The 288,358-nt window shown below is 37.0% G+C and overlaps 1 protein-coding gene across 5 annotated transcripts; it reads right to left on the bottom strand.

The window, feature by feature from the left end:
- Nucleotides 1–86,274: 86,274 nt before the first annotated feature.
- Nucleotides 86,275–179,101, bottom strand: PTBP2 (polypyrimidine tract binding protein 2). 5 transcript variants are annotated; one of them, XM_030936272.1, is made up of 14 exons: nucleotides 178,834–179,101; nucleotides 177,115–177,145; nucleotides 149,203–149,278; nucleotides 132,154–132,326; nucleotides 131,169–131,312; nucleotides 124,323–124,487; nucleotides 124,126–124,236; nucleotides 116,866–117,061; nucleotides 97,539–97,693; nucleotides 96,015–96,048; nucleotides 95,505–95,597; nucleotides 88,402–88,618; nucleotides 88,221–88,298; nucleotides 86,275–88,047 (listed from the first exon to the last, which is right to left on the bottom strand). In XM_030936272.1, exons 1-14 carry the CDS (start codon nucleotides 178,839–178,841, stop codon nucleotides 87,918–87,920), a joined length of 1,611 nt encoding a protein of 536 aa, XP_030792132.1. In that variant the 5' UTR covers nucleotides 178,842–179,101; the 3' UTR covers nucleotides 86,275–87,917. The 5 variants fall into 5 exon arrangements, with proteins under 5 accessions (XP_030792132.1, XP_030792134.1, XP_030792131.1 ...); XM_030936274.1 differs by having other exon boundaries at nucleotides 97,539–97,678; XM_030936271.1 differs by having other exon boundaries at nucleotides 86,275–88,050; nucleotides 178,834–179,018.
- Between the last annotated feature and the right edge of the window lie 109,257 nt (nucleotides 179,102–288,358).

Below are 288,358 nucleotides of genomic sequence, written 5' to 3'. Positions count from 1 at the left end.
TCCTCAGGCAACCACTCCCCTACCCCAACAAAAAGTTGGAATGTTGGACACGTGCTCCAACTCTTTCTCTAACCAGGAAGAAGCCATGAGTTGGGGGTTTTCTCCTGCTGACTTTGCACTGAGCTAGGGGAAGGGGCAATGGTGAATGAGTATGTAGCTAGTTCACATCACCTTTGTTCTCAGTGGCCCTCAACCTGACGTTCATTTCTGTCACCACTTAGATTCAGGTAAGACAGAAAAGTTTCATATTAGATGTACATTCCAGTCTTTTATTTTTCCATTTCCAGGAGAAGCTGAGAGACGGAAGTTTCCTCCTAGTCACCATATTATGCCAGAGACAGGGGCCCTGGAGAATGAGTGCTATGAATTTTTCCACCAACCTGAATGCAACTGTTTTGGTGCTCTCCTGGGTATACAAGAACCTCTTAACTGGTGTCTGGATTTCTCAAAAAGGAGATGGGCCCGTGAGTTGTTGTTGAATCAGTGTTTCCATGGGGGAAGCAGGGCCTGGGGCTTCCTAGTCTACCAAATTCCTGATGTCACCTCCCCCATATAGAAACCCTAATGACAATTTTCTCCAATTACAGTGAAGTTAAACAATTAATATAAAAGTTTTAATATAAATCCTAAACAACTGAATTTGAAACATACTCCATAAACAGTGAATGGAACAAGCAGAAAATAAAGATACAGAATTAAATATTTTTTAAAATAAAAATAAAAACCTTATACATAAATACACAAAAGTATGAGAGGCAACTGAATCCCTACTAATTTCTAGCTAATTTCATATACCTAATGGTCATTAAATCCTGATTTATTGGTTTTCAACTCAAGGAATAAGAATAAGCAACATTACCACAAACACCAAATAAGCCCCAAGGAAATAAAAAATATAAGGTAAAAGAAAATAACATAATGCCATAAATGAATGATTTTTAAAATAGAAAAATAGAATTAATATGTAAATCTAAAAGCTCAAGCTTTAACTCAAAAAGTTACAAAAAAAAAAAAAAAACACCATGAAGTTAACACCATGGAAAGTAAAAATACAAATAAACACAAATAATAGCATAAATGAATTATTTTAAAAACATAAAAAATGAATTAACAAGCCTTAAAAGTTTTTCTGCTGTATAATAAATGAATAAACCAAATCAATTTGTTAAAAAGCCAATGCAGAACAACAGAAGGAAAGAAATAAGAATGACAAATGAGAAAGAGGACACTGAAACAAATATAGAGTGTTTATTATCATTATTGTTATAAAATAATGTGAATACTTTGGAAAATCTCAATGTAATAAATAATTACCTGGAAAAAGATGTGACTAATATTATTTAAAAAATAATTGTAGTATTATAACTGGGAGTACATATAAAATGATTAAATTTTGCATATTTTAAAAATAAGTGATTTCAACAATTCTGTGAACTTATCATAAGAAAATAACTAAAAATCTGTCAAAGCTGTAACCACAAGGATCTTCATTGCTTCAGTATTTGCAACATATACAATTTGAAAAAACTTGAAACAACCTAAATATATTACAAAGGAGATTTGTAAAAACATTCAGGTAAGAGAATATCGTATAGCTACTATAAAATTAAATATAAAAAAATATTAGATTTCAATCCAAAGGGTACTCTGTATGTGTGTGTTTTGGAGGGTGTTGGTGATGTGGTTCTGTGGATGTGGGTGAGTAATAAATAAGTGAACCCATTCTATGGGCCAAGCAATTTTCAAAGCAACACAATAGTTAACTATCATTGACTCTCAAAAAGGTGTCCGGAATGACTACTGGGTAAATAACTAAATTAAGGCAGAAATAAATAAGTTATTTGAAACCAAGGACAACAAAGACACAACATACCAGAATCTCCGGGAAACATGCAAGGCTGGTTCAACATATGCAAATCAATAAATGTAATCCATCACATAAACAGAACCAATGACAAAAACCACCTGATTCTCTCAATAGATGCAGAAAAGACCTTCAACAAAATTCAACACCCCTTTATCCTAAAAACTCTCAATAAACTAGGTAGTAATGGAACGTATCTCAAAATAATAAGAGTTATTTATGACAAACCCACAGCCAATGTCAGTATCATACTGACTGGGCAAAAACTGGAAACATTCCCTTTGAAAACTGGCACAAGACAGGGATACCCTCTCTCACCACTCCTATTCAACATAGTGTTGGAAGTTCTGGCTGGGGCAATCAGGCAAGAGAAAGAAATAAAGGGTATTCAGATAAGAAAAGAGGATGTCAAATTGTCTCTGTTTGCAGATGACATGATTGTATGTTTAGAAAACCCCATCATCTCAGCCCAAAATCTCCTTAAGCTGATAAGCAAATTCAACAAAGTCTCAGGATACAAAATCGATGTGTAAAAGTCACAAGCATTCCTATACACCAATAACAGACAAACAGAGAGCCAAATCATGAGTGAACTCCCATTCACAATTGCTTCAAAGAGAATAAAATACCTAGGAATCCAACTTACAAGGGATGTGAAGGACCTCTTCAAGGAGAACTACAAACCACTTCATAAGGAAATAAGAGAGGACACAGATAAATGGAAAACATTCCATGCTCATGGATAGGAAGAATCAATATCGTGAAAATGGCCATAATGCCCAAAGTAATTTATAGATTCAATGCTATCCCCATCAAGCTACCATTGACTTTCTTCTCAGAATTAGAAAAAAAACTACTTTAAATTTCATATGGAACCAAAAAAGAGCCTGTATATCCAAGACAATACTAAGCAAAAAGGACAAAGCTGGAGGCATTACGCTACCTGACTTCAAACTATACTACAAGGCTCCAGTAACCAAACAGTATAATATTGGTACCAAAATAGAGATACAGACCAATGGAACAGAACAGAAGCCTCAGAAATAACACCACAAATCTACAACCATCTGAACTTTGACAAACCTGACAAAAACACGCAATGCGAAAGGATTCCCTATTTTATAAATGGTGTTGAGAAAACTGGCTAGCCATATGCAGAAAACTGAAACTGGACCTCTTCCTTACACCTTATACAAAAATTAACTCAAGATGGATCAAAGATTTAAACATAAGACTAAAAACATAAAAACCCTAGAAGAAAACATAAGCAATACCCTTTAGGACATAGGAATGGGCCAAGACTTCACGACTAAAACACCAAAAGCAATAGCAACAAAAGCCAAAATTAACAAATAGGACCTAATTAAATTAAAGAGCTTCTGCATAGCAAAAGCAACTATCATTGGAGTGAACAGGCAGCCTACAGAATGGGAGAAAAATTTGGCAGTCTATCCATCTGACAAAGGGCTAATATCCAGAATCTACGAAGAACTTAAACAAATTTACAAGAAAAAAAAATGAACAAGCCCATGAAAAAGTAGATGAAAGATATGAACAGATACTTCTCAAAAGAGGACATTTATGCGGCCAACAAACATATAAAAAAAAAGCTCATCATCACTGGTCATTAGGGAAATGCAAATCAAAACCACAATGAGATACCATCTCACACCAGTTAGAATGGCAATCATTAAAAAGTCAGGAAACAACAGATGCTGGAGAGCATGTGGAGAACTAGGAACACTTTTACACTGTTGGTGGGAGTGTAAACTTAGTTTGACCATTGTGGAAGATGGTGTGGCAATTCCTCAAGGACCTAGAACCAGAAATACCCTTTGACCCAGCAATCCCATACTGGGTATATACCCAAAGGATTACAAATCGTTCTACTATAAAGGCACATGCACACGTATGTTTATTGTGGCACTATTCACAATTGCAAAGACTTGGAATCAACCCAAATGTCCATCAGTGACAGACTGGATTAAGAAAATGTGGCACACATACACCATGGAATACTATGCAGCCATAAAAAAGGATGAGTTCGTGTCCTTTGTAGGGACATGGATGCAGCTGGAAACCATCATTCTCAGCAAACTATCGCAAGAACAGAAAACCAAATACCGCATGTTCTCACTCATAGGTGGGAATTGAACAATGAGATCACTTGCACGCAGGAAGGGGAGCATCACACACCGGGTCCTATTGTGGGGAGGGGGGAGGGGGGAGGGATAGCATTAGGAGCTATACCTAATGTAAATGACGAGTTAATGGGTGCAGCACACCAACATGGCACATGTATACATATGTAACAAACCTGCACGTTGTGCACATGTACCCTAGAACTTAAAGTATAATAAAAAAAAGAAAAAAAAAGAAAATGTGGCACATATACACCATGGAATACTATGTGGCCATGAAAAAGGATGTGTTCATGTCCTTTGCAGGGACACGGATGAAACTGGAAACCATCATTCTCAGAAAACTAACACAAGAACTGAAAACCAAACACTGCATGTTCTCACTCATAAGTGGGAGTTGAACAATGAGAACATGTGGACACAGGGAGGGGAACATCACACACTGGGGCCTGTCAGAAGGTGGGGGGCTAGGGGAGGGATAGCATTAGGAGAAATACCTAATGCAGATGACAGGTTGATGGGTGCAGCAAACCACCATGGCACGTGTATACCATGTAACAAACCTTCATGTTCCGCACATGTATCCCAGAACTTAAAGTATAATAATAATAATAAAACTACACTCAAATAAACAATTTAAATGTGTTCAGTTTCTTAAAGTAAAAAAAAAAAAAAGTTGTCCCAATTTAGATATGTCATTTAAACTTCACACAATAAGTAAATGGATGAAGCTGGAAACCAACATTCTAAGCAAACTAACACAAGAACAGAAAAACAAACACCACATGTTCTCACTCTTAAGTGGGAGTTGAACAATGAAAAAACCTCTACTCAATGGAAACGAACAGAATTTATAATTTGAAAAATAACAACACCAAATTTAGCAAGGTTTAAAGTTGATATATTTGGGTGCAAAAGTGAAAAAAGAGAGGTACTTGCATTACTAGCAAAAAAGTAAACTGGCACAAAGTTTCTGAAAGATTTGGCAACATTTATGTATATGCAACATTTTATAAATGTATCCACATACAGCTTCAGAATGTTTTCTACCTTTTGACCCAATAATCTACTAAACGGCTTTTATAATTTAAGGATGCTTAATATTAAAATTTAAATAACATAGAAAAATTAGGGGAAAAAACTAAAAATCAAACAATACGAGAATAATGAAATATCAAACTAATAATATATAATCATTAAAATCATGTTTTTAGAGTACAATTATGAGAATTGGGGAAATTCTTATTATAATAATGTGAAGTATAAAATGTAAGATGCCAAATTAAATATACAACGTGATTCAGTATGTTTACATGTGTGTGTGCACAGATAAGTTTTTATACATGGAAAAAATGTACCAAAATGTTAAAGTGGTTACAATTTTTATAGTTTCTCTCATGCACATTTATTCCTTTATATGCAAAACAGAAATGATTATATAAATAAATCAAAAAATATGTGTAAGCTTCTTTTATGGCTGGAAAGAAATGCAATCCTAAATACAGTGTCTAGAATTGGTGAGAAGGGCAACCTTATTGATCCCTAGAACACTTTTTCAAATGTTACCACATATCCTTCCCCATCATCAACTTCTTACCAATATGCCCAGAAAGTCCTGTTTTTGGCAGCTCATACCACCTTGATTCTGCTTCAGTTCCATTTTAGGTTTCCACTGCAGCCTGTACCAAGGATGCTGATGATTAGGAGCAGGAGAACACCGTGCCATTGTTTCTAATATAAATAACCAAAACTTTAAGAAGAAAAAATTTACGAAATGTAAAAACTGACCTGCCCTCATGTCTGGTGACCAGTGATCATCCTCTCTAAGTGGCAAACGTTTCCTCCCATGGAAGTTCAAGAACAAAGTTCACTAAAGAACTCTGTTCCTACTCCTATACTTTCAGACATAGCAGAAGCACACCGTAATACCTGAGAGGGGTAAATTGGGACACTCTTTCGAGAGTCGATGATAGTTGACTATTGTGTGTTGGAAATGTTTAACACAGAGAGCCTTTGTAACAGATGCTGCTAACTACCTGTCCATATCCATCCTCCAAACTAACAGAACCCCCAATGTTCTCTCAGTGGCAATGTTCTCAACGGCAATGTGCCCAGATTTTGCGTGTGTGTGTGTGTGTGTGTGTGTGTGTATATATATGCCAGTCTCCATTGCTGTTAGAGTTTGTCTTGTGAGACTATTTTGGTCAATGAAGAATAAACAGAAATCCATGGGAGATTCTGTGAGTTTTGTTTTCCCAATATAGACAGAAATCCTTCCCTTTCCTCCTTGTCACTGCCTCCCACTATTTTCCTGTTTAAAATGGGAATGCAATGCTCAGAGATGAGGCAGCCTTTTTGCAATTGCAAGAAAAAAGTTATATGTTAAATTGGTGGAACAGGAAGAGAAAAATGAACCTGGTTCTTTGGATATCTGCTCCAAGTCTGAACTTCATCTTCCATACTTCGTTATGAAAGACAAGCAAATAATGTACTCAGATAAACTATAGTTACTTATATTTTCTCATACACACAAACTGAATATGATCCTAAAATACACCCTATGCACAACAATCCCCTTTGTAGAAATGTATTTTGTGGAGATGATCACACATGCATGCAGAGATATCTATGCAAGGATATACCAGCAGCATTGTCTATAATAGGAGAAAATTGAAAACAATCTTAATCTTTCTCAGTTAAACAAATTATGGTGCATCAGTACTCTTGAATACTCAGTAGAAATCTAAAGCAATTATATGGAGTGACATTTTTTGATAAAGAGAGATATCTATAACCTACTATCAAGTGGATAAAGCAAGTAACCCAATAACATAATCCCTCTTCTATAGATATGTGTGTCTGCACATACCTAGAGATATATATGTGCAGGAACACACTCCTACAGAAAAGGCATTATGTTATTGGGTTACTTGCTTTTTAAGGATTTTTATAAAAATGTTAACAGTATTTATCTTTGGGTAATTTACATTTTATTTTTTTCGATTTTGATTTTTATTATATTTTGTTTTGCAAATTTTATTTTTTCTGATTCACATTATGTGTTTTTCATGAGTACGTATTATTTTAATAATTCAAACAAAACATAAAGCTGTTTTCATTTCAAAAATAAACAAAGTGGCAGCCACATGAGAAATCCTTAAGAAGGTAGGTTGCATAAGTGGGAAACAAGGTCACCCTTGCGGTTCCCTTTCCCCTAAAGAAAGTTCTAGTAGAGACTTAGATCTAAAGTAGATACAAAAAGGGAAATGAAAAAGTAGAACTATTTCCACTAGTACTAACAAAGAACAGGGAGAGATCCAGCGAAGAGGAGGAAGTTGAGAGAAGGAACAAAGAAAGAGAGGAGAGGGGATACTTCTCTGTGTGTTTGTATTGCCAGAAGAGATTATGGAAGAACATCGTTTCTAGAAGTCCACTACCCTGAATGAGACAAATGACTGGGGAGATTAGAAGATTCTATCAGGCTTCTGTGAATTAGTAATCTCTATTTAGTTGAAATGACTACAGTATTACAAACTAGAATGCAAATAGATTTTTCAGGTGCAAGCACCTAAGTTCCCTAGGGGTTCAATTTAATTCAAGTAGCATTGAATATGTAGCAGTTTCAATTATTCATTTTCAGAAGATAAAAAATGAGTAAACTGTATATTTTATAGTTCAAGTATTCACAACATTTATTAAAATTTTTACTTTCTGAGAAATATGTAATACACCTACTAAGAGTCTTGAACTTTGAAAATTTTGCAAACACATGGAAATTAAACAACATGCTCCTAAACAATCACTGTGTGAATAAAGAAACTAAAACTAAAATTTAAAATTTTCTTGAAACAACTGAAAATGGAAATATAACTTGCCAAGCCTATAGGATACAGCAAAAGCAGTTTTAAAAGTGAAGTTTATGGCAATAAAGACATCAAAAAAAAAAAAAAAAGAAAGATCTTAAACAACCTAACATTGCACCTCAAAGTACTAGACAAGAAAGAGTAAACTAAACCTAAAAATTATAGAAAAAAAGAAAATAATAAAGATCAAAACAGAAATAAACAAAATAGAGTATAAAAATACAAAAGATCAATAAAACAAAGGGATGATTTTTTGAAGAGATAAGTAAAATTGACAAATCATTAGCCAGAGTACGAAAAAAAAAGGCTCAAATAAGTAAAATCAGAGATGAAAAAGGAGACATTACAACTGATAACACAGAAATACAAAGTAGCATAAGAGACAATTACATACCAATAAATTGATTAATCTAAAAGGAATGGGTGAATTCATGGGCTCACACAACCTACAAAATTGAATCATGAAAAAAGAGAAAATATGAACAGACTAATAACAAGCAACAGAATGAAATCAGTAATAAAAAGTCTCCCATCAAATAAAAGCCCAGGACCTGATGGTTTCACTGCTGAATTCTACCAAACATTAAGAGAAGAAAGAATATTAGATTGGTACAAAAGTAATTGGAGTTTTTTGCATTACTTTTAATGCAAAAACAGCAATTACTTTTGCACTAACTCAATATCAGTTCTACTCAAACTATTCCAGAAAATTAAAGAGGAGGAAATATTTTCAAATTTATTCAACAAATCCAGCATTACCCTGATACCAAAATCAGACAAGGACACAATAAAAAAGAAAACTACAAGCCAACATTCCTGCTGAACATAGATACAAACATCCTCAAGAAAATATAAGCAAACCAAATTCAACAACACATTAAAAAGATCATTCACTGAGATCAAGTGGGATTCATTCCAGGGATGAATGGTTCAACATATGCAAATCGATAAACAAGATACATCACATTAACAGAACCAAAAACAAAAATGGGTCTTTTTAATAATCATTTCAATAGATGCACAACAATAATTTGATAAAATTCAACATAACTTCATGATAGAAATTCTCAATAAATTAAATATAGAAGAAATGTACCTCAACACAATAGAGATAACCCGTGACAAACCCAAACCCAGTATCATATTGAATGGGGAAATGCTGAAACCTCTAATAACCTCCTCGTTATTAAATTGGGAATATCTATAATCCTTCTCTTCAGGATAGTACTGAAAGTCCTACTTAGAGCAATTAGGCAAAGGAAAGAAATAAAAGACATCCAAATTGGAAAGGGAGAAGGTAAATTGTTTGCAAATGACATGATCTTATATATAGAAACCCTAGAGACTCCACTAAAAACTTAGAACTAATACATTCAAAATCCTGCAGAAAATAAAGTCAACATACAAAAATCAGTAGTGTTTCTATACACTAATAGTTAACTATTTGAAAATGAAATTAAGAAAACACCCCATTTACAATAGCTACAAAAAATAAAATATTAGGCATAAATTTAACCAATAAGTGAAATATTTCTACACTGAAAACTGTAAAACATTGATTAAATAAACTCAGGATGATAAAAATAAATGGAAAAATATTCCATGCTCATATATTGGAAGAATTAATATGGTTAAAATGGCCCTTCTACCCAAAGCACTCTACAGATTCAAAGCAATTCTTATCATACCACCAATAACATTCTTCACAGAAATAGAAAAAGCAATCCTAAAATGTTTATGGCATCACAAAAGACCCAAAAAGCCAAAGCAATCTTGAGAAAAATGAACAAAGATGACAACATTACACTGATTTCAAAATATGCTACAAAGCTGTAGTAACCAAAACACACGCATGGTACCAGCATAAAAATGGATACGTAGAAAAATAGGACAGAATAGAGAACACAGAAATAAATTCATTCATTTATAGCTAACTGATTTTTGAGAAAGTTGCCAAGAATACACAATGGAGAAAGATAATTAGAATGTCTCTTCAATAATTAGTGCTGGGAAAACTGGATATCCACATGCTGAAGAATGAAATTAGATCCTTATCTCTCACCAAATACAAAAATCAACTCAAAAAGCCTTAAATGTGAGACCTCAAACAATAAAACTACTAGAAGAAAACAAAGGGGAAATGCTACAAGACATTGATCTGAGCAAAAATGTTTTGGATAAGACCCCAAAAGCACAGGCAACAGAAGAAAACAGAAAAATGTGATTGCGTCAAACTAAAAATCGTATGCACAGCAAAGTAAATAATCAAAGAGTGAAAAGACAGCTCACAGAATGGAAGAAAATATTTGCAAACTATGTACCTGAGAAGTGGTTAATATCCACAATATATAAGAAACTCAAACAACTCAACAACAAAAACACTAAATTATCCAATTTTAAAATGAGCAAAAAACCTCAATATACATTTCTCCAAAGAAGACATATCTGTTTATAAGATGATCAACAGATACATTGTAAAAAATCCTCAGGATCATTAATCATCAGGAAAATGCAAATTGAAACCTCAATGAGCTATCACTTCATTCCAAATAGAAGGGCTATTATAAAAAAATAATAATAATAACAAAAGCTAGTGTGGATGTGGTGATAGTGAACTCATATGCTTTCGTTGGGAATGTCAGCTACTATATCCATTATGGAAAACAGTATGCAGACTCCTCAAAAAAATTAAAAGTAGAGCTATCTTGTGATCCAATAATCTCATTACTAGGCATATAACTAAAGGAAATGAAATAAGCATGTTCAAGAAATATCTGCACTCTCAAGGATCTAGAACTAGATGTACCACATGACCCAGCCATCCCACTACTGGGTAGATACCCAAAGGATTATAAATCATGCTGCTATAAAGACACATGCACACGTATGTTTATTGCGGCACTATTCACAATAGCAAAGACTTGGAATCAACCCAAATGTCCACCTGTGACAGACCGGATTAAGAAAATGTGGCACATATACACCATGGAATATTATGCAGCCATAAAAAAGGATGAGTTTGCATCCTTTGTAGGGACATGGATGCAGCTGGAAACCATCATTCTTAGCAAACTATCAGAAGAACAGAAAACCAAACACCGCATGTTCTCACTCATAGGTGGGAACTGAACAATGACATCACTTGGACTCGGGAAGGGGAACATCACACACCGGGGCCTATCATGGGGAGGGGGGAGGGGTAGGGATTGCATCGGGAGTTATACCTGATATAAATGACGAATTGATGGGTGCTGACGAGTTGATGGGTGCAGCACACCAACATGGCACAAGTATACATATGTAACAAACCTGCACGTTATGCACATGTACCCTAGAACTTAAAGTATAATAAAAATTAATTAATTAATTAATTAATTAATTAAAAAAAAGAAATATCTGCACTGCCGTGCTTATTACACTGCTTGCTATTCACAATAACCAAGATATAGAATTAACCTAAGTGTCCATCAACAGAGAATGGACAAAAAAAAGTGACATACATACATAATGTAATACTATTCAGTCATACATAAAAAAGTAAGAAACCCTGTCCTTTGCAGCAATATGAATGAAACTGGAGAAAATCACGTTAAATGAAACACGTCAGGCGCGGAAAGACAAATATGGCATGATCTCACGAAAATGTGAAATCTAAAGAAATTGATCTCACTGAAGTAGAGAGTAGAATAGCAGTTAACAGAGGCTAGGAGGGAAGAAGGAAAAGAGGATAGGGAAAAACTGGTCAACAGATACAAATGTTGCAGATAGGTAGGAGGAACAAGTTCTGGTGTTCTATTGCACAGTATAGTGACCATGGTTAACAATATTGCATTGCATATTTCAAAATAGCTAGAAGAGTGAGTTTGAATGTTCTCAGGCACAAAGAAAGGATACATGTATGAGGTGATGGATATACTAAATACCTTTGATTTTTGCACAACATATACATGTATAGAAACATCATACATATGTGCAATTATGTACAAATATGTACTAGTATGTGTTAATTAAAAACAAAATAGATAATTTTTTAAAATTCACATTTATAGCTTTTCACACAGACATTTTTAAAGTTACCCTATACACACTTATATTCAGGATTATTTATAAGGTCCATGAATATGACAGCTATTTGATCAAGAAGCCTTAGGTTTTCCAATGCTATCTTTGAGAAATATAGGTCATAGTTCTATAAAATGAAAAATTATAGACATATTTTCTCATAAAACTGTACAACAAATATTTTTTAAACAGACTATGACATTCTGTTAGGTATATTACTCCAGAATTATCTTACATCCAGGTGAACTTGAATTTATCTTTTCAAACTAAATAATTGAGACCAAAGAAGTGATAGACACATGAGACACACAATCAAATGCTTTATAGTAATTTGGCTTAGAACAAGTTTCAATATGATGTTTCAACCATGCAACAACCCAAAGCCAATGTAAACAAAGAGTAGACATACATTATGTGACAAAAAAGAAAACTCCAGCCAGCTTTTAAACTAGAAAATTATGAAGAAAATAGCATACAATCTAGTATTTTCAATTAACACTCTGTATGTTTCTTCAATCCATGACCTGTCTGAAATTACTGAAACCTTTTCCACATGCTGCCTCAATTTGTGTGAATCAATCCAGAGTGTGAGAAAGAATGGAGTGAACAAATTCTCTCTGGTCATTGGCACTGATGTAAGTATCACAAAGTTCTGAAGTAACAAACATGGGAGAATAACATAAACCACATGAAAATATCCCTCTGGGGCTTGTACAAAAGAAGACTGGAGTCAGGTGGATTAAATAAGAAGTTTATTTTAAAGTTTTTCTTTCGCTCAGATCAAATCATCATAGTGGCTATAATTAATTATTTTTTTCCTAAATAACTTCCTTACATTGCTGTCCCAAAATGTAATTCCTGTTGCAGACTTCTTATAGCTCCAAGAAGAGAAACAAAACAAAACAAAAAAACTATTGACTGTTGTTTTTGTTCAGTTCTAATTATAATTGAAAAAGTACTTGCACCAACTTTAAATCCCCTATGTCCACACTGTATGCAAAAATCAGAGAGGGTTAGGAAAATACACTCTCCTCTGATAATCTCTATAGATGTTTCAAGTGCATATCCATGTTTTTAAACCTAAATCTCAACCTTGGCACATATTTTGACACTAGGAGGTGAGTGAAGAAGGGCAATAACAGAATTTGAAGTTGATTTTGTGAAGTCTATTGAACTTGAGTCAAAACACACACACACACACACGCAAACAAACAAAAAAAAACTTCACATGATAATGCAATTCTGAAAAATAATCCTGTTTTTAAAACCCTTACATTAAAAAGAATAAAATATGTTTTTTCTTGTATCCACTCATAATTCTGAAGTTACTCATCATGAAGACTTTCTGGATAGCTATGAAAAGAATTGTTTTTTTTATATATATTTGAGTATTGAGTAAGAGTAGTCATTCAATTCCTGCAAACACTTGCATTACTGGGCATGAGGTGCACAGTTATTTCACCCTTCTTATGTGTCTATGACACAATTCTATGTGGTATAGCATAAGCAATCCATATTGTGAGATGTGTAGGCAAATAGAATATAAATACAATGCCAACGCAAGGTGGAAAGTTTCAACTGATGTTGAAAGAAATCAAAATCTATGAAATAGATAGAGAATATCTATCACCTAGTGAGAGTGGAAAGAGAACAAGCTCTCCTGTGGTATGGCAGGCTCCACACCATCTCTGGCTGAGTTCCGATGAAGGCAATTCTTGAGAGAACCCCCACACTGCTTCCTATTTTTTGTAAGATTACCTACCCTAGAACAGTTCAATCTTTTCCTCACTACAAGCTGCACCCCCTCTTCTCTCCCCTGCCTTTCCATCCTGAAATATATTCATGCCTCCTGATTGATAATACTTTTTCACTCATTTTAATGTCCTTTCTACTTACCAGTCCATAGCACCCTCCGTTTTTATGCCAACAATCTAAACAAATGCTCCATTGCTGGCCTTAATTCTCATTGTAATTTCATGTACTCTTACTCTTACCCCTAACATCATCTCTGATCACTCTCTCATTTACCAAATCTCTTGAATTTCTGTCAGTCAGTGACACTGACCTTTCTGGCACATTCAATACTAGAGACAGTATCGGAAGTCTCTAGTATCTTCCCTTGGCTTTTTAACTGTCATTATTCTCCTCATTCCCTATAAGTAATCCATTTCTGTATCCTCTTCCTCCTTTTAATATGAACAGCTATTATCATAAAACAAAAACCGGTATTTCATTGCCCTTTAGTATATACAATACATGCTGGCTTACTTACCTTCTTTGATTCTCCAAAACTCGTTCTCACCATTGATTTACTTCCTCTCTGAAGTTAAGTGCACTCAGAATTCCAACTGTAAAACTGCTGAAAGTAGATTCCAAAACTACTTCTGCAATCCAAATCTCCTACATCTACTATGGTTTCTTATTTCAAACTATCTTCAAAACATTTTCTCTTGGAAATTTGCTGACCGGTTCAAATTCAAACCAGCAAAATTAAACTTATCTTCTCCTTCTACCCAATTTGCCCTTCCTGCAGGAAAGAGAAAATTGTGGATAGGCAGTAATCTTCTACCACCTTATTCTACTACTAGATTTGGGATTTTCAGTGCAGGTGACTGGTAATATGATAAAGCCAAATTAAGCAAAAAAAGCTCCATCTGTTTCTTCCCAATCCATTTTCCTTCATCCCTGCCCTGAGACAAGGGCCATTAAGCACAGAACAACATGTAATGTGGATGAACAGATCCCAAATAGCAAAGATTAATCCCATGAAAGTGGTGGACTTCATCCTCAAAATAAGCAAACAAATTAGCTTGGTAAACAGAATTTGGGAAGGATGGCTTGAGAGGCAGAGATCCCTAGAAGTGGCTTTTAATAAATTAAATGGAGTTTCTAAAGTGAATGGGGAGGTTTCAAGAGGTTGAAACGTCAGTAAAAAACCCAAGCTTAGAGAGTAGTGGCTTATAACTGATTCATCTGACTGATTAATCTATCATTTACGCTGAAACTAAGACAGAGTACAATGGATATTGCCACCACCAACAACTGAACTACTATGGCAATTCAGACACATACATACATGGTTAAAATTATTCCTAGTGCCCTATTAAGAAGGGACCTAGAGAAAATACTGTGCTAGAGAAAACTACCTAGCCAGCCTGGAGCAGGGAGTCAAGATTTCCTGCCAGGGAATGTATTCTAATGCCAAGAAAGGGATCTGATAAACTATCTCCCGTGGATGTCTCTTTTCCCATAATATACTTTATTATCCTATCCAGAGGATGCAGAAGATGACTAGTATATGGTGTTTACCTGAAGTTTCCTTATCTTTTCTCCCTTTAGTGAGATTTTTGTTTAATTGTTTTGTTTTTCAACTACTATTGAATATTACCTGGGGTATATTTGGGTGTGGGGTGTGTGTGTGTGTGTGTGTGTGTGTGTGTGTGAATGCGTTGTGTTTATTGCCAAATTTTCCGAACATATATATTTTTTAACATGGCTGCCATCTCAGTTTTAATAATACTTTAGTACTTTACCCCCTCTTAACATACATGACTACATTTTTCCAATTTGCTAATCATCCTTTTAACTCCCCCATGGTTGTTGTTCTTTTCTCTTTCTTTTTCTAGAGCAGTCTTGGAGGAAGGTATAGAGATTTCCCGTGTTCTCCCTGCTTCTGAACATGCATTGCCTCCCCCATTATCACCATTACCCCAGAGTGGTACACTTATTATAATTGATGAACCTACATTTACACATGCATCATAACCACCCTAAATCCATTTTACATTAGGGTCCACTCTTGGTTTTGTAGATTCAGTGCATTTGGGAAAATGTATAATGACATGTATCCACCATTACAGCATTTTGCAGAGTATCTTCAGTGCCCTGAGAATTCTCTTGTTTTGCTATTCATTACTTCCCCATCCCCTGGCAGCCACTGATCTTTTCATTGTCACTATAGTTTTGTCTTTTCAAGAATGTCATGTAGTTGGAATCATACAGTATGCAGCCTTCTCAGTTTGGATTCTTTTACCTAGTATTATGCATTTAAGATTCCTTCATGGCATTTTGTGGCTGGATAGTTCATTTCTTTTAGTGCTGAATAATATTCCACTGTTTAGATGAATTACAGTATATTTATCCATTCACCAACTAAAGGACATCTTGGTTGCTTCCAGGTTTGGACAATTATAAATGAAGCCTCTGTAAACATGTATGTGCTGGGTTTTGTGTGAACACAAATTTGTGACTGCTTTGGGTAAATACCAAGAAGTGCAGTTACTCGATCTTGGGTAAGAATATGTTTAGTTTTGTAAGAAACTCCCAAATTGTCTTCCAAGGTAGTTGCACCAGTTTGCATTCCCACCAGCAAGAAATGAGAGTTCCTATTGCTCCACCTCCTTGCTAGCATTTGGTGTTGTCAGTGTTCCAGATTATGGCCTTTCTAGTAGGTGTGTAGTGGTGCCTCATTGTTGTTTTAATTTGAATTTCCCTGACAACATAAGATGTGGAGCATCTTTTCAGATGCTTATTTTCCATTTGTGTATCTTCCTTGATGAGATGTCTGTTAAGGTCTTGGCCCATTTTTTAAATTGGGTAGTTTTGTGTTCTTTTTGTTGAATTTTAAGAGTTCTTTGTATATTTTGTCTTTTATCAGGTGTGTCTTTGGCAAATATTTTCTCTCATTCTGTGACTTGTTCTCCCATTCACTTGATATTGTACTTCACAGTGCAGAAGTTTTAAATTTTAATTACATCCAACTTAGCCACTGGAGTTTTTATTTAGTCTATAAATTATAAAACCACAAAGATTACAGTAAGTTATCCATTTTTGGAACTGGATATACAGAAAGGGGGATTGAGAAGCTTGGTGATGAAACGTAGTGAATATCTATTGGGCTATCTTCCAAGAACTCTTGTCAGTTATCATTTTATCTGCTTGTGTTTGCTTTCTCTTTTAAGTTGTATTACATGCTCTTTCAGAAGAGAGTTCATGTCTCATTACTCTTTCTTACCCCTTAGAATTTAGAATATTCATTTGTAATACATAAATGCTTAATAAATACTTAGATGGTAGATTTCTATCTAAATCTTCAGTAAAAATCCAGAAAAAGATTTTATTAGGGATCTGCTTATAAATAATTCTTCATATACAAAGATCCTTGAACATCTAGGAATCCTAATATTTAAATATTCAGATCTGTAATATAATTAACTTTCACAAAACTAATAAAAACGTGTGTGTGTGTGTGTGTATTCTGAGATCACTGAACAACTAGGAGCTGGCCACAGCCCCAGAAATCAGAGAAACAAACTTGGAATCTTATTTTCCTCTTGAATACTTCTTGTAAGCACTATTTGAATTAACTTTTATTCACTGAAAAAAGGCAATATATTTCAGCAAAGTTTCTCCCCTCATTGAAAGGTAACAAGAGACTGGGTGCAGTGGTTCACGCCTGCAATCCCAGCACTTTGGGAGGCCAAGGCAGGTGGATCACCTGAGGTCAGGAGTTCGAGACCAGCCGGCCAATATAGTGAAACCCCATCCCTACCAAAAATACAAAATAGAATTAGCCGGGCTTGGTGGTGTGTGCCTGTAGTCCCAGCTACTCAGGAGGCTGAGGCACAGTGAGCCGAGATGGTTCCATTGCAATCCAGCCTGGGCAACAGAGTGAGACTCTGTCTCTAAATAAATAAACAAACAGTAACAAGAGAAGACAATTATTTCATAGGAAATCAAGCAAAATAGAAAGACCCAAAGATCTGTTCAGTGCGGTCCTATTTAAGTTATTTTTTTTGTCTTTCCAGAGTTGTCACAGGGCTGAGTATAAGACAGAGGTGGTGAGCAGCCCTGTATAATCCTTTTCCAGGCAGGACATGAGAGTCTGAAGAGTCAGCAGAATGGAGGTTCTTAAGTTTTATTACCCTGTGAAGAGAAAAACCCGGAGCCATAGAAGTTGTCCTTCTTACCTTTTTACGCATTAGTTCAAATATTCATAACAAGCCTACAAATTATAGATATTAGGAAACTGGGGCTGAGAGTTAAATAACACGCCCACAGACATCACTGGTAAAGATCATACCTCACATTGTCAGATTCCACAGCCCACTAATCTTTCCCCTAAACAATCACATTCTGTTTCTGCCAAATCATTGGCTTTTCTGATGCTTAACATCACCAGTAACATCTTCAAATTAGAAGCTTGAGTTATCAAAGCCTGGACATGACCCCATCCATATTCTTGGGAAATGATATCTAAATTGTAGGTGATTATGATAATATTCTTACTGTATTCTTGGTATCCATATGCCTGACACTATTACTAGAAGTGTCTTCACACCTTAAGAATGTCATCTAATTAATATTCATAATCCATGAGGAAAGTATATATTATCACCATTTTACAGATGAGGAACTCAGGCTCACCACTAGTAAGATGGAAAGCTAGAAATTTCTATGTAGTCCACCAGTCTCACTATCTTTTCCCCCAGCTTTGTTTAGGAACCATTGACAGATTAAACTTGTATATATTTATGATGCACAATGTGATGTTTTGATATGTGTATACATTGCAAAATTATTACCACAATCAAGCTAACTGACATACCCAGTACCTCAAATGGTTAGTGTGTGTGTGTGTGTGTGTGTGTGTGTGTGTGTGTATGTGTGCTGAGAACATTTAAGATCTGCTTTCCTGGCAAATTTAAAGTGCAGTTATATAGCAGATTATTAACTATCATCACCAACGGGAACATTAGATCTTAAAACTTATTCATCCTGCCTAACTGAAACTTTGCACTCTTTGACCAACATCTCCTCATTTTCCCCACCCCACAGCCCCTGGCAATCACCATTTTACAGTCTGCTTCTATGAATTTCACATTTTTTAGATTCCATTTAAAAGTGAGATCATGCAGTATTTGTCTTTCTGTGCCTGGCTTATTTCGCTTAGCATAACATCTTGCAGGTACATTCATGTTCCCACAAACCTGTTAGTTTTGGATTTGTCATATATGGCTTTATTGCATTGAAGTACTTTCCTTCTATTTTGTTGAGAATTGTTATTATGAAAGGACGTTAAATTTCGTCAAATGCTTTTTCTGCATTTATTGAGATAATCATATAATTTTTATCCTTCATTCTATTAATGTAATGTATTATATTCATTGATTTACATATGTTGAATCATGCTTGCATCCTAGGGATAAATCCCACTTGATTATGGTGTATGATCCTTTTAATGTGCTGTTGAAATCAGTTTGCCAGTATTTTGTTGGAGATTTTTGCATCTATATTTATCAGAAATGTTAGCCTGTAATTTTCGTTTCTTGCAGTTTCTTTATCTGGCTTTGGCTCTGTGTCCCCACCCGAATCTCACCTTACATTGTAATAATCTCCATGTATCAAGGGCGGGGCCAGGTGGAGGTAATTGGAGCATGGAGGTGGTTCCCTCATGCTGTTCTCATGATAATGAGTGAGCCTCATGAGATATGATGGTTTTATAAGCATCTGGCATTTCCTCTGCTTGCACTCTTTCTCTCCCCTGCTGCTCAGAGATAGATGCCTTCTGCCATGATTGTAAATTTCCTAAGGCCTTCTCAGCTAATATAGTTTGGCTATGTTCCCACCCAAATCTCACCATGAGATGTGAATTGTAACTCCCCTAATTCCCACATGTAGTGGTAGGGACCTGATAAGGGTAATTGAATCATGGGATGGGTCTTTCCCATACTGTTCTCATGATAGTGAATAAGTCTTATGAGAGCTGATGGTTTTATAAATGGGACTTCCCTTGCACAAGACCTCTTGTCTGCTGCCATGTAAGACGTGCTTTTGCTCCTCTTTTGCCTTCTGCCATGATTGTGAGGCCTCCCTAGCCATATGGAAATGTGAGTCCATTAAACCTCTTTCATTTATACATTACCTGGTATTAGGTATGTCTTTACTGGCAGCATAACTGACTAATACACCATTCATGCAGAACTGTGAGTCAATTAAACCTCTTTTCCTTGTAAATTACCCAGTCTTAAGTACTTCTTCATAGTAGCCTGAGAACAATCTAATACACAGGGTAATGCTGGTAACCTAAAGTTCATCAGATCCTACCAAATATTTAAAAAATTAACACCAATCCTTCTCAAACTTTTCCAAAAAATTGAAGAGGGCAACTTCCAAACTTATTTATGAGGTCAGCATTACCCTAACAATTCTTTGTTGGAAGGTTTTTGATTACTGATTCAATCTCTGTAGTCATTATTGTCCTATTCAGATTTTCTATTTTTTTAATGTATGTTTCAGTCTTGGTAGTCTGTATGTTTCTATGAATTATTCATTTCTTCTAGGTTACACAATTTGTTGATGTGTAATTTTTCTTAGTAGTATCTTATGATCCTTTGTATTTTTGTGGTGTCAGTTGTATGCCTACTTTCTCATTTATAAAATTTATTTGAGTTTTCTCTGTTTTTTCTTAGTCTAGCTAAATATTTGTCCATTTTTTAATCTTTTCAAAGAATCAAGTCTTAGTTTCATTGATCCTCTCTATTATTTGTCTAATCTTTATTTCTGCTCTGATTTCTATTTTTATTATTTCCTTCCTTCTACTAACCCTGGGTTTAGTTTGTTCTTTCTTTTCTATTTTGTTGATATATAGTCATACATGCTGGACACATCCAATCTCATCTATTTTGTTGAGGTACACAATTAGGTTATTTGAGATATTTCTTCATTCTTGATGTAGGTATTTATAACTATAAACTTACCTCTTAGAACTGCTTTTGCTGTATCTGATACGTTTTGCAAAGTTGTGTTTCCATTTTCATTTATCTGAAAATATTTAAAATTTCCCTTTTGATTTCTTCATGATTGTTCAGGAGTGTGTTGTTTAATTTCTGCATATTTGTGAATTTCCCAATTTTTCTCCTATTATTGGTTTCTAACTTTGTATCATTGTGGTTGTAAAAGATGCTTGATATAATTTCAATCTTAAATTTGTTAAGACTTGTTTTGTGAACTAACCTGTAATCTGTACTGGAGAATGTTCCATGTGAGCTTGAATAGAATGCGTATCTGCTACTGATGGAATGTTCTGTGTTTGTCTTTTAGGTCCATTTGGGTCTGTAGTGTTGTTCAAGCCCACTGTTCTGTTATTGATTTTCTGTTTGGATGATCTATCGTTTGTTGAGAGTGGAGTACTGAAGTCTCCTACTGTTATGATATGGCTGTCTATTTCTCCCTTTGCTTCTGCTAATATTTGCTTTATATATTTAAGTTTTCCTCACAAACTGTATTCTTTTTTTTTTATTATTATACTTTAAGTTCTAGGGTACATGTGCATAACGTGCACATTTGTTACATATGTATACTTGTGCCATGTTGGTGTGCTGCACCCATCAACTCGTCAGCACCCATCAATTCATCATTTATATAAGGTATAACTCCCAATGCAATCCCTCCCCCTCCCCCCTCCCCATGATAGGCCCCGATGTGTGATGTTCCCCTTCCCGAGTCCAAGTGATGTCATTGTTCAGTTCCCACCTATGAGTGAGAACATGCAGTGTTTGGTTTTCTGTTCTTCTGATAGTTTGCTAAGAATGATGGTTTCCAGCTGCATCCATGTCCCTACAAAGGATGCAAACTCATCCTTTTTTATGGCTGCATAGTATTCCATGGTGTATATGTGCCACATTTTCTTAATCCAGTCTGTCACAGATGGACATTTGGGTTGATTCCAAGTCTTTGCTATTGTGAATAGTGCCGCAATAAACATACGTGTGCATGTGTCTTTATAGCAGCATGATTTATAATCCTTTGGGTATCTACCCAGTAGTGGGATGGCTGGGTCATATGGTACATCTAGTTCTAGATCCTTGAGGAATCGCCATACTGTTTTCCATAATGGTTGAACTAGTTTACAATCCCACCAACAGTGTAAAAGTGTTCCTATTTCTCCACATCCTCTCCAACAACTGTTGTTTCCTGACTTTTTAATGATTGCCATTCTAACTGGTGTGAGATGGTATCTCATTGTGGTTTTGATTTGCATTTCTCTGATGGCGAGTGATGATGAGCATTCTTTCATGTGTCTGTTGGCTGTATGAATGTCTCCTTTTGAGAAATGTCTGTTCGTATCCTTTGCCCACTTTTTGATGGGGTTGTTTGTTTTTTTCTTGTATATTTGTTTGAGTTCTTTGTAGATTCTGGATATTAGCCCTTTGTCAGATGAGTAGATTGCAAAAATTTTCTCCCATTCTGTAGGTTGCCTGTTCACTCTGATGGTAGTTTCTTTTGCTGTGCAGAAGCTCTTTAGTTTAATTAGACCCCATTTGTCGATTTTGGCTTTTGCTGCCATTGCTTTTGGTGTTTTAGACATGAAGTCCTTGCCCATGCCTATGTCCTGAATGGTACTACCTAGGTTTTCTTCTGGGGTTTTTATGGTATTAGGTCTAACATTTAAGTCTCTAATCCATCTTGAATTAATTTTTGTATAAGGCGTAAGGAAAGGATCCAGTTTCAGCTTTCTACTTATGGCTAGCCAATTTTCCCAGCACCATTTATTAAATAGGGAATCCTTTCCCCATTTCTTGTTTCTCTCAGGTTTGTCAAAGATCAGATGGCTGTAGATGTGTGGTATTATTTCCGAGGACTCTGTTCTGTTCCATTGGTCTATATCTCTGTTTTGGTACCAGTACCATGCTGTTTTGGTTACTGTAGCCTTGTAGTATAGTTTGAGGTCAGGTAGTGTGACGCCTCCAGCTTTGTCCTTTTGACTTAAGATTGTCTTGGCAATGCGGGCTCTTTTTTGGTTCCATATGAACTTTAAAGCAGTTTTTTCCAATTCTGTGAAGAAAGTCATTGGTAGCTTCATGGGGATGGCATTGAATCTATAAATAACCTTGGGCAGTATGGCCATTTTCACGATATTGATTCTTCCTATCCATGAGCATGGTATGTTCTTCCATTTGTTTGTGTCCTCTTTGATTTCACTGAGCAGTGGTTTGTAGTTCTCCTTGAAGAGGTCCTTTACATCCCTTGTAAGTTGGATTCCTAGGTATTTTATTCTCTTTGAAGCAATTGTGAATGGAAGTTCATTCATGATTTGGCTCTCTGTTTGTCTGTTACTGGTGTATAAGAATGCTTGCGATTTTTGCACATTAATTTTGTATCCTGAGACTTTGCTGAAGTTGCTTATCAGCTTAAGGAGATTTTGGGCTGAGACAATGGGGTTTTCTAAATATACAATCATGTCATCTGCAAACAGGGACAATTTGACTTCTTCTTTTCCTAACTGAATACCCTTGATTTCTTTCTCTTGCCTGATTGCCCTAGCCAGAACTTCCAACACTACGTTGAATAGGAGTGGTGAGAGAGGGCATCCCTGTCTTGTGCCAGTTTTCAAAGGGAATTTTTCCAGTTTTTGCCCATTCAGTATGATATTAGCTGTGGGTTTGTCATAAATAACTCTTATGATTTTGAGATACATTCCATCAATACCGAATTTATTGAGCGTTTTTAGCATGAAGGGCTGTTGAATTTTGTCAAAAGCCTTTTCTGCATCTACTGAGATAATCATGGGGTTCTTTTCTTTGGTTCTGTTTATATGCTGGATTATGTTTATTGATTTGCGAATGTTGAACCAGCCTTGCATCCCAGGGATGAAGCCCACTTGATCATGGTGGATAAGCTTTTGGATGTGCTGCTGAATCCAGTTTGCCAGTATTTTATTGAGGATTTTTGCATCGATGTTCATCAGGGATATTGGTCTAAACTTCTCTTTTTTTGTTGTGTCTCTGTCAGGCTTTGGTATCAGGATGATGTTGGCCTCATAAAATGAGTTAGGGAGGATTCCCTCTTTTTCTATTGATTGGAATAGTTTCAGAAGGAATGGTACCCAGCTCCTCCTTGTACCTCTGGTAGAATTCAGCTGTGAATCCATCTGGTCCTGGACTGTTTTTGCTTGGTAGGCTATTAATTATTGTCTCAATTTCAGAGCCTGCTATTGGTCTATTCAGGGATTCAACTTCTTCCTGGTTTAGCCTTGGAAGAGTGTAAGTGTCCAGGAAATTATCCATTTCTTCTAGATTTTCTAGTTGATTTGCATAGAGGTGTTTATAGTATTCTCTGATGGTAGTTTGTATTTCTCTGGGGTCGGTGGTGATATCCCCTTTATCATTTTTTATTGCATCTATTTGATTCCTCTCTCTTTTCTTCTTTATTAGTCTTGCTAGCGGTCTGTCAATTTTGTTGATCTTTTCAAAAAACCAACTCCTGGATTCATTGATTTTTCGGAGGGTTTTTTGTGTCTCTATCTCCTTCAGTTCTGCTCTGATCTTAGTTATTTCTTGCCTTCTGCTAGCTTTTGAATGTGTTTGCTCTTGCCTCTCTAGTTCTTTTAATTGTGATGTTAGAGTGTCAATTTTAGATCTTTCCTGCTTTCTCTTGTGGGCATTTAGTGCTATAAATTTCCCTCTACACACTGCTTTAAATGTGTCCCAGAGGTTCTGGTATGTTGTATCTTTGTTCTCATTGGTTTCAAAGAACATCTTTATTTCTGCCTTCATTTCGTTATGTACCCAGTAGTCATTCAGGAGCAGGTTGTTCAGTTTCCATGTAGTTGAGCGGTTTTGATTGAGTTTCTTAGTCCTGAGTTCTAGTTTGATTGCACTGTGGTCTGAGAGACAGTTTGTTATAATTTCTGTTCTTGTACATTTGCTGAGGAGTGCTTTACTTCCAATTATGTGGTCAATTTTGGAATAAGTGCGATGTGGTGCTGAGAAGAATGTATATTCTGTTGATTTGGGGTGGAGAGTTCTATAGATGTCTATTAGGTCTGCTTGGTGCAGAGATGAGTTCAATTCCTGGATATCCTTGTTAACTTTCTATCTCGTTGATCTGTCTAATGTTGACAGTGGATTGTTGAAGTCTCCCATTATTATTGTATGGGAGTCTAAGTCTCTTTGTAAGTCTCTAAGGACTTGCTTTATTAATCTGGGTGCTCCTGTATTGGGTGCATATATATTTAGGATAGTTAGCTCTTCCTGTTGAATTGATCCCTTTACCATTATGTAATGGCCTTCTTTGTCTCTTTTGATCTTTGATGGCTTAAAGTCTGTTTTATCAGAGACTAGTATTGCAACCCCTGCATTTTTTTGTTCTCCATTTGCTTGGTAGATCTTCCTCCATCCCTTTATTTTGAGCCTATGTATGTCTCTGCATGTGAGATGGGTCTCCTGAATACAGCAGACTGATGGGTCTTGACTCTTTATCCAGTTTGCCAGTCTGTGTCTTTTAATCTGGAGCATTTAGTCCATTTACATTTAGGGTTAATATTGTTATGTGTGAACTTGATCCTGCCATTATGATATTAACTGGTTATTTTCCTCGTTAGTTGATGCAGTTTCTTCCTAGCCTCGATGATCTTTACATTTTGGCATGTTTTTGCAATGGCTGGTACCGGTCGTTCCTTTCCATGTTTAGTGCTTCCTTCAGGGTAAGGCAGGCCTGGTAGTGACAAAATCTCTAAGCATTTGCTTATCTGTAAAGGATTTTATTTCTCCTTCACTTATGAAACTTAGTTTGGCTGGATATGAAATTCTGGGTTGAAAATTCTTTTCTTTAAGAATGTTGAATATTGGCCCCCACTCTCTTCTGGCTTGTAGAGTTTCTGCTGAGAGATCTGCTGTTAGTCTGATGGGCTTCCCTTTGTCGGTAACCCGACGTTTCTCTCTGGCTGCCCTTAAGATTTTTTCCTTCATTTCAACTTTGGTGAATCTGGCAATTATGTGTCTTGGAGTTGCTCTTCTCGAGGAGTATCTTTGTGGCGTTCTCTGTATTTCCTGAATTTGAATGTTGGCCTGCCCTACTAGGTTGGGGAAGTTCTCCTGGATGATATCATGAAGGGTGTTTTCCAACTTGGTTCCATTTTCGCCCTCACTTTCAGGCACCCCAATCAGACGTAGATTTGCTCTTTTTACATAATCCCATACTTCTTGCAGGCTTTGTTCATTTCTTTTTCTTCTTTTTTCTTTTGGTTTCTCTTCTCGCTTCATTTCATTCATTTGATCCTCAATCGCTGATACTCTTTCTTCCAGTTGATCGAGTCGGTTACTGAAGCTTGTGCATTTGTCACGTATTTCTCGTGTCATGGTTTTCATCTCTGTCAGTTCGTTTATGACCTTCTCTGCATTAATTAGTCTAGCTGTCAATTCTTCCACTTTTTTTTCAAGATTTTTAGTTTCTTTGCGCTGGGTACATAATTCCTCCTTTAGCTCTGAGAAGTTTGATGGACTGAAGTCTTCTTCTCTCCTCTCGTCAAAGTCATTCTCTGACCAGCTTTGATCCGTTGCTGGCGATGGGCTGCGCTCCTTTGCAGGGGGAGATGCGCTCTTATTTTTTGAATTTCCAGCTTTTCTGCCCTGCTTCTTCCCCATCTTTGTGGTTTTATCTGCCTCTGGTCTTTGATGATGGTGACGTACTGATGGGGTTTTGGTATAGGTGTCCTTCCTGTTTGATAGTTTTCCTTCTAACAGTCAGGACCCTCAGCTGTAGGTCTGTTGGAGATTGCTTGATGTCCACTCCAGATGCTGTTTGCCTGGGTATCAGCAGCAGAGGTTGCAGAAGATATAATATTGCTGAACAGCGAGTGTACCTGTCTGATTCTTACTTTGGAAGCTTCCTCTCAGGGGTGTACTCCACCCTGTGAGGTGTGGGGTGTCAGACTGCCCCTAGTGGGGGATGTCTCCCAGTTAGGCTACTCAGGGGTCAGGGACCCACTTGAGCAGGCAGTCTGTCCCTTCTCAGATCTCAACCTCCATGTTGGGAGATCCACTGCTCTCTTCAAAGCTGTCAGACAGAGTCGTTTGCGTCTGCATAGGTTTCTGCTGCTTTTTTGTTGTTGTTATTTAGCTGTGCCCTGTCCCTAGAGGTGGAGTCTACAGAGACAGGCAGGTTTCCTTGAGCTGCTGTGCGCTCCACCCAGTTTGAGCTTCCCAGCGGCTTTGTTTACCTACTTAAGCCTCAGCAATGGCAGGCGCCCCTCCCCCAGCCTTGCTGCTGCCTTGAGGTTAGATTGCAGACTGCTGTGTTAGCAATGAGGGAGGCTCCGTGGGCATGGGACCCTCCCAGCCAGGTGTGGGATATATTCTCCTGGTGTGCCCGTTTGCTTAAAGCACAGTATTGGGGTGGGAGTTACCCGATTTTCCAGGTGTTGTGTGTCTCAGTTCCCCTGGCTAGGAAAAGGGATTCCCTTCCCCCTTGCACTTCCCAGGTGAGGCGATGCCTCGCCCTGCTTCAGCTCTCACTGGTCGGGCTGCAGCAGCCGACCAGCACCGATTGTCCGGCACTCCCTAGTGAGATGACCCCAGTACCTCAGTTGAAAATGCAGAAATCACTGGTCTTCTGTGTCGCTCGCACTGGGAGTTGGAGACTGGAGCTGTTCCTATTCGGCCATCTTGCTCCGCCCCCACAAACTGTATTCTTAAAGTCACTCTGTAAACACAGTCAGAAAATCTGACTACTGTATCTGAGAAAAAGAAAAATTTATATCAATATTCCTCTTTGAAGTGAAATTTCCATCTGTGACAAAGCTGGTTTCTAGCTCTAAACATTCCACAAATGCTTCTAGTTCACTGGGTTATATGTATGATAGTAAATCTCAGAGAAGCGTCTTTTTCCTACTAGTAAAGAGACCTATTTTCCAAAAATATAAAAAAAAAAAAAAAAAAAAAGGAAAAAATACTAATCCAAACTAAGTTCTGGATTAAGACAATCAGTATTTAGAGAAAAGTCCTGTGAGTGGGAAATGCTGCAGACCTTGGCTATTTCCTGGCATGGGTCTGGAAATTCTGTGCAGATCACCATTTCAATTTAAATATTGAGGCAAAGAGCAGAATCCAAAGTAAAGAAACAAGCTGCCAGGAAGACTCACCTCTACTTGAGAATCTGTTTACAGAGATAATTTTCATGGCATCGCTCGGAACTTTCATACTCACATTACTGTTTTCTGCTTTATTCAATCTCCTATCTGTTGAATTTATAAGTTATAGTAGTGTAATAAGTGGGTGCCAAACTCCTTAGGGAAAATAGCTGATGAGAAACATTCTCTATTTATCTCTGTTAAAGCAAGATAAGCAGGATGCTGTTAGCCTGGGGTTGTTTCTGTAACCAGAACTCTTCCACAAGCAAACAGAAACTTAATTTAGAGGCACTCCTTGTAACTGATTAATTTTGCATTGATCTTTAGTCAATCACAGACAGCTAATCAGCCAATTGGCTATATAACTAGGGATCTCCATCACACCATGCTCAAATAAGGCAAACATCTAGCTCCAGCCAAATCAGGTAATTACATTTTACTTCCATGTTCAACTTGTAAAATCTTGCTGGTCATGCTGCTAGAGCAGAGCTCTTGGTACCTCTTATGGTTTTGAGTGCTGCCCAATTCATGAGCTATTTTTTGCTCAAATAAAAATTGTCAAAATTATCTTATATAAAGTTTTTTCCCTAACACTTTCTAATATTGCTGAGAAATAATTTAAAACATATCCCTTTGTGTAGGTAAGTCTCTAGAAACTAGGAGACATTTGGCACAAGGACAGTACACTTATATTAAGGACAATATGCAGGCGTCAAAATAAAATTACTAATAATCATTAACTAAATGATCAAACATAACACGACTGATAACAGGACAAACTGACATTAATGCCTCTTAATGTTATGCACTGAAAACACAACATCACCCACAGAGTACTACTGATCATAACGCAAAAAACATAAACCTGACTCTAATTATGAAGAAACAGTCAAACTAATGCAAACCAAAGGACATTTTGCAAAATATCTAACCTAGACTAAAAAACCGACCATGTTATGAAAGATGAAAATAAATGTAGATAGATAGATAGATAGATAGATAGATGATTGATAGATAGATAAATAATGACTGGAGATCTTCTAAATTAAAGGAGACTAAGGGGAAGTGACAACTAAATACAATATATGATCCTTTTATCAAACCTAGGTTTTAAAACAAAAGGGGAAATCTGAATATAGACTGTATATTAAATAATAGTGCTATATCAAAGTTCAATTTCCTAAATTTGACAACTGAAATTTATTTATGCTGAAGAATATTCTATTCTTAGAAGATAAATATAGCAAAATATTAGTAACTAACTGTCCAATGGTGTATGTATGTGTATGTATATAAATACATATACATATGTATAAATTACATATATGTAAGTTGGAGGGAAAATGACCAAAAAAAAAAGTTTTTTACTTGAACTATGATATTTGAAGTTCTTTTTCTGTTTTTCTTTGTTGTCCAGACTGGAGTGCAGTGGCATGATCATAGCTCACTGCAGCCTCAAACCCCTGGGCTCAAGTAAAACTCCTGCCTCAGCCTCCCAGTAGCTGAGATGACACCAGCTACTTGGGAGGCATACCACCATACCTGGGTAAATTTTTTTATTTTTCTAGAGATGGGGTCTCACTATGTTACACAGACTTGTCTCAAACTCCTGGCTTCAAACAATCCTCCTGTCTCAGTGTCCCAAAATGCTAAGATTACAGGTGTGAGCCACTGCACTTAGCCTGAGTAGTTGAAATTCTGACGTTAATAAATAAATGAATAGCCTTGGTCAGCTGTGTTGGAGTAATGTATTTTATTCTACATCAAGTATTTTTTAATCAGATTAAAAATACAGAGATCAATAAGATAGTAACCCTGCCCCCAAGGAGCTCACATACAGTCTAATGGAGATATTACTTTGTAGTTTCCATTGTAGGACATCAGTCTCCAATACCATGCTTCTTTGTATTATGTTCCATTTCAATATTAAATCATCACATTTTCTCATAATGATATAACATTCTAAGGATTAAAGGAGGTGTTGGCTATGGTCTAATAGGTCCTCAGCATTCATTTTTATGTTTTCCTTTTTATGCACTTTGAGGAAGGAAAACTACAATCTTCATTCCTCAGATATCTTTGTAGCTAGAACTATAAATGCAAATTAATTTCTGCCAATTAGGTACCAATTAGGTGCAGTCTCTGGGGTCTGGAAGGTGGAGGAGAATTAGAGAGCAACTTCCTGTTAATGGGTGCTGACAATCATGATTATGGGGCAGAGGCAGTTATGGTGGCTGGACTCCACTTCTCAGTGTCTGGTCTTTGGCTTTATGTATGTCAGGTGGCAGCATCAGTTGCAGTGGTGGGGGTTGAGATAGCAGCATCCTTCTGACTCCTGGATTGAAGTTATGGTGATATATCCTTAAACTCATTAATTGAATAGTCACTTCCCAACTCCTACTTCTCCAACCTTTCCAATAATGTATGTAAGTTTCTAATACCCTATATTATACCTCTTGCTGTTTGAAATACATAGTGTTCTGCTTCCTGCACTGAACTTTGGTGAATATTATTTGTTTCTAGATATGGCCCTGATCAATGGTTTCTTGTCCTTCTGAGTTTTGTCTTAAAACAGAGTTTTAAGCCTATTGTTTATTTGGGACATTAGATAAAATGGGCCTAATTTAACCTTCTTTTATTGGTCACTAAATTCTAAAATATTTGGGAAAAATATGAGGAAGGTGGTGCTTCAAAGCCACTTTAAACTTGAACTTGATTTTATTATGTACATATGTTATTTATAAATTTTATTTCCATTTATAAGACTGCATTTTTTTCCATGAACTACCATTTCAAAATTGGCAAACTTTATTCTCAAAGAAGTGAAAAATGGAATCAGTTCATCCAACAATATAGAAAATTATAAAATCACACATTGAAAGGCAAAGTAGATATGTGGATAAAATATTAGCACCATTTAATATAAATTAAAACAATTAACTACAACTTTAAACAACCTAGTAGAAGCTTTTACTAGAATTGGCAGATTTACACAAAGGAAAAATAGCCTACTGTGCTGGTCAGCATTGTGATTCCTGTCTGATTATCTCTGCATCCAGATAAGGATGATAAAATTTCTATGAATTAGCCCCCTATCCCATAAAGCCCTCAAACAGATAGAATGCAATGACGTCTATGATATGGTGTGTGTTTGCCTGTGCTGCTTCATCTTCCCCGGCTTTTACTCACAACCCTTACATTTATACCCCTACAACATGAAAACATCATGCCTCTCAAGCCTTGCTCCATTTGCACTCTAGTTTCCGTTACCTAAAATGGCCTCTGCCTGCTTGTCAACTAGGTAAATTACTAGTCATTCTTCAACTCTGAACTTAAATATGAACTTCTGATATCTTCTCCAATACTTTAAGATTAAAATGATCCTTCACTGAGCCTCCATTGCCCACATATATTCTTTCATCCTGACAATGACCAAAGTATTTCACAATTGTTTCTTTACCTTTCTCTCCAAGAGTAACCTTTTTAAAGGAAGTGACTGTGCCTTTTTCTTTATGACTTATTCTGCTACCTATTGACTCCATAGTGTAGAACAACAGCAACAAAACACTGAGGTACCCAATGTCATGCAAGTAATAACTGGCCAAGATTAGAACCCAAGTCTGATTGGCTGATTCCAAAACCTAGGTTATGCTGTCTTATTCAAACGTTTAGAAAGTGAATGAATGAATAAAGTTCACATCAATCAAAAAAGGAAAATGTAATAATTAAATTTATTTTGCAGCTTTGACTTAAATATTCTTTTATAAATCAGAAAATCATATATCAAATGAGAAAATCAGAGGTATACAACCAGGTCAGAATATGAGTCATTTCAGACAAATGTATTAATGAAAAAGACAAGAATGCTGATGGAACACAAAGTTTCTCATTTAACCTAAATGTAAAGCTTCTATTTCAACTATTTTATAACATTAACTTGTTCTAAAGAAAATTGTTCATTAAATAGAAGTGTCTGATTCTTCTATTGTTATATGTTAGTTTTTTAAAAATAAACTTCATTGATTATAATTTGCATGCCATAAAAAGAACTCATTTTAACTATACAGTTTGGTGATTTTTGACAAATGTATATACCCATTTAACTACTACAACAATCAAGATATACAATATTTCCATTACCCCAAAAGTTCATCCATGATCCCTTTGTAGTTAATCTACAAACTTTGGCCTCATGTAACTCTAATCTACCTTCTGTCAATATTGATTAGCTTTTTTCTCTTCCAAAATTTCACATAAATGGAAGTTACAGAATTTACTCTTTTGTCTCTAGCTTATTCCACTCAGCATAGTATTTTGGAGATTTACCCAGGTCATTTCATGTGTGAGTAGTTTATTCCTTTAGGCCTGAGTAGTATTCATTGCATGAATATAATACAATATGTTTATCATTCAACAGTTGATATACCTTTGATTTGTTTCCATTGTATGGCTACTATGCACATTTGTTCTAAATGAAAAAGGCATCTATGAACATTTGTGCATTAAAGTCTTCGTGAAGCACATGTTTTCATTTCTTTCAGGTAAATGATAAAGAGCAAAATACATGTTTAACATCATAAATTACTGCTAAACAAATTTCCAAAGTGGTTGTATCATTTTATATTCACACTCACAATGTACAAGTGTTCCAGTTCTTTGTGCTATTGTCATACATTTTATTTTTCATATGCTATAAACCCCAGAAAACATTAGTCTTGCTCTAACTCTTATTCTAAGTCAATTATGTTTTTTAATTAAGAAAAAACATGTCATTTTTATTTTCTTAAACATTTACCATTTCTAGGACTTCACTTCTCTTTTTACAGATTCATGTTGCCAGCTTTTATCATTTTTCTCCTACCTGAAAGACTTCACATTATAGTTCAGATCTGTTAATAATTAAATTCTCTCAGATTTTGTTTACCTGAGATATCATTATTTCACTGTATTTCTGATGAATATTTTTACTATAAGTAGAACTTCAGGTTGCCAGATTTTTTTTCAGAACTTTATATTGTTTCATTGTCTTCTGGTTTGCATTATTTCTAATGAAAATTCAAGAACGACTACTGGCTTTTTGTTTTGTTTTGTTTTGTTTTTTTATTTTGTTTTTTGAGATGACTGACTAAAGACATTGAATGTCAGCTCTCCTCAGAAAGAAGATCAAAGTTACAGGTATATGGTCATGGCCCATGTGGAAAGAGAACTGAAAACTATCAGGACTCTAAGGGAAGAATGCTGAAACCTATCGGAGAACTCATGAGAAGAAGCTGGAGTGCAGAGAATGAAGGCAGCAAAAGTCTGGCAGAGATTGACCCCTAAGGAACTTGGAGTCCCATGAGAAGGGTAGATGAGGGTATTTCTTTATTCCCCTCACCCCTGCAACAAACCGCTGACTGCTGGAATTGTTGGAGAGCCCCTCTGCCATTGTCAGTCTGGGCAACCCTGTTGGTGGCAATTTAGAAACTTCCTGGGGACAGAGCACTGGGAAGCAAATTTGTGCAGGTGCATTCACACTCACCCCAAATCCAAACAGAGGCAACAGGCACCAAAGTGGTTGTGCATCTATTATGGACAATTACCCTGCCCAGGGAATCTCAGCCCTTGAATTGCTGCATCACCAAATAGCCCACAAACATACCCCAAAATCTGCTCTGATTTTGGCAGCCACAGAGGATCAGTAGGTTGTTGGTGAACTACAGGATCCCTGGTGATCTAGCCCTCAGCATAAGCTGCCTCTAGGGGAAGGGGCACCAAAGCACCCCTTGGAACAAAGGAAATGCAGGCACGGTGCTGATCTCTGAAGGTGGGGGACAGTGGCACCTCAGTTGATAGGCAGCATCAGTGGCTAGGAACAAATGTAGAGAGAGGGTCACCTCCTACTGTCCACCCCCCATCTCCCACACAACTGGGGGCTGCTGTACGTGCACTTAGAGACAGCCTTTCCAGTGCTATTCTCAGCATCTGCATCCCTGCTGAAAGTGTGCCTCCTGCACAGGCTCACACAAGGGTAGGGCTCATCTTCCCCTCCCCACATATAGTTGCAATGTCCCTGGAATAGAAAGTGGACCAGCCACAGAGCTATCTGTTTTGGGCTGGGGGAAGAGGTTCTGCCCAGAGATCATTTCTGCAGTAAGCTGCCAGATGGGAACTTCCTGTGAACCTCAGTCATAATGCAGCCTGGAGATAAAGGACACTGACTATGTGAACTGAAGGTCACAAACTCTGTGACAGGGAGGTGATAGGGAACTGGATAGCATCCCTGCCTGCCTAGGATGGGGAGCTGGTGCAGCCCCCTTTCCATTTCCCCCAAGACCTCAGTGCATCCCACCACAAATTCCGCCTGCCACCTTCATCAGTGTAGGTGCTTCCCCTCTCCATGAGGGTGCTCAAGAGTGACCCAACTTTTCCTCTTAAGCACCACCTACTGGATTAGATACCAAGCTGCATCACCAAATAAAAACCTGCCAGCGTACAAGATAAGCTTTCTGAGACCTCTGCACTTCCAGCCCCACAGAAGATAGTGAGTCAGATCATATGATCTGTTACCATAAAAAACTATCTATAACCAAGGAATCCATACAGAGCTTGGCCCCCTGACAGCATCCAAAACAGTAGCCAAATGGTCTTACACAACCTACACTACAATCACACCCCCAAGGGAGAAAAGAATAAAAAATTTACAATTCTCATCCAAATGATAGAAATTTCTTTTTTTTTTTTTTTTTGAGACGGAGTCTCGCTCTGTAGCGCAGGCTGGAGTGCAGTGGCCGGATCTCAGCTCACTGCAAGCTCCGCCTCCCGGGTTTATGCCATTCTCCTGCCTCAGCCTCCCGAGTAGCTGGGACTACAGGCGCCCGCCATCTCGCCCGGCTAGTTTTTTGTATTTTTTTTAGTAGAGACGGGGTTTCACTGTGTAGACCAGGATGGTCTCGATCTCCTGACCTCATGATCCACCCATCTTGGCCTCCCAAAGTGCTGGAATTACAGGCTTGAGCCACCGTGCCTGGCCCAAATGATAGAAATTTCAAAAAGAAAAAGTGACAGCTTTTACAGATGAGAAGGAATCAGCACAAGTTTTCTGGGAGTACCAAAGGATAGAATGTTTCGACACCCCCAAAGGATCACACTAGCTCTATGGCAATGAATCCTAACCAAAAATAATAAAAATTCTGAAATGACAGAAAAGAATTCAAAATATGGATTGTAAGAAAGCTTAATGAGTACTAAGAAAAAGTTGAAAACAAACACAGATTAGAAAAACAATCAGGATATGAAAGACAAGATAGATGTGCTTTTTTTTTTTTTAAAGAACTTCTAGAAATAAAAAATTCACTGAAGGAATTTCAAAATACAGTTGAAAGCTTTAACAATAGACTACACAAAGCAGAAGAGAGAATTTCAAAGCTTAAAGACCAGTCTTTCAAATTAACTCAGTTAAATAAAAAGATTTTAAGAAGAATTTTAAAAACTGAATAAACCCTTTGAGAAATACAGGATTATGTGAGGCAACTAATCCTACAACTAATAGGCATTCCTGAGGGAGAAGAAGTAAAAACTTTGGAAAGCATATTTGCGGGAATAATTCAGAAAAATTTCCCTGATCTTGATACATGTGTAGACACCCAGATACAAGAAATTCAAAGAACATCTAGAAGATACTATGTAAGATGAACATCACCAAGGCATATAGTTATCAGACTATCTAAGGTCAATCTGAAAGAAAAAAATCTTAAAGGCAGTTAGAGAGAGGTGTCAAATTACCTATAAAGAAAACCTCATCAGACTAAAAGCAGACTTCTTAGCAGACACCTTACAACCCAGAAGAGATAGGAATTGATGTTTAGCTTTCTTAAAGAAAACAAAAAGAAAAAAAGTCAGCCAAGAATTTTATATCCTCCCAAACTAAGCTTCATAAATGAAGAAGCATTTCCTAGATAAATGAATGCATTCATAACCACTAGACTGACCCTATAAGAAATGGTTAACGGAGCTCTAAACACGGAAATGAAAGGATGAAACTCACCATCATAGAGGCACATGTAAGTACAAAACTCACAGATCCTACAAAGTAATTACACAATTGAGAAGACAAAGAAACTGGCTAAAAACATTATGACCAGAAAAAAATCTCATATACCAAATATTAACTTTCAACGTAAATGGCCTAAATGGCCTACGTAAAAGAGACACAATGGCCAAACGGATTTGAAAAAAAAACCCGGATGAAACCATCTGTTGACTACAGGAGATCTACCTAACAGGTAAAGACATCTACTGACTCAGAGAAAAGGGATAGAAAAAATAGATCACACAAATAGAAAACCAAAGTGAGTAGGAGTAGCTATTCTGATATCAGATAAAAGAGACTTTAAACCAACAGCAATTTTAAAAAGACAAAGAAAGGTATTACTTAATAATAAGGAGTTCAATACAACAAGAAGATTTAACTACCTAAATATATATATGACCCAACACTGGAACACCTATATTCTTTAAACAAATACTACAGACCGAAGATATGAGACAGACAGCAATACAATAATAGTGGAGGGTGCTAGCACCCAACTGATAGCACTAGAGAGATCATCAAGGCAGAAAATCAACAAAGAAACTCTAGACTTAAAGAGACTCCAAACCAAATGGAGCCGACAGATACCTACAGAATATTGTACCCCCAAACATTTTTATCACATGTGCCTGGAATATTCCCCAAAATTGACCAGAAGCTTGACCACAAAGTAAGTCTAATCAAATTCAAAAAAGCCAAAATCATATCAAGTCTCTCCTTAGACCATAGTGGACTAAAATTAGAAATCAATACCAAGAAAAACTCTCAAAACTACAAAAGTACATGGAAGCTAAACAACTTGCTCTTGACTTTTCAGTAAACAACAAAATTAAGGCAAAAGTTAAAATTTTATGTTAAACAAATGAAAATAGAGACACAATACATCAAAACCTCTGGGACACAGCAAAAGCAATGCTAAAAGGAAAGTTTATAGCATTAAATGCCCACATCAAAAAGAAAGATCTCAAATTCACTACCTAACATCACACCTCAATGAGATAGAAAAATAAGGACAAACCAAACCCAAAACTAGCAGAAGAAAAGAAATAACAAAGATCAGAGCAGAATTCAAAAGATTATCAGAGACTACTATGAAATTCTCTAGAAAACATAGAGGAAATGGATAAATTCCTGGAAATATATAACCTCCCAAGATAGGATGAGGAAGAAATAAAAATCCTGAAGAGACCAATAAGAAGTAATGAGATTGAATCAATAATAAAAAAATCTTCCAACATAAAAACCTCAGGACCAGATGAATTCACAGCAGAATTTTACCAGATGTTGCAAAGAAGAGCTGGTACCACTTACTGAAACTATTCCAAAAAATAAAAAAAAAAAAAAAAAAAAATGGGATTCCTTTCTAACTCATTCTGCAAAACCAGAGTCACCTTGATGCCAAAAATCAGGCAAAGACAAACAAGAAAATATAACTGCAGGCCAATATCCCTGATGAACATAGGTACTAAAATTATCAAAAACAATACCAGTGAGCCAAATTCAATAGCACATCAAAAGAATACATCATGATCAAACGGGTTCTATTCCAGAGATGCAAGGATGGCTCCACATATGCAAACCAATAATTGTTATTTACCACGTAAACACAATTAAAAACAAACATATGACCATCTCAATAGATGCAGAAAAAGCATTCCATAAAATACAACCTCTCTTCATAATAAAAACTTCCAACAAACTAGGCATCGAAGGAACATAACTCAAAATAACAAGAGCAATATATGACAAACCCATAGCCAACATTATACTGAATGGGGAAAAGTTGAAAGAATTCCCCGTAAGAACTGGAATAAAACAAGATGTCTATTCTTACAACTCCTATTCAACGTAGTACTGGAGCAGCATTTACTCTAGTTTTGGTTTAGTCCTACTGTTAAAAAGTGATCCTTCTAGGTTCTCTACTGAATGTTTCAGTTGCTCAGAGATCTCTCTATCAAGCTAGTCAGAGCTTGAACATTTCCCAGCTCTGTTTCAGGTCTCAGAATTCTCTCTTTATAGTGCCTGTAGTCTCTGATTATTACAGTATAATTCCATCATATGATTATGTAGCATAGTATTTTTTTAAAAAGACACGGTGGATTCCTATGCAAACTTCTGCAGCTATTACTCTGGGCAACTCGTTCTTCTCCTGCAGTGACCCCCAAATTCCAACTGCTTCATCTTTCTTGAACTCTGATTTCTGATTGCATGTTTCAGTGACACCTCTGTACTCTGCTTGGGTCCATCTTACTTTTGCCACCATATGAAAAATGCCTCCAGCCAGAAATCTAGGGCAATTATAGAAATAATCTCATTTGTTTTCCTTTTCTTAGGGGGTCACAATCTTGCTCTGCCTGTTACTCAATGTCTGAAAAGAGTTGTTCAATATGTTTTGTCCAGTTTTCTAGTTTTTTTACTGTGGGGGTTGCAGAGCAGGGAGCAATTCAGGTATCAGTTTTTGTGTCATAGCCAGATATAAAAGTAACTAAAACTTTTAAGGAGAAAATTTTAGAAATTTTTAAAATTAAAATATCCTTTTGGAGTCAGCTTCATTAAGTCCAGTTTCCTTCACCTTATAAGGACTCAATGAGAATTCATATTCAGAATGATGATCCAAAACACTGTAATATTCTAAATTGTCAAATAATCTGCATTAGGAGTATTATAGTTATTTTTAAGAATGAGGAAAATTACATTAAAAACTTTTGTGAGGGCTGAAATAATCACTTTTTAGTTGTTTCAGTTCACTAGAAAACTATATTAATATGCCTATTTCATTACCTGAGTATTCTAGTAAATTAAGTGTTTTATGATTTTTTAAAAAATTTTGATCACTTGCATTTTCCATGCATATTATGTATATATTTCATTTTACATTTACCCAGGGATGTGTGTAAATATTAAAGTATATTTTTCATGTCTTTGGTAATTTGTTTTTGGGATAAATTCTGATTTATCCTTCTGCATAGCAGGGCAAGAAGCACTATTAAAAAGAGTCTCATTTATTTCCCCAAGTAGATAATTATCCATAGAGAATTTTCTGAAAAAGAGTTGTACCTGGACATGAGAAAGAAGAAAGCTCAAATCATGCCAAAATGAAAAATTGAATCATGCGTGAGTAGGCTAAAATGGCCTTCTCAGACCTCAATACAGCACTTGGCCTACTTTTTTCTTAAGATTTTATTCCTGGCTCCCAGTTTGTCATTTCTGTAATGGATTTTTAAATGACTCTTTTCTTCAGGAAGGTAGCATTTATCATGGTGCAGTAGAAAGAGCCCTGGGATGGAACTTGGGAGGACTGGGTTATGGCCTTGCTGGTTCTATGTTGCTATGAGCGGTGTGATTTGGGGAAAATTATTTACCTGTCTGAAGTTTAGAAGACAACCAGAACTTTTTCATTCTGTTTTTTTTCTTTTGCTTATTTGCTTTAGCAGCAGCTTTTAACAGCATCTAAAATAACATGCAGCCAAAGTTCAATGTGTAAAAGAGATGAGAGCGCACCTCCGCTGGTTGATGGGAAAGCCTGAGGGCTCTCCAGTTCATCCTCTTCTCCTGGCTCCTGAGGATGCCTAAATGCAGCCTGGAGTTCCCATGAGAAGACTGAAAAGGCCACAAGAGGGCATGAACCACCTTTCAGGCATAGCTTCTTTTGATTTCATTTTCCATGACATTTGCTCCACTCCATATCTTTCAACCATAATAGCCCAGAGGACAATTCTCTTCTCTATTGAAGAATATGTTCTGATGCTGGAGTAAAAGCACTATCATAAAGTAGGAAAAAATAAAAGACTTGAGTACAGACTTGTCTCTATCTCCTCCTTGCTGAAGGACCTTGGACCTCCCTGCTGAAGGGTATTTACCTCTCTGAATATCAGCTTCTGTTCTGCAAAATGGGGACATAAATGAAATCCACTTCACAATTTAGATGTTAATATTACATGAACATGCTTGGTAAACCATCAAATGCTATTCAAGTGTTGGCTCTTATTAATAAGCAGGAAACGCAGGTTATTAGATGAAGGAAGAAAATATGAGAAGATGATCAGGAGGATTAACTACTAAAGTAAGGATCATTGAGTGGAGAGTCTTTGGGGTACTTCAAGACTTACAGACATACAACATACATTATATAAAACTCTTCGTACTTCAGGTTACTAAGGTTCTTCCAGTGAAAAAGATTCTGAAAGAGAAAGCAATATGTTTTAATGACAGAGTTAGAATAGAGTCAAACAAATGTGGAAGTTAGTCGTGACCACCTACAAACTCTGTGACCTTGGGCAGATTACTAAACATCTATCTACTCATCTATAAGATATCCTCTTAGTCTACTTCAAATGAAGGTAAATGTGCTTTACCAAAAGTAAGAGATTCTTGTTAAAAGAGAAGTATAATGTAGACAAAAATTTGCCTTTTGACGCTTTTCCTAGAAACAGTTATTCTAACCCTGATTTTTAATCACAAATGCTCACAAATTTCTGTAAGATAAAAGTCTGTATACCATGCACTAATGTAAATGCATTTCTAGCTGGACAAAAGTTTATGAAGGACCAAGATGACTTTGAATGGAGTGCTGAAGGCAAAATACACTCTAAATTATATTGTAAAAAATAGTAAAAGATATTTCAGACAAAATAAATCATGTTGGTACATTTCAATTTCTCTCTATAATTAACATTCAAGGGGACTTCATTAGGTGATTATGTTATCCCTGTGAAATATTACTTGGTTAAAAACATAATTCTGAAACTACAATACATAACCGAATGCTTTGGGCAGATGGAATTACTTTCCTCTAGAACCCTGAGGTACTTGGCAAACATCTATTCACTTCTACTGTGCCTCTGTGAGTTAGGTCAGGATTTTTGTTTTATGGGTGAGAAAATTAAGACCCATGGAGTATCTGGGAGACTTGCTCATGAAAGCCCATCTTACTTCTAACACTGAAAGGGGAAAGATTATATGAAGTTACTTGCCATCCATTTCCTCCCAATATACTCTCCAGTGCTTGGTGTGTAACAGAATTAGGTAGGTACAAGATACTTAAGTATTAGCATTTGTATCCTGTTATGAGCTGAATTATGTTCCCCTAAAACTCACATGTTGAAATCCTAACCCACATGACTTCAGAATGTGACTATTTGGAAATGGGGTAATTCAGCTAAAATGGGATCATTAAGATGGGCCCTAATGCAAAGTACTTAGAGATTAGGACACAAACATGCACAGAGGGAAGATGTCTGTCTTCCAAAAAAAAGAGGCCCAGAAAAAAACCAATCCTCCTGACATCTTGATCTCTGACTTCTAGCCTCCAGAATTGTGAAGAAATACATTTTTATTGTGTAAGCTATCTGGTCCACGGTTGTTTGTTTAGACAGCCTTAGCAACCTAATACAGAACCTGTGAGAGTTTGGATCCTAGAACAGAAAGAGTTACATATTGCAAATCCTGCCTTCCTGTAGGAGTAATTCTTAAACTCTCGCAACTGCTATGACTCAGGCAGCAGACCAGAATACTGGATCTCCTTTTAAGTGATCACTAAGACCTACATGTCTGAACTCACCAATTCTAACTCAGGTCGACTCCTGCCATGCTATCTCAAGCATCATCTCAGTCCTTTGGCTTGTAACTGTAGGAAGTCTCAGAAACTCAAGTTCCAATACAGGACCTGTCACTAATTAAGTGATGAGGGAAAGTCAGTTCCTCACTGGGTCTCAGTTTTTTAATCTGTATAATGAGTGAGATAGTTTTGACAGGGCAAGGATAGCTCAAGCTTCATTCTGGCTCCCACTTTTTTTTTTCTTTTTTTTTTCTTTTTTTTTTTTTTTGATGAGAGTCTAGCTCTGTTGCCCAGGCTAGAGTGCAGTAGCATGATCTCGGCTCCTTGCAACCTATCCTCCTCCCAGGCTCAAGCATTTCTACTGCCTCAGTCTCCCAAGTAGCTGGGACTACAAGCATGTGCCACCATGCTGGCTAATTTTTTTGTATTTTTAGTAAAGATGGGTTTCACCATGTTGACCAGGTAGGTCTTGAACTCCTCAGATGATGCGCCCACTTCACCCTCCCGAAGTGCTGGGATTACAGGCATGAGCCACTGCTCCCAGAGTGGCTCTTACATTTTGATTCTGATACAAAGATGATGGTAATTTAAGGGAAGATGAAAATTTCAGCAAAATATAGTTCATGATCCAAATCCAGCCACTGCCTCCTTTTGTACCACCCATGAGCTATGGACAGTTTTACATTTTACAAGATTCAGAAGAGTACTTTGCACTCTTTTAAATCTTGGCATTTACTCATTCATTTAATCTTTACAACAACTGTGTGAAGTAGATACTCTTATTTATTTTATAGATAAGCAAATTTAAGTAAGTAGTCAAAGATAACATGGCTAATAATTTCAGTTCTGCTAGAACTCATACCATGAAGTCTTATCCCAGAGCCTGTGCTCTTAATGTGTCTCCTCATACTGAAAAAAATCAACACTATCAGGGTAGTACATAAGTGCCAAAAGAGGGGCTCGGGCAATACATTCTGCTGTGTTTCCCCCAACCCCCTAAAAAATCACTCTGTTTCAGAGAAGTACATGAAGGCTTTGTAGGGGAATGAGGCCACATTTCCACCATGATGACAGGGAACACTAACTGAACCACAATTAAGTGAAATGTTATTCCCCCAAAAAGAATCCTATTCTTCTCAGCCATAGACCCTTATTCCAAAAAAAAGTATTCAATTATTAATATATTAACTGAGTTATATTGGTTAATAACATTCAGTTATTATTATTACAGTACTTCAAATATTTGTGTACATTTGTTTTTTCTCTTTCATATATGCACCTGCATAATATCCTAGATTTTGCCTGTTGGCCCACAAAATCTAAAATACTAACTACCTCCTCCTTTATAGAAAAAGTTTGCCGACCCTTGCTGTAGAATATTAAAGCATAAGAATAAATGTGGATAATTAGAAAGGTGATTGTAAACATTAATATTAACGTTATCTTCTTTATTAGCAAGTTTTCATCAGTAAAATTAGATACTTCACCCATTATGCTGTTACTTGCATTTTTAATTTTAACATATTATTTTAAGTTTAAAAGGAATTATTGTTTGAATGACAGAAATAAAAATACTTCTGAATGAAGACAAAACAGAGTAGATACATGTGCAAAGAAGCATCATCAGTGACTCTTTTAATCAGATAATCATATTTTGTTTTGTGCCTATGGGTAATGGAATAGCTGATAGAACTCTACTGACATGAAAGGTAAAAACAAGATAAGCCTTAAAGCAAAGCATCACAGACCCAAGGTAGATAGGCTGGCCGCATCCTCTATTTAGATTATTTTAAATTTAATGTTTTACTTATTTATTTATCTGGATACCCCCATATGAAAACTTCCCCATCACACATACTCTTGATTTTCATAAAAAATATTACTGGGGCATAGCTTCAGGATGGCTGAATAGAGACATCAGACACGCGCACACGTCGGAGAAGAACCAAAATTGTGAATAGATAATCGCTCATCAAATAGAACATCTCAGAGAGAACACTGGAGTTCAACAGAGAAGTCACAGTAAACATCTGAGTCACAGAAAGAGAAGGAAGTGAGCGGCCAGGTCAGCTGAGATCAACGGGGAGCCCAAGGGACTCTCTCTTGCAGGGAGAGGGTAAGTGAGAGACCCTAAGCAGTCCACATCTCCACAATGAGCTGCTGCAATCCTAGCTATAGGAGAGCTCCTCCACCCGCATGAGCCCTGAGACTAGTGTGGGCAGTGATCTGAACACTCTAGAGGTCATTGCACTAAATAGGGAACAGTGACAGTGCTGGATCACACACAACCATGAGAACCAAGCAGCTGCAGCATGGCACTGTTGTGAGAGCCCAGTCATCATGGGACATCATCCTTCTCTGGGAACCACAGCCTCCATATATCTACATCCCAGGAGCCCCCACTGACATTCCCCAGTGTTCATACCACAGCCTACAATGGCACAGTGCTGGCTAGACCCAAAGGTGCTGGGGGTCCATAGTACTCTAGGCCACATGGAATACTACTCCCAAGTGAAAGGATGGTGCAACATACCAAGAAGGTGGCACCTGGTACAACAGAAACCAAGACATGCACTTTCTAAATCTTGAGAGCTCCCTCTCTGGGGCTGTGAGAAGTGACCACGCTCCAGCAGTTGCACAGACTCTATGCTCAGGCCAACTATCAGAGACTGGAACCCCTTCCATTACTCCACACGTTGCACAGCAGTTGCTGACACCGGGAGCTGAGGTAGGCAAGCCTGACTGTCTGGTCTGGGAGTAGCAACCCTGCCCCCACTGAGGGAGTGACCTCTATGCTCAGAGTTGTCATACAGAAAGATTTCTTCCCCATTCTGCACACTGCTGCAGCCACTGTTGCTGCCACCAAGAGTAGGGGTGGGTGAGCCTGAGGGCAGTGTGCCTGGGGCTGTGTGTCGCACCCACATCCCCACTGGCTGCATGGTCTCTATGCCTGGCCCATGTACAGAGGGCAAGATCCCTCCCTGCCTCTGCACACCACAGTTGCGAGGGGCCAAAGCAAGCACAACTCACAACTTGAGAGCTACCATCTGGGGCTGCGATAGCCAACCTCACCCACTCCAGGAGCATGGCCTCTGTGCTCCAGTGCCATCCCAAATATAGGCTACCCAGGCATACCGACGCAGCCGCTACTGCTGCCAGAGGCAAAGTGTGAACTCCCCAGAGACTAAGAGCTGCCTGCAGGAGACTGTTGATAGCAATCCCACCTGCATCAACAGTAGGACCGCTATGCTTTAGCACAAGTCCTGAAGTCAGGTTCTCCACACCCACCACCACAGATTGCCATTCTGTTGACTACAGCCTATGCCACTGCACATGACCAGGGGCCTGAGGTCAGATCCACCTGGGCTGGTACTACCCTTCAGAGCCTGAGAATGCTGCCCAAGGATCTGGGCATCACTCCACCCATTCTACCATCTCTGGCATCTGTGCATTCGCCACTGGGAACTTGAAGATGGGTCCAGCTAATCTGCTACCAGCACCACTCATACCCACCCACATGTACCACCTGGGAGTCTGGAGACTGGCTTCCCAGCCCATCATAGCCACCACTAACACCAGCACACACTGCTCAGGAACCAGAGTGTCCTGCCACTGCTACTGCCATTGCCCATGCCACACCAACTGCCCAGGAGCCAAAAAACCTGTCCACATGCCCAGCCCACTGCTGCCACTAGTGCTATCTGAGAAAGCCACCTGGTGGCCCAAGAAATGACCTATCTGAACCCATTAACACCAGTGCCAGCATATGCCACCCTGGGGCCCAATGACAGGCACAGTCAGCTTATCCCTGACACCTGTGAGGCCTGAAGACTTGTCTACCTGGCATCCCTGTCACCAGAAAAACTTCATTACTGCCTCTACTAATAACTGCATTCCATGCCCCTAAGGAAATTACAGATTCCACTGATGCTGTTTGTAGATGAAGAAACGATACAGAAACTACACTACTGAATACACCCAGAATCAAAGCCAAAGTAGGCCCCTACTCAACCAACATCATAGATACATCTTTAGGAAAAAACCCTCTCCTACAAAAGTAAATTTAAAAAATTGGAAGAAGTGACTATCACACCTGATGTGTGGATATCAATGTAAGGAAACAGGAAACCTGAACAAGCAGGGAAATATGACAACACCAAAGGAACACAACAATTCCCTAGCAACAGATCCTAATCCAAAACAAATTCACAAAATCCCAGAAAAAAAATAAAATATTGATTTTTAAAAAAGCTCAGTGAAATCCAACAAAGTTCTGAAAGAACAATACAAAGAAATCAGAAAAATATTTAATGACATGAATGAGAGACTTACCAAAGGAATGGATATTACAAAAACAAATCAAATAGAAATTCTGGAAGTGAGGAATGTATTGAATAAACCACAAAATACATTTGGAAACTTCAACAACAGACTAGATAAAACAGAAGAAAAAATCTCAGAACTTGAAGACAGTCTCTTGAAATAATCTAGTCAGACAAAAACAGAGAGAAAAGAATGAATAAAGACTTTGTGATATATGGGATACCACAAAGTGATCAAATACATGAATTATCAGTATTCCAGAAGGCAAAGAGAGAACAAAAGAGCTTGAAAACCTATTTAACAAAATAATAGATGAAAACTTCTAAGTCTAGTAAAAGATTAAGACATCCAGATATTGGAGGCCCAGTGATTCCCAGATACAATGCAAAAAGGGTTTTTTCCATAGTACATTATAGTACTATGTCTACAAATCATACTCTCTAAAGTCAAAGATAAATAGAGAATTCTATAAACAGGAAGAGAAAAGCATCTAGTCACCTATGAAGGAATCCCTATCAGACCAACAGTGGACTTCTCAAGAAGAACCTTACAAGCCAGGAGAGAATGGGATGATATATTTAAAATACTGAAAGAAAGAAGTTGTCACCACCAAGGATACTATTTTACTATATCCAGCAAAATTAGCCTTATAAAGACTAATTTATAAAATGAAGGAAAAAAATACAGTCTTTCCCAGATAAGCAAATGCTATGGGAATTCATCACCACTAGACTGGTCCTACAAGAAATGCTCAGGGGACTCCTGAACCTGGAAGCAAAAGGACAATTGTTACCATCATGAAAACACACAAAAGTATAAAGCTCACTGGCAAAGCAAGCACATTAATGGAGAAGAGAAATGATTCAAATGGTACCACTACAGAAAACCACTAAACCACAAGGACAAACAATAAGAGAAATGGAAAGGAAAAAAGAATATACACAACAACCAGAAAACAATTAACAATATAACGAAATGACGAAACCTCACATATCAATAATAACTTTGAATGTAAACAGATTAAATTTATCATTAAAAGTATGTAGACTGGCTGAAGGGATAAAGATTCATTATCCAACCATATGCTACCCACTAGAAATACACTTTACCCATAAAGACACGTATTTATTGAAAGGGATGGAAAAAAAGATATTCCATACAAATGCAAACCAAAATCAAGCAGGAATAGCTATACTTATATTAGATAAGACAGACTTTAAGTCAAAAACGGGGCAAAAAAGAAGGTTATTAAATAATGATAAAGGCATCAGTCCAGCAAGAGGATATAATGAGTTTAAATACATATGGACTCACCCAGATTAATAAAGCAGATATTATCAGATCTAAAGAGAGAGATAGACTCCATACAATAATAGTGAGGGACTTCAATACCTCACTTTCGGCATTTAACAGATCATCTAGACGAAAATCAACAAAGAAACATTAGATTTAAAGTTGGACTTTAGACCAAATGGACCTAACAGATATTTAAAGAACATTGTATCCAACAACTGCAGAATACACTCTTCTCATCAGCACATGGAACATTCTCCAGGATAGATTACAAGTTAGGCCACAAAACAAATCTCAACACATTTTTAAAGATCAAAATCATATCAAGAATCTTCTTAGACTACAATGGAATAAAACTAGAAATCAATACCAAGAGGAACTTTGGAAACTGTACAAATATATGGGAACCAAATAGCATGCTGCTGAACAGCCACTGGGTCAATGAAATTAAGACAGAAATTAAAAAATTTCTTGAAAAAAATGAAAATGAAAATGAAAACAACATAAGAAAACGTGTGGGATACAGCTAAAGCAGTGCTAAGATGGAATTTTATAGCAATAAGCACCTACATCAAAAACACAGAAAGATTTCAAAGCTACAATTTCACAACGCACACAAAGGAACTAAAAAACAAGAACAAACCAAACCCAAAATTAGCAGAAGAAACAAAGTAATAAAGCAGAACTAAACAAAATATAGTCTAAAGTAAAATTACAAAGGAATAACAAAATGAAAAGTTGGATCTTTAAAAAGATAAACATAATTGCTAAACTTCTAGCTAGACGAACCAAGAAAAGAGAGAAGACCCAAATAAACAAAATTACAAATGAAAAAGGGAACATTACAACTGACACCACAGAAATACAGAAATCATCAGAGATTATTAGGAACAACTATATGCTAACTAACACTACTCTCATGTTTATCACGGCACTATACACAATAGTAAAGATATGTAATTAACCCAAGTGTCCATCAACAGATGAATGGAAAAAAGAAAATGGGGGTGTGTGTGTGTGTGCGTGTATACAATGGAATACTATATATATATACACACACACACATACACACACACATATATGTAATGGAATACCATTCAGTCATAAAAAAGAATGAAATCATGTCATTTCCAGCAACACGGATAGAACTGGAGGTCATTATGTTAAGTAAAGTAAGCTGGGCAAAGAAAGAGAAGTACTGCATATTCTCACTCATATATGGAAAATAAAACAGTCGTTCTCATGAATTGGAAATAGAAAATAGATTGATAGATATCAGAGACTGAGAAGTGTGGGTGGGGGTGAGGGACAGATAAAGAGAAGTTGATTAATGGGTACAAAAATACAATTAGATATAAGAAATAAGTTCTAATGTTTGATAGCAGACTAGGGTGACTATACTTAGCAACAATATTTTGTATATTTCAAAATAACTAGAAGACATGACTTCAAATGATACCAACACATAGAAATGATAAATATTAAGGTAACAGACACCCAAATACTCTGACTTGATCATTACACATTCTATGCATGTAACAAACACTCACATGTACCCCACAATTATAGAAAATACTGTTTTAATAAAAAAGATATTTTAATTGCCAATTATTTGTCTGAATTAAAAACTGAGCAAAAACAATTCCTATATTTTAGCTAGATACTTAGGTTTTTCAAAAATAATACATGTAATTAAATGATCTGAGCATTCTTAGCCCTGAGTTCTTTTTCAGTTTGACCTAGGCCCATCAAAATATTCAAACACCTGTTCCATAGAAATGCTAACCCGTTTATATTTCTCTCTCTAGGTGTAGAAAACTGGGTTCAGAATTTTTACAAAACTGTATAGCTTTAGAGACTCTGCTTACACTACATTCAGGAGTGTGCATAAAATATCTAAAGAGGTAATTTCTGGCAAAGTTCAAAGCCAGGGTGTTCTATCATCTCTTCAAATTCAACATAGGTAAAACCCAGTTGTAGTACCTTGGCAAGCAAATACCTCCTCCTCCTGTTTTATGCATTTCTAAAATTAGTACCAAAATCCTTTCCAGGAATAAAATCTCATGTTTTTTTTTTTTTTTTTTTTCCTATGCCCTCAGCAACTAATCAGTCACTAAAATCATAAACATTTTTCATGAACTTACTACAGATTTCAACTTCTAAGTGCTTCTGACATATTATTTCTAATTCATAGTAATCTTGCAAAGAGTTCTTCAAATTCAGTTGATAAAATCTTAGGCTCAGAGAGATTAAATAAATTACATGTGTAGATCTACTAAGTACTAGAGTCCAGATTAAAATCCAATATGTTTGATTCCAAAGCCATCTTCCTGAGTATTGCTATTTTTTCTTCTAACAAATTCTTGAATCCTTCTGTTTTTTTCCATTCCCAATACTCCTGCCAGTGTCTATCATCTATCCCCTTCACAAGCCTCTTGGGCTCCAGGTCCTCCCTATTCAACCATCCGCCCACTCCCACATTACTGATCAAGAATATGAATGGGAGAGAGAGCTCTTTGAAAAATTCCTTAACTGGCTCACAGGACAAGAGCTCTCCTTTTGAAACTTTATAGCATATATTCTTTGTAAACTAACATTGTTCTTGTCACCTTTACTCTTGTATGATTATTTTGTCATCTCTTGTTAAGAGTCAAAGATTTTAGCAGGAAGGAATTTAATCCCAATACTTATTGCTGAATCTGTTTTCTAATTTTATTCTATCTTAATTCTATTCTGATTTTTCTGCTTCCTAAAAGAATTGATATGGATGTTTCCTTATTTCTGTCTTTTTTCCTGCCTAAATTGTTATTTTCCCCTTCCTGAAAATCAAAAAGACATTAAAGAAAATACAATGGCAGGAGGACCTTATCATGAGAAAACTTTTTTATAAATATGTTTGCCTAGCACGAGAAGACAATTCTGCTTTTCCTAGTGAGACCTGTGCATCATGTTGAATAGCATTCAAACGACTATCTTTGCTAAATCTCCCATCTAACTGTGTCTTTGTTAAAGTCAGGGCACCAGGGAGTTCAAGGTGAGATTTTACCGACATGGTGTAAAGCAACACGGCATCCCCTCTTGTATTTTCAAAGATCACTTTATATTGTCTATACATCTCAAAATAGCACTGCCCTTCTTTGACATCATATTGCACTATGAACTCCTATTCAATTTGTTATCCGCCATCCTCCCCAAGTCTCACTCAGCACGACAGCTTCCTGGGTAATACCCCCATAATTTGAATCTGTGCTGAGCATTATTTTCTCTCAGGTGCATATATTTTCTTGCATGGCTTTGTATTAAACCTCATTTCACATTTGTTCAACCAATGCCTTGAATTATCTATATCCTGCTGGGGTTGTAAGATGTCATCTTCTTTATCTCCCCTCCTTGCAAGCTTTGTGATAGTTGCAAATTTAGTCAGTATTGCATTAACCTTTTCAAGGTGAGAAGGACTGCATGGAAGTGGTGGACTCAGGCCATATCCTGATGGAGCACGCAGGACCCATATCCCAGCCCTGTACTATCCTGACAATAACCACTCTTTGTAAGCAATCCAAGTTTATCCACCAACTCTCATATTCTCCAGACAATGCTTTTCTAATCTCTCAGTGAGTTGTGTGTTGTATTAGTCCATTTTCATGCTGCTGATAAAGACATACCCGAGACTGGGAAGAAAAAAGAGGTGTAATTGGACTTACAGTTGCACATGGCTGGAGAGGCCTTAGAATCATGGCAGGAGGTGAAAGGCACTTCCTACATGGTCGCAACAAGAGAAAATGAGAAAGATGCAAAAAGATCTGAAGATGAAGAAAGATCTGATAAAACCATCAGATCTCATGATATTTATTCACTACCATGAGAACAGCATGGAGGAAACCACTCCCGAGATTCAAATTATCTCCCACTGGGTCCCTTCCACAACATTTGGGAATTATGGGAGTATAATTCAAGATGAGATTTGGATGGGGACACAGAGCCAAACCATATCATCCCACCCCTGGACACTCCAAATCTCATGTCCTCACATTTCAAAACCAATCATGCCTTCCCAACAGTCCCCCAAAGTTTTAACTCATTTCAACATTAACCCAAAAGTCCACAGTCCGAAGTCTCATCTGAGACAAGGTAAGTCCCTTCCACCTATGAGCCTGGAAAATCAAAAGCAAGCTAGTTATTTCCTAGATACAATGGGGGTACAGGTATTGGGTAAATACAGCTGTTCCAAATGGGAGAAATTGACCAAAACTAAGGGATTACAGGGCCCATGCAAATCCGAAATCTAGCATGGCAGTCAAATTCTAAAGCTCCAAAATGACCTCCTTTGACTCCATGTCTCACATCCAGGTCATGCTGATCAAGAGGTAGGTTCCCATAGCCTTGGACTGCTCCAACCCTGTGGCTTTGCAGAGTATAGCCCCACTCTTGACTGCTTTTACAGGCTGGTGTTGAGTGTCTATGACTTTTCCAGGCACATGGTGAAACTGTCAGGGGATCTACCATTCTGGGGTCTGGAGAATGGTTGCCCTCTTCTCACAGCTCCACTAGGCAGTATCCCAGTAGGGACTCTGCATGGGGGCTCTGACCCACATTTCCCTTTCACACTGCCCTAGCAGAGGTTCTCTGTGAGGGCCGCACCCCTGCAGCAAACTTTTGCCTAGGCATCCAGGTGTTTCCATACATCTTCTGAAATCTAGGTGGAGGTTCCCAAACCTCAATTCTTGACTTCTGTGCACCCACAGACTCAACACCACATGGAAGCTGCCAAGGTTTGGGGCTTGCATCCTCTAAAACCATGGGCTGAGCTGTACCTTGGCCCCCTTTAGCAATGACTGGAGCAGCTGGGATGCAGGGCACCAAGTCCCTAGGCTGTACATAGCATGGGGACCCTGGGCCCGGTCCATGAAACCATTTTTTCCTCCTAGACTTCCAGGTCTGTGATGGGAGGAGCTTCTGTGAAGACTTATGACATGCTCTGGAGACATTTTCTCCATTGTCTTTGTGAGTAACATTCGGCTCCTTGTTGCTTATGTAAATTTCTGCAGCCAGCTTGAATTTCTCCACAAAAAAATGGATTTTTCTTTGCTACTGCATTGTCAGGCTGCAAATTTTGTGAACTTTTATGCTCTGTTTCCCTTCTAAAATGGAATGCTTTTAACAGCACCCAAGTTACTTCTTGAATGCTTTGCTGCTTAGAAATTTCTTCCACCAGATACCCTAAATCATCTCTGCCAAGTTCAAAGTTCCACGAATCTCTAGGGCAGGGGAAAATGTCACCAGTCTCTTTGCTAAAACATAACAAGAGCCACCTTTACTCCATTCCCAACAAGTTCCTCATCTCCATCTGAGACCACCTCAGCCTGGACCTTATTGTTCATATCACTATCAGCATTTTTGTCAAAGCCATTAAATAAGTCTCTAGGAGGTTCCAAATTTCCCACATGTTCCTCTCTTCTTCTGAGCCCTTCAAACTGTTCCAACCTCTGCCTAATACCCAGTTCCAAAGTTGCTTCCACATTTTTGGGTATCTTTTCAGCAACATCCCACTCTACTGGTACCAATTTACTGTATTAGTCCATTTTCACACTGCTGATAAAGACATACCTGAAACTGGGAAGAAAAAGAGGAATAGGACTTACAGTTCCACATGTCTGGGGAGGCCTCAGAATCATGGAAGGAGGTAAAAGGCACTTCTTACATGGCATCGGCAAGAGAAAATGAGGAAGCAGCAAAAGCGGAAACCCCTAATAAACCCATCAGATCTCGTGAGACTTATTGACTACCATGAGAACAGTATGGGGGAAACCGCCTCCATGATTCAGATTATCTCCCACTGGGTCCCTCCCACAACATGTGGGAATTATGAGAGTACAATTCAAGATGAGATTTGGGTGGTGACACAGAGTCAAATCATATCATGTGTGATTGGAGTCCAGTGTCCTAGAAAAACTAGAAACGCATCAGGATTACCATAAGCACCAAGTGGAAAGGTGCAAAGTGTTACACAGTGTCCAAATATTTTTTAGCCTCTCAAATGCAGATATTATAGGAACACACATCATTTAGTTGTGAGCTGAAGATTTCTTTATCTACCACTTCAGCGGTTGGATGTTTTAACCCTACTCTTCTGCTTTTTTAACTCAAAGTCCATACTTAAGCGTTTCCTAGAGCCCATCACGGGATTTACTTGCATGTGAATGGTCATCTATGTCTTGCTCCCAAAACGTGTTCACCTGTCTGGTTTCCCCACTTTATCGCAGATTTCAAATTGTTTATTAAGTTTTCAAATCCAGTTCGAATGCTCTTCCGTGAACGTGCAATTCTGAATTCCCTGTGTGGAAAGCAGAGCTCTCAGCCTGGATGGAGGGCTGGATGGTTGAAAGATAATGGGCTGAGACTGGGTATTGCTGTGGCTGCATTGCATTTCATCATTTTCATTCTTACTTTTCTACCATGGAGTGCTTGGTATAGTTTGTCATTAAGGTGGATTGTGTGGTGTTTTTAATATCTGTGGACTGATTTATAATTTTGGACAACAGTAATTAAACTGCTCTTTTTTCTATCATTATTTCCCCCTTACTATCGACATCTCTGGCGTCTCCACAAACACTTTGTCCTTAGGTTTTTAAAATAATTGTTTTAGACAGAAATGCATCTCCAAGTGAATGTTATTATCCGTGTTATGTCCAGATTTGTCAAGAAACTTCTCAACACATGTTACAAATTTTCAGATCATTCTATCCTGAACTTCGAGCAGCATGGAATCATCATCGGTTCTCTATCAAGAAGCTTTCTCCTCTGATTTAGACCCCAGAATCACAGTGCTACCAGCATCAGTGAGTGTCTCGCTGTTTTACTCTCTAATGCAGTGGTTCTCAACCAGGATTGATTGTGCCACTAAGGGAACATTTGACAATATCTGGAGACATTTTGGTTGTCAAAACATGGGAGAGTGCTTCCTGTGGTTAGCAGGTAGAGGCCAGGGATGCTCTGAATATCCTACAATACCCAGGGCAGCCCTCCAGCCCCAAATATCTATAACGCCAGGGATAAGAAACTTTGGTCTAATATCTTTTCAACATTACACTAGTCAAAAAAAGAAAAAAAAGAAAGAAAGAAAGAAAGAAAGAAAGAAAGAAAGAAAGAAAGAAAGAAAGAAAGAAAGAAAGAAAGAAAGAAAGAAAAGAAAAACAAAACGAAATGCCCCCATTAAACCAACTGAAGTGAGTCTGTACTTTGGCTCCATAGGTTTCAGTGCTTCACAATAAACTTAAGCCTCTTCCCCCAATATTTCCCTCCCCATACCTATTCCAGTTTGTCTATTAATCTTCATTCTGACCTCAGTGGAAGAAAGCAGAAGCCACCACTCCACATATTCACAAGCTTTCCTAGTACTAACACCTTATTAAGAGCGCCTCTATTTCCATTTCTTTGAGAACAGGACCTCTGACACAAATAGTTTATTTCCCCTTTCTCCCTTCTAGATCCCATTAAAGGCTTGGGTGTTTTGTTGTTGTTGTTCGTTTGTTTGTTTGAGATGGAGTTTCACTCTTGTCACCCAGACTGGAGTCTAATGGCACGATCTCGGCTCACTGCAACCTCCACCTCCTGGGTTCAAGCGATTCTCCTGCCTCAGCCTCCTGAGTAGCTGAGATTACAGGCACCCACCACCATGCCCAGCTATTTTTTGTATTTTTAGTGGAGATGGGGTTTCACCATGTTGGCCAGGCTGGTCTTGAGCTCCTGACCTCAGGTGATCTGCTCGCCTCGGCCTCCCAAACTGCTGGGATTACAGGCGTGAACCACCGCGCCCAGTCTAGGTTTGGAGTTTTTACATCTTACTTGGAAAAATGTTCTCAAACCTGTGGCTGTCCCAAGGCTGTTCAACTGATGAATGTCTAGTACGGGGTGGAGGTGGGTGGAGAGAGAGAGAAAAGAAGGAGAGCGGGAGGACAGGGAAGTGGGGTGTGGTGAGAAAGGAAACGGAAGACTGCTATATCTGACAAAACATTTCATTTCATTCTTAGCTGGCAATTAATTTACAGAACTTATTTGCAGCCAAGCACAGCATATACCAAGTCACCCTCTTCATTGTCTCACATCTTCACGATGGGTCTGTTCTCCAATTAATTTTCTACCTTGTACAGATAAAGACACTTGCCAGGTATCTGATTAGTGATGCTGGTGTTACCTTCCTTAATGCCACCAAGCAGTCACAGCCACAGACCTCTCCAAGAAGTCAAACATCCTGCACTGTGCTTTGATGCTCCCACTGCATGCCCAGAGGTGGGGTGGCCTCTGCAAATCAGAGCCAGCAGGGGTGCTGTTTCCTGCCCCACGCTGACTCCTTCGACCCACAGTCTTCCCTTACCTTTCTCCTATGGAAACGTAACTTTTGCTTTCTGTCATCTGGTAACAGCCTCTCACATGTCCCACTGTGATGTAGCTTGCATTTCTCTGTGGCCTCTCTAAATATTATTTTCAAATTTAACCAAATGCTAAAAAGAAAAAGAATTTTGATGGGTGTTTAGATCCATGTGTGGACAGAGTCATACTGGAAGTTATTGTACATTCTTTAAGCTAGAATCAGAGCCTAAATTTGCAGTGGTCCAATGGATGGTAGATACTTTTTCTCATATTCCAGGTGGGGTGATTTGATTTATTTGCCAAACAAACTTTCTTGTTTCTTTGTGGTTCAGATTTTAGGAAGTTAGACTACTAACAAAAATGATCTCTTCCTCCCTTCTGTACTGTTACTGCTCTGATAGATTATATACTACTCTACAAATATAGAGTGGTACATAATTTATAAACTGTCATATTTTACATGTGCCAGTCTTTTCTATTAACTAGATTATAGATCATGGTTCAATTCAGTGAGCATATACGAGTGTCTGCTTTTGTCAGGCACCATGCAAACAAAGGTGAGCAAGATGAACTGGAATCAAATCCACAAATTATTGAGGGTTTTCTACAAATGAAACACTATCTTGAGTCTTTTACAAACATGCTATCATTAATCCTTATATTAACTCTATAAGGATGAAAGAGCCCCTAACTTTCTCATGAAGGTTTATTAGAAGGTCTGTAAGGATGATCTCTGCATTGAATCTGCATTGATGATCTCCGCATTGAGCCCTAATTTTGTATGGGTTTGAATCCCTGTCTAAAAATTCTGATGTGCAATTAGAATTGATTTTAATTGATTTTAATCAATTTCTATCTTGTGTGCCGATTCTACCAGGTGGTTGAATTTTCACCTCAGTCAGTTTGGGGTTGTATCCACATTCTGGGGGTGTTTATAGTGCCCGGGTGTTGTGTGTATGGTAGCATTTGAGGGCCTGGCATCTACAAGCACATCCATCATCCCACCTGCTTCTTGGGGTGGTCCATGCAGATCACACCCAAGTCATCCCTCACATCCAGCAAAAGGCCCATTCAAATCTAGCAACTCCATTCAGCAATTTCCTCTCTGCTGCTGCAGCTGCACATTCAAAAACAAGGGTGCTAAAATCTTATGGCACTTGTCTTCATGAGATCCTTCTGAGATTCCACAGCTCCCTGAACCGGAGTCTCCTGGCTGGAGCTCTAGGCCCGTCTGCTTGGATGGACTATGAAACCATTCCCTCTCTGGGGCTGCTTCTCCTAGTGTGGAGACACAACCTTCTGTGCTCTCCAGTAACACACACCTCTCTAAGAGATCTGCCTTTCCCTGTTCCAACCCCAACCCACTGCCCCTCTTTTCTCATTCCTCTTGGCTCCTCCACCAACTCCTCCTTCCTTAAACCAGTAGAGAATTCATCTTTGGTGCTTTCATCTGTGGTAGGGGAAAAGCAGCTTTTATGTCTCATTATTTTCTCAAATCCATGGCCTCCCTTTCCCTGAGGGCCTAAGGCTTTTAAAAACTCAAAAGTCAAGGATAGATGTCCTTGTCTTCTGCTTTCTGCTTTTCCTGAGCCAATAAGCAGAATAAATACCCCAGTTGACTGAATGATGGAAAGCTACAGGCTAAAATGGTGGAGAGGAGAGAAGCTATATTGGCCACTCTTAAAAGAATAAGAATTGTTCAGGTCAAAAATGTTAAGGAAGAGATTCCAGGCCTGTAACATAAGGTGTAAAAAGCCATAAGAAAGCACATGGCAAGTGGTTTGGAATAGACGTGGGTCAGCCTGTAAGGGGAGGGACAAGAGATGTAGAGGGGGAGAGACAGGCAGGGAGCAGTGTGTGAAAGGGTTTCTAATTCCAGGTGGGAACAGGGGACTTGAAGTAAGGAGGTTGTTCTGGACTGAATGTTTGTGTCCCCCACTAAAATTCATATTTTGAACCCTAACCCCTAATGTAAATGGTACTACGAAGTGGGGCCTTTGGGAAGTGATTAGGTGTAGATAAAGTAGGGATGGTGGGGCTCTCATGATGGGATGAGTGCCCTCAGAAGAGGAAGAAGAGACACCAGAGCTTTGTCTCTCTGCCATGTGAGGATACAGTGAAGAAGCAGCTGTCTGCAAGCCAGGAAGTGGGACTCATCAGAGCCTGACCATGCTGACACCCTGATCTCAGACTTGCAGCCTCCAGAACTGTGAGAAATGAATGCCTGTTGCATAAGCCACCCAGCCTATGGCTGTTTTGTTTTTTGAGCAGCTCAGGTTTGCTGGAGGGTTTAACAGAAGCAGTGAATGAATTCGTATTTTGGGGAAGCTCGTACTGGCACCATATGAACAGAAACTGTGGGACTGTACCCTCTTGTGGGTTCCCCACAGCCTCAGTGCTGAAGTGTGAAGATATTTGGTCAATAAATTAAAGAGAGAGTAAAGTTGCACAGGTTAGAAACCCTGCCAGTAAAACAATGCTGTTATTTACTTTAACTTGATTCCTCAAAAGTAACGCAGGACTATGAGCCCGAGTAACACTCCAGAAGGGAAACTTTGCTACCAACTCCCTCAAACTCCATGCTGTGTCTGTCTTCTTCACAAATGTCTGTGGTGTCTTTTAGACCTTTTATTTCAAATGGCTGTTATTACCCACAATTTGACTTTTCAAATCAGAGAAATTAAAATGTAGCAAATACCTAATCTGGGATGAGATTTCTTTCAAAAGGAAATTTAAATGCTTGAGTACTTAAATTAGTCAATGGGAGATTTCCTCTCCCCCCAGTATCGAGCCCTAATTTTTAATTAAAAAAACAAAACCCTGATTAGTTGCCCACCATGTGTACTTAACTAAATCAGAAAAGGTATAGATGGAATTACAAAAGAATTACTGAGGAGGGATCCTATACTATGTATGGGTTATGGTTGATATAAAGCCTTGATTTTCTTTTTTTCCCCTTCTCTTTGGCATCTGGTTTTATTATCCAATTCATAACACTCCTGTGTGAAAAAGTTCGTGAAAATGGGCTGAATCAAACTGTTTTTCCTGTAAAGAAGGATAATTTTTAAATTTCAGGGAAATGGGCCCTTTATAGAGGAACTATTACAGCAGTGGAGAGGAATCACTGATCTTAGCCAGCAAATTTTGCAAAGTACCAGCAGAGGAGGCTGTAAATCAACACTGCCTTTCTTCGCAATTTCCTTTTTTTGTTTTAATGATTTCAGAAAAGGGTAACGCATCTCCCCACTAGATTTCAGCATCAAGCTATCTGGTGTTAGAGCAGTTACTTAAAATTACATCTACTGGATAGAAATGCTCTTAACTCTACAGCTGAAATAAGGCCAAAAAAATGCAAGCAATACACTTTTTCTGGAAATACAATGTACACTGACTTGAATTTATACTATAGTGTTAATGACTGGTGTCGTTTTGATGAGGGCAGATTTTGATAGGAGGGGGAAAAGGAAAGCAAAGATATTGGTTATTGAAAGCAGAGAAAGTCTATTGACGAAGTTTTTTTGTTTCTTTGTGATAATCTGAGAAATAATTAACTGAACATGAAAGACTGACCTTTTTCACCAATCTGCCTGAAACAGGCTTAATTATTAGAAACACAAGGGTCTTCACAAACTGAATTTTCCCCAACATAGTAAGTAGTTTGTGTTGAAGTGTAAGCCATTGACTGTGTCACTATTATCTAGCGCAGTTCTTGGTACTGGAGTCACAACCCACTAGCACTGAACAATCAATTATAAGATGTTGTAAGTAACTTATAACCTTTAATAATAATACTAAGATACAGGAACAAACAGATCTTTCATAAACATGGAGCAGAATCAAGATTGTCCCTGTGCTGGGCGCAGTGGCTCACAGCTATAATCCCAGCACTTTAGGAGCCCGAGGCAGGTGGATCACCTGAGGTCAGGAGTTGGAGACCAGCCTGACGAACATGGAGAAACCCTGTCTCTACTAAAATACAAAATTAGCTGGGCATGGTGGCACACGCCTGTAATGCTAGCTACTCGGGAGGGTGAAGCAGAGGAATCACTGGAACCTGGAAGGTGGAGGTTGCAGTGAGCCGAGATTGAGCCATTGCACTCCAGCCTGGGCAACAAGAGCAAAACTCCGCCTCAAAAAAAAAAAAAAAAAAAAAAGATTGTCCCTGTAATAACATGAATTTCACTCATGTTCTCTTGAGTGATAAAGGAAAAGGTGGATTTGAAACTAGACTGTCAGGAACTGCAGGTAAACTGCCACAATCTAATCCTTGCCACACCCTATAATCTGGCTATAACCATGAAAGTGTGGTGCAGATATAAAGGCCATAAGTGATAATGAGTCGCAGCCCAAAAAACTGGAAAGCCATTGATCTAGTGTCAGCAAAATAAAAAGTAATCTATACTCTGAGTTCATTTTGTTTTTCTCAAGGCAGCCTGACCTAAATCAAGGTCAAATAGAGACCCTCAGGGGCTCATGTCCACTACTTGACCTAGTTAATAAATATGGAGGCAAAGCAAAAGGTTACATTATACTTGAAACTTGAAAGACTGCTGGGTTTTCCTTTGGCTTTGATGAATTGCATAGATATTTTCCTTAATCAAGTCCCAGGGCCTGAGAAAAGCAACTTAAAGCAAACAGAGTCTGAAGACAGGCTAACAGATTAATGGAAAGGTTGAAGAGTTGAGAGAGAATAGCATGAGATAAAGTGAATAAATAACTAAAATGTAACCGCTGGGTGCTCTCTAATAGCCTCCTGGGCTGTACGATGGCTTTCAACTGATTGGTCATGAGGACACTGCAAATACAGGGGAATTTAATTACACCGAAAGTAAGAGCTAAAATGCTATGTTCTGAGAATTTTTAATGTTCTTGCAATATCTCTAGAATTGTGACTCTAAAACCACATGTGGTGTCCCCAAATAAATTGGATACACAATGTTGACTGAGTTTTCATGATGTGCCAGGATGGTGGCTGAATTGAAAGGCAAATAGGGTGAGTTTGGCACAATTCATTCTCAACAAGGGTGATTTATGTTCATTATGTTTCCTTTTCTAAGTATTTGTGTTTTTTAAAACGCAAATTTAGTCTAGAATGCTGTCCTGCAGTGTCATAAAACTCATATGCTTGTGGTTTGAAAAGCATATGCTTCTCTTTTTTTATTTGAAAAGCTGCACTGTTGCCTTCAGTTTGGGGGTACCTCTCCAGGACTTCTCATTTCCTCAAAAATCACTAACTAGCATTTGAAGGTTGCACCTGTAAATTCTGAGAGTAACCTGGCATGAAGAAGTTCATCCACACCAGGACACTTGAACGTCGCCCTCTCTCCAGCCTTAATTCCCTCTTGCTAATGTCAAATCTAGTATTTCTGCTAATAATAATTTTCTTTGATAGGAAAGTAAAATGTGAGTTTAATGCTTCTTCCCTGTATGTCTCTCACAGATAGACTCAATGCATTGGTTCCTCTCATTGCTTTCTTAACCTTCTGAGAGAGAAAACTATCAATAGAACAAGTCAAGAATTTGTGTTGTAATGTTTTCTTTAAATGTGTATTTCTTCTTCTAGGCCATAAGCAATCTGAAGGTTGAGACCATAGCTTATAATTTTTCTTTCTGTCTCTGACTCATGGTACTTAGTAGTACTTGGTACAGAAAACTCAATAAGCCTTGAATGTATCTATTTTATAGAATTGAGTGTAAGCAGCAAATGTCAAGGGAGATTGTCCTCGTTATTCAGATTCTGATTCCAGTTCTCCCAAACATTGTCCAGGAGGATTTTAAAAAACAAAGATGTCTTAGGTTAATGAGGATTTCCAACTCAGAGCACTGATGAGGAGAGGGTCTCTATCCCAGTGAAGTTGTCTAGTCTTGACATGGTTCAGTAAGTATATGTCTTCTGTATTCTTATTCGTAAGTGAATAAAGTAGGCTTGTTCAGAGAAAGAGCTCATCATTCCTAGCATTCTGTGTTAGAGGCAGCAGAAATGTTTCTTTGGCCTTTTTCATCCTTCCTATAGCAGCCAACTGTGGCACTTTTTTCCAGTGGTGCCCAACACATGTTGCTAAGGTTAGACAATCTTCAAAATAAGGCAAGTTGTTGTTGTCTAAGGGTGTTTCCAGTTCTAACCATCTATGCATTCATAAAGAATGTTGAAAAGTTTTCTGCTCCTCAGGATATCCTAAGACTCCTTGCTAATTGGAAATGGCCCTGTTAGGTCCTGGCAATGTGTCTGTTGCTTCGAGTCTGCAGATGGGTCTGTGAAACACACAGGCAAGTAGAATGTTATCTTCACTTGGGTGACCTACAAGCACCTCAAAGGCAACATGTTCAAAACCATTCACATTTCTTCCCTGACAAACACAATCTGCTTCCTGCATTCCCATCTCAATGACTGGCACCTCCAAAAACCAAGACACTCAAAAGAGAAGTCAGAGAGCTCTTCCTAATTTTTCCATTTCTCTCAGTAGCAACCCTGCTTCTTCTCAAGGCCAATGACTCACCAGATCTTGTATATTCCCTCTACTTAGTTGCCAAAATCTGTCCACTTGGATTACCTGATAACTGTTACAACCTCCTAGGTACAGTCTTTTTTTTTTTTTTTTTGAGACGAAGTCTCGCTCTGTCGCCCAGGCTGGAGTGCAGTGGCCGGATCTCAGCTCACTACAAGCTCCGCCTCCCGGGTTTACGCCATTCTCCTGCCTCAGCCTCCCGAGTAGCTGGGACTACAGGCGCCCGCCACCTCGCCCGGCTAGTTTTTTGTATTTTTAGTAGAGACGGGGTTTCACCATGTTAGCCAGGATGGTCTCGAACTCCTGACCTCGTGATCCACCCGTCTTGGCCTCCCAAAGTGCTGGGATTACAGGCTTGAGCCACCGCGCCCGGCCCTAGGTACAGTCTTATCTCCACTTACCCTTGATCCTCCATAACTAGAACTTTAGAATTACTTCCTCCATGGTGGCATCTTTAACCCAACAGTCTAATTTTGGTGCCCCTTATATAAGCTCCATATGAATAGGTTTATCAGAGTACTTCTCTCACTGTTTTGAACACTAATTACCTTATGTCCCCTGTTATTTCATGAGTTCCTTTAGGGGAAAACCCTTAAGAATATTTTCAGACTGAATGAATGAGGTGTTTCTTGTTTTTAAATTCTTCTTACTATAAAATTCTTGTTTGTAACTGACATCTATTCTGTTAGAAAAACTCCCCTTCCTTCAACGACAGGTGTCTATGGCTTCAGGGGATACTACAAAGCCAGGCTGAAGTCAGCTCTGAGCATGCACACTGGGGGTCGCCAATCTACCAAACACAGCCCTCAATTCTCAGTGACAGTGTCAAGTCCACAAAGAAGGAACTCTAGTGAAAAAAGAAAATTAAGAGAGAGAGAAATAGAGACAGAGAGAGATCAGAGTTGGGGAAAAGTGTGGCCAATAAAGAGGGCCCTCATCCAGCCATGTTCGCAAGAGTTGCCTGAAAGACTTCCCATGGCTGCTTTGCCAAGGAGTGCAGGAAAGAGCAGGACAGTAAAGAGGCCAATATGAATCTACTGGAATGCAAAGAAAAGGGCCAGGAAACCAAGTGTACCCAGCCTGCCTCTGTGCTTAGTGAAGGTGATGAAGGCAGTGCCCAGCTTTGGAGAAAGAACTTGCTGGATGAGAGGAAAAAGGTAAAGCTGACCCACCCCCACCCCGACACACAACTTCATGCTCACCTGGCATCTTGTGTCTGCAGGCCCTTGGGCAGGGTGAGGAACACAACACTGCTTGTAGCAATAGGGACCTCATCTATTGAAGCAGGAAGCCGAGATAGCCCTTTGTTCAACAAATAGTAGAAGCAAGTAACGGTCAGGACTGAGCAGCCCTTGTTCACATCCGACACCCAGAGAGTTACTGGTTTTGACTACAAATCCTTTCTGAGAGTCATGCTGCCATTTCTGGCTGTCCTCAGATAAGCAACAACTTCCTACCAGCCGAGTGATGAGTTATCTACTGACAAAGTTGATCCCCCATGAGACAAATCCCTTTGATCAGAAATTTTGTTTTGTTTCAGCTCATGGAGACAGATCACAGTAAGCCATTTGAGAGTCAGTAAGAAAATGTTAATAGATTTACTCTTGCTGGGGAGGCCAGTACCAGTGTTTTAATCATCTTGTGGCTGCTTAATTAACATTTGTCGGCATTATTTCTGCTACTGTTAGCAAAATGTAAATATTTAAATGGCATGTATTTTTCATGAAGCAGAACTGTGAGCGCAGAACTTGAGGCAAAGATCTGGCCTCATCTTAATCGCAGCTCTCATAAAACACACTCCGTAGCTTTTGGCAAGTGTCTTAACTTCCTGACTTTTCTACCTCAGTTTCTTCCCCCATAAAAGAGAGATAATGAAAACAGTTCTAAAGAGGGTTATAAAGATTAATCACCGACTGTCCGGAAAAATTCTTTGAGGATGAAAATGGGCAAATATAGTATTCTACCTGTGAACAAAAGGACTCAGCAGAGAGAGAACATGAAGAGACGTGGAACTATATACTGACATTATTCTACATATTTTGCATTCGCCCTGCTTTAGCTGCTCAGGGTGCTGCATATTAAGTATATGCAGACCACAGGGAGAAACAGAATATTCAAGAGAATAAACCAGAATGCTCTAAAAATAAAGTTGTTTGTGGAGAAGCTGTGTATTTCAAACTGCCACTAATGCCCAGATGGATCCTATTAAATAGATCCATCTTGGCTTTTTTTTGCTGTAACTTTTAGCGGCAAACTGTTTACAAATCAGGAGAAGAGAAACTGCAGAAAATAAGAACCTTCAGTGTCAGAGAGCAAACAGTCCTCAAGGGAAAACATTATTGTTCATGTTCCATCTATGAGAATAGAGTTTTTAAATATTTTGACAAGATTGCATGGAGATTGGTTCTTCTTTAAGGAACTTCTGACCCTTACATTGAGCTCATATAATGCAGTAGTTTATATTACCACAGGCTATGGGAAGATGAAAGGGGGTAGATTGTGAAGTCTGGAACTTCTTACACTGTCTTGAACAGTGAAAAACTATCTTCATGCTAAATCCATTTTTATCCCCTCCTTCAGGTTAAACAAAGCTGCTTCTTATGGCTTCCATTTTGAGTTTAGCTAAAAACAGCTAGGTTTTAAAAGGGAGATTTTATGAGGTGGAAAGATGACAAAACTATGGGTTATACTTCTGGTTTCATCCTTGAACAGTGATATCGAAACCTGTTTCCATACCTAAATAATAGGGATATTCTAGGGGTACACAGTAGAGTAGTGAGTGTGCAGACTCCAGATCAGACCATTGGGATTAACTCCTGGCTCAGTCACCTACAGCTAAATAACTGGGATGAGTTATTTAACTCAGTATTTTAACCAATAAGCAGGAATGGTAATCATAGGGGACTTTGTGAGAACAAAATGATAATATATGTAAACCACCTAGCTCTGACAGCGGGCCACAGTTAGTGATTGATTAAAGTTTAGCTGCTATCATCGTTGAAGGCGTTGTCATCATCATTATCCTCCTCTGCATTGGCTGGGCTACCTCTGAAAGTTTTGTATCAAGCCTAAATGAATATAGGAATGTATTGCAAACTGCTACAGGAGTGTAAGTTATAATTACATTAAATTAAAAATTTAGACCTAAGAGTCTGAGATTAAAGCCTTACATTCCACACATGGCTTGAGACAGTCTTCTTGGCTCAACAGGTAAGAACTAGGTGTCAAGAAAGCTCAGCTGAGTCTTACAGCCCTAATGTTGCCTGCTAGGGACACTCTCACCCATCTGTGCCTCAGTATCAAGTGCCATGGCTTCTCCAGCATCCCCTGGTGGTCTGCCCAGGCCAGGAGGCTATTTGTGCCTAGGGGGAGAGGAGGAAAGGAGCGTTTCCTGAGCAGCAGAGTGTGCGGGAAGTTCAGCAAGTGGAAGAGGGGAGTGAAGCATGATGAAATGTGGAAGAGAAACGTGGAGATCTGAAAGGCCAAAGCTGCTTTTGCCTGCCGCAGACCTGGGGGAGGTGAGATACACTCAGAAAAATAGATCAACAGTTGAGACAGGATAGTGGCCTGCTAAAGCAGGAAGGCCAGAAAAAGAGGAAAAATGCGGACTGGCCGTTTTATTGGAAGAGCAGGTACAAATTTCAGTCTCAGGTGAGAAAGAAATGTAACTGTATTTTTCTCTGATTGAACTAATTGTGGAGCCTTTGCTTCTAAAGTGGTGAAGATACCCTCAGGCAATTCCTAGCCCAGTCTTTGTGGCTCTCTCACACACCCTTCAGGATGCTGTTCAAATGTTCCTCTATCAATGAAGCCTCTCTTAATCACATGATGCAGAACAGCACTTCCTAACTCTATTCCAATCTCTTTCCACTTTTTGTGTGTGTTTTCACGTCCATTGCATTTGCCACTATTTGAGATGATATAGCAGATAGATGATAGACAGATTTAGACAGACAGATGTAGGTATAATTTGTTCACTGTCTGACATCCCTTACTAAATGGAAGCTCCATGAGGACTTTGATGAGCATCGAGGGCATCTGTGGTAATGTGATGTGGATGACAGCAGACCTACTATGTCAGTCAGCATGAACTGTTTGTTACAGAAAATGTTGGTGAGGAAAAGGCAAGGCTGTTAGCCAATAAATAATTGTATTGTTTTCTTTAGGAAATTCCCTGAGAACAATTTATCAGAGACAATGAACTGTTCACTCATCAACCACAGCTTAGTTACCAAAGCTCACTTCAAAATTCTCAGTTTCCCATGTTCACTAATCCTGAACAATTTCATAATAATTTCAAAGTGGGCAATTTCAGGTGCCCACTTTGAAAGGCCTGCCTGAAACTACTTGAGCTCAAACTCAAAGTCATACAATGCTTAACTTTTGACTTTTCCTTTCTGAGCCATTCTTAATACTCTGTCAAGGTGATATTCTCCTTTATTGCGGTAAATTCTAATGAATTTATCTTTGTTTTGTTAACGGGTTGTCTGGTGATATTTTGGGGAAGTTCAACATTGTTTAGACTTCTTACACTGTCTTTCATAGTGAAAACGATTAAGCAAAAGTTTTTTCTTTTCTTTTCTATGTTGTGCTTCCTGTTCTTAGATCCATTCTAGGAAGATAATATGGGTTTTTTGAGTATTTGGCAAATGGCCAAATAATGGATGGATGAATGAATGAATGAAGCACTGGATATAAGGTCTCCACTCTCCCATCTCTGCAGTTCTTTAAAGGAGCTTTGTGCATTGGCATGGCAAGTTGAGAATACCTGGTCTGTGCTGTAGGTTCTTAGTCCAGACTAGCATCTGTTATAACATTAGTCATCCCTTCGGGTCCCTGGCCACTGGATCATGCAGCATACTGAGGGGCCATCCTTTGTTCATTTCTGTGCTGGCTCCCCCAAGCCCTGGTGGTATTCTTAGTTATTTCTGTATAGTCATTGTTCTGCTGCATCCGCGCCATACATAAGTTGTGAAAAACTCACCTGTCTGTCTTAGGCTTTCCTCCACTCTTTTGCCACTCTGAATGCATGGAAAATCATTTGCCTAGTATGTGCTTAGTGGTTGTATCCAGTCCCTTAACCTAAGCACAGCAGCCATTTCTTCTACTCTCACACAAGACCAGCCAGGCTTAACTCCCTAGGCCAGGGGCTGACAGGTGTTTCTGTAAAGGACTAGACAATAAATATTTTGGGCCGTGCAAACCATAAGGTCTCTGTTGCAACATTCAGCTCTGCCATTGTGACATAAAAGAAGCCATAGACGGTACAGAAATAAATGTGTATTTACAAAAAAAGGAAGGCTGATCTGTGGACCAGCCAGTGTTTGATGACTCCTGTCCTAGGCAATACTAGGATAACAATATACACGTAATAGGATGTTAGAGGATTACATGCATTGATACATGTAAACCACTTGCATAGTACATTTGGCAATTAGAAGATCATTAATAATTTAGTGAGAGCAGTTTCTGTAAAATGTTGGTGGCAGAAGTCAGACTGCAGTTGACTAAAAAAGTAATAAGGCATTGAAATATTGAGTAGAGATTATACCTATAAGCAGTTTGAATGAGAAGGGAAGGTGCAATTAAATTGTATTTAGAAGGAGAAACAAGACCAAAGAAGGTGTGCATGTGTGTGTGATTGTTCTGCGTAATTTGAACATGTTTATAGGCTGAGACAGAATACAAAGGAACAATTTAGAGACACATGAAAGAGGGTGATTCACAGAAACATTCTTAAAAGGGTAGGAAGAGGGCTTTGAAAGGAATTATCCTTGTATGGAATGGGCTCATTCTCTGAGCCTGCAGAGAATTGCGTATGTGACAGTGATGTTGGTAGACAGAAGTTGGGAGTCTCACTCGATGTTTCCTATTTAGATTACAAATTTGGGGTGGGGAGAGAGGAAGGGTGTCACAGGATCCTTTACTGAGTGGAACCACATGTGTACATATGTATTACGTGTGTGTGTGAATGTTTATTAGACAGTAGGCTTGAGTAAATGTGATGAGGAGAAGGAGAGGAGTAGGCGTTTATCAAGGTCAAGTAAAATGACTGATATGGGGCATTAAGGACCAAGTAAGTGATGGCCTCAATCTAATAGTTGTGAGCCTATCTTCATCTTTGGATCCATAGCCCAGATATATAAATGAAGAAGTCTGATTATGAGATTACATAGACCGTATAGATAAAACATGCTACCAAACAACTGTTATTTGCAGTAACTTTTGGAGAAACTTGCCATTTGGATCCTGCCTGATGTACTCTTTAATGGACTCCATCTCTTTGAAACAACTGTGGTAATGTTCCAAGGAGTTCTCCTTTATCATTTTATATTAAACACATTCTCAGTCTGTGATGATCTTAACTAAAGACATTAGATTTTTTAAGTCCTGTAGAGATCTTCCAGGCAACCACGATTTTCAGGATAGAGGCACTGCTATTCAGCGTCCTTAAACTAGTTAAGATTAGATCCTACTTAGGAGCCTAGCTCTTTTCAACTACATCACAGTATGATTTTTTTCAAGTATCCTGTGATTTTTTTCTTCCACTAGAGATAAAATCTTCACTTATTTTATAATTAAAAACATTATTTATTGTCAGCATCCTTTAAAAAATGTGTAGCATTTCCTGCAGAAATGGAAAGATAGATGAAAAGATTTTTTTTCTATGTGGAAAGATATTTTAGTTTCTCTGAAACTATCAATTCAATATAGTAAATCTATTCATGAGAAAATGTATCCATTAAATAGTTAAATGATTTATTCAAGGTCAGATTTAAATCACTCGCAATACTGACTCATTCTCCTAAACTTTTAAATGTGTTCCCTTATGTATTAAGTTTTGGCTTTAAAACAAAACATTTTTCATGATAAAATGGGCATTTTCTAGATGAAAAAATACAATTGTACTAAATAGGTATAATGGATCAGAGGCGACACAGTCTTTAGGTTGTACAAATAGGCTTCCCTATCAACAAAAAGATAAATTCTTATTTTTATTTAAGAAGTGCTTATTTACTTTTAAGTTCCAGTGTAGCATTTTTGAACTATATCTTATGTAATCAACTGAAAGAAAAATAGTTTAATACAGCTATCTGGGGGGAAAAGATGCTTAATTTTTCACTCTAGCTAGGATCCTTTCAGTTTGTCATTTCTTTCCTATTGACTTCAGAAATGACATGTTCATTTTATACTCTAGTACTCTATTATTTCAAATAAGTAGTCTATTTAGGCCTCACAAATTCTTGCTAAATAAAACATAAATAGAATGAAACTAGCCTGCACTTCAGAAGAAAAGGTACAGCATTGAACAAATAAACTTCTACATGCTTCTAGGTATAAAAACAAATTTTAGATGAATACACAAAGAGAAATCATATTTTATCTGCAATACTGTGGTGTATATTATCTCCTGGTTTTTGAAATATTATCTCCTGATTTTTGAAATAAGAATGTATCAATTTAAGAATAAGTTATTTTTAACGTAATAGATACTAGCACAAAAATTGTTTATATAACTATGCTTTTTTAAAGAAAAGTAGTTACATTTTGAGAAACTGATAAAAATTAATGCCTTTTGTTTTCATGAAAGGATATTTTTGGGACAATCAATGCATAAGATTTGGAGCTACAAGTGAACATTTTAAAAGAGATATGCATTTGTTCTCATTTTAATAAATGATCTGTCCTAACATTTTCAGGAACATAGCAAGTATTAAACTTGGCATCAGTAAATCATGGTTCCTATGATAATCATAACTGCCAAAATAACATCAGTCATGTTAATTCCAAAGTGCAAAACATTCTTGTAGAGCACATAGTATATCTCTTAACCATTAAATAGATGACTACCGAGCACCCATAAGCACAGATTTTTGAGTTAACATGTATTGTCCTTAAATCCTACTATCACTATACAGCCAAAGTCTGTGACATGTAGAATACGGCAAACTTCGTGATGTATCTATAGTTAAATGAAAGAAGACGCACACATGATAAAAGTAGCAACACACAGGGTACTTACCCTCAGAGAATGCTAAATTTAAATGTATATTAAAAATAAATATAATAGGCAATACAATTTCTGTGATTGACTGAAAGGCTTTTCTCAGGAGGTACATGAATAAGTTTGAACTATAGAATCAAAGCAGTATTTTAGCACTGACTGATTTCCTATGATAAAATAGGTTTCCTGAGATTTAACTTGAGAATAAATGAAATTTTCAGTAGCTTAATTACAGGAATAAGGCAACTTTAAGACAGTGCTTCTTGAAATTATAATCATGTTTGTGAATTTCAGGCAAAGCTCAAGTTCAATATGCTTCAAGGTCATGATTATACCTTTTAAAGTAATATTAAAGAATGATTGCAAGCCTGAAAGTCTGTGACCTGAATGTTGTTTTGTTGCTATACTATATATTTTAAAATAGAATACCACAAGGAAAACAGTGCTGAGTAGGACCAATGCAAAGCTTTCAATTAATAATATCAACCAAGCACTAAGTGTGAGCAGTCAAACAATGTAAAAACTGTACAGTTATTGGCCCTCTATGACTGGCTGGAAAAGTATGGGGTAACTAATGACATAAAATGCTTATTACAAATTTGATAGTTATACAGCTATATATTAAGATCTGGGAATAAAATTATAAACTGAACCACAGAAAAGAGATTTTGAAGCAGTTACTAATCAGGATAAGATTCTAATAAATCAATCAGCATTAAGGTTGCTCTTCATCAGCTAAATTCATGGTATTGCAAATTATTTACATTTTTAAAGGCTCACCTGGCTTAGCAATGATATTCAAATAATTTCCATAATGTTGCCTGACAAGGACACCTTAGAAAATTGCTTATTTAACTCTGAGATTTTAATGGAACAAAAAGAGTGTGGGGAAAAAAAGAAAAGAAGGAAAAAAAAAAAAAACCCACTTCACCTAAGCCAGTTAGAGGAAAATATGAAGGAAAAAATGCCAAATATAAAGGAATAAAATTGTAACAAGTATCTACAAGTATAGAGTCAGCCTATGGACATAGAGTATAGATGTATAGATGTACAATTGTGCAATTTTTCTATGACAGCGTATCTATAAGTAATTTATATCATTATAGAATAAGCAGTGATAGTCTAAGCCCCTTTTCATACATTTGGTGAAAAACACACAGTACCCTATTTATATACTGTATCCATTCCAGTTAGCATATATTTTAGCTTCAAAGCAGAATAATAGAAGTTACATCATCATCACTTTACAAAAAAAAAAATGACTTTTTTTATGTTCTTGAAAAATCTCTAAGGTGAAAAGAAACTCTGCCCAGAGTAGGTTCCACAGAGCATTCAAATGTTTCCCTGTGGTGGAATTTCATTATATTCTGTACCTTGCCAGAAATTACTTTGTAAATTACTCTCTGTGCTGAATTGAACAGAGAGTACATAAGCAAAGAAAGAAAAGTGCTTTAAAAATAAAGGAGCAAAGAGGGAAAAAAACTTCATAGGCAAATATCATTCATGTTGAAAGTATCATTTTCTGCTGCTCCACTTTTAGAGGCATACAAAATTTGACTCAATCTCAGCCCTCAAGGTGCACACAGTCTACTTGGACAGAGATAACTGATAGAACATGAAATAGATAAAAATATAAATATCTACCCACTCTCTTGAGATAGTCTTGTCTTATCCACTCCCACTGCTTAAACTATTATCTACATGGTATGCCAAAGACTCTCTAAATATTATCTTCACTCTCACCTATTCTCTGTGATTCATATTATGCTTTTATAATTCAATAATGTTTCAACAGTTCTTTAAACTAATGTGCAATTCACTAGCTTTCACACTCTTAGACAAGAACTACTTTTTCTAATTTTTTCCTTAAAAAATAATAGTTTAACCTTCTGGTCACCAGCTCTTCTTTCTCCTTCACATTTTCTCTTTTAGTCAATCCTTCAACCCATCTATGAAGTATTTCTCAAATTCTCTCCATTCCCACTGCCCGAGCTGATAGCATTATCTTTGGCCTGCACTACTCCAAGAGTTTCTCTGACTGATCTCAATTACTGCAGGTTCTCTTCACTGTAATTCATCCTCATCATTCCTACCAGTTCCCTTTCTAATATAAATCTGATGAGATAAAGCCCTTGCTTAAATACTGACTATTTCTATCTATAGAAACAAGACCTATCAGCTTTCCCACTTTTATCTCTTGCCATTTCCCACCTGCCATCAATATTGAACTATTCATATGAACTAAACATATGTTTTTCTACTACACTGCACATATTTTTTATTGTATCTAACCAAGATGTGCACGTTATCATTTTCTCCTCTGGCAAATGCTTACCTAACCTTCAGTACCCTAATTGAATGTCACTTCCTCTGTAGCATTATCCTTCCCATGTGTTCTCCTAGCACAATTTATATAGATATATATCTCTATACATTTATATACATACATATCATATATTTATAACCATAAATCATACTACCATGGTTACATATATTGGTATGGTTTATGTTTTCTTTGCTAGACTATAGGTCATTTTTGTAATTTTTACTTGAATGAATTTGGATAGTACAGTGATACAAATTAACAGAGTTTGTTAGTAGAGTACAAATTACCAAGGCTAGGATGTGAAATCAGGAAGGACTCACGTAAAATAATTCAGTCTTAGGAGTACATATAAATCACTAAGCTAGGAAAGGGGGAGGACATTCCAGCAGAAGGAAAAACATGTACAAAATGTCATGTTCAGTAATCCATAAGTACTTGCTAGTGGTAAAGTTGGGAATATGTATATATAAGCTAAGGGGAATAGGAAAAGAGAATCGAACCTGATCCTTCAAATGTTTAAATGATGTTGCTCAAGACTCAGATGAGTTGAGCTAATCTGCAAGGATATAAGATTTTGTTCAACTGTACCTAGCAATTCAAAGAATATAGAGTTTGATACTGATCTGGGTTGGGATTTGTGGGGCAGGTGTGGCATAAGCAGATAAGTATAAAGATAATGAAGATTTTAGTGAATTGTTTAGATAACCTGTCATTGGGTCCAGACTATGTAGAAAAACTGGGAGGAATCAAGGAATACAGACTGTTTTCAAAAATCAGATATGCTGGAATTGAAAAATTGAAAGTTCTAATTCATGCATCCAATAGGTTATTTACTAAGCACTCCCTACGTCCCAAGTACTGTTTTAGGCACTGGGGACACGACAATGAAAAGAAAGACAAAAATCCCCAAGATGTTTGTTAACCTTCAAGTTTTCAGAGGTAAACCAGTTCTGGAAAACATCATGACCACACACACGACTCAAGTGTGGTGGAGGTCTGGGTCGCTGGAGTTTAGGAGAACAAGGAACTCTAAGGAGAACATATTCCATAAAAATGTGTTTAAGGGATAAACAGGAAATCAGAATAGTCAGGACATCAGGACTTGGAGGCTAGGTGCAAAAGTCTTCAATGAATGTGAAGTGAACAGGAAGTTGCTGGATTGTAAAGATGAAAATGGGTAGAAGAGAGCATAGTCAGATGTAAATGTTTCATTGAAGAATTTTTACTTTAAAGTAGAGTATGAAGAGAAACAGCCATTGAGAGAAAAGAACATGCACTACTTTCTGATACTGTGGGATGCACACAAAATGAGAAGAACTAGGTTAGTATTGGTTAAGACAAGACCAAGGAGACACATTTTATGAACATTGAGGATACATTTTGTTTACCATGGCGTGAAGAAAGAGGGTTCCACAGGCCCACTAAAAAGGTCAAGGAGATAGTGGCAGTGGTGAAGCTGGTTCAGAAAAAAAGGCACAGAAAAGTATATGGGTGAGTGTGAGGTAGATGAGAAATGATTTGAGGAACGCACATTGTGGGCAGTGATCTAAGAGTGCACTTAGCTGACTCAAGTGTTACACAGCATAGTGCAGCAGATGAGTGCAGGTTCTAGAGACAGAATTCCTGTGAGAATTACAGCTTTACCGCATATAGACTCTGTGACTTTGGAAACCGTATAAAGTACTTTATGTAGAGCTTGCTCAAAGCAAATTTTTTTTTTTTTTGAGACGGAGTCTCGCTCTGTTGCCCACTCACAGCACTGAGTGCAGTGGCATAATCTCGGCTCACTGCAAGCTCCGCCTCCCGGGTTCACACCATTCTCTTGCCTCAGCCTCCCCAGTAGCTGGGACTATAGGCGCCCGGCTAATTTCTTTTCTGTTTTTTTTTTTTTTATAAGTAGAGACGGGATTTTACTGTGTTAGCCAGGATGGTCTCGATCTCCTGACCTCGTGATCCGCCCGCCTCGGCCTCCAAAAGTGCTGAGATTACAGGTGTGAGCCACCGCCCAGGCCGCAGTTCTTAAATGGTAGCTATTATTAATGTGCTAAAGCCAAAAGAAGTGTTGAAAGTTGAAAGGAACTAGTCACTGAAGGCCTGTTTTATAAGCTAGTGTAGGCTGACACCTTGAGAAATCAGAGGTCTGTAGATGTTGAAGTTAGTACAAATAGGTTCCAAGTGGAAATGGAGGTGAACGTATTGCAAAACTCAAGAGTGGACTGAGGCTTCACTACACTGGGGTAAGTAACAGACATGCTAAGTCATCACAGCCTCACAGCCAGCACAGGTACTAAGTGTTGGAAAATCAGTGTCCTGGTTATATAAGCCAGTGTTTCTCAATCTTTGGTGTCCATCAGAGTCATCTGCAAGGCTTGTTAAAAAAACAAATTGCTGAGCCCCTCCTAATTTGTATTTCAGTAGATCTAGGGTGAGTCTTGAGAATATGCATTTCTACTAAGTTCTCAAGTAATGCTGATACTGGTCCAAGGGCCACAAATAAGAGAATCATATATTCAGGCCCTAATTACAAATGCATTCCTGGTTATCAGAGGTCATTAATAAAAAGTCCCTTTTGAATGAATAGTGATCAGCTTTAGTACAGAAAGCCATGCAGTCTCTAGACATCAGAGAGTGCTCCACAAAGGAGGGGAAATTTAATGACTCCGGAAAGATATGTGGAGATCAGAGAGCTAGAAGAAAGCAAGCTGAGGGGAGAGAGAAATGCAGAAATCTAACTCCAAAAAAAAAAAGTGTATATATTGTTAGAAAGCAGCCAGCGTGGCTGAAGCAGACTATATTTTATACACACACACACACACGTGTGTGTGTATACACATATGTATATATACACACACACACACATATATATATGAACACACATACATTTTTAGGCAGAGTCGAGATTCTGGTGTACCTACCCAACTTGAAGAGTAAATAGCAAAGAATACTATCACCTGGTTTCTGCAACTGGTTCACCTCCACTGGAAAGTGAGCCCAGCTTTGTATTTATTTGCCCCTACCCTAGAGCCTGAAGTAGGCAGGGCAGTGAGACAGGATAAATAAATGTGTCAAAAGAAAATTCTGCATATTTATGGAGGCATATGATAAAGTGTTATCACTAAAAGCTTGTGGCCTGGGATGACAGTGGGAGAATCAGTGTTTAAAATACAGGTTCAGGCTTTACCATCTGCTATATGACCTTGGTAGTTAACACCAACTGAACCTGTTTCTCTAATATAGAAGTAATATTTGCCACAGGAATTAGATCAGCAAATGCATATAGAGTTCGGCATAGTGAATGCTGCTAGAAAATACTCTCTAAGCTCTAGCTATTACTTATTACAAGACCACACCTTTAAATCCAGACCTACTGGACATCAGATTTGTTTTCCTGCTGCCACTGCTCCAACAGGAGTGTCATTTCCTGAAGCTTTACTAAGCCCTCATTATCTGAAAAAGGAAGAGATGTTCCGATGCTGGTACTTCAGGACAAAGATGGGGGACAGCTGAAAGTTCTGGCTCTTTAGTGCAAAAATACATTTAGATCTTATGATAAAAATGTGTAAGACTTATATCTAAAAGACAGAAGAAATGTTAATATAAAATTGTGTCAGAAATAAGACAGCTAGATAAGGGGCCAGAACCAAGAAGGATACAATTCAAAAAACATTCTTTTCTCCATCCTCTTTTTCACTGAAGGACTACCAGATGGACGGTTTACTTTTAGTGTTGGTTGTATATACAAGTTAAAGGCGTATGTCCTCTTCTTGCACTGCAAGTCTAACAAAGCTAGATTAAGTCCATGGGCAGGAATACCATTTTGATTTTGTCATGTCTTCATTACAGCAAATCAAACAGTATAAATTCAGTCTTTTAAACTGAACCTCGAATTTTCAGCAAATTGTCAAATAGCTGTTATTGGCTCCTTAGAAAATACTTTTTTTTTTAAAGAAAGCGGAAGAGAAAAATTCACCATGATTCCAGATCCCAATGCATGAAGTTGATTGTTGAGAGTAGTGCAGATGGAAAAGGACATACGTAACCAGGTTTGCGTTCTTTCAATCATCTTCTTACATGTTAAATACTGTTGCTATGTTCTTGTGTGTCTTGTTTTATAATCTCAATTGCTTCCTATAGTTTGCCTCAACAATTTTACAAGGAATCACATACTTCAGCTTTCCAGCCCCAGTAGAAACCAAAATCCTAGCTATTCTTAAAAAAAAAAAAAAAAAAAGGAAAACCTTGTTAATGGCAGATTAGTACTTGTGTATATTGTGTTTAGATATAAAATTTAGTGAAAATAGATGACAAGTGAAAACAAAATTTGGACTAATTTTGCCACTTATTTTTCATTTATTAGGGCCATGTGCTAGACGAAGAGGGTCTGAGATTTATGCAGTAAATATATTAAATATAGATTGAATAAAATAAGAGTTCTTTTTATCTGTTTGGATAGGTCAAACGCTGTTAGACTAATTACAACTAAATTATATCTACTCAATAACAGTTCATTTAAAGAATGTGTCAAAATTTGACAGGCTTTCGGGAGTTTCTAAATTGGGATTAGACCTAAGATATCAACTCCATAAGTCATTCCAGTTATGATTTTAGTAAAAAGAAAGACACAGGAAAAGAAAAAACCTGAAAGAGACTATGTTATTGGTAGCCTAGATTTCTAGGTTAAGTATAGTGATTCAGTGAAATGCTAACACAATTATTTTTGGGAAAACTTAGGTATCTATCATAAAGCTCAATATTCCCAAAGACATTTTGTTTACCTGATTTAAAATAATTCTCATGACTGGGTGTGGTGGCTCACACGTCATCCCAGCACTTTGGGAAGCTGAGGCAGGTGGATGGCTTGGGCGCAAGTTTGAGACCAGCCTGGGCAACATGGCAAAACCTTGTCTCTACAAAAAAACACAAAAACTAGTCAGGCATGGTGATGCATACCTGTGGGGGACTGAGGTGGGAGGATCTATTGAACCTGGGAGGTTGAGGCTGCAGTGAGCTGTGATCATGCCATTTGCACACCAACCTGGGTGACACAGTGAGACCCTGTCTCAAGAAAAAAAAAAAAAAACTCAATTACAAATGACTTTTATATATTAAAAAAATTGAAGTAGATAGCAGGTGGAGAGACACAGGTAGTAATGTATGGTGAATTTTCAATCATTAATCTGTTTCTTTGTTGGTCACAAACTCAAGAATATATTGCATGTATAATTCTACTCAAATTATCTAAAAAAATATATCATGGCTAACAAACACTTTTCCAAGTAGTATTTAATAGTACTGTGAGGATCCAACATTTTTTAAAGGGTAAGCATTTTTTATAAAGGGGTTTTTCCTTATCTACATTAATTCTTTCTACTCAACAAAATAATTTATATGTCAAAACTCAAAATTGTATCTTAGATTCTCAAAATTCTCAAGCCAGAACAGCAGCAACAATAGCATAAAGTGAACCAGTATTCCTGGGGAGACCTGAAAGCACTGCTTTAAGTAGTCTAAAAGCATAGTGGCTAAAATGGACTTGAAATTTCATCTTGGCCGGGTGCCGTGGCTCACGCCTGTAATCCCAACACTTGAGGAGGCTGAGGCAGGTAGATCACTTGAGGTCAGGAGTTCGAGACCAGGCCAACATGGTGAAACCGTCTCTACTAAAAATACAAAAAAATTAGCCAGACATGGTTGGCACACGCCTGTAGTCCCAGCTACTCAGGAGGCTGAGGCAGGAGAATCGCTTGAACCCAGAAGGCAGAGATCACACTGTTGCACTCCAGCTTGGGCGACAAAGATAAATCTCATTTCAAGTCTTACAACTTGCAAGCTTTATGTTTTGCAGTTTTCTAATGATATATATCCATGTTTCATGAAAAAATGTTTTAAATTACCATGGAAAGGCAATTCAAAAACATGCATGTTTCTTCATGGTTTTGCCTAATCCTTATCACACAGAGAGGCATGGCCATGGGTTCAAACTGCCAAAGTATAATGTAGCTTTACTGAGTAAGGGTCTTCCTTTTACTCTTATTCAACAAGATTCTTTTGGAAGTCTTAATTTTGTAATTTTAAAAGAATTTAATATCAAGTTTTGTGTGCAGCTTTTAGATGGATAAGTTTAAGTAAACTTATTTGTATGATTTTTTGGAATTATAAAAAAGAAACATACAAAAACTAAATCAATTCAAAAGGGATATATTAATGAACATAAATTCACTAGATTGTCATGTCAACCCTGTCCTCTCCTAAGTCCATTTTACCAATAACTGCGTTTAGAAACCCTAGTGGAGCCCAAGCAACTTAGCACAGCCCATAATCTGACTTTTCTATCCAAACATATTTCTCTATTTGTTTCTTGTCTCCAAATTAATGACCTAGCCATGCTGAACTTTCTCCAGGGTGCCGTAATCTTGATTCTCGTTCTTTCCTGCTCCCCCCCTCCCCCCACCCACCCTTTTAAGCAAACTGTCCTGTTTCCAACGCTTGTGTCCCGAACACTTAACCTCCAATCCAGGTAATACAACTACCTTCAAGAATCCTTTCCTAACTGCTAAAGATTGAGTACACTGTAATAACACCCAATAGTTCCTCCAGAAAATTTATCAACCCATGTAATTCTTTACTTATCTCACACTGAACTGAAAGCCCCATGTTAGGAAGTTTTAGTAATTTAGGTTGGTGCAAAAGTAATTGTGGTTTTTGTAATTTTAATGGCAAAAATCACAATTACTTTTGCACCAACATATATTTCATCCAGAGCATCTAAGCTGGCACACAGTTAGCAGGTAATGAATGCTTGTTGAACAAAAGAATTAAAGATGAGTCTCAAAAGGTTAAATGTTAGCAAAGAGGCTGGGCGCGCTGGCTCACGTCTGTAATCCCAGCAGTTTGGGAGGCTGAGGCAAGTGGATCACTTGAGGTCAGGAGTTCAAAACCAGCCTGGTCAACATGGTAAAACCCCGTCTCTACTAAAAATAGAAAAATTAGCTGGGTGTGGTGGTAGGTGTCTGTAATCCCACCTACTCAGAAGGCTGAGGCAGGAGAATTGCTTGAACACGGGAGGCGAAGGTTGCAGTGAGCCAAGATCACTCTACCACACTCCAGGCTGGGCAACAGAGCAAGACTCTGTCTAAAAAAAAAATAATAAAAAAAGCAAATGTTAGCAACTTATGTGGCTAGTAATCCGTATTTCTAGGAGCTATTTTCCTTGAAGGTTGGTAGTAATCCATGCTTTTAGGAGCTATTTTACTTGAAAGCATAATAATGGATGTTTTACACTGACATACAATCTTTAAAACTGAAACCAACCTCTTAACTGTATAAACTTAAATGCAGGTACACTCCTGCAGTTAACTTTATAGATACCAAAAATTAAACTACTTTACAAAACAAAAATGGAAAGTCGAGGTAATAAATTAATCTCATATGTACACTGTAGTTATTCACAATGGTGTAGACAGAAAAGAACAAAGACTTTGAGGCTGAAAAAATCTCTCATAATTATCTCACCTTAAAATTGGGCCAAAAGGTGATTTTTGTACCACTAGATATTCCCAACCCTGTATTTATACAGCATATTTTATGCTGTATAAATTGAAACTACAAATAACACAAGACAGAAAAGACATGTACTATCACCACTTCCATTTTACAGATGAGAAAAAGGACTTAGATAAATGAAGGGCCTTGCTGAACCTACCACTGGTAAATGGTGACATGCTCGGCCTCCTGTTCCCTGACATCCTTATTTTGCTATACTGTATAATGTCATAGCGTGAATCAGACTAGAAGCTATTTGAAAGCAGTAAGTCAGTTACACTATAACACAACGTAAGCATTTCCAAGAATTACCACACTATGCAAAATCATACAAAAAAACCCACAGGACTTACGAGGAAAATGATAAGGTTAGGGTACAACACTCAAAATCTTCATTTGTGACACTAAAAAGGACAGAAGTAATTTCTTAAAAGGCAGCACAGTTTTACATGTTAAATGGTTAAGAAATATATAAATACTACTATGAATGACTTTATCTTGAAAAAGACCTGAAGTTTGCTTGAAAAAATGAGGGTGTCAGATGTGTTAAAAACAGCTATCTGAAATTGGATGGGAAGTTATTAGTACCAGATATGGATAAGCATGGTTAACTTGTGGAAAACTGAGAATGCTAATAGATGTCTGAGGAACGTACATGTGTGCACACCTGATAAATACATATTTTCTTACACAGCTGGTTCAGCTGGTTGTAATTTCCTGCTTTCATTTGTTTCTCAGGATGAAATTTTAAGTAAACATGAAATTCACATTATGCTTAAATTGTTCCCTAATATATTAAATATGCTAGAACAAATTTGCATTTTCAGTGTCTGTTTATCTTTGTATTCTCTACAATGTACATAGCAAATGTCCAATGTACATAGCAAATGTCTTTTAGAGAGGTCAAAATGATTTTAGGGAAAAAAAAACCTTCCATAAATAAAATGCCAAAAACTGCCCCCACCCCCAATTAGAGGAAAAGAAAAACTACTAATGGAACAGTATTTCATATAATCCTTGTAAGTGAACATATGAAGTGATTCTCTCCATTTTACAGATGAGAAAATAATGGTTTTTAAATGTCTCATGTCAATGTCTATGTTTTTTCCAGAGTCAAAGTGTATTTATAATTAGAGCTATTATATGTATTTTACACTATAGAACTCCAAACTTAGGGCAAAGACAACTATAGCAATGTTACTATCTCTCCCTGTAGCTAATTTCTAAGAGTCATGACTATATGAATTGGAATCACATTTTAGAATTCTACAAATCTCCTTTTTATAGGAGCTCTTTAACCCTAATTCTTCGACCAATTTCCCTCCATTATAGTTGAATATACCAGTAATAAATACATGAATGCGTCAAGTAAATCACTACTAGTGATTTCAACCATCTGGAACCACTGCAATCCCAGAAGTTAAAAAGCAAAACAAAACAAAACCAGAAAAAATTAGTAAAAATTTTTTAAAAACCCACAAAAAAAGGGAGTGGGGGGCAGGGAGATTTTAAGCTAAACCAGACAAAAATAGCAGAACACCTGAATATTACATAAAATGCACTATCGTTTGTCAACTCATTAACCACAAATAAAAAGAATCTGGTTATGGTTGATTATGGTTATAAAGAGTCTAAGACATGTAGTTGCAAAGAGAATGATGGAAGAAAAACAGAAATAAACAGTTTTAAGTGATGGACAGCTAATGCAGCAACAAGGTTTAGAGACAAATGGGGGTGGTAAGCAGGAAATAGTAAGACATGACAATAGATAAAATTGCTAGCCATAAGAATATTTTAAAATTTTGCTAAGATTATGGGGCATAGCCCCTGAAGGCATACTTTGCACAGGTAAATGTATATTTATAGCACAGCTCTAACTCTCAGAGAGAATATCAGAGTCATTATTCAGTAAGGCTTAGGCATTTCAACTGTTAGACTGTGCTATGCAATAGTAGAAAAAGTGACTGAGGAAGCATTAAATGAGTAGAAAAGCTATTTACAAAAATGACCCGAGTATCATTTTATAAAACCACAAAATGTAATAAACAAATCAGGAATTAAGAGTACTAATTTGCAGTCTATTAAAAAAATCAATTCACATGGACATTCCTTCCCTGTTAAATTTGACTTTTAATACTGATCATACTGATTTCTATTATAAGCTATCAACTTGTACATAATAGTTTAAGTTTATGAATAATAGCAGGCCTGTATTTCTTTTGATCAGTGTAATACACTGAAGACTGGATTGGAAGGCCAGGGACTTGGATTCTAACTACGGGTATGTGACAATAAATGTTGCTAAACTATTTATTTGATCTCTAGAACTGTTTATCTTTAAAACAGGAGGTTAAAACTGGATATCCGGGCTCCTTTTCAATTATTTCTTGGTATTATTAACTACATATCTGCAAAACTTAAAATTACTAAGAAATAATTTCCACTCAGGAAAAAACTTGGAAGCTGATTTTTACAGAACTGAAAAAAAATGCATTCTATTAAGTGCTTCTTCAACTTATGTCCAAATGCATCACCTGCCAAATCTTGTCAAAATGTAGATTCAGTGGGATCATAGATTGAGTTTCTAATAAACTCCTAGCTGATATTAATTTGCCACTGGTTTGGTGACTGCATTTTTAATAGTGAGGTTCTAGGATTTGAAGTAGTATTGACAAGCTAGGCTAATCCAGATATTAGAGAAAGCAACTATGACCAGGAATAAAACATCACAAATATATGCCACAAAATTTCTTGATAAAATACGTCTAGGATTTACATTAATAAAGGAGAACTGGGTGGAGGAAACGAGGAAGATGTAAGTTGCTAACTGAAGCTGACAAGGGTTTGTTACATTCTTCTATTTTTTCTATGTTTGAAATATCTAAAATGTTAAAAATTCCTTTGATTCAAAAATCTATGCAACATACCAAGACAATAAACCAAGTGAATGAAAATAGAGATGCCACATAGTCTTCCTGTCCATTGAAATGGGAGCAAAGGAGGGAGGAAGAAAAGGGGGAGAAGTGCAAAAAGGTGGCTCTGTGAAGCTACAAAGAGTATGTTTGTATTTAAGGATCTCACACATAATTCAGCTTCTAAAATACCAATGATATAGCTCCTTGTTTATATATTTAAGAGAAACCTGGGGCCCAAATGACTTATTTCTTAAACACGATTTAAAATCCTTATTAAAAATTGGTTACATATCATGAGATTTGATAAGGGGATTATCAATGTCCAATCTGTTAAAAATTATAAAGTGTGTTTTGAACAATAAAATATCGTACTATTTAAACACCCAATATTATATTATTTGCCATTTTTATAACTAGGCAGAACAAGAAATTTAGCCTACAGAATATAGGATAAATTCCTCTTGAAAAGCAACCACTGAATAATAAAATACTAAATTGAAGGGAACAATTTACCTCTTGGGGAAAGAACAAGGTTTGAACTAAGATCAGAAAGAGGTTCATATGGGATTTCAGTTCATTCTGTAACGTTTTCTTTCAACTAATATATAATTACATTTAAAACATGGAAAAAGGTAGTGATATAGTTGAGTGAAGTGCATAGGTGTTCATCATGGTTTAATTTTTCCGCGTATTTGAACAGTTTTTTTTTTTTTTTTTTTTTTTTTTTTTTTTGAGACGGAGTCTCGCTCTATCGCCCAGGCTGGAGTGCAGGTGCAGTGGCCAGATCTCAGCTCACTGCAAGCTCCGTCTCCTGGGTTTACGCCATTCTCCTGCCTCAGCCTCCCGAGTAGCTGGGACTACAGGCGCCCGCCACCTCGCCAGGCTAGTTTTTTTTTTGTCTGTTTTTTTTCAGTAGAGATGGGGTTTCACCGTGTTAGCCAGGATGGTCTCGATCTCCTGACCTCATGATCCGCCCGTCTCGGCCTCCCAAAGTGCTGGGATTACAAGCTTGAGCCACCACGCCCGGCCTTGAACAGTTCTTAATGTGAATAATCTAATACTCTGTAACTTTAACATGTACACTTTTATTTGCAAAATTTGAAACTAAAAAATTTAAAGGGAAACTATTCAAAATAATAAAGAATAAAACGAAGGTTTTGGATAACCAATGAATATTATGGTTTAAAATTAAGACTTTCTGCGCAATTCTTGCCATCAGAATTTCTAGTATACTCAATTTCACTGAATTCTGTACTTTCTTCTGGATAAAAAAACGTTTTTGGATTTAGGCTCCATTTTAATATATTAAGGCAGCCAGAAAATCCTGTTTGAAGTTCAGAGCTGCTCGTGAGAATATGTCTTTCTTCCTTAGCCTTGAAATTCCTGTGTTAGAATTACCTCTAAGTTTCACAGCAACTTTTTTATACATATGAAATCTTAAGTGCAGTCTATAATTAAATATAATTAAATATGTGCATTTTATGATTGGGCTATCAAGTTCAAACAAAATATAAAACTAAATCCATGGTTTCTTTTCATTTGGCTTGGGATGCTCTCTATAACTGCATTTTACATCTTTCTGCTTTATGAAACTAGTAAATAATTTTAAAACATTAGTATTTCTTCGTAGCAAAAAGACGTATTAGGATAACATATATTGTGAATAATGAAGTTTACTGTGGGCAAATCTGACAGTCTGGGAACTCTCTGGCCTAACAGTTTACTAATTGTATAGCATTCCTTCACTTACCCTATTTGAGCCTCTATAATAATCCTGTGAGGTGAGCAGAGCAGAACTTATTGCCACCATTTTACAAATAATACTGAGGCTTTGAAGTGATTTGTCCTTTACCTAGTAATTATCTGGTGATACAAATAGATGTACATGAATGAATTAAGCTAATCACCATAATTTCACTATACTAACCTTAACTCTAGGGGCTAAAATGCTTCCAAAGTGTTAATTTGATCTCTAATATAATGATTCATTACACTTCCTAGTTAAGCAAAAATTTTCTTCGTTGCTTTCAAATGCTAACATTAAACTGTAGATATCTCTTCCTTAAGTAGGTGCTTTAAAACCCATTTCCAAAATACATCTTATTAAATATCAAAAATAATTTTTCTGATTAAAGTTATTTTTAAATATTCAAGTTAATACCTCTATTAACAAAGCAGCTGAGTCCTAAGAATACTTCATTGTTAGCCAGTTCACTCTAAGAGGCATAGAGTACTAATATAGAACAAAGCTGTTATGATTTTTACCTAACTTTTAATAAGTAATTCGCTATATGCCAAGGTCTGGGTTAATTTCATGTACTGAATTAAAAATATTCCAGAATGTCAAAATCCCCCTTTACTGACTTGGTGCTTTGGAAGGAAGGCTGTATTGGGGTATACTGTAAGAGAGTATAGAATCTGCTGTAGTCCTTAGGCAAGAAGAGCTGGTTTCTGGTTACCTCCCACTAGGGAGATTGGGAACTCTCACCAGCTTAGCAAATGGCGCAAACTAAGTTCCCATGCACAGCTCGGGATTTAGTTTCTCCTTCCCAAGGCAATCCCACCCACAATGAGCACCTGAAAAGGTGGCAGAAGCTACTTTCAAATATTATCACCACCACTCATTACTGAGAAAAATGCCACCTTGAGCAGCTTTGTTCAATTACTGTTCACTAACCCTGGGATTGGTTTCTTAGACTTTAGACATATCTGATGTTGCTAGAGTTCCTCTGTGCTACAATGTTATTTTAAGAAAAAAACACAGATCACCTAGCTTCCAAATCATCCCAAACTGTTGACTCTAATGGTTCTTCTTCAGATGACAACAGTGGCACTAGTGTAAACAAAATTATTTTACTTACTATGTTCTTCTTTCTTGGAGGTAACTGAATTACTATATTAGGTATAGTAAAACATATTTTATGTTTCTTCATTTACTTTTTATTATCCTATGTATAAGTTTTGCATAAGTGTGGGATATTTTGTCACAGAACAAACCTAAGAAACATCATGCATAACTCCAAAGTTATCTGACACCAACATATCTGTTTAGAAAAACTGACCAAAATATTTTGAATATAAATAGCACCCTAATTGTAAGTGTTTAAAAAGTTATAGTAACATCTTTAGTTGTTAAATGCAAATTACTCTAAGTTTTTAAATACTTGAATGTATATCATCCTTCCCACCCACGGCAAAAGCAGACAATATGCTGCTCTTTCTTCCCAGTAACATCAAGTTCTTTTAGTTAACTCACAAGATAGTTTAAGATTATTAGTAAGAAATCTTTAGCAGACACAAAAGATGAAAGATGAAACTGCAGCAAGAGAGCATGGCAAATCCAAAAGATCTATTAGTGCATAAATCTACTGGAAAAAAAAAACAACAACAACAAAAGAGATAGAATTAACAAGCTACAATAAAAGTTATGTCTTTAAAGCAGTAGATTATAACAGGGTGGGAAATGTTTAATATGTGTCCTCCTGAAAAGCAGTTACCATCTTTAAAATTAAAAAAAAAACAGCTGGTATATTTTCACAGCATCTAGATTTATTTATGGTATAAAGCCATAGAATTGTAATATTATTACTCCTTTCCCACCCTGGCAGAGAATAAACATGAATTCAGAAGCACAGTGGAGTGAAAACAAAGAAGAGGAGAGAGAAAAGGCAGCAGAGAAAGACAGAAAAGGTGAATATAGAGCTACAGAAGTGTTTATTGAGCATGCTACAGAGGTAAGCAGAGTACACACAAAATGAAATTAAACAACCATCAAACCTCCCAACTTTGTTAGAAAATTAATTTTTAATTGTGCCGCTTTCAAACTATACTGAATTTTACATTTCTAAAGATGTAAAAACTCAACTAATAGAAAATATACATGACCATTCTGTCTACATAGGTAACAGAATCTATGAATCTTGAAACTAAGTACATCAATTTCAAAAAGTATTGGTCATTTAAACAGAATCAACAATTCAGATTGACAAGAACTGTTCAAATTAATTTGACCTGTAGATTCTGAGCCATGTTTTTATTAAAGTCAGATCTATTCCTAAATACAAAATATTTTGAAGATTTATTAAAACTGAATATTACAATGCAAGGTAAATTAAGACTAAAGGCACATAAACTTTGGTCCCACCTGGTTGTCAGTTTTAGAAAACTGCCACAAAATTAATCTTCCTGCATATTTTCGCAGTACACTTTCTTTATCTTTGAAAAATACATGCACCAGTTCCTGAACTAGCTAGACCAGTCTGCACATGCTCAGAAATCCACAACCATATTCCAAATCTTAATTACAAACTAAGGATGGCAATATATATTTAAATGCACGTAAGTCATGTCAACTTCAAAAACATCTACGAAAAATATTCAGCCACAAACAAGACATTACTTAGTGCTGACATTTATATGATACGTCCCACAAGAGTGTGTACAAAAAGGTTAAGATTCCACAATGCTTTCCACATAGGGCTCAAACTTACAGAAATCACTTTGTTGTCTTAAGAAATTAATACTCTGCATCTTGTTAATTTTAACTAATGCCTACATTCATAACTGAATCTAGACCAGAATTGTGAGATACAAAAGGCCAATGTTGTTTTTAAAGCAATAAAGCCTAAGGTAGTAAAAACTAAAAATGCTGCTTTATTCTTTCAATATCATGTATCTTATTTGATTAAATACAAAAAAAGGTGAAAGCCAGTAATTCAAAATAAGTTCCAAGCAGGAGAAACAAAAACTTAACCTTTTTACACACCCCTGCCTAAACATATTTTAATTCCCATATAACAGTGTGCCCTAAACAACCAATTCCTTTTTTCTAGTAAATGCACAATAGCAACACTAGTTTTCCTTTTTAAGGCACGTATGTCAACTAAGTTGAAAGGAAGAAAAAAAAAAAAGCAAAATTAAACTGAAATTTTAAACAGACAAAAATGGCTTCCCAATAGAACAGATGAAATATAGCAGTTAACAACTCTGCCTTTACATATGCCATTTCATTTTATAACCAAGGAATGATAACAGCATGGAAAAAAAAAAAAAAAAGAAACCCCAAAGAAACAAAAGCAAAAAAAATCAAACTCTGGTCCCCACTTTTCTGAACAGTCAATAGGTGATGACACTGAACAATGTGATTCACCCCCAATCTTCATCTTCCCCTTTTTAAATTGTTGACTTGGAAAAAGACACTCTCAGATGATGATTTTCTCCAAGGTTATAATTATGAAGATCAATCAAGGCCTGAATAGCTTCTTCCACTGTTGCCATCTGAAGAAGAGCCATTTTGTGATCTCTTCTGAAACAAAATTATAAAATCAGATACTTCATGCAAATAAGAAAGGGCTTATTAAATACTTGAATTTTGGCCATTCCAGAATCAAAAATTTCTATAAACAACAAGAATAAAAACTACTTAAAGAAAACTTTTATCAGGTCACTAATTTAAAGATAAGGAAGCTTGCTTACTGAAAAAACTTAAATGCTTTCACAGTGCCCCCAGTGTTAGCGAACAGTGTTCGTAGATCCTCTTCTGCTACTGATGGACTAGGAAAATTGAATGGGAAGAAAAAGTGAAGATTAATAATAAATTTCATATTTTATCAAAATAGAATGTATCTCCTTAATACACTCTAACTTATATACTTACGGGATATTAGATAGGTGAAGGGTGGCAGAAGGAGGAAAAATGTTTTGAAAATTTTTGGATCCAGGTTTCTTAAAACGATGCAATGGGGAATTCCCAAAATCTTTTGTTAGCCCTTGATCATCAAGTCCCTCTCGAGGTAGTTGTACAGTCTGATGTTTCGACAGAGTAACACGAATAATTTTTCCATACATTTTCTGTCCATTAAGATGATTCATGGCTATAAAAAGAAAGCATGTCTATTAATAAACAATATCAAAGCTCAAAACAAAAATAATTCTTTTAAAGTAACAGTTTAAAACTTTGAATTTTCTTATGATTTTAAAATAAATCACCAATTTACCATAGCCATTGCTGACAAGACTTAAGTAGATTTTCATCTGTACTAGACATGGCATTCTGGCAAAAAAGCCAGCTACTTTCATAGAATGAAAATCCAGATTATGAATATCTATCTTCCTCAACAATCCTGCTGACAAATCATACAGTGAGCTACACAAGAAACTTAATAATCATCCCTAGCTCTTTTTCTCCCTTCTGTTACACATCCTAATTGCTAAATACTATGATAGCCTTCCTCCTAATTATCTCTCAAATTCATGTTCTATTTCTCTACTTTTCACTGCCATTATTTTTTATCTGGATAACTCAGTCTCATCATTTGTCTTCCTGTTGGATTTTTTCTTTCCAATCCATTTTCTTTTCTTTTTTTTTTTTGAGACGGAGTCTCGCTCTGTCACCCAGGCTGGAGTGCAGTGGCCGGATCTTGGCTCACTGCAAGCTCCACCTCCCGGGTTCACGCCATTCTCCTGCCTCAGGCTCCCCAGTAGCTGGGACTACAGGCGCCCGCCATCTCGCCCGGCTAGTTTTTTTGTATTTTTTAGTAGAGACGGGGTTTCACCTTGTTAGCCAGGATGGTCTCAATCTCCTGACCTCGTGATCCGCCCGTCTCGGCCTCCCAAAGTGCTGGGATTACAGGCTTGAGCCACCGCGCCCAGCCCCAATCCATTTTCTATACAGCAGCTTGATGACCTTCGTAAATTACAAATCTGATCATGTCAATACATGCTTAAAACTCTTAAGGACAAAGGTGAAACTCATTCCTTAATATGGCTTATACCTTTCCCAGTCTGTACAGGTTGAGTATCCTTAATGCAGAAATCTGAAATCTGAAATGTTCCAAAATCCAAAACTGAATGCCAACATGATGTTCAAGGGAAATGATCACTGGAGCATTTTAGATTTGGGAAGCTCAATTGGTATAATGCAAATATTCCAAAATTCAAACCTTTGCCTCTACCACAAAACATAGTGCAGTGTGTGAACAGAGAACATTACATGACATATTTCTTGACATAGCTGCTGGATCATTTTTAAACTAAATGAACTGGTCTGATGCTAGAAACAGTTACATGTTTTATTCACCAGTCAAAATAACTAAAAAAGACCATTTCTAATATGTCATGCCCTTTGGTTAAACTGAAGGTCTAAATGACTATAATCAACTAGATAAAAACATCAATGTATAACAGTAGATGCCAGGCGTGTTGGCTCACGCCTGTAATCCCAGCACTTTGGGAGGCCCAGGTGGGCGGATCACGAGGTCTAGGAGCTCAAGACCAGCCTGGCCAATATGGTGACACCCCGTCTCTACTAAAAAGACAAAAATTAGCCAGGCGTGGTGGCTCGTGCCTGTAGTCCCAGCTACTCAGGAGGCTGAGGCAGAAGAATCACTTGAACTCAGGAGGTGGAGGTTACAGTAAGCTGAGATGGTGCCACTGCACTCCAGCCTGGGTGACAAAGACTTCGTCTCAAAACAAAAACAAAAACAAAAACAAACAAACAAATAAAGAACAGCAGAGAGATAAAGACAATGTGGAAGATCAGGAAACTGAGAAGAGAACATCCACTCTCAAAGAGTTTCTAATATAAACAGTATACTACAGTATACATTTTGACACAGAAGATACAAAGAACTGGTTAAATCCACGAATCTCATCATACTCACATGTATAAATAAACCAATTAAACATAAAACAGATCTGAAAAGAAATATGAGGTACCATTCAGAAAAGTAAATTCTTATTTTACCTATAACTTGCTTAAATTTTTCTTATTGTGATAACCACTAGCCACTGAACTTACTTCCCTAATTTGTTTAAAAAACAAGGGGGGGGGCACTCTTCCTGATTGTCACTCCAGTGTTATATATTTTAAGTTTTCTCAGATCTTCCGCCAAGACTAACAGAAAAGAAAAAAAAAAACAATCTTCTCACAAGCCTGAATGCTCTCATTTGTTTCTCGCACTGCATTTCGCATACTTAATTTCATATACTTGCAAATTTACACTTACACCTGTAAAACCAATTATCTACAGTGACAGTACATAAAATCCTTTTACAATAAAATCCACTGAATTATAAAAGTTTAAAGTTCTGTAACTGTTTTAAGTGAACAAACTTTTGTTTAGATAAAGTGCTACTACCTCAGACAAAATGTGTTATTAAGTATGGGTTTGAGAAATAAAGTGATATAAATAAGTAGACTTAAGGTTGTCAGAAAAAAAGCTGTCTAAATGAAAAGACAGCACAAACAGCTGAGCTTTGAGATAATGGAGGGAAGGAATAAGAAAGTAAAAAGTCCCAGGCATAGTAACTGTATACAGAACAGATGAGTGATAGAGGAATGGGATTAGAATAAAGCAAAATAACCAAACAGCTACCTCAGAAAGTAGCCAGGTAATGAGAGTTCTAGCCAGCTGATTGCTGACAATAGGATCTGAAGTGATCTAAAGGGGAAGGGGGAGGATAATTAGAGTACCAAAGTTTTTAAGTAAAAAAGAAAACAAAAGCTTTGTCAAAACCTGAAAGTACACAATGAGTAAACAGAGCAGAAGGAAACTATCTGAATTACTAATTTTAAATAAATAAAATTTTAAACAATGTAAATCTTACACTTTGAAGTCTCCTATTCCAAGAAATATGGCATAAATGGACAACGCAATAAGAAAGAAGGAAAAAGTCAATGTTTCACAAGTGAAATGGCATTTTTGGTAGAATGTAATTTTTTAACTTTTTCCTTAATCCATCTATGAAGAAGAAATTAATGAATAATAAAAATTTTAAAAGACCTCAAGAAATTTACAGATATAGGTGGTGTTTATATGTGTGGAAACTGGAGCTTTTTCAATGGTTCTCCCCTTTATAATTAAAAAAAATATTTTTGTGTGTTACCACTCGCATTTTTTAATCTTCAATCTTTAGATGTTTGTCTATTTCTTTAGTCTTTTCAAAGAACCCAACTTGTGGCATGTTTTTTTCTCTCAACTGTCTTTTATACCATTGATTTCTAGTCTTATCTTTAATATCTCCTTCCCTGGGGGTAACACTGTTATTCTTAAAGTTAAAACTTCCCGTCAAGACATCTCTTTCACTGTACCACATATATCTAATTTATATATATATATAGTACTTTATCGCTTAAGTATTTTTATATTCCCATTAAAATAACTTCCGTCTGGGCAACATAGTGAGAACTTATCTCTACAAAAAATAATAATAATAAAAAACTAGCCGGGCAAGTGATGCATGCTTGTAGTCCTAGCTACTTGGGAGGCTTAAGTGCAAGGATTGCTTGAGCCTGGGAGGTTGAGGCTGCAGTGAGCCACAATACCACTGCACTCCAGCCTGGGGGAGAGAAATAGACACTGTCTCAAAAAACAATACAAAACAAAACAAAAAAACAAACTTTTGACTCATGCAATACTGAGACTTATTTTTACATCTCTGGACACAGATTTTAAATGCATCTTTTTGTTATTAATTCTAACTTAATTGTGCAATAGTCAGAGAATGAGGTCTGTATGATACTCTTTGAAATTAGATGAAGCTTGCTTTATGGTTTAGTATGTGGCTGATTTTTCAAAAATGTCCCATATGTGTTTAAAAACTGTATTGGATATGTAACTGTTAGACACATAATTCTGTTAAGGTAACTGTATCATTTGTATCTTCGCTGATTTTGTCTTTTTTGGGTCAGTCTGACATGTAATTCAGAAAGGTGAACTGAAATCCACCACTATAATAGATTTGCTCAAGTCTACCTGTAGTTCTATCCGCTTACTATATATTTTGAAGCTATTTCACTAGGCACACGTATACACAAACTGTTATATCTTCCCAGTGAACTAAATCCTTGATCAATTCTCGGTCTTAAGTTAATAAAGGTATGTAAGTTTTGTTTTGCTTACTATCTGCCCAGTATATTAGTATCTCTTCACATCCTTTTCAATCTTTCCATCCTTCTGCTTTACATGTCTCTTGTAAAAAGTATACAGGTAGCTTTTTAAATACTAAGTTTAACAATCTTTTTAGTTGACAAATTTATTCCTTTACATTTTTCACTATTACTGATGCATTAGAATTTGATTCTACCATAATTTTTAATTTTTCCCTATTTTTCTTCGTATAATTTGCTGTCTCCCTCTCCTTCCCTTGTTTTGTTTTGGAGGGTAAAATCTCTCTTTTATGAAAACAGTAATGCCCCCAAAGTGTGGCAATTACTCATTATTCATAACAGTGGAAGTGAAAACCAATATACACAAAAATTGTTCAAATATCATAACAGCAAAATGATTTCCACTCACTTTACAGAACATTTTGATATAATTTTGTAAAGTAAAGGCTTATTATAAAAAAGAAGTAAGTTTACTTTTGAGATGGTAGCTATATATTAAAAGCAGGCATTTAAAAAAATAGTTCTTGAAAACATGAACTAGAGAAACTAAATTATTTTACTATGAATAAACTACTAGTTGGCATCTTGTTAGAATTTATTTTCATCTTGGAGATCAATATACTACTTTTAAAGATGAGAATTTACAAATTATACAGTAATACTCTAATATTACCCAATAATACTCCAAGAAAAATTTTAAGAGTATTAATATTTGAAAACACCTTAATGTTTACAAATTTTAAAACTCTGGTCTGAAATAATGTAACATGGCCTGCAAGATTTACAGTTCCATTGACATTTAAACATTTCTGAGTATCTCTCTTAATTTTCCTTGCCACTTATTTTTCCCATGTTACCTCTTAAGCATAAAGACATCTGCAATGAATACTCACAAATAGAGTCCCCTTGAAAACCAAAAAGAGTAAGAATAGAGTTCAGAAACAAAAAAATGTTTTGGCCTCATTTATTTGTTCTCAATAGTACACCACAGAGCTTTGTGTGGGTGTGGGTGTGGGTGTGGGTGCGTGTGTTTTAAAGGAAGTGATGGTGTCAGTACGTATTTTTATGGTCACATACTTCAAGAATGCAAAAATCTACCTAGCAGCAATGAGAAATGATGAATTATTTACTACATATAGTCCAAAAATTATAAGCCCTCCTAGCAAGTCAAAACTTTAATGACAATTATCTTATAAAATTGGGGATAAATGATTTACAAATTTAAGTACTATTAACTCAATTGTGTCCTCCCAAAATTTGTATGCTGAAGTCCTAACCCCCAATGTAACTGTACTTAAAAACAGGGCCTTTAAGGAGGTAATTCAGGCTAAATGTGGTCATTACGGGTAGAGCCCTGATTCAACAGGACTAGTATCCTTATAAGGGGAAGAGACTCTTAACACACCTGCACAGTGGAAAGGCCACATGAGGACACATGGGGAAGATGGTTGGCTGCAAGTCAAGAGAGACCTCACCAGAAACAATCTGCTAGCAGTTTCATCTGGGACTTCTAGACCCCAAAGTTTTTCTGAAAACTCTGAGGAAATAAATTTTTGTTGTTTCATCTACTCAGTCCGTGGTATTTTGGTTATGGCAGCCCAAGCAGATTACAAGTATGGCAAAAAATTAAAATATTACTTAAAACAGTCTTTACATAAAACAAAAACTATCTGGAAGATCTGAGATAACTCTACCACAGGTAATTATCAACTATAAAGACTCTGTGTCCCTTATTTAAATGACACATAATGCCACTCATACCTCAAACAATTAGGGGAAAAAATGACATATTTGAGAACACTCTGATTATGAAGTACTGCCAAGTGCTACTTACAACATGTATGAAAGCAACAGCAATTACTATTCCAACCAGAGTACAGAAGTACACACAGAGGAAAATATATACTAAGGATCATGACATAATCAGCACTTTCATACCTCTTTAAGACACATACCACCATTTTAAAAATGGAGAGTCAGATGGATAGTTTTATACCTCATCTGAGTTGCTAAGAGTATTGCCAAGAAACACTAAAATTCAAACCTATTATGTGTTTGAAATTCAAAATTTTCTATGTGATGCCAAAGGCCAAAATTGGTCTAGTGTAACAAGTTGTTCATCTGAGTCTCACAGGGATATAAAAGCAAAAATACACTCGTCCTAACATCAAAAATGGCAAATTTACAAATTAACAATGTGAATACAATCAGTCTGAGGCACCATTATCCCTGAATCTCAATGAACAGAACTGTAAGAACATCCTGGCATTTACAGTCAATCACTGGTGTGAATGTGCAGGTGTGTTCTAGATTTATGTATTTGACTATATATGAAGTCAAATGACGTAAGTTTAATTAAAATAATCAATTATTTAAGTAATGATATAAAGTATAACTTGACTAAACTACCTTTTAAGATTTCCAAAGTGATTAACAACAGTGTTTTAGCACAAGCTTTTCATTTTGTAAACCTGGTATCGCAAGACTTTACAAGAATTAAAATAACATGGCATTAAGAAGGATTCTATGGACTATATGAACAGTTAGCTTCTATTAACAAGGAGTAGCTAGAATAAAAATCACTATGAATCTTCAATATAAATAATTCTCATGTGAAACTATTATTACAATTTTGAAGCTAAAATCTTTTCCTATTATGAGTGCATTTGAAAAACAGGAGGAGGATAGCAGAAAAATACAAATACGTTCATCACATACAACTATTCACATTAAAATGACATTTTGAGCCCTGGCCATTAAAATAAATAATTTCTTACTGATGTAAAGGAGTTTATTTTTATTCACAGATTCACATTATGCATTTGAAAGCAGAAGTGAAGATGTACAGATGAAACATAGTTTAATCTTACCAAGTTGTGACTGGTTTCCATCAGCCATCTGTATTAGAGCGCTGTCTTTCTTATTGTACAAAATCTTCACACGCTGCACATCTCCATAAACACCTTTTTTGGAGCCACAGAGAGGTAATCCAAAAATGGAATTAATTTTATGTGAAAGTCACCTGAAGATTATCTTTCTGACATATCAATGAAACATTCAGACATCAACATGATCACTCATTCAATCTCATCATTCTCACAAATGAATAAAGAAGATCAAGATTTTGAACAGTGAATTTTGAAAAGAATAATTTTTGATAAACCCTCAAAGCTATGTGAATGATATTAAATTAAAGACCATGCAAAATAAATTAGCATGCATTAAAACAAATTTTGTGTCTATGGAGAGTTTTAAATAGCAAAGAAAAATAGCAAAAGATTTACTATTCAACTTTAAGCCAAAGTGCTAGCTACAAATAAGAATTAAGGTGAAACAAAAATCAAATCAATAATAAAAGTATAGTGCTAACAATAACATACCGAAGAGGGTAAACAGACTTTGGGGCGTAACCATCTTTAGAAGGAGAGAAGAGCAAGCAGCGTAAGACAAGAAGAGAGAAGAGTCGAGGAAGAGCGGAGATGAACAGATCATCCATAACGAAGGGTGGTTCCCGCAGAATGGTGAGGTGGTCATGGATCATGGTTCAAGGCGGTTAATTGGGGCAAGTTGGTCCGAGGAACATTTGTTCAAGCACAGAAGCATGAACATAGGGAATGGAGACAGGGAATGAAGACAAGGACAAGGAAAATAAAGGATAAGACAGGGAAGGGAATGGGCATTTGGGAAAAGACAAGGAAAGGGAAGGTGAACACACAGGGAAAAGGATGAAATGGGGAAGGGAAACAGCAATGCAGAAGAAAAAAATAAGGAATTGGGGAACAAAAACAAAATAAAATATAGGTCAGTACATAGGAAATGCAGGAATTTGGTCAGAAAATGGTTGGTTTATGTACTGTACAAGAAAAACTGAGTAAAATGTAGTCATCCAAGACAAATATGGGTAAAGTACATCTATATCAAAGAGTAAATTACAGCATTTCATCTCAACATAGGGAAGGAAAGCATGCATAGGAATTTTTAACTTTGAACTTTAACTGCATAAGCATGGCTGGTTATGAAATGCAGGCAAAAGTCTTAAAATAAAAACAAAGGCACTCTGATTCAAACATTTTAGCATGCAGAACTGTGAATGATAATAGTATTAAATGGATAAAATAAGCTAACGTTCATATTAACAGAGGCCAATTAAAAATGAAACGAATTCAAATTAGACATCATAAACTGATACACTGAGCTTCCCACATTTCATACCAGCTTTCATAGCATTCAAAATAAAATATACCAGACATAAAATGTACAACTAAAGAAAATAACTTAGCAATAAATTTTATTTAACTGGGTGAGGTGGGTGGGGCGGGTCAGGGGTCAGGAAGGAGGGGGTGGGGGAATAAAGTTAAAAAATATTTTTAGAAGACAATGACTAATAACTGCAAAGAAAAAATTACTAAGAAAGACTGGAAGAGTGCCTCGTCAAGATCTTTGGAAGAACCTTCAAAGAAAAATGTATTAGAGTAGTTCACATAAAATAAGATTTAAAAAAAATGCAATGACATATAAGCATGAAATGAACAAGCAAATAATTAGAAAAGGCAAAGAGCAAAATTGTTTTACAGTTAAATTTGCAAATTAGATCACATTTGCCTTTGAGAACAACAAAATGATAAGCCAAACTACAGTACTTCACCATATTTTTCTTAGGAAAAATAGGTTATGTTAAAAAATATACAAATATAGATATAGATATAAAGAGACATGACTGTTTAAGGAAATAAAGTATTACCTAAACAATACATAGATTTTATTCAGAAGTAGAAACATACAGAAAATACTTTGACTAATGAATGTACATAAAAAGAAAGGCAAGTGCAAAATGAAATAAACATGAAAAACTTTCACAAATGAAATGGAGTTAAAGAACAAACATTAGAGATTATTTTACTAACCTCTTCATTTAAATTGCTAACCAACAGGACTGTATTGCCACCAGCTGAGACTCCAGGCATACCCACTCGGCCAGCAGCAGCTGCAGCAGCTGCTGCAGCAGCATTTGGAATAGCCAAAGGACTCAGAGCTCCTGGAACAGCTGCAACAGGAAGCCCTAATTTTAAAATAAAGCATATTTTACGAAACACACACAAGTCGTTTACAAAAACCAATTTAAGCACGATGGCTGCATGGCTTACAGCTGACCATTCCAAATGGTTCCTGAAAGTTAATTTTTATAGTGTTTAGAAAAATTGTTTGCTGATGTGTAGTAGAGAAAAATAATTGATTTCAACAAAACCATTAATTGAACTAAAGTACATACCTGTATTATGTTAAAATATCAAATATATAATACTCTATTTCCTCTGGAAAAGCAAACAAAGCATGAAGAATATAATTCCAAGTCACAGACTTGGAAAATTCACTTCCATGATTTACAGTAATAAGCCAAATGTAAAAAAGTATCACTTTCGATATACATAATGGTAATTCACTATTTTCTGCAAGTGCTATCTTCTTCATAAACTCACACTTGAAATCAGACAAATAATTACAGCTTAAGAAACAAAGATAGTAGTCTTTCAGCTCCTAGAGACAAATCACTCTGAATATCATTATTTAATTCATGCAAATAAAGAAAATCTTAGCAAAATGTGCTTGCCATCTTAATTATACACTCAAGTAATTATAATGAATACAAGTTTCTTCAACACAACACTCTCCCAGTTCAAAGAACAAGAAACCATCACTACAACACAGATTTTGTTTCAGTATTTTCCTATCCTTTCCCAATCTATGTTATCATTTCCTTATTTTATTGTTGTAGTTTCCAGTCTTATTGCTGTCCTACTACCTTTAAGTCACCATCTCTTCAGTCATTTATTCTAGACAGAATTCCCTTTTGTGTTAGCACCCTTCATCTACTTTTCAATTACCAATCAGCTTGGAATACTTTCATCCCTTAAATTCTTACACACCAGCCTGTTTCTCATAAATATTGGTTCACTAAACAAACGAATTGTATGTTCTTTTTTACATTCCCAACATAGAGGAACAAACACCCAAACTAAATGAATCTGATTTCATAACATACCTGAGTAGAACGGGCCTTTACCACTCTTGTTCCATAAGTTCACATTTTATTTCTTCTTTCTTTTCAGCTTTCTGGTGCATTTCATAAGAATCTGCTGTTACCTTTGGTTTTAGAGATCTTACTCTTTTAAAAGTCAAGTTTTTGATCTGTTTACTTTATAGAAACTACTGTGACCTTTCATTGGCAGCCTGAAGTGCTCTTTAATATTCACAATCCTTAACCTAAATTTTAGATTTACAAAACTTTCCCCTCCATCTCTTTTTAATTCAGCCTTTATCTCTTCTGAGAACTCTGTCAGTGGCATATGTTTCTCATTTAATACTCTTGCTCTTGATGGGCTTCTTTTCACAGCTTTTTGTCTATACCCTTTTTTTTTGGCTCTCCTTTTTTCTTACTTTGCTACCTTTTTTACGGCTTTACATTTTGTTTTGGAAGATTTCCAACATACACAAAAGTAAAGAGACTATAATAATGCACCTCTATGTAGCCATCACCCAGCTTTAACAATGATCAACTCACGGCCAATCTTGTTTCATCCCCTTTTATTTTTTTTTTTATTTTTATTTTTTTTGAGACAGAGTCTTCCTCTGTCGCCCGGGCTGGAGTGCAGTGGCCAGATCTCAGCTCACTGCAAGCTCCGCCTCCCGGGTTTACGCCATTCTCCTGCCTCAACCTCCCGAGTAGCTGGGACTACAGGCGCCCGCCACCTCGCCCAGCTAGTTTTTTGTATTTTTAGTAGAGACGGGGTTTCACCGTGTTAGCCAGGATGGTCTCGATCTCCTGACCTCGTGATCCGCCCGTCTCGGCCTCCCAAAGTGCTGGGATTACAGGCTTGAGCCACCGCGCCCGGCCATCCCCTTTTATTCTTAAAGTAAATCTCAGAAATTAGAATCTAATTTTAAAATAAAAAATTCTCAGGTTAAATACTTACTAATACATAATAGTCTTCAGTGTCTCTTTGAATATACCAATGTGGATCTTTTCAACCAAATATTCTACTATATTACTAACTTCTCCATGTTAAATACTATACCTCTCACTATCCTCCCGGTAAGTTGTTCTCATTTAACATTCAATAGATACGTTCATTTGTTGTCAAGCATACATTCCTAATTCCCAGGCATGCATTCCTACACACAACCATTTTTTTTTCTTGTAGTCTTGAGAAGTGACCTCCCCACAGTGTAATACTATTCGTCAGTATTTTCAGATAGCTCTGACTGAATGCACAGAATATTCGACTAAAGTTGACAATACAATTATTTATTAGTAGCAGAAACTCCAGATGTAGTCATTATATTGTTGCATCATTCTCCTATTTTCCTGCCTTTAGTTAGCTACCTTCTAGGAAAAATGGTAACTTAAAAATTCTATTAAATTCCATAGTCTTTAAGAGATCCAACTGATGGAAAACACACACAAAACCACCAACTTCAATATGGCATGCAGAAGAAGTTCAGTACCAAGCCTCAAATTCCCTTTTTAACAATAAAAAGTCTGTTTTTTTAAAAAGTCCATCAAAGATATTTGGACTAGATCTTTGCCACAATAAAAAAATTAAATCATTTTAATTTCTGGTTTCACTTTCAATTCTAACAGGAAGAAGCAATTCTAAGGGCCCACTAAGCCAAAAAATCTTCACTGTCGAATTAAAATTAGTTACCAAAAAAATCTGCCCATCACTAGCATTTTCTCTGTACATCCTTTGACTCTTATAACCATCTACTCTTTATTAAAATACTCTGTATCTCCTAGTTATTTAACTATAATTGTCTTAAACTTTGTATCCCACAGTGAAAAAGTTCTCAAATTTTTGGTCTCAGGCCCCCTTTACAGTCTTAAAAACTAAGAAGGATCACAAGGAGATTTTGTTAATTTGGGTTCTATTAATGGTTATCATTTCAGAAATTAAAACCAAGAACTTTTTTTTTTTTTTGAGACAGAGTCTCACTCTTGTCCCCCAGGCTGGAGTGTAATGGCAAGATTTTGGCTCACTGCAACCTTCACCTTCTGGCTTCAAGCGATTCTCCTGCCTCAGCCTCTCAAGTAGCTGAGACTACAGGCACCCACCACCACGCCTGACTAATTTTTGTATTTTTAGTAGAGCGGGATTTCACCATGTTGGCCAGGCTGGTCTCGAACTCCTGACCTCAGGTGATCTGCCTGCCTCAGCCTCCCAAAGTACTGGGATTACAGGTCTGAGCCAATGTGCCTGGCCAAAACCACTAACTTTTTAAAGCACACAAACACACATACTATTAGCCTTCAGAGTGATGCCACTGTACGCTATTAAGAGAAAAAGTAAAAAAAGGCAAACTACATTTTAGTATTACCATGAAAAGCAATACTAAACTTTGTAGGCCCCCTATAAGGATCTCAGGAACTCTCACAAATCTCTGGACATTTGTAAAACGCTACCAAATATTCACATGCTTTGTACATATGGAGTGCTCAAAAATTACTAAGGAATTTAAAAGATAACATTTACTCACTTCAAATAAAAGAAAATGCTGTAATACATGACATATATTTTTTAAAAGAATGCTGAGTTAATTGACACTCCCAAACTTTACAGCTCTCAGTCATCTCCTACTCATTTTTCCCTCTTGAAATCTCAGGAAAAATTACAAATTCATAAAGTATATTTAAAAAGTTATCAATCTATTTAAATTCAGTATTGATCTAAACATACCGGCCTAAGGTTAACACTTTATTTTTATGAAAAATCGCTTCATATCAGAGATACAACCTTACCGTGCCACTATACATTCAAATAATCTAATGAAAATTACTTATCAAAAACATTTAAAGATGGTGAAAAACAGTCAAAAAGAATTTTAAATATTTAAGACATAATTGTTTTCAAAACACATTTTTTGTTCTTGAAATCTGGGTTTTCCAGTAGAGATAACTTGGTGGTATGATATTGTTTAGAACATCAAGCCTTATCATGGAAAAACACTAATTGAGAATTAAAATAATTAGTTAATAATTAAAATAAATTTATAATGGTAATTGAGAATTAAGTCTAGGCTAAAGCTTCCCCACCCTTTATTTTTTGAGACAAGGTTCACTCTGTCACCCAAGATAAGAGTACAGTGGCATGATCATGGCTCACTGCAGTCTCTATCTTCTGGGCTCAGGCAATCCTCCCACCTCAGCCTCCTAAGTAGCTGGGACTACAGGCACATGCCACCAGGCCTGGGAATTTTTTTTATTTTTAGTAGAGACTGAGATCTCACTATGTTGCTCAGGCTGGTCTCAAATTGCTAGCCTCAAGCAATCCTCCCACCTTGACCTCTCAAAGTGCTGGGATTATAGGTGTGAGCCACAACACCTGGCCTAAAGCCCTTTTTAGTGTGACAGATCTGAAACATTAAAAAAAAAAAAAAAAAAAAAAAAAGCCAGAGAATGCTTATTTTACTAAATAATCTTGTACTTTAGTAAAAATAAGACTATCAATCGTCAGAAAAATTTGGGCTCGAAATAGACTAATTTACCTCTTTCCAACTAAGGAGGTAATAAAAATCTTACCAAAAAGGGGAATGCAAGGTGTGAGGTCCCCACTGTCTGAATGCTAATTCAGTCTCCTCACTTGTCGATTTACTTCCACCGTTCTGGGCCACCTTGTCAGGTGATCTATTATGTCCAATGATCCTTCCTTTTACACAGTTCATAGTACGGTGTAAGAATGCTTTAATAGGTAAGAGGAGCCACCAACTGTCCTTAATCCCACTAGTATGTACTTCTCTTTCATTATTTCCTCCCCTCGGCTGATAACTTAGAAAAACTACTTAGGCTACCTTAACACAGTTCTAAATCACTGGAGTAGTCTAAGATTTTCCTGGACTTTTAAAGCCTCTGAAGATTCTCCAATTTCCCTCAATATACTTTTGTCTGAAAAATTACTTTGTCAGTCAGGTATTTTTAGGTTTAATCTCAATGCTGTCTGCTGCAATAAACATATAAAAACCTACAAAATATTTCATGATGCACTATTCATATCATAATACATTCTAGAAAATAATTCTGTTCTTAACTCCCAGCTAAATGAGAGGACAATAAACTCACCATGGGCCCTTTGAGAAAGTTATAGAAAGCATATTAAACATATTGTATACACTGGCTCTAACAGATTACTTTTAGCTACAGAAATTATAATTTTAACTTTAATGATTTGCATCTTTAGCTAAGGCAGCAGATATGCAGAAAAAACTGTTTTCACATATTGATAAGGAGGGATAAAAACACTCGATCTACTCCGAGGATTGTTATAAAGATAAAATAATGTAAAAGAGCTTCCTAAACGATCATGTGCTGAAGAAAAGAAGGTGTTGCAGGAATGTTCTTCATGTGAAATGGCCCTCATCAGATGGGTCACCCAGACACTGAGTGACTCAGCAATCTCCTAAAATTCTCATGTGAGTTCTGACACTATTATTACTAACCTTTCCTCCACAGAAGCTGATGGATGCCCAGCCATGTATATGACAAGAGACCCTAAGTCCGGACAGAAGTGATATAAATTATGTATCTGTTCTCTTCCTTTGGTATCCCTAACCTTGCTCATTTCAACTGAAGAATTAAACTGGTTTTGTTAATTAAATCATTTAGAAATTGTATCTATAATTTTTAGCTATTTTAAAAGGTTTAGATTTACAAACAAATTTAAGATATTACAACGTTCTTATATAACCTGGAAACCCCAGATCCCCCATTATTAGCACCATACATTAGTATGGTATTGCAATTTATTAGTTGTTGCAATTAATCAACCAATACTGATAAATTAACAGAAGTCCGTTTTTTGTCAGATTTCTTCAATTTGCATCTAATGTCCCTTTTTTTTGTTCCAGTATCTCCTATTACATCTAATCATCTTGTCTCCTTAGGTTCCCCTTACTTGTGAGAGTTTATGATTCTGAAAAATGTCAAATTTATCCCTCCATCTTCCATTCTAAAAGTTCCATCCAAAGTAATTTATGATTTCTTCTGGTCTTCTTTTCCCTGTTCACAACATCTGGTAGTTATTAGTCTTGTGTACTACTGAACAGAAGAGCATTCGTGGTAGGACTCTAAAGCCCCCCCCCCCTTTTTTTTTTTGAGATGGAGTTTCACTCTGTCACCCAGGCTGGAGTGCAATCGCATGATCTCAGCTCACTGCAACCTCCACCTCCTGGGTTCAAGCGATTCTCCTGACTCAGCCTCCTGAGGAGCTAAGATTATAGGCGCCCACCACCACAGCTGGCTAATTTTTGTATTTTTAGTAGAGAGAGTTGTTCCACCATGTTGGCCAGGCTGGTTTTAAACTCCTGACCTCAAGTGATATGCCCGCCTCAGCCTCCCAAAGTGCTGGGATTACAGGCAAGTACCATCGCGCCTGGCAGCGCCTTCTACTTTTTTTTTTTTTTGAGACGGAGTCTCGCTCTGTCGCCCAGGCTGGAGCACAGTGGCCCGATCTCGGCTCACTACAAGCTCCACCTCCCGGGTTCACGCCATTCTCCTGACTCAGCCTCCTGAGTAGCTGGGACTACAGGCGCCTGCAACCATGCCTGGCTAATTCTAATTCTTAAAGTATAGTCAGTCCTCTGTATCTCTGGGTTCCGATTCAACCAACCTTGGATAAAAATATTTGGGGGGAAAACGATGGTGTACTGCACATGTATAGAAAGTTGTTCTTGTACTTTATTCCCTAAACAATAGAGTATAACAATCATTTACATAGCATTTATATTGTACTGGATAATACAAGTAATCTAAAGGTGATTTAAAGTACATATAAGAGGTTGTGTATAGGTCATATGCAAACACTATACCATTTTATACAAGGAACTTGAGCATCAGTGGATTTTAGTATCCAGGGGGTGTGTGGGGGCAGGGGTAGGGGGTGGGAAGTGGGACTGTGTGTGTCCTAGAACCAATCTCCCATGTATACCAAGGGGTCTGGAAGGCACATTTCATATTTTATTTCCTGATTTGAAAATAAAAATTTTACTTTTCATAAGCATGACACCTGCTATTCTTTCTTGAAACAATTAAACCCTCTTTCTCTTCCACCATTCCTTCCCTTCGTTCTTATTTTGCCTTATGGAATCCATTCTCTTCTACCATTAACAGCTACACTTTTATTCTACCTGTTCCTTAGATTAACTTTTTAATTAAAAACTTGCTTTTCTTCTAATGGAACTCCCACAATCCCCTCAAAAAGTCATTTTTGGTCTCCCTCAACTTTCCTCCAAAGGAAAGAATAAGGATGCATCATGCATCACTCCACCTCACCACCCAATGTTACTTTCAAACTGCTGTTCTACCACCATCAGTAAGTTTGGTTTCTGATGTCAATGCCACCTAATCATACCACACTCTTTCCCATCAAAATAGCCATTGGATTACTGGAACATCTCCTCCCATTACATAAAGACTTCAGCATCTGGCTTTATTTCCTTCTTCTCCATTCCCTGCATCAACCTATGACTTTTTCAAGACTCTCATCTCATGATTTCTTAAAAACATCTACTCTAATGGTTTTTACCACATCCATCCATATTAGCAACTTCTTTTGCTACATCTTGATTTTTTCTTTCCTCCGTCTCTTTTTGTAATGGTCATTCAACACTTATATCTCCTTTCCTAACTTCTTTCTTTTCTTGATCCTCCTATTCCCACACAACCACTAAACCCACTTTTGACCTTTACGGTGACCCCCTTTCTATTCTCCCTTGACTTGACTTTACCATAGAGCCTAAGCTTGGGCCAACACTCTGCTCATTTGCTACTATTTCTTTAATGTTACACAATTTCAGACTTAGATAAATCCAGTCTTATATTCTGTCTATGCTTTCATCTGGGCTTGACAAATATTAGAGTGAAAACACACAAACCCCACAAATGCTAATTCTAGAAATATTTTGTTAACCACTTTTAGCTGAATTTCCAGTCCATTTTTGAGTTTCCCCAAATCCAAGAGAGTCTTAAGTCTACTTTCCTACTTTCAACTTGTTAAGCAAGTGTCTTATAATATTCAGATCAGAATTCAATCAAATTTTTCAACCAACTTCAAAATCCTCACTTCTTTCATCTGTTCTTCTTTCTCCCTTGCTTCACAAAGACATATAATGGTGACAGGAAAGAATAATGACTGTAACACTGATGATTTCGGCACTGCTTCCAGCTCTGCATCTACTTTTTTTTTGGTGGAGACAGGGCCTTGCGAGGTTGCCCAGAATGGTCTCAAAATCTTGGCCTCAAGCAATTCTCCTGCCTCAGCCTTCCAAAGTGCTGGGATTGCAGGTGCGAACTATCACGCCCAGCCAATGCACCTACATTTCTTTGTGAACTTGATAAAAAATCTCTTCTGGTTCTAACAATGGTCCTAAAAAATATCTCTATATTTAAATCCCAACATGTCCACTATACTCCTGATCTAATCCTTACAATCAATTCTAGGACTTAAACTAGCCTTAGAAACAACTACTAGTTAATAGGTAGCGAGCATTTATTATATGTCAGGCACTGTACAAAGTTCTTTGCACATTAACACATTTAATCCTCACAACAGCCTTAAATGGAAGGTATTATTATCATTATGTCCAAACGTGGAAATGAGAGGACTCCAAGCCCATGTTTTAAATGATTATACATACTGCCTCACTGCAAACATTCCCCCCATTGCTTTACTCCTGAACTACCATCCTATTTCTTCTTCTTTTCTATGGCACACTTCTTAAAACAGTACAGTTACTTTCTCATCACATGTATATCCTTAATTCATTGTAATTTGATTTATACACTCTTGTGAATAATCTTATGTAACTACACTGTACTGAACAATCACTACTAATTTTAATCCTATTTATTTGATTGCTAGATTTCTTGTTTATCTTATCTATAACATAAATATGCACTGCTTAAAGTTTAATCCTCTTGCTTTCTTATACCTGGGAAATCTTAAATCAAAATTTTAAACATCACATCTCTGGCCTCTAAATACACAACTCCACAGAACTCTTGTCCAAGTCTTAGGCTGAATTTCCTACTGTCCGGTAGACTCCTCCACATTTTTCTCATAAGCTATCATATCAATAAGATGCCAAGTCCTATTACTTTTACATATAAATTTTCCCAGATTTCTTACTTTGCATTCTCATTTTACATTCCTAGCTTAGATGTATAATTACATCTTAATTAAACTAAGAGTCTCCTACCTGTTTTTCCTAGTCTCCATTTTCACTTCTCCAACATACTCTGCAGCCGCAGTTGGTTTCTTAAAACTAAATTGGTCATTTTTACCCAACTGCCTAAAAATAGTTGATGAATCCTTCACAGCAATGGTTCTTAACTCATCCCCCACTTTGATAACCTGAAAAAAGCCAAACATCTAAAACTTGGTACATAATATCATCAAATAGTCGCAGATACTCAGACGCTCATCTTCCAGTCAAAAAGGAGTTTAAGAATTCCCATATAAAATTCATACTCCCTGGATAACATCGGTTTTAAGATCTTGTCCCATAATACTTTCTGGCATCATTACCTTTCCCATTTTTTCAATTATCCTATTCGTCACACATAACTGAATGTTTATCACTCCTAAAACATGACATATACTCTATCACATTTAATCATGCTATGTTTTTGGCCCATAAAACCCTGCCAATTTCTCCTTTTGTTGATGGATCACTCATTTATGTGCTGATATCCACACTAACTCCACTATATATTTCAGTTTGCATCCAGTTAGATCTAACTCATATGTTTGCTGTCTCTGATGAGACGCTTCACGAAAACAGAAACTCTGTTATTCTTCTGAGTCCCTGAAGTGTCTAGCATAGTGTTAAAATGACTGCTGAATAATACAATGAATGAATAAACCAGGATGACACTGAAGTGAGCCAACATCCTTCCAGGGCTATGAAATGTTCATGGCAATTAATTGAGGGTAGCCGTTTAGAGCTGCTAGTGAAAATCTTCTGCATAACCTTTACCTCCCTGAAAAGAATCACCTTTTATACTTTGGTCACAAACATATATAGTTTTTCTTCTACTAAATGCAGAAGCAAAAGAAGTATTTTCTTTGTTTTAGCCATACAATATATATTTGTCAACTCTTAAAAACAATTTCTTTAATAAAATCTGCAATCTGATTTGATTTAAACCTATCTTTATGCAGAAGATTTAATTATGCAAGGTTGGAGTTGATTACCATAGAATTTAGGCTGTTTGGCCTTAAAAATATTAACTCTAAGATGAATACAAGAGAGGTCTTCAAGTATCAACAGACTGTCATAGAAAAGGGGAAGGTAATGGAAAGTAAGTATTATCAAATGAAGTAAATTTCTTAAAACTACAGATAAGAACAATATAATGGGTAAACATAATGGATCCATTTAAGCAAGACCATGTGAAAAGTTTTTAATGGATGATCACATAGTCTTAACTATCTGCCCTGGATAATTAAACCTTTGAAAAACATTTTATAGTCCTATTGTAATAAGCGTATTTCATTGAAAATGCTGGTCAGTATGCAAACATGAAATCATGCAGTAACATTTTTTTCTCATCTGTAACCCGTAATACCTTCAAAGTATCCAACTACCATCAAACATATTTCCTTTACTCAGATAATAAAAATCATTCCAGATGTAAAACACATTCATTCAACTATTACTTATAATGGAATTAAGAGCTGAATACGCTCTCTAAAAGACACAGTTTCAAATTAATTTGTGACTCAAAAGTAAAAATTTTATCCAGTGTCAAAAAATTTTAAATAAACTCTATCTACTTTAGCTCTTCCAATGTTTCTTCCAAAAGACATAGTTTAAGACTTAAAAATTAACATTTTAAAAATTCAGCTATAGCAAAGTAGAGGACAGTTCAATAATCCAAAGAGGTCAACATCATTTAAAATTGTACATACAAAGAAGCACACTCCAACGATTTTTTACTTCTTAGATATTAAAACACATGAAATGAGAAAGTCAAAGTTATGGGACAGTTAGGACAGGTAGTGACCTCTGACCAAGTATTTCTGATTTACGTTGAAAATAAAATATTAATTTTTAATTAACATGTATTTTTTATTTTGGTGTTATGGCATTCAGCAATGTGCTTTAAAATCTATATATTTTTCATATTTCTGAGAAAGACTAGAATGTTTATGTACATGTGATTACTTTGGTCTTTCTTGGGGGATAGCTTTCAAATATGTCCTGCAGTAGATAACTTTTTTGGTTGAATTTTACGGCTACTATTTGCTATAATTAGTCTTAATAAAATATTATAGAAAAAGATTTTGAAAAAATTAGATTGACATAAATTTTAACGTGTTGTTTGTCAAAAAGATAAAAATATAAGTTCAGTTTATTATTTGCATGTTACATATCTACCCTTGTTTTGTACCCAATTTTGAATGAATGTATGAACAACACTCACTTTTCATTTTTTAATCAATAAGATAATCAGGCTAAATACTGAATGGACTTGGTAACAAAAAATACCTTACTATGTAAAAAAAAAAAAAAGAAAAGAAAGCTAAAATGATGGGACTTACATTTTTACTACATGTATATTATTATTCTTGATAACTATTCTACAGGGGAGAAGACAACAAGCTAAAATGTCAAGCTAATCTAATTTTATTCCACTATTTATTAGTTAGGAGTATGGACCTTGGAACTAGACTTCCTGGCTTTGAGTGCTAGGGCTTGGTCACTCAAAAGTTAAAGGAATCTGAGCAAACTGTTCTTTCTGCCCTACTTTCCAAATCTGTAAAATGGGATCCATAATGGTAACTACATTTAGAGATGATATATTACTTGTGAAGGGCTAAGAACAGCTGAGTGCCTGAAACAGGACACAAAAATGGTTAGCTAATATTAGTATTCATATTCAGCAAACTTTTGGCTCCTAGGATTGACACATTTCATTCTAAGCTACAGTATTTTAAACGTTTGTGTCACAATATAATGACATAAAAAACTCTAAGCAGGCCAGGCGTGGTGGCTCACGCCTGTAATCCCGGTACTTTGGGAGGCCCAGGTGGGAGAATCACGAGGTCAGGGATCAAGACCATCCTGGCTAACACGGTGAAACCCTGTCTCTACTAAAAAAATACAAAGAAATTAGCCAGGCATGGTGGCGGGCACCTGCAGTCCCAGCTACTTGGGAGACTGAGGCAGGAGAATGGTGTAAACCCAGGAGGCGGAGGTTACAGTGAGCAGAGATCGCACCACTGCACTCCAGCCTGAGCGACAGAGCGAGACGACTCCGTCTCAAAAACAAAAAACAAAAAACAAAAAACTCCAAGGAATAGAGGTCGAATCTAAGGAACTAGTATTAACTTAATAATTTTCGAGCTATTCCTAGGGTGGCAACTATTGCAAAGGGATCTATCTAAGCATTTTGATAGTGGAGCCAAACTTTATTCAGAGATTTAATGGTGGCAGAAAACACAGCAAATCCCTTCTACCAATACCAATGATCCAAAAAGCCTAGTTCTTAGAAACCAGTATATATGCATCTTCCAAACCCCTTTTCACTGGGGTTTCGTTTTAGAAAAGTCTACTTAACGGCCTACATCACAATAATTAACTAAAAGTAGCCTTACTAAACCACAAAAATACCATGCCATATTCTTGTTCTTTCTAAGCTCTGGTTCAAGAAACCCAAAACCTTAGAAGCAGCATTCATCTCTGTAGGAAACTCTGAACAGCCTAAATTTATTAAATTATATCTGAAAGACTAGAATGAATCTTGTTTAAACACACACACACACACACACACACAAACACATAAAAGTAAAGAACACAGGCATTACCTATATATATTGTAAGAAAATATGAGTATTGCTCTATTACCTCACTACTGCAGTACTAATATGCAATCTGTCTAGTTTTGTAGTTTTTCCCTTCATCACTGTAGATGAAAAGCAATAATGTATTTAAGAAAGCCACATTTCACAAATGGCTTTTTAAATTGTACATATCATCCTATTCAAAAAGAATAAACAGGAGACTACACAAAAGTACACATACAACAACAAAAAACACCTAAGAGATCTAAATCCTCTCAATGAATAAATAGCTCACATGCACACCTGGATGGGTTTTTTTCACAATGATGTATACAAGAAAAGTGATTTATCATCTATTGGTATTTACTGAGAAAATATTAATGTATCCTGGTCTTCCATTTATGGGCATGAATTCCTTCTGAGAGAAAGATTTCTAATTTTTTTTTTTTTTTTTTTTTTTTTTTTTTTTTTTGAGACGGAGTCTTGCTCTGCCGCCCAGGCTGGAGTGCAGTGGCCGGATCTCAGCTCACTGCAAGCTCCGCCTCCCGGGTTTACGCCATTCTCCTGCCTCAGCCTCCGGAGTAACTGGGACTACAGGCGCCCGCCACCTCGCCCGGCTAGTTTTTTGTATTTTTAGTAGAGACGGGGTTTCACCATGTTAGCCAGGATGGTCTCGATCTCCTGACCTCGTGATCCGCCTGTCTCGGCCTCCCAAAGTGCTGGGATTACAGGCTTGAGCCACCGCGCCCGGCCCAGATTTCTAAATTTTAATTAATTTTGCTTAGTCCTTTATCCACCCTACCCCCTTCCTTTTTTGGGCCATTGTTCAAGGCCAAATTAAATAATTACATACATCTGGGCTAAGGTCACAATTTCAAACCACTCTGGGCTACTAGAACCTGCAAACAACTGACAGTTTCAAAAGTTTAAAGCAGACAGTGGGAAGAATCTATAATGTACCTGTTCATAAGCTGGTTTAAGTACTTACCTGAAAACAAAAGCTGGGCAAAAACTTAAAATTAGTAAATACATGCAAGAATTTAACTAATTGTCCTACACAAACTGAATTACAAGGTTGGTAATTCTAGTTGATGAAGGAAAATTCTACTTCATAAAGATTTTCAGCTAATTAATGTAGAGAAGGAATATGTGAATTAGGGGAGAAAAAGCAATATTTGCAACCCACTAGTGAAATTAATTAAGGCAGCAACCATTAGCTACTAAAATCATTAGCAGAAAAAAATGTAACAAAAGGATCAGAATGTCAACACCCAAATCCACAGTCTTAAAGCATCATTAAAATCACCAAAAGTGTGGCAACCAGATATTAGATGTCTCCTACTGAGACACAATAGGAAGCACAAGAAGCACTTAAAAAAAGAAAAAAAAAAAACAAAAAAAACAGGCTCTAAATCTTATCAAGCCTTTGGAGCTAACTTTAAGTTTATATAAGAAACGCAGCAGATAGAGAAAAACAAGTTAACATGACACTCTAAGGAAACAGCAAGGCTGGTCTAATCTGTGAAACTTTCTAAAAGGATAACCATGTCACTTCATAAGTAAATGGACATGAGATTGGGAGTAGAGAAAGGCAGAGGACTATTACAGACTGAAACAGACTAATGAGATAAAACAACCAAATCTATGTGTGGCCCTCCACAGGACCTTGTTCTGAACAAATCAAACTTTAAAAGCATTTTCAAGATAATTGGGGAAATTTTAATGTGAGTTGGGTATTTGATGACATTAAGAAATCACTGTCAATTTTGATTAAGTGTAATAATCATATTATGGTTTGGAAAGAAAATGTAATTATTTTAGAGACACTATGGTAATATTTGAGAAGACATGTCATAATGTCAAGGATTTGCTTTAGAATACAAAAGAAAAACTGAATAGATAAAACTAAGTGTCAGCGCTATTGAACCAAGATGACAGGTGTATGGGATTCGTTATATTAGCGTACAGCCTAAATCTCTAATAATAAATTAATAAATATTACCAAATGAATAACCCATATAAATGTAACAAAGAAAGAAAATCAAAATAAGTTTTCCAGTTAATTTTATGTATCACAAATATATAGAAAATAAAAAATTCAGTTTAACAGCTAATTAAAATTGTGCCAGCAAAACTGTACCAAAATAGATTTAAATGACATTAATTAAGTTACGAGTTCTTTTCTCTATCAGTAATTCTCAACTCTTGCTACACAGTAAAACCATCTTGAGATCCTAAAAACATAGCAATGCCTGTGACCCACTCCAACTATTCTCAGTCTGGGGTAGAATCTGGTGACTTCAATGTACAGCAAAATTTTGAGAAATAATGTTCTATAAGACCTATATGTTTACCTTTATGAATAAATGTATCTGTTCACAATGATAACTATTTTAACGTCAATGATTTCCTACAAAAGATATGCTTTGCCTTTCTTTTAAAAACATTATGATGAGCATGCCTGTTCCTCAATCTGAAATACAAGGAAAGCTCTAAGATAAATATTCTTTGCACACACTCTCTCTCCTAATTTTTAGAATGCAGACAACATGTTCATGAAAAATTACTTCCAGCAACTTTTCTAAGTGATCTACCCCTTAATAAATTAACTACACCTCTTAACGTGAGAAAACGATTATAATGATATCTCAATTTATAATCTGAAGGATTTTTGATCACCATGTTCTTTGAAACAGAATATGTGAATGACTAATAGTCTGCCACGTTTGTGATTATGTATTTAGATGTCAGATTTTTAAACTCATTACAAAGTACTCAGTCTCCTTTCTTTGAACAAATTACATTTTCTGAGACACTATGATACCTAGCATTGAAGGAAACAGAAAAGCCAGATATAAATGTTAGTCTTAAAAAAGTACTGTGTAAAATAAATCAATTCAAATTTATAGTACTGATTCTAAAGTAATTAAACTCAATCAAGTAGCTAGATCTAATAAAAAAATCATACAAGGTAAAGTGAAGCCCCCCACAAATATTTAGCAAAAGAGTATCACCTTATATTTGTGTTCTTACAAAATTTTTGAAACAAATTCAATTATTTCATTTTGAACAAGTACTGTTTCAGGAAGACTGAGCAGGAAGGTAATCCCATCAATACTAGTTTGTTGAAGTCATCTGATTAAATAATTAGAGGAAAAGATTTAGTTACTATTCTAAAAGGCATGTCCTCACTTATGCAATATTGGGTATCACTGTAAACAATGTTTAAAAAGCAAAAAGAAAGGTGGAAACTGAGATCAAATATTCACCAAATGTATGAAGAAGAAAATAGTGTCTTCATGTCGTACAAATGAACACTTTGGGATTGAGATCAATTATTTAAAAAGATAGATTATTTAAACATACTTTTCCAAAAACTGACCTGTCTAACATACATGAATAAAGCTGAAGGCTTGGCTCATCCAAAATATGCATATTAATATCCTTACTACCCATTTTATAAAAATTATTGTACATCCTAACAGAAAGAATGCAGGTAAGCAATTTAGAGAATTGTGACTGTCAAATAAACATTTAAAGACTGCAAACTAAATCTTAACAGAAATTAAAATAATAGACATTTTCCTATCAAATTAATCTTGTGAAATTAAAAAATAATATGCTGGTAGGGGAAAAAGTAGGACACCCAGCCTCATATATAATTAATGTTAGTTTAAGTTAATATCACCTTTAGATGAAGAAATTTGCAAATAATGTAAATAGGCTTTAACATTTTCTTTGACCCAATAATTCTAATTCTAGGAATCTAGTCTAAGAAAATAATTTGAGAGGCAAAAAAGTACAAGGGTGTTTTAATAAAAAGTATGGAACAGCCTATATGTCCACTTTCAAAGGTACAACATATCCACTAACATGCTATGCAGGTATTAAAACTATCTTTTAAAACAAATTCTAAGTAAAATGTCAATTACAGTAAAAGATAATGCAAATCTGCAAATACAGAGCAATTTTAATTTTGTACAGAAACATGTATTTACATTAAAAATATAAAAATAAATGGTTATCTCTTGTGAATTACCAAAACTTGGGTCCATTATCTGATTTTTAAAACCTTTAACTCACCTACTTTTAACCTATTTTTGAGTATACTTAAAAAGCCCAGTTATAACACGATGCAAAAACATTAAAACAGATAAAAAATGAAGTCACTTAGGAAAGGCTAAACATTTTTTCCTTTTTCTTATGAGGCAGAGATGAAGAAACAAAAATGCATTATACTAAAAAATTCAACACAGAAGTGGAAAAAGACACTAGACAATTTTTTGGTGAAGGGAGGAACTTAATTTACATGCTTTTAATGTAAAAACGTAAAACACTTAAAAAATGAACAAAAGTGGTCGGGCATGGTGGCTCACACCTGTAATCCCAGCTCTTTGGGAGGCTGAGGCGGGCAGATCCCCTGAGATCAGGAGTTCCAGACCAGCCTGGCCAACATGGTGAAATCTCATCTCTATGGAAAAACACAAAAATTAGCCAGGGGTGGTGGTACATGCCTGTAGTCCCAGATGCTCGGGAGGCTGAGGCGGGAGAATCGCTCGAACCTGGGAGGTGGAAGTTGCAATGAGCCGAGATTGCGCCACTGCACTCCAGCCTGGGCCACAGAGTGAGACTCCGTCTCAAAGAAAGAAAAAAAAACGACTTTATTATTGTTTCAAGAGTTTCACCAAGGTCATAAGATCACAAGGAAAATGCTGAAAAATTCCCTAGAAGAATCCAGGTGACTTCTAAACAAGCCTCCCCTCCAGGATCCAAGTGCATCTAAGTATATTCAGATGGGCAAATACACACAGCTCAGTATGGTCCAAAGAAGTGATTATTGTAGTCCATTGTTAATGCTAGCTAGTTTCTCGTTATTTTATCTTTAAATTGTGTCTAAGAATTTTTCAACTTCTTAGAAACTATATGTAAAATCTTGATGATACCATCTGTTTTAATAAAGTAATGTATCTGCCAGGTGCCTAGCTGAATGCCTATGACCTAGAAGTTACTCAATAAATTCTGATTCTTTCTATAACAACATCTATCAGTAAAGAGTTTAATAATCTATAGTAGTAATTATAAGCAAAAACCATGTTTCACTGTTTCACTCTTGACTTTGCCTTTAAAAACTGTACACTGTGAAATATTCAATCTTATTAACTCGAATTACGAATTCAGATAGACACACACAGAGGGGTAGAGATTCTGTCAGGAAAGAGTGTAAGTGACCTAAAGCATCTACTACAGTCATCAAAAACACTATGACTTGTGCCAGATATACCAGAAAATTCAAATAAAGGGTCAGATTTGTTTGTTTAAAGTTGCCAGAATTAACAAGTAGTTAATTCTGATTCGTTACCAGAATCAAATATCAACTGCCTTAGAGTATCTTTCTCTCCATATATACCACTTACAGATTTCAGATTCACAAACTGATGGCATGATTGTTATATATTGGGAAGTATTTCCAATAACTACTTCATTATATGATTTTTTCTTTTTGAAATGATGGACATAAACTAAACTGTAAAAGCTAGTTTGTCAACTATCAATTTTGAGTTCCATATGTATAAAAATCATGACTTAAAGATAATCTTACAAATACTAGAAATCAAGAAATACATCAAATAAAAGGAGACTCTAAAATTCCATCTTATAAAAAATCACTTTGCATACTTTACTTACAAAATAAGATTTTCCTGTATTTTTTTCTTCATCTTGATTTCACTCTATCAACTATAAGTTGCATATGCTTGCACTGTATTTTTTTAGGAGGCTCAAGTCCATTGTGGTACAAAGTAAAATATAAATGATTAAGACAAAATGCAAAGAAATAGCAAAATTAATTTTACAGAAAATTTCTTCTAGTTTAAACTGTTTTTTTAAAAGGCCGCTACAATATGCTTCAAAAAAAATCCCATATGCCTCCACCCATTATGTATGTTTTGTCTCTTAATATTTCACTGTTTCCACGCAATGCTAAATTAAAACAATCAGATCAGCACTGAAAAACACACACAAGAACTTCAGGCCTAGACTTGGGCATAGTGACATCAAGTTTAAAGCGTAACTACGGCATTAAGAATTCAACAGTATTTCTTCATTAGAGCTTTTCTTCTTTTGTTCTGGGAGAGTGGCATGGAAGAGAAGCTGAAGGTATTAAAAGGAATAAAACTAACATAATTTTACTTAGAGTTACGCATAATTTTACTTAGAGTTACGGAGAACACTTTGGATTGTTCTTAACAGTATTCATATGCCTTCACTTGAGAAAAAGAAAACTCATGAAACCTAACACAATTTGGTAAGGCCCAAAATGGAGGGATTCATTATACTTACTGGTACTTTTCCATTTGGCAAAATGGGAGAAAAGTGGTTAAGACAATAAAAATCATACCTAAGAGAGATGTCTCCTTGGCAAATGCTGCAGCAATAGCTGGATCCAGTGCAGGTTGTCCATCCCCAGATGGAAGATCAGGCCGAGTATAATCCCTACTTTTATCATTGTTGTACTTTACGTTCAAATTCACAAGTTTGGAAAAATCAATCCTTAGGGTACAGCAGGCATTATAAATATTCTGACCATCTAGGGCCTGTAAAAGTGAATAAAGTACATCAGCAATCTTAAACAAAAAATAAAAATTAGTGAAAGTATAATTTTAATAAAACTCAACAACAAAAACTCGAATTTAAAAGCTACCAGGAAAAGGATTCCAATTTCATACATCAAATTTTGCTGTTCCAGCTGTCCATGTATTAGTTTCCCCGAAATATTATCTTCCTTAAATAGAAAATGCTACTTCAACCTAAAATACAATCAGCTAAGCATCCATGCTAATACTTTTAATTGTAAAAAATTGCAAATAGGTTAATTTAATAAAAAAACTAGTAAGTGTCACAAACAGGAAGTCCTGCAAAGTAGTACCACACTACTCTGCTCAATAAGGTTAATTTTATTACACATATATGTATTGCTGGATGGCAGTACTTAGATGATTCAGTACAGTTTTATAAGGTAACTGCTATTTGATGCCACATTGTACAAAGTTGCTTCAAACCAAATTATCCTAACACATAATAGCAATTCCCATAAAATGAGGCAAAAAAGAAAACACTATTTTCCTTAACCTGAAATGTTTACCCCCAATCAGATTATCTTGATGAAATTAGTAAATCCAATGTCATTCCAGAAAAGTTCTGAAACTGACAAGTGCCAGGTCTAGGATTAATTAAAAGCCTAGAGTCTTTTAGGTCATCTTAAGCAAGTTGTTTAACCTCTCTGAATCTCAGTTTTTTAAGTGGGAAAACAGGAATGATGACAATGGCTGTCATGGTTCCTCACAGGGTTATTATGAGGAGTAAACTAAAGATCACATATGTGAAAATACAAGATAAAGGACTATGTTACTGCTATGATTATCTTGTATTTTTTCTGCTCCTATATAATCACCATTTCTAGTTCAGCTGGATATAAGCTGGAAACAAACTAGAGAATAGGTGAACATACTGTTAACTTTTCATTAAAAGAATAAACATGTCGCGTTATGGAAAAAGTAAACCTCTACAGTTAGCTTAAGTATATAAAGCTTTTAATTCAAATATTCTCACCTCTGGGAATATAAAATCTTTTCTCTTAATACACGAATTTTTTACGTGACTAATTTACCTAGCTAAAAACTAACCTAGAAAATAATTCAACACAGGTTCATTCACTTCAATACAGCACTGCTAAAAACTCAAAGGGACTTCATACACATCAGGATTTGAATTACATTGGGTTAGGCAAGGTACCTATCATCACATAAAAGTGGAAGCCATGTATCAACTTTATCAGCCAGAATAACATAACTATTAATTCAACACCCTGGTGTAAAGGCAAACAAAGCACTGAAGATAGGTATTCATTTACTAATGTAGCATTCCTATAGGGAAAATGTAAGATAAGTAATAGAATTGACATTTCTACACAACAGATAAGTATCAAAAGATGAGTAGCAAAATTCACTCTTAGGTGACTACTTCAATGTTGTCAAAGAGAAAATGATACCTTATGAGAAAAGATCTGGCTTTGAGTCACAGTATCTAGGTTAATGCTAAAAGTGCTGATACAAAATTACTAAACCCACACTATGTTTTTTAGGAGGTGAATTCTTTCCCAGCAATACTGAGGGCGATTGCCAAATTATCTAACAATTAATATGCCCATTGTGAGAAAGCCCTCCAGGAACCTTTGAAATTTTCCCTTTGAACATTAAAACAAAAACAAAAACTTTATGTAGGTGGAAACTACACAAGTATACCTAAGGTACAAGAGCTAGAGAAATAAGCAAACAAGATGTAAATTAATCATCTGTTAGCAAAAGAGGAAAGAAACAGGAGCTGAGGATGCATGAGAACAAAAATCCAGGTATTTTAAATAGTTGACTAAAGTAGGTGACCACAAATAAGAAAGGGAGTAAAATCAAATTTTAAAAACATATGCAAGCTCACTTCAAGCTCATGTATTTGCAAAATCCCAAGAAACAGCAGTAGCACACAAACCAGTCCTGTGGTTCAGCAATCAGGAATGCGGTGATCTTGTTGGAGTAAAGATTTCTGACAGTAAAAGCTCAAGACAATTTGCAGAAAGACCTTCCAAATGTGCCTACTCACGGTGAAAGTTTAGACAGTAAGCAAAAACAATCAGAAAAAAAATTTTCATGTAAATTTGAAGTTTATGGCTAAAACATGGAAATCAAAACACAGGAAAGATATTAGGCACAGAAAGCATAATTATAGCAGCACAATGAAACATTGTATATGGACTAGAAACATGAAAAGCCACAATAAAACTATTTCCATTTTTCAGAATGTTTACTATTTATAACTTACTTTTTTGAAGAGCTTGTTGGGGATCAGATTTAGCACACAGTGAGAGAAACCATAACTTCCAAATTCTTTATCTACTTTTTAATTTTTGGCAAGTCATGAAAAATTATCAAAATCAACAACACAAAATTAAGCTTATAATACTAATGTAATATTTCAGACTAATTATTTACCACTATCGACCCCACCCTGGTAGATTATGCAGGATTTTCCTAAAGCATCCTAAAACCACTGATTTCATCATAAATTCTCCATTAATATGAATGTAAAATATACAGATTGTAAATTAAGCAGATGTCAAGCAGAATCTTTGCCCAAGATATTAGGAAAGGACAATTCCATTAGGTCTCTCAAAGAATCTGCATAAAGCAATGTGTCCTCTGTGAGAAGGAAATGAATGACATAATCTTACTTTCACAAACCTTTTACCTCATATTTATTTTTATTATTAGTTAGTGATGAAATGAAATCTCCTGGAAGAAATAAATAATAAGAAACAACCCACTTATACGTTAAAATAAAATGATCATATAAACAGGACTTCCAGAAGACACAGTATCACTGTCCAGTGTCAACTAGATACTCCTAATAAAGACATAATGTTTCTGAAAAGCTGTTTCTAATAACAAAAACAAAAAGAACCATTTCCTACTCACGTGTGTTATAATGTAAGGACTACATAAAACAATTTTTAAATCCCAGGTGAAAAGGAGATTACATTAGCTGTCTTATTATACTGTTAAAAAGACTGGTATTTTTATGCATCAAGTAATTATATTCCTCAACATTACAAAAGCTGAATTAGAATGCCAAGAAGGCACATCTTTGCCTAATACACTACTTTCCAATAAATAAACAAGATTTTCTAAAAGGTATTAAGGTGTTTTCTTTAATAAATATGAGGATCGCATAAAATACTTTTTATAGATAATTAAGATTGTTACTATGACTTCTGATTTTCGCCCTAAATGTCAATGCTTAATATGGCAGAGAACAAAGCAGACATGGTACTCAGAACTTACAGTCCAACAGAAAATATACACATTTAACAAATTAAAAATTGTACGTGTGGTACTGAGAACTAAGAAAGGAAGGGATCTAATCTAGTTGAAATGTTACGGAAGACTTCTCTCAGAAAGAGGCTTCTAAACTGATACTTGAAAGACAAAGAGAAGCAGAAGTTGGGCATAAAGAGATGAAGAGAAAAAAATAGTATTAGCAAATGGAACAGCAATCTGTAAGATCAAGACATTAGAGAAAATACAGTGTATGCAAGCTATTTAAAGAAGTACAATACAGCTAAAAAGGCATGAGAGGAGATTGGAGAGGCAAGCTGAGGACTGATTTAGAGTTTTATAAGCCATGATCCATGATAAGAACTGTGGACTTCATCACAAGTACAAAAAAGTCACTAAAGGGTATTGTGATTAGAAGCAATATGACTTGAGGACGATATCATTCTTAGTACTCTGTGGAAAAATAATGGAGGCAGGGGAAGATGTCAAAATGGTGAGTTCAGTCAGAAGGCCAAGGAAGTAGAGATATGAAAGAGAACTATTACTACATCAATGCTACTCAAATTATGATTCATGGTCCAGCAGCCCAGGCTACTCTGCATGAATGTAAGTCTGTGTCAAAATTTATGTCAATATCAACATTAAGCATACTGTTTGCTAGAAGTATGCTGATTTCAGTTTGACATACACTAACTACCTTGAGAGACCAGCATCTTGAATACCACTGGCTTAGACTGCAGTGGCAGCAAAAGAGTTGGAGAAAAAAGGCCAGATTCAACAAAAATTTAGGAGGTATAATCAATAATATCTAATGACAGGCTGGAAGGAAGGGGAAAAATACCATGTTTTCTGGCTTGTTAATGAGACTGAAGTTGGTATCTTGCACTTTACTAACAGCAGACACCAAAAACAGGAGCTGGATTGAACATATTAAGTTTGAAGATAATCATTAGACTGCCAGGTTCTTAGTGTGGGTCTCTTAGGAAAGGTCTGAGCTAGAAAATGTGATGTGAACACTGTCTGAATCACAGAGGTTTAACGGAGCTATGAGAGCAGGTGAGGCCTCCCAGGTAGAAGGGGAGTGACATGACAAGGAAGAAACAGAGGGGTAGGATAAATCTAGGTGAGAAGTATCAGAGACCAGGAAGAAAGAGAATTTTAAGATAATGGTGCACAGTGTCAAATATTATCTAGATATTAAGTAAGACAAGGACTGAATCATACCACTAGCATTTAGCTACTCTAATAATCAATGGTGACACTGGGGAAGAGTAATTTGGGTCAACAGTGCTAAAACCAAATTATAGTAGAGAAATGAGAAGATAACAAACAACAAGGATAGCCTACTTAAGAAGTCATGAGTGAAAAGGGAGAGGGGAGGCAGGGTGATAGAAAGTATGTAGAGTTATAGATGGATGGATTGAAAGTTGAAGGTAAATTCATTTAAAATTAAAGAGGCTGAGAATACTTGAAACTGGTGAAAAGTGGCCAATATAGAGAGAAACAAATGAGAAAGAGGGGATGACGGATAGTTCAGTCTCTTGAGCGGCAAAAGACGATAGGCTTTGGTGTTTATGGGTCTTAGATAACTAAACATCTATGCCTTTTATTAGAAGAGAAAGACAAGTGTCAGTATTAGCAGATTTTGTAAGAAAAACTGGAAGCTTCCATGTGATTTTCTTCTTCAAGCAAGTGAGAGTGAGGAGAGATATGGTAGAAGGGAAAATTTCTATCTGATAGATGCATTGTGAAAAACAGAAAAACTGTTGACTGAAGAAATGTGAGGAGATTTTTAAACTAGAGTAGGGGGCTTCTTTGTAGTTGATGCTGATGGATTTAAACTGGTACCAATTGTCAGATTATGTTATTATGTGATATTCTCTAGTAGAGCCCAGATGCAGGCATGTAAAATGAACATTACTGTAGTTACCAAAATGTAAATTTTACCAAAGGGTCTAGATTACAAGGTAATGGGGTAAAGCAAGTTTAGGAAACAAATTTCCTTTTCTTTCTCTAATAAGTGAAGTGTGAGTTCTGATACCAGAATAAGTACTTAATAAAACAATTATCTACTGTCTTAGAATTATAACTTTAAATCTTTGTCAAGACGACCTGAGCGCATACCTGTGCACAAACATCAATATTATAGTTGGATGCTTAGTATCTGTTCACAGAAGATTAAACGAAAATTGCAAACAGCTGACATAATTGAAGTACTTTTATGAGATTAAATGTAACCATGTACTACTTCAGACAAGATACACATATAAACTATTTTCCCCATAAGAATTATAGCTCAAATATGGTATAATCCCCAATCAAATTTTATTTAATTGGTCCTCTAACAAATACTTTTCTTTGGAGTCAGAAGAGCAAGGAAAATATTCCACACCAAGAAAAATGCAGACTATATTTAAATGTTTGAAGTTGTGAAAAAATGTCACAGAAACCATGATTTCTAGGTTGTCTCCTATTCATAAAACCTCATACCACATTGATTTTGGTAGCCAGGGCATGTGAAAGGACGATAATCATTTTTTGGGAAAAAAAAAGAATTCTAATTGTCAATCTATGCCTGAAGAGGAAAGCAAAATAAGATTAGATTATACCTGAGAACCAGTGAGGAGCAGCATACTGAAAGAAAGCCTGAGACTGAAAAAACGTCTACCTTATAGGCAGTGTTCATTATAAGTAATTCACCTTTAAATCTTAGCATCCTCTTGTAACAAAGGGGAAACCCCTGTTTTGCTGACAACATAGAGTAGTGGTCAGAAAAAATGAGATTATAGCATTTGGTAAACTATCACAATTTTGCTATTATTACTTGTTTAGCCTTTCTGCTACCTACAACTAATTTTGCTCCAGAAATGAGGTTGTGAGGATGCAAATGCAATGAAACCATTATAAAAAATGGTCTGGGCTCCACAGAAGTAATCTTGATCTGGAGGAAGCATTTAAGTATTAGAGACAATAATTAATCTGAAAGTAAAAGAACGAACGAAAGAAAGAAAACCAGTTAAGACAAATGTAAGCTTATTAAATGGTTTCGTAATAATGGCTTAATAATGAATTTTTAATGGCTTAATAATGGAATAGTAATAATAATGAGATACTACGGCACAAAAAGTTAGAGACAGAGCAAAAGTAGATTTCAGATATACAAACAGAAGATTAAGGTACTTGGAAGCAAAGATGTGGTATGCAGTTTTCAGTGGCAGCCTTGATGGGAAATTTTACATTTCTCAATGACCTCACATCTTCCATATATAACAATGACAAAAAAGATAAATGATATAAATAAAAAGTGACTAGAAACCTATTCATAAAACCTTTAAAAACAAAGACATTAAAGATAATATATAATTTTAAATAAACTGAGAGCCTATCATAGCATCTGAGCCACATCTGAGTATTTCAGCCAAACTCTCTTGAAAATTAATTACTTTGAAATTCCCACTAAAAGCCACTTCAAATCTTATGCAGGTGCACATCCACAACATAGTCCAGCTTTTTTCTTAAGAATAGAAACTTCTGTCCTTAAATTTAAAAAAAAAAAAGTAAAATAATAGAAGCCTACATTATGGTTAACTACAACTATGATTTTCCTGAAAATAAGTATTTCTTTTTTATGACAAATATTAAGGTTTCTTAATATTATTTTAATGCTATTAATTTCTACTATCTATGCTGCAAGATATCATTAAGTATATATATATATTTTTTACATATACATTTCAATTTAAAAAAATCACTATCTCAAAAGAAAGACTTACTAGTTTTGCTTGTTGAGCATTTACTGGATCACCATACTGGAGCAAAGCTTGAAACTGGTTGTTTTTTGTAAATGTGATTATCTTCAAAACAGCACCAAACTTAGAAAATATCTGTTAAAACATTAAAAACAAAATGTTACTTATTTACTATATTATTATTTCTCTAATTTATAGGTAATTATGCAGATTAAACTTACTTGGTGAAGAACATCAAGTGTTACAGGGTAGTACATGTTGTCAATAATTATTCTAAGTACTGGACTCTGGGCTGGAGTCACTGCACTCTCGCTAACTGTGGTGCCACTAAGAGGAGTATTTGCTGTCTGGACAGCTGTCACAGCTTGAAGAACTGCTTGAGCACGCTGGAAATTAATATTATGTAGTTTAGAAACATACCCATTATTGTCACATACTTTGCTACCTGTTACACTACTAGTTCACTTTGTTCCTAGAACTTACACAGATTAAACAACATTTAATGGCCACTCAACAAACATTTTTAAGCACCTGCCATGAGCCAGATACTACCTGTTTAATAAATCAAATATTCGACTAGTATTTCATTCAAAAAAATTATCCAGGCTTTGGGATCAATGTTGAACAAGTAAAGATATGATATATAATTTATTCTCAAAAAACAAGATGTAGTTTTACAGACACATGTATCATCAGAAAATGTTTTAAACAGAAATTTAGAGAACAATAAAACTTTAACATTAATCACTCCATAAAACAGTTACATTATAAATCTCAACAAGGGGGTTACTGAATTATCCAAAAGAACTCCCATAAAGCTTATTATTTCTAATACAATGTTAAAATAGGAACGTGCAGAAAATAAACACATTTTTCATACTACACTTAACTTCTGACACCAAAATTTTTAGAAAAGAAACCGATGTGTACTCCAGTCCAAAACCAAAAAATTCTCAGGTAAACTTCAAGATATTATATGAACGATATTTCCCATACATTTTACGGTATCAAACACACCATCAATTATAAAATGCACTATTGTTTTAAGTATGACTAATAGATATTGCCAATTGAACTATGGAAGATAGACTACTCCAGGACACATCAAATTTCTGAGATCTTAAAATGTGAAAAAATATAACCATAAAATTGAATAAACACAGTATTTGTAGGAAATCTGCCAATCAAATATTACGTTAAATGCTCCAAAAGATTACCTTTATTACTATTATCCCTTTCCTATTATTATTATGACAGAGTCTATGATAAGGACATAATTTCTTTCTACCTTATCTGTGGTCAAAAAACAACAAAGGCAAATAGTTCTAAAGTATAACAATGACAAATACCACAAATACCTATACATAGCTTTACAGTTTGAAAAATCTATATTAACAGTTAATGAAAGAGAATACAAAAGAATTAAGATACTTAGGAGAATAAACAAGAACAGTCATTTTACTAAAATATTATATAATCACAGATCACACGGCTTGAGAGTCCAGATACATATCTACACAATCATTTAAATGCTACTTAATTTTATCTATAAATTTATATATTAGCCAAAATGACTTAGTAATTAAAATCCAACATTTTGAAATGTGATAGATTATTTATTTTAGTAGACATCTTGATACTATCATTGAAAAACTAATTGTAAATTGGTAAAATTAGATTTACGGAGCAGTAGCTATTCAAATGTTTAAATATATTTAAATATTTTAAGTAGCTCATTGCAATATTATCTTCATTAGTGAACATGTTCTTACGGTATTTATCTATAATAACAAGCATAGACTACCACAACTTAGAAAAACACTACACATCTACTGCTTCAAATAATAAAATGTGTTTTTTAAAATAGGAATCCATGATCATGGTATAAGAGTGGTGTAAAAGATTAAAAATTCCCCTTCAACTCTGTCATCCATTCTATTTTCCCCTACCAACCCCTCACAGTATTATCTTAGGTATCCTTCCAGAGATACTAGCTACATCTACAAGCACATATATATATATATTATACTTATTCCATACTTTTTTCCCAATACTATTCATATTTTATTCAATACTATTCATACTTTTTAGTTCAATACTATTCATACTTTTATTTAACACTACTCACTGTTCTCTATCTTCCTTTTATGGCTTAACAATCATGTTCTCCCAGACCAGTAACAAATTACTTCATACATTTCTTTATGATTTCATTTTTTTAAAGACTTCATATATTTTTTCTTATAATTAATGGAGCAGAGTTGGCTTGCCAACATAGATTTTAATAAAACTTCTTACCAAAATATTACATACACACAGAAAAGGACACAAAACCTAAGTATAAAGCTCCATAAAATACCACAAATTGGACATCTCTGTGAAATAACTACCCAGATAAAAAACAACATATTATCAACACTCTGTAAGCCATACTCATGCTTCCTCCATGTTACATAAATGGAATCATATCAGATATATTCTACTTAGGTTTGGCTTCTTTCAGTAATTATGATGTACACTACCCATGTTCTGCAGGTAGCAGTAGCTTGTCCATTTTAATTACCATACAATATTCTGACCGGGCGTGGTGGCTCACGCCTGTAATCCCAGCACTCTGGGAGGCCGAGGTGGGTGGATCACCTGAGGTCAGGAGTTCGAGACCAGCCTGACCAACATAGAGAAACCCCGTCTTTACTAAAAATACAAAATTAGCCTGGCATGGTGGTGCATGCCTGTAATCCCAGCTACTCGGGAGGCTGAGGCAGGAGAATTACTTGCACCTGGGAGGCAGAGGTTGCGGTGAGCTGAGATCACGCCATTGCACTCCAGCCTAGGCTTGAAACACCATCTCAAAAAAAAAAAAAAAAAAAAAAAGCAATATTCCACTAAATGAATACACCACAACATATTCTGCTGCTGTTGAACATTTGGATCATTTATAGTTTGTTGGGCTACTACATACAGTGTTCCATGAATTTTCTTGGACATATCTTTTAACATACATATGTATATATTCTCAGGTATGTTTAACTAGGAGCGAGTTTACTCCTCCTAGGAGTAAACTTTGAGTTTACGTCAAAGAATAGTATATGCTCAACTTTAGCAGATATTTCAAGTTTTCAAAACTGGCCGTCACCAATATTTTATTACCTATCCTTTTAATTTTAGCCACTCTGGTTATGTGCATAGCAGTATCTCATTTGGAGTTAAGGCTCTCAATCCAAACCCAATCTACTCTTTGCTTATCAGGGGATAGCTTTTAGGGGAAGTAATAGCTAAAGGGAGACCTCAAGACATTTAACACTGGTCATGTGAAGTGTGAGGTGGAGGAAGGTTGGTGCAAAAGGCAGGCCAACCCACAATATTCCATGCATGAGAGTAGTGACATAATGGCAGCAAACAACTAACATCAGGAGAAAGCATGCCAGGTTACAGGATATACCATTACTTTTCGGACCGAAGCATAAGCAAATAGGGTGGAAATAGTCATAAGACAGAGGACAAAGAGTAGTAATCTCAGAAAAGGCCTTTACCCTGAGCATGAACAGGACCTACTGCATGGGAGTAACTCAGATACGTGCATTTGAGAAAGATATGCACTGGCTGTACTAGGGAGAAAAAATTCCAAGAGGCAAAAGAAAAAGAAAGTAGTTTATAAAGATAACTATTGTAGTAACATAGCCAACAGATGAGTGTGTTTGAGCAATACAAGTAGCAGGAAAGATGGAGAAAACCAGGCAGATAATTAAAAAGTGTGAACTAATAGGACCTGGTGATTTCATGAAGGGATGTGGAAGAATTCATGGTTAATGCATACTCATTTGTATGTCTTCTATTATGAAACCCTATTAAAATGCCTAGAAGTGAATGAATGTAAAATAAACACTGAAGGGAGGGAAGGTCATCATTAGCTGAGAATAATTTTATCAAATTCCTGGAACACAGAAAATGAATGGAACCAAACAGACTGGAGACACAGTGAACACACAGCAAAGAGGAGTCATACTGGTAGCAGTCACAGGAACCAAATTAGAAATTGGCAGGTTCACAGGAGGAGGGAGTGGGTGAAAAACGGAAGAACAGAAAGTCTAGTTCATTAACAAAGAGCTAAATTTCTCTTCTCCCTCCTCTGACCAACTTGTACCCTCACCATTAAACAACAACAAAAAAACTCTCTCTTAAAGGAACCAGAATTTCTTTCTTTATTTCTTTTTTTTTTAAGAGACTGGGTCTCATTTTGTTGCCGAGGCTGGAGTGCAGTGGTGTGACCAGTTCACTGCTGCCCTGAACTTACCTCAGTCTCTCAAAGTGCTGGGATTATAGGCACGAGCCAAAGTGCCCTGCTGGTACCAGAAATTCTAAAGGGAGTTTTGTGACCCAGAATAAGAGCTCTTTGGTATGTGGGGGGAATGGGAGTAACAGCTTAGTAGACTCTTCATTACTTTATCCTAGAGGAAAGCACACAACTTTAACAAAATGTAATTGTCCATTCTGAAATACGAAGAGACAACAAACGGGGGATGAAGAGAGTGAGAACAAGATAAGCATAAATGCTAACACTGAAAAAATAACTCAGCATATAGTGATGTATTTTTTAAATACTGTAATTAGTATCCTCAAAGTACTGCTGTCACAAGACATAACCGACTACAAAAAAAAGATGACCAAAGGAGATTGAAGGGCTTTAGAAAATGAAAAATAAAATTGTAAAAGCATTTTTTCCAACAGAAGAACTTTGCACTGATTATTCCTTCTGTCTGAAGTTAAGTGGCTTATTCCCTAACCACTTTGAAGATCATTATTCAAATATCCCCTCTCAATGGGGCTTCCAAGGGTCATCCTAAGTCCCCCTCCTCCACATCCATGTGTAGGCGCCAGCTTTGTTCTTTTTTTTGGCAGAGTCTCGCTCTGTCACCCAGGCCGGAGTGCAGTGGTGCATGTGGGATCACTGCAAGCTCCACCTCCTGGGTTCAAGCAACTCTCTCTGCCTCAGCCTCCGAGTATCTGGGATTATAGACATCTGGCACCATGCCCAGCTAAATTTTTTTTCTTTCCTTTTTGTATTTTTAGTAGAGACAGGGTTTCGCCATGTTGGTCAGGTGGGTCTTGAACTCCTGACCTCAGGTAATCCGTCCGCCTCAGCCTCTCAAAGTGCTGGGATTACTGGTGTGAGCCACCAAGCCCAGTCCCCAGCTTTATTCTTTACGTGTTCCTTTCGTTTAATCTTTTAAAATGAGAATGTGCTTACAAATTACTTAAATAACAATGAAACAGAAATGGGACATTAAATGCTATTTTAAGAGGACACTGTGTGTGCTAAGTGAATAAGCCACAGAAAGAAAGACAAACGCCACATTATCTCACTTACATATGGAATCTAGAAAAGCTGAACTCACATTAGTTGAGAGTAGAAAGATAGTCACCAGAGGCTGGGGGAGGGAGGAATGAACAGGGAAAGGGGAAATGATGGTCAAAGTACAAAGTTTTAGACAGGAAGAATGGTTCTGGTGATCTACTGTACAGCATGGCAACTACTGTAATGCATACTATTGTATGCTAATGAGTTGGCTGATGGCTGACAGCCCCACTTCAGGATAGGGACTGGTCACCTGAAAGACCAAAGCATGATTAGAGGCTTATTATCCTTGGTAATATCCTATACAATAAACTAGTAAATCTCAGTAAATGTTTCCTTGAGTTCTCTGTGCTGCTCTAGCAAATTAACAAATCCAAAAAGGGGGCTGTGGGAACCCTAACTTGAAGCTGGTCAATCAGAAGTTCCAGAGGCCTGACTTGCTGGTGTCTGAGGACATCTTGTGGGACTGAGCCCTCAACCTGTGGGATCTGATGCTATCTCCTGGCAGATAGTGTTGAAACTGAGCTAAGTTGGAGAACACTGCAGACCTGACTGCTTGCTTGCCATGTGGAAAAAAAATTCCCCCACATTTCTGGCCACAGAAGCCTTCTGTGTTGATGGTTGTGGTGCGAGCAGAGGAAAAACAGTTTTTCCACATTCCACTGTATACTAAAGGAATTTTAAATGTTCTTACCATAAAGAAATTGTAAATATTGGAAATGATGAGTATGTTAACTAGCCATATTTGATCATTCCACAATATATATGTATTAAAACACCACCTTGTACACCGTTAAGTATATACAATTATTTGTTAAAAATAAGTTAAAAATGCAAAAAAAAAAAAAAAAAATCTAAGTAAAAAGAAAGAACAGCAGATATTTTCTTTTGGTATTCTTCCTCTTGATAATTATTAGAAGCATACATTCTTTTTCAAAAGAAATTAAAAATTCATCATCAAATTAAAAAAACAGCTGAAATTTCAGTCCTATCTTTTAGGTAAAAAGTTTTACAAGCTTATTTTTCATAAACTAAACGATTTTGTCACTTTGTAAAGTGACAAAAATCTATGAGGAATAGTTTTCCATTACATTTTTATTAAGAAAAAGTCTGTATTTTACTGACAGAGAAAGATATCATTAGTTTTAAAACTATATTAAAACAGCTGAAGTTTTAGATCATTACAGCAGTCTTATAATGTAGGTCAGAAAACATTCTAATGCTATTTTTAAATATATTAATTTTAAATAATATCTTCTACATTACATTTTTAAAACATCAATACATTCATATATTCTTCATCCTTAAGATTTCTTTTCCAGGAAAACTAACACATCTTCAAAAATTTTTTTTCCATAAGAAATTAAGACCTATAAAAAAAGTCAAATAACCAAAGGCACTGAACTTCATACCTTAAATTCTAAGGAGGAGAATCGTATAAATAGTTTATGCTAATAACAAATCCTACCTGATAAGCTCCACAAAAATTTTAACTTGCAACAAGAAAAAGAACATTTGATCAGGGGTTTAAAGGAATTCAAAATGACATAGTATTTAATACTCAGAAACATTCTGCATGAAAATACCTTAAAAATAACAAGAAAATGCCTATAAGGAACATCTGAACAGGTAAACATTTCCTTCCTATTAATGTTTACGAGATTCACAATATGTTCTAGGCCATTTTATTTATGCACCTACACATACTTACTTGGTTTAATGTATTATCTGTCTTTAGTTCTTTGTGATTTGAGTACTGGATATATATCGGTTGGTTACGAAGATGAGGTGTCACGGCAGAATAGTAATTAACCATAGTAATAGCTGCTTCCTCGGTTGCTAGTTCCAAAAATGCCTGAAAATTTAAGTAGCACAATTTTTAATACTTTAAATTCAAATAAAATTAATATCTGAGCAATCTATTCAGCTGATTTTAATCAATTATCTAGAATATAATCTTTCAAGTTACTTTTAAATGTTCTAATAAGTAGAATTAGAAATCGCTTGTTGAAGTTTAGGTATACAGTTAAAGCTAACCTCAGAAGAAAGTTAGAACTGAGTACATGCTGCTTCTACCTTCTACCTATGATTTTTCACACCCACAAATCTATTCCCACAACAAATGCGAGAGAAAATGTAAATATTTTCTAGCATCAGAATTTTACCACTTCTACCCTAGGGAATATAAGATTTCCAAGTCATTTAAAAAGCAGTATAATTATACAGAGACAAAGAAAAACATTACAAATTAAATGTCAGATTAACTTTAAGTATATAAAAGGGAGTGTTAAATTTCATAAATTATTTTAAATGGCATCATTTAATATTTTTAAATAAAATTGCATATTCTCATAAAATAAGCCTAAGGAAAGATGCGACTAGTACTCCTACTGATTTCTGATATCCAAGACAGAGCCACAGTAAAAGAAATACTTCATTTGTATTTTCCACAATTTCATAACAATTACTCAATTACAGCCCTAAAGTGAATTCAAAAGGCAAAGTTTAAAAACTATAGTGATTCATTCAATTTGGCTACCTAGCATTAGTTTCCCACAGATACCTACTTGAAAAACTGAGAATACGACTTCTGTTCCTTAAGAAACATAACCTACTATTTTCTCCCTTTTACAATTAATTCACACCTGCTGGATAGTTTGGGATTTAACATTTCATAAATCCCAAAAGAAGTGTACCTGATTTTTTCCTTTCAGCATAAGGATGTTGGTCACCTTACCAAAAGGTAAGCCTAAAGCAATAACTTCAGTTTCTGTTACTTCCCCAGGTAATTTTCGAATATGAAGTACACGAGAAGGAGCACCATCCATTTTATCTTCTCCTTTAAATTTTTTACTATCATTACCATTGGCTGAAAGACATTAAAAAATAGTCTTTATATATCAACAATAAAAGAATGTATGAATTTTCCTATTTATGTAAAAAACTACAAATTTCCAAAAAGAACTTAAAAACATACCTGAGAATACTTAAATAATTCTTAAAAATTCAAATGCTAGGCTTTCAAAGGAATAAAATCCTATCCACCTATTATTAAATGAAATTATCAATTAGTTAAGATCGCTGTTAATGTGTTTCTCAACAGTATTATAAAGAGTAATTATTAATAACAACATTAAAATGTAATCTCATAAAGAAACTGTCCAATGACTAAAGAATACAATCACAGTCACGTGCCACATAACTACATTTTGGTCATTGACAGGCCGCATATACAATGGTGGTCCCATAAGATTATAATACCGTATTTTTATTGTACCTTTTCTGTTTAGAAACATCAATACTTACTACTGTGTTACAACTGCCTCCAGTATTCAGAACAGTAACATGCTGTACAAGTTTGTTGCCTAGGAGCAAAAGGCTACATATACCATATAGCCTACATGGGTAGCATGTTTGTGTAAATGTACTCTATGACATTTATGCAGTGACAAAATTAGCTAACAATGCATTTCTCAGAGGGTATCCCTATCACTATCTCCAAGATTTATGACTGTACCTTGTAATTTAATCATCTTATAATGAACTAATATGAATATTTTTAAAAGTGAAAAAACTAGGTTGACAAAAATTAGGAAGATTATAATTTTACCTGAGAAATGATAAATTGTTCGATTTGAAAAACGTACTTGAATGTGGGACCAAAGAATGTAAAGTTTATAAAACTGATAATGCAGTCAATCCAATTATGGCTTACTTACAATGAGCTTCTTCTAATATATTACTATTACCATCTAAACTACCTAATATTTTGTGACTATTAACATCAATATACTCTAAATCACTCATGAACTTAATTATCTTATTCTATTACCGTGAGATTTAAAGTAATATAATTCAATCAACAAATTAGTTAATGGCCTTCATTCGAAATCTTCACCAAAAAATAAAAACATTATTCAAAATGTCTATAAAATAGGTAATATTTAAATAGAGTTGTTTGAAGGACTTGCAATCTACTATGCCAAATCAATGGTTCTCAATCTTTTAGGATCTCAAGGATATTTCTGACACTATAGCTAAAATGAAGGATCTTGACACATTCAGAAATATGCATGTATACTCCATTTTGTATAAACCTTTAGGTAATTTATGGTATTTCCCAAAACATTCAACACAACCTATAAACAATATAATGTGTTTGTGTATGTTCAATAATATCTATAAGACTGTAAGATTATCTTGGTCTCCAAAGTGTCTTCAAAATTAATTCACTCATTAATTCCTTAAACATTTACTGGGTATTCAGGTATGCGTCTAGCAACGTTTTACGTTCTGAGGGTACAGCAGAGTGAACAAAACGATTATGATTCCTGATACCTTATAGTGGGGAGCTGGACTAACCAGTACCTGAACCAGATACTTTCTATGGTTATGTGCTATAAGGTAAAACAGTGATGTGCTTAAAAGGGACTTTGTCTAGGACTGGAAGATGATGGTAGTGATGATTTTACTGGATGACCAGAAAAGGTAAGAGATAATATATAGACTCAAGCTATACTTAAGTCATATTTTACTGTAGGAGTTTCACTTAGGTTTATATACTTGAACGGCCAGCCAATGCATTTAAAAATTCCCTTAGGTCGTCTTTGTACAGAAGAGTAAGCTCTGGCTTCTGAATATATTACCCTGAAAATCTTGGCTGGCTAGCTCTTCACCACTCCAGAAATATGAAAAAACTACAGGAAGCTGGCTGGGGCGCGGTGGCTCATGCCTGTAATCCCAGCACTTTGGGAGGCCGAGGGGGATCACGAGGTCAGGTGATCGACACCATCCTGGCCAACACAGTGAAACCCCTGTCTCTACTAAAAAAAAAAAATACAAAAACTTAGCTGGGCGTGGTGGCGGGCACTTGTAGTCCCAGCTGCTTGGGAGGCTGAGGCAGGAGAATGGCGTGAATCTGGGAGGCAGAGCTTGCAGTGAGCGGAGGTCACGTCACTTCACTCCAGCCTGGGCGACAGAGCGAGACCACGTCTCAAAAAAAAAAAAAAAAAACTACAGGAAGCTATCTCATGTCCTTTCACTACTGACAAAGATTTGTGTGTGTACAGGGCACCTGAATTTGTCAAAAGGAAGAGCCTGAACTTTGCATTTTGTAGTATCTTATCTAACAAAATCATCTCTAGGCCGGTTAACAGAAAATGTAAGCTAAAGCACAGAATCCAAAAAATGCGCATATACTTTAAAACATATAATTGGCACACACAACAACCACCATCAGTCAACAAGGAACACATATTCTTCTGATACAGGACTAAGACCTTTTTTTGACAAAGGAGTCTGAAGACTGAAACTTGATAATCTGTTCTCGTTCATTAGTTTGTTTGAATAACAAGAGCAAATACTTCACAAGCCAACCTAAAGCCCCATGTGTTATAGGTTACGGTATCAGGATACTTAAAAAAGTAAATTTCAGTTTCTCCTAATTTGGTCTGTCCTTTTCCTTCTGGGAGAAAGACAAGGAAAAAAAACACCAATAAAGATACTACCTATTGCTGTACCCATAAGGAGAAAAAAGGTTTCCCCTTTCAAATGATTTTCCAAAAATAATTCCCAAAAGGCAAAAGCCTGCCTAAACCTATTATTATGGATATTAAATAATTTATTTTGGATTTGTATTGGATGTTTTCTGGACAGTGGATGTTGAGCAGAAGTACAACAGCTGAATAACACAGAAAGAAGGTAAGAAACTTTTGAGAATCAAAGGATAAGACAAAGATCTTGACTTCTTGGAAAAATACAGAAAAGACGTAATTTTATTTTGCATCAATATTTAACATTCACTGCTAATTAACTACATGCCAAGCAATTTATAACTCTCAGATTGCTATCATCACGACCTATCAACTCCATTTACAGGTAACAATTAGTTAAATGCCCAAGATGATATAGTTACTAAGTGGTACAGACAAGAGGTAGTAGAGAAAGGATTAAACTCAGGGAGTATGATTCCTAGTCTGTGCTCTTAAACAACTACACTATAGAAGGAACTCAAATACAAACTTTACATTACATACAGGTTGCCTAAAAGATATGTCCTTTTCTCCCAAGAACCAAGCCAGTTACTGTAGTAAACGATCAACATTTACACCACCTGACACTCCCTCAGTTAGTTAATAGCTTCCAGAGGGTGACTACTAAGTATTCATATCTTAGTGCCAAATATTATAAAAGTCTTCATTTTAAATAAATGATACTATGAGAATGTGGGAATGGGGACTCCCTTAATAATACAACAAAGCCTATTTTCAAATATAAAAACACTCCAGCAACACCGAAAAAGGGCCCAAAATTCTGTGGTTCACAACTTACGAAGCATTAGGTCTGCCTGTGTTACAGTTCTATGGTTCTTCAGCATCTTCCCATGATCCTGAATGGGAAAAGTCTACTGAGGGAATGAAAGAGATCTTTCCCTTCCATTCCTCCAGTAAACCCAGAACTTTTGTTTGGGTGTGTAAAACCAGTAATAATTCAAATGTTTATGTTCAATTAAGAAGGTATGAGGTAATGCTTTTATTTATGCATATAAATTTTATTAATTGCATATGAATGTAAAAATATTTAAGCACACCATTTTCCATATATTATTCAACTCTTTTAAAGCCTCTTGCTTAGGGAAGATGTTCATATACTCACAGATTCAAAGCAAATAAAATTTTAAAATGGTTTCTACTTGAATACTTCTCTTCCAAACTCAAAACCAGATTTCTACCTCAATTCTAAAGCCAGCATCTTCACCTCTATCAGTACATCACTTTTCTCCTGCTGACTGACCTTTGTTCTCCACTAGCTTTTACCTGCAATTTTTACATAAATGCGTGTCGAATTTTACATAAATGGGTGTCGGCAAGATCAAGGGTAATTTTTAAAATCACCACATCCATCAGTCAACAAGGAACTGTGAACCCTTTCTTCCTCACTGAATTTCTCTAATAGCACCCCTAAAATTTCCACTTCTACTTTTCTCATTTCCCCTGACTCATCTGACACTTGCTTTGAATCCTGATTACTCATTAATTCCCCAAAACTGTTAAGTTTCCCATGCTGTTTTTGTTCCGATACTCTACCTATCTTTACTTATTAATATAAACACTCTAGCACTGGGTTTCACAGTATCTATCTATCTATCTATCTATCAATCTAATCTAATCTAATCTAATCTAATCTAATCTAATCAATGAGACACAGTCTTGCTGTATTGCCAGGCTGGAGTGCAGTGGCATGATCTTGGTTGACTACAACCTCCACTTCCCAGGTTTAGGTGATTCTCATGCCACAGCCTCCCATGTAGCTGGGAATATAGGCGTGCACCACCACACCCAGCTAATTTTTGTATTTTCAGTAGAGATGGGGTTTCACCATGTTGGCCAGGCTGGTCTTGAACTCCTGGCCTCAAGTGATCACCTGCCTCAGCCTCCCAAAGTGCTGAAATACAGGCGTGAGCAACAGCACCTGGCCTACTTTCTCATATAATGTGTAAATTATTTAGTCCTACTCATTCACCATTATACTTTCAACTGCGTACCAATATAAAATACAACGTTGCAAAACTTTATACTTCCGTCCAATGAAAACTAGTGACAAAACTTAAGTACACTTCATTCTCCAAGTCTTTCAGAGGCACACATTTATAAAAGTTTTCCTAACTCTCTTTATCAAATATGAAACTGAGAGGCAAAGCAGTTTTAATTCCAAGCAGTTTTAGATTTCAAGGCAAAGCAGTGTTTTCTAGCTTTAGAAAAACAAAAAAATAAAAATAAAAAGACTCTAAGCTAAGAAAAAAAAAAAAATGAATGCTGCTACTCTTTCTTGTAAGAGAAACAAATTCCAAAGAAGATTTAACAAGAAAAAAAGCAGGTAGATGCAGATAGGTGGTACTTCTGTTATTCTGTTGGCTGTTTCTGCAACACCCACCACACAAAAAGCCTCACGAGGTTTCCATAAAAGGAAATCTATTAACTCTTGTATTTCCAAGTAGTTGTGTGGCCTAGTTGTCCAAATATATTAGGCATGAGCTGGAAAAACACAGAAGGCACCTAGAGAAGGCTCTCACTACCTTTATATGCAAGAAGATAACTTGTTCAAGCCTTCATAAATAGTAAAACTATGAAATAATCTACTGGAATACTCTCAAAACATTATAGCAAAACGAAATGACATCACCTCAAAAATCTGTCTGTAAAAGTTAAAATGAAAATCTTAAGAGTTCTAAGTAAAATGTTCCAGACTCTTTGGAATGGTTTAACTGCTTTCAGGTAGAGCAAAATGTCATGTTTAGCAATAATTTTCAAAAAATCCTGCTATTACAGAGTAACAATCAGCACTGGCAGAAATACGTATACCTAAAGGGATATTCCAGTTCCATATCTACAAAGAAATCACTAAAAAGTTAAAGAGACTATACCTTAGAATTGTCAAGTCTCCTAGTCACTGCTAAATAGTTACAAATTTAACAAAATCAAATTCTAATGCTACTTGGGAACAGTTGTATTTTTGAAATATTTCACTTTTATCTCTCTTGAAGGAACCAATTCATTAGAAAATGTCCTTACTGTATCAATTTATTAAACATCTATTTACCTGAGATTAAGTTTCTAATAAAATGAAATTTTCTAACCTATAAAATTAATTTTTTCTTTGACAAAAAGCACCTATTCAACAGGTACAGAGAAAGAAAAGTCTGCATAGATAAGAGAAAGGCTGTTGAGACAGATGCCTTAGGAAACAATTCTACAGTAAAATCTATTACAAGAAATATTTTAGATAAAGCTGGAAGCTGAAACATAAAAACGAAATCCTGTACTATATCTGATAACCATAAAAGTGTCCTTGTAACACTGTCTACCAATGTCCTTTTGAGTCATCTGAATTACATGGATTATTTTTCCAGGCAAATATAATCACCAATTTTTAAAGGTCTTTTATGCTATTTGCTCTTATAAGTGACAGTATTCAAACTGGTATCTCTTAGAATATATGCAGACTTTCATCTTTGTCAGAAAAAAATAGAAAAATCTTAAAACTCAGTATTTCCTCTGTACACAGAGGTTAAATAAACTGACTTCTTGTGTTAAAACAAGCCTTAAAGGAATTTTATGCCATCATTACAAAAAGATTTGATTGATTCTTTGGTCATGAAGTACACCATATATCATCCCTAATGCATAGTTAGAAAAATAGAACAGTCACAGATTATTCTTTCTTTCCACCAAAAACGAGTCTCCTTTTCTCTCCTACTTTTCCCCCTTTGTTAATGGCATCATCTTCCACCAACCCAGTGATTCTAAGACAAAACTCTTTCATATTATTCCAAACTTGTCTTCTTCCAGATAACTCGTTTTAACATTTCCTGCATATTCTCCTTCCAAGACCCTAAAATTCAGGACCTTGGTATCTTTGGAATGAACTACGGTAATGTTTTAAAACTATTCTCCCCTCTATACAACACTGCCTCTGAAATACAAATGGAACAAAAAGTCTTTCTAAAATGTAAATCTGGCAAAGTCCAAGCTACACACACACACACACACACACACACACACACACACACACACACACCAAATCCCATATCTAGGCCCCTGCTTACATGGACTCACCTAGGCATTCCCAATCTCATATTTTGCATTATAGCAAGACACAACTACTGGTAATTCAGAGTTCTCAGAGATATCTACTGCTTCAAACAAATTTTGGATTTGTTTTGCAACTTAGTTTATTAACATAGGACATTTCCATCACACCAGAAAATGCCACCATATTCCCTTTCTGTTAATCTCCAACATTCTGGTTTCTAAACAAAAAATTAATGATCTGCTCTTAAACTTTCAAGAAACTGAATCACTCTATGTACTCTTTCAGGTCTGTCTGGTTTCTTTTGCTTCATACAATGCTTAATATTCACCCATGTTTTTGCATGTATTACTAACCACTCTTTTGTTATTAGTAAATAGTAATATATTGTACGATCATACCACAATTTATCCATTTTCCTGTTGATAAACATTTGTGTTATTTCAAGTTTGGGACCATTATCAGTAAAGTTTTTGATACACATACAAGTTTTACAGCAAACATGTTATTACTGGGTAAAAAACTAAAAGTAGAAGTTATGGACCATAAAGCAGGTTTATGTTTAACTCCGTAAGAAAATGGCAAGCTAGGTCAGGCACAGTGGCTCACGCCTGTAATCCCAGCACTTTGGGAGGCCAAGGTGGGCGGATCACAAGGTCAAAAGAGCAAGATCATCCTGGCCAACATGGCGAAACCCAGTCTCTACTAAAAATACAAAAAATTAGCTGGGTGTCGTGGCGTATGCCTGTAGTGCCAGCTACTGAAGAGCCTGAGGCAGGAGAATCACCTGAACCCAAGAGGCGGAGGTTGCAGTAAGCCAAGATCATGCCACAATGCATTCCAGCCTGGTGACAGAACAAGACTCTGTCTCCAAAACAAAAAAGGCAAACTATTTTCCCAACTATGTTACACACTCAGCAGTAATCAAAGGCAGTTCCACATCTTCATTAACATTAGGTGTTGCCAATCTATTTGATTTTAGCCATTCTAGTTGGTGTAAATTGTCTCATAATGGTTTTGACTTGTGATTACCTGATGGCTAGTGTATCTTTTCATGTGCTTGTTATCCATCCTTATAATGTCACTTCTTTTGCCACTTAAAAAAATTGGGCTGCTCATATTTATTGATTGGAGTTTTTTTTACAAGTCCTTTGGGATACAAGTCCTTTGTCATTGACATGGTTTGGCTGTGTCCCCCACCCAAATCTCCTCTTGAATTCCCATGTGTTGTGGGAGGGACCTGGTGGGAGGTAACTGAATCATGGGGGCAAGTCTTTCTCATGTTGTTCTCGTCATAATGAAGTATGTCTCTCGGTTTTAAAAAGGGGAGAGTTTCCCTGCACAAGCTCTCTTTCCTTTGCCTGTAGCCATCCATGTAAGATGTGGATTTGCTCCTCCTTGCCTTCCACCATGATTGTGGGGTTTCCCCAGTCACAAGGAACTGTAAATCCATTAAACTGGTTTCTTTTGTAAATTGCCCGGTCTCAGGTATGTCTTTATCAGCAGCATAAAAATGGACTAATACAGTCATATATATGTACTGATATGTAAATATTATATTCTCCAAGTCTGTGCCTTGCCTTTTCATTGTTTTAACAATGTCTTTTGAACAATGTCTTTTGAAATTTCCCATGTTGATGGAGTCAAGTTTATATATTCCTTTAAGATGAGTAATTTTTGTTTTAAGAAATCTTCATTTATCCCAAAGTGGCAAGTATATCCTATGCTTTTTCCTAAAAACTCTATACATACATTATATACTTTTATATTAATTAATCTCATTGTTTTATATGCAATAAGGTAGGGTTTGAGTTTCTTTTGTTTTTTTGTATGTATATTTAGCTGTTCTAGCACATTTGTTTAAAAGCCTTCTCTTTCTTCATTGAGTGACCAAGGCAACTTTAATGCATGAGTTATTCCCTGATCACTATGTCACTAACTATGCTAGTACTAAATTGTTTTGGATTAACTACAGGTTTGTGGTGAGTCCTGAGAACAGTGGCAAAATTTACTTTTTCAAAATGGTTTCAATTATTTTAGTTCCTTTGTATTTCCACATAAATTTTAGAATCTACTCTCAACTTAGAAGTCTTTATAGATTCAATGCCATGCCAATTTAGGGAGAACTGGCATGTTAACATATTGAGCCTTCTGATTCATGAACATGGTCTATGTCTTCATGTAAGTCTTTTTAAAACTTCTCTCAGCAGTGTTTCATATTGGTGTAGATGTCTTACACATCTTTTGTCAAATTTTTTTCCTGATATTTCGTCTGATACTTTTAATAAATTGATTTTTTAAAATTTCATTTTTTAAGAATTTGCTGCTAGTATAAGGAGACTATTTTTGTATATAGAACTTGTATCCTATAATTATTCTAAATTCACTTATTAGTTCTACCAAATCTGTTGTAGATTCCTTTAGGTCTTCTATTTTAAAAAGCATGTTGAATAGTGAATAAGACAGTGTTCTTTCTTCTTTTACAATCTTTATGTCTTTTATTTCACCTGCTTTAATGTAAGCAGAAAGTTAGGGGGAAAAAACTGAGAAAACAGACACCCTTGCTTCATTTCTGATTTTAAGAAGGAAACATTCAATATTTCTCCATTAAGTATGAAATTTGTTGTAGGTTCTTAGATACCCCTTATTTACATTGTAAAAAGCTCCTTCTCTTACTAGTTTTCTGAGAGATATTTTTCCTTCTTCATTCTATCACTGTGACAAATTACACTGAGTTCATTTTCAAATGTTAAACAAACCTTACAATCCTGCGATAAGTCTCAGAATTGCCTCTCATATTCTACTGGAGGTGATTTACCAACATTTTCTTAAGAATATATGCATTTAGGTAAATGAGAAATATTAGTCTGAAATCTTGATATATTACCCTTGTCAGGTTTTACTGTCAGTTATAGTGGCTTCATAAAGTGAACAGGGCAGTATTCCCTCCTCCATTTTCAAAGACAGCCATTATTTCTTTAAAATTGCATAAAATTCAATAGTAAAACAACCTATGCCTAGAGTAATCTTTGTGGAAAGATTTTTTTAATTATAAATTCCGATTTGTATAATACAATAGTATATAGCTGTTAAGCTACATACTTAAGTCAGTTTTGCATTTGTCAAGAAACTTATTTCATCTAAGTTGTTGAATTTGTTAGCCTTAACATTGGTAATATTATTTTCCTATTATATTCTATATATCTCTGATTTTATTGAAAGTGCTAGCTCCGCTTTATATTATTTATGTTATACTATTATACTCTGTATATTTCCACTTTCTGTGAAAGTGAGTATCTCGACTTTGATTCCCAGTACTGGTAATTTATGTCTTTTCTTGGTCAGTCTTAAATAGGGAGTTTTAAACCTTTTTTTTATAATATAGGTATTTGAAGACATACTTTTCGCCATACACGCCCTTGGGTCATATCCAACAAATTTTGATATATTTTCATTCAGTCAAAAATATGTCCTTGTGGTAACACTTCTATAATCCATGTATTGTTCACAATTGTATAATTTCTAATGTTTTGTACTTTCCTAGATGTCTATTTTTGATTTCTAATTTAATTCCACTATAGTCAGATACTATATGAGCTGTCAATCACTTGAAATTTATTGAGCTATTTTATAATCCAATATATGGTCTATCATTATGAGTGTTCTATGTACACTTGAAGTTATTTTACAGTTACCGGGTATAGTTTTATAAATGTGAGTTAAGCCAACATGATAGCATTTTTCAAATTATGTATCTTTTTATTTGGGGGATAGGACTGTAACTGTCCTATCAATGACTGTAAATTATAGTTTAAAAAATCAGGCTATGATTGTGGATTTCTGTTTCTCTACTTAGCTCTGTGGTGTTTTTCTTAATATACTTTGTTATTATTGGCATACAAATTTAAGAAATGTTTTCTGATAAACTGACCCTTCAGCATTATGAAATATGCTTTTTTATATTTGGTAATACTTCTTGTCTTAAATTTTTCTGTCTAGTAATATAATCATATCAACTTTCTCGCGCTTACTGTTTGCATGGAATATCGCTTTCCATCTTTTTACTTTCAACCTGCGTCTTGGTATTTCCACCTGACCCTCGTATAGACAGTGTAGTTAGGCCTTGCTTTTTAATCAAGTCTGACAATCTTTGTCTTTTAATTGGACTACTTAGACCAGTAATATCCAAAAGAAATGCAATGCAAGCACATGAATAAATTTTCAAAGACATTCTTCAGAGTAAGTTTAGGTACACAGCAAAATGGAGAGGAAAGCAGAGAGATTTCCCTGCCTCCTGCCCCCAAAGAGCCTCCCCTTTATCAACATCTCCCACCAGATGGCACACTGTTACAACTGATGAACCTACATTGACACATTATAATCACTCAAAGTCTGTAGTTACCTCTGGGTTCACTCCAAGTGTCTTACATTCTATGGGTTTGGAAAAATTTATGATATGTATCTATCATTATAGCATGCAGAATATTTTCATTGCCCTAAAATCCTCTGTACTCCACCAATTCATCCCTCCCTCAACTCGCAAATCCTAGCAACCACTGATTTTTACTGTTTCCATAATTTTGCTTTTTCTAGAATGTCATATAGTTGGAATCACATGGTATGCAGAATTTTCAAACTGGCTTCTTTTACTTAGTAATACGCACTGAAGGTTCTCCATGGCTTGATAGCTCATTTCCATTTAGTGCTGATTAACATTATACTGTTTGGATATACACCACAATTTATTTGGCCATTTACCTACTAAAGGATTTCCTGGTCGCTATGAAGTTCTGGCAATTATAAAGAAAGGTGCTATAAACATCCATGTGCTGCTTTCTGTGCATACTAAGTTTTCAACTCCTTTAGGCAAATACCAGGAAGCACAACTGCTGGATCATATAATAAAATTATATTTGAGATGGAGTCTCACTTTCGTTGCCCAGGTTGGAGTGCAATGGTGCAATCTTGGCTCACCGCAATCTCCACCTCCTGGGTTCAAGCGATTCTCCTGCCTCAGCCTCCTGGGTAGCTGGGATTACAGGCATGCACCACCACGCCTGGCTAATTTTGTATGTTTTAGTAAAGACGGGGTTTCTCCATGTTGGCCAGGCTAGTTTTGAACTCCCGACCTCAGGTGATCCGCCTGCCTCGGCTTCCCAAAGTGTGGGATTACTGGCATGAGCCACTGTGCCCGGTCATATCGTTTTCTAAGAAACTGCCAAATTGTCTTCCAAAGTGGCTGTACCACTCTGCGTTCCACCAAGCAATAAGTGAGAGTTCCTGCTGCTCCACATCCTTGCCAGCATTTGGTGTTATCAATGTTCTAAAGTTCGGCCATTCTAGTATGTGTACATGTATTTAAATTATAAAATTTGACAAGTTTTAGGCCGGGCGCGGTGGCTCAAGCCTGTAATCCCAGCACTTTGGGAGGCCGAGGCGGGCAGATCACGAGGTCAGGAGATCTAGACCATCCTGGCTAACACGGTGAAACCCCATCTCTACTAAAAAAATACAAAAAACTAGCCGGGCGAGGTGGTGGGCGCCTGTAGTCCCAGCTACTCGGGAGGCTGAGGCAGGAGAATGGCGTAAACCCAGGAGGCGGAGCTTGTGGTGAGCTGAGATCCAGCCACTGCACTCCAGCCTGGGCCACAGAGCGAGACTCCGTCTCAAAAATAAAAAAATTAAAAAAATAAAATTTGACAAGTTTTGACATACATATACATCCATAAAACCACCATCACAATAATTTATATGTGCATCACCCCTGAGTTTTCTTGTGTCCCTCTGCCACCCCTCCAGCCTGTCCTTTCCCACTCTTAAACTCCTAGGAACCACGAATTTGCTTTAGATTAGTTTGCATTACCCAGAGTTTTATATAAATGGAATCATACAGGATGTACTCTTCTTTTCTCTCATCTTTTACACAACATAACTGTTTGGAGATTCATTCTTGCTGTTGTGTGTATCAATAGCTCATTCTATATGGCTGTTTTGATATTCCACTGTATAGAAAAGCATATGATGCCAAAACAGGAATCTACTTATTAGTTCATCTGTTGATGAATGTTTGTTTCACATTTTGGTGATTACAAATAAAATGGATATGAACACTAACAGAGTTTTTTAATGAACAGATGCCTTCACTTCTCTTGGGTAAATACTTAGGAGACAAATAATCTAGATCATGGAGAAACTACCAAATTGTTTTCCAAAGTAGTTCTATGATTTTACATTCCCATCAGCAGTATTGTGAATATTATGATTCTTCCTCATTCTTCCCAAATCATGCTTTCCAAGATGGCACTCTTTTTAATCTTAGTCACTATTAATAGGTTTGTAATGTTATTTCACTGTAGTTTTAATTTTCATTTCCCTAATAACTAATGATGCCGATCAGCTTTTTCATGTGCTTACTTACCATCTGTATATCTCTTGTGCAATACTACCTGTTCAAATATTTTGGCCAATTCATTGAGTAGTCTGTTGCCGGACTGCTGAGTTTACATATACTGAATCTTTTAATATTCTGGATAGAAGTCCTTTATCAGCTATACGCTTCGTTATGATGTTCTCCCAGTCTACGGCTTGTCTTTTCATTCCCTAACAGTTTCTTTTGAAGGGCACAAGATTTTAATTCTGATGTCAAATTCCATTTTTTAACAGACTGTACTTTTAGAGTTATATCAAATACATTTCTGCTTAATCCAAAGTCACAAAGATTTTCTGTGTTGTTTTCTAGAGGTTTTATAATTTTTGGTTCTACATTTAGGTCATGATCCATTTGGAGTTAATTTTCACATGTAGTATGAGATACATATCCAAGATCATTTTTTTGCAGACGGATAGATCCAACTGCTATAGTACCCTTTGTTGAAGTCTACTCTTTTTTCCACTGAATTGACTTTGCACCTCTGTCAAAAATCAATTATCCATAATTGTGTGAGTTAATTTCTGAACTCTCTGCTCTGTCTCACTGACCTATTTATCTTTATGTCATTATGATGCTATTTTTAATTACTGTAGCTTTGCAGTAATTCTTGAAAACAGGTAGTCATCAATGCTCCAATTTTTCCTCTATTGGCTTTTAGCTATACTTCTTTATATCTTTTTAAATGAGATTATACTTAGAATTTTGATATGCAACCTAAACAGAATCTTTTCATAGTAGAGTTAACACTGCATCACTTCAGGTAAAATATAAGAATCTTACCACTGAAAAATTCCATTTATCTTCACTTAGTACTAACTGCTGTCATATAAAATCCATTTACATAATAAACCCCGTAATACAAAGTTGTTGTTTACATAAAGTCTTTCAAAGAAATTGAGAGGAAAAGAAAGAGCCCTTTTAAAATTTATACATATATTAACTACTCCCAGTACTCCTCTTTATCTCCTGCAGAGCCAAGTTATCTAATGTCATTCCATTCAGTCTAAAGAAATTCTTTTTTTTTTTTTTTCTCTTTAATACAAGGTATTGGTCTCCTGTTAGATGTCTTTTTCCTGGCTGTTTAGATTTGCTCTTCATTTCTAGTTTTCAATATTTTGAAAGTGAATATTTGAATTCTTTTTATTTAGCCTACATGAGGAATTTACCTGAGCTTCTTAGGAATGTAAGTTGATATATTTTATTCAAATTTTGTAAGTTCTCAGTCATTACTACCTCAAACAGATATATGTTTTTTCCCTTCACATTCTCACACTAAAACTCAAACTATATGTCAGACCGCTTCATTGTCCATTAGGTATACTTTCTCCTCTCTGACAGATTTAATCATTGTATTCATGTGTATTCAAGTTCACTAACATTTCTTCTCGTCTCCAATCTGCTATTAGTCCCAACTATTTCAAATACTATATTTTTCAATTAGAATATTTCCACATGCTTTCTTTATAGTTTTTTATCTCTTAAACACTCCTCCATCATTCATTATTTCAATCTTTTCCTTTACAACTTAAAATACTTATCATCTTTGTCTGCTAATTCTAACTCTAGGTCATTTTGGAATCTGTTCCTATTCAATGTGTCTTTATATTTCATGGGTTACTTTCCTGCTTCTTCACATCACTTGTAATTTCTGATGGTATGGTAGATATTATGGAAGATAGTAGCAGGAAAACTATATCATGTTGTCTTTCTTGGGGGTGTTGTTTTGTTTTGAAAGGCAACTAAATTATTGGTTAATCCATCATCAGTTACTGGTTAGATTAACTGGTGAATCCTTCACTTCCTATTGAGTTCGGTTTTTTGTTTTTATCTCAGTCTTATAGATGGCACTTCCTATGGGGTGTGATCCTTTCTATTCAGGTCCAAGCTTTCTGTAGTCTAAAAGGAGTGTTTGAAGTACCCTGCAAGATGTCTGCATTCTGACTTCTCAGAACTCCAATGTTTCAGAGTACTATGCAACCTATGGAATCACTGTTTAGGCCCAGAGCAGACAATTTCTGATAGACCTGGCAAAGTCTTAACCTGCACACATGTAACCCAGTCATTATCCAAAACTCTGAATGAAGTGAATGACCATACTAAATTCTGCCTGCTGTTCTACTCCTAAACCCCTAGACAGCTCTCTTTTCTCCAGGACTTCCCCATAAATTCCAAATGACTGAGCAGTTCTGACACCCACTCTTAGTCTCTTCAGCTCAGTGAGACCTGTATACTGAACTGAGCTCTCCACTTCTCTGTGGTTTACAGCAGTAAAACAGTCCAAGGCAGAAAGCCAGAGTGTTCATGATACTTAACCCACACGCTACCCTTCTCTCAAGGATGATCTTATACCGTCTGCTCATCACTTCCAAACAACAGTTGTTCCACGTATTTTATTCAGTTACATAGTTTTTGATTTTGGGGGGAGACTGAAAAGGGGGGTCAAGGCTGCTACTAGTTATTCTGTCATTAGCCCTAAATATTAATTTGGAAATTAATTCTAAATTAATTTCCCATTATCAATCAAAGTATGCATTGTTAAAAAAAAAAAGAGAAACCGACAAGTTACACACTTAAGCCTATTTGTTCAACTACGTGTACATGGTACTTTGACTATCAAAACCATGGCCCAGTGATTTTGCTTTGTAATCATTACATAGCAAAATCAAAGATAATGACCTGCTGATAAATTTATCTTCACATCGTGACTATTATCTGTTAAGTCCTTAAAATTTTTAGTTAACTGAATTGTCAGAGATGTATGTTTTGTGTTTGTGTCAAGATGTATGTATACATAAGCACAGTTACCTAAGTGAAATCAAAATGTCTTCTAGTCTTTTATGATCCTTTTATTGCCAAATATAATTTGTTCCTCAAGCAAATAATTCAAAGTTAAAATACAGAAAAAGGAACTTTAGTTTCAGGTAAATAATGTAAAATGTTGAGCTGTGAGGTAAATTCATTTGATAATAATAATCATCAAATTCAAAATTTGACCCATTCAGATGAGAACACGTCAATTCAAGCAAAACAAAACAAAATACAAAAAAAAAAAAAAAAAAAAAAAAAAAAAAAAATTGGCCCAACAGCCATAAAACTAAGGTCTAAAATTTGGTCTATATTGGTTTACTAACAGATCCTACAAACAACCAACATTATTTCAGATATATAAATTTTTTTTAACTCTAACTTTGAAGATTAAAACAAATCATCTTAAATATGCAGGTAGACAACATAAAAGGATCAACTCAAAGAATTAAAATACTGTTTCAGCAAAAAATTAGTTAAAACCATTGCAACTACGTAGCTGAATTCTTTGGTTTTTACTTACAATGTGGGTTTTAAGGGTTGTGGCATAAATACTTAAAGTAAAAATATTATATGACACACAAACACAAAAAATAAAAACAAAATAAAAATACCAGAGGGGCACATGAGGGGACTATAATGTGAGAAAGAATTACATTTGTGGTTCAAAAATGAAAAGCAATCAAACTTAAGAGTCACCAACTTCAGGTGTTTTTTTGTTTGTTTGTTTGTTTTCACTCAGCTCATATATACTCTAGTAAAATTTAGTCTAAAATGTTTCAACACAGCATTTAAAAAGAAAGGCTAAAAAAAAAAAAAAAAAAAAAGGAAGGCTTTCCTGGTATAATGGAGTTAAATTTGAGTTTTAACATTCTGCCCCCTAAAATGGTAAATGACAGACTGCTAAGAAAGTAACACTTACCTGTAACTACCATGCTGCTCATATTAGAGTTTGGACTACTGAGAACACTGCCTGAGAGCAGTTCGTCAGATCCTCTCTATAAAAACAAAAACAAGTTAGCATAAGATATCTTTAAATTTAAAAATATTAATCTAAAAGTCTTTCACTTAAACAAATGTCAAATGTTACACTATTGGGAATAGTGAAAAATGTTAAGCCCTATAATAAAAAATTAACTTCATCCCTCTACTCTCCCATCTATCCCTCTCTCATTCTCACAAAGGCAACAATGTTCCCCTTCCCCTCTTTAAGTCCAAAAGACAATAAATAGAAAAAGTGGTTAGATTCTATAAGCAAAAGCTTTGGAAAGCTATCTCAAATTGTTTACAAACAAACCAAAGCCACACCAGCTAGACTTTCTCAGAAACATTCTCTACATCCTCCATCCCAACGGTCCTTTATTCATCCAGATAATTCAGGTCTTTATAAAATTAGAACTTCATTCTGGTGAGTTAGATATCAGTATCATCATCATTATTAAAATTAAGCAGGTATATACTTCAGTGGCTAGAACACTGAAAGCAAAAGCAAAATCTCTGGAACGAGAGATTTCTTTCTGCAAAAAAATAAGGTCATGTCTTAAAATTCTTTAGAGAAAAGGTTATACATTCATCTGTTTGGGAACTGCACAGTTGTTCAAACCAGCCAGTGACATTTTAGCTATTTTGAAAATGTTATGTATTTACAAAAATATGAATGGACTAATATTTAAACTAACTAAAATCAACTGTTTTGCCTCGGCGATGTATATTTACATACATGGATATTAGTATTTAAAAAAGGTTAAATCAATACTGGCTGATTAAAACAACCAATCAGTACAAAGAAGTTAATATACAACCATCAAAATGAAAAAAATGTGCAAAGGAGATAATGAATTATCAAAGCATTTCAGAAAGTCCAAAAAATCCAAATTCACCATAAGCTTTATGCTAATTTGTATTTAAACTCATAATGAATAAACTGTATTACAACAAATATGAGAACAGTAAACAGATATCCATAGGTCATCTCCCTTAAATATTTTAAGAGCTTTCTACTTATTGGCATCAAATGCGCAGAGAAAAAAATATATATGTATAACCAGTTTCAAGTCACATTGATACTGTATTTACACCGGCCTAATTTTTTTTTTTTTTTTTTTTTTTTTGAGATGGAGTCTTGCTCTGTCGCCCGGACTGGAGTGCAGTGGCTGGATCTCAGCTCACTGCAAGCTCCGCCTCCCGGGTTTACGCCATTCTCCTGCCTCAGCCTCCCAAGTAGCTGGGACTACAGGCGCCCACCACCTCGCCCGGCTAGTTTTTTGTATTTTTTAGTAGAGACAGGGTTTCACCGTGTTAGCCAGGATGGTCTAGATCTCCTGACCTCGTGATCCGCCCGCCTCGGCCTCCCAAAGTGTTGGGATTACAGGCTTGAGCCACCACCGCGCCCGGCCACCAGGCTTAATTTCTTAACCAATTTCTAACCTAGATATGGAAGATTGGCATGGCAGTTTTATAAGAACATGATGAGCAGAATTGTATACATTAGTGATTCTCACAGTGTAGTCCCTAAGATCTAATTGAATACTCTAGCGATTCTCAAAGTGTGGTACCTAATCCTAAGATTAGACCTGGAAACTTACTGATAATACATGTTCTCAGGTCCAATCCCAGACCTACTGAATAAGAAACTCTGAGGGTGGGGTCCAAAAAGCCAGGTTTTAAAAAAAATCCTCAAGTGTTTCTCATGCATGCAAAAGTTTAAGAGCCACTGATACACATTATTGGCTCATTATCAACAATAGACAATGTTTCCTAGCTTTCTTCAAGTTTTCATGACAAGTAGAAAATATGGTATTAAGAAAGGGTGCTCTGAAGCTCAACTTCCACTTACCAGTTAGGTTAACAGTACTTAATCATTCTAAGCCTGAAGTTCTTCATTTGTAAAATAGGGATAACATCCACATCACAGCCCTTAGGATTAAATGTGGTAACACATGAACAGTGATTACCAGGTAAAGTGCCTGGCCCACATCAGTAGTGTTCACTATAATATTCCCAAGTGTCAACCAAGTACAATGTTCCCACATATTTACTGACTCAGTAAGTGAATTAACGTTATTATTAACAGTTACATGTTTTTTGGCTTTTGTTCTTAGACCAAAAAAACTGAAGGTCAAGTTACTCCGTATACAAAATCAAGGTTGGCCCGCCACCACAGGATAGAGAGATAAAGCCAGCCCTTCCATAAATCCACAGAAGTCCAGATTAGATATTCTAAAAGTAAAAAACAAACAAAAACAAAACTGAAGCGATCCTTAACGTTTTACTAACCTGAACAAAATTCCTAATCAATTAAACTAATGTCAATGCCTTATTTGTTCCTTAGTTCACAAAAATACTTTAACTCTCCTAGTTTTCGAAAATATACCTGACCTCTTTTCAAATGTATTATCATCAGCTTATTCTTTAGATGTTTGACTATTTGTGAATTCAAATCCTTCCATACACCTACAGTATATCACTGTAAAACTTGTGATCACAGTGGATCACAGGTAATTCTGGAAGATGACAGGTGGGGAATCTTGGGCCTATTCAAGTACAAAAGAAAGCCTCTAACACTGATTTGTGGTGTGCTATGAAGGATACTCTTCCTCCTTCCTGCAATGCATCTTTTTGCACGGAAAAGTCTTTCCATTTTAAGTTTGTATTTATGACCTTTTTTCTTCCTCAAATGGTTTCATACCTGCTGTTAAGAGAGCAGATTTAACAGCCTTCATTACTGAGAATAATGTCAAATTATTTGCAATTTTGAGATTTTACAAAAATTAACTGGAGTATTTTTACAAATTACATTTTTATTTAAAAAGCAATTATGCCTGTCTTTGCCAATAAGCAAAAAAGCTTACCACTATTATGCCCAAAAGAAGTGATTCAGCACTACTGATAAATGTTAACATTACCACATTAACTGATAGAATAATTTCACCTGAATTATTTCAGTCTGATCATTTAACTTAGAATGTATATGAAATAAATGATCAATGGGTAGTGACTGATGACTGCCCCACATTAATGACTGCTGAAACAAATCAAATTAGTGGTACTTAGAATCAAAATACCTACGAAAGAATATGTGCTCTTTAAATTTTTTAATTCATGTAAGAATGATGTCAATTTTAGATTCAACTAAAAGAAATTAAATGTTAAGACTAGCATTGATGTCTCTTATTAAATCTGACCACAGAAACTTTTCATCCTGTGTAATATCAATGACCATATCAAGAGAAACTAACATCCCACAGAAATAAGAAAATGCAAAAATAGGAAGATACACTCTACATGTCAGAGAAAGAAATGACTAAAACAAAAAAATGCAAAAGTAAGTACAGATTAAAGGCCATTTCACTCATTTCAATGTTACAAATTTCTTGTTTTTTCTTCTCATGGTTATTAGATACTCTGTTTATCATAATAGTCCAGTCTAACTATTAATACCATGTATCACTTCCAGGTGGAAGAGCTGCCAGGTCTACCAAGAAGGCAACCAAGGACTGAAGGCTGAGGGTGACAGCAGTCTCTGGGCTCTGCTATGGTTTGGGACTGAGAGCTAACCAAACATTTTCTCCTCTGGAGATGTCAGCCTAGGGAACCATGACAGAAAGACACAGGGCAAGGACACAAATAATAAGTTCCTGAGGAAAAATAGATTCTCAGAGACGAAGAAAGGTACGTACCTAGGTGAATAATCCTGGTCTCCTTAAACAGATGTGTCACAAAGATGATGAAGAAGTGGACTGAATACCACCTATCTATTAAAGGCTTGCAAAAGCCCTGACTCACGCAACAAATAAAAATAGAGAAGACAATGGTACAATGAAGAGGATCTGTAAAATCAAAAGCTAACTTTTTTTTAAAAAAAAGACAACGAAATAGAAAACTACAAGGAAAACATTTTTTAAAAACAAGGAGAGCACAATCACGTATCAACAGACCACGTAGCCAAGAACAAAAGCCTAGGGATTAGTGAAGCAACAATATGAAAGAAACTTGGCCCAGTGAATAACCTTATGGAGCAGACTCATACCACTTGCTTATACCAGCAGGACTTTTGCTATGACAGAAAAAGAAACAAAAAAAACCTTCTAGTAGTCTATTTATGCCACTATGTTCTGCATTTTGTTATGACAGTTTTTTCAGCCTTGACCTTTCGATATATACACCTGTAATATGAAAAAGTCACTACAGAGATTTCAATTTAATTGACTATCTTAATAAGGGCAAAAAAATGAAACCAGATCCCTACCAAATACAATACACAAAAATAATTTTCTTATAAACATAAAAAGCAAATTTTTAAAAAATTTCAGAAGAAAATACCTTTATGAACTCTTAGTATGTAAGGATTTTTAAAATAAGACACAAGAAAACTGAACATGAAAGAACGTACTGATAAATTCTACCTCAAAATCTCTTTATAAGAAACCGTATCACAGCAACAGTTGAGGAGCTAAAAACTGTTACTAGGGATTGCCTTCAAGACTTCCAACAATCAACATGGAAGACGTCCAGAAGAGCAAAGGAAAATTTGGAATGTGTAAAGAATGGGATCATATAAATGATTTTTATCTAAGATGCAAAGGGAATCTGTGGTCACATTAAAACTCTATGCATTAAGAATTTGTAATAATCTGCAACAATAAGCACTGGGAACTAGTGGCAGGGGAAGGGAGAAAGGACTGTAATATCTAACTGCTGGGTACTGAGCTCACTATCTGGCTGACAGGATCATTTGTATTGCAAACTTCAGCTTCATGCCATATACCCCTGTAACAAACCTGCACATGTAACCTGAATCTAAAGTAAAGTTGAAATTATTTAAAAGAAAGAAAGAAAGAGAGAGAGAGAGAAAAAGAAAGAAAGAGAGAGAGAGAGAGAAGGAATGAGTCAAGACAAGACAGCATAAAGAAGTGACAAGTCAAGCTACAAACTGGGAAAAGACGCCAGCAACACAAATAACCAAAAGACAATCAGTAACCGTAAAAGACACACCTTCCCCCCCCCCCCCCCCCAGACAAGGTCTTGCTCTGTCACCAAGCTAGAGTGCAATGGAACAATCATAGCTAACTGCAGCCTCAAACTCCTGGGCCCACAAGCAATCCTCCTCCCTCAGCCTCCCAAATAGCTGAGCAAGCCACTGCCTCCAGCAATTTTTTAAAATTACAAAATCAGTTAAATAATAAACTCATATTTTCATCAAGCAAAAAACACAAATAGGCATTTCACAGAATTTCACAGAAGAGAAACATCCATGGCCATAAATGTGGGGGGAAAAAAAGACGTAAGACCTCGTTAATAATCAGGGAAAGACAAAGAAAGACCAAAGAAAATACTACACACCAAATTGGTAAAAATTAAGAAATTACTTAGCCAAGTGCTGGTGGGGATCTGAAACAGCAAGAACTCCTACGCGCTACTGGTGAGAACATAAATAGGAACAATACACTGGAAAATAATCTAGTACTATCTGGTAAAGTTTATTTTACACACTAGCAATATGTATCTATACCTTTAAATATAAACTCTCAAAAACACTTGCATAAATGTACCAGGAAACAAGTACAAAAAAGTTCACAGCAGTATTGTTCTTAAAGTCAAAATCCTTTTTTTTTTTTTTTGAGATGGGAGTCTCGGTCTGTCACCCAGGCTGGAGTGCAATGGCAGTCTCAGCTCACTGCAACCTCTGCCTCCCAGGTTCAAGTGATTCTCCTGCCTTAGTCTCCTGAGTAGCTGGGACTACAGGCGCACACCACCACACCTGGCTAATTTTTGTATTTTTAGTAGAGACGGGGTTTCACTATGTTGGCCATGCTGGTCTCGAACTCCTGATCTTGTGATCCACCTGCCCTGGCCTCCCAAAGTGCTGTGATTACAGGCGTGAGCCACCATGCCTGGCGTAAGTCAAAATCTTTAAATATTCAAATGTCCATCAACCCAAATGTCCAATAAAAGAGATAAAATGGGTATTTTCACAAAAGAGTATACCACAGCAATGATTATTATAAAACTACCCAAAAAATACAGCTATGTATTAGAATAATTATTGAATTAAAACACAAGACATGGAAAACATTATATGGGCATACCATTTCCATAAACTAAAAAAAACCAAAATATATTTTTGTCATTTACATGAAAAATCCATATTGAAAAAATAAGGCAAAAGTTGTGGCAGCCACCTACCCATGACAGGGTAAGAAGGGGGATTAAAAAGCAATATTGGGCTGGGCGCAGCGGCTCACGCCTGTAATCCCAGCACTTTGGGAAGCCGACGGGGGCGTGTAACGAGGTCAAGAGATCAAGACCATCCTGGCTAACACGCTGAAACCCCGCCTCTACTAAATATACAAAAAATTAGGTGGGTGTGGTGGCGGGTGCCTGTAGTCCCAGCTACGCAGGAGGCTGAGGCAGGAGAATGGTGTGAACCAGGGAGGTGGAGCTTGCAATGAGCTGAGATAGCGTCACTGCACTCCAGCCTGGGTGACAGAACTAGACTCTTTCTCAAAAGAAAAAAAAAAAAAAAGCAATATTGCTGCATACAGAATATACAACAGTATTGGTAACACTTAAGTTTTTTATTTGAGTGGCAGGTTCATGATGTTCGTTTTCTTATATTTCATAACATTCTCACAAATAAACTTTGATTAATTTAACAAAAAAGATTCTAGGGAGAAAACTATTAAGGATAAGGTGATCAGGTATTTTATCACCCAAAATGGGATACATTTGTGAGAGGACAATTACACCTGAAAACAGATGTAAACCACGACAATAAGAAACCTGACTAAGAAAGAATTACAATCAGAAAGTTTAAATAAGGCACTTAAGTAAAATCAGGCACGTTATAATAATTATTTTCATCAAAATTTAATAAGTACAAAGACTTTATTAACAAGTGGAAATAGTAAAAGAATGATCAAACCATAATCAAAATGGTAGATTAAAATGATCACATTATTTTATAAACAACGTACACAAAAAATAAGAATAAGGACAATTTAAGGAACTTAAGACATTATATAGCCAATATTATCACCTACAAAAAAGATAAGATGCTCTTTTAAAGACTTTACAAATGATTTTTAATACATGGCATACTAAATGACACTTCCCACAAATAAAGCTATCCCTCAGTTATGGTTGTTTTGCTAGCTAATCTTCACTGATCAAGACATAACATGTGTAGAGCTAGTATTCCGGTCTTCTTTCCTATGTAATAAGACATTTTTAAAAATAGCATTTATTGCATATTTTAATACAAGCATATATACAATAAGAGGAATCATGAACTATAATCTTTCTCTCCAGATAACCCCACTGACATTTTCTACATTAAAAAAATTCAAATATTAACTGAGAAAATTAAAAAAAAAAAAACAGAATATATAAAGAAGTTCTCATTTACTTTCATTAATTATCCTGAATTTTCATACAATTTTTTCCCTCAAACTTACATATATACATGGTTTTGTCTTTGAGATGGAATCAGTCTGTCGCCCAGGCTGGAGTGCAGTGGTACGATCTCAGCTCACTGCAACCTCCATCTTCTGGGTTCAAGCGATTTTTCCGCCTCAGCCTCCCAAGTAGCTTGGGACTAAGGGCTAATTTCTGTATGTTTAGTAGAGACGGGGTTTCATCACATTGGCCAGGCAGGTCTCAAGCTCCTGATCTTGTTATCTGCCCACCTTGGCCTCCCAAAGCGCTGGAATTACAGGCTTGAGTCACCGCGTTTTTCACAATTCATACATACACACACACACACACACACACACACACACACACACCCACCATACAAGCTGCTTAGCACTGTTCTCTTTTCATTTAATATTAACAGCTCAGAAATTAAAAAAAAGAATGATTACTGTAATACACTAGCAAATAAATGTTATTGAACTCTTTGCTTTTGCAACAATACTAACAACAACAAAAAGGAACTCATACTGGTTATATTGGAGGTTTTAGGGTACCAACTCATTAGAAAACTTAAAAAGTCAAAATCTCTCCTGTTTTCCTTATAAAAAGGGTACTTACGTATGACCAAAGAGTTGATGGATAAAATTCTTAAGAATTCTAATATACGCAGAAAAAAAGAATAGCACCACTTTCGCAATACCTAATAAAAGTATGCAATCATTAGCTACTAAAAACTATCGGGTAAAAGGATGATGCACTCTGTAATAGATGCATCAAGTTGACACTTGAACCTACTGATAAATGTTAACACCATGAAGAGGTAACAAGACGTTCTGATCCTCTTAGTGAGATACAACAGAAATTACATAGAGTACATCTGCAAAACACTCCTGATAAAAAGTAAACGAGAGTCTGATAAACCCCCCGTATTTCAGGTAAACTTGTTTACATGAGGAATATATGAAATGACAACATGGAGGTATAATCAGCAGAATCCAGAAAGTGGAAATTGTGCAGATGACTCAGTTTATCTAACAACAACAAAAGAGAAAAGGTAAGAAAAATAAAATAATGAAAAAAAGTATTTTGAATACTGGAGATTAGATGACATTAGTAAATTATTTTAAACTTTATAACAGTACTAATGTCACATTTAAAAGAGAAATTATATCTGCTAGAGACACATTCTGTTATAGCTGCAGATGAAATGAAATGATATGAGATTTGCATAAATACTATCCAACAGAAAAAAAAAGAGTGTATTATATACCATTCCCTCTACTTTTGTGTAGCTTAAAACCTTTAAGTTTACAATAAAAAGAGAACTCTAAAAGTAAAAAAAAAAAAAAAACTGCCAAACAAGAAAATAAAGGAGTTCAGGATCAACTTAAAGTGAGCCCCTCCACTGCCCTCAACAAAAAAGAAAACAAATAAAAAGGTTGGTTCTTTGAAAAGACCAGTAAAATAAATTCTATGACAAGACAAAACGAGAAATAGAAGAAAACATAGGTGCTTGATATTAGTAACAAAAGAGAGAATTCAAAAATGCTACATAATTCTGAGAAATTTGAAGCTCTCAATAAAACAGTTTTCAAGGTACGTACTCAATAAACCAATACTTTTAGAAAAACTGAAATATTAGTCCAAGTATCCCTGTTCCCTCATCCCTTACATATAAGCTGTTTAAAATCCTTTTAACATATTTTCCGCATGAAGCCATGTCTCTTAGAGAAAATACCATAAAGAAGAAAGTGGAAAATTCTTCAAAGAAATGTTATAGTTCTCTGCCTTTCAGCTAAAAAAAATTGCCATTTTATTTTGATAATGCAACTATAATGTTCTCCCAATTAACTACCAAATTTAAGGCAAGTATAAATAAGACCCAAAAAGTCTTCACAGAACTTAGCCAAATGATCTTAAAATAAATGCAGTGAAGAAAACACCAAGACAATTTTGAAAACCAAAGTTTTGACACTCGCTGTACAAGATTCCAAAACTTAATGCTGATGCCATAGTAATTAAGACACTGTTGTACTGCTACTACACATAGCACAGAAACAGTTCTGTGAATATATGGAAACCTGAAGGGCTGATAAAGCAGATCACTGGATAAAAGCTGAACTATTCAATCAAGTAGGTACTAAACTTGCTATCCATATAGAAAAAATAATTAAACCTGTACCATATGCTACACAAAGAATACATTCCAGGTAGATTAAGGCCCTAAATGTGAAAATCAAAATTTTAAAACTTTCAAAGTAAAATACACAAGCCTGTATGTAAGCACTTAGGTTAAATATTTTTTAAAAGAAAAACATAAATGTTACATTAAAATTTACAACTTCTATTCATCAGTGTAAAAAAAACAGGTCAGAGAGAGGAAGGAGTTATCTGTAGGACATATAACTAACAAAACAGGCCAGGCACAGTGACTCACGCCTGTAATCCCAGCATTTTGGGAGGCCAATGTGGGAGAACTGCTTGAGCCCAGGAGTTCGCAACCAACCTGGGTAATACAGTGAGACTCCATCTCTACAAAAAAATTGAAAAATTAGCTGGGCATAGGGGTGTATTCCTGTAGTTCCAGCTACTCAGGAAACAAAGGTGGGAGGATTGCTAGAGCCTGGGATGTCAAGACTGCACTGACTGTGACTGTGCCACTGCACTCTAGCCTGGGTGACACAGTGAGACCCCTTCTCTCAAACGAAAACAAAACAAAAAAACTAACAAAACAATTAAGTGTGCATAGTATATAAAAACTCCTAGGAATCCAATTTTTTTGGGGGGGTGGGGGACAGAGTCTCGCTCTGTCGCCCAGGTTGGAGTGCAATGGATCGCGGCTCACTGCAACTTCCACCTCCTGGGTTCAAGTAATTCTCCTGCCTCAGCCTCCCAAGTAATTGGGATTACAGATACCCACCACCACACCCAGCTAATTTTTTGCATTTTTAGTAGAGACAGGGTTTTGCCATGTTGGCTAGGCTGGTCTAGAACTCCCAACCTCAAATGATCCACCTGCCTCGGCCTCCCAAAGTGTTGGGGTTATAGGCATGAGCCACCACGCCGAGCAGGAATCAATTTTAAAAAAAGATAAAACTACAATCAAAAAGAAAATGAACAAACTATAAACAGGCATTTAACAGAGAAGAAACATCAATGGCCAATAAACTAATAAAATATATCATTAAAATAAAGCATTAACAGGGAAGGCAAATTAAAACCACAAGATATCCTTCCCATGTACATTTGATCAGCAAAATTAAAAAGTCCAACAATGCCGATTTTCAAAGAATGTATAGAAGCAAGAATCTACATCCAGCCCTAACAGTATAATTAGTATAATCACCTATGAAAGCAATATGCTAATATTCAATCGACTTGAAAACAGACACAATCTATGAGAACCTCTAATATTAACACGTTAGAATATGCATATGAATGCTTACAGCAGCAGTTTGTAATGGAAAAAAATTTAAAATATTTGACAAATCAATCTCGACATATATTAACTCATTTGTCAGCAAGATGATATATTCATATAACATATACTATATGGAAATGAAAATTAGAGATACATATATAAACTTAAAAAACAAAAATAACACTGAACAAAAAGAGCAAATTACAGAATACATACAGCATGATAGTACATCTATAGTTTAAACATGCAAAACAAAACCATATATTACTTAAGATAAAAATACATAAACGTAGTAAATGAGAAATTGATGCGAATGATAAACATCAAATTTAGTATAGTAATCACCTGGAGGGGAGAAGTATTGGGTCAACTATATGCAGGGTATTATGAACTGAATGCTTATGTTTCCCCAAAAATCACTGCTGAAGCCCTAACCCCAAATGTGATGCAATTTAGAAATAGGGCCTTTAGGAGTTAACTGGAGGATTTCACGAGATCATGAGAGTAGGGCCTTCATATTAATGCCTTTATGAGAAGAAACACCAGAGAGCTTGTGGCACCCACTCCCCCAAAGTGTGCTGACAAAGAAAAGGTCATGTGAGGCACACAAAGTAAAATGATGGCCTCGCTTCAAGAGAAGTGGCCTCAGAAGGAAAGTTGCCTTGCTGGTACCTTGATCTTGGACTTCCCAGTTTCCAGAACTGTGAGAAAATAAATTTCTGTTTTCTAAGTCACTCAGTCTATGGTATTTTGTTATGGAAGCCTGAGTGATGACACAGGGGGCTTCAAATGAACTTTTGTGTACCACAATGGAATGCCATGTAGCCTTAAAAACGGAGGAAATCTTGTCACATGCTACAACACAGATGGACCTTGAAAACATTGTTAAGTGAATGTAAACCAGTCACAAAAGGACAAACACAACCTGAGCATTCCTAATCTGAAAATCTAAAATCCAAAACGCTCCACTAAGCACTTTCTTTGAGCATCACATGTAAGTGCTCAAAAAGTTTCCGGTGTGGCGGCTCACGCCTGTAATCCCAGCACTTTGGAAGGCCGAGGCAGGCGGACCACGAGGTCAGGAGATAGAGACCATCCTGGCTACGGTGAAACCCCGAGATTGCGCCACCGTACTCTAGCCTGGGCGACACAGCAAGACTTGGTCTCAAAAAATACAAAACAATACAGTACAGTACAGTACAGTACAGTACAGTACAGTACAATACAATACAATGTTTCACATTTTGTAGCATTCAGACTTTGGATTTTCAGATTAGGGATGCTTAACCTATATTGTATAATTCCACTTATGTGAGGTATTTAAAGTAGTCAAATTCATAGACACAGGAAATAGAATGCTGGTTACCAGGGCAAGGACAAAAGGGGGAGTTCTAAAATCAGTATAGAGTTTCAGTTCTCCAAAATGAAAAAAGTTCTGGAGATGGGTTTCGCAATGTAGTATTATTAAGTACATACAAGAATAATTGAACAATTTAAGTGTACACTTAAAAATGGTTAGGACAGTAAATTTTATGTGGTTTTTTTTTGCAATTAAAAAGATTTATATCAAGTTATGCAAAGTTTTTTAAAGAAACAAGAAAATGTCAGTTTAGTCAATTAAGCAATATTAATAACTATGAATATTAATAACTTTATCATAAAATACTTAAAATGTGGAATACAGACAAAATATATAAAGAATTGTAAAACACTAATCCCATCAACCTGAAGAGAACTACTCTATTTTGGTATACTGCCCTCCAGCTTTTGGGGACACATATAAATTGTATGCATTTGTCAAAATTATTTTTAATCCTACTTTTTACACATATGAAAAATATTTAGAAAACATTTGTAATGTTTATCAACAGATTCATTTCCTTATCACTGAACATTTGTTATTTCTAAATATTTAAATAATGTTGTAATTAGCACATTAAAAATATACTTATCTGATCATTTTTTCCTTATCAGTTACTAGACATAAAATACTAGGAAAAGAATATGATGGCTCACGCCTGTAATCCCAGCACTTTGGGAGGCCGAGATGGGTGGATCACGAGGTCAGGAGATCGCGACCATCCTGGCTAACACGGTGAAACCCCGTCTCTACTAAAAATACAAAAAATTAGCCAGGCATGGTGGCGGGCGCCTGTAGTCCCAGCTACTCTGAAGGCTGAGGCAGGAGAACGGCGTGAACCTGGGAGGCGGAGTAAACAGCAATCTTTTTGAGAAGTTAAGGAAAGTGGAACTATGTTTATTGGAGTTCAATACTTACAAAACCTAACTCTTCCTCAAAGTTCATCACAGATAAAGATTAGAAGTCTTAAAATGGCCCATAAAAATTTAATCAACAGCATGGCTTGAAAGCAAGCTAGTAAAAAAAAGAAACACTACTACAACAGTAGTTATGAAAACATATATAACAATACTAACAAAGAATCACGTTTATTTAAACATAAATACAGATAGGAGAAAGCAGGTCCAATTTTCAAAGGTCCTCACTGCAAATCCTTTGCACTCAAAGCTCTCCGTATTACTGTCAAAAACTACTCTTTAAATTGTCTTCTGCTACTCTAACCCAACCTACATTCCAAAAAACTACTTACTTCCTCAACATGTCCCAATTTTCCTCATCATTACTTGTTTTTGTAGCTTCAAAAGTGAACAAAAACAATGCCACTCTTTCCTGTAACCAGACAAGAAAATTCTACCTTTAAAGGTTCTAAGGAACCCTTCACAGAACCTTTCCACTCTATTAACATATAGGCTAATTTTGTGTCTTATTCTTTTTTTTTTTTTTTTTGCCTTCTTTTGGATTATACATCTTTAATTTCAGTCAACCCCACTCCCCAATTCTTTGGGTTCTATCTCTATTGTGTTCACCCTTAGGATTTCAAAACGCAAGCTTATCTGATTCACTCTGGCACTGTCCAAAAGAAATGTAGTATGAACCACAAATATAATCTCATAAATTTCTATTAGCCACATTTTTAAAAGTACAAAGAAAAAGGTGGCCAGATTCAGTCCTGTAATCCCAGTATTTGCAAGGCTAAAGCGGGAGGATCACTTGAGCCCAGAAGTTTCAGACCAGCCTAGGCAATACAGCGAGACTCTGTCTCTACAAAAAAACTCAATAATTAGCCAGGTGTGGTGGCACACAACAGTAGACCCAGCTACTTGGGAGGCTGAGGTGGGAGGGTCACTGGAGCACAGGAGGTTGAGGCTGCCATGATCATGCCATGGCACTCCAGCCTGGGGGACAGAGCAAGGCCCTATCTTAAAAAAAAGGAAAGAGAGGGAAAGAGGGGGGGAGGGGGAGAGAGGAGAGAGAGAGAGGGAGGGAGAGAGGGACAGAGGGAGAGAGGGAAAGGAGAGAGAGAGGGAGAGAGAGGGAGAGAGGGAGGGGGGAGAGAGGGGAGGGGGGGAGAGAGAGAGAGAGAAAGAAAGAAGGAGAAAAAGAAAGAGAAAAGAAAGAAAAGAAAGAGGAAAAGGCAATGCATAATATATTTCACTTAACCCAAAATACGAAAATATTATCAGTTCTACACGTAACCAATATGAAAATTTGGGATATTTTACATTCTTCTTTCAGACTAAGGCTTAGAAATCTGTATTTTTCAACTACGGTAGAAAATCAACTTAAACTACATTCGTCAAGTGCTCAGTAACAAATGACTAGTAGCTACTGTAACTGACAACAGAGCTCCAATCAATAGTACATCATCAGAACTTAAACTACAGTGTCTCTACCACTCTCTTACATATTGTTATGATTCAGTATTTTTAATTCTATTTTTAAACCCCTTAACAATCACTGCTATTACATTCTTATATAGTCAATAATTAGATTTACTCACAGGCCTACCAATTTCTTGATTAGCCTCACTTCTACGTCAGACTTTCTTTCTGGTGTCATTGGCTTTCTTCCTGAAGTACAAACTCCAGAAATTCCTTCGGTGGATCTGTTGATAAATTTCCTAAATTGCTTTTTTGGAGGCAGAGTGAAGTGTTTCAAAAAGAGTCTTTATTTTGTTCTTCTCCTTATATGATAATTTAGTTGACTATAAAATAATAAGTGGACAGTTATTTTCCCTCAACACACTGAAAATATTATTCCACTGTCTTCCGGATGTCCATGCTGATGAAGCATATTGGGGCTTTCTAATTCTTATTCTTTAGGGAATCTGATTTTCTCTGGCTGCTTTAAAGATCTCTATATCTTTGGTGCTCTGCTCTTTCACTGTTACGTGTCCAGGTTTTCTTGTGTCTCCTAAATCTAAGAATTCATATAGCTCACCAATTCTAAAAAATTATCAGCCTTTAGCATTTCAAATTTTGCCTTTCTGCAATCTTTAATTTCTTTCTGGAACTCTAATGAGATGTTTGTTAGAACTTCTCTTCCTTTCCAATGTACTTTTAACCCTTCTGCTATTTTCATCTGTTTCTCTGTGCTAAATTCTAAGTCATTTTTATTTTTTTGTTCACTAATAAAGATATTTAGTGCTGTCTGCAGCTATTTTTAACCTGAACTCCAGGATCTCTTAGAAATTAATTTACTGTATTTGATTTCCATAAGTGTTCCTTCCAAATGTAGATTTACAGATTAAAGAACTACAATAACAACCATTTCAGCATAACTCTTTTCCTTACCTCATCTAACATTTAAAATAACTGTGGAGGTAGGTACAATTTAAACCATTTAAAAATGTATAAAACTGAAGCTCAGAGGTTAACCTCTTCGATGCTATAAAAGTCAAACCCTCATCTTTTCATTCCAAATCACATGTTCTTAACTTGACAAAACATTCTTGTCCACCATCAATAGTTTCAACTTACATTAAATGTTAACACTGCATAGTATTACTATTATGTGAATAGTATTACTATTATGAGATTACAGTGGCTCATGCCTGTAATCTCAGCACTTTGGGAAGTCAAGGTGGGCAGATCACTTAAGGTCAGGAGTTTGAAACCATCCTGGCCAATGTGGTGAAACCCTGTCTCTACTAAAAATACAAAAATTAGCCAGGCGTGGTGGCAGGTGCCTGTAGTCCCAACACTCAGGAAGCTGAGGCAGGAGAATCGCTTGAACCCGGGAGGCAGAGGAATCGCTGAGATTGGGCCACTGCACTCCAGCCTGGGCAATAGGGCAAGACTCCGTCTCTCAAAAAACAGGAAAAAAAAGAGAGACAATTATTGAGCACAGACTACGCCTAGCACAAACAAGGTAAAGTACAAGAAATGTTCCTAGGAAAAACATCACATACATGAAAACTCAGAAACCATGTCTAATAGAAACAAAAACCTGCCACTTAAAAATATTACCAAAAAAATAGAGACCCTGACCAATTTACTGGAAACATGGAGAACATACTAAATTACAAAATCAGAATGCAATCAGTAAATGTAGACTATAGGCAACTGTGTAAGACCAACAACTAGTTTTCTTCAACAAATGAAATGCAACTTAAAAAAAAAAACAGAAACAGAGAACTTGTACATTAAAAGATATTTAAGAGGTAATAACGACCTGTTAAATGTGCTGATCTTATTTTATCATGACTCCTTCCCCCTCTAAAAAAAAACCCTATAAAAATACTATGAATTTTATGAGACAATTAGAAATTTTAATACAAATTTGACATTTTATAATATGAAGTAACTTAATTTGTGTGTGTGTCCTAACAGTTTTTTTTTTTTTTTTTTTTTGAGACGGAGTCTCACTCTGTCGCCCAGGCTGGAGTGCAGTGGTGCGATCTCAGCTCACTGCAAGCTCCGCCTCCCGGGTTCAAGCCATTCTCCTACCTCAGCCTCCTGAGTGGCTGGGACTACAGGCGCCCGCCACCGCGTCCAGCTAATTTTTTGTATTTTTTTAGTAGAGACGGGGTTTCACCGTGGTCTTGATCTCCTGACCTTGTGATCCGCCCGCCTTGGCCTCCCAAAGTGCTGGGATTACAGGCGTGAGCCACCACGCCCGGCCGTCCTAACAGTTTTGATTATATTTTAAAAAGAAAAGAGAGTCCTTATTTTTAAAGTTATACACTGAAGCCTTTACAGATGAAACAATATGAATATCTGAAATTTATCTCAAAACAACAGAAGTAGAAAAGCAGAGTGTGGATATCATCATTTTAGCTGGGGTTGCTGATGGTTTTGGGGACTGAATGATAGATACATAATGGTTCATGATACTATTGTGTCTAAAATTCATTACAATAGTTATAAAAAAGAAGCACTACTCAAAAAACTTCTTGTGATAACTTTCTGCGACACCTTATTACTTTCAAAGTGAAAATATCACTTAGCCACCTTATCCCCTAATGTAGTATGCCTGGAACTAAATTAAGAAAGCTACTACAGGCCGGGCGCGGTGGCTCAAGCCTGTAATCCCAGCACTTTGGGAGGCCGAGACGGGTGGATCACAAGGTCAGGAGATCGAGACCATCCTGGCTAACACGGTGAAACCCCGTCTCTACTAAAAATACAAAAAAAAACTAGCCGGGCGAGGTGGCGGGCACCTGTAGTCCCAGCTGCTCGGGAGGCTGAGGCAGGAGAATGGCGTGAACCTGGGAGGCGAAGATTGAAGTGAGCTGAGATCCGGCCACTGCACTCCAGCCTGGGTGACAGAGCGAGACTCCATCTCAAAAAAAAAAAAAAAAAAAAAAAGCTACTACAGTTTAGGAATACACATAGACCAAGAGACTAAAATAACTAACAATACAGAGACTCAGGATTCTAATTCATAACACTCCATGAAATATTGAAGCCAATCTTTTTGGAGATCAGTCATAATAAAGGTCTTCATCCTCATTGTCTTTACATTGAGTAGGCTGAGGAGGAAGAGGAAAAGTTGGTCTTTCTGTCTTGGGTGGAAGAGGGAGAAGGAAATTCTCTATAAGTGGATCCATGCATAAGTGGATCTGTGTAGTTCAAAATCATGTTGTTCAAGAGTCAACTGTACTTCATTTGACCCTCAGGAAAGCCCTTTTTGAGACTGGATATCCTCTCGCCCAGGCTGGAGTGTAGTGATACGATCACAGCTCACTGCTGCCTGGGCTCAGGTGATCCTCTTGTCTCAGCCTCCCAAGTAGCTGGGACTACAGGCCCATGTCACCAGATCTATCTAATTTTTTTAAGCTGTTGTAGAGATGGGGTCTTGCTATGAGGACCAGGCTGGTCTCAAACTCCTGGGCTCAAGTGATCTGCCTGCCTCGGCCTCCCTAAATTCTGTGATTATAGGTGTGAGCCACCACTCCAACAAAGCCCCTTCTTGTGAATAGGTTAAAACTTGTTTCAGTTGCCACTTCATTAATTTGTAATTTAAACATTTATCCTGAATTACGTAGTTGGGCCCACTGTAATCACAAGGTTCCTATAAGTGGGAAAGGGAGGCACAAGAATGTGTCAGTGATGTGATGTGAGAGTCTTCTTTGCCATTGCTTCTTTGAAGATGGAGCTAACAGCCGAGATATGACAAGAAAACAAATTCCCCCCAGATCCTGCAAAAAGGAACACAGTCCTGCTAACACCTTCATTTTAGCCCACCTGTGTCAGATTTCTCACCTACAAAACTGTAAGATAATACCTTTGTGTTGTTACAATAAATTTGTTATAGCATAAAAAAAAAAGAAAGAATAATGAGCTACTTTTATGCGAGAAATTACAGGTATATAGAATAATGCCTACTAGATGAAGTACAAATTTCACAACCTGTAATTGAGGCCTTCTATATAACCTATCTGCCATTCTATCTTTTCTCTCATATCCATATACACACTGTTGGCCATAAAGGCCAAATTATTCAACTCACTGATCAATGGCTGTAAAATTATGCCAACCTTTATACACAACTTTAGTTAATGTCATTCTCTCAATGCCTATTGCTCTCCACTCCTTCCCCTATCTCCCAATATAGCTAGGTCACAGATCACTATTCTGAGCCTACCAACCCAAACCAATCTTTCCTACTGTAGCCACATTGCACTTAATTAAAACCTTGGATCCTTATTTCTCTAACTAGACGAAGTCCTAAAAGACATAGTCTTGGAATTTATCTTTTTATTGATAAATGGCTCATTAGAGTATAAGCATATTAAAGCCTATGACACTAAGAGTTATTAAATATTAAGTGTGTATGCACTATTTAACACGTGTACTATTAATGATGGAGGAACAAACATAACAACTAGGGTCACTGCCCTCAAGGAGACAATACATCAATTTCTAACAAAATACTGTCATTTCGCAGACATTAAAATATCTGTTAACTGAAATTCTAATAAAAATACCCTAGAGAAAGCATTAAGTAGCATTTAAGAAAAGCATTTTAAGAAAAGTCAAAACCTAAAAACCCAAAGTTTTGAATAACACATCTATAATAAACAACCAGTTATACTCAACTATTACCAAAAAAGTTACATTTAGCATTATTTGATTATAATTTTCTATGCAAGCCAATGATAGTGAATTCAATAGTCATATTATAATTTAAATCATGAGTTCAGCAATTTACAACTAGTACTTTCAGAATAGTTAGAAAAAGCTAACATTTTAAGAAATAGGTTATTTATTAGTTGTCCAGTTATAGGTCTTGAGATATTAATAGTTAACTTCCTAAAGAATACTGCTACAAATTTCACCACACTTAAAATCTACATCTAAAAAGTTAACATTTTACCGTATTGGGGACCATCCTGTATTATTCTACAGTCATTTCATACAATTCTGCCTTCCCAAGTAATAGGTCCATTACTTCGCAAGGATTTCACATTGGCAAAACAGTTAAGAGTACAGAAATGACACCACTGAAATTACAAATTACGAACAAAATAAAAAGCCATTTTAAAAAAAAGTAACAAATTTCCTATTACAAACTCACATATATTCTTTCTTAAAGTCTCACTGAGCTAACAAAAAAAAGTCTAAAATCAAGAAAAGCCGAATACAGCAAATTTATAAAATAATGGAAAATGAGATTTCATTTGTATCCTAAAGCCATAAAAATGTGGATATTCTAAATGCAAATACATTAACATTAACTGAGGACCTAGTTTGCGGAACTATTAAAATCCTAATTTTAAAGATGAAGAAACTGCGGCTAAAAATGTTTACATATCAAATGGATTTTAAAAGCAAAATCACTTAATCAAAATATATATATGCCTAAAACTATACAAAGAATATCAAAAAAGCAAAAAAGAAAACCTCAAAGAAAAATATCTACAATGCATATGAAATCAATTTTTTTATACAAAGAACTGTGATAAAGATGACCATTAAACTAGGTCCAGTACACAAACAGGCAGTTGACAGAAAATGAAATACAAATAGCCAAATTTGAAAACTTCACCCATTTCAAAATATAAATTACGAAATACATTTTTAGTGTAAAATAATCTAATATTCTAAATTTTGATAAAACCTAGAATTGCCAAGGGTATGGAAAAATAGGCACTCCCATACACACCTGTAAAAAACAAATGAGTGTTCTGGCAGTGTGGTTTCCAGTAACTCTTTAAGCATAAATTTCTTTTGACACAGCATTTTCACTTCTATTCTAAATATGTCCACACGTTATAACTAACCACAAACTGGAATCAAACCTAAATGTCCATGAATATAGGAAACTAAATTGTGGTATGTCCAGTAACTACCCTGTGGTGCAGTCACACAAGAGTATCCTCCATTGTCATTAAAAAAGAATGAGGTAGATCTATAACTGCTAAGACCACATTATGTAATTTAAAAAAACAGTGTCTGTTCATATCCTTTGCCCACTTTTTGATGGGGTTTTTTCTTGTGAATTTGTTTGAGTTCTTTGTAGATTCTGGATATTAGCCCTTTGTCAGATGGGTAGATTGCAAAAATTTTCTGCCATACCTGTTCACTCTGATGGTAGAGAACAAAGTATATGAACAGACACTTCTCAAAAGAAGAATTTATGCAGCCAACAGACACATGAAAAAATGCTCATCATCACTGGCCATCAACCATCAGAGAAATGGAAATCAAAACCACAATGAGATACCACCTCACACCAGTTAGAATGGCGATCATTAAACAGTCAGGAAACAAAAGGTGCTGGAGAGGATGTGGAGAAATAGGAACACTTTTACACTGTTGGTGGGACCGCAAACTGGTTCAACCATTGTGGAAGACAGTGTGGCGATTCCTCAAGGATCTAGAACTAGAAACACCATTTGACCCAGAGATCTCGTTACTGGGTATATACCCAAAGGGTTATAAATCATGCTGCTATAAAGACACAGGCACAGGTATGTTTATTGCAGCACCATTCACAATAGCAAAGACTTGGAACCAACCCAAATCTCCATCAATGATAGACTGGATTAAGAAAATGTGGCACATATACACCATGGAATACTATGCAGCCATAAAAAAGGATGAGTTCATGTCCTTTGTAGGGACATGGATGAAGCTGGAAACCATTCTCAGCAAACTATCACAAGAATAGAAAACCAAACACCGCATGTTCTCACTCATAGGTGGGAACTGAACAATGAGAACACTTGGACACAGGAAGAGGAATATTATACACCAGGGCCTGTCGTTGGGTGTGCAGAGAGGGGAGGGATCGCATTAGGAGATATACCTAATGTAAATGACGAGTTAATGGGTGTACCATTATATAACATGGCACATGTATACATATGCAACAAACCTGCACGTTGTGCACGTGTACCCTAGAACTTAAAGTATAATAAAAAAATTAAAAAAAAAAAAAAAAAAAAAAAAAACAGTGGACTTCTACTTCCAGTCAAGATAGAATAACATGACCCAGATTTGCCTTGCCCAAACAACAACAAACAATCAAGCAAATATACAGAACAATGGGTTTTCAAGACATTGGAGATCAGGCAATGATGGACAATAATCCCTGAGAGTTAGAAAACAAATGAGTCCCTGTTTGCCTCAGCTTACTCCCTTGAGTGTCCAGGCCACAGCACAACTATGAGGAAACCAGGCTGAGCCTCAAAGTCTACTTTAATTGTGAGAGAGCCAAGAGCCTGAGAAGACCAAAGTAACTAGAGTTTACAGGTCAAAGTACCAGAGAAAAGAGCTGCAGAGATCTCTCCAAATCTGCAGAGAATCATCAGAGTATTCAGTGAATACTTAATAAGATTTATAATATTTGGACCATAAAACAAGTCTCCATGTTTACAAAGATCCAAGTCTTAGAAAATACATTCTCTGGCCAGAATAAAAAAAAATTAAGAATACATAACAGATATACAGAAAACTCCAAATATCTGGAAATTAAGTAACATAAATAACATACTTACCAATAACCCATGGGTCAAAACAAAATTTTTTTAAGTATTTTGAGCTGAATAAAAATATACATGTCAAAATTTGAGGAATGCCATGAAAGCGGTACTTAAAAGGGAAACATACAGCACTAAACCCCTACATAAGTAAAAGTATCAAGTTAATGACATCAACTTCAATGTTAACTAAGTAGAAAATGAAGATCAAACTAAACACAATGCAAAACAAAATAAAAACAGCAGATATAAATAGAAGACAGAAAAACAACAGAGAAAACTCAATGAAACCAAAAGCTGATATTCTGGAGATTAATAAAATCAATAAACTTCAATCCAGACAGACAAGGAAAAAAGACGACATAAATTATCCCTACTGGGAATGAGAGAGCTGACATCACTAAGTATTCAACAGGTATCAAAAGTGTAAAAATGTAGTATCATGGCTGGGCACAGTGGCTCAAGCCTGTAATCCCAGCACTTTGGGAGGCCAGGGCAGGCAGATCGCAAGGTCAGGAGTTCGAGACCAGCCTGGCCAACATAGTGAAACACTGTCTCTACCAAAAATACAAAAAATTAGCCAGGTGTGGTGGCGTGTGCCTGTGATCCCAGCTATGTGGGATGCTGAGGCAGGAGAATCACATGAACCCGGGATGCGGAGGTTGCAGTGAGCCGAGATTGCGCTACTACACTCCAGCCTGGGCGACAGAGCAAGACTCCGTCTCAAAAAAAAACTATAGTATCATGAACAATTCTACCCAAATACATTTAGCAACTTAAAAGGAAATGGACTAGTCTTATAGAAGATACAAATTACCAAAGTTCACTCAAGAACTAAACAAACTGAATAGCCCTGTATCTATTAAATAAGTTAAATATGCAGTTTAAAACCTTCCAACAAAGAAAACAAACATCTGACCCCACATGGCTTCACTAGTGAATTGTATCAGTTAGGGAAGAAATTTTCAAGTTTTCACCCAGTATCAGGAGCAAGGTAAAGAAAGATATTCTCTCAGCACTTCTATTAAACATTGTACTGGATACCACAGACAAGAAAATGGAGACAAAAAATGGCACCCAGCTAGAAAAGGAAGAAAACTATTTAAAAACAATTAGGTATAAATTGTCTATGTAGAAAATTTAACGGCATAGGCTGGGGGTGGTGGCTCACACCTATAATCTTAGCACTTTGGGAGGCCTAGGCAGGTGGATCACTTGAGGTCAAGAGTTTGAGACCAGCCTGGCCAACATGGTGAAACCCCGCCTCAACTGAAAATACAAAAATTAGCCAGGCATGGTGGTATGCACCAGTAGTCCCAGCTATTTGGGAGGCTGAGGCAGGAGAATTTCTTGACCCAGGAGGCGGAGGTTGCAGTGAGCCAAGATCCTGTCACTGGAGACTCCCTCTCAAGAAAATGTGATGGGATATATAAAAAAAACTATTAGACCTACTAAATGAGTTTAGCAAAGGATCAGAACACAAGAGCAATAGGCCATAATCATTTCTATATACTAGCAAACCACTGGAAATTAAGTTTTTAAAATATCATTTACAATAACATCAAAATATATAAAATACTTATGGATAAATCTAATCAAACAATGCACAAAACCTGTGCACTGAAAAAAAACACTGCTTAAAGAAATTAAAGACCTAATAGAGACATCAACTGCAGTCATGGTTAGAAAGACTCACTTGTTAAGATGACAATTTTCCCCAAATTGCTCTACAGATTCAAGTCAAATCCGGTAAAATCCAAGCAGTTTTTGTAAAAACTGACTCATATGAAAACACAAAAGGACTCAGAAGAGTTAAAAACAACTTTGAAAAAGAACAGAGTTGGAGGGCCAAGACTAAGTAAGTGGTTTCAAGACTCGATACAAAGCTATAATGATTAAGACAGTATGTTTCTAGCATCTAAAGGAAAATGGGTCAATACAAAAGAATAGAGTACAGACATATAATCATACATACAGAGATAACTGATTTTTCATGAAGCTGCAAAGCCAAGTGAATGGAGAAAGGACAGTCTTTTCAACAAATAATGCTGTAAACACTGGATGTCCCCATGCAAAACCAAATACTTCTGACCCACACTTTGTACCATATTCAAAATATTAAGTCAAAATGAAAGAGACCTAAATGTTAAACCAAAGTATAAAACTTCTATTAGAAAAAAAGGTGGCCAACAGCAGTGGCTCATGCCTTTAATTCCAACACTTTGGAAGGCTGAGGCAGAAAGACTGCTTGAGGCCAGGAGTTCAAGACCAGCCTGGGCAAAATAGACATCAGGTCTATAAAAAATTTAAAAATTAGCTGGGCATGGTGCTGTGTGCCTGTAGTCCTAGCTACTTGGGAGGCTGAAGCAGGAGCCCTTGTGTCCAGGAGTTCAAGATTATCCTGAGCTACGACTGCACCACTGCACTTCAGCCTGGGTGACAGAGTCAGGCCCTGTCTCTAAAAAAAATTATTATTATTAACAAACAAAAGGAAAAAATCTTCATGGCTTACAGTTAGGCAAAAATGGCTCAGGCAAGACCCCAAAGCCACAATACATAAAAGAAAAACTTGGTAAACTGGAGTCCATAAGAATTAATAACAGTTGCTCTTCAAAAGACAATGCTGAGAACGAGAAGACAAGTGGCAGAAAAGATTTGCAGGCCATATATCTGATAAAGGACTTATAACCACAATGAAGACCTCTCAAAACTCAATTAAAAATAAACAACCAAACAAAAAATTGGGCAAAAGATATAAACACACAGTTCACCAAAGGTAAAAGTTGACAAAAAGCACATGAAAAGATGTTCAACATCATAGATATTAGAGGAATGCAAATTAAAACCACAATGAAATATCACTTCATATACACTAGAATGTCTACAATCAAAAAGACAAGATAACAAGCATTAGAAAGGATGTGGAGGGACTGGAAATTTCATACCCTGCAGATGGCAATGCAAGATGGTAGAACTACTTTTAAAAAGTTTGCAGTTCCTTAAAAAGTTAAACATATGCCTACCACATGATCCAGACTTTCCAATCATAGCCCTCCCGACCAAGATAAATGAAAGCCTATGTCCATACAAAGACTTGTACAGGTATGTTCACAACTGTATTTTTATTAGCTCAAAACAGAAAACAATACAAATGTCCCTCAAGACTTGAACGGATTAACAAATTGCTGTATAGCCATAAAGTGTAATATTGCTAAGCAATAAAAGAGAATGGACTATTGAAACACAACATGGTGAATCTCAAAATAATTATTCTGAGTGGACTAACCCAGGCCAAAAATGTACATACCATATGATTACATTTACCTAAAATTCTAAAAAGTGTGAACTAATGTACAGTGACAGAAAGCATATCAGCGGTTGCTTGGGGAAAGAAAAGCAGGAGGGAGGGAGTACAAAGGTGCAAGATGATATTGTGGGGAGTGATTGATGTTCATTATCTTGATTGTGGTGATGGTTTCACAAGAGTATGTATGAGACAAAACATTGTATATTTAATATGGGTAGTTTATGTCAAATTATATCTCAAGATATGGGCCGGGTGCAGCGGCTCACGCCTGTAATCCCAGCACTCTGGGAGGTCAAGGTGGGCAAATCATGGAGTCAAAAGATCAAGACCATCCTGGCCAACATGGTAAAACCCCAGTCTCTACTAAATATACAAAAGTTAGTCTGGTGTGGTGGCGTGGGCCTGTAGTCCCAGTTACTCGGGAGGCTGAGGCAGGAGAATCCCTTGAACCCCAGGAGGCAGAGGTTGCAGTGAGCGGAGATCATGCAACTGCTCTCCAGCCTGGTGACAGAGGGGACTCTCATTCAAAAAAAAAAAAGGCAAGATGTGGGCCAGAACAATAGTTTGAATCCAATCAATTATGTAAATAAAGATGTTTGTATGTGTGGTAACATACCAATAATTTCAAGTAAAAAGGCACAAAATTTTAACACAATTACCTACACCTAAGAAATTAAAAAAAAAAACCTGTGAATCAGTTTGAATTTTTTTAAACATACATCAGTGTCTTTAAAGCAAATTTACAAATGTTTTTAAAGAACACTTAACTACTTGTACACAGGCCTGACAGCAAAGCAAAAATTCTTAACCATTATTCCAGAAAATTAAATTAACTTTAATTATTCAGACTTTTATATTAAACAATGGATTTTTAAAAATGGTTTGCAACTTTTTTTTATCATCTTCTAAAGTGTTCTCCTCAAACAACTAACATAAAAAACTGGTGTAACCAATACATTACATCTGGACATCCTACTCCTAGTCGCCTCAGTTTTTTTCTGTCTACTCATTCTGAGCCTTGTCTACAAACTACTCTCCTTTTCTACTAACAGTGGACACTCACACTTGTATCATTTATTATTTTCTAGAATTCACAGAAGAAATTTGTTTGGATGGAAACTACAACATCTACCATTTTGCACTCTTTAGCTATTCCTGATTTTAAATCCCATGACTAACTCAACTTGGAAAATACTATCACCAAAAAGAGCTTATTATTTCTCCTTCAGTCTGTGCAAAATGAACTAAAGAAACAAGCCTAAAGAATGGACAAATATCTAGTTCACTATAGGTAAGACGACAGAAAATAAGCAAGAAAGCACAGTAACATTCCCAAAAGTATCTGAAAGAACGTAACATCATTACGGATACAATTTTAAGAATTCCAAAAAATGTTTGAACAGTCAGCATCAATGGACTAAGCAGATAGCCTCTCAGGACAGACAGGTTTGCAAATGAAAAATGACAATACAGGCTGGGCATGGTGGCTCACGCCTGCAATCCCAGAACTTTGGGAGGTCGAGGCAGGCAGATCACGAGGTAAGGAGTTCGAGACCAGCCTGACCAACAGGGTGAACTCAATCTCTACTAAAAATACAAATTAGTTGGGCGTGGTGGTGAGCACCTGTAATCCCAGCTACTCAGTAGGCTGAGGCAGGAGAATTGCTTAAACCCAGGAGGCAGAGGTCGCAGTGGGCCAAGATCGTGCCACTGCATCTAGCCTGGGCAACAGAGTGAAGCTCCATCTCAAAAAAAAAAAAAAAAAAATTACAATACATCGTGACATTAAAAGTTGTAAATACTCAAGAAAATGTTAAGCATTAGAACTAAAGTTTAAACGATGAGTAGTTTTCTTAGCCAAAAGGAAGGATTCCAAAGGATCTCGACCATAAAGCCTTTAATAGACAAACCAGCTCTTAACTTCTGATTCAAATTTGAAGCTAATTGCCTCAACAACTTTCTTTTTAAGGATCAGGATAATTCATTTCTAATGTGCCTTCTTATTGACCAAAATATATTCATTTTCATATGACAAAAAGTAAAAAAAAAAAAAAAAAAAAAAAAACTTAGATTAACAAAATTACAAGATATAGGTCAAACCACTTACCGTCCATTTAAAATTATTTCCCCTCAGAAAATTGGGGTATCATTTTATATTACAAGAAGCCATGTGTGAAAGCATTTTTAATTTCCTGATCATTCATACTTAGATGGCCAGTTCTAGAAAAGCTTATGGTGATTACAAACTGTTAATGTGGTCCAACTTTAGAAATGAAAGGAAACATTTTACACTTGGGTTTTGTTAGCTACAGTATAGTTTTCAAAAGCAAAAGCTAAAATTTTCCAGTAATTATGATAACAGTAGATCCAACGATCCCAGTTTCAAACATAATCTTTTCCTACCTTCACACCAACTGCAACCTCAGTGACGATTCTGCAAAGAAAAAATAAATAGTTTCAACTTCTTATTATTCTTCTAATCACTCTTTGGCTCTAAAACTTTTTAGGATAGTTCATCATTCAAAACTTTTCCAGCCACTAACATACAGATGGGTAAAAAAAAATACCACAGATGGTCAGTGACTTACCTGTACTGTTATCAACCTGGTTTTCTAAAAGTAACTTTCAAACGTGAGGCAAAATTCAGTAAACTTGTGGTATTTTTTGACAACACATTCAATAGCCAAAAACAAAAACCCAAAACACTATGCCATTTCCACAATGCCAGTATACTGAGATTAACAATTTAACGCTTAAACTCTTTAGCAGTCTCCATAGGAACCAGGAATCAGGAAACAAGAATTCTAGTGCAAGTTTTGACATCAATTTCCCTGTTGATCTGAGGGGAAAACCGAAATTCTCTGGATCTGTTTCATCTGGAAAATAATCTTAAAGTAACATCTAGGACGATTTGAATTCTGTAGGACTGTGTTAACTTTTATAAAATCTTCTTTTTAATGTCTTTTAAAAAACACCAAACTCTAGGCGCTTAACCAAATTTTTGATTTTTCAAATACTCACTGATTTTAATAAATGTATTTGCTAAATGATATTATGTTTACACTCCCAAAAGAGCTGCATACTGCTATATTTTCGACCTTAAGCGTGCCCCCTTTCTAAAGACGACTTAAAATACTGAGTCTTTTCAGGTGTGAAGCGTGTCAGAGAGACATTGGTCCCTACCATTTCACAGTCTTGCCTCTCACCTCACTCAGCATTCTGTTTTCACTCAGGTTCGCAAAGATGCAGCATAGTTCTGGGTTTTTGTAGTCATTTTTCCAGAAACTGACCAAAGTAGCTAAAGAGATAGCCCTGCGTTGACTATCTGCTCTTGTTTCTGCCATTGCTGTTGGCCTTTGCCCATGTGACTGATGTCGACCTCAAACACTTCGCTTTTTAGATGATTTAATTTCTGGGCCCTTTTGCCAAGCCTTGAATGTCTTCAGTCCCCACAAAAAGGCATTTTTCCTCCCTCCCGCCCCCACTACCAGACTCAAATGAAAACAAAGGAGTATGACATCTGCCCTCCCCCTTCCTCCCGCCGCCGCACGCCCTCCCCCCTTCCCCAGCGGCTCCCACTAGGCTTTCCCCGGAGCTCCCGCCACCGGCATCTCTCGGCGGGCCGGGTGAGGCCGGAGAGGTTGCGGATGGCTGGGGTCCACAAGGGGTGGCTCTCTCCTCTTCCCCTAGAGGCTCCCCGACTCCAAAGGCCTGTCTTTGCCCATCCCACTCGCTCTTACAGGCACCGCTAACCCAAGGGTCGGGTCCCAGGGTACGGATCGAAATGGCTCCTAGAGGGGGCAGGGACGGGCTGGCGAGACATTATGGGGTTCCCACCCCATCCCCCGCCGCCAAGCCGGTGCCCGCTCCCACTCCGGGATCCTCACCCCTGCCATCGCCCCAGTGCCTCCCCAGCCTCCAAGCCCGCTTTCTTCTCATTTTCTCGACCAAAGCCCGCCGGGGGAAGCAAAGGGAGGGGTGTGTGCGATGGGGCGGGGGTTGGGTAACGGCAGCCCAGCCCTGGGAGGGGCCGCGGGAGGGTTTCTCCCCGGCCCGGGACAGGGCCGAAGGACGGTCCAACTCCTCTGTCACACACACCTTCTCGCCGGCCCGATTACATACCCGTCCATTGCCGAACCGGACAAAGCTTCGCTCACAAGAACCGAGCCACGCAGCCAGCGAGCCACACAAGCGACGAGAAAATGGCGGCTGGGGCCCGACGGAAATTGCCGAAGGTGCCGAGGCGCACGGGGCAGCGCGCGGCAGCGGCGGCGGCGGAAAGAGCCGAGCGCGCCGGCGCCCGGCAGCGGGAGGCGAGCGGCGGGGCGCGGGGACTAGGGGGAGTGGGCGCCGCCGCCGACGCCTCCTCCGCGCCTCCGCGCGCGTTTCTCTCTCCGCCCTCCGCCTGCCGCCCTCTGGAACCTGGCCTGCTAATGCAGACCGCGGCGTCCTGGTTTCCACTTCTTGGGGGGCGTGGGTGGGACACCTCCCAGCAGCCCTCCACACTGTCTCTTCCCTGACTGCAGGACGACCCCCAAGCAGCCTCCACTTTTCACTCCACGCCAAGTGCCAGCTTGGCTACCGTCAACCTATGCGGGCCAAGGAAAAAAACATTGGATAGCTTTTCTCCTAAGCCATCTTTTATTTGCAGACTGGCTCCAGCCTCTAAAACAAAAATCTTTACCCCACTGAGCAAGACCACTTGGTAACAACAGCACTTTCTCAAGCAAGTAGAACTCCTCAGACTGAAATATAAGGCTTTTGCTTCAAGACCTGTAGTACCAAGCCACGTGGAGGAAAATGTGATCCTCACTTCAGTTGGTGATTAGTGTGCACCTGTAGAAAATATTCACGATACCCTAGGTGGAAATAGACGCAAATGGAGCGATGTGTTAAAATGCTACAATAGTTGGAGTTTAACATTTGGAGGCATGAAAGGGAAAGTGGAGATGGGAGTGGGAGCAACTGAGTCTTCAGATTGTTTAGAGAAGGTAGAAGTAAAATGGGCTATGCAAATTGACTCCCTTTGCTATATCTTATGGTCTCAATTTTTACTTGATACTATGGTGGACATTTTACTTTAACGTGTTTTTACCAGAGGCTCAACAAAATTGGGAGAGGCACCGACTTCTTGAAAATCTGCTCAGTGAGTAACGACTTTGCCAGTACCCATCCTTCTCCTGCACCCTTCACCTCCACCCCCAACACACGCAAGCACAAATGCACTTCTAATTCTGAAAAATGACAAATACTCCCTGTGTCCCTCCAGTTACTCTCGATACTCTGGGTTTTTCCATATCTTCTTGAGGCAAAGCTCTTATCCTTTACTAATTGGAATTTCAGTATACTAAATGATATTCTATATAATTCTTAAAATATATATATATTTTTGAGTTTCGCTCTTGTTGCCCGGGCTGGAGTACAATGTCGCGATCTCGGCTAACCGCAACTTCCGCCTCCTGAGGCGGGTCTCGAACTCCGGACCTCAGGTGATCCGCCCTCCTCGGCCTCCCAAAGTGCTGGGATTACAGGTGTGAGCCACCGCGCCCGGCCGTAAATAATATTACTTTTAAGTTGGATAGACCTTTGAAGAGCATTTGTCCAAACACTTTGCTATAGAACTCTTCAAAGCACCCACATTTTTACAAATTATTGATTTGCCTATGGGATTGTCAAAAAAAAAAAAAAAAAAAAAAAAAGACCAGGAGCGGTGGCTCACTCCTGGAATGCCAGCACTTTCGGAGGCTGAGGCAAGTGGATCACCTGAGGTCGGGAGTTCGAGACCAGCCTGACCAACGTGGAGAAACCACGTTTCTACTAAAAATACAAAATTAGCCAGGGTGGTGGTGCATGCCTGTAATCCCAGCTACTCGGGAGGCTGAGGCAGGAGAATCGCTTGAACCCAGGAGGCGGAGGTTGCGGTGAGCCGAGATGGTGCCATTGCACTCCAGCCTGGGCAACAAGAGCGAAACTCTGCCTCAAGAAAGAAAACACACACACACACACACACACACACACACACACACACAAACACATACACATCAAATATCCTACAATAACCCCCTTCACCTTAAACCTTAAAGGATCTATTATTAGTGCCATTATTAATCACTTTTCACATATTTGTGGTTTCGTACATGTGTTTTCACTCAACACTTAAATATGCAAGCTTCCAAAGGGCAGGAACTATGGTATTAATTCTCGGTATTCCCCACATTTGCTTGATCAATATTGATTGATTGGTTCTCACTTTATCTTAGCAAAGACAAACCATTCTATGAGGAGGGAAGCTTGTCCTTAGGCAGCAGAAGAAATTACAGTGTTCACAAAAACACATTTTTCTTTATTTTTTTCCTAATACAGTACAAAACCACAAACATACAATAGTTAATCTGCCTGCTTATTTAAGCTAACACTTTGCTGAAAAAATGCAAGGTAATTTACAAGTCAACGCAGGTAAAGTACTAGATTAAGACATGAAGTGAAATAAGAATAAAACAAGAGGACAAAGCATAGCATGAGTCAGGAATGAGGCTAATGCAACAGTGTACGCAAAAGCATACTGATGAAAGCCTCGGTTCAGATTTGAGCTTTTTCATTTAATACCTGTGTGACATTAGGCACGTTCATTAACCTCTCCAGGAAACTTTCCTTTGCTGAATATAGGATTAAAAATAGGGCCTTTGGGCCAGGCGCGGTGACTTAGGTATGTAATCACAGCACTTTGGGAGACCAAGGCAGGCAGATCAGCGAGGTCAGGAGATTGAGACCATCCTGGCCAACACGGTGAAACCCCGTCTCCACTAAATATACAAAAATTAGCCAGGCGTGGTGAAACATGCCTGTAATCCCAGCTACTCAGGAGGCTGAGGCAGGAGAATCGCTTTAACCAGGGAGTCGGAGGTTGCAGTGAGCCAAGATCGCGCCACTGCACCCCAGCCTGGCGACAGAGTGAGGCTCCATCTCAAAAGAAAAAAAAAGGAAATAGGGCCTTCATCCTAGAAGACTGTGAAGTAAATACCTTAATGTATGTAAGGCACCTCCCTAGCTCAGTAACAACTTACTTACAGTAAATACTTAGCAAAGAGGGTTATCATCATGCTTGTTATTTTCGTTATTACTATTATTCATTTGAGAAGGAACAGACCACAAATTTGTAGCTTAGATTGTAACAGCCAACAATATTCATAAAAATAAATCTATATAGAGATTTTCACAAAGGTTGTTAAACATGTCACTAAAGTAATAAGATTGGCTGGTATCTACAGGAATAAATCTGGGAAAATGTCATAGATAAATTTCTAAAGCCCTATCCAAATCTAAATCTGTATGATTTTATGAGTTAACCATGGGGTAGATTATTAATCTCAACATTAGCAGATGGCCAGCCTTTGTAATATATGACAAGATTCTATTAGTGTTTATGGATTCCTAACAAAATAAGGCAATAAAAAGTGAAGTGCCTGTACAGTATTATTTTCATACCCATATCTTTTTGCAGTATAACAATTTGTTCTTTCCCATCTGAATGGTAAATGTTTTGACCTTTTACAGAGATTTACACTTATGTGAACGATGATTCAATTTCAGCGTATGCTAGGCCAAAATGAGGACTAATATTTATTCAATAAAAATAGGAAGTAGGATCTGGTTCGTAATGTTCTGATTTTATTCTTAGCCCCACCTCTTGACTGCTTATACTACCAAAGACATCATTTAAATTTTTCATCCTGTAGTTTCTTCATTTGAGAAGAAGGAATAATAATAGGATCAATTAGATAATATTTTACTTTTGAATAGGTGATCAAAATACAAAATAGAGGAGAACACACTCAAAAGATGTGAAATCATATACAGCATTTCCAGAAAAGACAAATATGTAGAGATAGAAAGTAAAGAAGTGGTCGCCTAGAGCTGGGAATAGGAATGGGGAATAACTGTAAATGGGCACAAATTTCTCTTCGGGATGATGGAAATGTTTGAAAACCAGATTGTGGAGATGATGGTACAACTCTGTAAATATATTAAAATTCATTGAATTAAACACTTAATACTGATAAATTTCAGAGGATGTAAATTATATATCAATAAAGCTGCTGTATAGCTACTGGCCTGGGGCTTCTTTCACCAATATATGTTTCTCTTCTATATTTGATCTCTGGTTTCTTGGATCCCATATCTTCTTTCCTGATATATTCCCTCATTGGGAATATATCCAATTCTCTTCTGGGGTCTTCCAGAAGGTTCCAGAAAAAAATCCATAGGAAACTTTTTTTAATATTTTGCATATTTAGAGATATATTTTATTCTACTTTCACATGTTATTGATAGTTTGAAAAGGAATGCTTTTTTCTCAGTACTGTGCCTGTAAACTTTGTGCTATATCTGCTTGGAGGGGGTGTCAAAAAAATAAAAAGCATATACTTTTCACTCCTGCTCTCCAGCTACTGAGTTCCATGTTCCAGAGGCAAACCATCTTACCAGTTAATTACATACTTTTTCAGAGATGTTCAAAGACATATATTGATTACATATATAGTTTTTCTTTTGATTCAAAATTGGTAACTTATGCACACTATTCTGTAACATATTTTCAACTTTAAAAATTTACGTCTTAGAGATCTTTCCTTATCAGTATGTTTAGAGCTGCCTCATTGTTTGTACACACCTGCATAATACTCCACTGAATAAGTAAATCATGATTTATTTATCTTGATCATATTGATGAACATTTAGGTTGCCTCCAATCTTGCTATTTACACACAATTCTGCAATGAATATCCTTGTCTCTAAGATGTTCCCTGCATGTGTGAATATGTCTTCTAGATAAATACTATAAATAAAAATTACTAGATAGGGTTTTTTTTTTTTATTTTAAAAGAGGCTGCCAAGTTGCCTAAATGGGTGTAAAATATTAGCAATTCCTACCATTTAAAAAGGGAAGTGTACTAATTTCTTTAATATATAAGGAGTTCCTACAAATAAAAAATCAAAAGCCAACAATCAAATAGAAAAATAGATAAAGCATATGAATAGATTATGACATATTACAGAAAAGTCAAAACAAATATGCTCAACCTCATTTTAAAGGAATTCAAGGTGAAACTGTACTAAGATACTTTTTTCACTTGTCAACACCCCTTCTAGGAAGACTAGCACAAAGCTTCTGAGTGCAGTACTGGGAAAAAGTATTCCTTTCCAAACTATAAGTAACATATGAAAATAGAATAAACATAACTCTAGATACACGAAATGTCAAAAATTTGTTTTCTATGGTTTTTTTTTTTTATTTGGAATATTCTGGAAGATGTATTTCCCAATGAGGGTAATATATCAGGAAAGAAGATATTGAACCCAGGACACCAGAGATCCACTATAGAAGAGAAGAAAATTGTATGTTGGTGAAAGAAGCTCCAATAGCTATGCATTAGTCATATGATTACAATGGAATATGAGACCAGAAGGCTCAAGGAAAGACGTCTCTAAGAAAAACATATAACTTTTTTAGATAAAATATAGTATGTCTGTATATGTTTAGCAGAGGTTTGTGGCACTATTGGCAAGCTTAGGGAAAGCATTAATCAAAAACACATGAAATACGTTTTAAATTAACTACAGAATAAGGAAAAGTTGTAAAGAAATATAATTATAGCACACTCTGTGGCTCGGTTTGTAAAAGTAATTCCATCTTCATAATAATATAAACACTGAATACTAATAAAATTAAGATTGGGAAACAATTTTGTCAGAGAAGGACAAGAAATATGGATGTGCACATATGTGTATGTGGTAGGGTTATAAACTCTCATCTTCAAAAGTTGGAAGTCAATAGAATATGTCTAGAATTAATAGGTGAGAAAATGGCACATGAGCATATTTTTCAGAAGTATGGAGGTAAACATCATGATGATTAGGGAGAATTGAAAGTAGCTGCTTCTGAGGCATGGCACCACAGGATGAGAAATAAGGAGATAGAAAAGTATACTTTTGACTGTTGTTTTTGTTGTAGGCCAGAAATAAAATTTGAAGCCCCTCCCCTCCAACTGAATGGACTCCTCCTCTTGGCCAATGGCATTCCAGAGTTAACGCAAAACATGAGTTCAGGCCCTGATGGGAATGGGTGGCCTCACTGTATCCTCTAGTCTTCAGAATCAAGGAACTGACCAGCATTAACATTAAAACAGAGATCTAGCCGGGCGCGGTGGCCCAAGCCTGTAATCCCAGCACTTTGGGAGGCCGAGACGGGTGGATCACGAGGTCAGGAGATCGAGACCATCCTGGCTAACACGGTGAAACCCCGTCTCTACTAAAAAATACAAAAAACTAGCCGGGCGAGTTGGCGGGCGCCTGTAGTCCCAGCTACTCGGGAGGCTGAGGCCGGAGAATGGCGTGAACCCGGGAGGCGGAGCTTGCAGTGAGCTGAGATCCGGCCACTGCACTCTAGCCTGGGCGACAGAGCAAGACTCCGTCTCCAAAAAAAAAAAAAGAAAAAAAAACCAGAGATCTTAACACAATCTACTCTCTCTGAAACCTGCTACCTGGAAGCTTCATCTGCATAATAAAAACTTTGGTTTTCACAAGCCCTTATCTTAAACCAGACACTCCCTTCTATTGATTCCAGGTCTCTAGATAAACTCTTTCAACTAATTGCCAAACGTCAAATCTTTGAATCCACCTATGACCTGGAAGCCCCTGCTTTGGGTTGTCCTACCTTTTCAGTTAGGACATGTACAAATTGTCTCCCTGAAACATAAAACCAAGCTGTAGCCTGACCACGTTGGGCACATGTTCTCAGAACCTCCTGAGGCTGTCATAGACGTGTTCTTAACCTTGGCAAAATAAACTTCTAAATTGATTGAAACCTGTCTCAAATACTTTTGGTTTAAAAATGTCACAGTAAATCTTCCAGAACTATTTACTTTTTAAGCTATGTGCATGTGTTACTTTGATAAAAATAAATTTTACATTAAAAAAGAGAAGGAATTAGATGGCAGTGAGAAAAGGACTGTTTTAGCACAAACATTGCCTCTTTTGTATTCAGCAATAGTGACTGCTTATCTCCATGTTTACTGAAAAAAGCTCAGCATAGCTGGCTGTCCTCCCTATATTGCGCACATAATAAAGATTATTCTTGGAAGAGAACACAATAGTTTGAGTGGATCAGCAGTTTTTAGAATGATCATACATAAAGACCTAAACTAGGGGAGAAAATGAGAAAAGTAAAGAAAAATACACAGAAAAGTTAAAGATGGGAAAAATTGCTAAATACAAAGGAAACAACATCATTTTGCTTGTAATATTACCAACTATGAAATGCAAAAATCTTATAAAATCCACATCATAATGTATGTGGCCTTATGCAAACAGCCACATAGGTGAAAACAAAGAAAGTGATTTGCAAATAAAAACACTGTAGTTGAGCCAGGGCACGGTGGCTCAGGCCTGTGATCCCAGCACTTTGGGAGGCTGAGGCGGTGGATCACCTGAGGTCAGGAGTTCTAGACCAGCCTGACCAACATAGTGAAACCCTGTCTCTACTAAAAATATAAAAAATTAGCTGGGTTTGGTGGTGGGTGCCTGTAATCCCAGCTACTAGGGAAGCTGAGGCAGGAGAATCACTTGAACCCAGGAGGTGGAGGTTGCAGTGAGCCGAGATCGCGCCATTGCAGTCCAGCTGCCTGGGCAACAAGAGTGAAACTCGGTCTCAAAAAAAAGAAAAAAATACTGTAATTTAAGTCAACATACAGGTTTTAAGCTCATACCTGGAATGAAAAACACTTCAAAACTAAATTCTTTGACAATGTCACAAAGAATGGAACTTTGAAACAATGAAACAAATGGAACAACAAATGAAAGTCATCAGCCTTTTCAAAATCTTTTAATATTTCTAAAGTTTTCAAAGTAGTTTTAATTCTTGACAGTAGCAATGAAGAACTAAGAAATGAAGCTGAAAATAGTTCCAGTTTTGTTGTCTCTTAATTGTTTTGCAATAGATGTCTCTGTTGAAGGATTGTCACTTCAGACTATGATCCCCTCACCCCCATGATCATTTTCAATTATAGAAATTGTCTCACGTGTCCGTGTGAAGAGACCACCAAACAGGCTTTGTGTGAGCAACATGGCTGCAACATGGCTGTTTATTTCACCTGGGTGCAAGCGAGCTGAGTCTGAAAAGAGAGTCAGCAAAGTGTGGTGAATTATCATTAGTTCTCATAGGTTTTGGGATAGGCGGTGGAGTTAAGAGCAATGTTTTAGGGGCAGGGGGTGGATCTCACAAAGTACATTCTCAAGGGTGGGGAGAATTACAAAGAACCTTCTTAAGGGTGGGAGAGATTACAAAGAACATTCTTAAGGGTGGGGGAGATTACAAGGTACATTGATCAGTTAGGTTGGGGCAGAAACAAATCACAATGGTGGAATGTCATCAGTTAAGGCTATTTTCACTCTTTTGTGGATCTTCAGTTGCTTCAGGCCATCTGGATGTATACGTGCAGGTCACAGGGGATATGATGGCTTAGCTTGGGCTCAGAGGCCTGACAAAAATAAAGTATCCTTTTAAGGAAAGGGAAGGGAATATGATTTTGTTGTTACTTAATATTTACAGTGAAGTATGTTAACCAAATTTGCAAATGACAAATATATTGGGAAGACAGAATCAGCATTCCAAATGATATTGAAAGGAGTATAAAATGAATATAAATGGAAAGTCTCTCATAGGTTAGAAAAATCAAGCTACACTATTCACAAAAGCAAAGACATAGAGTCAACCTAAATGTCCATCAACTATAGACTGGATAAAGACAATGTGGTACATATACACTATAGAACATTATGCAGCCATAAGAAAGAATGAGATCATGTCCTTTGCGGGGACAGCTGGAGGAAATTATCCTTAGTATATTAACATAGGGACAGAAAACCAAATAATGCATGTTTTCACTTACAAGTGGGAGCTAAATAATGAAAATATGAATACATAGAGAGGAACAACACACACTACGGCCTTTAGGAGAGTGGAGAGTGGAAGGAGGGAGAGGGTCAGGAAAAATAACTAATGGGTACCAGGCTTAGTACCTGGGTAATGACATAATCTGTACAACAAACCCCCATGACACAAGTTTACCTATGTAACAAACCTGCACTTGTACTCCTGAACTTAAAATAAAAGTTAAAAACAGAACAAAAACAACACACACACAAAATCACAAACCAGTAAGTATGCTCAATTTTCTATAACATCAAACAACTTTTATTATTTCCTATTTTTATAATGTATATGAATTATTTCTTGAGATTGTAGTGGTCCAGTTGTAGCATTTCTATTCATTTATCCATTATATAATTAATTCATTAATTCAGTCAGTACTTACTGAGCACTTACTGTATGTCAGATACTGTTGCAGGCACTAAGGATACAACAGTAAACCAGATGTAAAAAAGCCCTTCTCTCATGAACCTTACATGGTAGTGGAAGAAATAAACTATGAGCAAGTAGACAAATTAAATGGTTTTGAGGATGGTAAGAGTTTTGAAGGAAATATAACAGATTAAAAAATAGAGTCGCTGAGTGAGGGTACTGTTTTATAAAGGTGGTTAGAGAAGGATGTTACAGCTCTGAACAACAAAAAGGATTAATTAAAAAAAAAAAATTGAATGAACTTGTAGAGAGAGACAGTATACTACTGTGGATATATACACCCATTCCTAATTCTGGCTTTTAGGAATTCTCCTGTTCACTTAACCTAAATGGGAACTTGCCAACTAGAAATCCATTGATGTACACAGTGGCCCTATTGCTTTAGTTTTTTATTTTCATTTCTAATTGACAAATAAAAATTTTATGTATTTACAGTATTAAAAAAAAAAAAAGCAAGCTGCATAAATACTTTCCATATAAGGAGATGTGTGGCTTGATAATAGTCCCTGTAAAGAAATCATGAGGCATTGACCCAAAGCAATTACAATCTTAGGTTTTGTTAATGAAGTAAGTATTCAGTTAAGGTTGTCATAGTTTCATCATGTTCTACTCAATTTTGCGCACATATTATGTTGAGTTAGAATGAATATGAAAAAAACAATTCTCCTTATACTAGGATGATTAGGGCGGGTGTTCTGATTAGTAGCTTAGTGTTCATTCTGTGCTCTTGATGTGGAGTAGCCATGCAAGTTGGGTAGGTTTGACCCTCTTTCCCAGCTCCAGAGGTAAACCAATCAAAGTGATCATTCTCCTTTCATGGCGATAGTTTCAGGTAATTCAGACCTAAAATCAATCAAAGCATAGCATTTCCTTGAATCCAGGAGTTGGTTCAAAGGTGAGTTAATAAGCATGAAATTGATGTGTGATGATAGACACAAATGTATTCAATGGAAGCATATAGCTCTGATCAATGTTGGCAGCCACACTAAAACGCAAAAGGTGCTTACCTAAACATAAAGCCTATAGAAAGAGGAAAGAAGCTCTTGTGTCCCAACGATCTATTCTTTTTTTTTTTTTTTTTTTTTTTTTTTTCCTGAGATGGAGTCTCACTCTGTTGCCCAAGCTGGAGTACAATGGCTCCATCTCAGCTCACTGCAACCTCCGCCGCCCAGGTTCAAGCAATTCTCCTGTCTCCGCCTCCTGAGTAGCTGGGACTACAGGCACACACCACCACGCCTGGCTAATTTTTGCATTTTTAGTAGAGACAGGGTTTCACCATATTGGTCAGGCTGGTCTCAAACTCCTGACCTCAGGTGATCTGCCTGCCTTGACCTCCCAAAGTGCTGGGATTACAGGTGTGAGCTACCACACCTAGCCCCAACAATCTATTCTTAACAGGAGGAAACCAAGGAGATCATTTAAAATTATAAAATCATGTTGCTCCTCTGCTGAGAATCTAGATATGGAAACTGCTTGCATTCTAAGTAAAAGCCAAGGTCCTTACAAAGGTTTTTAAATCCCGTCATCTCTCTGACCTCATCTCTAACGTCTTTCCTCTTCACTCATTGCTCACCAATACACTGGCCTATTTTGCTCTTCCTAAAGCATGCCTGACATTGTCTTGCCTTACAGCCTTTGTTTAAGCTCTTTCTCTGCTCTTCCCTCAAACTTCCCTGCTCCGCTCTTCGCCTAGATAACTCCCTCATTTATAGGTCTTTATTCAAGTCCTCCCTTCTCAATGAGAAATACCCTGGTCACGCTATTTAATACAGCCACTTGCTATTCCTCTCTGACAGTCTCAAACCCCCTTTTCTTGCTCTATTCTTTTTTCAAAGCATATATTATATGGTAATATGCGATATAATTTATTTAGTTTTACATTTATTGTTTACTATCTTTCTCTCTCCTCTGGAATACAAGTTCTAGAATGACAGTTTGTTTTGTCCCTGATGTCTCTCAAGTGCCTAGTACAAATGCCTGGCACATAGTAGACACTCTCTAAATATTTGTTGAAGGATGAATGAGTAATTAAGCTGCTGAATCATCCACTTTCTGAAGACTGACTCTAATATGAGCCAAGGTATTCCTTTACTGCTTTATACATTTAGAGTACACATTTTTTTTTAGACAATGAAAACCAACTGACTACTAAAATAGTGAAGGATAGGGGATCCATGTCCAAGAAAGAATGTTTGAAGGAGTTGGAGATGTTTATCATGGGGAAGACTAGTGAAGAACATGTTATCTTGTAATAAATAAAGGGCTGTCATACAAAAAAAGGAGAACTAGGCCTGTTTTTATTGTTCTACAAAGCAGAATGGATTAAAGTTATAGAGAGGCAAATTTCAGCTCAGCTTAAGAATGAACCTTCTAACAATAAAATTGCTTCATACTGGAATGAGCTGCCTCATGCTTTAGTCAGCTCTCTACCAGCAGAGGCTTAATGCATCTGTTAGAGAGATGACAGAAGAGATCACTGGACTGGGCAATGGATTGGATTTGGTGATTTTTTTAGTTCCTTTCTACTCTAGAATTTACTATGAAAGATTTTGAGCCAGGCACGGTGGCTCATGCCTGTAATCCCAGCACTTTGGGAGGCCGAGGTGGGCGGATCATAAGCTCACGAGTTAGAAAACCACCCTGGCCAACATGGCAAAACCCCATCTCTACTAAAAAATACAAAAATTAGCTGGGCCTGGTGGCGGGCGCCTGTAGTCCTAGCTACTCCAGAGGCTGAGGAAGGAGCATCACCTGAACCTGGGAGGTGGAGGTTGCAGTGAGCCAAGATAGTGCCACTGCACTCCAGCCTGGGCAACAAAGTGAGACTCCATCTCAAAAACACACACACAAAAAAACAACAAAAAAGATTTTGATGTGGCCACTTATGGGATTTCTGCTTAGCCCATAAAAAAATCCTTGTTCTGTATGAATTATCTCTTTCCTAATTCCTTGATCCTCTTCAAAAAGATGGGCTTTCAGCAGCCATATTCATTCTGTGTGAGCCTAGTCCTTTAGGCCATAGCTGATTAGATCAGGAATGGGCTGCTTATCGAAGTGTGCCAGTCAGATTCTTCCACACGAAAGTTTAGAAATAGGAGAAAAGACTCAGTTGGCCTTCTTTTGTGATTAGAAAGGTAACATGTCAACTCAGAAATAATGGATAGTCAGTTTCTACAATGTGGGCTAAGAGGAGAGATAACTGATCTAAAGAAGGAATAAAAGAATGAAGCTGATGTAGAGAGAACAAAACTAAGTGACAGAGACTATATCTACAATGGTTTTCCAGGTCCTAGTTCTAGTATTTCCTAAGATCCAAAGCTACTCTTACGCTTGAGTTTCTGTCTCTCTTTGCTTCGGTCTCTGTCTGTGTCTCTGTCTCTTTTCTTTAAGCCAGTCAAGTTATTTCTATGACTTGAAACCAGATTCACAACTAATAAAACTTTTATTTTGCTTTTAACCTCTTTTATTTTTTATTTTATTTATTTATATTTTTTGAGATGGAGTCTCACTCTGTTGCCCAGGCTGGAGTGCAGTGGCACCACCTCGGCTCACCGCAACCTCTGCCTCCCAGGTTCAAGCAATTCTCTGGGCTCAGCCTCCCGAGTGTTTGGGTTTACAGGCACCCACGACCATGCCAGGCTAACTTTTTGTATTTTTAGTAGAGAAAGGGTTCCACCATGTTGGCCAGGCTGGTCTCGAACTCCTGTTCAGGTGATCCACCTGCCTCTGCCTCCCAAAGTGCTGGGATTACAGGAATGAGTCACCACGCCCAGGCTTTAACCTCTTTTTATCTGTATTTAAGTATCTGAGTTAATAAATGAAATCTTCTATCACATATAAAAAATAGTAAAAATAAGATTCTCTGTATACATTAATTATAATTGCATACACTGTGAATTAACTGAAAACAATGAGGCCAGGTGCAGTGGCTCACGCCTGTAATCCTAGCGCTTTGGGAGGCCGAGGTGGGCAGATCACCTAAGGTCGGGAGTTTGAGACCAGACTGACCAACATGGAGAAACCCCATCTACTAAAAATACAAAATTAGCTGGGCATGGTGGTGTGTGTCTGTAATCCCACTTACTCAGGAGGTTGAAGCAGGAGAATTGCTTGAACCCTGGAAGTGGAGGCTGCGGTGAGCTAAGATGGCACCATTGCACTCCAGCCTGGGCAACAAGAGTGAAATTCTGTCTCAAAAATTAAAAAAAAAAAAAAGAAAAGAAAAGAAAACAATGTCATATGACATTTCTTGCAATGCATTACTTGCTTTACCATCACTACCATCACACTCACAGCTGACAAAAAGTTCTAAAAAAATTACGATAGCAGTTCTACGATGCTGAGTATTTTAGGGCCACACGAAAGTACTATATCTTCCTATTTGGGTATTATGAAACCATTATTATGTCCTACTCACTTTGGGAGGTATTAGTATTTTTGATTCCTGGCCTTTCTCTAGGCTGATTTTTGTTCTTTCTTAGGTTTAGACGGTGGTATTGTGAATACTATAAAACCAATGTTACAGATCAAAGGAGGAGACTAAACTTTTTTGAAAAGTAGGAATGGCACATAAGTTCAAGGATGGGGAAAAAAGGCTTTTTTCTTTTACACTATTTGCAATAAGAAAAGCAGTAACTATCAAGCTTACTTCAAGTTTTGGGGTATGGGAGTTTATAAGGATTTATAAGGAAACAAGCACAATCATTTGACCAGGACTCCACCATGTGAACTGGACTCATAGAAGTCAGATCTAAATCCTAACGAGATGATTTTGCCTTTACTAATCTCCCCTACTTCAGTGCACTGGAACAGAAGCAGTGGTGTGCCAGTAAAAGTTTAAGAAATGGCTCTTTGGCAGAGAAGCACTGCTTCGTTGTGTCTGCTGATTTGCTTAATGTAAGTACTCCCGCTATGGCCAATTTCAAGCTACAAATATGATAAACATAGAGTTGGGAAGAGATGCACGTAATTAGTCTTCATGGGCCAGTACTAGCTGGCTTCAGCACACTGCTCATACAGGCCACCTTGTTATATCTAGAACATGATGTCAAGCAGATCAGTCTCCAGCTCTACGTTTTGCCTTGAATCCCCATCTCCCACATCTTTGCAGTTTTCTCTCTTATTTCTTTTAGGTATTGCTCAGTAGTGACCCCCTCAGAGAGGCCTTTCCTGATGGTTATATTTAAAATCATAACTATCCCATCACTCTCTATCCCCTTCTTTATTTTACTTTTCTTCTTAGGGATAATCAGCCTAACATTACATTGTCTATCTGTGTTTAGTTGATTATTATTTGTCTCACCTCCCATCTCCTAAAACACATACTACATAACAGCAGTGACTGCATATTCTGTTTTTTGCTGCTCTTCCCATATCTAGAACAATTTCTGGCACAAAGTAAATAGCCAATAAATAATCATGGAGTGAATTAATAAATGGGCTTTGTTAAATTATCCAGTGGTGGCCAGGTGCTGTGGCTCACACCTGTAATCTCAGCGCTTTGGGAGGCCAAGGTGGGTGGATCACGAGGTCAGGAGTTCAAGACCAGTCTGACCAGTGTGGTGAAACCCCATCTCCACTAAAAATACAAAAATTAGCTGGGCGTGGTGGCATGTGCCTGTAATCCCAGCTATTCAGGATGCTGAGGCAGGAGAATTGCTTCAATCTGGGAGGCAGAGTTTACAGTGAGCCAAGATTGTGCCACTGCACTCCACCCTGGGTGACAGAGCAAGACTCCATCTCGGGAAAAAAAAAAAAAAAATTATCCAGTGGTAATCATCTCTGTATCCTCAGTGCTTAGCACAGTGCCTGAACCAGCCCAATAAAAATCCTTAAATATCTGAAATAAGTAATTAGACAGTCAAATGAGCTAAAGTTGGGAGTTAGAAGTTCACATAGGAACATTATTATTTCTAGTGATATGATTACAAAGCAGATGGCAAATTTTTTCTTCCTTATCCTTTTTTATAGCTTAGGAGACTGAAATACAGAAAACAAGTTGACTTTACCTAGAGACATAACATATGTTGCATTTAAACGAGGCTAGTAGGTCAACTCAGAAATAAAATTTTGATTTGAATTGGTCTGATACAATGGAAAGAACACTAGATTGGTAGTTTAGGAAATTTGGCTCTTCCTCTAAAGCCCTATCTGAGTGAAACATAGCACAGCTTTTTTTTTCACTGAAAGGAATTACATCACTAGAAATTGTACAAATTTATTTCCAACTCAGATGTCCTATGATCAGGTTACCTTATTTAAGAATATAGATTTCCAAATTATTTTTACATTAGCTGAAGTATCTAGTTCAAACAAAAGAAAGTTTCTATTCATGAAATTTTCATTCATGTCGTTGTTGTTAGTGAGCCAAAGTTATTCAACTAATTCAAGTTTATGTATATATGTATGTATGCATATATATTCTATTTGGTCAGCTATTTTACATACATATAAATGTTGTATGTGAAATTACTTATTGTAATATCTAATTACTTATTTCAACTTCTGCAAAGAGGATACAGAGATGATTAGTACCGAAAATTTAACAAAGTCTATTAATTCATTCATTCCATAATTATTTATTTGTTATTTATTTTGTGCCAGGCACTGTTCTAGATAAGGGAATATATATATATATGTGTGTGTGTGTGTGTGTGTGTATGTGTGTGTAATAGCTGGCCAAATAGAATAGGAGACATATTCATTCATTAAACAAATATTTATTCATTCATATAATACATATTTATTTATTCAATAAATATTATTTATTCCTAAATATTTATTTCACCCTATTTAACAGTGTAATCTGACCCCTTAGTACACTTGACCCTCTTCACTGCACTTTATTTTTTCCACATGTCTTCCAATATAGTACATAATTAACTTATTTATTATATTTATTTTCTTTTATATTTCTTTCACCCTCCTCACTCGTCCACCCCAGAAACTCAATGTAAACTGCATAGGCAAAGTGCTTTGTTCACCAATGTATCCGAAGCACTTAGAACAATACTGGACTCTCAATAAATATTTATTAAATGAATGAATTTTATACTTTCTATGTTTCAAACACTATTTTAGGAACTAGGGATACAATAGATAAGAAACCAAATACTCTGACTGCTCTGAAGGAACTTACTTTCCAGAGAAAAAAACAGGGAGAAAAAAAAAAGAAAAAAAATATATATATCAGGATATGCTAACTGTTGTATAGAAAGATAGCAAGGCTGGGTAGAAAGAGGGTAATAGAGTGAGAATCGAGTGATTTTTTATTTATTTATTTATTTTTTGAGATAGAGTCTCTCTGTGTCGCCCAGTTTAGAGTACAGTGGCAAAATCTCGGCTCACTGCAAGCTCCGCCTCCCAGGTTCACGCCATTCTCCTGCCTCAGCCTCCTGAGTAGCTGAGACTACAAGTGCCCGCCACCACGCCCGGCTAATTTTTTTGCATTTTTAGTAGAGACGGGGTTTCACCGTGTTAGCCAGGATGGTCTCTATCTCCTGACCTTGTGATCTGCCCGCCTCGGCCTCCCAAAGTGCTGGGATTACAGGGTTGAGCCATCGCGCCCGGCCGTGATTTTTTTTTAATGGGGAGATTAGAGAAGCCCATTCTGATAAGGTGGCATTTAAGCAGAGACTTAAGGAAGATTTAAAAAAAAAAAAAGAAAAAAAAGTACGAGATTACAGGTATAATAATCCAGGCTGGTAAAGATACGGAATTGTGGTTCTTCAAAATTTTTCAAAATTATTTAACATATACTTATTAAAAACCTACTATGTCTGGGCCAGGCGCGGTGGCTCACTCCTGTAATCCCAGCACTTTGGGAGGCTGAGGCAGGTGGAACACCTGAGGTCAGGAGTTCAAGACCATCGTAATGAATATGGAGAAACTCCATCTCTACTAAAAATACAAAATTAGCAGGGCATGGTGGCACATGCCTGTAATCGCAGCTACTCGGGAGGCTGAGGCAGGAGAGTCGCTTGAACCTGGGAGGCGGAGGTTGCGGTGAGCCGAGATCCTGCCATTGTACTCCCGCCTGGGCAACAAGAGCGAAAATCAGTCTCAAAAAAAAAAAAAAAAAAAAAAAAAAAAAAAAAAAAAAAAAAATTCCACCATGTCTCAATCTCTGTGTGATATCCTAGAGTCATAGACATGAAACAACAAGAACAGTCCTCAACCTCAAGTGAAGCAACTGCTGGCGAAGAGAAAAGAAAGTCAATGATTATAATTCAGCATAGCACCAGTATAACCAGGAGAAGCACAAAGGAGAGAACTCTCATGCAATTTTTTCAGAATGTGAGTTGGAAAATGTTGGGAACACATGATCAGCTTTTATCAGTGACTGTGGATTCATGTGTCAGGTTGCCAGTAGGTACAGCAGGGAAGGGCATTACCAACAGACAAAGCAGCATGTGCAAAGACAGGCAGTCATGAGAGAGGATGCAATACTTGGAACCTGTAGATAGAGAGATAAAAATGGCATTAAGAATTTTGGTAAGAACTGGACAATGAATAGGAAATCTGTCCATGAAATGTCTGTATATGCCATGCTAATAAATGTAAATTGCATCCTAAAGGCAATGTAGTAGATAGGTGCTGGAAGATTTTAAGCAGCAGCAGGACAATCATGTATACATATATCAGTATATGAGATACTTAGGTAGAGATTGAAAATAGGCACATGAGATCTTAACTGTTTTTGAGTTATAGGATTATTTCATAAAAAAAATTGGCCACTTGAAGTTCTTGATATCTCGGAAGAGGAGGGAAAAACCAGTATAATATTTTATAGTTTCTCTTTAATATTGAGAGGATAGAGGACATTTAAGTTCCAAGATATTTTGTTATATTTGTTAGTTACTTTTTAAGGATCCTTAGTATGGCCTGGAAACTATCTTTTTTTTTTTTTTTTTTTTTTTTTTTTTTGAGACGGAGTCTTGCTCTGTCGCCCGGGCAGGAGTGCAGTGGCCGGATCTCAGCTCACTGCAAACTCCGCCTCCCGGGTTTACGCCATTCTCCTGCCTCAGCCTCCCGAGTAGCTGGGACTACAGGCGCCCGCCACCTCGCCCGCCTAGGTTTTGTATTTTTTAGTAGAGACGGGGTTTCACCCTGTTAGCCAGGATGGTCTCGATCTCGTGACCTCGTGATCCGCCTGTCTCGGCCTCCCAAAGTTCTAGGATTACAGACTTGAGCCACCGCGCCCGGCCTGGAAACTATCTTTGATTCGAAGCTTCTATAGTAGGCCAAAAGGATATTTCCCCACTGATAGTAATGTTAATACTATTATAATAACTTTACCTTAGTTAATATAATGGATTAACACTTTTTGATAGTAAACAGAGACACAGCTTATTTACATCTCATCAAAAGCTATCCTTTTCTCATATCTTCCATAAAAATAGAAAAGTTTTGTTGGGTTCTGGCAGTAATAAGCAATACATTATCCCATTGGTCACGTGGCTATAGCAAAATAGAAGATACCAACCTGACCACTCTGATGTTACATGTGCTTTGGAATGCAAAATGAGCACTTATTGTATATTTTAAGATAAACTGTTAATAATTTATAATTTTGTAAATTATCTTTGGACATTTTTTTACTCATGTCAAATATAGGCACATCTTCTGGATTTCCCTCCCTATATTACCAAAAGAAGAAGAAAGAGGAGGAAAAGGAGGAGGAGGAGGAAAATATAAAAGCTACAATACAATCTTTTTTAAAACTGCAATATTCAGATTTCATGATTGTTTAGGATATCTGAGGTTGAAATGGACTTAAAGTTTTCTTTGCCAAAAATAATTCTTTGCTTACAGAGAGTATAATTTAATTATAAGCATAAGGTTTAAAACAATGTAAACTATAAAGTGTTTCTAAGCACCTTCAACACCCTCAAGTATAATGCTTCAGAAGTAGTGGATTTACATACAGTTGATATGCTAATTATGATTTTATGAATAATTATTATCTATTAATTAAATCAATTCCCTAAGGACTTCCATTAGTCAACATATTGTTAGCTTAAAGACTTTGAGTTATTTAAGACTTGATAGCTGAATGTGTAAGACAATATTGTAAAATATTTTCTGTCCTTCATCTTCATCAAATGAACTTCGACATTTTCCTTTTTCCTCCTCAGTGACTGTCTCAACTTGTTTGGTATCTCTTTGTTTAGGAACCGACACCAATATGTCTGCCAATAATACCCACCTACAGAAGCCACAGAAGAATTTCTGAAGACATAATTACTGATAAAAGTGTGGTTTCTATCTCTCCAGTCCCCAATATAATCCCAAATCAAAAGAATTCCAACCCTTGCCCAATACATTTTCCTATAGTGATTACTTGGAAGCATTTCATTGGAGGAAAAAAAACTGTGGCAGCCCTGCTTTCCTGACATACTAAGCACAAATTTAGCCTGATTATTGATTAATCCAGCATTAGCCATTATAGTGACCAATTTGACAAGCTGTTTCCAGACAATGTCTTTTTTGGACCAACCAGAAGAGACCTGAGAGCCAGCATTTACCTTGAGGAACAGATGCCTATGGCTTTTGGTATATGGTTGCTTTTAGAGTGGTTTTACTTTTTAGCCCAGCCACAGGAGGGTACAATAAGTACTGAATGCACATGTTTTTGGTTACCCAGTCTTGCTCAGAAAATTTTCATGTGCTATCATAGTACTTTGATGTTTGAAAATGTCATGCCCTTGTTATATGAAAATGACAGTACTGAGCTGTGCTTTGAGTTGTTTATTTAGAGGCAGTGAAAGGTCGGAAATCCAGTCACTTTTTTCTTCATGTCCTCTTATACATCCTTGAGGGGATGCCTCAGAGTACAGTTTATCTATTGAAGACTTCATATGTATAAAGACAATCAGAGGACATGGAGAGAAAAGAGTTTGAATCTTGTTCTTGAGACACTGTAGTGGGGGCCTTCCTGCCAATGAAGGTAAACAATGTGAATCATCAATGTTCACTTCTGAGAGGTTAAATTCTCATGATCTGCTGTGCCTCCAGTTCCTGTATCTGTATTTTGCATCTGTATCCCTTGCATTGAAATTCAGTTTCTTGTCTAGTTTACATGATAAATGAGTTTCCATTAGGTATTTGTAAGTATGTCCCCAAATACTTAGGGGTGATGGTGAGGAGTTATATTGTACAGGAGTCAGACTTCTGCAACCTTTTTCTCTTTCTTCCATTTTTCTTGTTTTTGTACTATCTCCTCTCTCTGTTGATCAAAACAAAATCACCCCCCATGCATATCATTTCGTATTAATTATTGCTTCAACATACCTTTGGGGAACTATTCCAGAAATAGTTCTTTCAAATAATAGTGTACGTCGTTCTTCCCAAGAGAAACTCCAATAAATGCAATTTTCCTCCTTATCATAGGAGCACTGGACAGACGTCTTAAGAAACAGGTTTTGCTCACCTAGAGAAGCTTTTGACTACTACTCAGAGAAACCCTGAAACTTTATCCTCTTAACTTAGCCCAAAGAAAACCCCAATCAGGGCTTTAATCTACTCTTTCCTACACCCTAACAGTTGAGTACTGCTAGTGAGAAATCCCCTAGTCTTTTAGATGCTGCCACAATAAGGTCACTATTTTCAAACCTCAGCTGTATGCTCAGCACCCATCAATTCTTTTATTTTTACCCAGCCTCCTCTCCCTCAACTAGTACTCTAAGTCTGCACACATCTTATGAAATACTCCACTTACTTTCAGACTACTTTCATTGAGGAAACCAGAGCCATAAAGCATAATCTCTCTCAACCTGCAGATCTTTTCCTATGAAATAATATACATAAACCATTCACACTCCTTTCCTTCTAGTTCCTTGATGGTATATCATCAGTGTCATTGATTCGTCAATTACTCCCTCTCTTCTGTCGCTAACCTTTGTTTAGGGGCAGGCATCATCTCTGAACTCAATTACTATAATAATCTTGACTCTTCTAACCTCTCTTCCTAACCTCTGTTCTTGTCCATATTAACTCCACACTCCACCGTATGTGAAACACAGATGTGTTTATGGGACCAATTTTCTTAAAGTCCTTTAATGATTCCCCTTCGCTGTAGGTAAAGTTCAAGCTTGTTAACATGGTATGCAAACTCTTTATAGTGTTGAGCCTCATTTCCAGGCAATCCCAGTCTCTTACTTTACATCTCAGACAAACAAAACATCAATAGTTTCTGCACCCATCATGGCATTTCTTGTCTTAGTGCCCTTGTTTATGTCTGTTTATGACCTTCCCAACTTTCCCACACTGCATTACATCACATCACATCACCCATGCCCTTTGCCTAAATAATTTGTTTACTTTATTAGAGTCAGTTAACGAGCCATTTCTAACTAAAAATCTTTCCCTTTGTGCTGTAATAATATCCTGTGACTGTCCATCACCCATTCTTGTTATTTCTTAATTATCTCCTTAAGCCTATGATCTGTCCGCATTGCCCTGACTCTTCTACCATATACACCTTGTAGGTCCTTGAGGGTAGAAACTACATTTTATTCACCTGGATTGACCAACTTTTTAATAGTACTACAATACTGAAATATAGTTAATTGGGTTCCTCATAACTATTAATACTTTTTCCTGGACATCTTGTTTTTAGAATTGATAGAACATTGCCAAGTAGGTTTTTATTTCTTGGTTTGTTTGCTTGGTTATTTGCTGTTTTCTGATCACAATATGTCCACAGGAATATGTTCACCTCACAAAGGCTAAAACACAAAATGTGAACTTCATAATTCTAAAGTTTCAACTTTACTGTATTTTTTTTTTTTGAGATGGAATCTCGCTCTGTCACCCAGGCTGGAGTGCAGTGGCATGATCTTGGCTCACTGCAACCTCCACCTCCTGGGTTCAAGTGATTATCCTGCCTCAGCCTCCCGAGTAGTTGGGATTACAGGCATGCACCACCATGCCTGGCTAATTTTTGTATTTTTAGTAGAGAGGGGGTTTCACCATGTTGGTCAGGCTGGTCTTGAACTCCTGACCTCGTGATCCGCCTCCTCAGCCTCCCAAAGTGCTGGGATGACAGGCATGAGCCACCACGCCCGGCAGCAAAACTCTTACTTTGCATTGTGAAATATTTCATGCATACCATACATAGATGTCCACAAATGCTTTAAAGAATATTAAATTGATACCACCTGGGTTAGGAAATAATGACCAAAATCTTGAGTGAGTCTCTAGTGGTATGAGGTTCACCACAGTCTGGGCATCTGGGGACAAGGCCCTTTAGCTACAGAAAACATAAGGACCACAGGTAGTAGTTTGCTCTATATTTTTTCTTCAAAAATCACTATGTTCTATCTCCAACTCTCAGGAGTAGATCAAACTGAACCCACTTCCATGTGGTAGAATCTGGGTTCCTAGCTAACACAGCAGCAGTGCATGCAGGGGAAAACAGAAACTTTAGTAGTAAATAGACAAGTTGACCCCAGACAAGAATCTAGGCCATACTCTAACGAACAACATGGTTGCTCTAACGTGCAATTGATCTGTCCTTAGTTATTAGAAAGTAACTGCGATTGGATCCTCCTCCAAACATTAAAATAAAAAAAAAAACAGAAAACTTGAGAAAATATTTTTTAAAAAAAATGTGTATTATTCTGTTTTCACACTGCTATAAAGAAATACCTGAGACAGGGTAATTTATAAAAGAAAGAGGTTTGCCGGGCACGGTGGCTCACGCCTGTAATCCCAGCACTTTGGGAGGCCGAGGCGGGTGGATCACCCGAGGTCGGGAGTTCGAGACCAGCCTGACCAAGATGGAGAAACCCTGTCTCTACTAAAAATACAAAACTAGTCAGGCGTGGTGGTGCATGCCTATAATCCCAGCTACTCGGGAAGGCTGAGGCAGGAGAATTGCCTGAATTCCAGGAGGTGGAGGTTGCAGTGAGCCGAGATCGCTCCATTGCACTCCAGCCTGGGCAGCAAAAGGGAAACTCTGTCTCAAAAAAAAAAAAAAAAAAAAAAAAAAAAGAAGAGATTTAATTGAATTACAGTTCTACATGGCTTGGGAAGCCTCAGGAAACTTACAATCACGGTGTAAGGCAAAGGGGAAGAAAGGACATTCTTCACATGGTGGCAGGAGAGAGAGCGAAGGGGAAAGAACCCTTTATAAAACCATCAGATCTCATGAGAACTCACTCCCTACCATGAGAACATCATGGGGGAAACCGCTCCCACGATTAAATCACCTCCCACCGGGTCCCTCCCTTGACATGTGGGGATTATGGGGATTACAATACAAGATGAGATTTGGGTGAAGACACAGAGCCAAACCATATCAAACTGTTTTCATACATTGGGCAACAAGCAGTGCAGGACTAAGAGAAGGGGGAAAAAATGAGATGAGCTCCATGTTCTCTTTAATTTTGTGCCTTGAAGGCATTTTCTGGTGAGGTGAGGAGACAGTTAAGAAAAGCAGATTTGATATCAAATATCAAATTTAGGGGAGGCTAAGTCATGTGAAATTTGAAGTACTGAAAATTAAAAGGGAAAGAGAGCACAGAAAGAGCTCCAGAAATCTGCCAAAAGGGTTACCTTTAAGTCTGATGGTGAATAATGAGCTGTATATGCATAGGGTGAAACTCTACAAGGCTGATAAAGAATGATTGAGGAACTGTGAACTGAGAAAATCCCATTGCTCGCACAGGGTTGGGAGGTATTTGAATTCCAGCAAGCCATAGTAGAAAGACCTTGTTGAACTCCCTAGAAATTCAGTAGGGACTCCAGAAAGGTCATACCTTCATGGTAGGACTAATCTTACCATCCTGACCAGGCTACAAAACAAATCTTGAAAGAATCAAACTGATCCAAAAGTAACTTAGATGTCTACAAAACAAAATTCAATACTCTAAAAAACAAAAAAGCACACACACAACATTTGCAATGTCCAGAACTTAACCCAAAATTACAAGACATGCAAATAAGCAGAAAATGAGACTCATGTGTAAGAGATATATCAATCAGTAGGAATATGTCCAGAAATTATACAGATGATGGGTTTTAGCAGATACTTTAAAGCACATATTATAATGCCAAACATGGTGGCTCACACCTGTAATCCCAGCACTTTGTAAGGCCAAGGTGGGTGGATCACTTGAGGTCAGGAGTTCAAGATCAGCCTGACCAACATGGTGAAACCCTGTCTCCACTAAAAATACAAAAATTAACTAGAAGTGGTGGTGCACACCTGTAGTCCAACTACTTAGGAGTCTGAGGCAGGAGAATCTCTTGAACCCAGGAGGTAGAGGTTGCAGTGAGTAGAGATCATGCCACTGCACTCCAGCCTGGGCAGCAAAGCAAGACTCTGTCTCAAAAAAAAATCAATAAAAATAAAAATAAATAAAATAGATATTATAAATATGCTCAAAGATTTAAATAAAAATATAAACGTAAGTAGGACAGACATAAAAGATATAAAAAGATTACTGTATATAACATCATTACATAATATATGACTAAGATTTTAAAAGAAATAACATGAAGCTTCTAGAGCTGAGAAAGATAATATCTGATATGAAAATTTTGCTGGGATGAGCCTAGTGGAGTTTAGAAACTGCAAAAGTAAAGCTTGGTGAACTTACGGAGAGCAATCAGTAAAACTAGGCAAACGGACATGAGAAAAAAAAGTTGAAAATAATGAACAGAGACTCAATGACCCATGGGATAATATTAAACAGTTTAAACAACATAATTAAAATACTGGCGTTGGGAGAAAGTGCTAATCATATTTTTAAAAATAATGACTGTAAGTTTTCCAAATTTGATGAAAACAGTGCACCCACAGATCCCAGAACTCAAATAACATTAAGCATGATAAACACAAAAAAAACCATATGAAGCCACATTATAATCAAATTGTTGAAAACCAGTGATAAAGAGAAAATCTTAAAAGCAGCCAAAGGAAATAAAGATGAGAATGATCACAGGCTTCTCACCAGGAGAAAAAAGAAAAAATAATCCAGAAGACATGCAATGACATCTTTAAAATGTTGAAAAAAAATTCTGTCAGGCCATGGGCGGTGGCTCACGCCTGTAAACCCAGCACTTTGGGAGGCTGAGATGGGCGGATCACTTGAGCCCAGGAGTTCCAGACCAGCCTCAGCAACATGGCCAAACCCCACCTCTACAAAAAGTGGGAGGATCACTTGAGCCAGGGAAGCAGAGGTTGCAGTGAGTGAGATCGTGCCACGGTACTCCAACCTGAGTGACCAAGAGAGATATCTTGTCTTCAGAAAAATTAATAAAATAAAATAAAATTCTGTCAAATGAGAATTCTGCATTCAGAGAAAATATCTCCAAAATTAAGGAAAAAAAAGTATTTTTTTCCAGATAAAAGCTGAGAAAATTTATCAGCAGATATGCACTGTAATAAAAATGTTCTTCAGGTAAAAGAAAAATTATACTAGATGAGAAACTGAATCTTCATAAAAGAACGAAGAGTGCTGGAAAAAGTAAATACAGTGGTATATATATATATTTTTTCATTTTCATTTTCTTTCTTTTTTTTTGAGACGGAGTTTTGCTCTGTTGCCCAGGCTGGAGTGCAGTGGTGTGATCTCGGCTCACTGCAAGCTCTGCCTCCTGGGTTCACGCCATTCTCCTGCCTCAGCCTCCCGAGTAGCTGGGACTACAGGCACCTGCCACCATGCCTGGCTAATTTTTTTGTATTTTTAGTAGAGACGGGATTTCACTGTGTTAGCCAGGATGGTCTCAATCTCCTGACCTTGTGATCTGCCAAACTCGGCCTCCCAAAGTGCTGGGATTACAGGTGTGAGCCACCAACCTGGCCTTTCATTTTCATTTTTATCTTTTAGAGATTGGGTCTTGTTCTGTCACCCAGGCTGGAGTGCAGTGATGCAGCCATCTCTCACTGCAGCCTCAAATTCTTGGGTTCAAGGAATAACTTCCATCTCAGCCCATTGAAGTAGTTAGGACTACAGGCATATGCCATTGTATTCAGCTAGCTTTTTGATTTTCTTTTTTTCTTTCTTCCTTTTTTTGGAGAGATGGGATCTTGCTCTGTTGCCCAGGCTGGTCTCGAATTCCTGGCATCAAGCAATTCTCCCACCTTGTCCTCCCAACTTGCTGGGATTACAGGTGCGAGCCACTACACCTGGCCCTGAAGGTATATTTAAAAACATCTTTTTCACTTTTAAATTTCTTCAAAAGATAATTGATAGTTTAAAGCAAAAACAAACAACTCTTTATTATGAGTTGAAACAGAAGAAACTAGCTAGCATTTGTTAAAATACTATATATAAATGATATATAATATTTTCATCTCTTTTATTTTCAAAGTAAAATTTTTTTACAATGTTGTAGTGATTAAACATTGTAGTGTTAAAGTAAATGTATGACAGCAATACATGGAGTGGAAGGGGACCATTAAAAGATAATGTTGTAAGGTTCCTTTTTTTTTTTTTTGAGGTGGAGTCTCTGTCACCCAGGCTGGAGTGCAGTGTCACAATCTCCGCCTCCCAGGTTCAAGGGATTCTCCTGCCTTAGCCTCCCAAGTAGCAGAGATTACAGGCACACACCACCACACCCAGCTAATTTTTGTATTTTTAGTAGAGATGGAGGTTTCACTTTATTGGCCAGGCTGGTCTCGAACTGCTGACCTCAGGTGATCTGCCCACCTTGGCCTCTCAGAGTGCTGGGATTACAGGAGTGAGCCACTGCCCCCAGCCTAAGATTCTTAAATTATATATGAAGAGGTGCAATATTATTTACAGGGAGATTGTGATCAGTCAAAGATGCATATTGAAAAACCTATAAAGAGTTATAGCCAGAAGCCAAAGGAGAAGTTACAATATTATCAGGAAAATATTCCTTCCAACAGAAGGCAAGAACATTTACGGGAAAAAATTGGTGAAGAAGCAGATAAGATAAATAGGAAAAAAACAAAACAAAACACTAAGGTGAGGGATTTAAATGCAATTATGTCAATACTTACATTATATATAAATAGTGTGAACAGTCCAAATAAAAGGCAGATTTATCAGTTTGGATAAAAAGTGGGATCAACTATATAATGTCCACCAGGAAATAAATAGTTTATATTTAACTTTAAAATATAAATATATTTACTTAAATATAAAGACCCAGGTTCAGAAGGGAAAGAAAAGGAAGTGGTTAATATTGGTTGAAATGTTACATAAAAATGATTACATTTAATCTTTTAAAATCTATTTTATTTTCCAAATAAAGTTGTTTTTATTATTTATTTATTTATTTGTTTATTTATTTATTTTTGAGACCGAGTCTCGCTCTGTCACCCAGGCTGGAGTGCAGTGGCCGGATCTCAGCTCACTGCAAGCTCTGCCTTCCGGGTTTATGCCATTCTCCTGCCTCAGCCTCCTGAGTAGCTGGGACTACAGGTGCCCGCCACCACACCCGGCTAATTTTTTGTAGTTTTAGTAGAGACGGGGTTTCACCATGTTAGCCAGGATGGTCTGGATCTCCTGACCTCGTGATCTGCCCGTCTCAGCCTCCCAAAGTTCTGGGATTACGGGCTTGAGCCACCGTGCCCGGCCATAAAATTGTTTTTATAGTGTTTTAATGAAATAATATAAAACACCATGATTATTAAGTCACAGTTAAATTACCTTCTCATTTTGTAAGCAAATTGCCATTCATAGAAATGAGAGATTACTTGTTCCTATTTTCCTAGAATTAAAGTGATAGTAAATATTTTCGCAAGACATTGCTAATTCTATTAATAAAAGATGCAGAATGTAATGGCACTCTGGCTGTGACATCTGTTACCCCATTGATTACCTGGGTTGGTTGGGCTGATCTGGCTGGCTAGGCGGGTATCCCCTTCATGTGCATCCTTCCTGTGCTCAGTTGAAGAGGATGACCTTCCCTCATAAAGGGGGACCATTCTTTGGTCAAGGGTATACCAGCAGCTATGTTCCCCTGCTAGAATTTCCAAGTAAGCTTTCAAAGATGCAAATTCAACCCTCTCTTTGACTGTTAAAACACATGGGCCTGTTTTAAATCTGCAATATTCAATAGAGATACATCCTGATGTGCCAATCTTCAATTTGTTACTCAACGACTTTCAAAGTTCTGGCCAGAGAAAAGTTATTTTTGAAGAATTGACTGAAAGCAACACCATCCATCTGTTTCTTTATATACTCCAAAATCTATCCCTATAGTATGGCAGACATCAGAGAGCATATGTACCCAGACCACATTATGTTGTGTATTATGCAGAGTGACCATATGCCCTGATTTGTTTGGATCAGTTTTGGTTTCCACCTATTGTCCCATTGTAATTGTCATTAGTGCCCTTTTCACTCTTAAAAGTAAAGTGCCCTTTTCCCTCTTAAAAGTATGTCAGTTTGGACAATAATATAGTCATCCTAGTTATAGGTGAGTTTTATTTTCTTCTTTCCGATATTGTCAGTTTTCTCTAGTGCTCTGTCTTACTCTGTTTGGGCTTCTATAACAAAGTACCATAGACTAGGTGGCTTATAAATAAAAGAAATGTGTTTCTCACAGTTCTAGAGGCTGAGAAATTCAAAATCAAGGTGCCAACAGATTTAGTGTCTGGAGGACCTGTTTGCTGATTCATAGATGGCTGTCTTCTCATTGTGTCCTTACATTTCAGAAGGGGTGAAGGAGCTCATAACCTCACTACCTTCAAAGGCCTGACCTCCAAATACTATCATGTTGGGAGTTAGCATTTAACAGGTGAATTTTGTGGGTGACATAAATATCCAACCTATAGCATGCTCACATACTACATATGACTACCTAAATTTGAATTAATTAAATATGATTATCAGTCAATTTATTGTACAAATTAGCCACATTTCAGTATTCAATAGTCACATGTGGCTAGTTGCTACTATTGGGCAGTCCTGATACAATATTTCCTCAATTACGGTAGTTTAAAACAGTAAAATTTCCAGGCACCAACCAAGAGTAACTTTGAGGGACATATATGTGCATATGAAACTCATCCTTTAGTAGCCCAAAATCTGGCTGCATAGGTCAAACAATCATTGCATTAGTTAGAATTCTGGTAGATATGAGAGATAAGAAACTATAAGCTCAATTAAAAAGTGACTGTATTGGTTCTTATAATTGAGACATCTAAGAGTAGAATTCACTTTAGGGTCATGTGATAGATTGATTTTAAAACTATCCCCAATTCTTCATCCCTCCCTGTATTCACCTGCTTTCCAAGGTGACTTGGCAGCTCCTTCAATCAAGACAGTTTATTTCAGCAGCATTTGAATCTGGGCTTTCCTTGTGACTACTTTGACCAATAGAATTTGGCAGAAGTAACATTCCTTGTATAAGAGTAAAGAGTCTTTGTATGTTTCTGCTATCCAATACATACTGTAATTGTCATGTGAATAAACATACACTGGTCTGCTAGATGACAAAAGACCAGTTGTAGTCCTCTTTGCTCCACCCTACAGGCAACTAACCACCAGGTATGTAACTGAAGTCATCCTAGACCAGTCAGTCCCCAGATGACCACATACATCTAAGAAAGCCTAGTCAAAAGGAGCCAGCCTGACCAGATCAGCAGAACTACCCAGATGACCCATAGACTCACGAGCAAGAATAAATGCTAATTGTTTAAGTCACTGAGTTTTGATGTTATTTTTACACAGCAACAGATAACTGATATAACACAATTGAAAATTTTGAGCAAACCAACTTTAAACGGTTACATTAAGATCTGCTTTTCCTTCTTTAACTCTTAGTTCCGATTCTTCTGCTAGTCTTACTCTCAGACAGGACCTTCATTAAGTGTGTGAAGATTATTCTGGCCTATATTCTTCCAACTTCACATCCAATGGCAAAAAATAGTCTCTTTTTCAGAAACTTCTATAAAAGTTTTGAGATGGACTCTGATTGTGTGGCTTGGCTCATGTAACCATCCTTGAACCAATCATTGTAGCTATTGGAATTTATTGTATTCATTGACTCAGGCATGAATCCCATCCCTGGAATAGGGACCGGTTTTCCTACAGACAGTATGATCAGCATCCATTAGAATTAGTTGGTGTATTACTTTTCTATTGCTACTGTAACAAATTACCACAAACTGAAGGGCTTATTACAAATTTAGTAGCTTAAAAACAACCTAAATTTATTATCTTATAGTTCTGGAAGTCAGAAGGCCAAAATTAGTCTTGAAGGGCTAAAATCAAGCTGTTGGAAGGGCTGTGTTTCCTCTGCAGCCTTCAGGGGAGAATCCATTTCCTTACTTCTAGCTACTAAAGGCTAGAAATGCATTTCTACCTGCATTCTTTGGCTTGTGACTTCTTCCAACATCTTTAAGCACCTCACTCCAAGTTCTGCTTTCTTCCACACCTGCTTTATCTTGCTGACACCCCTGCCTTCCTCTTATACAGACTCTTGTGATTACATTAGGCTCATCTGCATGATCTGGGATAATCTTCTCATCTCAAGATCTTAACATAATAAAATGTGCAAAGTCCCTTTTGCTATGTAAGGTAACATATTCACAATTTCTACAGATTAGAACATGGACATCTTTGGGTGGGCAGCGGGTATTGTTGTTCTGTCTATCACAGTTAGCACATCTATTTCCATACTCTAGTGATGTTTAGTGCTTTGACTATTACTTTCCTAACCAATGGGATGAGTGTCAGGAGAGTGGGTAAAACTAGAAAAGAAAGTCAGTAACTAATGTTAGATATAATTAGAACAAAAGCAAAAACCTATATCCATCATGTTCAAGTTGGCAGAAAACACACCATAATGGCAAGAGCCTCCTGAAAGGGTTCTCAACTTGCATGTTAGATCAAGTCCTCTTAAATATTTATTGTTTTACTAACATCGGCTCATACACCTCCCATTCCATTTTCCATTCCAGTTCTCTTTTCCTTTCACCCAATCACCCCACAATTACTTCTCTATGACTTTCCAGGATCTTCAGAGGGGAGGAGCAAGAAGAAAGCAACAGGGACTTAATTAGTAAAATTTACTGACTACCTTATTAAGGGACTTCCTTGACAGTAAATCCCTTCCCTTTACTTCTTTCTCCTCAGTGATCTCAAGACTTTGGAAAAATGAAAGTAGCTCCTACTTGGTAAAATTATCTGGACACTTTGTCAAACATGATGCATAACTTTGGTCAATTTATATGCCCTTTTTGGCTTTTGAAGCTCTCATAGTTCAAATGTGAGTTAGTTATTACTTAGCCAAGCTTCAGAACATTAAACCCTTTTATAAATGGCATGTAATAGTTTAAAAATTAAGTGTAAGTGCTCTTAAATCAGAACATCTTTGACTAATTATTTATTGAATCCTTAGACTTCTCCTCTATAAAATGAAGATTAATAATAAACTACAACTTTGAAGATTTAATGAGGAATGCATATGTCCTTAGCATAGCCTGGCATAACTTGTTAAAATAATAGCTATTATTTAAAATGATACTTAGTTCCAATTCAGTCAACATTTATTGGACTCCTACTATGTGCCATACCTTGTGCTAGCCTCTTTGGTTTTGGAAAAGAGATATTTTAGCAAAATAAGGCACTTTGCAGTGAATTTATCTTGTCTTATTAGTTGACTGGGGTTTTAATTAAGACATTGTAATAGAACACTTTCAAACCCAAGTAGCAGAAAACTAAATTCAATTGGCTTCAACAATAAAGAGAACAACATACAGGTGCATGAAAGTAGAGTAGAATTGATTAGGAATTAGACTCTGCTTCTGAGTTTCACAGCTTCATCTTCCTGTGTGTGTTGACTATCCTCAGACTGATTTTCCTCCTGGTATTGTGCCTGGAATTGGTTTCTTCTGGTGGGTTATTGGTCTCGCTGACTTCAATAATGAAGCTGCAGACCTTCCTGGTGGGTGTTACAGCTCTTAAAGATGGTGTGTCCAGAGTTTGTTCCTTCAGATGTTCAGATGTGTCCGGAGTTTCTTCTTTCTGGTAGGTTCGTGGTCTCGCTGACTTCAGGAGTGAAGCTGCAGACCTTCACAGTGAGCGTTAGGCTCATAAAGGTAGTGCAGACCCAAAAAGCGAGCGGCAGCAAGATTTATTGTGAAGAGAGAAAGAACAAAGCTTCGGTAGCATGGAAGGGGACCCAAGCGGGTTGCCGCTGCTGGCTGGGGTGGCCAGCTTTTATACCCTTGTCTCTGCCCATGTCCTGCTGATTGGTCCATTTTGCAGAGCGCTGATTGGTCCATTTTACAGAGTGCCAATTGGTCCATTTTTACAGGGTGCTTATTGGTGCATTTACAATCCTTTAGCTAGACACAGAGCACTGATTGGTGCATTTGTACAGAGTGCTGATTGGTGCATTTACAATCCTTTAGCTAGACACAGAGGGCTGATTGGTGCATTTTCACAGAGTGCTGATTGGTGCATTTACAATCCTTTAGCTAAACACAGAGCACTGATTGGTGTGATTTTACAGAGTGCTGATTGGTGCATTTGCAATCCTTTAGCTAGACACAGAGTGCTGATTGGTGTGTTTATAATCCTTTAGCTAGACAGAAAAGTTCTCCAAGTCCCCACTCAACCCATGAAGTCCAGCCGGCTTCGCCTCTCAGTAGCAAAATGGCTGCAGCAATTCCAGTCCATACATCTGCACACCACATCATTCAGGAGAGAAAGAGTTTTTCTTACCACAACCATTAAAATAAAATTCTGATTTTTGCTCTGATTGGACCAAGTAAGGTCATGTGCCTATCCTCAGAGTAGTCACTGTAGCCAAAGGATTCCATGTGCTTACCTGAACAGAAATAGATGAAAAGATTACTACTACTAAAAATGCATGGCTAATTCACAGTGTAAAGCCATGCAATATTTTCTGGAGAGAAGACCAACAGTGTTTGCTATACAGTTAACACACACACACACACACACACACACACACACACACACACAGAGGAAAATTTGAGGGTTAGTTAAAATTACTTTGAAAATGAGAAATTTTGCTCATAATTACTAGGGTTTTTCCATATCAGCCATCTACTTTAAAACTTGCTACTTCAGACAAGACTCTTATTCGCAAGTAACAGAAAATTCAGACTCTTTTAAACAGTAAGAAGGAATACAATGACTCATGAAACTGAAATGTGCAAAGATAGAAAAGGTCAGGCAGAATTGAATTCAGAAACACAGAATTTGTCAGGAGGCCTCAGTCTGTCAATTCTGTTCTCTTCTGTTGGCCTTATTCACAGAGTGGCCCCTCTGAGCTCTGGGTTTACAATTCCTTAGTTTAGCAACCCCAGACAAAGAAAGTTTCCCCTTTTCCACAAGCTCCAGCAAAAACTCCAAAATTCCTTTTGATTTTCCCAAGTTTGGACTGTATTTTTACTCTTGTACTAATCACTGCTGGGGTGAGGTCAGGATGAATTACACAAAATGACCACCATTATTAGATCACCTGCATACCTAGCTGCCACTTCTAGAAGAAAGAGAAATAGAAGCAAAATTGGGAAAAATCAAATAAACTATTACATTAGTCTAGCCAGTTTATTCACTTAAACAGCAAATATTTATTGAGAGCCTAGGCCTAGATTTGTATCATGGAATTGAGGAAGGAACCAGAGGGAACACAAGACAATCCTCATGCAGTATGTAGCATAGCACAGAGGAGTAAACAGTTAAACAAGTGCCATAAGATGTGATGAGTGTCTCATTCTTAGCAAACTATCACAAGAATAGAAAACCAAACACCGCATGTTCTCACTCATAGGTGGGAACTGAACAATGACATCACTTGGACTCGGGAAGGGGAACATCACACATCGGGGCCTATCATGGGGAGGGGGGAGGGGAGAGGGATTGCATTGGGAGTTATACCTGATATAAATGACGAATTGATGGGTGCGGACGAGTTGATGGGTGCAGCACACCAACATGGCACAAGTATACATATGTAACAAACCTGCACGTTATGCACATGTACCCTAGAACTTAAAGTATAAAAAAAAAAAAAAAAAAAAAAAGGATGTGATGAGTGTCATCACAGGCAAGGTACAGGGTGCCATAATTGACTTATTTTGCACAGGAACAAAGGAGACTTTAGTATATGTCTCTGGATTTGCAAGTGGGGAAGAAAAAGAAAAAAAAAAGGAAACAAACTGCTATTATCTTTCTCTGATCTCTCAAATTTAGATCTTTGCCCTTTGAAGCCCAAACTCAAATTACTTGATATTTACCTTGAATAGTTCCCTAGCAACCATCTCATATATATGGAGAATGGCATAAAATTGCTTTAAGAGTTGAAAATCAAACAAATCTCAAATACACGAAAATATTATTATATAAACATATTTCAAAAGATTTTTAAAAGTCTTATCATGAAATTAAATGTAGTTACCCAACATGATTTCAAAATGGCCAGTGATGTGTCAATGACTATACATTTTTCAAAATAATACAAAATAATTCAATTGGTCTTACCAAATATTTACTGCAATTGTTTACTGAATATATTGTAAAGGGCTGTCACCCCAGTACGTGGCAGCAGTTGCGAAGAAAGCTTTAGAGGATCTATGTTGAGACAATATGTTAGAAGTTCAGGAAATCTGGCAAAGCCAGAAGACTCTGGTGGCTGGCTCTGCAAGGACTGGGCTGATAAGCTCCTGTGTTTAGGAAATGAGGAAGCTGTGACAGCTGGAGGCAGCATCACATAGGGACAGAACAAGAGGATGTGTTTGTTCAATGATTCTGTTGCAGGTGGTGCTGCCCTCCGACTCCTATATACTCCTTATAGGGGGATGGAAAGCTGTTGGCCTGTAAATGGGCAATGATAAGGATCAAAACTCTGACTTCCTAAGGGCTGGAATTGCGGTAAAGCTTGAAAGACTATGTGAGGATTATGAGGCATCTTTATATTCACATTCTACTAAGATGCTCTAACAAAAACACATATATTCAGCCTTAAACAGGAGTAAAATTCAGATATATGATAAAGCATGGATGAATGGTAAAACATTGTGCCAAATGAAATAATTCAGACATAAAAGAACAAATATTCTATGATTCCACTTATATGAGGTACTTAGAATAGGCAAAGTCATAAAGACAGAAAGTAGAATAGTGGTTACCAAAGTAGAACAGTGGTGACCAAAAGGCATGGGGAGCAGTTTTTTAATGGGTACAGAGTTTCAGTTCGGGATGGTGAAAAAGTCTGGAGAGGGCTCACACTAATGGTTGTACAACATTGTGAACGTACTAAATGCCACTGAATTGTACACTTGAAAGTGAATTTTTCTTTTTTTTTTTGAGACAGTCTCCCTCTGTCATCCAGGCTGGGGTACAGTGGTGAGATCTTGGCTCACTACAACCTCTGCCTCCAGGGTTCAAGCGATTCTCCTGACTCAGCCTCCCAAGTAGCTGGGATTATGGGCACACACCACCACACCAGGCTAATTTTGTATTTTTAGTAGACACAGGATTTTGCCATGTTGGCTAGGCTGGTCTCGAACTCCTGACCTCAAGAGATCTGCCCGCCTCAGCCTCCCAAAGTGCTGGGATTACAGACATGAGCCACTGCGCCTGACCTAAAGTGGTAAATTTTATATTATATATATTTGTTCACAATAAAACACACTCATGAGCATTCACTCGTTCATTTAACATTACTGGACACCTAGTATTGGAGTTGCCAGATAAAATATATGACACAGTGAAATCTGAATTTCAGGGAAATAATAAATAATGTTTTAGGGTACATAGGTCCCATGCAATATTTGGGGCATATGCATACTAAGAAATCATTTGTTGTTTATCTGAAATAAAACATATTTGCACCAAAAATATGCATTTTTTTGTCTGACATTCAAATTTTACAAGGAATACTGCAGTTTTATTTGTCAAATATGGCAGCCTTACCTATTATGCATCAGGCACTACGGTAGGGCCTGAAATACAATGAGGCATAGACATAACCTGGCCTTTTGAGGGATTTTCTTGAGTTACAGTAATTCTTAGACATATCAGCAATATAATTTCTACCTGTATTGGTAATTTACTAAACATGAGAGTGCTATAACTTCAAAGGAAATCTCTGAGTTATAATTTTTGCATGCCTAGGAAAAAGAAAGCCTAATGCTAATATTAAGAAAACAGAAAAAGGCCTACAAATTAATTCCCAATTTTTATAGTGTTTGTAGGTAGTGTTGCAATAGTGTCACTATTATGTAATTTTTATTCTTTTTATTTGAAAGAACACAAGTAAGGAGGAAGGTTTTTTAAACTTTAACATAAGAAAACAAATCTCTATTTGGGATAACAGCAATGATGCTTTATCCTATGTTAGTGTTTACAAATGTATAAAGTATTTTTCAAATAGATATGATTTATTTTTGAAATAACAAACATGGCTCTTGTTCAGTCAGTATTATAATATTCCACTAATCTCTTGCCCGGGTCTAATTCCTACTTCCTGCAATCTATCACTGATGGATTAATCTTCCTAGTACGTAACTCTGACACTTTTACTCCCCTGTCCAAACATCTTCAATGGCTCTCCTCTACATGAGAACAAAACCTGAAATCTTTGGCTTGGATTTTAAGTCTTCTGTAGCTCACCACTTTTCTCACCTCATCTTACTTTTTCAGCCTTATCTTACTCCGCTTGTGAACGCTCTCTTCCAGATAGTGAGCTAGTTTGTCCTTCAACATGTTTCCATCTTTCCAAAGGCAGAGGCCTTTACAAAAAATGTATTCATTTTCCTAGCTCATTTTTCTCCTTAGACTCTCTTTTTCTATCTTTTAACACAGTGGCTTTCAAATGACTTTCGCTTTGTTTTACTGAGACCTATTGTAAGAAATATATTTACATTGTAACTAAACATGCATACACATACACAGAAATTAAAAAATAAAACACAATTTTCATTAAAGTACATTTTTCCCCACTTTCTGTGATGAACATTCTTTTTTAAAACTGCATTACATTCTATTTTCTGTCATTCTATTTTATTGAAAGAAAATGCTAGTCTCATACCATCAAATTGTTTTCTTGACCCAATTATGGATTACTATGCTCCAAATGGAAGCATTGCTTTAATGCTTATCTATTAATGGCAAAAACCACAATTAGCTTTGCGCCAACCTAATAAAATATCCCTTCCTTTACAAAGACGTGTATGCCCCTAATCAGAAATAGCCTTTCCTTTCTCTAAGCTCTAAGGGATTTTTTCCACTGATGCACCTATTAACACAAGACCTTGTGTTGTAGATATCTGTGTGCATTTTAGGCTCCTTGTAAGATTATACACTTACTCCTTGTTAGACTATCCAAGTAAACCCCTAAACTATTTGAAAGTAAGTCTGATACTTTATTTATGCTATGCCTTCTTTGGCACCTCGGAAATAAAACAGAGTCTCACTAAAAGTTAGGCAGAGGAAAGAAATCTGCTGTTAGTCAAGACAAGTCTCTCCCAATCTACCCTAAAATATTTCTTTCTCTCTTCTTTAGCTGGATTTGATTTAGGAATATGATAATTAAATTATTCATTGAGGTATTCTCTGTTACTTATAATCAAGTTATAATGCTCTTGAGTAATTCACCAAATACCACCAACTCTTAGAGAATCACCTATGTTAGGTCACATCTCTACATTGGCTACTTATAGGAGGTAGTAATTTTACAGTATTGTTGAATCTGATCTGATGCAGGGAGAGGATGGGAAAGCCAATCTTTGTTTTACAGTACATAGGAGGAGTCCTAACACAGTAGCATTTTCAGTCTCTCTTATTAGAACAAAATCATTAAAGCTATAATAATAATGGGGGGAAATGAAAAGAAAAGCAAACCACCTGAGTAGAGAGTCATGCTTTTCAGAAAAACAGAACTCAGGAACATGAAATTATTCGAAGAGGGAAATCCTTTAAATATTGTTTTTAAAAAAACTTCAAAGAGGATACCCAAGTCATGCAACTGTTTTTTAACATGAAAATCTTCAAAGAATACATTTCCCATGCAATGCTTAAAATTCTCAAAGGGGGCTCCCTCTGGAGTAAAACTCTTTGAAGGTGAAATCTCTTCAATCATCTGAGGTTTTTTTTTTTTTTTTTTTTTCAAAGAGAAAATCTTTTCCAAATTTTCTTTAAGCCAGGAACATTATTTAAGGGGGAATTATTTCAGAAATAGAAAACTGCCTTCTCAGTGATATGTGCATTTTTGAATTTATCCAGGTAAACCCCTTGAGAATAACGAAAATGAAGCACTGCCAATAATATACATTACACTTAAGTTTGGCAACAGAAAGAAAATTCTTGTCATCTTTGCCCACAATACACTTCATTTTAATGTTACAAAAATGTAGTGACTTAAGGTCGTTAGATACATATACCCAATTAAAATAACGGAAAGAATAATTTTTTCTAGGATCTTCTTTTTGGTTCAAAAAGAAAGCAAAAATAAACTTATTTTGTGTGGTTCAATTTAATTTCTATCTTTTACACTTATCATAGCCTCTGATGTGATCCCACTGGCAGTTTCCCTTCAACTGTCTATTACACAGCTAATCTTGGCAGGTTATTGTGACATCTAAAGAGAAAAATTGCCAGGCATACTAGGTCAAATCCATTGTCCCCAGAGCCCAATATTCTGTCATTGGTACCGGTAGATGTGACTTGGGAACTGGTCATTCAGTCATTTATTTATTCATCTAACAAATATTTATTACAGTTAGTATGTGCCAAGTACTGTGCAGTGTGTCATCCCCCATGACAGCAATATAAAAAAAACTTGGGTGTATGCCCACCAAATAGTCTATTTTTCTTTTCCTGTTCTCTAGTGGCTGCTGGGATCAGTAATGAAAGGGGCAAAACAGGACCAGATATTTTTACTCAACCATCTAATTTAGGTCTTGGCCCTCCCACTCCCAGATTAGACTCCCAGCCTACCTTTGTGTATCTAGAATATGTATTAAATTGCTCTGGCAAAAAAAAAAAAAAAAAAAAAAAACTATTTACCAAGATATCTAGATTTTGCACAACCAAAAACTGGCTTAAGTTTTGATATGTGTTGCCTGTGATGTGAAATGCTCACATTGCTTTGTAAAATAGCATTATAGCTGGGCGCAGTGGCTCACGCCTGTAATCCCAACACTTTGGGAGGCTGAGGCAGGCGGATCACAGGGTCAGGAGATCGAGACCATCCTGGCTAACTCGGTGAAACCCCGCCTATACTAAAAATACAAAAAATTAGCCGGGTGTGGTGGCGGGCGCCTGTAGTCCCAGCTATTCGGGAGGCTGAGGCAGGAGAATGGTGTGAACCTGCGAGGCGGAGCTTACAGTAACCCGAGATTGCGCCACCGTGCTCCAGCCTGGGTGACAGAGCGAGATTCCATCTCAAAAAAAAAAAAAAAAAAAAAAAAAAATTGCGTTGTAATTTGGAACATTAGAAATTAATGGACAAGTGCACTTTTCCCCTGGGATGTTGTTCTCCCAAAATCTACAACTTTAGTCTAATGATGACATAATAGACATACCCAAATTGAGGAACACTTTGTGAAATACCTGACCAAGAATTTTCAAAACTGTTCATCAGTCAAAATCTTAAAGAACAAGGAAATAATGAGAAACTCTCACAGGTTAGAGAAGACTTTATAATTAAATAGGTATCATGGTATCCGGAATTGGATACTGGAACAGAAAAAGGACATTTGTGGAAAAACTGGCCAAATACAAATACAGTGTAGCTTAGTCAATAGTGTTGTACCAATGTTAATTTCATAACTTTTGACAAATGTACCATGGATATGCAAGATGCCAATGTTAGGGGAAACTGGGTGAAGAACATATGGGAACCCTCTGTACTATCTGCACACATACTATCTCTCTGTAAATCTAAAATTATTTCATAATAGTTGAAAATCATATTGCATAACAGTGCAGTAAGTCATAGAAAAGTGAAATACATTCTCATTCTTGTTCTTGAACCTCATAGGTGGCTAGAAGAGTTTGCAGGACACCTGCTAAACAAGGCCACATACATGTGACCCAAAGGTAGCTTCCCATGTACTGTCTCTGGATTGGCAAGAAAATGTTTTCTCTATTAGTTCTATTTCTAAATAGTCAATTTATTATTGCAACAAGCCTTCACTGATGCCACAGAGATCTCAGTAAGCTGGATGCTGGATTTACAAACACCAATTAAACGCAGATCTTGCTCCCAAGGATCTCACTATTTCTTGAAGAAGGATGCTCTTTTATTCAATACACAGTGAGTTTTTTGAGTGCTTACTCTGTGCCAGGCGCTATACTTGGTGCTTGGATAAAACAGTGAGCAAAACTTGCAAAGATGTCTCCTCCTGAGTTCATATTCTGTTAGAACTGGCTTTGGGGGAGGTACTTGATTTACAATCAGGAAAACATATTAGTAAATTATGGATCATCTTATTTAAACCCAGAGTTTATCTCTGGCAGTAGTCTTTGGAAGGGAGTGTGGCTGGTCTATGCCATAACTCCCCTTCGCATGCTGTAGTTCCACTATGCCCCGCACCCCCTACTTTTTTATGGCCAAACAAAGGCGTTGAAATATGTAGGCATGATGTGATGTACTCATGATTACATTTCTTCCAGAGGATCCCCCTGTTGGGACAAGGGAATTCAGCCTTGTACTTGCAAAGGAAACATGTGTTGTGGCTGGGACCTGGGAATCTGTTACTTTAGTGGGGATCTTTGTGCTGGCTCCCTTCACAGGCCACCAAACCCCATGTATACCCTCAGCAAGACTAGCTGGCCTCTTCATTTATTCACATCTTTCAAAATTCTACAACATTCTACTCTTTTTCTCATATGTCTAACAGATGCCTCAGTTGTGTTCCTTGATAGCTAATACTAAAATCTTGCTTCTGTACAGGTATGCAATTATAATCACTGCAAATAATGTTTTCTCTGTTTTGTCAACCAATTCATGGTAGTTATTTACTGTAGTTTTTATGTTATGTTTTAATGTTTTTATAGGTCATACAACTTATTACTCCTCTCTTCCAGGCATTCTTTCACAATTATTTTCCTGTTTGTAATAAGAAAACAACATTAAAACAATGAAACATGCTTGATACAAAATTGTACATGTAGAAAAAGAATCATTACATTGGATAAACAAGGACACATCTGAAGAGTTGTCAGCCTAGTGGTGAAGGTTAAATTGGAGTAAACTGCAGTGTTTAACATTAACTAATAGGCAAGCATATATTTGAGAGCTCTTTAAATACAAGAATACTTTTTTGACAAAAAAAAAGAACACATCTTTTTTTTTTGAGACAGGGTTTCACTCTGTTACCCAGGCTGGAGTGCAGTGGCGAGACCTCGGCTCAGTGCAACCTCACCCTCCCAGGCTCAAATGATTCTCCTTTCTCCTGCCTTAGCCTCTCAAGTAGCTGGGATTACAGGCATGTGCCACTACAGCCTGGTTAAGTTTTGTATTTTTAGCAGAGACGGGGTTTCACCATGTTGGCCAGGCTGGTCTTGAACTCCTGACCTCAAATGATCCACCCACCTTGGCCTTCCAAAGTGCTGGGATTACAGGCCTGAGTCACTGCACCCGGCCCCCCAAAAATCATATCTTAACTTTTTTTGTCCTCTACTAAAATAAGGAAGTCTCATAAGATCTTCAAAGCTAAACTTTGCTTTAATTTCACAAATCAAGGCATTGCTCACCACTAACACTTACTTTTTAACCACAATTTGATCCTAAAAAAATGTTATAATAATTCTTAAGTCCCAAGACGTAATGGCAGTATCTCCTGGATTTGGTTGACTGGCTTCCATGTTCAACAATCTGAGTTCACTTTAGAAGCATTTCAGAAGGCGGGTCAACAATGGGCTAAATGAGAAGGACACCACGTTTCTCTCTTTCTGAGTTTTAGCACCTTTCTCCAGTTCCAGTCTAGGAGCCTAACAACTCATGCAAACCTAATTGAACAGCTATGTGGGGCTTGCTTTGTCCTGCTGTCCTTCCCAGTCTCAATAAAATCTCCATACTGTTAGGTGGAATTCTATACATATATTAATGGTTAATATTAGTATGTACATCTATACTGGATAGAATAAGAGTTCTATAAAGGCCTGCATGATCCTCAAACCCCAGAAATTTTAAAGACAAAACAATCAATAAACTTTCAACTAAACTGAGTTATTCAGCTTTGTTCTTGAGATTGGCTTGAGAAACAGATACAAAGGTGGGGTTAGGAGTGCAGGAGATTTATTGGGGGAAATATCTGTGAAATATAAAGGGGAAGGAGCCAGAGAAAGTGGAAAGAGAATTCAGATGGTGTGCAATGTAGATTTGCTCTCTGTGAGGAAGAGGAGGAAGGAAGGAGGAGTCAGTAGTAGGAGTTGCAGACTAAAGCCATATTTAAGAAAGTTTTGGTCAGGCCAATAAAGAGTTCTTGAGCCAAAGCCATTCATTTAAGGAATGCCATGCCTTGCAGGATTAAGCTTGTCACCCACCATATCCATTTTCTGGGAACATGATCTTGCCATGATCAGGCTGGGGTTGGGGTAGATCTTGAAGGGCATGAAGGCCGAGGCTTTTGGTGAATTTTGCTCTCCACTGCAGGAGATCAAGAAGCACATTTATATAATCACATCAGCAAAACTCCTTCATTGAATATTTCAAAAATAATTGTATTTATTTATATACTCATAAAGTTATAGAGAATGCTATTTCAGGGTGTGCCTGCATAAATATCTCTCACAAAACCTACTTTAAATGTTTTCATGAATTATACTTCAATGGCAAATTAATAATTAAAAACAGTAGTGACAGTGAACTATCTTTTAAAAATTAATTTATTTTTTAATTTACTTTAAGTTCTAGGATACATGTGCACAATGTACAGGTTTTTTACATATGTATACATGTGCCATGTTGGTGTGCTGCACCCATTAACTCTCATTTACATTAAGTATATCTCCTAATGCTATCCTTCCCCCAGCCCCCCACCCCATGACAGGCCCTGGTGTGTGATGTTCCCTGCCCTGTGTCCAAGTGTTCTCATTGTTCAGTTCCCACCTATGAGTAAGAACGGGTGGTGTTTGGTTTTCTGTCTTGTGATAGTTTGCTGAGAATGATGGTTTCCAGCTGCACCCATGTCCCTGTAAAGGACATGAACTCATCTTTTTTAATGGCTGCATAGTATTCCATGGTGTATATGTGCCACATTTTCTTAATCCAGTCTATCATTGATGGAGATTTGGGTTGGTTCCAAGTCTTTGCTATTGTGAATAGTGCTGCAATAAACATACATGTGCGTGTGTCTTTATAGTAGCATGATTTATAATATTTTGAGTATATACCCAGTAATGGGATTGCTGGGTCAAATGGTATTTCTAGTTCTAGATCCTTGAGGAATTGCTGCACTGTCTTCCACAATGTTTGAACTAATTTACACTCCCACCAACAGTGTAAAAGCGTTCCTATTTCTCCACATCCTCTCCAGCATCCTTTTTTTCCTGACTTTTTAATGATTGCCATTCTAATTGGCATGAGATGGTATCTCATTGTGGTTTTGATTTGCATTTCTCTGATGGCCAATGATGATGAGCATTTTTTCATGTGTCTGTTGGCTGCATAAATGTCTTCTTTTGAGAAGTGTCTGTTCATATCTTTTGCCCACTTTTTGATGGGGTTGTTTTTTTCTTGTAAATTTGTTTATGTTCTTTGTCGATTCTGGGTATTAGCCCTTTGTCAGATGGGTAGATTGCAAAAGTTTGCTCGCCTTCTGTAGGTTGCCTGGACAGTGAACCAATCTTTTAAAAAAATGGTTCAAGAAATACATCCAGGACAACTTCATTTCATAAATTGATTTAGAAATATTTTGGATATTCATGCAGAAGGAATTAAATGCACTTTCTCCTTCACTAATAGACCTTTCCTATGTTTTTGAGTTGACATTTTGTGAAAAGAAAAAGATCCACATTGGTGTTTCAGTTCCTGGGTTTATAGAATTCATTCATGGAATAATTCAACAGGGATTTATTAAGTATCTACTATGTGCGAGGCATAGTTTGCTAAGCATTTCACTTTCTCTATATTTGTACCAGGAAATATCACCAATTTGGCCTGGTTGTGGAAGATGTGGACTAATCTGAATTAGTGGCATTCAAATTATGTACGTATTTTAAATTAAATATTTAAATATTACAATGTTAGGAATGAGAGATTTTACTAGTAGAAAGACCATTAAAGACAAAAGTTTAACTCAAAAAACATTTGAGGGCAACCCTCTCGGGTCCCCTTCCACACTGTGGAAGTTTTGTTCTTTCCCTCTTCGCAGTAAATCTTGCTGCTGCTCAAAAAACAAAACAAAACAAAACAAAACAAAACACTTGAAAGATCATTGAGTGAAAGAGATCATGGATATCTGCATTTAATTCCTTCTTTTTTTTTTTTTTTGAGACGGAGTCTCGCTGTGTTGCCCAGGCTGGAGTGCAGTGGCCGGATCTCAGCTCACTGCAAGCTCCGCCTCCCGGGTTTACGCCATTCTCCTGCCTCAGCCTCCTGAGTAGCTGGGACTACAGGCGCCCGCCACCTCGCCCGGCTAGTTTTTTGTATTTTTAGTAGAGACGGGGTTTCACCATGTTAGCCAGGATGGTCTTGATCTCCTGACCTCGTGATCCGCCCATCTCGGCCTCCCAAAGTGCTGGGATTACAGGCTTGAGCCACCGCGCCCGGCCAATTCCTTCTTTTAAAAAATCAAATACAAATTATAAAGTGAATCACACTTGGATATATTTCTTGGACATTTTTTTTTTCCCCACTGACATTACTGCTCTAAATTATTAATTTGTCATTAAAGTACAAGTCAGGAATATATTTAAGGTAGGTTTAGTGAGATGTTTATATGCCTGAAATATCATAAAAATAGTGTATTATATAAGTTTTTGGAAAAAGGGCTTTGCTAAATTATTTAATTCAGTTGAAATTTTATTAATTTTTTTCTTTAGTATATTCCCTCCTGTTTGACTTAGAGCATCATGCAAGCCTTTGTAGGACTCTTAATCTATTCAGTATAGGTATGTATATTAGTGTTATTCCTTAACATATATATAGGTCTCAACTTAACAGTTTGGAAATTTTGTTATAGTTGGAACAACCTGGAAGCTAGGGTAAGCTCACATTAACTATTTAACTAGGTTTGCATCAGGCTGCTATTTACTGCATTGGAAATGAAGAAAGGAGATGACAGCAAGAAACAGAAACATCAAGTGAAAAATGGCCTGATTCTTATTTTGCCCTTTGTGGTCTCTGCATGGAGTTTTACTTGATAATTCACTTGGAATCCTTCCAAAGTGAATTTAGGTTGTAGAATATGATGCCAATCAACCAAATCAGAAGATAGTGTCATAATGTGTCTGAGCCTCAAAATCGATGTTCTTTTTAACAATGCCTAAATAACGTAAAAAAATCTTAATGGTTAGCCACATTTAGTTTGTGGGATTCAAATCAAGGTTTTTCTTAAAGAACTATAACAGGATGAAGAATTTTGGTTTCTGGTTCCACATGTAAGGAACTTGGAAGTTGTCGTTTCATCCTAATATCAAGTAAAAAGCTGAGCAGACTGAAAAATAACCAACTCTTCTAGGATCCTTAAGATAGGTGAGGAAAAAAGGCAAACTGCTTCCATCAGGATTGGAGAGACAGATAAGCCAATACAAGGAGTCGTGGTTTACCAGAGTAGACACTCATGAGTGGAAATGCTGCAAGAACCAGAGCCTGAGTAGGCAAACCAGAACTATAAACTATAAACAAATTGCTGGAGGCTCAGTGTGGACAAGTCTTAGAGTTAAAAACTCCAGAGTAACCCAGTCATGCAGGATGCTCAACAGTTTTGTGATATTTATCTCCAGGGGTTCAACCAGTTTAATACAGTAAATATTGGAGAAAAATTCACTCATGCCTATAGCAAGAGGGAAAGCAAAACCATTTTTAAATGTGCTAGAGCACTTTGTTCTTAAGAAAGCTTGCCTTCAGGAGAAACTAGTTAACCAGAGCTTAATCTGCTAAGGTATTATCAGAGCCTAATTGACCCAAGGAAGGGAAATACTCAGTTTTACACAGCTCTAGCCATCCTATCCCACTGAAGGAGAGGGGAAAGAACTGAGAAACACTTGTGAAATTCACAGTCTAGAAGCATAGGTTCACAAAAAGACTGAGACTTGCTCATAGGACTATACAACACTTCCCCTCTCCCCATGTCTTAGCACCACATTACTAGAGACCTATTTCCAGCAGTTCCTTTTACCTGGTATACCATGCCCAGCTATCAGTAAAAAAATTGCAAGGCATACTAAGAAGCAGGAGACACACTTTGAAGAGACAGAACACACATGAAAGTGAGACATGGCAAGGATAATGGAATTAGCAGACTGAGGATTTAAAACAGCTATTATTAATATGCTAAGGGCTCTAATGGATAAAGCAGACAGCATGTAAGAAGAGATGGGCAATGTAAGCACAGACATAGAAATCCTGAGAAAGAATTTAAAAAAAATGCTAGACATAAAAATCACTATGAAAGAAATAAAGAACAATGGTCTTATTACTAGACTGGACACAGCTGAGGAAAGAATATCTGAGCTTAAGGGAATATCAACAGAAACTTCCCAAACTGAAAAGCAAAGAGAACAAAGACTGAAAAAAACAGAACAGCATATCCAAGAACTGTGGTAGAACTACAAAAGGTGTAATATATGTGCAGTGGGACTGCCAGAAAGAGAAGAAAAAGAGAAATGAACAACAACAAAAAATACTTGAAAAATAATGGCTGAGAAGTTCACTAAAGAATGTCAGATGACAAACCACAGACCCAGGAAGTTCAGAGAACACCGTGTAGAATGAATGCCCAAAAAAGTATACCTAGGCATATCATTTTCAAACTACAGCAAATCAAAAAGAAAGAACAAATTCTGAAAGAAGCCAGAGGGAGAAACACCTTACCTACAGAGGAACAAAGATAAGAACTACATCAGCCTTCTCAGAAACTATGCAAGCAAGAAGAGGGTGGATTGAAACATTAAAAGTTTTGGGAGAAAATACCACCAACTTAGAATTCTGTAAACTACAAAATTATTCCTAAAAGTGAAGGAGAAATAAAGACTTTCTCAAACTAAAATTGAGGAAATTTGTTGCCAGTAGGCTTGCCCTGCAAAAAACGTTAAAATACATTTTTTAGAGAGAAAGAAAATAATATGTCAGAAACTCGAATCTACACAGAGAAAGAAAGAGCATCAATGAAGGGATATGTGAAGGTAAAATCAAAACTTTAAACAAATTCTTAATTGATATAACAGGTAACAGTTTGTTCAAAACAATAATAGCAATAAAGTATTTATGTTTGCTTATGCGTACAGATATGCTTATGTAGGAGCGAAATGAACAACAATAATGATACAAGGGATGGAAGGGAACAATTAGATTTATTTTGTTATTATAAGGCACTCACACTACTGATAAAGTTATAATGGTATAACGTTATTTGAGAGTGGACTTGGATTAATTGTAAATGTATATTGCAAAATCTAGGGCAACCACTAAAAAAAGTAAAAAGAGAAAAGTAACTGATATGCTAAGAAATAAGAGAAAATAGAATAAGACACTCAACACCACATAAGGCAGAAAAAGAGTAGGAGACAAAATAGAAACAAAGAGCAAAGGACAAAAAATAGAGATAAATGTGGTAGATATTATTCTAACTATATCAATAATCCCTTTGAATGCTACTAGTCTAAAGGTGCCAATTAGACTGGAGGCAGAGGAAGATGGCCAAACAAAACCTCCACTGATTGTCCCTACCACAGGAACACCAAATTTAACAACTATCTACACACAGGAGAGAATTAATCGGAACCAAAAATCAGGTGACCAATTACAGTATCTGGATTTAATTTCATATTACTGAAAGAGGCACTGAAAAGGGTAGAAAAAATAGCCTTGAATTGCTGATGCCACCACTCTCCCATTTGCCCTGCAGTAACCAGGTGGTGTGGAGACAGAATGTGTGCATTTGGGGAGGGAGAGCACAGTGATTGTGGAGATTTGCAATGGAACTCAGTGCTGCCAACACTAGGAAGAACTCAGACGATGCTCACGGAAGGAGCATTTAGGTGATCCCTAGCAAAAGGAGATTCATCCATCCCAGTGACCAGAATTTGAGTTTTGACAAGCCTTGCCACTATGGGCTGGAGTGCTGTGGGGTCCTCAATAAATTTATAAGGCAGTCTAGGCCACAAAGACTGCAAGTTCTAGTGCTGTGCTGGGCTTGGAGCTAGTGGACTCAGGGGACATGCAACCTGGAGAGATACCAGCTGGGGTGGCTAAGGGAGTGTTTGCATCACTACTCCCTCAGTCCTGGTCAATGCAACTCACAGCTCCAAAACAGACTCCTTCATTCTGCTTGAGGAGAGGAGAGGGAAGAGTATAGAGGACTGTGTCTTGCCACTTGGATACCAGATCAGCCACAGTAGGCTAGGGCACAAGGCAGAGTAATGAGGCCCCCATTCCAGGCCCTAGCTCCCCGATGACACTTCTATACACATCCTGGGCCAGAAGGGAACTCATGACCTTGAAGGGAAGGACCCAGTCCTGTCAGGACTCCTCACCTTCTGACTAAAGAGCCCTTGGGCCCTGAATAATCAGCAATGGTGATGAGGTAGTACACACTGTGGACCTTGGGTGAGACTCTGAGAGACGCTTTCTTCAGGTGTGATCTAGCACATTCAAAGCTGTGATGGCTATCAGGAAAGATGCCTTCTGCTTGAAAAAAGCGGAGGGAAGAGTAGGGGACTTTGTCTTGCAGCTTAGGTACCAGCTCAGCCTCAAAGGCAGAGAGCACCAAGTAGGCTCTTGGGGTCCCCGATTCCAGGGCTTGACCCTTGGAAGGCATTTCTGGACCTGCCCTGTGCCAGAGAGGAGCTCACTGCCCTGAGGGGTGAGTCCCAGGCCTGGCAGCATTCACCGCAAGCTGACTGAAGAGCCCCTGGGCCTTAAGTAAACATCAGCGGTATCCTGGTAGTACTCCCCATGGGCCTGTGGTGATCACGAACATGGAGAGGACTTCTCCACCTGGGGAAAGGGAAGAAAAGAATGGGAAAGACTTTGTCGTGTGGTTTGGGTACCAGTTCAGTCACAGTAGACTAGAACACCAGATAGATTGCTAAGGTTTCCAACTCCAGGCAACGGCTATTAGACAGAATCTCTGGACCTGCCTGGGGCCTGGGGGAACTCATCACCCTGAAGGGAAAAACGTGAGACTGGGTGACTTCACCACCTGCTGATTATAGAACCCTAATGCCTTGAGTGAATATAGGCAGTAGCAATGTAGTGATTAGGTAGTGATTACATTGGGCCTTGGGCCGGACCCAGTGCTGTGCTGGCTTCAGGTCTGACCTAGTGCAGTCCCAGTGGTGGTGGCCAGAGATGCTTATGTCACTCCTCCCCCTGCTCCAGGCAGCTGAGCACAGACAGACTCCATTTGTTTGGGAAAAAGTAAGGGAAGGGCAAAAGAGTCTACCTGGTAATCCAAAGAATTCTTCTAGATCTTATCCAAGACCACCAAAGTGGTACCTCTATGAGTCTGTAAGAACCACAGCATTACTGTGCTTGGCATACCCTCTTAATGCAGATATGGCTGCAGTGACAAAAAACTTACATCACAACACTCAAGTCCCTCTGAATACCTGGAAAGCATTCCTGAGAAAAATGGGTACAGACAAGCCCAGACTGTGAACCTACAATACATACCTAACTCTTCAATAACCAGACATCAAAAAACATCCACAAACAAAAAAATCCAGTAAAACACGATGTCACCAAACAAATTAAATAAGTATCTGAGACATGAAAGACCAATCCCAGAAAGACAGAGATATTTGACCTTTCAAACAGAGAATTCAAAATAGATATTTTGAGGAAACGTAAAGAAATTCAAGCGGAGCACGGTGGTTCATGCCTGTAATCCCAGCACTTTGGGAGGCCAAGGCGGGAGGATCACCTTAGGTCGGGAGTTCGAGACCAGCCTGACCAACACTGAGAAACCCCATCTCTACTAAAAATACAAAATTAGCCGGGCGTGGTGTTGCATGCCTGTAATCCCAGCTACTCCGGAGGTTGAGGCAGGAGAATCGCTTGAACCTGAGAGGTAGAGGTTGCCAGGAGCTGAGATTCCAGCCTAGGCAACAAGAACAAAACTCCATCTCAAAAAAAAGAAAAGAAAAGAAAAGAAATTCAAGATAACGCAGAGAAGGAATTTAGAATCTTATTAGCTAAATGTAACAAAGACATTGAAATAAAAAGAACCAAGCAGAAATTTGGGAGCTGAACAATTCAATTGACATACTGAAGAATGTATCAGAGTCTCTTAATAACAGCATTGATCGGCAGAAGCAAGAATTAGTAAGCTTGAAGGCAGGCTAGTAAAATACACAGTCAGAGGAGACAAAGGAAAAAATATAAGGAGTGAAGCAGGCCTACAAGATCTAGAAAATAGCCTCAGAAAGGCAAATTGAAGAGTTGTTGACCTTAAAGTGGTGGCAGAGTGAGAGACCGAGTAGAAAGTTTATTCAACGGGATAATAACAGAGAACTTCCCAAGCCTAGAGAAAGATATCAATGTTCAAGTACAAGACGGTTATGGAATACCAAGCTGATTTAACCCAAAGAAGACTACCTCAAGGCATTTAATAATTAAACTGCCAAAGGTCAAGGATCATGAAAGGGTCCTAAAAGCAGTAAGAGAATAATAAAAAGAAATAACATACAATTAAGCTCCAGTACATCTGGCAGTAGACTTCTCTGTGGAAACCTTACAGACCAGGAAAGATTGGTGTGACATATTTAAAGGTCTGTGAGAAAAAACTTACCCTAGAGTAATATATTCTGTGACAATATCCTTCAAACATAAGGGAAAAATAAAGACTTTTCAAGAGAAACAAAAGCTGAGGGTTTTCGTCAATGCTGGGCCTGTCCTGCAAGAAATACTAAAGGGAGTTCTTCCATCTGAAAAACAAACCGAATGTTAGTGAGTGTATTAGTCAGGGTTCTCTTAGAGGGACAGAACTAATAGGATATACATAAAAAGGAGTTTATTAACTTACATGATCACAAGGTCCCACAATAGGCTGTCTGCAAGCTGAGAAGAAAGCAGAGCCAGTCTGAGTTCCAAAACTGAAGACCTTGGAGTCTGATGTTCAAGGGCAGGAAGTATCCGGCACTAGGCAAAGATGTAGACTGAGAGGATAGGCCCCTCTCTCCTTTTCAGGTTTTTCTGCCTGCTTCATATTTGCTGGAAGCTGATTGGATTGTGCCCACCAGATTAAGGGTAGATTTACCCTCCCCAGCCCACTGACTCAAATGTTAATCTCTTTTGGCGACATCCACACAGACACACCCAGGATTAATACTTTGTATCCTTCAATCCAAACAAGTTGACACTCAGTAGTAACCATCACAGTGAGCAATAAGAAATCATCTGGAGGTACAAAACTTATTGATAATAGTAAGTACATGGAAAACCATGATTATTGTAACACCATAATTGTGATGTGTAAACTACTGATATCTTAAATAGAAAGAGGAAAAAGTGAATCAACCAAAATAATAATTACAATAAATTTTCAAGTCATAGACAGTACAGTAAGATATCAATAGAAATGACAAAATGTTAAAAGGCAAGGAGTTAAACTTTAAAGTGTAGAATTTTTACTAGTTTTCTTTTTGCTTGTTTGTTTATGTAATTACTGTTAAGTTGTCATCAGTTTAAATAATCGGTTATAATATCTTACAAACCATTATTTATTCAAGCCTTATAGTAACCACAAATCTAAAACATACAACAGATACACAAAAAAATCAAAAGCAAGAAATTAAAACTTACCACCAGATAAAAATCACCTTTACTAAAAGGAAGACAGGAAGGAAGTTGATATCGTTTGGCTCTGTCTTCCCAGCCAAATCTCATCTCAAATTGTAATCCCCATGTGTCAAGGGAGGGACCTAGTGGGAGGTAATTAGATAATGGGGACAGTTTCCCCCATGCTGTTCTCATGATAGTGAAGAAATTCTCACAAGATACGATATTTTAAAAGTGGCAGTTTCCCCTGCATGCTCTCTTTCTCCTGCCACCATGTAAGATGTGCCTTGCTTCCCCTTTGCCTTCTGCCGTGATTGTAAGTTTCCTGAGGCCTCCCCAGCCATGCAGAACTACAAGTCAATTAAACCTCTTACCTTTATAAATTACTCAGTCTGAAGCATTTCTTTATAGCTGTGTGAAAATCGATGAATGTAGAAAAAAGAAGAGAAGACCACACACACACACACACAAAACAAACTAATAAGAATGTGGCAAGGTTTAGCCCTTACTTATCAATAACAACACTAAATGTAAATGGACTAAAATATCTAATCAAAAGATATAGAGTGGCTGAATGGATAAATAAGATCCAATAATCTGTTGCCTACAGGAAACACACTTTATGTATAAAGACAAATATAGACTAAAAATAAGGGGACAAAAAAAGATATTCCCTGCCAATGGAAACCAAAAAATAGCAGGAGTAGCTATACTTATATCAGGCAAACTAGAGTTCAAGACAAAACTGTAAAAAGAGACAAGGAAGGACACTATATAATGATAAAGGAGTCAATTCTACAAGAGGATATAACAATTGTATATATGTGTGTGTGTGTGTGTGTGTCTGTGTGTGTGTATGTGTATATATATATACATGCACTCGACAATTGAGCAGCCAGATATATAAAGCAAATATTATTAGTGCTAAAGAGAGAGATAAACTCCAATACAATAACAGCTGGAGATTTCAACACCCCACTTTCGGCATTGGATAGATCATCAAGGCAGAAAATCAACAAAGAAACATTGGATGTAACCTGCACTATAGATCAAATGGACCTAATAGATGTTTAGAGAACATTTCATTTAATGTCTGCAGAGTACACCTTCTTCTCATCACATGGATCATTCTCAAGGATACATCATATATTAGGTCACAAAACAAGTCTTAAAACATTTTAGAAAATTAAAGTAATATCAACTGTCTTCTCTGCGCACAATAGATTAAAACTAGAAATCAATAACAAGAGCAATTTTGAAAACTATACAAACACCTGGAAATTAAACAGTATGCTCCTGAATGACCAGTGGGTCAATGAAGATTAAGAAGGCAATTGAAAATTTTCTTCAAACAAGTGATAATGGGAACACAACATACCAAAGTCCACAGGATACAGCAGAATCAGTACTAAGCAGGCTATAGCTATAAAAGTTTACCTCAAAAAAAGAAAAACTTCAAGTAAACAACCTAATGAGACATCTTAAAGAAAAAGAAAGAACAAATCAAACACAAAATTGGTAGAAGAAGTAATAAACATCAGACCAGAGATAAATGAAATTGAAATGAAGAGAACAATACAAAAGATCAACAAAACAAAAAATGTGTTTTCCTAAAAGATAAACAAAATTGACCAAACTTTAGTCAGACTAAGAAAAAAAGAGGAAGACCCAAATAAATAAAATTAGAGATGGAAAAGGGGACATTGCAACTGACATTCAAAAGCTTATTAGAGGCTACTATGAACAATTATATACCAATAAATTGGAAAACCTAGAAGAAATAGATAAATTCTTAGGCATATGCAACCTACCGAGATTGAACCATGAAGAAATCTAAAATCTGAACAGATCAAAAACTGGTAACAAGGTTGAAGCTGTAATAAAAAGTCTCCTAGCAAAGGAAATCCTGGGACTTAATGACTTCGCTGCTGAATTTTACCAAACATTTAAAGAACTAACACCAATCTTACTTAAATTATTCTGAAAAATAGAGGAGGAGAGAATACTGCCAAACTCATGCTACCAGACCAGTATTACCCTGATACCAAAACCAGACAAAGACACATTAAAAAAAAAAAAAAAGAAAACTTCAGGCCAATATCCCTATGAATATTGATGCAAAAATCCTCAACAAAATGCTAGCAAATGAAATGCAACAACACATTAAAAAGATCAGTCATCATGACCAAGTGGGATTTATCCCAGGGATGTAAGGATGGTTCAACATACACAAATCAATCAGTGTGATACATCATATCAACAGAATAATGAATAAAAACCATATGATCATGTCAATTGGTACTGAAAAATTTCACCACTGTTATTCAACATAGTACTGGAAGTACTAGCTAAAGCAATTAAACAAGATAAAGAAATAAATTAGCATCCAAATTGGAAAGGAAGAAGTCAAATTATCCTTGTTTACAGATGATATGAACTTATATTGGAAAAATCTAAAACTGCACCAGAAAACTATTAGAACTGATAAACAAATTTAGTAAATTTGTGGGATACAAAATCAACATGCAAAAATTAGTAGCATTTATATATACCAATGGTGTGAGCAATGTGAAAAAGAAATAAAAAGAATCCCATTTACAATAGCCACACATAAAATTAATACCTAGGAATTAATTTAACCAAAGAAGTGTGTATTAATCAGGGTTCTAGAGAGACAGAACTAATAGGATAGATATATATATAAAGGGGAGTTTATTATGGAGCATTAACTCACACAATCACAAGATCCCACAACAGGCCATCTGCAGGCTGAAGAGCGAGAAAGCCAGTTTGAGTCCCAAAGCTGAATAACTTGTAGTTCAATGTTCAAGGGCAGGAAGCATACAGCACAGGGGAAAGATGTGGGCTGGGAGGCTAAGCCAGTATAATCTCTCCATGTTCTTCTGCCTGCTTTTATTCTGGCCACGCCGGCAGCTGATTAGATTGTGCCCACCTCGATTAAGCGTGGGTCTGCCTTTCCCAGTCCACTGACTCAAATGTTAATCTCCTTTAGTAACACCTTCACAGACACACCCAGGAACAACACTTTGCGTCCTTCAATCCAATCAAGTTGACACTCAGCATTAACCATCACAAAATGAAAGATCTCTACAATAAAAATTATAAAACACTGATGAAAGAGATAGAAAGGTGACACAAAAAATGGAAAAATATTCCATGTTCGTGGATTGAAAGAATCAATATTGTTAAATTGTCTGTACTACCCAAGGCAGTCTACAGATTCAAAGTAATCCCTATCAAAATACCATGATATTCTTCACATAAATAGAAAAAAATGATCCTAAAATTCAATGGAACCACAGAAGGCTCGTAATAATCAAGCTGTATGGAACAAATAGAACAAAACTAGAAGAATCATATTACTGACTTCAAATTATACTGCAGAGGTATAGTAACCAAAACAGTGTGGTACTGCAGTGAAAACAGACACACAGACCAATGGAACAGACCAACACACAGAACAATATGGAATCTAAAACCAAATTCATACAACTACAGTAAACTTATTTTCGCAAATATTCCATTAGGGAAAGAGGGAAAGGACAGTCTCTTCAATAAATGGTGCTGGGAAAATTGAATGACCATATGTAGAAGAATAAAAGTAGACCACTATCTCTCACCAAACACAAACATCAAATCAAAATTGACTAAAGGCTTAAATCTAAAATATTAAATTATGAAACTACTAAACGAAAACATTGAGGAAACTCTCCAGGACATTGGACTGGGCAAGGATTTCTTGAGTAATGCTCCACAAGCACAGGCAACCAAAGCAAAATGGACAAAGATTACATCAAGCTAAAAAGTTTCCGCACAAAAAAGAAAACAATCAACAAAGTGAAGAGACAACCCACAGAATAGGAGAAAACATTTGCAAATTACCCATCTGACAAGAGATTAATAACCAGAAATATATAAGGAGCTCAAACAACTCTTATTGGAAAAAAAATCTAATAATTCAATTAAAAATGGGCAAAACATTAGAACAGACATTTCTCAAAAGAAGACACACAAATGTCAAACAGGTATATGAAAAGGTGCTCAACATCATTGATTATTAGAGAAGTGGAAGTCAAAACTACAGTGAAATATAATCTCACCCCAATTAAAATGGCTTTTATCCAAAAGACAGGTAGTAAGAAACACTGATGATGATGTGGAGAAAAGGGAACACGTGTACACTGTTGAAAGGAATGCAAATTAGAACACTCACTATGGAGAACAGTTTGGAGGTTCCTCAATAAATTAAAAATACAGCTACCATATGATACAGCAATTTTACTGCTAGGCATATACCCCAAAGAAAGGACATCAGTATATGAAAGAGATACCTGCACTCTCATGCTTATCGCAGTACTATTCACAATAGCTAAGATTTGAAAGCAACCAAAGTGTTCATCAACAGACTAATGCATAAAGAAAACATGGTACATATACACAATGGAGTACTATTCTGCCATAAAAAATAATGAGAACTGTCATTTGCAACAATATGGATGGTGCTGAAGGTCTCTTTATTAAGTGAAATAAGCCAAGCATAGACAGATAAATTTTACACATTCTCACTTATTTGTGGGAGCGAAAAATGAAAACAATTGAATTTATGGAGATAGAGAGTAGAAGAATGGTTAGCAGAGACTGTGAATGGTAATGCGTCGGGGGAGGTGGGGATAATTAACGGTTACCAGAAAATAGAAAGAATGAATAAGATCTAGTATGGTTAATAATAATTTAATTGTACATTTTTAAAATCACATAATATAATTAAATTGTTTATAAATTGTTTATAATTGGATTGTTTATACAAAAATAGCATAATTGGATTGTATGAAACACAAAGGATAAAAGCTTGAGGTGATGGATACCCGACTTACCCGATGTGATTATTACACATGGTATGCCTGTATCAAAATATCCCATACACCCCATAATCATATACATCTCTATGTACACACAAAAATAAAAAATAAATAAATAAAATAGATTGTCAGAATTGAGAAAAAAAAACCTTATGTTGTCTACAAGAAAGCCATATATTTGTTTTTTTGAATAGAATCTCACTTTAAATATAAAAGCACATATGGGCCGGATGTGGTGGCTCACACCTGTAATCTCACCACTCTGGGAGGTGGAGGCAGGCAGATCACCCGAGGTCAGGAGTTTGAGACCAGCCTGGCCAACATGGTGAAACCCCGTCTCTACCAGAAATATTAAAAAAAATTAGCTGGGCATAATGGCAAGGCACCTGTAATCCCAGTTACTTGGGAGACTGAGTCAGGGAGAATTGCTTGAACCCAGGAGGTAGAGGTGGCAGTGAGTCAAGATCATGCCACTGCATTCCAGCCTGGGCAACAGAGTGAGATGCTGTCTTAAAAAATAAATAAAATAAAATAAAAAAAAAAATAAAATAAAATAAAAGTACAAATGGATTTAAAGTACAAGGGATGTAGAAAAATATACCATGCTAACAAAAATTAAAAGAAAGCAAGAGAAACTATTAATTTCAGACAGAGCAGACTTTAAGACAAGGAAAGCGTCAGGAATACAGAATAAAGAAGAGTATTACTCAACGATAAAGGGGTCAATTTTCCCAGAGACATAAAAATCCTTACCATATATGTAACTAACAAGAGTGTCAAACTATGTGAGGCAAAAACTGATAAAAGTGCAACAAGAATAGGTGACTCCATTATTACAGTTAAAGACATCAACACCCCTATATCAGAAATGGATAGATCCAGAAGGCAGAAAATTGTAAAGAACATGGTTGAACTCAACAACACCCAAAACATTCAACTAGATATAACTGACACCTATTGGTAGCAGACTGCACATTCTTCTTAAGCTCACATGGTGCATTCACCAAGATAGACCACATTCTGTGGGATAAAACAAATTTAAAAAGAATAGAAATCATACAATGTTTGCTTTCAGACTGCAGTGAAATTCAGCTTGAAACTAATAATAGAAAAGTGCCCGAAAAGGTGGAGATTAGCAACACATTTCTAAATAACATGAATCAAAGAGAAATTTAAAAGCATTTTGTACCAAGTGAAAATGAAAATACAGATTATCAAAATGTGTGAGATGCAATGAAAGTAGTGCATAGAAGGAAATTCATAACATTAAATGCATATATTAGAAAAGAAGAAAGCTTTAAAATGAGTAATCTGTTTTTACCCTAGAAAACTAGAAAAAGAAAAGCAAATTAAATTCAAAGTAAGAAGAAGAAGAAGAAAGAAAACAAAAATTGGAGCAGAAATCAATGAAACTGAAAACAGGAAATTAATTAGAGAAAAGTCAACAAAATCAAAAGCTGTTTCTTTGGAAAGATCAATAAAATAGATAATTCTGTAGCCAGACTAAGAGAAAAGGATACAAATTACTGATATCAAAAGTGAAATAGGAGATCTGACTACAGATCCCATGGACACTAAAAGGATAAGAAGGGAATACTATGAACAGCTATAAGGCCACAATTTTGATAGTCTAGATGATATGGACCTGTTCCTTGAAAGACACAATCTACCTACATAAGAATAGGCAATCTGAATAGGAGTATAGCTATTAAAGAAATGGAATTAATAATTAATAGCCTTCCAAAGCAGAAGATACAAGAGCCACATGGGTTCACTGGTGAATTCTACAAAACATTTAATGAAGAAATTTTACCAGTTCTGTACAATCTTTTTCAGAAGATAGAAGCATAGGAAGGAATACTTCCTGACTCGTTATATGAAGCCATCATTACTCTAATAACAAAATTAGAAAAAGACATTACACACACACAAAAACACAAAATTACAGAGCAGTATCTCTCATGAACATAGATGAACAAATCTTTAACAAAACATTAACAAATTCAATTCAGCAATGCATAAAAATAATTATACACACATCCAAGTGGGATTTATCCCAGGTATGCAAGCCTGGTTCAACATTCAAAATGAATTAATATATTCATCATATCATCAAGCTAAAAAAGAAAAATCACATGATCATACCAATAAATGTAGAAGAAGCTAAAGCTAACATTGTACTTAATGGTGAGAAACTTGAAGTTCTCTAAGATCAGATATAAGCCCAAAATGTCCCCTCTAATCATGCTTTTTTAATATTGTACTTGAAGTTCTAGCTATTGCAATTAGACAGGAACAGGAAATAAAAGGTATACTTATTGGAAAAATAGAAATATAACTATCCTTGTTTGCAGATGACATAATTATGTCTATGTAGAAAATATGAAGGGATCAACCAAAAATAAAAAAAAAAAAGACTCTCCTGGAATTAATAAGCAATTACTGCAATGTTGCACAATATAAGATTAATGTACAAAACTCAGTTACATTCCTATATACTTGCAATGAACAAATGGAATTTGAAATGAAAAATACTATTCTATTTTCATTAGTACCTCAAAAATGAATACATAGGTATAAATCTTACAAAATTAGGTACAAGGTCTATGTGAGGACTACTATAAAACACTGATGAATGAAATAAAAGAAGAACTAAATAGAGATATTCTGTGTTCATGGATAAGAAGACCAATATTATCAAGATGTCAGTTCTTTCCAATTTAATCTACAGATTCAATCCCAGTCAAAATCACACCAAATTATTCTATGGCTTTTGAGAAACTGATTCTAAAGATTATTGAAAAGGCAAAAGACATAGAAAAGCCATACAATTTTGAAGGAAAAGAATAAAGTTGGAGGACTGATATAAAGAATCCAGTAATCCAGACAGTATGATATTGTTGAAAGAACAGACAAATAGAACAACAGAACAGTATAGGGAGCCCAGAAACAGGCATGTAAATATAGTTAATTGATCTTTGACAAAGAAACAAAGGCAATGAAATGGACCAAAGATAGTTTTCTAACAAATAGTGTTGGAACAACTGAACAATCACATGCAAAAAATAAATCTAGACACAAACCTTACACCCTTCATAAAATTTAATTCTAAATGGGTCATAGACCTAAACTTAAAATGCAAAACTATAAAACTCCTGGATGATGATATAATAGAAAACCTAGATAACCCTAGGATTAACAGTGAGTGTTTAGATATGACGTCAAGGACAAATCCATTAAAAAAATTGATAAACTGGAATCCATTAAAATCTTCTATCTGACAAAGACAATGTCAACAGAATCTGAAGATAAGCCACAGATGTGGAGAAAATATTTGCACTAAAAAAAATCTGATAAAGGACCACTATTTAAAATATACAATAACTCTTAAAACTCAACAATTAACAGAACAAATAATGCAATTAAAAAATGGGCCAGCAGAGATTATAGCACTTTGGGAGGCCGAGGCTGAAATTTGTAAAGGATTTTATTTCTCCTTCACTTATGAAACTTAGTTTGGCTGGATATGAAATTCTGGGTTTAAAATTCTTTTCTTTAAGAATGTTGAATATTGGCTCCCACTCTCTTCCAGCTTGTGGAGTTTCTGCCAAAGGATCCACTGTTAGTCTGATGGGCTTCCCTTTGTGGGTAACCCGACCTTTCTCTCTGGCTGCCGTTAGCATCTTTTCCTTCATTTCAACCTTGGTTAATCTGACAATTATGTGTCTTGGGGTTCCTCTTCTTGAGGAGTATCTTTGTGGTGTTCTCTGTATTTCCTGAATTTGAATGTTGGCCTGCCTTGCTGGGTTGGGGAAGTTCTCCTGGATAATATCCTGAAGAGTGTTTTCCAACTTGGTTCCGTTCTCCCTGTCACTTTCAGGTACACCAATCAAATATAGATTTGGTCTTTTCACATAGTCTCACATTTCTTGGAGGCTTTGTTCTTATCTTTTTACTCTTTTTTTTCCTAAACTTCTCTTCTCGCTTTATTTCATTAATTTGATCTTCACTCACTGATACCCTTTCTTCCACTTGATCAAATAGGCTATTGAAGTTTGTGCATGTGTCATGTAGTTCTCGTGCCATGGTTTTCAGCTCCACCAGCTCATTTAAGGTCTTCTCTACACTGTTCATTCTAGTTAACCAGTCATCTCATCTTTTTTCAAGGTTTTTAGCTTCCTTGTGTTGGGTTTGAACATCCCCCTTTATCTCAGAGAAGTTCGTTATTACTGACCTTCTGCAACCTGCTTCTGTCAGCTCATCAAAGTCATTCTCCACTCAAATTTGTTCCATTGCTGGCAAGGAGCTGTGATTCTCTGGAGAAGAGGATCTCTGGTTTATAGAAATTTTGGCTTTTCTGCTCTGGTTTCTCCCCATCTTTGTGGTTTTATCTACTTTTAGTTTTTGATGTAGGTGACCTACAGGTGGGGTTTTGGTGTGGATGTCCTTTTTGTTGATTTGTTGCTATTCCTTTCTGTTTGTTAGTTTTCCTTCAGTCAGGTTCCTCAGCTGCAGGTCTGTTGGATTTTGCTGGAGGTCCACTCCCGACCCTGGGTATCACCAGTTGAGGCTGCAGAACAGCAGATATTGTTGCCTGATCCTTCTTCTGGAAGCTTCGTCCCAGAGCGGCACCTGCCCGTATGAGGTGTCAGTTGGCCCCTACTGGGAGGTATCACCCAGTTAGATTACAGGGGTTCAGGGACCCACTTGAAGAGGCAGTCTGTCCATTCTCAGAGCTCAAACACCATGCTGGGAGAACCACTGCTCTCTTCAGAGCTGTCAGACAGGGATGTTTAAGTCTGCAGAAGTTTCTGCTGCCTTTTGTTCAACTATGCCCTGCCTGCAGAGGTGGAGGCTACAGAGGCAGCTGGCCTTGCTGAGCTGCAATGGGCTCCACCCAGTTCGAGCTTCCCTGGCGGCTTTGTTTACCTACTCAAGCCTCAGTAATGGCGGATGCCTCTCCCCCTGCCAGGCTGCTGCCTGGCAGGTGGATCTCAGACTGCTCTGCTTGCAGTAAGCAAGACTCTGTGGGCTTGGGCTCTGCTGAGCCAGGTGCAGGATATAATCTCCTTGTGTGCTGTTTGCTAAGACAATTAGAAAAGCACAGTATTTGGGCAGTAGTGTCCATTTTTCCAGGTGCCATCTCTCATGGCTTCCCTTGCCTAGGAAAGGGAAATCCCCTGACCCCTTGTGCTTCCCGGGTGAGGCGATGCCCCGCCCTGCTTCAGCTTATCCTCCATGGGCTGCACCCACTGTCCAACTAGCCCCATTGAGATGAACCACGTACCTCTGTTGGAAATGCAGAAATCACTTATCTTCTGCACTGGTCACGCTGGGAGCTGGGAGCTGCAGACCGGAGTTGTTCCTATTCGGCCATCTTAGAACGGAATCCAATCCTTCCACTTTTAACATTTAGTATGTAGAACTGGGGAATGAAGAATATAAAAATGTGAGTTCAGAAGCTATACTTGACAATTTGAACAATCTATTATGTTGGTGCAAAAGTAATTGGGGTTTCTGCCACTGAAAGTAATGACAAAAATCGTGATTACTTTTGCATCAACCTAATACAGTTACTCTGGCATCTTTCACATTTTGAGTAAAAAAAGAAAGACTGCATTTCATGACTAATATTTATTTTGGAGCCTCTGAATTTGCTTGTAACACCTGACATCACAAAAATCTCAAAAACTGTCTCCATATAAGACTCATGTTTGTTTATTTGCACAAATTGCTAATGAAAATTTAAAAAAATGGCCAAGTGACTTAAAAATTAGTTAAAACAAATCTAATAGTGATAATGTTGCCCAGGCATTATCTACAAATACTTATGAATAGATACTAATAGTAAACTAATGATTCTTAGGGCTCAAGATCAGAGGTTTAACCAAAGAAAAAGGGAAACATCAACCAAGCGCTTGTGTTTTAATAATACCTAAAATAAAAAATCTTCGTTAAGTTGTTTTGTGGGGATCACTTGACCATCTTTTGCTTCCTCTTATACATTTGTTATCTTTTTAAACTTTATTTTTCCATATGCTACTACAACAAAAAAGTTAAAAGAAAACACACACGCACACACACACACACACACACACACACACACACGCAAGCGGACAAACAAGACATACTACCCCTAATGCAATTGCTGTAACATTGTTATAATTTCTACTTGACCATCTCAGACAAAGCAAATGGTCATGCTGGACTTCTGTTGTCTTTTTGAATGAAGGGAACTAAAAAAGCATTACAGCAAGAGCAGTGAATCAAGTGCAGGTTAAAGGAGGTATGAACAGGTATAGATTGGGGCATTTTTTTTTTTTTTTTTTGTCCTAGGTCTGCTGCTGCTGTGCTGGGCTTCATGGCACCTGCTGTCTTGCTAGGGAGTCAGACTTTGAAATGGATTATTGTGTGGCACCATGGCCGGAAGTGGTTTTTTTTTTTTTTCTTTTACAAGTACAGCACAAAGAAGCAGCAGAACCACCAGCCACCCACCTTGCAATCTGGCCTTGGTCTCCAGTTCCACTACTAATTCCTCTAATCAGATACTTGGCAGCAATAAACAGGACCAACGTCAGGGACATGCTGCTGAAACAGAAGTGGTAATACCCAGAGCAGAGATAAATTTCACAAATTATTTGTTATTAGTAAAGTACTTTGAGAATAACAGATGACAGGCAGTATGAGTTCAAATAATTCTGTTATCAGAAATAGAGTTTTAAATATATATGCATGAGGGATTCAGTGCAAAAAGGAAGTGGATTTTAGGATCATAAATTCTACGCTTCAGGGAAATTCGGCACTGTCATTGCTTGCTGGCACATAGTGGAAATATTTAAGTGGCCGGACAATTATTTTAGTAGCTGACAAGTTATGGGACTTAACACATATTAGGTTGATGATGACGTGTTATTGCTTTCAGTTTGGTGGAACACACAAAATAAAATTTAGGGTGGTCATTATGACATTCAGAGTTTTTCTAACCCCTTAAAACGGTTGCCTTTTTCTGCATAGACACTACTACATCAAATTTTGCTTTAAATTCAAATTTGGCTCTCTATGTAGAACCATGGTGAGGCCACACTTAGAACAGTAATGCACCACTAATGGTGTCTGTATATCATTATAAACACCCATAGCCCAAACCAACTGTGGCAGTCATTCTCCTCACTCTTATTGAATTTGTTATATATGACTTTTGGTTCCCAATAGAAAAGGCTATCATTTCAATCATAGCTGAAAAAAGAGGTTGCATTGTGTAGCCTAAGAAAAATTTGCCCTTTTTTGGAAAGCAAAGCAACTATAATTATTGCAGATTGCAATATTTGCACAGAGAATACAGTGCCAAAATATCCATTTTGGAAATGTGCATTGTTGTGTAATTAAGTCAGCTTCAAAACTTTAGTATAATGTTTTATATGTACACAATAGCGCACCTCCAAGTTTTCCAGAATGTTCTACATATGTTAGTCAAATCTCACAATGTCCTTGTAGAAAAGTACTATACTAATATCTGGTTTTTAGTGGGAAGAAAACTTGGGGGAAAAAAGCAACATAGGATTACAAACTAAGTTAGTGACAGAACAGGATTAGAAATCACAGCTTCTGAGAACATTTCTAGGCATTTAAAAATATGGGTTCTCATGAATTATAGGAGGGAGCAGGTAACTCTAGGAACCCTTTAGAAGTTTGGTGATCTGGAATGGTTTTTGATGAGAGATAATTCATACTCTATTAACTTAATAATTTGTCGTAAAATTAGGCCCCTAGGTTATGGTGGGTTGATAGTTGGTTCTAACTATGAAGTTAGACATTTGTGATATATTTTTAACTTTTTACTCTGTAATACTTTCTGAAATGATTCACAAAGCCATTAATAAATTATGTATAACATACACCAGAAACTTGTACATTCTCAGTATGTCACAATTGTAGCTTTCAAAATCCAGTAAATGTGTTTTCACATACAGAATTATTTTCTCAGAAAGAAAACATTCACCAGACTCATTTTACATGACCAATAACCTTACAAAACAGTTTATATAAAATATTGCGGCTTAGTGTGAAATGTGGATGGGCAAGATGGATTGAAAATCTCTGAGAATTATGTGGAAATTCCCCGTCATCAGAGCATGCCCTGGGTATTTGCTCTCAGAGAAGAAAGCAATCTGATAAACTATTTATTTTTAAATTATTGGAATTTACCCTTTTAAAAAAAAGGAGCCTGAAAAGATTGTTCAAGGAAGTTTTGCCCACTGTGGGGAGGATAATTTGGGTTGTGCAGCCTTTTTAGTGATTCAGTATTGCTTCTATTTAAAAGTCCTAGGTCTCCATAACAGAATGTTTCTGAGAAGACAGCCAAGAACTTGATGTCGGATGGTCTCGATTCAGGTACAGGTGAATTGGAAGAGCAAGAGAGATGCCTTAAGAATTTATTCAAGTACTGCCTCAAGCAGTTTGGCATATGTGTAGCAGGCTGGGAAATAAATGCAATCATCATTCAAGTCTGAAATTCTGCTATAAGGAAAAGAATGACTTTTTTGGAAAGAAGGATTTAGATTCACAATGACTAAGAAGGAGTCCAGAAAACAGAAACAGGTTTTTAAGATGAAGGCCAATTCATGCATTCAACAAATGTTTATTCAACACTCCCTATGTGCCAGACACTAAGTTAGATGCTAGCAATTGAGTGGAGAATAAGACAGACCCCATACTTAGTCTCCAGTCTTTACAGAATGGGCTACAGAGAAGAAAAGAGGCAATCATAATATCCGGTGAAGAGCAGGTGCTCAAAAAATATGTCAAATTAATTCATGAATTTATTTATCTATTTATTTATTTATTTATTTATTTTTGAGCCAGAGTCTGGCTCTGTCGCCCAGGCTGGAGTGCAGTGGCCGGATCTCAGCTCACTGCAAGCTCCGCCTCCCGGATTTACGCCATTCTCCTGCCTCAGCCTCCGGAGTAGCTGGGACTACAGGCGCCTGCCACCTCGCCCGGCTAGTTTTTTGTATTTTTTAGTAGAAACGGGGTTTCACCGTGTTAGCCAGGATGGTCTCGATCTCCTGACCTCGTGATCCGCCCGTCTCGGCCTCCCAAAGTGCTGGGATTACAGGCTTGAGCCACCGCGCCCGGCCTAATTCATGAATTTAAAACGTGACTTTAAATGTGACTATCCTACTGTAATAAAACATTAGATACTATTTATGGGATTTTTATTAAATGTATTAATTATAGCATAAGCATATTGCAAGCTTAAAAACATATTCACAATTGTGGAGTCATTGTATATGTAGAAATATTAAATGTGGAATTTGGTGTGATTGACAGTGAAAGCTATTAATATAGTGCTAAGATATTGGAGACATAAACCTTAGATGGAAATTACATTTTTTTGTAACTATTTCAAGGCTGCATAACAAGTATGTGGCAAATTGTATGTGTATGTTTATGCATAGAGATATGAGCTAGGACAAAGGAGAGAATAGATATTGGAGTATTTTATTACTAGTTATTACTATTCTATCTTGTCTGAATTTTTAAACATGTAAGAACTAAAGGGAAACATTTGAAAATTTTTGTTTCAACTGTATGCTCTAATGTTCTTTTATTTTACTTTTATTTACAAATGTACATATTTGTCATTAAAATGTGTATGTGTTGTATTGAAACACTGTAGAGAAATATTTGAACTTAATTTGTGTGTGTATTTATGTATGTATGTGTGACTAAATAATAAAGCAGATAGGGTAAAAAAGAAGGGAGAGAAAGAGAGAATGACCAAAAGATTATTCTATAGTTTTAATTTATTTTTTCTTTCTTTCTTTCTTTTTTTTTTTGAGACAGGGTCTCACTCTGTTGCCCAGGCTGGAGTTCAGTGGTGTAATCTGCGATCTCAGCTCACTGCAACCTCCACCTCCCAGACTCAAGCAATCCTCCCACCTCAGCCTCCCAAGTAGCTGGGACTACAGGCTCATACCACCATGCCTGGCCAATTATTATTATTATTATTATTATTATTATTGTATTTTTGGTAGAGATAGGGTTTTGCCATGTTGCCCAATTTGATCTTGAACTCCTGAGCTCAGGGCAATCCACCTGCCTCAGCCTCCCAAAGTGTTGGGATTACAGGCATGAGCCACTGCACACAGCCTGATTTTTATAAATAGTATATTGCTAAACAAATTCCCTCTGAATACATCTGTTAGTTGTTTTGAATTCCTCAGATACAGAAAGGACAGAAAACATTAATTTTTTAGCCTGTGGTCTAATATTTTTATGTAGTATAATAAAAGGAATTTTTTCTTTATTTAAAAATTACTACACATATGTTTTTATGAAGGCACTGGAACATCTGGATTTTCTTCTCTCCCTGCAGCATCCTCATCAACACCCTGGGAAGATAAGATTGAATGCAAGTTGACTTTGACTTTGAGAAAGGAACACTTAGCATGGTCGTCAACTTTTTGTCTTCATATTTGATTATTTCCTTTCTTCTATCTCCTTTTCTTTCTTTTTCTTTTCTTTTTTTTTTTTTTTTTTTTTTTTTTTGAGACGGAGTCTCGCTCTGTCACCCAGGCTGGAGTGCAGTGGCCGGATCTCAGCTCACTGCAAGCTCCGCCTCCCGGGTTTACGCCATTCTCCAGCCTCAGCCTCCAGAGTAGCTGGGACTACAGGCGCCCACCACCTCGCCCGGCTAGTTTTTTGTATTTTTTAGTAGAGACGGGGTTTCACCGTGTTCGCCAGGATGGTCTCGATCTTCTGACCTTGTGATCCACCCGTCTCGGCCTCCCAAAGTGCCGGGATTACAGGCTTGAGCCACCGCACCCGGCCCCTATCTCCTTTTCTTAATATGCTTATTTTTCTGTTGCCCCTCTCTCTCATTTTCTCTTACTGATTTCAAATTCTTTTGGCTCTGCTGTATGATCTTTAAGAAATTAGTTATTCTGCAAAATGTTTATTATTTCAGAGTTACTTATGTAGTGCCTTAAGGACCCTAATCAAAACCACAATAAAATGTAACAGATATTCATAGCAGTATATACATTTCATGAATACAATTTTCTTAAATTTTAAGAAAAATTCTCTGATTTAACCTTCAATGGAAAGGATAATATGTAAATTTTTTTCTTCTATTTTAAGGGCTGGAAAGTTAAAATACTTGTTTTACTAACCATGGTTACAGGTTGGATTGGTCAAAAGACACAGTTTTGATGAATGCTAATGTAAACAGAGACTTTTGAGGAAGGGAAGCCCAGGTGACAAACCCTGTGAGAAGACAGGTTCTTCTGCTTTCTTTCTGCCTGGAACACAGGTGCGATCTATGGAGGTGCAGTATCCATTTTGTCCATTTGAGAACAAAAGCTACATGCTAAGTACACACACAGCAGAAAGAATGAGCCTAGGCCTTTGACGGCCTTCTAAAGATGTGCCAGACTTCCTGACTCAGAATTATGGTTAAAAAAAAAAAAACCAACTCTTATTTATTTAAGCCACTATTGATAATGTTTTCTTTTAATTTTAGTTAAATGCATTCTGATTCAGGATTAAATATCAGTGGATGGCCTTTGCTCTTTAGCTCTCAAATGCTGGACAGAGTATCCTGAGGGCATAAAGAGTAACTCTTCTGGTGAAGCATGCCATTAGAGTGAGCAGCCAAGATACTAGCAACACAAAAGAGAAATGATGGGAACATACTTGTTCTTAGAAAGAAAATGGCTTTTATCTTATCTGCTCCTCAAAGGTTAAAAATTATTCCTGGTGGATATCATAGTAATCCAGATGATGAAGCATAAAACTGAGAATAAATATAGAGCAGAAAGGTTGCCTATGGTTCTGGAAAGACTAAAGGTGATGCTCCCATAATTAGGAACTAGAGGGGAAAAATCAGGAGTACAGTATCAGAAAGCATGCCTCAGAGGGCAATGGGAAAGCCAGGTTAGAACCCTTCATTTCTGCAGTCAGGAATGAAGCATAGCATTCCCCAAAGGTTGGAATTTTGCAACTTTTATTTGTCATCTATTATACAATATTTAGTTATGCTTTTTTTATTAACTTGGTCATAAGAATGCTACAAAACAGACAGGTCAGACAATGCTTGTTCTGTATTTCAGATATCCCTAGTAGTGATGAGAAAAGAAAATTGTCAGTGGTAGTATGCAAAATTGCCAGGCAATGTATGGTAGTTTCCCCTATGGAGATTATTAAGGCAAAGTAAAACAAAATCATTCTGGCATGTGAGGAAACCAGACCAGATTGATGACAGGCCTAGAACCATCACCAAGCAGCAGCAGTGGGCAACGCATATAAGATCAGGGTTTAAAAAGCGTGAAAAGAGGCAAGAATGATCAATATTTTTCATGTTCAATATGTACTTTACAAGTCAGAATCTGGTAGGATATAGCCAATATTTTTTTCCATTAAATCTTGGCCTTTGAAATATACTCAGCCGTATTTTAAATTCTGTATGGTTGGCCATAACTTACTTGAATCAATAATGGTGTGAAAGAAAAATATTTCATCTTACAAATGCTATAGATAATCTGTATAAGACAAACAGCTTGAACTCTATCAGTCAGTCAAACAAAAATCATTGTTTCTTTAGGGTTGTTCCTAGGTAGAGGAGAGGAAAGGGAATTAGACATGGACTGCCCAGAACACCTTTGTTTTAACGAGTAGAGCATTGGGGAAAAAAAAAGAAAGAAATAGGAAACACTAGGAAAGGGCTGTAGGATAGGAAGAATGAAAAGGGAAATAGAAATAAATCTCCCTGCTTGGAGAAGCTGGCAAACTTATTTTGTTTTATAAGCATATGTGCTTTGCTGTTTTGAAGGCTACCTTAGGTGTTCAAAGCCCTTTGGCCTGGACTGACTCCACAAAGCATATCTGAGACAAGGAGGGACACCTCGAGCAGATTGAAAGTATTAAGAAACTCTATCCCATGAGAGACGATGTGAATTTAGGTTCCTAAGAAAAGGGATGAGGTTTTCTCCATCAGTGCTTGCCTCTTTTCCTTGTCCTAGAGGGGCACATGGCACATAGTAGGCACACAAAAAACATTAGCTTCATTTTAATCACATATTACATAATTCCTATATCCCCAGGTGAGGATGCTATAAACCAGGGGCTGAATAATTGTCATTCAGGCCAATTACCTGCAGATATGTTTTGTTTAACCATATTATATTATATTTTTAAAGAGGCACATAAATGTCTTAAAGCAAGGTTGTACAGCTCCAGAGGGCACCACTTGTGTATAATGTGGCAGTCCTGTGACTCAGGGGCATGAGTTCCCTCATTAAAACAGGGTTTACCACTAAGTATTTTCTTACACCTAATTCATACATTTATGTTACCCTCTTTGCTCTGTGGGTATTTGCTCACTCCTTTGCTTATTCATTCTTTTATCCTTTTTTTTTTTTCATAAAAACTTTTAAGTGCCTTTTATGTGTCAGGCATCATGCTAGACATTAATATATTATCCTATTTAATAATAGCATCAATCTTATGAATATGTATTATTGTTTCCATTTTATCAAAGAATAAACTGAAACACAGGAAAGTTAAATTAATTATACAAGGTCTCATTGATAGAAAGTGATAGAATCGACCGGGCACAGTGGCTCATGCCTGTAATCCCGGCAATTTGGGAGGCCGAGGCAGGTGGATCACCTAACGTCAGGAGTTCAAGACCAGCCTGGCCAACATGGTGAAACCCTGTTTCTACAAAAATACAGAATTAGTCGGTGTACTGGCACAGCTACTTGGGAGGCTGAGGCAGGAGAATCGCTTGAACCTGGGAGGTGGAGGGTGCAGTGAGTTGAGATCTCAATATTGCACTCCAGCCTGGGCAACAAGAGTGAAAGTCCATCTCAAAAAAAAAAAAAAAAAAAAAAAAAAAAAAAGTGATAGAATCAGGATTTACATCCAGATATGACTTAATCCAAAATACAGACTCTTTCCATTAGAGAAAATATCTCTCCTTTCAAGACTCCAAAACTCATGTGCCCCTGAAGTAAGCATAAAGCAGGATAGAGTATTACAAAACCTGCATACAAAAAAGGAAAGGAATAAATATTGGAGCCAATAACATGGCTTACTAAAGGGCTATGTGTATCATGACAGATGGACCCAAGGAACCTTCCTAGATTATTCCTCACAAAGGGCTATAATTTACCAGAGGGCTAACCCTGTTCTAAATGAAATAAATTTTTCACTTATTGGTAGTCAGGATTGTCAGAATTACTCAACCTTGAATGTGAGAGAATAAAGACTTGGATAACTAGTGTTAGTTAGAAAGTCCCAAATGTCTGTTGACAGGATAATGGTTCATAAATTGTGGAGATATTTACACAATGTGATTCTATGCAGTAGTGAAAATAAATGACCTGCAGTAATCTGCCACAACATGGTGGATTTTTGAAACAAACTGTTGCTTGAGGAAAGTAAATTACAGAAGACTGTGTATAGTAGGCTACCATCTTTACAAATTTCCAAAACCAAGAAATCAAACAGAACATTCATCACTAAATTAATCTGTGGTAAAAACCAAGGGAGCAAAAAGCAAGGAAAGGATACATGCAAGTTTCAGAGTAATGGTTACCTCTTGGTTCATAGGAAGACAGAGAAATGGAACGGGAAAGGACACACAGATGTGACGTTATTGGTAATGTTCTTTAGTTGATAGGTCGTTTTATAACTGTTCTATTTACTCTATCTCATGAATAATTTATATTACATATATTCTTACATAGGCATCAAATATTAATCAATTAAAAAGGATGGAACAGAAACCTAACTGAAGAACTCACCCTTTTTGGGTATCATGGGCATTTTAAGTGACTGACAATAAACACTGCTCTTCTTTTCTCCAGGAGATTGCCCAATCATGGGGTCTAAAGAAGATTTTCATTTTGAAACTTATATCTAATTTAGCTGAGGATAGTAGAAAAAATTTCAAATACAAATTTTAAGGGAAAAATCTTCAGTTACAAACTCTAAGGAAAAAAATTATATTTCAGATATAAATTCCAATATCACATTTCCTTCTTCCAGAAGCAAAATTACTTAATAACTGTGTCAAGCTCTTTGTGATTTTTTATGGTAGAGGGAATCAGGGGAGAAGGAAAAATCGTGGGAAAGGGTGGTACAATTGTAGTCCCGATTAATCTTACATGCTAATAAGAAGTAAATCAGCAGGGAAAAATAATTTCCATTTTACCAAATTCCCACAACTTCAACTTGAAGAACAATCACTTAACAGGTTTGACCAAGGGTACTCCTCATATACTAAATTCTCTGCCATACAATTTGGAGCTGTGGTTCAATCAAATAGTTAAACCTGACTTAAGAGTTAAATGTATTTGGTCACTAGTACAAATATTTTCTCCAAAGACTAGTATTCTGGATAATTAGTGTTTTGCTTAAACTTGTAGACTTTTGCTTACAGTGGAATCTGACTCTAGCCTTTTGCATGAAAAATCCATTTCACAATCAATTCAAATAGCAAAATCACTTTGCTGTTTTGTTTCTGGAATACCTGCCAAAAGGAAGGGCCGAATATAGTAATGTATTTTCTCTGTTGGAATCTCCATTATTTAAGCTGAATATAACTTTTGAGATGATAATGTTTCAGGAACAAGACAGTGCACAGCACTGTGCTCCTTTACATGCTCTGGAAGGTGACAAACAAGCGTTTCCTGGTCTAAGCGCAGTAGTTTCTTCCCTTTACGCCTCAAGCAGGTCTTTGGGATGCTACACATCAAAACACAGCTTTTCTTCATTCATTTTAATGGGAGGCAAGGAGTTTGGAATTTTTAGGTTCAGAAACTGATACAGTCTTACTTTGACCTTTATCAGCATGCTAAATGCCCTCCAGTCCTCTGCACTGGAGTGTGGCGAGCAGAGCTGAATTCTCATCAATCTCGTGAAGGAAAGCAATACATCTGATCTACCGAATAGTTTCAAGCCACTGCTTCAATAATTCAAAATATGTAGTTGCAGTCCATTTGCTGCAATGGTGGCTGCATCAGTGTCTATAATCCGGTGCATTGAATATTCATCCAAGAACTGATCCTTGTCTTCCATATTGCAAATACCCAATTTTCTTATGTCATTACCTTAATCTTTAATTTATGGGCAGGGTGTAGAATTTTAACAAATCTTCTTCAGGAGAAAAAAGTTATCTAGAGAGATTGTAACCTTATTCCCTATTGTAACTTTGAAGGAATTTACTCTTTTTAGCTAAGAGAATCAGTTGAAATCATGAGCCAAGGCCAATTACATTTCCAAGATGCTAAAACAATATGTAAAAAACTTATTTGAATAAAGACACTACAATGATTACAGAGTACATTGCAAAGCTACTTTCTTGAATTTTGAGAAAAATTTTTAGAGAAGAATAAAGGCATAATTTAAAAACTTCAAGTCACCCTATGAAATAGACAATGCTTTACAAAAAGAGTCAGGACTTTAAATTTCAAAGTAGTTCAGTTATTAACTTAAAAAGGTAATAAATAATAGAAACAGCAATTTGAGGTCAAAACTGTAATCTTTGGCTTTAACCTCACTGAAGAAAACTCAATGTGTAATCAAGCTCATTGCTAAACTTTTCCTAATTACTCTAATTTTCTTGTGTCTACTTTCCCTGAAGTTATCTCCAATGATAGGCTCTGATACTAGCTTCAAATCTTCTCATTCTCTCCTTTCACTTCAAACATTTGCCAGACCTTAATTTCCCCCATCAATCATTATGTTTTCCCCTATTTTGTAAAATATTGTTTATAGAAGACTTTATTATTAGATAAATCACTTGGAAATTCAAGTTCTTTACAGGTCTATTGTTTTACAGATTTGAATATTTAATAAGTGTGTAGGTTTTAGTTATTTTGGTTTTGGTTTTGTTTTCTTACCAGTGTAGATATTCACATGGACTTGAAGTTGCAGGTGGAAGTATATTTATATTTCAGGCACATCATTCTTTAAAAAAAATCTTATTTTGGAATAACACTGACAAGTAGTTTAAAAATAGTACAAAGATTTCCTATGCATCCTATGCATCCAGATTTCTCCAATAACATATTAAATAACCATACTAAATTGCCAAACCAGGAAATTGTCGTGGTATAGTATTTACTAACTAAACTACAGAGCTTGTTCAGATTTCATTTCCTTATTTTTTTTTGGTGCTTATGGTTCTGTGAAATTTTATCACATGCATAGAGCTACATGACCACCTTTACAAAAAGGCTACCAAACTGTTGTCACTACAAAGAAAGTCCCTCATGCTTACTCTTGATTGTCACACCCTCCCTCCAATCCTAAACTATGACAACTACTGATTTGCTATTTATCACTATACTTTTGTCACTGAGTGTTATATAAATGGAATCCTGTAGAATGTAACCTTTTGAGACTCGTGTCTTTAGCTCAACATAATGCCCTGAAAATCCATCTACCTTGCTGTGCTAATAATTCATTTCTGCCTATTGCTGAGTGGCTTTCACTGTATGGACAGTTTGTTTATCTATTCACCCACAGAAAAACACTTGAGTTATTTCCAGCTTTTGGCTACTTCAAATAAAACTTATATAAGTATTTACATTTTTGTGAGGACATAGTGTTGATTTCTCTATGACAAACGTCTACGATTGCAATTGCTGGTTTGTGTGGTAATTGTGTGTTTAACTATAAGAAATTGCCCAATTGTTTTTGAGAGTAGTTGTTCCATTTTACATTCTCCTGCAATTGATATGAGATCTAGTAGCTTTACATTCTCGCCAGCACTTGGTATTATTACTACTTTTCATTTTAGTCCTTCTGATAGGTACATGATGATAGCTTATTGTGACTTTAATTTGCATTTCCCTAAGGCCTAATAATATTGAACAATCTCATGTGCTTGTTTTTCTTCTGCATATCCTCTTCAGTAAATTGTCTTAGAATCTTTTGCCCATTTCTTAATTGGACTGCCTGTTCTTGTATTGTTCAGTTGAGAGAGTTCTTTACATATTGGTCATATAAGTCCTTTCCAGACATGTGATTTGCAAATATTTTTTTCTAGTCAGTGGTTTGCCTTCCTATCTTCTTAACAGGGTCATTCACAGAGCAAAAGTCTTAAATTTTTATGAAGTCTAGTTTATTGATTTTTTTCCCCTTGCTTTTAGTGTCATATCTCAGAACTCTGTCTAATACCAGGTCACAAATATTTTCCTCTCTGTTTTCTTCTAAAAGTTTTACAGTATTTCATTTTACACTTAGGTTTATCATCTATTTTGAGTTAATAGTTTTTAAAAAGGTGAGGTTTCAGTCAATGTTCTTGTTTTGGCCTATTTATGTCCATTTGTTATAACAATATTTGTTGGAAAGAATGTCCTTTCTTCATTGAATTACTTTTGAACCTTCCAAAAAAAATCAGTTGTGCACACTTGTATAGTTTTATTTCTTGTTTCTCTGTACTGTTCCATTGATCAATGTGTTTAACTCACTTCTAATACTACACTGTCTTGATTAACGCAGACTTAATTCTTTATTATTTGTAATGTTTTAAGTAGGAACTCACTCTACAGTATTGTCATATATGTTAATAAATAATCTGTATTTATATTCAGTTGTGAAATAAGTCTCTGGTAGTGTGTGTTCTGTATCTTAGACATTTGGGGGTTTCGTTCTTTTTAAATAAATACTCAATATAAGTCACTTAATATGATTTTTTTTTTTTTTTTTTTTTTTTTTTGAGATGGAGTCTCGCTCTGTCTCCCAGACTGGAGTGCAGTGGCCGGATCTCAGCTCACTGCAAGCTCCGCCTCCCAGGCTCACGCCATTCTCCTGCCTCAGCCTCCCGAGTAGCTGGGACTACAGGCGCCCGCCACCTCGCCCGGCTAGTTTTTTGTAGTTTTTAGTAATGACGGGGTTTCACCGTGTTAGCCAGGATGGTCTTGATCTCCTGACCTCATGATCCGCCCGTCTCGGCCTCCCAAAGTGCTGGGATTACAGGCTTGAGCCACCGCGCCCGGCCTTAATATGATTCTTAGTATTGTAGACACTAAATACACATTAAGTCCTCCTCAATTTCTCTTTCCCCTATAGCACTTGTTTGCCATTCAGAAATTCAAGTATTTCATAGTGATTAGTCTTGTGGTCAGCAGATGACCAATCCCAAGACTTGAGATTTTAAGGCAGAAAGTCCAGGTGTGATTTTCTAAAGCAGCATTTTCCGTTTGGGTTGTCGAAATCCAATTGCAAAGCCCAAGTAGAGTCATCCCATTAGGGAATGTCAGGACTGGAACATACCCCAGAAATCATGAATCTAATTAATCATTGAAGTTAGATGCCTATTTAAGGATAAAAACTTTTGAGAATGTGCACTCTGGTAAATATACGTTTATATGGAAAAATGCTAAGCAGAATCTAAAAATCAGAAGTAGCAAGAAAATGGCTGTAATTTTCCTCTCATTTCGACCACCTTGGTCACAAAATGTTAAAACAGTCTGATAGAGAAGAAAATGGTAAATATCCCAAATTGCAAAATTTTTTCTATTTTGAAGAAAAAACCAAAGTCATGGAAAATATGTTTAAGTAGTAAGATAATAACTACATGTATGTGTATGTATATATACATATGATAATAAAAAGATAATAAAAGCATATTTAAGTAGCAAGATAATAACTATGTGTGTGTTGTATGTGTATATATATTATACTATTGCTGGGTTGTGTGGTAAGTGTGTGTTTAACTATAAGAAATATATATACACACAACACACACAAAACACCTTTGTAAAAAATCAGTTGTGCACACTTGTATGGATTTATTTCTTGTTTCTCTATACTGTTTCATTGATCTATGAACCTTTTACAACACTTCTGTAAAAAATCAGTTGTACGTACTTGTGTATATTTACACACACACACATATACAAGTGTGCACAACTGTGTGTATATATGTATGTGTATGTATGTTTATATATACACACATATAGTTATTATCTTTCTACTTAAATGTGTTTTTATCTTACTACTTAAATATGTTTTTTATATACACACATGTTTATACACACATACACACACATGCATATATATTTAAAGTACTTTTATTAAAGTATTTAACATGGTATATACATGACACAAAATTTTGGTGCTGACCTAGGAAATATTTAAGTTTTCTTAAACTAATATTTTTTGTTAAAAAGTTTAAAAGCAAATACAAATTATTAGAAATATACTTTAAATTATTTTTGTAAAAGAGTATCACAGGTCATTTAGAAACATGGAGAAAAAATTCACTATCACATTTGTTGCACAGCAGAGAGGGTTTTTTTGGTAAAAAATAAATTGTTAAATTAACTACTCCAAGATAAAAGCTACCTTACTAGCTCTACCTTATAAGTAAAACAAAACATATATTTTCTCATCCATTTGCATTAGTAACAAACATTTCTTTGGTTCTTGATAAAAGTATCATTTTATTCCATGATGGGTTCACAGTTTCTAAAGTAAGTCATAGCATCCTAACTTGTAACCACAATGTTAGTGCCACTGTTTCAGTTTAGCAGTTTATACTTGAAACAGTGCAGGCATGCATTTAATAAGTGGTGTTTGACAATATCTAGGAATGACAGTCACTCTTTTACTGTATTCCCACATACTCATGAAAAGCTTTAGAGCTTGAGGAAAGCTTTCTTACATTTTATCTTCATTGATCCTTATCACAGCATTCAGAAGTAGGCAGAGTAGGAATTATTATCCTCAATTTAAGTTATATACTGATAAGATTGCATTTATATTTGTAGGTTTTTGGGTAGCTCTTAAATTATTGAACTCCTGCTTGGGGCAAAGTTGCCAAAAAAGGCTTCGTTATATAACAACACCAGAGGAGAACAAAAGACTTCTAGACTTTGGGGGCTATTTAAATTCTAGTGAGTAATAGGTAGAAAAAGAACAACTATCTTTTGTTCGTCTTAGATACACATACATTATTTGAATATTTATATATTTGTATTTAAGTTATTTTATTGTATATGTAACATATAGTTATATAATATCTAATATAGTTTATATTTTAATACAAATTATATTACTTTCATTTTAAATATAAATTATATATTATATAATAATATGAATATATTATAAATACATAATGTTTTGATTCCATTCTATGGAGATAAGAGAGTTAATCTCTTGGCATATGTTCATGTTATAAACTGAAATGATGAACATGTTTAAAAGATACATGGGATACTTTCTTATTCTATTAAAATTTAATTTTAGTTCACAACACGTATTTCCTAGGCATAAAAATTTTTAAAGAAAAGCATCACCAACTCTTTTGACAATTAAAACAAAAACATTGGAAAATTAAGGTGAAAATATAATTTTCAATGTTGTAAAATATGTATTCTTTTGTGACATGACTGGATTTAAGAGGCATCGTCATTTGCATTTTCTGTACTTAGTAAGTGATTGTGAGAGACTCTTACTTGAGGTCTAGAGGGAATTTGTGCTAGTTAAGAGAAAGTGAAACATTTTACTGTATAATGTGAATGACCCATAGCTCAAAGCTGCCCAAGGCTGATATTTAATTTACATAACAGACACTTTGGCATTTGCTCAATATTTTCAGGAGGGAACTTCATATAAAATACTTCAGTGTTATATTCAGAGCACTTGGTATGCCGTGTATATCTGCTATTGTCTGGACTGACTATAAAAAATAAACAAAATAAAACCAATTCTTATGATTTATAGTCTGTTAAAAATACACGTACAGAAGAGATACCATGTTGTGAGTGCGCAGTGAATTTTAAGATAACTAAAGGAGAGTGTTCTAATGTATATGAAATTGAACTAAGAAGAGATCTTTATTCTAATTCCAGCACTATACTGTGTAATTGTGAAATATGGCACTAGATAAATTGATTCCTATTAATTCTCATTAAAAAGTAATTGATGGGGAAGTTTTATGGTATGGCTTAGGAGATTATTTGAGATAATTCATGGATTTCAATCATCCTGTACAATCTTTGTTAATGTAGAAAATTATCTCTAACATGATCCACGTGTACATTATATTTGTTTCTTTGACAGTTAATTTAACCAATAGCAGAGGTGTATTTAACGTATTATCTGTATTACAATGAAGAGTGTGGGGGAAGGCAGAGAAGGAGAGGGGAGGGAGGGGAAGAAGAGAGTCAATAATTACTGAATGCTTACAATAAGCTGGGCACTTTTTACCATGTGCCTCATGCAACTCTCACAAGTGCTCTTCAAGTGAGTCATTTTTATCAACAATTTTTACATAGGGAATATGAAGCCGAGAGGCAGGGCTGGTATGATGAGTGTGCGAACTCTGAAGTCGCCCAGAGCCCCACACTGAGAGGGGTCCCCACGCTTGGTTTAATGCTTTGCTGTCACCATATTGAAATTTTCAATAATTTTTTTTTAACAAGGGGTCCCATGTTTTTGTCTTGCACTGGGTCCTACAAATTTTGTAGCTGGTCTTGCTTGGAGAGGTTAAACCCCTTTACTCAAATTAGGTCTATGTCACACCAAAGCAACAAGGCCAGAATAAAACATCTGCTTTGCTCCTCTCCATCTACACCACCAAACAGACATTCCTGGACTATTTATTTAGTAAAGAGGCTGACAGTTGGCAGGGGAGGAGGGAGGAAGAAGAAAGATCTCTAATAGCAGTGCCAGGCTTTTCCTCTTTTGCCTTCAAACTGACGTATCTCTCATAAAAACCAAAGCACTATGGTTTATAGGTTCCATTTTCTGAGAAAGTTGGTAATTTTTATCAGTGACTTTACTAACACTTCATCTCCCACAACAACACATTAAAAAATTCTTCTCAACCTTTTATAGTATTTTTCCAGAGATAAATTCCAAGTAAAGCAAAAACAAACCAAAAACCCTCCACTTTTCTTCATCTCTTTACATTTTCATTCATGTCTTGGTGTGCCTTATGTTCTGGAATCCCAGGGCACCTGTACCACTGGCCCAGCCTTTAATCAGCTTCTGTTAAATCACATGGCCTTTCCTTTATATAAGGCTATAGTTCCTAATCACAGGTTATCTGTAACTCTCTGGATAAAAAGTAAAGACTTATGCTGAGGCGGATCTTTGCCTCCGGGCTTTGAGCCATGCCTTAAGTCATTTAGGCCACAGGCTACAAATAAAAGAAATAAAACATGAGTCAAACCTATCCTAGGCCTGCAGAGTGGCTCATGCCTGTAATCTTAGGAGACTGAGGCAGGAAGGTCACTTGAGCTCAGGAGTTAGAGACCAGCCTGGGCCAGTGAGGCCATCTCTACAAAAATAATAGTAACAATAAAAAGTTAGCCCAGCCTGCTAGTGTGTACATGTATGTAGTCCTAGCTACTCAGGAGGCTGAGTCAGGGGGTTTGATAGCTTGAGCCCAGAAGTTTGAGGCTACAGTGAGCCATGATTGTACCATTGCACTCCAGCTAGGGTGACAAAGCCAGGCCTTGTCTCAACAAAACAGATACAAACAAAGGAAAACCTATTCTAATCTTTTCCTACTCAGAGCCACAGATCTTCAGCCTGGAGCAGACTAAACAGCGTACAGTATCTATATATATTCTTTTTTTTTTTTTTCATTCATTCCTTCTTCCATTCTACCTCAAACATTTATTAAGTCCTGAGTATGAGGCAGGCACTGAGGTAGGTAATGCCGATAGAAAATGAAAGAGACAAATTCAAATCATTCTTTGGGGGAAAATTCTTGGTTATTTTGCCGTAGCAGATTATGTATTAACTTGTAGATTCAGTGGTTCAATACCTGTTTAGTCGTTTGCTAATATTTCCAGAAGGATTTCTTGTATTGGTGAAAGACAGTTGGGGATGGGGGGATATTTTTGTTCTTGTTGTACCCTTGTTTTGAAACTAGAAATCTGTCCTGTGGCATGCAAAAGAAAGCAAATTATTTTTAAAAGAAAAAGAAAAAAAAAGAAAATGAATGAGACGTGGTCCCTTCTTTGAGCTCAGTCTCCCGAGTAGCTGGGATTATGGGCACATGCCACCATGCCCAACTAATTTTTTGTAGTTTTAGTAGAGATGGGGTTTCACCATGTTGCCCAGGCTGGTCTTGAACTCCTGACCTCAGGTGATTCACCTGCCTCAGCTTCCCAAAGTGCTGGGATTACAGGTGTGAGCCACTGTGCCCGGCCCTGCACTAGTTCTTAAAGGGCAAAGCAGAGTTCACTAAACGAGAGGATTTCCCAGATTGTATCCTCCGTGAAGACAGGCACTTTTTGTCTTGTCTACATTGAGCAGGCTTACTGGCCCGTACAAGTCTCTCAGTATGTATTTCTGGCCAACTGCCTAGAACAGTGCATTCTAAAGGAAAGGAAAGCACAGGTAGAACTTGTGAGAAGAAAGCAGTGAGAAGATTGGTGACATCTAAGGAAAAGAGAAAAGTCCTAATGAAGCAGGAGCTCTGGCAGAGGAAGGAAAAGAAAATGAGGCTAGAAAGATTTTGCTCATATTAAGTATAGCTCCAGGTGCCACACTTATGATTTTATCCTAGAAACATCAGGAAGTAGAGGTATTTGAGCAAATGAGTGACATGGGCAGCTATTAGTGGGGCCAGCATTAGAAAAGGTAAAAAGTCAGGATATGTTTTGGTTGATCTGAGCAGTTTGACCAGTATTAGCGATAACTGCATTTGACTGCAGAGGCTGGTACCCCTTAACAAATTCTTTGAAACGATAATATTAACTCTGCTCTGGTCTAATTCTGTGACTACATGAAGGCAAAGCCTGGGAAAAACAGCTTATCCTTGATTGTATAATGCCTATTTTAAAAAGCTATAGATTGTCAATACCCCCGCTTGTAAGCTAGCTGGTGAGACTACCCCAGGTTCATGGATACAGACACAAAACAGAAACACAATTTTGCTGAAATGATTTTGCGAGAAAAAAACCCTAAAAAACAGAACACAAGACTCCAGGATCAGGGACAAAGGACTGTTATTCACGGCACAGAAATTAACATGAGATTTATGTTGGCATTGCTTTGTTTCCCGTGTGATGTGAGAGACCCAGGTAGATGCTGTGTTGCAGTGGGGTTGTGTCACAGGTGAGTAACTCTGAATTCTGGGGACTCTGATCTTTTGTACTAGAATGAAAGCAAACCTGCCAGACCGTTGCTCTGGAGGGAGACATTATCCTTGTTATACTGGACAGTAAACAAACCTGCTCTCTGTTCCATAGGGAGACACTATCTCTTTTAAGGCTGTTTGCCATACAAACATGCTTAAAAAGATAATCCAGAACAAAGACAGTCAGTTTCTGCGCTATTGTATTGAATGGCCACATTGCTCTTCCTAAGAAATTGAAAAAAAAATTAAGGATAGAGATTAGATGTAATTGACTACTCTTGCTACCTTACGTTCAAACTACTTGTTTTAAAACTGTATGTATTATATTCATTCCTTATGAATAAAACTTTACTTTCAGATATCCATGCACAAATGTTTAATATAACTGCTTGTAAATTATTAAAGGGAGAACTCAGTTAGATGTGGTTGGGGTTGGGCGTGGTGGCTCATACCTGTAATCCCAACACTTTGGGAGGCCGAAGGGTGTGGATTACTTGAGGTCAGGAGTTTGAGACCAGACTGGCTAACATAGTGAAACCCTGTCTCTACTAAAAATACAAAACTTAGCCAGGCGTAGTGGCGGGTGCCTGTAATCCCAGCTACTCAGGAGGCAGAAGAATCGCTTGAACCCGGGAGACAGAGGTTGCAGTGAGTGGAGATCGTACCATTGCACTCCAACTTGGGCAACAAGAGTGAAACTCAGTCTCAAAAAAAAAAACACACACATGTATCATGTTAAATAAACAATGCCGTTCAAATAATTTTGAACATATTGTCTAAAGCGTAATACACTAATAGTGTGCTAAAAGTGCACTTTTAGTGTTATAACTAATATTCAATAGAGATATTAATTAGTCTATCTGTAATTCATTTAATATTGACCTTGGTATCATGAATAGATTTGAATAAAAACACAGCTAAATGTTCAATTCTAGAAAGCAGCATAATTTAATGAATAAAAAGGCTAATCATTTAAAATTTGCAAATTTTTAATTTAATGACATGTTTTATATATGTGTAAATATACCCTCTGACCTTTGTGGCTATGAAATCAGCTATTTAATTATGGTAAAAGAGTTAAACAGCTCGTACATGTGGTAATGTTAAAATTTTTAAAAATTAAAAATCCTTTCAAGATAAGCACAGATTATAGCAAATTAAAGCATATGGAAAGTTAGGGTATGCTTTGTGACTTCACCTTTTTAATCAAAGAAGGAAAAAATTGTTTTTCATGTTAAGTTGTGTTTTTTCTTTTTAAAGTCAATCTAAATAAGGCTGTCTGAGATGGTTCTAGGAAGAAAACATCTGTATTCTTATAAATGTAACTATTTTGTAGCAGGTTGAATTCATGAGTTTTCATGATTGTTTCTACTCCTGCTTCACATCATTCTCTCCCTCCCATCCCTCTGCCTCTTTCCTGCCCATTCTCTTTTTTTTCTCCTCCTATTTATGAATATAATACACTTGCAGTAAAGTATTCAAATCTTAAGCATATAGCTTGATTAATTTTAAAAATATGGTACACTCAGGTAATCATAACCAAGATCAAATGCAGACCATTTCCAGTACCTCAGAAGGTTCTCTTGTGTCTTCTTGAAGTAGATATCCCCCTGCCAAAAAGCTGTCACTAATCTCTGCTGATCAGTTTTGCCTGATCTTGAACTTCACAGAAAGCCTTTCGTTAGTTCAACATTACGTCTAAAAAATTAATTCATATTAGTCCAAGTAGCTAGTGTGTATTCTTTTTTATTGCTACATAGTGTTTCCTTATATGACCATATCACAATTTATTTATCTATTCTACTGTTGATGGACATGTAGTTGTATGGTGTTGTTTTTTTTCTAATTTTTGGCCATTATAATAAAACTAATATGAACATTCTTGACATATCTTTTGGTGGACATATATGCTCATTTCTATCAAGTATATCTAGGAATAGTATTGCTGTGTCATATGACTGGCATATGTTTAGCTCTAGTAGATATTGCCAAAATGTTTTACAAAGTGGCTGTACTGATTTACATTTTCATCAGCACAGTCTGAGAGTTCTGATTGCTCTAGAGTCACATCGATATTTTGTATTTCCAATCTCGTTTAGCTATTTTGGTGGGTATGACATAATATCTGTTGTGGTTTCAGCTTGCATCTCCTTGATGACTAATGATATTGAGCACATTTTCATACATTTATTGGCTCGTTGTATATCCTGTTTGATAAAGTGCTTGTTCAAGTATGTTGCCCATGTTTTAAAATTGAGTTTTCTATGTTTTATTATTTGATTTGTAGGAATTCATTATATATCCTGGATATGAGTTTTCGTCAGATGTATGTATTACAAATATTTTCTCTCACTGTGTCTTGAATTTCTAATCTCTTAATGGTGTCGCAATAAGCAGAAGTTCTCAATGTCAATGAAGTCCTATTTGTCAATTTCTTTTTTTATGATTAGTGCTTTTTGTGTTTTGTTTAAAAAAGCATTGCCCACTCTGAGGACATAAAAATATTTTTCTAGACCGGGCGCAGTGGCTCATACCTGTAATCCCGGCACTTTGGGAGGCCGAGGCGGGTGGATCACTTGAGGTCAGGAGTTCAAGAGTAGCCTGGCCAACATGGTGAAAATTTGTCTCTACTAAAAATACAAAAATTAGTCAGACATGGTGGCTCATACCTGTAATCCCAGCTACTCAGGAGGCTGAGGCAGGAGAATCATTTGAACCTGGGAAGCGGAGGTTACAGTGAGCCGAGATCGTGCAGCTACACTTCAGCCTGGGTGACAGAGCAAGACTCTGTCTCAAAAAAAAATAAATAAATAAAATAAAAAAAAAAAGAAAAAGGTATTCTATATTTACTTCTATAAGCTTTATTGTTTTATTCTTCACATTTAAGTCTAGGACCTATATGAAACTAATTTTTCTGTATGATATGAAGGTCAACGTTCATTTATACCTATATGAATGTAAATTAACCTAGCACCATTTATTGAAATGATCCGCTTTCTTCAGTGCATTGCAGTGGTACCTTTGTTATTAGTAAATAAAAACTGGCTGTGTCTTTTTCTTAATTCTATATTCTAATTCATCTCTCTATTCTTGTACCAATTTTACTGTTTTAATTATTGTAACTTCAAAATAAATCTTCATATCTGATAGTGTAAGACCATTAACTTTGTTCTTTTTAAGAATTATCATTGCTTTTGTCCATGTGCATTTCAAATTAAATTTTAGAATCAGCTTATCAATACACACATGTACATGCATGTGTATGTGCACACATACACACAACTACTAGGGTTTTAATTGGGAATACAAAATTGTTGCTTAACAATAATGAAGAAAACTAAATAAAAATATTGTATTTCTTGGTATATCTCTGTGATGATTAATTCTTTAATTTATTAAATGGTTAGTTTTTTATTTAACTTTTAGTTTCAGGGGTACATGTGCAGGTTTGTTTTATAGGTAAGTTCATATCATGGGGGTTTGGTGTACAGATTATTTAATCACCTAGCTAATAAGCACAGCACTTGATAGGTGTTTTTTTTTTGGATTCTCTTCCTCCTCCCACCCTCTGTGTTCAAGGGTCCCAGTGTCTGTTGTTTCCCTCTTTTTGTCCATGTGTTCTCAGTATATAGCTTCCATATGATGGCTAATTTTATGTGTCAACTTGACTGGAACACAGGATACCCAGATGTTTGTGAAGGTGTATTTGGATAAGATTAGAATTGGAATTGGACTCAGTAAAGTAGACTGCCCTCCCCAGTGTGGGTGGGCATCATTGATCTGTGGAGAGCCTGAATAGGAAAAAAGGCAGAAAAAGGGGAAATTTGTTCCTTCTGCCTGACTGAGCTGAGACATCAGTCTTCTTCTGCCTTTGACTGGGATGAATGCCATTAGCCCTTCAGTTCCCAGAAGTACCCCACTGGCTTTCCTGAGTATTAAGCTCATAGGGTACAGACAGTGGGACTGCTTAGCCTCCATAATCTCATGAGCCATTTCTTTATTATAAACCACACACACACACACACACACACACACACATGTGCACACCTTATCATCCTATTGGCTCTGTTTCTCTGGTGAACCTTGACTAATACAACTCCTAGCAAATTAAGTTGTAATTAGAATTTGAAATAGGGGAGAAAGAGAGATGGAAATAACACAAATATAGAACCATTTTTGCAGGCAATAACAATTACTGCAGGGGTGTGTGTGCAGTGGCTTATGCCTGTAATCCTAGCACTTTGGGAGGCTGAGGTGGGTGGATCACCTGAGGTCAAGTGTTTGAGACCAGCCTGGCCAACATGGTGAAACCCTGTCTCTACTAAAAATACAAAAACTAGCCAGGTATGGTGGCACTGCCTGTAATCCTAGCTACTTGGGAGGCTGAAGCAGGAGAATTGCTTGAACCCAGGAGGCAGAGATTGCAAAATGAGCCAAGATCGCACCACTGAACCCCAGCCTGGGCGGCAGAGTGAGACTCCATCTCAAAAAACAAAACAAAACAAAACAAAGAAAAAAAAAAACCAAACAATTACTGCATCAAATGTTAATAGCCTTTCCTTTCTAAAAAAAATACAAAATTATTTAAGTAGTTTTGGAGACAGGTAACTTTGAAATTCATGAATGTTGAAACTTCCTCCCACATGCCATGAATTGCATGCCCATTGTCCTGCTTTGCAAGAGTGATTTGAACAGTTAATGTAGCTTGGTTATTTTCATATTAATACAAATACAATTGAGTATAAATTCATTAAATTGTATTAATTGCTATATTTAATGATATTGTAATGTCATTAACATTTTTAAAAGAAATTTTTTAATTACTATGTTGTTAATGTCTTTCTCTGTTTTCTTATAACAGATTCAAGTGTATACAAAATAAGTTAAATAAGAGGTTTTTTCTGTGTTGTTTTCTTTTTTAAATTTTATTTTAAGTTTAGCGGTACATGTGCAGTTTGTTACAGAGGTAAACTTGTGTCATGCGGGTTTACTGTACAGATTATCTCATCACCCAGGCATGAAGTCTGGTACTCATTAATTATTTTTTCTGATCCTCTTCTTCTTCCCACCCTCCACCCTCCTATAGGTCCCAATGTATGTGTGTGTGTGTACCTTTTAAGTTCCTATGTGACGTAAACTACAGTGTAATGATTCAGTAGAATCAGAACAATGAAGAAAAGTGAGCATCTCTAGAGACACTGGATCAACTTAAGAGAGGTCTGCATTTTGGTGTTCACATGATCAAGAAAATCAATTAAATAACACATGAAGGTTGCTAAATATTGCATTTATGATTGTTAGAAATAAGTTGTACTTTGGGGATATATAAATTATTAACCCCCCCGAAGACTGAGGTTGGAATTTATTTTATTTAAGACATTTGTAAATTAAACAGAAAAAGGGGGTAATAAAGTTTCAAATTCTGCAGAGAGCACACAGCTTGACCAAATGTGGAAAGACGAACTTATGTGAACAAACTTTGGAAAGGCTTAATGAGGTTGGTAAGGCTGTAAAGTGTTTTTTTTTTTTTTTGGAAAGACATGAGGAAAAATTGTAAAATAACGTACCTACATTATTTTAACCCCAAATCCTTAATTTTTGATTCAGGACTTCCGACACATTTCAGATTGACTGCTGAAGTTCATTTTAAAGGAGGTCTGGGAGAGAATAGGTAACTGAGAAGAAAGGTGAACTTAGATCACATGAAGGAAGAACTGGAGCCAAGAAGAGAAAAAGAGAATATTTACAGGATGAAGAATGAACAGCAAAGCAAACAACTGAGGTAATGTGCATGTCATATGAGCCGAGGTAGAAAGAATATGAACTGAATACGGTCAACAATGTCATATGGAGCAGAGAAATAAAAAGAATGGAAAGTGAAAAGGGCTAATGTCTTGGTATTTTTCAGGTCATTAATGACACGGACTATGAAATATATTAAATAAGTAGAACATTTCAGTCCAAAGGTAAAAAGGGTTTTAATCAAAATTTATAATACGAAAGATCTGCAAAGGGTAATTCACACGGACTTGTTCACTGACTCTTGTTGAACTAGAATGGGGGCATCCTTTGAGATTTAAAAGAAGAAAAATGTAAAACAAGGAAATGGAACTAGAACTTTACATAATGGATATTAAAATTATGGAAATGTATTACTTCAACATTCAGTATAGGTTGAAATAAATGCATTTAAAAACATTTAGGTACCTGCATGGCTGATAGATTTCCAATGAGCTCTGGAGGAAAATGTCTTGACATTCTGCTGTTAACATAACGGAGGGGAAACATGCCCTCCCACAAACCATTTGTTTATATTGTTTATAGGGACAGAATTCTCTAGCCAGTAAAGCTGAGATGTGTACCAGTACGACATTTCTTATTCGTTTATGTGCGGATAATTGTATATTTTTTAAAACAGAAAAAGTTACAAATCTCTCACACTAAAAATAAACAGCGTCTTAGATCCCTTGGGAAAATGCTGCCTGATAAATTAAAGATGAATCAATGATTCAGGCAAAAGAAAGAACTGCAATAACAACACAGAATTGTCTTTCTAGTCCTGCAAGAAAGAAATCAAGGTGTTACTTTCTAATTTATTTATTTTTTAAATTAATCATATTTTTAAATTGCACATTTAGCAGAATTACCAGATACTATTTGTGTATTTCATTATAGATATTTTAAGGTTTTTTGTTTTTCCAAATTAGAAAAACAGAGAAATTTGAGAGCGTCAATTCTAAGGAATTCAGTGTATTTTATAGATATCAAAACCTAACTACCAATAAGATACTTAGCAAAATGTTATAAAATAAGAAATCATATCTCTGTTTTATAAATTGAGAAACTAAAAATCAATAGCTTGTTCAGAGTCACCTACTGACTGTCACCATTCAAATTTTACTTTGTTGGAAGAAGCAGAGAGTGGGATAAAATCGTTTAATGGGGGATTTAGAAGATTTAAGTGGCATTCAGTCTAACATGGGCTCCATGGTAACCATGCAGGCTATGCAAGCTGTTCGCTGAATAGCCAAAACATTCAGGTAGAAAGAATGTCAAGCCAACCACCATTGAAATTTGAAGGCTTTAATTCTCTCAGCTTGAAATCCAAGCTTTCAGCACAAGTGCCTTGGTGGAGTCCACTATTTTTTGGCTATTGTAGCCAATGTGAAATATTTAAAAACTGAAGTTATCAGAAAATTGTTCTCTCTAGTACAAACTCCTTCCAGTTCTGAAAAGTTGGTTTTGCTTCAGCTCTGTTCTTGGATGAAATTTTGGAGGGCAGCTGGCATGTTCTTCTCCACTTGGCCAGCTAAGGCAATCCAGGCAGGAGTAATTTGTTGTGCTTAGAAATTGAGACACCTGAGGTACAAACAAAACACCACTGATATTTAAGCAGAACACAACTAAGACTAAGATCCATCACACTGGGTGGAAACCTGTACTTGTACATTTTCATGTGTCTTCAGTTCATTCAATAATCTATGCCTTCATCTGTTTAACAGTTATAATGAGCTCCTATACCAAAACGTGTGCTGTAAGGAAACTGTGAGCTTGGAGGAGGAGAAAAGATTACTCAAATGATGATTACAACTTGAAGAGTTCATGTTCTAACTGGAGGCGTGTGAAAGGGGAGACAGACACTGCAATAAATGTTGTGTATCCCTTATCCAAAATGTATGGGACCAGAGTGTTTTGAATGTTGAAGTTTTTTGAACTTTGGAATATTTGTGCATACATAATGAGATATCTTCAGAATGGGCCCCAATAGGAAATTTGTTTATGTTTCATATAATACCTTACATACTATATTAGTCCATCCTCACATTGCTATGAAGTAATACCTGAGACCGGGTAATTTACAAAGAAAAGAGGTTTAATTAGCTCACGGTTCTGCAGGCTGTATAAGAAGCATAGCGGCATCGGCTTGGCTTCTGGAGAGGCCTCAGAAAACTTACAATTATGGTGGCAGGTGAAGGGGGAGCAGACATTTCACATGGCCAGAGCAGGAGGAAGATAGAAAGCAAAGGAGGAGGTGCTCTGCACTTTTAAACAGCCCAATCTTGCGAGAACTCACTCATTATCACGAGAACACCAAGAGGATGGTGCTGAACCATTTATGAGACACCACCCTCATGATAAAATCATCTTCCCCCAGACCCCACCTCCAACACTGGGGATTACAATTCGATGTGAAATTTGGGCGAGGACAAAGATGCAAGTTATATCACATATGTAACGCAACGCTAATTTTGTTTTTTCTTTGGGGATGTTGAATAAACTGTGTGTTACGCACCTGTGTTTGTACTACAACCCATCACATGAGGCCAGGTGTGAAACTTTCCACTTGTGGCATCATGTTAGTGTTCAAAAAGTTTTGCATTTTGGAGAATTTCAGATTTCAGATTTTCAGAAAAGGGATGTTCAACCTGTGTAATTTTTTTTTTTTGAGATGGAGTTTTGCTCTGTCATCCAGGCTGGAGTGCAGTGGTGCGATCTCAGCTCACTGAAACCTCTGCCTCTCGGGTGTCAGGCCTCTGAGCCCAAGCTAAGCCATCATATCCCCTGTGACCTGTATGTTTACATCCAGATAAGCTGAAGCAAATGAAGAATCACAAAAGAAGTGAAAATGGCCTGTTCCTGCTTTCACTGATGACATTACCTTGTGAAATTCCTTCACCTGGCTCAGAAGCTCCCCCACAGAGCACCTTGTGACCCCCACCCCTGCCCACCAGAGAACAACCCCCTTTGACTGTAATTTTCCATTACCTACCCAAATCCTATAAAACGGCCCCACCCATATCTCCCTTCGCTGACTCTCTTTTCGGACTCAGCCCGCCTGCACCCAGGTGATTAAAAAGCTTTATTGCTCACATAAAGCCTGTTTGGTGGTCTCTTCACACGGACGCGCCATGACATCGTGTTGCAGCAGTTCTCTGCCTCAGCCTCCTGAGTAGCTGGGATTACAGGCACCCACCACCACATCCGGCTAATTTTTGTATTTTTAGTAGAGACGGGGGTCTCATCATGTTGGCTAGGCTGGTCATGAACTCCTGACCGTGTGATCCACCCGCCTTGGCCTCCCAAAGTGCTGGGATTACAGGCATGAGTCACTGTGCCCAGCCCCAACCTGTGTAATTTAATGGGCACTCTTGGAGAAGTAAATACAAGTTGCTGGAATAGTATCAAGCAGGGTGTGACTCCATTTTGGAAGATCTGGAGAGGCTTTCAAAGAGGAAGGGAATTTTGGAAAGTGAGTTGGAGCTTTTGTACAGAGAAGTAAGGATAAGGGAGGTGGAGTTGAGGGGTATACAGGTCTTCCTATACTGATGAAAATATAGATGATCCTACCCTGCATACTTGGTCTTTTCCTTTTTAGATTGTAAGTATTTTGAGGGTACACACCACATCTTAAGCATTGTTTTATTCCTTGCAAAATCTAGTCCAGGGCATTGGATCTAGTTGTTATTCAATAATTGTGTGTATTTTCAATGATTGAAGTTCAGATGATTTCTGTATCTACCATTTTCACAAATGTGAATATTTTCTCCACCACTAATAGAATATAACATTTTAGGTGAATAATGCTGTTTGTTCAGTTAGGTCTTTGAGATTAATGACTCTGATCATGGGTGAGAGCCTCTTTATCAGCAAAAACTTTTCTACATTTCTAACTTGAAATAAATTACCTGAAATTTCAATTCGTCTTGAATTCTCCTATCCTCTGTGGAGGTCATGTTCTGTCACCCTTGAATAGCAGCAGCAACTTTGACAGAACCTGTCTGAATAAGGAATAGGTGGAGCAGCCCCTGAGATCGTCAGCTTGGTCCCAAGGCTTGGAGTCCTGATCACTCCCATCCCATGGGGAGAAATGATGATCTCATTTCTTGGAGCTCTTGCCAAAACAAGAGTCTTTCCTACCCCACCCCAATATTCATAGAGTAGTAATAACACCAGCAATGAAAGAAAGATAGGTATTTATAAAATAAGGCACATATAAAATGACTCCTAATTGGAAGAGTTTTCATAACTTTTCAGCAGAGAAATACACACAAATCACCCAGTTTTTTTTTTGCCATTGGAAATTAGCTGATTTAGTACATTATTGTAGATAATGACTGTATGAGGAGTCAGTCAAATCAGTCTCATTTATACGTAACTGTGTTTGAAGATGTCTCTCAAATTATATGTGAAAATAGTCTGATGCGTGACTGTGTAACTAAAAGTTCCTATTGTATTATATACACATTTTAAGTTTTCTGTATAGTATGCTGTTTTGACATCTTTCACAGAGGAAACCAAAAAAAAAAAAAAAAAAAAAAAAACCCACAAACAAACAAACCCCAATCTTTCCAGCAGGGAGGGACTCCTTCCCTGGGGCTAGTCAATTCTTAGAGATAACAAATGGCTCAGCCAGAAGCATGCCTTTGATGAGCAAACTAACCAATCCAGAGCTCTACCTCCTCTGTCTGACCCGTACACCACAGGGGACAATATTTCTCTGTCTTCATTATCCTGGGTCACGCACGGTACCAGACAACTAGCCCTTACAGCCTGCCGAAATTATTTAAACTAGACTATTCTAAACTGTTTATCCTGCCATGCCTTGACTTACCTGAGGAAACCTCAATAAAGGTTGTGGCCTGAACATTCCCCTGGCTCCTGTGTTCTGCTTCCTGACCAACTTGGTGTCTCTCCCACGTGGCCCTGTGTGGCGTGCCCTGCTAAACTATCTTCCTGGGTCTCTCGTCTGTCTCCTCTTGTGGCTGCACCTGGCTGACTAGCTCATAAAAGAACAGAAAACATCTAAAACATAGGAAGGCTTAAGATTGAAGATACAAAATAGCAGCTGTTATGTGATGGCTTTTAAATTATTTCTTTTGGAAAAAATAGTTACCCTTTCTATTTGAGATTGAAACAATAAATTCTAGTGCAGATTAAATTAGGTGACTTGATGTCAACAAACATCAAGGAATATTGATTGAATCCTTGGGTTCTGTTACTCCTTGCCAAATTGTATTCAGAAATTGTTTGCACACAGGAAAGCGTCTATATTGTACCCTAGTCATATGCCTCCCATTGTCCAATCATTCCTACTGGTACTGCTTTACTTGGAGCTGATTACTTCTTCTTTCATTATATTTCAATATACCTTGATTTTTTAAATGCCACTTGCATTTAATAAGCAATACGGGAAAGCTGAAAGCATATGCATATTAAAGTTAGATACACTTGAATCTGAATCCTAATTTATTGTAAATTCATTTCTGGCTTTTATAGTCAGATATAAAATGATTCATGCATTGGCTCTGATATATATTAATTGTGGATTATGAGATTTCATAACTTTCCTGATAATTTATTTTATCATCTATAAAATGGGAATACTAATTATGTTTAACATCTATTGAGGGCTTATTAGGTACCACACATTGTATTTGCTTTATCTCATTCTATCCTCACCGTAACCTTGTAATATAGCTACTGTTGATGGGGTTGAAGACACACTATTCCAAAATATAGAACCTTGGCATTTGAGGAAACAGTAGAAGAAAGAAGGTTGTGAGACGGGAGGGTTTCCGTGACCCCTTCACAGGACTTTTGACAGAGGTGTGGCTTGTTTACTCCGCCACTGTGCTCAAACCCCTTGTGGGAGAGGGAGCACACAGGTAACTGGGAGCAGGAGCTGGGGTGAGGGCCTTTGGGTGCTGGATGGCTCACAGCAGCATGTAGGGTTTGCCTGTGACCTCTGGAGCCCCAGAGGGTATGTGTTACAAACAATGCTCTTTTAGCTTTGCTCTCTATGGACAGCTTAAGTGTTAACAGCTCAGTGAAGAGTCAGTATGACAGCCTTTTTGGGTTTCTGCACCCAATGTGTCCCAAATTCTTGTCTAGCATCCAGGAAGAATCAGGTCACACTAATGGAGTGAAGGGTGGTGTATGCAGAGGATTTACTGAGCAATGGAAGTAGATCTCAGAGTGATGGGGAGTTGGAAAGGGGATAGAGTGGGAAGATAATCTTCCCTGAGGTTCAGCCATCTCTGGCCAAACTTCTCTCCACATTCAGGTGCTTCTTCTCTTCTCTCCTTCTCTGCTGCACTGCTCTGATCTTCTGCCAGTGGAGCTTGGGCTTTTTATGGCACAGGGTGGGGGGCATAGCAGGCCAAGGTGGTTTTGGAAAAGACAACATTTGGGTGGGAAAACAGGAATGCATGTTCTCATTTACGGATGCAACTCCAAGCTTGAGGGTGGACCCCTTGCCGGGGACTCTACTTTCCCTATACCCAGAGGAAAGAAACATCCTTATTTCTCAGGACATATGACACAGAAAAGAAGCTGAACAAACAAGTCTTGTTATGTTTCCCCCAATTTATCACCATTAGATCACACCTACTTTGTCCAATCATACTTCACAACCGTGTACTCCTCATCAAACTTTACAGAAAAATATGCTGGTTTCTTTGTTTCCTCCGCCCTTCATTTCTGATGGATCCTGTGTCACATAAAACTTAGGTTAAATAAATATGTATGCTTTTTGTATTAGTCCATCCTCATACTGCTATAAAGAAATACCTGTGATTGGGTAACTTATAAGAAAAGGTTTAGCTGGCTCATGGTTCTGTAGGCTGTTCAGGAAGCATGGTAGCATCTGCTTCTGGGGAGGCCTCAGGGAGCTTTCAGTCATGGCAGATGGCAAAGCAGAAGCAAGGCATGGAACTTCCTGCTCCCAGGATATTTCTCTTTTCTGTTTATGAAGTACAACCCATGCTGCTAAGATACAAGCAGGAGGAGGTATCCTTTGCTAAATCCTATTTGAATATCATTGTAAATAAAGCCTCTGCTCTTAGATGCCAAAAAAAAAAAAAAAAAAAAAAAAATTCCAGGTGTGGTGGCTCATGCCTGTAATCCTAGCACTTTGGGAGGCCAAAGTGGGTGGATCACCTGAGGTCAGGAGTTCAAGACCAGCCTGGCCAACAGGGTGAAACCCTGTCTCTACTAAAATATATATATATATATATATATATGCCAAAAAATTTTTTGTACTTTCTGGAAAATTTGTCTCCCACATGATGGATATGGCACATATTATTAAACCTGCTTGTTTTTCTCTTGTTAATCAGTCTTTTGTGTTACAAGAGTGTCTCAACTATGATCTTATGAAGGTTGAGGAAACATTACATGGCTGGAGCAGGAGGAAGACAGAGTGAAGGGAGAGGTACTAAACACTTCTAAACAACCAAATCTTGTGATAGCTCACTGATTGACTGTCACGAGAACAGCACCAAGATTGGGCTAAACCATTCATGAAGGACCCCTCTTGATCCAATCACCTCTCACCAGTCCCCACCTCCAACATGGGGTATTACAGTTCAACATGAGACTTGGGCAGGGACACAAATCCAAACCATATCACTTTTCTCTTGTTAACCTGTCTTTTGTTACAGGTGCCTCAGCCATGAACCTAGTGATGGAAAACGAAAATAAATCTTTTCTCCCCTCCACAATTTTTACTCCTATTTTGTAGATGAAAAAGGGAGGCTTATGGAAGTTAAATTTTACCAAGGTCATTCAGCTAATAAGTACATTGTGAATTAAAATCTAGGTCCAACATTTTCTCACTCAAATATTTTTATACACTTTCCTGTTATTCAAAAGCACTGGCTTTTAATCCTAATTGTAGATCAGAATTACCTAAGAAGGATTGTTTTTTAAGCTATGATGGTCAAGTCCTTTCTTTGGGGATGCTAATTTAATATATTTAGATGCATATTGGATATCATTTTTTTGAAAATTTCACTGGTGATTCTGATTCGAACCTAACATTTAGAGCACTCATTGCCTTAAAGGGTCTTAAATAACATACTGTATATTGAAGGAAGCCAGGATATTTCACTCCCAAGCATACCTCTTTGACATATATATTTTTAATCTAGAGGCAATTGGGAAGGAGCAGTTACAGAAAGGGCTATCTGAGCTGTCCTTTCTCACCTATGACAGGCCATAAAAATTTCTGTGAAAAAAACGCAGGGGGCTTCTGTCTTTCTTCTGCTGGCCTAAAGACAGAATATAAATCCTCCTTTGCTGGAGACAACTGTTATCTGTTCAAAGTTGGCACCAGCATGGTTAGAGTAATCTGGGAGCAAACTCTGCTCCCTTCCATAGACTTCCCACTTTGGGGAGTCTGAAGCTGCTTCCTCCTTTGTCTTATTACTGCTGGAAAATTCATTGCTTTGTGTTAAAATACTATTTAAGGAAGGCTCCCAACCCACTGCTTTGGAAGAGTTACTTTCCTGAAAGACTTACTTGTCTCCCACATGATGGGTGTGGCACGTATTATTAAACTTGTTTGTTTTTCTCTTGTTAATTGGTCTTTTGTGTTAGAAGAGTGTCTCAACTATGATCTTATGAGGGTTGAGGAAACATTATAATTTCTTCCCTTCAATATGCACCGGAAATGATCATTTGAAATACAGTAATAAGATTTACGCTTTGGAGTATTTTTATTGACTGGTCTAATCAGGCCAAGATATTTACCTGCTTTGGAAAGGGGATATGGTGATGTTAGAAAAGGTATACCAAGAAAAATGGTTAGTGTTCAGCTCTGATTCCCAAATAGGACTTTGTAGGAGGCTATGGTTTTAAGAGTTGGGATATGCCAGGAGAGATCTAAAGACCAAACATGGAGTGTTCAAAAGGCAGAGACTGCTTCCTGACACAGAGAGACAAATCCTGTTTCACTTAGAAGAACTAAAGGTTTCTGCCTCAGACAGAGGAGAGGTATGATGTAGAGGAAGTAAAGAGTCCAAAGCCTGCACTTTTCGGTCCTGGTAGAAAATGAATAGAAGATAGGGAAAGGAGAAAGAGAATTAGTAACAGAAAAAACCACAAAACCAACAATTTCTTATATTGCTTACCATGGGCCAGACACAGCTCTGATCCTCGTGATGGTTAATATTGAGTGCCAACTTGACTGGATTGAAGTATGCAAAGAATTTTTCCTGGGTATGTCTGTGAGGGTGTTGCCAAAAAAGGTTAACATTTGAGTCAGTGGACTGGGAGAGGCAGGCCCACCCTTAGTCTAGGTGGGCACCATCTAAACAGCTGCCAGTAAGGCTAGAAAAAGGCAGGCGGGAGAAGGTGGAAAGAGCTGACTGACTGAGTCTTCCAGTCTTCATCGATGTCCTGTGCTGGATGCTTCCTGAACTCGAACATCAGACTCCAGGTTCTTCAGATTTTGAAATCTTGTACTTATACCAGTGGTTTGCTAGGGGCTCTCTGGCCTTTGGTCACAGATTGAAGGCTGCACTGTCAGCTTCTCTTCTTTTGAGATTTGGGACTTGGACTGATCCACCATTGCCTTCCTTGCTCCTCAGCTTGTAGATGGCCTATTGTGGGACTTTGCTTTGTGATCGTGTGAGTCAATTCTTCTTAATAAACTCCCTTTCATATATACATATGTCCTATTAGTTCTGTCCCTTTAGAGAACCCTGACTAATACAAGCAACATACCTTTTAAACTTATTTAATTCTCAGAGTAACTATGAGGAGGAAAAGATTATTATAGAACCCATTTTACAGATAAGGAAATTGAAGCACAGAGACATGAGGTGACTTACTCAAGGTTGTACAGCTTGATTAGTGCTAGGGCTGGAACCTAGGCACTACAGCAGTCCATCTCAGCTAGTGATTTATTTTCCAAAGGAAAGATGAAACATGGCATATTTCTTAAGCATGCAAGGGAGAGACTACAAGTTTTTAGACTGAAGAAGTACATGTGGGCACACATGCCACACATACACAGTACACACTCTCTTTACCACCACCACTCTTTTCCAGCATGGCTCAAAGCCACGGTGCAACAGCATTAGTGGTAAGTGGCTACATAGGTAAGCTTAAATTCCATCTTCCCCACAGCTTGCCTCTGCATGGCTGGCAGGTGACAAGTAGGGAACACAAAGAAGGAGGCTTAACACACCCCAGTGAAGAGGTGCAGGAGTGCCAAATGGGCCTGTGGCTCACCAGAGACTTGGGATCGGGATGAGATTTCCATGAACTGTCCCTTCAAGAACAGAGGCAAATAAATGGCTGAAAGCACACATTCTAATGCAGGCATAGGAACACTAAGCCTACATAGTAGAAGGAACCAGTCACATTTAATAGCTACCAGTGTAGAATATGTCAGTTCTGCAATTTCATAAGAGATACTGCTGGATCTGAAGAACCTAGAACAATCTCTTCAAATAACTCAATTTTTAAGGACAAATGTCAACTCTTTCAGATTTTTACTTGCTACTCTTTTCTTTTTTTTTTTTTTTTTTTTTTTTTTTTTTTTTGAGACGGAGTCTCGCTCTGTCGCCCGGCTGGACTGCAGTGGGCGGATCTCAGCTCACTGCAAGCTCTGCCTCCCGGGTTTACGCCATTCTCCTGCCTCAGCCTCCCGAGTAGCTGGGACTACAGGCGCCAGCCACCTCGCCCGGCTAGCTTTTTGTATTTTTTAGTAGAGACGGGGTTTCACCGTGTTAGCCAGGATAGTCTCGAACTCCTGACCTCGTGATCCGCCCGTCTCGGCCTCCCAAAGTGCTGGGATTACAGGCTTGAGCCACCGCGCCCGGCTACTTGCTACTCTTTTCTAGTTATAATCTGACTAATGAGTAGTTTATATGACTTCATGGAAGCAGAAGGTATTTAGAATGCAGATGACACTAGGAGCTTCTGAAATCCAGCCCAAAATTGGATAAGGGTATGGCTTAAGATTTGGAATTTGTTCAGTTTCAAGGTGGCTGAATAGGAACAGCTCTGGTCTGCAGCTCCCAGTGTGATTGATGCAGAAGATGGATAATTTCTGCATTTCCAACTGAGGAACCTGGTTCATCTCATTTGGACTGGTTGGACAGTGGGTGCAGCCCACGGAGGGTGAACTGAAGCAGGGTTCACCCAGTAAGTGCAAGGGGTTGGAGGATTTCCCTTTCCTAGCCAAGGGAGGCCGTGACAGACTATATCAGGAAAATCGGGACACTGCCACCTAAATACTGTGCTTTTCCAATGGTCTTAGCAAATGGCACACCAGGAGATTATATCCTGTACCTGGTTCAGTGGGTCCCTCACCCAAGGAGCTTTGCTCACTGTGAGTCTGAGATTGAACTGTGAGGCAGCAAGCCTGGCTGGGAGAGGAGCGTCTGCCATTGCTGAGGCTTGAGTAGGTAAACAAAGTGGCCAGGAAGCTCAAACTGGGTGAAGCCCATTGCAGCTCAATGAGGCCTGCCTGCCTCTGTAAACTCCACCTCTGGTGTCAGGACATAGCTGAACAAGAGGCAGGACATAGCTGAACAAGAGGCAGCAGAAATTTCTGCAGACTTAACTGTCCCTGTCTGACAGCTCTGAAGAGAGCACTGGTCCTCCCAGCACGGTGTTTGAGCTCTGAGAACGGACAGACTGCTTCCTCAAGTGGATCCCTGAACCCCGTGTAGCCTAACTGGGAGATACCTCCCAGTAGGGGCCGACTGACACCTCATACAGCCGGGTGGCCCTCTGAGATGAAGCTTTCAGAGGAAGGATCAGGCAGCAATATTTGCTGCTCTGCAGCCTCTGCTGGTGATACCCAGGCAAACAGGGTCTGGAGTGTAGCTCTAGCAAACTCCAACAGACGTTGCAGCTGAGGGACCTGACTGTTAGAAGGAAAACTAACAAATATAAAGGAATAGCATCAACATCAACAAAAAGGACATCCACACCAAAACCCTATTTGGAGGTCACCATTATTAAAGACCAAAGGTAGATAAAACCACAATGATGGGGAGAAACAAGAGCAGAAAAGCTGAGAATTCTAAAAACCAGAGCACTCCTTCTCCTCCAAAGGGTTGCAACTCCTTGCCAGCAACAGAACAAAGCTGGATGAAGAATGACTGTGACGAGTTGACAGAAGAAGGCTTCAGAAAGTCGGTAATAACAAACTTCTCCGAGCTAAAGGAGGATGTTCGAACTCATTGCAAGGAAGCTAAAAACCTTGAAAAAAAGATTAGATGAATAGCTAACTAGAATAAACAGTGTAGAGAAGACCTTAAATGACCTGATGGAGCTGAAAACCACAGAACGAGAACTACATGATGCATGCACAAGCTTCAGTAGCCAATTTGATCAAGTGGAAGAAAAGGTATCAGTGATTGAAGATCAAATGAAGGAAATGAAGTGAGAAGAGAAGTTTAAAGAAAAAGGAGTAAAAAGAAAAGAACAAAGGCTCCAAGAAATATGGGACTATGTAAAAAGACCAAATCTACATTTGATAGATGTACCTGAAAGTGACGGGGAGAATGGAGCCAAGCTGGAAAACACTCTTCAGGATATTATCCAGGAGAATTTCCCCAAACTAGCAAGGCAGGCCAACATTCAAATTCAGGAAATACAGAGAATGCCACAAAGATACTCCTCAAGAAGAGCAACCCCAAAAAACATAATTGTCAGATTCACCAAGGTTGAAATGAAGGAAAAAATGTTAAGGGCAGCCAGAGAGAAAGGTTGGGTTACCCACAAAGGGAAACCCATCAGACTAACAATGGATCTCTCAGCAGAAACTCTACAAGCCAGAAGAGAGTGGGAGCCAATATTCAACATACTTAAAGAAAATAATTTTAAACCCATAATTTCATATCCAGTCAAATTAAGCTTCATAAGTGAAGGAGAAATGAAATCCTTTACAGACAAGGAAATGGTGAGAGATTTTGTCACCACCAGGCCTGCCTTACAAGAGCTCCTGAAGGAGGCATTAAACATGGAAAGGAGCAACTGGTATCAGCCACTGCAAAAACATGCCAAATTGTAAATACCGTTGATGCTAGGAAGAAACTGCATCAACTAATGGGCAAAATAACCAGCTAACACCATAATGACAGGATCAAATTCACACATAACAATATTAACCTTAAATGTAAATGGGCTACGTGCCTCAATTAAAAGACACTGACTGGCAAATTGGATAAAGAGTCAAGACCCATCAGTTTGCTATATTCAGGAGACCTATCTCATGTGCAGACACACAGAGGCTCAAAATAAAGAGATGGAGGAAGATCTACCAAGAAAATGGAAAGCAAAAAAAAAGCAGGGGTTGCAATCCTAGTCTCTGATAACACAGACTTTAAACCAACAACGATCAAAAGAGACAAAGAAGGCCGTTACATAATGATAAAGGGATCAATTCAACAAGAAGAACTAACTCTTCTAAACATATATGCACCCAATACAGGAGCACCCAGATTCATAAAACAAGTCCTTAGAGACCTACAAAGAGACTTGGACTCCCACACAATAATAATGGGAGAATTTAACACCCCACTGTCAACATTAGACAGATCAACGAGACAGAAAGTTAACAAGGGTATCCAGGACTTGAACTCAGCTCTGCACCAAGCAGACTAATAGACATCTACAGAACTCTCCACCCCAAATCAACAGAATATACATTCTTCTCAGCACGCCATCATACATATTCTGAAATTGACCATATAGTTGGAAGTAAAGCACTCCTCAGCAAATGTAAAAGAACAAAAATCACAACAAACTGTCTCTCAGACCACAGTGCAATCAAATTAGAACTCAGGATTAAGAAGCTCACTCAAAACCACACAACTACATGGAAACTGAACAACCTGCTCCTGAATGACTACTGGATACATAACGAATGAAGGCAGAAATAAAGATGTTCTTTGAAACCAATAAGAACAAAGATACAGCATATTAGAATCTCTGGGACACATTTAAAGCAGTGTGTAGGGGGAAATTTATAGCACTAAATGCCCACAAGAGAAAACAGGAAAGATCTAAAATCGAAACCCTAACATCACAATTAAAAGAACTAGAGAAGCAAGAGAAAACAAATTCAAAAGCTAGCAGAAGGAAGAAATAACTAAGATCAGAGCAGAACTGAAGGAGATAGACACAAAAAATCCTTCAAAAAATCAATGAATCCAGAAGCTGGTTTTTGAAAAGATCAACAAAATTGGTAGACCGCTAGCAAGACTAATAAAGAAGAAAAGAGAGAAGAATCAAATAGATGCAATAAAAAATGATAAAGGGGATATCACCACCGACCCCACAGAAACACAAACTACCATCAGAGAATACTATAAACACCTCTATGCAAATAAACTAGAAAATCCAGAAGAAACAGATAAATTATTGGACACTTACACCCTCCCAAGACTAAACCAGGGAGAAGTTGAATCTTTGAATAGACCAGTAACAGGATCTGAAATTCAGGCAATAATTAATAGCCTACCAACCAAAAAAAGTCCAGGACCAGATGGATTCACAGTCAAATTCTACCAGAGGTACAAAGAGGAGTTGGTACCATTCCTTCTGAAACTATTTTAATCAACAGAAAAAGAGGGAATCCTCACTAATTCATTTTATGAGGCCAACATCATCCTGATACAGAGTCTGGCAGAGACACAACAAAAAAAGAGAATTTTAGACCAATATCCCTGATGAACATAGATGTGAAAATCCTCAATAAAATACTGGCAAACCAAATCCAGCAGCACATCAAAAAGCTTATCCACCAAGATCAAGTTGGCTTCATCCCTGGGATGCAAGGCTGGTTCAACATACGCAAATCAATAAATGTAACCCATCGCATAAACAGAACCAAAGACAAAAACGACATGATTATCTTGATAGATGCAGAAAAGGCCTTCAACAAAATTCAACAGCCCTTCATGCTATGAAGTCTCAATAAACTAGGTATTCATGGAATGTATCTCTAAATAATAAGAGTGATTTATGACAAGCCCACAGCCAATATCATACTGAATGGGCAAAAACTGGAAACATTCCCTTTGAAAACTGGCACAAGACAGGGATGCCCTCTCTCACCACTCCTATTTAACATAGTGTTGGAAGTGTAACATAGTGTTGGAAGTTTTGGCCAGGGCAATCAGGCAAGAGAAAGCAATAAAGGGTATTCAGTTAGGAAAAGAGGAAGTCAAATTGTCCCTGTTTGCAGATGACATATGGTATATTTAGAAAATCCCATTGTTGTAGCCCCAAATCTCCTTAAGCTGATAAGCAAGATGGATTAAAGACTCAAATGTTAGACCTAAAACCATAAAAACCCTAGAAGAAAACCTAGGCAATACCATTCAGGACATAGGCATGGGCAAGGACTTCATGACTAAAACACCAAAAGCAATGGCAACAAAAGCCAAAATTGACAAATGGGATCTAATTAAACTATAGAGCTTCTGTACAGCAAAAGAAACTACCATCAGAGTGAACAGGCAACCTACAGAAGGGGGGAAAGTTTTTGCAATCTACCCATCTGACCAAGGGCTAATATCCAGAATCTACAAAGAACTTAAACAAATTTACAAGAAAAAATCAAACAATCCAATCAAAAAGTGGACAAAGGATACGAACAGACACTTCTCAAAAGAAGACATTTATGCAGCCAATAGACACATGAAAAAATGCTCATCATCACTGGTCATCAGAGAAATACAAATCAAAACCACAATGAGATACCATCTCACACCAGTTAGAATGACAATCATTAAAAAGTCAGGAAACAACAGGTGCTGGAGAGGATGAGAAATAGGAACACTTTTACACTGTTGGTGGGACTGTAAACTAGTTCAACCATTGTGGAAGACAGCGTGGCAATTCCTCAAGGATCTAGAACTAGAAATACCATTTGACCCAGCAATCCTATTACTGGTTATATACGCAAAGGATTATAATCATGCTACTATAAAGACACATGCACACGTATGTTTATTGTGTCACTATTCACAATAGCAAAGACTTGGAATCAACCCAAATCTCCATCAATGATAGACTGGATTAAGAAAATGTGGCACATATACACCATGGAATATTATGCAGCTGTAAAAAAGGACGAGTTCATGTCCTTTGTAACGATATGGATGCAGCTGGAAACCATCATTCTGAGCAAACTATTGCAAGGACACAAAACCCAAAACTGCATGTTCTCACTCATAGGTGGGAATCGAACAATGAGAACACTTGGACACAGGATGGGGAACATCACACACTGGGGCCTGTCATGGGGTGGGGAGATGGGGGAGGGATAGCATTAGAAGAGATACTGAATGTAAATGACAAGTTAATGGATGCAGCAAACCAACATGGCACATGTACACATATGTAACAAACCTGCACATTGTGCACTTGTACCCTTGAACTTACAGTATTAAAAAAAAAAAAAAAAAAGGTTTAGAATTTAAGCAATTCTGCAATTTTAAGTCTTACCTGTAAAGTGAAGATAATTTAGGTAACCCTCTCACAGAATTGTGGAAATTAAAGGAATTAATTCATAGAAAAGTGGTTAGCACAGTCCCTGACATGTAAGGGGGAGGATGTTAGGCCCCTTAATCTCAGATCATGAGAGGTGATTTATTCTGGCACATCATGTTATGTAGGATTTCACTAACTGAATTGCAAGCTCCTTGAAGGTAAAACTTTTACTTATTTTTTTGTAAATGTATAGTACCTGATACAATGTCTAGTACTACAATATTCAGCAAATAAATATTAATTTCAATCTCTGCTCAGGCAGTTCAGGAGATCTCTATTTTTTGGTAATGTGAGCATCCCAAATGGTCTCGACTATAAAGGGTGCTAGAGGACTTCCTCTCCTAGTTTAGCCCATCCTTGATGGTTTTGCTGAAGTTTATCTCCTCATTTTCCCCTTTCACCCTGACCTTGAAAACACAAAGTATCCTGTGGTTCTTTCTTCACCAAAATAAACAGACAATTTCATATTCTTATACACTTCTCCTCTTAACTTTAGCAAAGCATTTCAACCTAAAGATCCATCATCAATGAAACCTCTATTATATAATAATGCCAGGTCAAGACCTTTCCAAGCAAGAAAAGGTTTAGTGTTTTTTTTTCTGCTGAGTGAAACATACAACTGTTTGTCTCACAATATACTTTTGAAATTAGCATTGTCGTTCTATGAACCTAAATAATATTCCTCATTGAATTCATGTTAACTGTGAGACACAGGGGATTTCTAAATGAGCTAAATTTGAGAATTAAGGGGGATGACTTTTATTGTACTTGGTGATTTGACTACATTCACATGTTCTATGTTGCATTTTTATATGTGGTGCTTACTTTAGCTCTTAAAATGTGAATCCAGGTTGAATTATTTAAAAAATTTATAGGAATTTATAAATGGTAAATAGTGGAATTCACTAATTTTGTTCTCTTTTCCTTTTCTCAAAGCTACAGCATCTCAATATAGGCCTATGCCATCAGCTTTCTGTTTTACATGAAATGACCACAGTCCTAATGCCAGACTGATTTGCAAAAATATGCTTCTGGTCACAAAGCGGGACACAGATATAGGGTATAGATAGAACATGGGAAAACACATTGCAGTAATGTCATGCTGAAGAGTCAGTACAAACATCTCCATAAAAAATAATCACAGGTTATTGTAATTTGGAGTATGGCACTAAATTCATTTTCATGAACACTGCATTACTACAAATGAATATGATGATAATCCATTTGTCTTTGCTTTGCTTTAACTGATATTATTCTAAAATAACAACTTTAAAAATAAAATTAAAATAACGATTTTAGAATAATAGCAGTTAAAGCAAAGGCAAATGGATAATCACATTTTGATCTTATTATAATAAATGTTAATGAAGTTCCTTATTTAGCTATTGTCTAATGCACTTTGAAATATGGGGTAATTACTTTTAGCCAACATTAGCTCTTTGGTTAATCAATCCAAATGATTGCCAGAGAAGGGGTATTTTAAAAGACAGCAATTAGGATTTTGATAAATTAATTTGGTTAAATTGTAGTTAAAAGTTATTTTAATCATATGACATAAAATCCTGAGTAAATGGTCATTTAATAATTAGTTCAGGCTGGGCGAGGTGACTCACACCTGTAATCCCAGCACTTTGGGAGGCTGAGATGGGTGGATCACAAGGTCAGGAGTTTGAGACTGGCCTGACCAACGTTGTGAAACCCCGTCTCTACTAAAAATACAAAAAAATTAGTTGGGTGTGGTGGCGCGTGCCTGTAATCCCAGCTACTCAGGAGGCTGAGGCAGTAAAATCACTTGAATCTGGGAGGTGGAGGTTGCAGTGAGCTGAGATCGCACCACTAAACTCCATCCTTGGGGACAGAGCAAGACTCCATCTCAAAAAAAAAAAAAAAGGAAAAAAAAAAGAAAAGAAAAGAAAAAAAAGTTAGTTCAAATTTTACCTGCTAACAATAAAGTAAAGTTTCTATTGAGTAAATGCAAAGTTTGATTGTTTCACTCAATCAATCTTGTCAGTGCCTCTTTTCCTGAACATTTTGCAAAGGAATCTAGATAATCTAAAATAAATGGAATTGAGTACTCGTGGGTGGGAGATTTGACTGCAAAATGGACTCCTCAGAGTGTGTTTACTTATAAAACTGTGACAAAGCCTTTTAAAATTCATACACAAAATGGTATGATACAATTGTCTAAGACTTTATTACAATGGGTAGATCCAAATATCTTGAAGTAAAAATAGATCAAATGTCAAAACATGCCAAAACTATTATATCAGCAGCTTTCATCATTGTTAATATTTTATGGAATGAAAATATTCCTTATGCCTCTGTCAGAAGCCCTTCTTGAATCTTGACCTAATTTGTTGGGACAATTTAAGAATTTAAAACTTGTTGTTTCCATCTCTGGCTAGTTTAATTCATCATTTAGCTCTCTACAAGACTAAAGACACACAGCAAAAATAGCTCTTACATATCAACATTTAAATGAAAACAGCCTCTATATCATGCAGAGTGGAGAATTTGCTAATCAAATGTTTGCTGGGGCAATACTTATAGAAATATAGTAAAGAGCATCTGACCAAGTGTTAATGCTTTGTAGGAAAAGAAACGATGTTATTTGCTTTAGATATAAAGTCATTTCTTTTTAAAAATTAGCCTATTTAATGCATGGGAGATTGCCATATTCCTTCATTTAATGTTGCATTCTCTATAATGACTTCTGATTACCAAAATGCATAGTACAAATGCTAATCAGGACCCTTTTCACAACAAGTGCGGATGCTGAGTGCCTCCTACGAGTTTAATCACAGTGTGTGATTCACACAGTAATGGGTCATAATTGCCCCCCACCAAGTTGTCTTGAGGGTCTTGCTTCATTTTATTACCACTGGACCTTATCAACCATTGAAATCCACCAAGTTGCCTTGAAGGTTGCAACCAATCTTTACATGCATAATTATTTCCAAATAAGGATGCCCAAGAAGGGTGAAGGATTGTATTTGTTCTCTCCCCAGTTTTACAATAAATTTAAAAATAAATAGCAGTATTTATATAATTTTATATTACCTTTCATTTTTCTTTTACTTGTAAAACAGGCTGATTGCCATCTCTCCAGGTAATTAAATCTAGTTGATAGCTTATGTACAGATGCATTAGAAAGCTTTTTATTTCTATTAGCTTAAGACAGCCTGGGGTTCATTTTCTCTGTGATACCTGGGGAGCTACACATATAAATCATTGTCACTTTAGAGAATAGCAGGCTCCATCATTTCTTCTTTAAATCAAACTTCAAAGATTCCAAACTTTGCAATTGACTGCTTCAGATTATTAGGAGTAGACTGGATGGCTGTTCTTCCCCAGAGGGGACTACAATGTCTCCTTGCAGGACTGGCTGTGCATAGTTAGAGTAAATGGCTGCCTAGGTTGTGTATTGTGATTACTTCCCCTTTAAATAACTATCTCCCACCTAGACACCTGTATAGTTGACTATATATTTTATAATTAAAAAGAACATTGTTTCATTTTAGTGTAGATGTTCAACAGTTTCTTGATGCCTAAAGTTGTTTTAACAAGCACAAGCTATTTGTGTTCCAAAATTAGAGAAATTAGGCCATGGATATTTGCTAAGCACCTACTATGTGCCAGTCATCATCTAAGGTCTTTGGAAAATAGCAGTAAGCAGGAAAAGTCCCTATTCTCAAGGATCTTATAGGCTAGCGAGAGTAGTGATAACACAAATAAGTAACATAGCAACTTAAATTGACGAGAAGGTGTAAACGAAGGGAAGATTTGTTGGGGTTGGGGTGGGGAGAAAACACAGGACTACTAAATTGGAAAGAATGAATGAATTATGGGAAAGTAAAACACATGCCAGACCCAGTACGGTGGCTCATACCTGTAATCCCTGCATTTAGGGAGGTCGATGCAGGTGGATCACTTGAGGTCAGGAGTTCGTGACCAGCCTTGCCAACTTGGTGAAACCCTGTCTCTACTAAAAATACAAAAATTAGATGGATGTAGTGGTGCTTGCCTGTAGTCCCAGCTACTCAGGAAGCTGAGGCAGGAGAATCACTTGAACTGGGGAGGCGGAGGTTGCAGTGAGCCGAGATCACACCACTGCACTCCAGCCTGGGCAACAGATCAAGACTCTGTCTCAAACAACGCAACAACAACAGAGCAAGACTCTGCCTCAAACAATACAGCAACGAAAACAAACCACATGCCCAAAAGCAGGGAAATACAAAGATAATTACCTTCTAAAGAGGTTTGCCTCAGACTCACTCTATTTATTTTTATTTCTAATTGGGCAATAGCAGGATTTTAGCTAGGCTTTGGGATTCTGATTTCTTTTCTTTCTTTTTTTGTTATCAAGAGTATTGCTAGTGGTTGCTCAAAAAGTTGAACGTAGAATTTCCAAAAGATGCAGCCAATTAACTCCTAGGTATATATCCGAAATAATGGAAAGGAGTTACTTAAATCCGTGTATATGCATGTTCATTGCAGCCCTATTCACAACAATCAAAAGGAAGAAACAGCTCAAATATCTATCAGTGAAGGACTGGATGAATAAATTGCAGTATATATATGTGTGTATATATATGTATGTGTATATATGTATATATGTATGTGTGTGTATATATATATGAATATTACTCAGCCATAGAAAGGGATAAAGGATTGATACATGAAAACATGCTAAGCTTGAGAAGCCAGACAGATAAGACTACATATTGAATGTTTTCATTCATGCAATATCTAGAATAGGTAAAATCCATAGAGATAGAAAACAGATTGGTTGTTGCCAGGGATTAGGAGCAAGAAAGAATGAGGAGTAACTGCTTGATGGGTATGGATTGTCCTTTTGGAGTAACAAAAATATTTTGGAACTTCATAGAGATGATGGTTGTATAACATTTTGAATATGTTAAATGCCATTGAATTGTATACTTTAAAGTGGTAAATTTTATGTTAGATGAATTTAGTCTCAATAATTAAAAAAGAATATTGCAACATGTTTACTCCAGGAGAAGGTAAGCACAATGATACGGAACGCTGTGTTATACCCTTGTTAATTTACTCATT

Source organism: Rhinopithecus roxellana, chromosome 8 (assembly GCF_007565055.1).
Source record: "Rhinopithecus roxellana isolate Shanxi Qingling chromosome 8, ASM756505v1, whole genome shotgun sequence".
In the NCBI taxonomy this organism is placed as follows: Eukaryota; Metazoa; Chordata; class Mammalia; order Primates; family Cercopithecidae; genus Rhinopithecus; species Rhinopithecus roxellana.
Note: the sequence above shows the minus strand (reverse complement) of the source record. Positions and strands in the feature narration are given on the sequence as shown.

What these genes read in the sequence shown, in the direction of transcription:
- PTBP2 (XM_030936271.1), bottom strand. An exon ending in AGGTTGCAGTTGGTGTGAAG is followed by an intron (nt 149,279 to 177,114) that starts GTAGGAAAAGAT and finishes TTGTTTTTATAG; the next exon opens with AGAGGATCTGACGAACTGCT. An exon ending in ATGCTCAACAAGCAAAACTA is followed by an intron (nt 117,062 to 124,125) that starts GTAAGTCTTTCT and finishes TCACTTTTACAG; the next exon opens with GCCCTAGATGGTCAGAATAT.